The sequence below is a fragment of the Apteryx mantelli genome, chromosome 5, assembly GCF_036417845.1.
Source record: "Apteryx mantelli isolate bAptMan1 chromosome 5, bAptMan1.hap1, whole genome shotgun sequence".
Classification (NCBI taxonomy): Eukaryota; Metazoa; Chordata; class Aves; order Apterygiformes; family Apterygidae; genus Apteryx; species Apteryx mantelli.
Window position 1 is genome coordinate 56,389,486 of NC_089982.1, and position 260,499 is coordinate 56,649,984.

Sequence of the window (260,499 nt, forward strand, 5' to 3'; positions counted from 1 at the left end):
CTTCTTAGTTTGAGAAGATCTCCTCCATTCCCTGTTGGTGCTTGCACATAAAGTAGCCTCTGAGTAGCTCTATGCAGTCAGGATGTAGGTGTTTGCTTATAAGCCCAGAAGCAAAAACATAGTACTCAGGAGAAATGTAGGCACAGGGCTACATCTTACTGCTTAGACTAGAAGCACTCACTGAAAACTGGAAGTAGATGTAACGTCTCAATAATTAATCATCAGAGGTTTGTTAAGTAAGAAGACTCTTTCAAGGCTGGAAGGATGATTGATGTTACCTCAAGAGTCAGCTAGGAAGCAGTGTAGAATTAGAGTCAAAATTTATGGCTAAGATTTCATATTTTGATTAAAGTTTGATTAAAGGCTGATTAAAGAGCCCAGAGGATGTAAAAGGGCAAGCATCTTCTATATACATAAAAGTTCTGGGTAGTCAGATGAACCTCAGAATATACTGCTGCTATTTGCATGCTAATACTGTTCTTGATTCAATTTGTTGAAATAAATATGTATTCCTTAAAACAAAACAGTGTGGAAGCCTGCAGGTGTCAGGTGAGTTACTATACTTTTCAGAAGTAAGCAGACCAATTCCTTATCTCACGTGGGATTTATGTGAATAAAACAAAAGAAAGCTAACCTATCTAACTTTTATTATGATCTTTCAAATAGAATACATCATATCAGACTTCAGACTGTTGTTACAATCACTACTCTTTTAGAATCTGTTAAACTTTCAGAGACGACTTCTTCGGCTGCTCACAGAATGACACTGGCCCAGAGACCAAGGCCTCAGGTAGGATGTCCATTTTCTGAGCTAGGGCTTATGGTTTTTTTTAGAAGTAGTTATGGAGGAAAAGATGATTGCTTCCTGCCAGATCCATGGCAAAGCGTTTGCAGTGTAATGTCAATTGGTTACCTCCCCACCCCATCTCAGGACAGCCAGAGATGCTCCTCTGATCACTTTCTGTTTGGTGCCCACCTCAGAAAAGTGACTGAGGTGGTACCTCTCTCTATCCTGGTTCTTACAGATTTGCTTTCTGTGGCAAAGACTGGCAGTTTTCTAAACCTTTGTATAAATCAGAGAGAAAGGATCTCTTTGTATTTTATTCATGGGTTCACTGTGTTGCCATTCAGTAAGCACTGAGCATTCAGTGGATCACACAAGCCCTCGCAGAGAGATCCTTTTTGCAGAACTCCCCTGCTTCTTGCTGCTCTGCCAGTTCTTGGGACTACTGACATCTCAGATGTGTACCAAAAATGACTCTTCACTTGCTTAAAAGACATGTGGAACTTAAATACAAAAATGAATTTCATGCAATTTTCAGACTGGGAACTCAAACACCAGTCAAAGTTTCATGTCTTAAAAATTTCTAGGAGAATATTAGCTTGACTATCTTGCATGTTGCTGCATAAATACTGATAAAATGCCTGGATAATAACAAGTATGTTTTACTAAACTCTGACCTGGTACTATTGTGAGCAATTTGATTTATTTGGATGGGAAGTTGGTCTAGTCTGGTACTGCTGAAATAATGGCCCTTTATTATTATGATTGCTTTTTATTTGTTTATTTATTTATTCATGTAGAACTGATGTTGTACATATGGCCAGATACTGAAAAAGTCTAAGAAATAACATTAATCAAGTGGTACTTAAGCATATTTTAGATCGGTATGGAAGCATGCTAAAATTGCCAATAAAACATTAGCCAAAACTGAACAAATACAGAATTTCTGAAAAGAAAAATTTGACTTCAGAAGTCACATGATTCTTTGGAATTAATCAGACTAATTTTTTTGCTCGAATATCCTCATCCTATCCTCATGCTCAAGTTTCAGTATTGCACAGAAAAAATAAGGACATCGTGCCTAATTGGATAACTCATATCAGAATTTATTTTATTAGAAGTGAATTTAAAAAGTCAGAGAAAATGAATCATTTCCTAAATTAATTAATGTATCACTTGCTAACTTGTCATTAAACCCTTGTTAATTTGATCTAGTGACAAAGTTAATTAAGAAGATATATGTGCTTCTAAAACTAATGAATATTTTAAGCACTTTGTTCCTTTAACATCTTCCTCAATTGATTTAATAGACAACTGCAGTATCATGTCATTCTCTCCTGGACAGAGAAGCCTTCAGTGACCTGGAACAGAACAGTAATGAGGCACTGCATGCAGATCTAATAGAAGGCAACCATTCTTGGAAGTGACAGCTGTGTTGGAAAGCTGATGGGTAAGGGCAGAACTTTTGAGTTAGAGCAGATTTTCCTCATAATTGGTACATGGCTGAAGCCAGAGATTAAAAATGAGTTGGAGTTATCAGTTACTATCTTAAATACAGCTATGAAACTGTGGAAATAGTAAAATGTCTTATCTTCCTGCTTACCTACTTAAAATGTTCTTACTGCAGGGTTGGTTTTGTTACTACCAATACTTTCAACAGACATGTTCTCATACTGTAAAATATTTATTGTGACATCTGGTTTTCTGCTCTGTGTAGCTTGAAGACAGTGTCCTGAAAAAACTCACAGTGGGGCAAAAAAAGAGATTTAAATGCTGGCAGTTGTTTCTTTTATATTATAACCAGGTTCTTCTTCTGTGTCCGTCCTGATAGTATCTGATTGCTTCATAAAATATTTCTTTTACCAGTCAAATTGTGCAGTCTGTTTTGGGATGTTTTAGTTGGCAAACTAGGTGGTGAATTTACTCTGATCATTCATCTACGTATGATTATCTTCATAAGAAATTAAACTCCTTTTTTTAAGCACAAAAAGAGTGTGTGAATAGCAAAACTCTTATATCAGGTTCTGTAGTGTAGCCATGTGGAAACAATGCTACTATTAAAGCAAAGAGACTTTACCCTTATTACATTCCTGTGGTCATTTAAAAGCACATTCTATTATTATTCCCCTTTTTTCCTTCTTTGCTTATTCTTATGCCTCAAAATTAAAAAAAAGGGTCATGCAAACCCTTTTCCCTCAGTCTTACAGGTATGACTTATTGCTTCCTGAACCATTTTTTAAAAGATTGGATATTATTTTGAGCCTGAGGGTCAAACTGTAGATGTTCTTCACAATATTTTACGTACCTAGAATACCTGAGAAATTATTTCTACACCATATGCTTTCCATCTTGCTGATATCTTTACACTTTTAGTCCAAATGTCTTCATGAACACTGGCTGCAGTGCTTTTTTTATGGTGGAGTTATTACCATAAGATTTTGTACATGTATGTGCATGTACAGGGCAGTGGTGGTGTAAGAGAACAATATAATCCAAAACAAGAATAGTATAGGTTGTTCATTATCAAATAGTATAGGTTGTTCATTATCAAGATAATAATAACCAGCTAGTATTGTTGTTATACATCAAAAACCAGAGAAATTGACCATTACCTTGTACAAAAAGAAGGTGAATGATACAAAAAGGAAGGATATCCTCATGACTTTAATAAAATGAAATAATGAATGGAACCTGAAGTCACTGTGTTTTCTGTGCCATATGACTGAGGCAAGGAAATGTCTAGCAAATTAGAGTAACTTGATCCTTTTTGCTGTGTCTCACCAGATAGACCTAGAAGTTATAGTCAGAGGTGTAGCTGCTTACCTTGCTCTAAATCAAGAAATCAGGAAAATGACTCACAAAGCCAACACCCAGCCCCACTTTGACTTTCATGCCTTGCCATCTCTTCTGACAATGTTCAGACTCGTGGGCTCTTCAGCTCTGGAAGAATCTTTCTTTAAAGTCTAGAACTATTTAGTCAGATCACACAGAGTGCTCACATCTCTGACTCCTCACATCTATGTGCACCCTTTCAGCAGGAACTTTTCTCATACTGTACTAAAACATTAACCTACAGAGGAATGTCCTGGACTGTCTCCCAACTCTCTTCTCTCCCAACTAGAAATTATGTCAGGAGTCCAGCAAAAGATGGAATAAAATAAATCTGTTCTCCCTATTGTTGATCTTTTACAAAAAGCTTCATGCTCCTTATTTACTTCTTGCTGCTTCTATTTTCTATCCACCTTCAGATTGTCTCCTGACTTCACATTTGTTTCCTCACAAGGGGATTCCTTAAAACAAAACCTAAGTGATGTTGCCATTTAGTTTTCCCTGTTTTCTTATAGTGCTCATAAACAGGCTAACGGTAAGCAATGCACTGAAGAGTGTTATGCAAAGCATAGTTGCCTGCAGGCCAAGCTCAAGAATTGTAGACATGTCGCATCAACCAAATAATGCCTCAGAAAATTTCACAATGCAGTAAGCACAAAGGAATTACATGTTTTCAAGGTATCTGAAATCTGAAAAAAAAAAAAGACTATCATGAAAATAAACTGCCTACTGATGGAAGAGGGCTCTGGGATAACCTGCATCCTACAAAGCAGATTTGGATACTCACTGTCTCCTGAGAGCCTTGCAGCACTTTGCATGCATGAGGGACAGAGACAGCTGACCAGCATTGTAGAATTAGGGTTTGAACTGTAGGAACATTGAAGCTCTGCTGCTGATGTAGTTTGAACTACAAAGTGGATCATTGGCTATTTTTGCATTTAATCACTGATTTCTGAAAACAGTGATTTTTATCCCACTACCATTCTATCCCACTAACATTGCACAGAATTTTTATAAGCCTGTAGAATGCTACAGATGATTGTTGTAATCTAGAATTTGTGGGAATGTACTGTTCTGTTTTGTTTTCATGGCATCATAACTGCTTTTACTAAAACAAATATATAATTGATGGACAGATTTTTAGAAATGTTATCTATATACAGTCCCTGATGGCTTTAAATGGAATGCTGGCTGCTTGATATATCTGAGATTCTGGCCACTTTTTCCTGCTTCAGAAGTTAATATTTCTATGTGAAAGTAAAAGAAAGAAACCAAAAAACCTGGTGTCTTAATATCTACCAGTAAAAAAGCAGTCATCTCTTAATAACATTTTACACACACACAAGCACACACAAATATGCTAGATTTACAAAGATCGGAGTAAAAGCTAATAACATATTCCTTCTTTTAATAAGTATAGAAGAATGGAGAATAATCACCTTAAATAGAGATGAAAATTGTAAACAAAATTAACATTCATTAAATGATTAACATTGCATGTGCAGAGGTCTAGAAAACAACTTGGTGCCAGGCTAACATTAAGTGATTTTAACTTGTCATGCCAAGCAGTATAATTTCATTGCTTCCTTGTTCTCTCTATGTCTATTTTTGATAGGTTTCTGCAAATTTTCACTTTCAAAGTGGAAGTGATTTGTTTGACTTTCAACAGATCAGACTTTCCAACCAAAATAAATATTTCAGCCATAAACTTAGGTCAGCTCTGACTGTAAAGATTTCACATATGGACCTTGTTTGTTTGATATTTATATCATATCTTGAATAATTGATCCCTCATCAACAAAAATAACTGCAGGATTGAAAATAATAACAGTACTTTGAGATACTTTCCTAGGTCCTCCTGGGTGGACTATGAAGTGATTCTTTTAGATTTTCACTATGGCTTTTGTTACCAGTTCTCCCAATATATGATACTTTGTGTTATATTGTTTGAGATGTGAGTTATTTTTCAAAGCCTCTGGCCCCTGTTTGGCAAATATTGCAGACATTACTTGGGGCTTCACAACAGCTCAGTAATGTTAGCATCTTTGTCTCACTTAAAAAGGAGATTGCCCTACACTTCTTCTCTACAAAGCAGTGTTCCTAAAATTTGAAATGTAAGGATATGCCACACAGTAGCCAGAGATGTGACTGCAGTATGCATCAGTACAATTTTCACATGTGCTGCACTCACTCCTCCTACGCACAGTGTTTCTCAAAATGTCATGGAGATATTTGGAAAGTACCACACTACTACATGTGTTAAATCAGACACTGTTTCTGGAAGACTGATATTCTCCTCGGCAATTAACTGCAGTTGAAGTTACAGCAGTTTCTCTTTAAAAGCTGCGTAAGTTTGGCTAGCAAAATTGGAGTGACTTGAAAATTGATAGTTTAAGAGAATATATTTAATTTCCCTATCACTTCAAACCAAAGCAATTGCCCTAGTCACATCAGCAAAATGTCTGTGCAGAATATGGGTGATAATAGCATTTAATTTTACTTTAATCTATCTCTAACTGTGTAGTTGTACCTCACATATTCCATTAAGATCAAAATGAACCCAACATTTTCTAGATATAAAAGAATTATTCTGAATGCTAGTATTCTTTACCTTTTCTATCTGTTGTCTATGTGTAAAACTCTGTGTCTGTGATGCAAAACTCTTAGTTCTTGCACACTGTCAATTCTCTGATTGGATTTGGAAATAATTCTGGATCTGATATTTGTGGTAAATACAGACCATGTGGTGGTTAATGCATGTGCATATATAAGCAGTATTTGGAATTAACAATTTATAGGACAATCTAGGATAAGATTTTTGTATTGCCTGGAAACCACTATTTATTTTCTTCTAAATCTTCCACAGATCAGTGAGGAAGCTGAGTGCATACTTATGCATAAGAAAAACTTTTCCTGGAAAAAACACTATCAAATCCAGGAGAGTGGCACTTAATGTGGTAAACAGTTACCCAAGAGAGTGCAGGATTAGTGAAGAGTATGCTAGTCTGAAAACATGGAGCAAGTTCAAGACCAAAGTCGCTGAAGAACAGCTGGAGAGAAGCACTAGTCCCTTTTCACCTCAATTTTCTTTTTGGAAGGATTCTGATTCTGATTCTGATTCTGCAGATTATGGTGCCACTCCTGCTGGGAAAAACTGTGGGGAAGTTGTGGATGGCCAATCTTCAAACATCAGAGCCTGCTGATAGCTGCAGTCTGCACAAATGCCCTCTGGCATGCCTCTTGTTGGAGTAGCATAGCTTCATTCTCCAGGTTACGTGAAGGGGGTGGCCCCCTACTCTCCTGGCAAGAACAAAAGAACAAGCCTCAGATGTTTGTTATTTTCTGGTAAGAATTGCTTCCAGTTAAAAATGGCAAGAGCAATGGGATGACCTGCTACCTCTATGACTTGCCCCTCTATGTCTTGCCCTTATGGACTTGCTCCCCCATATAATCATATTAGGAGGGGTGCCAGCCATTGTGTGCCTGCCCTCAGCATCCACAGAACCATATAGGACAGTTGGGAGAGGCAGTGAAGAGAGCTCGAGATAAAGGTACACCCCAAATATGTTTCTCTATGAATAAAGGGATGCCTGAAAGAAAAAAAGATATGGATAAAATTCTTAGTAATTAAAGAAAAATTTAACCCCAGAATTGACTTTGTAGAAAGATATTTCTGTAAGTTCTATTTAAGTTTACTCTGATAGAATTAAGTGTTTTAATTTGATTTTGTGTGAACAACTTCATATGTGTTCCAGAATTGAAATGTTTTTCTTTCCACAGTCCTAAATTGTTACAATAAAAATGTAGCATTGTCACATCCTTTGAAAAGTTTGAAAAACAAGGGAATAAGTAACTAATGCCGGTCTTAATGTTCACCCTTAAATGTTTTCTTTGATATCCAAAAGAAGACTTTCAATTTTTTTCATTTTGGGAAAGTTGTGCTTATTTGCCCATGTTTTCAGAATTCTTTCAAATGATTAGGTGATTAAGCATACATCTTAAATTGTTAGTTAGCTAAGTAGCTAAGGTTATTTTAGTTTGCAAAGATTCTTTCAATTGCTATTTCAAGTATATTTCACTGTTCCATTTGTAGAATCAGAATATAATGTACAGCTGTATAAAAAAGAGAAACACTGAAAATTTTTTCTAAGATTCTGGAAAAGAAGCAGTTAGTTATAAAGTATTTCTGTCATCAGTGTTTCCTGCCACCCTCTCCTAGCCACTTTGAAAAGAACAGGTAGGAAAGTTTTCTAATTGAACTTTGATTGTGTGAGTTACATTTTCTCAGCTTCTCTCATCCTCAAGTAAGGCCCAAGTTTTGGTTTCCCAATACACTTGGCTGTGTAGAGAAGTCCCAGAGATGTAGATCTTTCACTTCTATTACTCTGAAATTACCTGGAGTACAGTCTTGTACATGCCATGGATTAATTCAGTCTGTTATGGACTGCAAGAAATTACTGTGCGTCTTTTTGCTTGTGTTATTATGTGTTTATTGCCCATTCTTGGAAAGTCACCATTGTTAGTTCTGACTGTTGTTTTTCTCAATATTGATTCAGTCAAAATCATTATGATCTGTTAACAGTTACAAATTACTTTCTCCAAGTTTCATCTTTCCATGAAGTAAGACTTTACCTGTTAGTCTTATAGAGAGATGCATGTATTTTAAATTATCCAACTAACAAATATTTTTCAAGTAAAAAAAGAACTGAAGGGAAGGATGGCTATTCAGTAGAAATATCTCCAAGAACAATGTGAAATGTGACAGCTACTATACATACACATTTAAAGCCTTTATTTTGATGTTCAGCTCTAATACTGGAGGGATGGGTGATGGGGCAGTTCTGCAGTCCCTCATGATTTCTCTCAACACCATCACACTGACTGATACCCTAAGTACAGTGCAGAAATGCAGAACAGGGCAGGGACTGCTGTTTTGTGCTTACAAAGCAGGTAGCACAGTGAATCCTGATCCCATATTTGTAGGCATTTTTAACATAAACAATAAGATCACAATATTTCTACATGCAGAATCCAGAACACCAGAACACAATTTAATTGATATAAAATCTGTTCCTGCACCTTGTTAAAGGCGCTGAATGTTTTAACAGGTTTATACCCAGGAAAGTGGAGGTTTGATCACATTAGGAGTCCAATCCCATAAATTAATTCATGTTGATAGTCCCACTGTTGTCAGTAGAAGTACTCCCTGGAGAAAAGTTATCACAGTCCAGGTGCTGGAAAGATAGATCATTTGTCTGCCTAAAAGTAAGTATCAGAGTATTATAAGGAAGTATAGGCAAGAATTAGTTTGAAAATATTGCCTCTAGAATGATATTAAGCCTAGGGAGTGCAGGACATGGAGTTTGTAGGTGAAAGCCTTTTAAGTGGAAGGAAAGAGTCCTCTGAGCTTCTGCTAAGAAGCCATTCAGGAAACCATGTTAAAAAGCTTTCCTTAAGACCAGCAACATAAAAGGGAAGTCAGAGCCCAGCTGCAGTGGGATATGGCAGATGTTTCATTTGCACTCAGGTTCTCATAGCCATTTCTGAATGTTGAAAGTCTTCACTGACAGCAGCCAGTTATTTTCTTGGAAAAGCCTGAACTGTCCATTTCTTTTTATAAAGTCCTTTCAAGCTATAGGCGTGAGAGAAGAGCCCTAGCTATTGTTTTTATAGCTCCCCTATTACAATTTGTAGCAGATGAGGCTCTGTTGCTCCTCAGGAAAGGAGCCCATCTTTCTGTCTTTGGGTTGCGTCCTGCACAATTTTCCTGGTTGTTACATCAAAGGAAGATATTTGTATGAATGAGGGCTAAGGAAATACACATTTAGGGCTAAAGACTGGACCTCTCTTCAAGATGCTGAATTATCAAAAAAGGTATGTCAGCCTACACTAAATACTTTGGCTCCTATGACATATTGCTCTGCTCTTTGGTTGTTACTCTCTGGAAAGAATATATTTCCAAAGAGAGAGAAAGAATTAGGTGCATCTGAAAACCACTTTGAAAGGTGCAGCAGTGCTGAGGAGACATCTGACAAAAAGCAGCCTACAGGAAAGGTGAGCTACAGGCATATGCCCTGCCACTGTGCAGTGTAGACACCCTGTGCACAGCTCTTCAGACCACGGATAGACCCTGCTGCACAGTAGCCCGCAGGTAGTTTTCCACAAGAATATAGGAACTGTTTGGGTGTGAGTATGTGTATCTGGGGCTACTGATCTTCACCCTGCTGTTAAACTCGCTTACTGTGAAGTCAGCAATGAGAAAGTCATAAGCTGGGAAAAGACCCAACAAAAGGCAACAAGATTGAATTAACTAGCAGTGACTATGAGTTACAAGTTTTGAATTGGTGTCTGGCACTACATTCTGCCCAGTTTAAATAATTTAGGTTTGTCCGTAATGCACTTAGGGAAGGCAAGGCATTTGTGTAAAGGTCTTTGACTTTGAAACAGTTTCTAATAAAGAGTCTAGCCAATATTAATAAATGCTTCCCGTACAGCTTATATCTAACATTTACAAGTCTACCACAAAGTATGTTTATCATATTTAGCTATGTCTTTTTTGAGAAGGGAGATTTTTAATTGGGAATGAGACTATTAAGTACAATTTAAACATTAATTGATGGGATTATTATTATGATTCTGAAGTTGGTTTGGTACCATGGAAAGAATCAGTAGAAGGCACCATTTATGAGCAGAAACAATGGTGTTTCTGCTGTGGTGTAAACACCACAGAGCTAAATGTGTTTGCTTCAAATGAAAGATAAGACTTAGGAAGATATGCGATACTAGACCATGCTACTGGGAAGGCTCAGGAGATAGCATTGTTAGAACTATGCACTAATAACTAGGAAATTTCTATGCATAATTCATGAACACGATGAGTTATAATCCTATAATGAGGAAAAAAACTATTACTTGTTGACTATCAGATTAGAATTTAGCAGTTTGCACTACAAGTATTTGTAGCTCTGCCAGTTTCCCAAGTATCTTTTTTTCTCCCCCAAGTGCTAATAACAAAATAAAAGCAAATTCTTCTGTCTTGTTTTTCTCTTTTGGTGTCTCCCCTTCAAAGAGGACCTTCATGGCTTCAAGTGTCAAAGTAATCTGGATTCTGTGAGTGTGGAAAAGGGGAAACAGGCAAGCCCAGCAGGCAGGCAGGGAGTCAGTAGTTTAGCAGGAATGCAGGCAAGTAAGCAAGCCTTCAGCGGTGGGAAGGAAGCTCATTCCTGGAGACCACACAGGAGCCGAGCTGGACTCAAAGCTGACCTGAGAGAAAGGATCTGTTCTCTTGCAGGGGAGAGGTCTACAAGCCCTTTTTATTTCTGTCTTGCCTACTCATTGAGTTTCCTCTGTTCTGAAAAGTTAATTTTTGCAGTTTATATCCTAGTAAAACCTGATCTGGGGCTCTAAAAGTTTTTTTGACCTTTTTTACAGTACACTCTATAATGAGAAGATCTAGGTTGACCCAAAACTCCACCTCAAATCTCTGGCTGGCTTAAAGTTATCTTATACTTCCCATCATGAAAAGGATGAGCTCATTTAGAGACCAGTGAGAGGAACAAGCAAAGCTAAGAAAGTGTGCTGTCGTGTTCTGCCTGCTGAAACCCTGTGTTCCTAACAACTCGCACCCAGCCTACTTGAGTAAGATCAATTAAAGTTGAATTAGTGATTGTTACTTTTGCTAGATTGATGCTGAAATCCTACAAAAGATTTTATAGGAGCTTGTAGGCCTACCTAATTCTACATCTGATTTTTTTTGCCTAACATTTGGTATTGCTAAAATCAAAGTTGTTTTAACCTCATTCCTCCTAAAAGTGCATGACAAAATTAAGGTGGTATGGTGCTCAGAAATATCACCTGGGAAAATGTTGCCAACTGTTCATGTATCTTTAAAACTTATTTTCTTCTTTATACATTTTCTATACATTTACTGGCTATGCTGATTAATACTTTAGTAAGTCTAATTTTTATTTACCACATAAATCACTCACATCAAACTTGCAATGCTACATATGTCTTAGTTCACTATGTTTGTATTATTATGACAACTTGTGCTGAATTACCATAAACAAATTTTGCAAATAGTCCAAGTGCTCTAAGCTGACAAAAATATCATGTCTTTTATTTTTGTTTCTAGTAACAAATATGATCAGTATAACTTTCTGGAGGATAAGATAGTTTTAGTATTTTCAACATTCCCACAGTTCATAGTGAGGCAGCTATTAGTGAATTAGCACATGACAATTTTAAAATACAAGTTTAATAGAAGTTTAAATACAGATTTTTTTCTAGAGAGTTAACTGTTAAATTAAGAATAAATTATGTATGAATGAAATTATTAATGAATTACTTCATGTTAATATTATAAAGATTTTATGGGCAGTAAAACAAAGAAGAAAGATGATTGAACATATGTATGCCTCTTACTGGTGACAGTTGGAAGCTATGCATATGTATCACAAGGCAAGAACTAACCACCTAACACATTTATCAGATCATGTGCTTCTTTGAGCTTGTAGCATGGCAGAAGCATAAGATAGGGCTTTAATAGCAGCTTTTTCTTGAAAAGTCACTTGAATCTTTTTTTCCAGAAGAAATGATTCTATTTATTTGCCTCAGTAGTCCATGAAGGTTATCCAACTGACTTGTGGGTTTGAGTCCTAATATTTGCTCTCCGCATGGAAGTTGTAAAATGTGATAGGTATGTCGGATGGTGCTGACCTCTGCATAGTTAGTGTGTGGAGTAAATGCTTTTAGTAGTGTCAGACAGACAGAACAGTGAAGGGCAAAAGGGTTTCTGTTGGACGTCATTCTCTGAGAAACAGTGGGTCAGCATATGCTAGTGGAATAAGCTATAGTTATTAGGGACTCCCAGCTGGAACATGTGAAAAAATAAGCAGGAAGCTAATTTCTGGAAGTGGTAATTCCCAGCACAGTACCACTTTTTTAGCTCTCCCACTACTAAAGCTGAAAGAGTTTTCAGGTTGGACTAAGAGAAGACACTGTGGGTTGCTTGATGACTTGCTTCACATCTTGCTCTCAGCTCATAACTTTCAAAGTGAGTCTGTCTGGAGGCTTATGCTGCCCAGCAACTAAAAAACAAGTGTGAATCATGACTTCTGAATTCCTGCTGTACCAGTCGACATATCTTTCTGTACCTTTGAGGTTCCTTTTTCCTCCTCTGCTTTGTGGATAAATGACTGCTCATCCAAATAATGTGGGAAGGGAAATTATGAACCATCATACTTTGAAACAACTCTTTCTGTTTCCAGTTCATCTAGTGTTGGCTTAGCCTGGCTCTATAGGGAGCCATAATGCTTTCCTAAACATAAGGCTTACTTAAAATAACTTACAGTGCTGGTTTAACATCTTAGATGTTCCATGTGCAGTTTAAGACTTCTGTAGTGTTGTGTACTGAATTTCTAAGTTTCACTTGCTGCTTGGCAGGTGAAAATTATTTTGCAATTATATTCTGTTTACTATTTTATACAGTTAGATATATAATTTAAATGTATTGTTGTTTTTGGTCTTCATTGACTTATGGCTTTCTCAGATTGTATCATTAAGTTCAGACTCTTTATGTTAGGTCTTATTTCAAAGCTGTACTGTGTGAATCTCTATCTGTTTTAGGGAATCGCTGGACTATCTCGCCAGAGCAAATTGACACCATAATCTGGAGTGAATCTGGCTTGCTTAAGCCAGCAACATTTGAAGTGGATCAGAGCTTGATTAGAAGTAGTTTGCTGAAGTTACTGTAAACAACGAAGCATAGAAGTTGTAAACTGTGATGTGTATGTATGACATGTGAGAGAAATACTGGATTGTGTCCCAGAATATCTGCACTATGTGAAGATGCTCAGAAAGTACCTGTAACTGGAAACAGAAAGAATTTTTTTTCCAACAAAATAAGTGAGTATTTTTAAAAAATGAATTACTACTTCTGTGGTTTTGTGGGAGAACCCACAGGAAACAGAAGAGGTTTGGAGAAGAGTTTGATGTTGCTAATACTGGCAGTCACAGTATAAGTAAAATGAAAATGGAAATCATAACAAATGAAATGCATGTAAATGTTGCCATTTCTGAGGAAACATTTTTAGAGCTAGAAAGCTCTACCTAGTCAACCTGGCTCTTGTGGGTCAACAGGCTCTTACTTGTGTAATCAGCCATGTTGGAGGAGACCTTGCAAGAGACTATATTTAAGATCCTCTGAAATTAAGCCTAGGAACAAGAGCATAACAAGAATGTAACCACCAGTGTTTGTATGCTGGACAGGACTATTGTGGAATGACCAAGTAGGATTTGTTAAGGCCTTAAAATAAATGGATGCCAGACTCAGTAGACAGTTGTCCTTTGAGGTGCACCAAGTTGTAGTCTTCTTTTTTCCTAGAGTGTACATAAAGACACCAATTTTTCTTGTTTTAGGAGGAAAACTGCTTTGGCTTTTTTTTGTTTGTGCTGTACCTTGGCTGTATTAAGCACCAGAAACTTCAAATTGGAAGATGTAGTATCTAACCAATGAGTTCACTCACCCCTCTGTAGAGATATTACTTTTCTGTTCTTGTTCCTTCTCATAATGAGCCCCCCTCAGAATATAATCCAGCTCTGGTCTGTATTAATACAGTCTTTAGCAATTATCAGGAGTGGAGGAAAAAGGATTTCCTAAACTTAATAAAAGAATTTTGCAGTTCTTTAGGATAATGACAGGAATCCTTGTTCTCCACAGCTATGTCAATCCCATAATTGCAGGGAACGTTCATTTGTCTCTTGTGTAAGTGAAGAACCTATGAAAGAAAGATCTGCGAAGCAGGTCCTGGTTCTTGCAGGCTGCTTTCCCTTGGGCTTTTCCGTAGGATTAATCACTATGAAAACAACTGACATATAATTATAGAAGAGGTCAGAGGTGATTTTTAAAAAAGGCATTAACAGTTCCTGGATGTCATGTAATTGTCATATATCTCAAGAGCTGAGCTCTATAATTGGCTTGAAGAATGACAGAACAAGACACTGAACAACTGGTTTCTGATGGCTATGGAATCCTGCTCCTGGTACACCTCCCAGAAACTTGACAAAACCCAAATCTCTTTCTAGTTAATCCTGGAAACAAAGTGCAGTTGAGTGTTATTGGTTTATTTCTGAGCAAAGCCTGGTACCACTGTACCTTGCTTTTCTCTTTGTTTGCTGTTGTGTGTAGTAAGTGTATGTGGGACTTGTTCTGCAGGTTAATGTACACGTCTTTCCACTGTTTGGTGGCTTCTTGTACTGCATGGACTTGTAGTCTGGCTGCAGTTTGCAGGTTAAGGTTGTGTTTGGGAGCTCAACTTTGAGTAAGGACAACACATCTTCCAGCTCAGGGTAGGAGAGGTTTCTGATCTGTCAGGGTGAATGTGAGCCTTACACCAGCCATGGAGGAGGGGCTGCTCCTTCACTGCAGCAGCTCAAACTCTGCCCCAAGTCATGGTCGATAGTAGTACTGGTTTGATAAGGGATTATACAGCAAGCATAGCTCTCAAAATTGTATTTGTCTTCTAAAGGAAAACCTGTTTAATTTACTGCAAAATATTTTTTATACCTCTTAGCTCACAACACTTCAGATTCAAAAAAGTTAAGGTACTGGATAAAAGAAACTGTTTGTCTTCATGTTCATCTACTGTCAGCTCAAATGGTGATGTGAGCTAAGTTTTGATTTTGGAGGACATTTCTGCCCTCATCTGCATCTCTGATTCTGTTAAGGCCAGTGGTGTACGTTTTTAAACACATATCTGGGAGGGAAGGAAGGAAAGTAAAGAAAGGAAGGAGGGAAAGAAACCAGTTAAATTTGCAAAAGGAGAAAAGGACAAAAGCTCTAGCTGTAAATTGGAAAGACTTGATGGGTCATTATTTAGTCTCAGACAGAGACTCCCAAGATGTTATTTTTATTGTAATTATGCTTCAAAGAAGAGCCAAATACTCTGCTTTTTAAATCTGAAGGACATGGGGAACGTGGAAATGCAGTGAACCAAATATATCCCCTCTTTTTTCTGGCTGACACTTATGGCTTCCAAACAGGAAATTAGAACTTTTTATAAAAATCTGCTGTTATACAAAAGAAGTAGTATTGTAATTAGAATTTTTTTTATAATCTGGAAACACTAGAAACCTGTGCTAAGTGGCATACTCCTGTTTTGTTGTTTATTTATGCTAGAAGCAATTTTGGTTGGAGTATATATGTATGAATGTTTTTTGTTTGCTTTGCTGTTTATTTGAGCAAGCCATCTGTGGCTTATTTTCCTCTTACCAGCAGCTTGAATTGGACTATAAAAATTCGCATCCTTGGCAGTTGTCTATATATATATTCAAAGAAATAGGTAGGATATGTTCATAGTAAGGTAAAATACATTCTTGTTTATCATCAGTAAATGAAACTGTGTGGGGTTCTTTTAATATATTTTGCATATGCTGTTATTTTTAAAAAGCTGGTATGTATGTTCTGTATATATTTCCCAGATACCATACACATGCCTTTTTGAAAGTAATTTTTCAGATCTAGTCAACTCCTATGGGCGTATTATATTATAAAACATAATTCATGCTAGACAAGGATATGGGTAATATACCATCATATGTCATTTAAAGGATGGCATGCTTAAATCTGAATAACTCTTATCATTAAAACTTCCTCCTAAAGTGTGTAAATACAAAAAATATTATCCTCTGAAAAGATCCAAAACAACATGAAAATAAATTTCTTCCATTAGATAGTATTTTCAGCTAACTGGCTTTGTGTTTTTATTACAGTACCTAAAAACAAACATAAGAGTAATAGATGAATATCAACACATGCCAGAGGTTAATTAGAAGCTCACATGAACAGCTGAGTTATATAAATTTATACAGTTTACTTCACAGAGCCAGTGTGAAGTATTTTATGTATGTGTTTTCACCTTGAAGGTTGATTGCAGGTATTGAGGACACATTAACTTTTGACATGAGCAAGAGCAAGGTTACACTTACTAACTTCCAAGAGAAGATACTTTGAACAGCCTATTGCTAGACATTTATTTTGGAATGCTTTCTTTACTTTGAGATATTGCATAGTATAAAAAGGTTGATTAAATGGGTAGACAAAATGAGTATCAATACATGTCACAGACTGTAAGCTCACCGCATTGTCCTTGTGAGCTCCCTGTGCATGATCAATAGGTTGCCTGTCAGACTAGATGGCTCTCTGAGTATCCACCTGCTCACACACATCCATACATGTGTCCACACATCTGTCCATAATTAGTGCCTATCTAACCCAAAAGCAGGACAGTAGCTGCTGACAGAATGGCTTTCACTTTGTGCAAGATCATTGCAGACTTAGGTAATTCTCATTCCTGTTTTGTAGCACGTGTAAAGGGGGAATTTGGAGAAACAAGGCAATAGCGAAGGGTGGATCTGGAACATTTTAGTTAATTTCACATAATCTACTTTTATTCTGGGATAAGGTGCTGAGCTTTGATGCCCAAAGACTGGGGCAGAGATACACAAAGTTATAAACTGTAATAGGTTTTCAGCTCCTTTGTTTTCCTCTCCAGTGTTTCTAAGTCTGTACAAGGAAGAGGACTTTCCTCTTTTCCTAGATTTTTCTGGAAGTTGGGTAAATGTGAACATCTCAGGTTTCATTTTTTAAAAGCATTTGTCTTAGACTGCTGGATACAAATAAATGTTGGAGAATATAAGGATTACTAAGATTAAAAAATATATATATTTTTTCAGTCATTAATTCAGTCATAAAGCCAATACCACGATTTGGTGCAAGTTGTCTGCACAATGACACCCCTTCTAAATTGCACTCTTAAAAAAAATATATTGGCTTCAAGTGGCATGGCTTGAGTCTCAAAGGCTTACATGCACATACATAAAGATCTTTCCTGGGTTAGGAAGATACATGCAACTTCCAGTTTTCTAATATTCTCAGAAAGAGTGAAATAAGCTGCTAGCCTGGAGAAAAGAATCGTGTGATACAAAGGCCTTTTATGAAAGGCAGGACATACTGGGGAAGAGACAAATTCAATTTTTGTCACTGTGAATCAGTTTTTGAAGGCTATTACCCCTTGAGGAAGGTGAGTGAAATTCTTTGCAACGTGTTACTATTAACAGCTTCTTTATCGTCACATCTTATGTAATGAAATGAGCACTACTGAGGCTGGGAATGAAGATTCTCTCCTCCCACACTCCCCAATTGTAGAATATTGAGCTGCAGTTTCAGGTTTTTTATTCAAACCCAGTGTGAGAGCCAGGCCAAAAGAAAAGTCACATTTGAGATACTCTAATGTGCCCCCAAAGATAACAGTACCACTGAAGAGTGAACTAAATAAAGCCAAATTATTTTTTTTTCCACTTATCCCTTTAAAGAGGTACTTGAAATAGACTTAAGGAGTCTAAATCTCTTACAATGTGCCTCTAGATGTAGAAGATGTCTCTTGAGACTTGTGTAATTTTAAAAATTAGTCTTACTGTTAAAGAATACCCAACAGGATCATGCCTAGAATAAGAATCAGAAGATACTGACTGATTATAGTAGCTATACTATACTATAGCTATACTAAAGCTATAGTAGCTATAGCTACTATATTTGCTATGTATGTGTAATGTCCACAGGTGTCTATAGAGAAGAGGACCCTAGAGAAAACAGTATTAACATATCCAACCTGCCTGATAGTTTTGTGGTGTGTGTGTCTTGTGTGAGTGTGTGTTTTGGGAGGATATAAGTTGTCTCTTTTGTTAGTGTTGCTATTAAAGTTGTTTCACTGCCTGCTTCTGTTGCAGTACATCCTCCCCACTGTATGTTGGAAGTTCAACCACAATGAATTATTGCAGTCTTGAAGACTGCACCAGTCACTCATCCTCTCATTCAGCTGGGTACTAGTGCTGTCCCATCTAGGGAGATGCAACAGCTGTGACTGTGCTCCCCATGCTAGGGCATATGAAAGGATGGAAACCTACTTATGTATCTCCCATCTCCTGCACCTATGCATCTCCTTCTGCACGCTCAGCTCTACTGAAAAGCATGATGACAGTAAGAGTTTCCATAACAGGTATGGTTTTCAGGGGTATCATGCCTCAGTCACCTACAACATGTCCTCAGATTGTCCTGTTTGACTATGCTTGTAATGCAGACTTTTCAGTTAACTGTTTTCAGTAATAGAAGATGAATATTAACAGAAGATGACCTTTAAAAAGATGCAGTAAAACATACTGTGACAGAGGCTTATGTATTACATATACTACTTGTTACTGTGCTGTAGTTATTGTACTATCATGGTAGTATGAGGGAAATTATATTTTAAAAGTTCATGACCTTAGTCCTTCCTGACTCTCCCGATTAGATGTGTGCCTCAGCTGTGTCTTGAATCCCCATTGGAGCGAGAGCTAAGACTTCACCAATTCTTCCTTTCTCCTCCCTGAGGAGAAATTCTTTCTTTCTCCTCCCTGTGGCCTGAAGGAAAACTGGCCAGGGAGAGCTGAATGGACTGAGCATCCCATAGCCAGGACCAGCATCCCAGTGCTGGTGGTCTGGGTGGGACAGAGGCAGACTTACACAGCTCAGTTATCAGAATCCTGAGAGCTGCTGGGACAAACTCTCCCATCAGCTAGTTGCATCTTTTTCTTCAGGCAAAGCTAAGTAAAAGCTCTAGGATTTGAGCTTGAGATAGTTATTACAGAGTAGTTCATTTTTAAAAAATATAAAAATAAAGAGAGTTGAAGTAAAGCTAATAGCTCTGTGGCTGCACTTAAGTGTGTGTGTTGTGAGAACCTAATTCTGTTTGAAAAAGGGAATTTTATCAAGGGTCAGGACACTGAGCAGGCAGGCATGGGAGCTGTGATACAGTGAGTTGTAATGATGAGGCTTTCTAAGCTCCAGGGCAAAACTGGAGAACTGGGAAAATATTGCAGGAACCTCAATTATTTTGCATATAATATTATAATTAGTATTTATGTAGTTAGCAAAAACTTCTGCCAGCAGAGCTATTTAAGCATGGAGTACTATGAGGGATAAGCACTGACAGTTACAGAGGTCCATATGTAAAGACTGTGCTTTACTGGTGCAGCTGGTTCTGCTTCTGGGCTGAGTATACTATGACTCCTGTCACAAAGGGCATCAGTAGGTTGCTTTTCTGGTATCCCGCAGTGGTATCAGTATATTCCTACCTTATCAGGTATTCTTACCCTGTAAAATGCTCATAATAGCCCAAGGAAAAGCACAGAAGCAGCTTTTGCATGCTGAGCAAATGGAAAGTGAGCAGTAAAACAGGTTTCCTCTGGGATCTCTAAACAACAGAGAGGCTGTTGGATAGTATGGAAATGGAGACTTTGGAAGAAAGTTGTTTTGAACTTGAAATCTTTGCTGCTGGCGTCACTTAGTGTGGATCTTTTATGTTTTACTTTGACACTTGTTTACTTAAGGTAAGTTATTAGAGGTGACACAGCGTGAATCTGAGACAGCAACAACAATGAAGGAAGAGCTTCAAAGCAAATAGTTCAGGACAACTTTCATACTCTGATATGAACCAAACTCTGTTTTCTCCCTTGTCATCTTTTTGATTTTTATTATTTAACAGGCTGTGGGCCATGTTCTGCTCTTAGCTGTACTAGCAGAAAAAAGAAAAAAACCTAAGTTTGGAGTACCTGAACTGAAGTCAGACAAGTTACTCTGGGTTCTATGTGCTGTGATTAAACTCTGGGTTCTAGTGTAATTCAACAGAAAATGACTCTTCTTATCCTGTAGTTTAAGCCACTTTCTACCAGGTTCGTTTCACATGCAAGACATCCTTTCAGAGACAGGCTTTTTGTTTTGATTTGAATGAAAGAAATGCCATTTGTGGTATAATTACATGTGCATGCGTGCACATGTGCATGCACACAAGCACACACACACAAGCACACACACACAGAGCTGCATTTAAAATGGCATTGTTCAGACTGCAAATAAAGCATTCCCAAATCTGTACATTTTAGGATTATCCTCCAAGCCCTTGCTACGGATCTGGTATGGCTGTTATATCAGTGATTTCTATCCTAATTGTCTGTACTACAGCCTTTGCTAAATACTCCAAATCCATTAACTTTTATAGGGAGCTGGGCTAATGTTGTTTGGGCCCTGAGCCAAAAGCTTACTAAGAGACAGCAGGCCCACAAATATCTTTGGCAGTGGTCCATAAAAGAAGATCTCCCAAATTAACAGGGCTCTTGTGCCCCTAACTGAACGTTAGCTGTGTAATGCTTCCAATGCTCTGCCTCAGGAGAGCCCTGTGCTCCCTACCTTGAAAGTCTCAGGAGCTTTCAGTCCCCAGGCATAAGGGATTTTTCCAGTGAGATTTGTTGACAGAAAAGGAATAATAACACCTAGGGATCTTGGGTTTCCTTCCAGCTCCTGGAAAAGAATGTGCTCCCATGGGCACAAGCCCATAGCAGCAAGCCTTATATTTGCTACCCAACTGAAATGGAATTTAATAGGGGTAAGGGCTTAAAATCAAACAAGTCTCTAGTTCAGGGGCTTTTCCTTGAAGAATTTCAAAAGACTAACTGCAACCTAGAGACTGTTGGGTTTTTTTTAAGTTTTAAGTCTTGAATTTTGAGATAAATGTACAAGCAAATGTAAATGTACCAGAAAAAGCAGAGGGAAGAGGCTAACGATCAGGGCACTTCAGGGACCAGTACCAGCAGGGGCTGCCCATGGCAGCAAGGCAGGACCTCGCCAGCCCAGGCCCATCCTGCTGCCCTGCGAGGGAGCAGGGCAGCAGGGGGCAGCCCCAGCCCCGGGCATCGGGCATCTCCGCAGAGTCGGGGTTGGGCTGAGGACGGGGGCCGGGTCTGGGTCTGGATCAGCAGTGCCGTAGCAAGGCAGGGGCACGGCTGCAACACAGCAGGGGCTGTACCTGGGGCAGGGCCAAATGGTGGAGCCTCAGCTGAAAGCAGCTCCTGTGGGTCGGCCCTGGCTGTGGTACCCCGCCACATGTCTGGGGGCCTCTCCCCATGGCCACCGGTGGGATGGGACCGCCCTGGGCTGCGCTAATGCTCAACTGGCCCAGAGGCCCAGCACCAAAGCCCCAGGACAGGGATGCACTCAGGGCCTTTACACCAACCTCTCTTTGAAAGTTTCAAAGCTAATACTTTTATAACTGGTGAAACCAATACCTTTGCAGTATTAGGATTACTTTCCCAGTCTGACAGCACCAAATCCTCAGATTTTAGTGGGAATTATTTATTGCAGACTACCACTGATGAAGTATTAAGAAGACAATTGGTGAGGCCTCATAAGACATCTCAGGGTGTTCAATGGACAGATTGCCTCTAAAACACCTTCTTGTACAGTATATCAAATCTTCTGTGGGCCTGTAGGGGATGAAATTTTATTACACTTTCCTTTCCATGTAAATCTGGAGTTCGTTTCATCATCTAAAATTTAGAAGATTTTTATAACCATAAAAACGTTTCTTAGTATAGTATAAGTTATTCACAAGTTTCAGTGTGGAATTATATTTGTAGGATAGCAAATTCCTAATGTTCCTCTCATAGATTAAGTAGTGCCAGATTTATAGTCATTCTTTATTACTTGCCACCTCCAGGGCAAAGTGGAAGAAGTATGGAAGGGAAGTCTGTAAGAACTCAGTTTAGGAGCTTCAAACCTACAGGTATGCCAGAGTCCTTTGTCGCCTTAGAATCAAACAGGCTGTTGCTGTACACAGCTGCATAATACTATATATGACTTGTTTGTGAGTGCATTTTAATTTGTTATCTATTTTGGAAAAGGGGCTTCAAGGTGGAATGATACATGCTTGGTGATGAACTACATCAGAGCGGGACCAAAAAGACTAGTTTTTTAAAAAGGATTTGGGGGAGACTTAAGGTATGAGGCCACACTGTGGCGTCACTGCTTCATTTATATGGAAGCAGGACAGCATGGAGTCATTCATTAGTAAATTCAATCACTTGGACCTAAAGTGGTTCAGAAAGATAACAAAAAGCACATATTCCAGCACAGCAGCTGTAATAGCATATTTATAGGTAAGTAGGTTTACACCTACTCTGTATACCTGATACTAGACGTCTGAAATGGCTTTTTTTTAGTGAAATGTAACTTGGTAGATGTTGTGGAGGCAGTCAGTTTAGGAGTAGCAAAGTTTGAGTGTTGGTTAATCTTAAAAACCTGGGTGTAAGATGCTTGTGGCCCAGCAAACTGCAGGAAGATAGTTTATAGTAGTTTAATTATCTTTCAAGCCAATTTGTATTTAACTAGCTGAAAAAAAGAAAACCACAGAAAATTTAGAAAACAACAGTTCCTAGGCCAGCCTGACATCTGTTGTCTTCCGTTTGGGAAAACCGTCTGAATGAAACTTGGCCTTTAGAGCCATATAAAAACCTGCTATTGGAGCTACCATGCAGATGAAATTTTTAGCTGCTATTATTGTTAATGATACACCACTGTACTGCTACGTACACAGTGTCATGCTATGAAGGTTCGATAGTAACAACTGAGACAGTAGCATAATAAAAATATGTGTATTTCCTCACGCAAGCTCTCGGATTAGTAACACCCATTAAAATACTGCGATCACTAACTTCGAAAGGATAACCCCAAACCGTCGGCTACTGCGCTAGTAATTGGAAGGACTGCTTATCCCAGCTTGAAAGCTAGCTTGTTCACTCTCTTAGTGAGAGGACTCTCAGCCTCGAGGAGTTACCTTAACCCAGCGTCGCGGGAAAAGGGGAGCGGGGGCAATACTCATGGTCCAGATGGAGAGGATGGTCAGGTCGCGTTCCCGTCCCCTGCTCAAACTCTCCTAGCTTCCAAGTTTCTTTTTGTATGGCTGGGGCTCTGGGCAAACACTGCTTTTGCTGACCTCTGCGAGTTTCACAGTCACAGGACTGTGTGTTTTTCTGCTTGGAAAGTCCCTGCTAGGGAGGCAAGACCACAACACCTCCGTATGGCTTCCTCCCTCCCTGGGATCCGTGCAGTTTCTATTCCATGGCCTTGCACATATCACTTGGCAAATTTCTTTAATCCTATTAACTCTTCACTCGCTTGTCAGTCCACCCCGTGACCAGAGTCACAGCCATATAATCCCCCTCTTTACCCCTCAAGGACAATCATGGGTTTGGTCTTGTTGTTGCAATGGCAAGTAGCTTGTGTTTAAAGCATTTACCTTAGCAAAGATTGTGCATAATATTCAAGCTTTCAAGCAGGCAAAAGCAATGCATATAATAACTATCATGAGTACAATTATTATGACAGTTTGTAAGCCTGACGCGAGCCAAGCTGATAGGGACAGTCTGAAATTTTGCAACAATTTTTGCAACCAATTAAACCCATTATCATTATGCTGTTTAATGTCCAAGGCTAGACATTTAAGGTTTGTGATCTTCCCTTCAATCAGGGTCGAAGGGTCGCTCAGGTTGAAGCAGCACGTGCCTTTGAATTCTTCACATCCATGGTTGTGTCATAAAAGAAGATAGTCAACTGCCGCTCTGTTTTCTAATACACCGGCATGCAAGGCTTGCACATCTTTAAGCATTGCTGATAAGGCAGCAGAAGTAGTGTTGATAGTCTTAGCTGAAGAACATGCGATCTTTTTTATAGCTTTATAGTTCATAGCAACTCCCACCCCAGGTGTAAGGAATGCTGCAGCTGAGATTTGTGATGTTGAAAATAAGATTACTTCTGAATTGCATTCAGGGTTGAGAGATGAGGCCTCCCTCCTCTTTCGTTTTTGATTCCTGGCTATTTCCTCTCTCTCTTGTTTGCTTGGCATATAGATGCTCAGATGACCTATGGTACAGGGGCCACCAGTAGCATTGGCTGGAATGTAGGAGTAAGCTTTTACCCCGCATAGCCAAAATATTCCTGTAGGGAGCACCATATGTGCATAGTTAAAGGTTACATTGGTTGTTTGATTACAGAGGAGGCCCATCTTCCGTAAAGTTGTGGCATGGTCGGGTTTTGCTGGCACAATTTACCATCATAGCACACTCAACTGCAGGAAACATTCCTTTCACCTTAATTTCTATCATCATTTTGTTATACTGTGTTGTGGCGGAACCCCATCGAGACCTCTGACTAAACGTATTTTCTACGTCGAATTTTGCTAGTATTGACTTGTTTTTCACTGTCTCCAGGGGTATAGGGAACCCAATAGTACAAATGGTGGAAATTTTGGCCGCCAAAGTTCCTCCTTCTAGAAAAAAGTGACTAGTATTTAGTATTTCCCTAGCTTATATATCTACTGAGTCAGCACCTTGCTCACAACGCCAAAAGTTACTGTCACGCTATGAAAGTTCAGTAGTAACAACTGAGACAGTAGCATAATAAAAATATGTGTATTTCCTCACGCAAGCTCTCGGATTAGTAACACCCATTAAAATACTGCGATCACTAACTTCGAAAGGATAACCCCAAACCGTCGGCTACTGCGCTAGTAATTGGAAGGACTGCTTATCCCAGCTTGAAAGCTAGCTTGTTCACTCTCTTAGTGAGAGGACTCTCAGCCTCGAGGAGTTACCTTAACCCAGCGTCGCGGGAAAAGGGGAGCGGGGGCAATACTCATGGTCCAGATGGAGAGGATGGTCAGGTCGCATTCCCGTCCCTTGCTCAAACTCTCCTAGCTTCCAAGTTTCTTTTTGTATGGCTGGGGCTCTGGGCAAACACTGCTTTTGCTGACTTTTTGCAAGTTTCACAGTCACGGGACTGTGTGTTTTTCTGCTTGGAAAGTCCCTGCTAGGGAGGCAAGACCACAACACCTCCGTATGGCTTCCTCCCTCCCTGGGATCCGTGCAGTTTCTATTCCACGGCCTTGCACATATCACTTGGCAAACTTCTTTAATCCTGTTAACTCTTCACTCACTCATCACACAGCATAAGAAAAAAGCCATCTTAGCCAAGTGAAAAGAAATTAAATTGACCCATTCTATATTTCTAGTCCATATACTGTTAAATATTTAACAATTTGATTAGGTGTCTGTCATGCTAGGGAGATTCGATAATAACAACTGAGACAGTAACATAACAAGGATATGTTTATTACTTCAAACAAGCTCTTAAATTAGTAACATCCATCAAGATGATGCGATTACTAATTGAAAGGGAAATGATTAAGAGTTGTTGATTATTGCGTCGGTGATTTCAACCTGAAGACCAGCCTGGTCTCTTACAAGGGCGAACAAGCTAGCTTTCAAGTTAAGATCAGGCAGCGCCCTATGTTGTCACTAAATATGATTCGCCGCTTAGTGAGCTATTTTGGTTCCCACTGTATTCCCCGCATAAGCTAGCTAATCTTCTTAAACTCTCTTGTTCTAAAGAAGAGAGGACACTCAACCTCGAGGAGTTACCTTAACCCAGCGTCCCAGGAAAAGGGCAGGAGGGGAATAAAAAGGGGAGGAGGGGAATACTCACAGTCCAGCTGGAGAGGATGGTCCGGTTACATTCCCATCCCCTGCTCAAACTCTCCTGCTCAGTGACCCTTATTTATACACGGCTGGGACTCTGGGCAAATATCATTTATGCTGATTCATGCATAGTTGCATATTCGTAGTGTTGTTTCTCATTGGCCTCTTTGGCTTTATTATTCGTTTCCTTCCCCTTCCTGATATGCTAATTAGGAGGGGGTGTGCGAGATAATATTAAAATAGGGTGTAATGAGCTGAAGGTTACCATAGGTCAGAGTTAAGTTTGTGATTGTGGTCTTTTGCTCCTTGCGAAACAGGAAGGTGGACTGCAATGTCTTCACATCGCTTCCTCCTTCGCCTTGTTTGTTTTGCCACCATCTTCATGTAGGCATCTTGACCCAGCCAAACTCATCACTCAATCCCTAACTTCTCTAATTTCATTAACTCTTTACTTGCCCGTCAGTGTCATAAAACAAGACAAGATTAGTCTGTGGACTCTTAATGATAATTTTGAGATGGTCTTTAGTGTCCTACAGTTTCAACTGTAACAACTTAAATTGTTAAAAATGTAAATGAGTTATTGTTAAAATTTAAATGTGGTGTTTATATTATGAAGGAAAAGAATTCAAACCAGGCCGAAAATGGTTATTACCTCTATTTCATTCCATGATTAGTGCTATTAAATCCTACAAATAGCCATATTGGCAGTTACTTCAATGCTTGTGCTACTGCACCTAATTTGTAAATCTTCTCCTAACTAAAAAAGGCAAAGCAAATGTACCTTTCCTTTCACTTAAAGTCAACTGAAAAACAGCATGAAACCTTGTAGTGGAAAATTCTTGTTTGCAGCATATCATTTTGTGACATTTCGTTAGAAAAGAGAGCGAAAGTGAGGTTTGCCAGAGAACAAGGAAGGCTATTCTAGCGACATGGAATCATCCATCTTTTTGACAGGTCTTTTGTCAGCACAATGTTACTGTTATAGACTGATGCTCTTCAGTGCTCACCACTTACTTGTTGATTAACAGGAGGTAAACTACTGCAGTACCAAGATGCCAGGAAATTGGTGTGCTAGCCTAAACTCTACTGCATAATCAGAGCTGATGCATGTTGGTTTTGCATTGGTGACCTCTATAAGCATTTCATCTCTTAGTAGAGAGAGGCAGAGGTATTCACCTGCAACTTTATCTGTCTCTTTTGGTTATTCTGACAGTAGTTCTGGCATGCATAATTTTGTACTCAACTGGATATTTAATAACAAATTTAAGTCTCTAATCACAGAGATGCCTTGTCTCTCACTATGTCTAATTTCTATAGTCAGCATAAATACAAGATTGCATGTTACCTACGCTATTCTGTTCCAGTGTATTTTATTTGACCTTCTGCAGTTCAGAGGTTTGGCCCCTACTGCTGACACCATACCAGCTTGTGTCCTTGGAACCAATCTAGTTTGAAAGTGCAAGATTACAGGGCAGCATAAATAAAAAAGCTATTGCTTCTTATTGAAGCTTTTTTATTAATGCCTCACTATTCAAAGAGTTCTTTATTAATAAAGACAATGAACTACATTCAGGTATGCTATATAGTTGCAACAGAAAATATTGGGGTATGCACACTTACTCCATGCATAAATTTAGACCAATGAGCTCAAGATTTGCTTATCAATAATGATTCACCCTCCTTTAATTCAGCGACTGTCTCAGCCTGGTGATGTAAATATTGCTACCTAAAAACCAGGTTGATGCAAAGCCACAGTTTTCTTAATGTCTTAAAACATTTATTGGTTACTTCAACATATAGCACTCACTAAAGAAGGGCAGTGCTGAGATTTTCCAACATCCACCTGATTTGGGGGGACAGCAGGGAAGCCTGTAAAATTAATTCAGGTTCACAAACTTTTGCAAAAACAAGAATATTTATTCCTCATTTTCTCCCTCCCCAAAGGTGATTCATATTTCTTAGAATTAATTTGCTTTCTTGCCAAACAAAAATCTTGTTTTTAAAGCACTAGCAATAAAAACCCTCATCAGGCACATTATCTTTGGAAAGTTTACTGAGTTGTTTTCTCAGGACTATATTAAGAATATGAAAGAAAACAGCTTTTTGTTTGTAATAGGTGTATGGAGTGATTCTGTAGACCAAAACAGAAAGATGACACTTCTCTAAGAATATATCAACATATATCATCATAACCTTGATTTCCAAATTTTGTCCGCACAGGTATTACTCACATATCTGAAAAGCATTCTAAAAAGTGAAGTTGTAAAGCTCAGTTTAGAGCCCTACTGCACATCACAAGTCTATGGACCTAGCATTTTACATTGTTTGAACACAACATTATGTTATGTTCCAGTTCCTTGGGTTTGGACTGTTAATGTCCCACTCTCTCCTCAATCATAGTAGAAGTTTTAGACAAAATGAGCCACACTCAGAAAGGAGCACTGTAGGCTAAGCACTAGAGGTCAGAGCTGTTATAAAAGGTATTTCAAAGACTTGGGTCCTTTAGGAGAGATGTCTACTCATGCTTGACTTTGGGGATCAGCTGAGTTTAGGGGCATTATCTTTTAAACTTTTTTTCTTTTGTGGGATAGAGATGTTGCACAAGTAATCTGATGCCCCATATGTCCACAGTAGCAGATGAAGAAACCTATGCCTTTATATTGTTACTGCAAGATCAAGAAATGCTCATGAATACTTAGAGATAGTGAGAAAGAGATAGAGATGACTGGAGATAGTGAGTTGTTAGAAAACCTAACATAATTTTTCAGATTCCTGAGTAAACTTATTTCTAAGACTGTTCTCTTTTTTAAAAAGTTTTTCCTCAGAGGGTGAAAATCTTGCCTTAATATGGTGCCCATTGCAGGGTGTGTTATGATTAGGGATGAACCTGGACCTGTGCTGAAACAGAAACAGAAACTGCATAAGTCTCTTACAAGCTACTACTTAAAATGTATGGGAAATGTTTTCCAGCTACAGAAGATTGACTTTTCACTAGTTATTTGGTTGTGTGTGATGATAATCTATCATGGCAACAGGACAATATTAATAGATCTGCTTAAGTAGAACAATGGGGTTGCAGGAATGCTAAAGGCTAAAACTTTAGTGCCTTTCTTTTTATCTGCTTGATGAGTGAGTGAAGAGTTAACAGGACTGGAGAAGTTTGCCAACTGATATGCACGAGAACTGATATGCACAAGGACTGATATGCGCAAGGCTGTGGAACAGAAGAGTTAACAGGACTAAAGAAGTCTGCCACCTGATTAGGCCGGGAATAGAAACTGCACAGACCCCAGGGAGGGAGGAAGCCATACGGAGGTGTTGTGGTCTTGCCTCCCTAGCAGGGACTTTCCAAGCAGAAAAACAGGATTTCAGAGCTCTGGGGATGGTGGTCAAGGGCCTGGGAGCCCAGGTCATCTTCTCCTCAGCCCTGTCAGTGAGGGGGATGGATGAGAGGAGGAGGAGACGGACTTCCCAGGTTAACGACTGGCTGCGCCGCTGGTGTTGACAACAGGGTTTTGGTTTCTAAGACCATGGGACCCTGTTTGAAGATCAGCAACTGATGGCGAGAGATGGATCCACCTCACGAGGCGGGGCACGCGGGTCTTTGCCAACAGGTTGGCCAACCTGGTAAGGAGGGCTTTAAACTAGGAAAGATGGGGGAAGGGGAGAGTTATAGTGCCAGGGTAGTTGGCAAAAGACTGCTCAAGTCAGGATGCCTCCAACAGGTGAATGCAGCCAGGGAAGTGCGCATGGGATGTGGCTATGGAGGACCCTCTTTTACCCCTCCTGGGAAACCTGCATGCTCGATCACCTCCCTGAAATGCCTGTACACCAATGCACGCAGCATGGGGAACAAACAAGAAGAACTAGAGATCTGTGTGCGGTCGCAGGGCCATGATCTCATTGCCATTACAGAGACATGGTGGGATAGCTCGCATGACTGGAGCGCTGTCATGGATGGCTACATGCTTTTTAGGAAAGACAGGCCAGGCAAGCGAGGTGGTGGAGTTGCTCTTTATGTGAGAGAGCAACTGGAATGTATTGAGCTGTGCCTAGGGGTGGATGAAGAGCGAGTCGAGAGCTTATGGGTAAGGATTAAAGGGCAGGCTAGCATGGGTGACACTGCTGTGGGTGTTTACTACAGGCCACCTGATGAGGAAGAGGAAGTCGATGAGGCCTTCTACAGACAGCTGGAAGTAGCCTCACGATCCCAGGCCCTGGTTCTCATGGGGGACTTCAACCACCCCGATATCTGCTGGAAAGACAACACAGCTAGGCACAAACAGTCCTGGAGGTTCCTGCAGAGCATTGGTGACAACTTCTTGACACAGGTGGTGGAGGAGCCAATGAGGAGAGGTGTGCTGCTGGACCTCGTACTAACAAACAAAGAAGGACTGGTTGAAGATGTGAAGGTTGGGGGCAGCCTTGGCTGCAGTGACCATGAGATGGTGGAGTTCAGGATCCTGCGAGGAGGCAGCAGGGCACCAAGTAGGATCGCAACCCTGGAGTTTAGGAGAGCAAACTTTGGCCTCTTCAGGGACCTACTTGGAGGAATCCCATGGGTTAGGGCCCTAGAAGGAAGGGGCGTTCAAGAGAGCTGGTTAATATTCAGACATCACTTCCTCCAGGCTCAAGAGCGGTGCATCTCTATGAGTAAGAAGTCAAGCAAAGGAGGCAGGAGACCTGCATGGATGAGCAAGGAGCTCCTGGCAAAACTCAACCAGAAGAAGGAAGTATATGGAAAGTGGAAAGGGGGACAGGCCACTTGGGAGGAATATGGGAATGTTGTCAGAGTATGCAGGGATGTGACGAGGAAGGCTAAGGCCTGTTTGAAATTAAATCTGGCTAGAGATGTCAAGGACAACAAGAAGGGCTTCTTCAAATACATCAGCAGCAAGAGGAAGACTAGGGAAAATGTGGGCCCTTTGCTGAATGGGGTGGGTGCCCTGGTGACGAAGGATGCAGAGAAGGCAGAGTTACTGAATGCCTTCTTTGCTTCAGTCTTTACTGGTCAGGCCAGCCCTCAGGAACCCCAGACCCTGGAGGCAAGAGAGGAACTCTGGAGAAAGGAAGACTTTCCCTTGGTGGAGGAGGATCAGGTTAGAGACCATTTAAGCAAACTTGACACCCGCAAATCCATGGGCCCCGATGGGATGCATCCACAAGTGCCGAGGGAGCTGACGGATGTCATTGCTAAGCCACTCTCCGTCATCTTTGAAAGGTCATGGAGAACAGGAGAGGTGCCTGAGGACTGGAAGAAAGCCAATGTCACCCCAGTCTTCAAGAAGGGCAAGAAGGAGGACCCAGGGAACTACAGGCCAGTCAGCCTCACCTGCATCCCTGGAAAGGTGATGGAGCAGTTCATCCTGGAGGCCCTCTCCAAGCATGTGGAGGACAAGAAAGTGATCAGGAGTAGTCAGCATGGCTTCACCAAGGGGAAATGATGCTTAACCAATCTGATAGCCTTCTGTGATGGAATGACTGGCTGGGTAGATGAGGGGAGAGCAGTGGATGTTGTCTACCTTGACTTCAGCAAGGCTTTTGACACTGTCTCCCATGACATCCTCATAGACAAGCTCAGGAAGTGTGGTTTAGATGAGTGGACAGTGAGGTGGATTGAGAACTGGCTGAATGGCAGAGCTCAGAGAGTTGTGATCAGCGGCGCAGAGTCTAGTTGGAGGCCTGTAGCTAGCGGTGTCTCCCAGGGGTCAGTACTGGGTCCAGTCTTGTTCAACTTCTTCATCAATGACCTGGATGAAGGGACAGAGTGCACCCTCAGCAAGTTTGCCGATGACACAAAACTGGGAGGAGTGGCCGATAAACCAGAGGGCTGTGCTGCCATTCAGAGAGACCTGGACAGGCTGGAGAGGTGGGCGGAGAGGAACCTCCTGAAGTTCAACAAAGGCAAGTGCAGGGTCCTGCACCTGGGGAGGAATAACCCCATGCAGCAGTACAGGTTGGGGGTTGACCTGCTGGAAAGCAGCTCTGCAGAGAAGGACCTGGGAGTGCTGGTGGACACCAAGTTAAGCATGAGGCAGCAATGTGCCCTTGTGGCCAAGAAGGCCAATGGTATCCTGGGGTGCATCAGGAAGAGTGTTGCCAGCAGGCTGAGGGAGGTGATCCTCCCCCTCTCCTCAGCCCTGGTGAGGCCACATCTGGAGTACTGCGTCCAGTTCTGGGCTCCCCAGTACAAGAGGGATGTGGCACTACTGGAGCAAGTCCAGCGAAGGGCTACAAAGATGATTAGGGGCCTGGAGCATCTCTCTTATGAGGAAAGACTGAGAGAGCTGGGACTGTTCAGCCTGGAGAAGAGAAGGCTGAGAGGAGATCTTATCAACGTGTACAAGTATCTGAAGGGAGGGTGTCGAGAGGATGGAGCCAGACTCTTTTCAGTGGTGCCCAGCGACAGGACGCGAGGCAACAGGCACAAACGGAAACACAGACAATTCCATCTGAACATGAGGAAAAACTTTTTCACTGTGAGGGTGACAGAGCACTGGAACAGGTTGCCCAGAGAGGTTGTGGAGTCTTCTTCTCTGGAGATATTCAAAAGCTGCCTGGACACGATCCTGTGCAAGGTGCTCTAGGTGACCCTGCTTGAGCAGGGGGGTTGGACTAGATGATCTCCAGAGGTCCCTTCCAGCCTCAACCATTCTGTGTGATTCTGTGAAACACACAGTCCTGTGATTGTGAAACTCGCAGAGGTCAGCAAAAGCAGTGTTTGCCCAGAGCCCCAGCCGTACAGAAAGAAACTTGGAAGCTAAGAGAGCTTGAGCAGGGGACGGGAACGCGACCTGACCATCCTCTCCATCTGGACCATGAGTATTGCCCCCGCTCCCCTTTTCCCGCGACGCTGGGTTAAGGTAACTCCTCGAGGCTGAGAGTCCTCTCACTAAGAGAGTGAACAAGCTAGCTTTCAAGTTGGGATAAGCAGTCCTTCCAATTACTAGCGCAGTAGCCGACGGTTTGGGGTTATCCTTTCGAAGTTAGTGATCGCAGTATTTTAATGGGTGTTACTAATCCGAGAGCTTGCTTGAGGAAATAAACATATTTTTATTACATTACTGTCTCAGTTGTTACTATTGAACCTTCATAGCGTGAGACTGCTCCACATGTATCAGGTCATTACAGGCTGATAAAAATCTTGCAACAAGCAGTATTTTAAAAATTAAGGTTTGCTGTTAGTAAAAGTATAACACCAAGTGAAATAGGAGAACTTCTACCAAATATGAAATTAAGTATAGTTGAAGAAAAAAGGATCAGTTCCTGGCAAAATATGAGTGGAAATCAGATGATAGTATTCACAACAGCTAACTGTCTTTAGGAGACTCCTCTCCAGTCTTGAGATTCCTTCCAGGGGCAATTCAGCCATCTAAATTAGACACTGAACTCTGAATCACTTAGTAAGAGAAGTTCATAACTGAAACTTTAGCATTTAGTTAGATTTTGTGAATCTTCTGCACCTTAGACGCCTTCAAATGGAGTTTAAAATCAGGCATCCCAAGTCCATCTAAGACAGTGATTTCTTGAAATCATATTTTCCGAAATTATGTTTTACTAGTGTTTAAACCACATTCATTCCTAACCGAAGGAGAACCTACATTGAGTACAACTTGCAACAAACCCGGTTTCCCATGTAGTTTGAGGACACTGGTGTTAGGAAGGCAAGAGTCATGTACAGAGAAGTAGTACAGAAAAAGAAGATTAGAAATACTTAAATAAGAAATTAAAGCATTAAGAATGAATAATAAAAAGCTTGAACTTAGATGGGCTGGTTGCATATGCCATTGAAACAGACAGAGATCTCTCCTTCAGCAATCTAGAAACACTTTTGCATATGGATTAGCACAGCAATTCCCTTAGCGGTGCTGTGAGCTGCGAATGTGGCTGCATCAATATCAATGGAAAAATTGCAAGACAAACATTTTTTCTCACAGAGCTGTGGACATCCCAATGAATCTCAAAGAGGAGTTTGGAACTGCAGAGATGGATGCTGCAAAAATAGGTAAAAAGAATAAAAAAAGATCTTAGTAAGGAACCTTTTTCTCAAAGAATGCATAAAGTAGCATTCCTGGTGGTATGTGCTCTACCCATTGCATAGGTTTAACACAAATATTGCAGGTGCTTCATGACAGTCATCAGTTTATAGATTTAAAAAAAGAAAAAAAGAAAAAAGAATAAGAGTTTTAGTCATCCATAGCATATGTAATTAAACTCATTTGAGCATTAAAGAATTTCTAAGTGTCCTTCAGCTGGGAAAGGTTGTGAGACTGTCTAGTGTACAGAAGTACTTAGAGTTATTCAGAACTTTAATCTAGAAATGTGCAATGTGTTATAAATCAGTTCAAAATGATTGGAGTGTGTCCATTTTTGCAGAAGATAATATCCCAAGTGTCACTTGTGAATCAAACTTAAAAAATATATAAAAAGTAGCACTTCAGTCTCAAAACAGAACAAAAGATTAAGAATGATAGTCATGAAATTATGCTCTCTGAAAGGGGAAAATTGCACATGACAATGATCAGTCGTTCTGCATGAACAAGCAGAGCATGTTAATCACTTGATAGTACCAGGATTTCTCATAAATGCTGTCTCCCCTTCAAATCACGTTGGAAGCAACATAGAGTAGGGTCTGCTCCACTTTTCCATACGCGAACCTCATGAGTGTATGCAGAGCCTCGTACAACTGGAAGGAGCTTTTCATCCTTTGTCTCTTTTTCTTCTCCCTGTTAGTTATAGCTGTGAACTGGTAGTCTGTGATTTATTGCTTTTCTGTTCTGTGAGGGGTAGCTGTGAGGGATAGCTGTGAGGGGTTTCCTTGCGGCAGGTATATGTGTGTTATGGTTTGTGTCCTTTATCCACTGGGGGGAAAAGCATATGTTTTCATGTTTTGAAATAAGACCCAGGGAGTTCAACACTGACATAGATGTCCTTTGTGACCTTAGATAAATAATTTCTAGATTCAGTTCTTGTATTTGTGAAAGTAGGTAATATGCACTCTGTTCACCTTCCTCCTTCGAGGACAACAGGAATAATTAATCTTTGTAAATATCTGTTGCTGTAAAAGTACTGTCCTGTACAAACATGTTTCTCCATGGGGCTGGGAAACACACACAAGGTTTCAGAAAAATGTAGTCTAGGAAAGGAAACGGCATGGCAGTGCAGGAATTAACCTGCAACTCCCTGTAAGGGTCCACTGCCAGCTCACAGCATGGAGTAAAAGGAGAGTCTTGCCACTTTATTACTGGTGGCTAGGTAGAAGTTTGCAAATGTTTTAGATATATGGCCCTGTACTGCAACAGTGCATGGGATCAGCACACAGGAGACAAGAGACCAGGCAATTTTCTGCTGTGCATTCTCCTTTGCTGCCTGAACATCAGCATATGGGTAGAAGCCTCTGTAAATATCTACTGGCTGAAGCAGCTTCAGGGATTATTATTATTTGCATCTTAACTGTGTTTGTAATCTTTTAATTAAAGGAATCAATTTACAAATGAAGAAGAGTTTAATGACAATAGATAGTTGTCCAGCAATTAGTCTACAGAATATTTGTGTTCAGCTTCTATGGTGTTTTACTGATGCTTTTGTAGGTGAAAAATAACTTATCAATTTTAATTTCAGCTTCATAAGTTTCAGTTATTATCATGTTATTGTATCATTCTGCACCCAGTGATGACTGTGTAACTGAAGGCTAGTTTCTTAATACAGGACAGTGCTGGTCACTAAGGGAGGTCAAAGCTGGTGCTCCTTTATGTTGTTACACTAGGCTGTACGCAGCTGCCAAACCCCTTCAGTTTGCAAGAGGATGAACAAGCCCTGCAGCAGAGAAACTTTACAGATAAGCAGGGTGAGTAGCTGAGAATGGAAACCACCGTAGCAGCCCTGTTTATTCATCAGGACAAAAGAGAATTCAGCTCAAAGATTTTTGAGGCTATTTGGGAGTAAGATGAAGTAAAATTCTATATGCAGTATAGAATATTGCATATACAATACTCTATATACCAAATCTTCAGTTCTGAGCCACCAGGTTTTAAGATTGTCTGGAGCAAGTCTTCAGCTGGTGTAAATTCAGGTAACTCCACTGATACCTTTCGTCAGCATAACTGTGTGACTTACACCAGCAGAGCACTTGAACAATTTTTCTTGTGTAAATATTTTCAAAAGTTAGAAGCTGCCTCTGAATTCAGAGCTTTCATCACAAGGGACTAATGTCAGGAGCTGTCAGATCATCTATGTCTAGTGAAGTGTTAGTTCTCCAACCCTGACATACACTGAAGAGGTAGCTTTAACTTAAAAATTTCTAAAACAGACCCTAAATATGTTGACAACTGACTGGGCCTCATCATCTACTGTATCAGTTTCAAGACAGAGTAGCTTCATTGTTTCAGTATTTCACCAATGTCAAACCAGAGTAACGGAGCAGTAGTTCTTTCCCCATGGACTGACCAGTTGATAAACTGGTGCATTCTGCGTCTATCTTCTTAAAAATGTAATTGTTCAGGTGTAAATTTTATTTCCATTAAAAACTCTATTACTGTATTAAAGTAAAATAAACATATTTTCATTAATTGTAATCCTCAGTCTCTTTCTTCTGTTGTCTTTTCTTTGGTGACATTTTTTTCTTGTCATGGAAAGGTCATGGCATTTCCAGGTGTTCACTCCCTGAAGCATGACTCCTTGAAGTAATGAGATTCAGCTGATCTGTCAGTAAAAATCTGCCATGAGCAGAAACAAGCACAGCAAGAGCAAAGCTCAGGAGCATCTACTCATGGTCTCTCCCAGGGGTGTGATGGCTGCCGGTGTTCTGAATGTTATTACAAGATTGCCTGCAAAGGACAAAAGAAACATGATCACATGTCACTGAGTGCTGTTACTATTTTAACCTCTGTTTTCAAACTTCCTGTTAGCTTACATAGTGATTCAAACTCAGACAAACTTTGCTTTGTTTTGACCTTAAAAAATGTCATGTCAAAAGTCATCATAAGGAGACTTTCAGTTCCTTAGGGAGTGTAAATAGATTTCAGACTGCATATGTTAGTTTGAACTTTTCTGACTGAAATTTTTAGGCCTTTTTATGTGTGGTTGTCACTCAGAGAAACAACACTGAGGATTTATCTCAAAGGTAGGTAATTTTTAAAGCTGGTATCTGTAGAATGTATAACTGTAGTACAATAATTTAATAGTAGGTTTGGGCCCAATTCAAAAAATCAGTTATTTTCTGTCCCAGTTTTCTTACTGCAGAAAAATTGCATAGACTTTCATTTTTTGTCGGGCATGTTTTGCATTCACTTTTCACATGGGAAACACTGCATCATGCTATTCTGTAAAACTGTGCTCAGCCCAGGGCAAACTTGCAAATAATCTTAAAATCTCCTCATTGTGCCAGTATATGCAGGAGCAGTGAACAGTCCTCTGGAGGGAGAAGTAAGCTCCTGTCCGTTTAACCCCCGTGCAGCCTGCTATCTAGTAATCTCTGAGAATTTCGTGTGGCTTTTGGAGGAAGAAGAGAAACAATTAGACCTAATATGTCTTATAGCCTTATTTATACCCAGATTATCCTGTTTTCCTTTTAGCTGCTTTTGTGCTTTAAACTGATAGCATTTCTTTTGATAAGTTCCTATCAGTTCACAGCCCATCTAAAACAGAATTATGTTTGTAATTTTAAGCATGCAGTGTCTGAATTATTTTGTTGCTTTTTCTTGGAGCTTCCAGCTTTGTATTTTGATTAGAGTCCTTCTGACATGCCTTCTTTCTGCAGTCCTCCTTACTGTTTTAACTTTTTACGAATCTCATGTCACCAATAAAGTCATTTTCTTACATAGATTATGTGTACATTTGCGGAGTTCTTTGAGAAGACAGCAATATGAAATCAGAAGTCAAAGAATTTAGGTAGAAAAATCTCGTTGGTGTACACTGGTTTGATTTTTCCCCAAAGGATATGATATCATCATGCTCTTCCTGACAGCTAATACTTTTTTGTCTTAAATTTCCAAGTGTACTTGATGAGCAAGTGAAGAGTTAACAGGACTAAAGAAGTCTGCCACCTGATAAGGCTGGGAATAGAAACTGCACGGATCCCAGGGAGGGAGGAAGCCATACGGAGGTGTTGTGGTCTTGCCTCCCTAGCAGGGACTTTCCAAGCAGAAAAACACACAGTCCTGTGACTGTGAAACTCGCAGAGGTCAGCAAAAGCAGTGTTTGCCCAGAGCCCCAGCCATACAAAAAGAAACTTGGAAGCTAGGAGAGTTTGAGCAAGGAACGGGAACGCGACCTGACCATCCTCTCCATCTGGACCATGAGTATTGCCCCCGCTCCCCTTTTCCCGCGACGCTGGGTTAAGGTAACTCCTCGAGGCTGAGAGTCCTCTCACTAAGAGAGTGAACAAGCTAGCTTTCAAGCTGGGATAAGCAGTCCTTCCAATTACTAGCGCAGTAGCCGACGGTTTGGGGTTATCCTTTCGAAGTTAGTGATCGCAGTATTTTAATGGGTGTTGCTAATCCGAGGGTTTGCTTGAGTAAATACACATTTTTATTACGTTACTGTCTCAGTTGTTACTATCAAACCTTCATAGCATGACAGTACTTTAAAAAACACAGAAAAACATGCCTTTCTCCTGGCTGTCATTTTTGTATTTTTTAAGCTATTATAATGCATTTTTCTGCTTTTATTCTGCTTCATTCCCTAGCTTTGCCAGTTAGCAGGTTCTGCTTATATTGGCTCCTCAGTGCCCAGTCCACAGTCACACTGGGCTTTAAACTGTAGAATTTCTCTCACTTCAGTGAACAAACTCAGAAGTCTAGAAGGTACGGAGTTCTTGAAAATGCAGGTTTAATGGCATGTGTCCTAACAGTATTTTTTAGCATCTGTTACACTTTGCAGTTTTGACTTTTGGGTGATAGTATAGTGCTGTTTGTAACCTCCCATCCAGTCTTCTGCTTGGGCGAAGATTCAGCTGGAAGACTACTGCCTGCAGGCTTGACTAATCCATGATGAGCCTCTTCCAGTGCTTCTGCCCATCCTGGGGTTGGTTTTCAAGAAACCGAGCAGCAGTACCTTTCTCCCATTTAGTTACATAGATAGAAGGATGACTTAAGAATTACAGGATGTGTGCAATGTCCGCTGGCGGAGCACAGTCAGCCAGATCTGATTTTTGTGAGGTGGTTACGCATCTGAGCCATAAAGCCAGAGGTAGACTTGAACTTGCTAAAATGGACTCTCAATTTAGAGCTGACTGAAGAAGCTGGAGGCTGATGCGTTGTATCACTCTTACTTGTCTGAGTGTGTGCTTTCTAATGATAATTCTTTCGCTGTGACATATAGGCATAGCAACCAGGAGATATAAAAGTAAACTTCTGGATGATATGTTACTGGCATTGTTTCTCTTTCATCGTGATTCCTGTAAGTATGTAGAAATTTTCTATGAGAAATTTATGCACAACTCTCATCATATTTAATGTGATGAAAGGGAAACAATGAAATAATTATAAAAGTATCCTACTTTCTTTGGAAAATATATTAAACCTGGCTAGGCTTCTGTTGACCTTATTAAATTGCAAGAAAATAAGTAGAAGGTATGAGAGCATAAAACCTCTGTTGAATGATTTCTTACAGTGTGTGTATGTGTATGTCTATTACTTACACATACACATAGGCGTATTATGTTCACATAAAAGAAACTAGTAAGCCATTTTTTGCACTTTTACTCCGTTGTTCATATAAAAGATCTCTAGAAGTCTGAAAATAAAATTTCTTTCCAAATGATGTGCCTTTTTCCATCTGCCTTTTATTGTTTTTGTTTCGTTTTATCAAGGGCCAAAGTCAACAATATCTGCTTTTCCTTTATTTTCTTAACGCTCATGTCAAAATATATTTGTTTTTGTACCAGAATAATCAATTTTGCCACAGCTTTAAGAATAGAAAGTTTTAACTGTTATTCCAAATCCAGCCAACAGTGTCCAGTAGAATTATGTTCCCCTACATTACTTATTTAAAAATAATACTCACAATAATAAAACACTTTCTTTAAAGGAGAATTAGTTATATAATTGCATATTTCTGTAAAAATATAGTTCTGTGGTCCTAACTCAAACTAAATTGTAAGATCTTCGAGGCAGGAATTCTTTTTAAACTGAATATTTGTATGAAACCTGATACCTTCAAGTCTGTGTTCTTTTCATAGCCTTTATTGGCTTCCTCCCACAATTAGAATAACAAATAATGATCGTACTAACTCCAGGGCTGTCACGTGAGCTGTGGAGTGCAACAATGGTGCAGATGGCCCAGTTTTATTTCCTGGTACAGGGAGAACTGTCATTCATGGTCGTAGTTGGAATAGTCTGTCTTATTCAGCATTTGTAAATGTTTCTTCACCCTAAGTAGCATTTTTCATAAGGAAAAAAATCTCTTATTTGTCCAGGAGGAACCCATGTAACCCACCACACGATAAAAGCAGACTGATTTTTAATGAGGGGAAAACAGCCTGCAGTTCATGTAGCTTTCATTTGGACGGTTTGTTCTGAGAAGTCATTTTTACCACTCACATGCTGTAAGTAGTGACGTATATAGCTGCATGCATATTCATGACGATGCCAAAGTGTCAGCTAATTAAACAGAGAAAGTGTGTCTTTTGTCTTCTAAAATATAAGAACTTCCATAAGGCGTTAATCTAGCAGCTCTACTAGTTTAGCCAGTTATAGGGTTCATAGCCTAGAGCAGATACAGAAAAGCTATAGCTTCTCAGAAAGCTCAGGATTTCTGGAGTTAGTTAGGCTTTTTGGTTTTTTGAACAAAATAAGAATGAATCGGTTTAAAGTTGTTTACTACTATATTCTTCCAATCTATGCCATGTACATTATATAACCTAAAGAAATATTAAAAATTAATAGTGTGGTGAAGTAAAAAAAACAGTAACTAAAGATGAGGATGCTACTATGCTGTACTTGATACACATGTATAGTGAAAGGATGGTCCTAACCTAAGAATCTTGCAGGCACTTTTCTCATGGTGATAAATTATTTCCTTATGTATGTATATCTCCTTATGTCTATTTCCAAAGTACCAAGAAAATGTTTACATGCTGCATCTATGCAGAGAAACTTGATGTAGCTGGCATTAGCTATACCTCACTAGCAAGCTGGGGGAAACCCTGTGATGATTCTGAGAATAATATTCTCAGCTAAGTTGAAAAAATAAAGGGGAATACTGAACAGTGTTTACACCTCTTCATCTTATCTTTTTTTTTCAGAGAAATGTCAGAGCTTAGACATTATATCAAACTCAGCCTAGGAATTATAATATTCTCTGGAGCCAATGGGAGCACACAACTTTTGCCAAAATATATCAGAGTTCCATAAGCAAAATTTCCAGGAAGCCTTCCTCCTAGCTGGATTTATGTATATATTGTGAATAAAACAGTGTAAACTATTCCCAGGTGACATTAGTTTGTTTCAGGGATCATTTCCAGCCAGAGTTCCAAAGTAGTTCAGAAAAGTTCTCCTCAATCGTTCATTAGAGGCTCTTGAGATCATTTAAATTTTATGTGTTCATAGAGGAAGAGTTGAGGATTTATTTTGAATAAAATAAGAATATCCTGAAAAAAACATAGGGTCTATCATGCCTTAAATGGCTTGGTTTTTATTCATTGTTTCCTATTTGTAGGGAAATATATCTGCATTATTAGTCAGTCATATATGAAGACAATACCTTAAAGAAGTGCGATACCTGAGTATGGATTAATTGATGTTTGAGACTTGCCTCCACTAAGCTTAGTTCTCTAAAACATAAACAGGTAAGAATAATATCCATATTTGCAACTTGTTCATTGCATGGAAGGGCGAAAAGTGTTTATGTACCCGTTTGAAGTTGTGAGAGACACTGGTATGCTTGCTTACAATGACCCAGCTCAAGCACTCTGCACTAATAAAATTGGAAATATTTTGGTGAAGGAAGTGCATTATGGATAAAAACTATCTTAATGTTTAAGTTCAGACATGGGTGGAATGGTTTCTCATCATTTTTATTAAATCAAAGTCACAGAGAAAACAGTATGGATAGACCTCTTCACAGGCTGCGTGTGCACATGCACAGAAAGGCAGTGGATTCAGTGACGTGCTGCCTGACCTTGACTTTTCTGAAGATGGAGATGATGGTTTCACATACTCAGCTGTTTGATTTCCTTTCCACTAGCCATAATTAACATTATTCAAGCAACATTAGGAAGAACATAAATATTTCAAAGAAGCTAATTACAGCATCCAAAACATCCTCCCAGCTATTCTTTTAATGAGGATGTGCTTTGTTCCTGCAATAGTGTAACATTAATTTCATCAAGCAATTAAACAAAACGAAAACAGATACAATACAGAAAGATGTATTTTCTCCTGCCTACAAAGATGCTCTGTTACTTGCATTTCTGTGAGTTGCTTGTGTAAAGTTGATCATCATAAACTATCAAAACTTATATAAACTGAGATCCAAGTTTGGAGAACTTACTCTGTCAAAATTCACATATTTCAGTAGGAATTTTCTGTCAGTATAAACTTCAGTTTGGGCTTAATGCAAATATGCATTTTATTAATAGTTACATTGCTCTTCTAGGATATGCTTAGGAAGATTACCCTTGTGGCTGAATCTGTTTACCTCACCCATATATCAGGATATGCAAAACCACATTGATGCTCTTTAAAATTAGGACAAAAGCAAAGTCTAAAATGAAAATGCAGTTCATATCGGATTGGAAGTACTGGAAAACTCCAATCCACTAGGATTCAGATAATGTAACTCAGGGCACAAATAAGTTTGCATGTTTAATGATTACTGCTTTTGCTCATTAACAGGAATCAGCTGAAAACAAAATTTGAGTTTCAGATGAAAGATTAGGGAGCAATACAAATGAGAGCATAGAGAGAAGTATTAAATGTTTTTTTCTGGTAAATGAAAGACCAGAATTTTTCTAACTGGAAATTTTTGGCATCATCCTCAAAATCTCCTTTAATATGTTTTATGCAAGTGGGTTCAGCAAAATTCTTCAGACTGCAATGTTAAAACAGATATCACAAATGCAGTTTTTTGCAGTTTTGGGGCAGTTGTTCCAACTGAAAATAAATTTATTTCAAGAAGTATCATTTTTTCACTATTCTTAAAATATTCTGTGCACCACTCAACAGGTGAGGAACGTTTACAGGTATTTAACTCTCAACTTTATAAAATACTATAATTTATTTTATTTCACTATACATTAAATATTTAACAAAAAACTATTAGTTAACAAAATATATAACAAATTAAATCCTTCTTTAGGCCAATGCTCAGGACACAGATTCATGCATTTGAACCAAGGTAGAAGATCAGGAAGATATTCTTTGGAGATGATGACTTCTAATTTAGGATAATGTTCTTAAAATAAATGTCTTCTATTTTTATTAACAGAAACCAGAAGCAAATGCAGTTCCTTTATTTGGATTGGCTTAAAACAACTCTTTTAATTAGGTAGATATAAATAAAGTAATACATACAAAATACAGACTTGTTTAATTTCTGTACTGCTCTGATAACTTGCCAGTTATCCATCAACATACGGATTAATTCTTTTCCCTATCTTATTAAGGAAAGCTTCGCTACTGAATCTGATAGAGGAGAAAGATCCTTCTATTAGTAATAGAATTTTATAGTGTCTTACTACCCTGGTTGGCAAACTTTTCAAAGTTTTGATGGCCTTTCAAAGTGCTCATGGTGGCAGAGTACAGTTTGTAGAACATATGACTGATTGGGGCAAGGGCAAAGAGCAGACATAAACACAATTGTTATAAATCAAAGTTGCCTTTTGTTCCTCAGTGACACTCACTGTTCTTGTCAGACAGCTTTACACCATCACCCACCATTCACCCCCTGCGAAACCCCACTGAAATGTCCAAAAAGAACTGCACATTGGTTTTGAAGAGAACAGTTGCTAAAGTACCCTTGTCTCATTGCTGGAGCATTATGTGCTATTTCCTTTAAAAGTTAGAAAAACAACCAACCATGCAGTTGGAGCGAATGGAAAAAAAACTGGGAAATACATCATAAGGCTAGACTGTAAATTGTGAGATACTGCCCTGAAATGCTCCCTGCAGTGTCTCAGCATCGGAGCTGCACCTCAGCGATGCAGGATCTTCCTGAGCCGGGCTGAGGGAGCAGGGACTGCCTGCGAAGCCCGTCTGCAGGAGGCTGGACTCTGCTGCTTGGCTTGTGGCGAGGGGCAGGCCAGCACCAGCCCGGGTGTCCTGCTGGCAGCGGCATGATCTCACAGCTCGGGCAGCAGAGGCACCTGTGTGCTAGGGTAGCAGCTCTGGTAAGCAGGGACTTGCTGTGCATCGGTGGTGGCTGGCCTATGCTGCCAACAGGTCTCTGCGGATTTGGGGTCTGATATTGCTTTTGAGTATCTTAGAATGGAGTTGTCTTGGCTATCTATGATCTGACAGGGCATAGCAAATAATGCCTGGGAACAAGGTCTGCATCTGTAACCTAAGTAAAATGTCTTGCTAAGCACTGTATTAGAATTTTAATCCCCAAATATCACCATATTGCTGTGTACTGTTTCATAGTGTGTCAGTGTGTGTGTGTGTGATTTCTTTTCTGTCCTAGTAGTCACTCAGATTCAAGTTATGAAGCTGGTTTCTATCCGGATAACTTATTTTCAGTTGCACGGAGCTTTTACTACCACCCCTGTTGGGGATGAAATGCACCAGCGAGGTGCAGGGCGAGGGGGCAGGTCTGGTGGCAGTGGCCAGGTTCAAGCAAGAGCCCAGACTGTCAGACAAGTCCCTGGTGATGGGTCAGGTCTGCAGGCAAGCTCGAAAGTCAGTCTGCTGGTCAAGGTTTGGAGCAGTGGAGCACGTGGGCAGGCAGGGGCATGGCTGCAACACAGCTCAGGCAAAGACTAAGGGCAAGAGGCACAGTTTAAATGAAGCTCCCAAGCAAAACGGGGCAGCCTGCGTGTCTCACTGCTCTTCAGTGACCTGAAACACGCAGGTCTCTGACCCGGGGCCCCAGAGGGTGCCGCTGTCCCAGCTGGCCTCAGGTACAGGCAGCCAGCCCCAGGCGGGGATGTTGGTGTGCTCGGGGGCCCATCGGTGTATGCTTTTCAAGCATTTTCCTTAGCTGTGAGGTGGAGTGGTTTCCTAACTATCTGTGCAGTAGAGGGCAGGGAAAGTAAGGAATTGGTTACACCACCACAGTGGTGCCTGTAGCAAACAGAGGGAGCAGCGGCTCCCAGGCAGGCAGTGCCTGTTCCAAGAGCACCCCTCCCAGCCACTGAAGTTCTCTCCCACGTGCAAGCTCTGAGAGTTTGATCTCCCGGGTTTGGTTAGCTTGGGGCAAATCTGTGTGAGATCCCCCAGTTTTAACTTGTGCCTCTTCTCCCCTCCAGGCTGGGATCATACAGTGCCTGAAAACTCACCTTCATCACCCCCTTGTCATTACTGTGAACAACCAAGCACAGTAAGGGAGAAGCAGCACCTTGTGTGCTCGCTGTCAGGAGACTACTAACACAGCTTGGCATGTTATACATGTATTTTTTAAAGCAGGATTATTTCTTGAAGAGGGGGTTCAACAGGAAGGGGCCTAGAGCCTGCCTGTCCCCTCACCTTGATGCCAAGCACAGTGAGTTACAAGGGGAGCTGCTGCCAGAGATGGGAGCGGGGCTGAGTCACCAGCTACCCAGTGGCGATGACAGGGTCTGGCCCTGGGGTGGGTGGTGGGGAAAGAGGCAGGGGTGGGCAGGGCGGGTGGCAAGGAGGCTGACGTGTCCTTCATGAGTCAAGCTGATGCTAATCCACGTGTCGGGGAGATTTAAAAAGTTTGGGAAGGGAGAGAGGCATGCCCAGACTGAAGGCTGGCAGGGAGGCAGAGCAGGAGACACCACGGTCATGGGAAACTTCTGCCACCAGCAGCCCCTCACGGTCACTCTGCTGCGCAGCCTGAGGAAGGCAGGGGACAGCAGCACCGCGCCGGGGTCCCTGCTGCTGCTGCTGCTGCTCCTCCTCACCTCCTGGCTGTGTGCTTGCAAAGGTGAGGAGCATCCCCCCCGCAACGCCAGCTCTGCAATTGGGAGGGGGGGTAATGCAGGAGTGGCCACCCGGCAGGCTGCCCGCCTTGCAAGGGGGCTGCGAAATTCCTGCAAAAGGAGCTGCTGGCTGCGTGCAAGCTGCTGCCTTGCCGCAGAACTGGGGTGGGATCAGATGCTGGTTTGAGAGAGATGCAAAGAGACGCAGAGGACATTGCAGGCTGGGTGGGTGCCCACAGGGGAGTCAGGGCCCTGGGTGCCCCTGCACAGGAATGTGGGAATGGTATCCAGGGTCCCAACGCCCACCTGGCAGCTGCCGCTGCAGCCAGACCGTGTCTCTCCACGCTTCTTGCAGCGCTTTCACCTCCAGACTTGGAGCTCTCGGGAAGGAGGCTCCAGCCCGGAGCCCACGCAGGGTTTGCCGTGCAGGGCCCCCGGGTTGGGGGCTGAGGCAGAGCGAGTCTCGGTAAGGGGATTTCTTATCGGCTGCTGGGCAGGGTGCGGGGTGGGGGAGTGCGGAAGACGTCCTCATGTGTGCCTGCAGGGTTACTCTGTCCTGGCAGAACTACAGTACAGCAATTTGGGGAAGTGGCTTGTATTAAAATGGATTTCATTTTTAAACTGGGTTGACCTGGTTTAAATGCTAACACAGAGGAATCAGATGTTTTACAGAATCAGAGGAGAATTTAGGTTGGCAGGAACCCTCTCTGGAAGTCATCTAGTCCAACCTGAAACAATAATTATTACATTAGGGATCCATGGGAGCTGGCTTGCACATAGGTTTTATTTTAGTGGAAAAAGGTAGAGCTTGATTGTTTGCTTTAGAGATAGAGCTTGATTAGCTTGACTTAGTTTGAAATGTAACATGTTACACAAGAAAGTTACAGTTTTTGTAACAAGCAGTGCTTGTGAAACAAGCACAGATAATGGGCATTTTGACAAAACATACTTTGTGTTCTATTTTCCCACTCTGTATATTTTAAATACTTACGATTTGTGAAGAATCATTGCAAAATAAGTCCATGTGCAGTGAGCATGTCTGTTTTCTTGTATTGTGTGTGTGTGAGTTACTTTCATCAGGAGTTTTCATTTTGGTTTGCTTTTTTAATATCAAGAAGCAGAGAAATTTGAGTAAGGCATACTGAATATTCTGTTAAAAATAAATTCTCAAGTTGTGATAGAGGGGAGGGAAGGAAAAGGAGGGAAGGGAAGGACAATGGGCACACAGTATTTTATCGCTGTTCTTATAGAAAAGATTTCCAGGAGCCCAGGAGAGCAGTAGGGGAAGAAGAGAATATTTAAGAAGTGAGTCCCAGGTTGAAAAGTTACTGAAAATGTGCATCTGGCATTCTGCTGGCTTGGAAGAAGTTGAGGAGTTTTTAGCAGTTGGCAACCTTGAAGGAGAAGAGAGCAGATGTGTAATGGACAGTGCCAGTTCTGTAAGGGGATTTCCTCTTCCATGTTCCTTTTGAATAGAATTGGCTTTCCTGAATAGCACCAATTTTTTTCTATGGATTTTGTGTATCTCACAAGATCACTTACTGTTTCCCAGTGTGTGTTGGTATGCATGTAATTAAATGAATGAAGTCTGTATAGCCTGCAGGAGTGCACTGCTTGGCACTGGCGGACACATAGTCCTAGGTGTGAGCACAAAACAGATGGGACTGCACATGAAATATGAGTTTTGTGAATAAATGGAGAAGTGTTAAGGAAACTTATGAGCTGGTGGAATAATTGCATCTTCTCCATTCAAAGGTTTATGCTCCAGGCAAAAAAAAGCTGTAATATTCAGGCTTCCTTGCCTGCTGCTCTCAGCTTTACAGGCTATTGGATTCCTTCTGTTCCCCCTGGAAAGTCTTGAGCATCAAGCAATGACAGCAGCAGTGCTCAGTGACAGACAGGCAAAGATTTCAGGGGAAGGTGTGTTTATTTGAAGCGTTGCCCAGCTCCACTTTTGGAATAGATCCTTAAACCAGACACCAGTCCCAGGGCAATATTCCAATGTGAATACATTAATTAAGAATATGACACAAAGAAAAAGAATTGTAGCACCTTTAATTTGTTTAGAGTTTCTCCTTGAACTAAAATAAACATCAAAAAAGCAAATTTTTCATTGGGAAGCATTTGCCGTGTGGAACTTTCTGAGATTTCAAAAATTTCCCTCCCCTACATAGGATGAAATTGAGATCCCCCCCTCTATTTTTTTGTGGGAAAAACATGCATCCAGAATAGTTAGTCATCTTGAGTCTGCGGTACCAGAATGGGTTTTTGAAATATACTGCTTTACACCTGAAAATGACTACTGTTGTTATTTGTGGCACTTGTAAAACAAATGGGATGATGGACATTCATATCTTGCTCACCTAGTCATTATATGCTAAGTCTATCTTCATCTTTTTTTTTGGTTAATGTCATTCAATTCTTCAGAAAAAAAAAGTTACTACAGGTAATTATAGACTGCCTGGGAGGCTACAAAACCTCTGGACATCTGAGGTCTTCAAGAACAAGGCTATACTTGTGCTCAGGCACGTGCTCAGGCATGGCTCAGGGGCAGTGACTTTGGGCAGGAAGATAAATGACTTCTTAGGGTCTCCAGTCTTAGGATTGTGCGGCTAAAGCAACACCCTCCCCAGCAGCAATCCCACTCCCAGGTCACTTAGAGCATATCCCCACACCAATATGCTAACGTGGTCTCTAGGGTACTCTCTTACAGATCAGTGATGCTGATTTCTATTATTTATGGAGATTCTGATAGTACATTACTACTAGAAATACACTGCCAGATAAAATAATGATGACGTGGAAAGCTGGATATTCTGGGAGCTAAGCTGGGAGGGACCCAGATATAGTAACATCCAGGTCTGCATCCCAGCTGGGCAGAGAGGGAGAAGAGGAGCTGACCCCAGCCAAGCACAGCACCCAGGGGCACACAGCAGAGCTTCCTCAAAGTGGCTTTTAACAACTCCTTCTACCAGATCAGATCAAACTGCCTCCAGTACAGCTTATTATTTTCCATATTCCAGCAAAAGGCAGATTGTACAGTTATACAAGGCCTTATCTCCAGCTTTCCACTGTAGCTTTATGAAATCAGTAACACATTTAATCTTCTAAGAGACTGAACTTTTCCATATAGCATATACCGGATAGAGGAAACAAAGCCAATTACAAATATACTGTCTATTTCCTTCTCAAAAATGCCACATCACATGTATTATTGAAATGCAACCATAGGTTACATAGCACATGTTTAATTGTAATATATATCAAAGTAACAAGTAGGATCCAGATTCTCAGCTTCAGATGAGTGTACTGAATATGAGCTGAGTTCTCAGAAAGCTTGAGGACTTGGTAGCTGTAGATGCTGGAATGTGTTTTCCTGAGCAGATCTAGGGTTGGAGAGCTGCTGCACACATTTTCTTTCCTGCTACTTATCACTGAGAACAGACTAATGCTAGGCTGATTCTTGGTGAAAACGGAGTCATTTCCACCCTGTTTATTGCAAAGACATGTAAGTGTCCATATCTGCTGTCACCTTGTGAAGGAACCTGCTGCTGCTGTGATAATGAAGAGCGGGCAGAAACTACCAGACAAATCTAACAATGTGTGGGGCAGGAGGTGCCCTCAGAGCATTGAGCTCTCTGTACAGTCAATGATAGGGTACTCCAGACTTGCAGGGTATTGTATCATACTCAGAATTATTATCTAAATCACTGACATAGGATACTTCTAAAAATTCCTTTGCTGTATGGTATTGATAAGCCCTGTTTGTGCTTCCAGGTGCACCAATGCCATCCCAAGCACTACAGGCAGGTCAGGATTTGCAGCTGTGGAAAGAGGTAAGCATGACAGGCAGGCTGGCTCAGCCAGCGCAGGTAAAAGCCCTTTGCTGTGGGGGTGATTCTGGCAGTGGTTCTTGCAGTTTATTGTGAGTAGGCCAGAGACACAAGATTAAAACACCACAGATGCATGCCTCAGGCCTCAGCTGCATACTGCCGTGTGGGATACTCCCATTTCTTCTGTGCCACTCCTTGCTCTCACACCTCGTTCTCCTGCACTTCTCATGCATGGAATTCAGGTGCTGCTTCTTCTCCCAACCCTTCCTCTCCTGTTCATCTTCTATCCTGATATCAGTGAAGAAGTAAAACAACTTATTTTCTGGATTTTCTAAACTGTTGTTCCAGCAGGATGATGAGGCTGGGTGTTGACGTGTCATTCAGGAAAGACTGTCTTGGCTCAATGGAGAGCTATGCTTGAGAAACATTGTCATTTAACTGTCAACCATCAGGCAGTCACTGTCCCTGGAAACAATAGTGTCCCATCTAGTATTGTTATAGTCTATACATGATAATAGTAATTGTTTCAGCTCATCCAATCTCTCTCTTGCTTCTTCAGTTCTGCACACAGGGCTAGGTATTTAATCATATCCTAGCATCTTAATTTACTAGGTAAGGGATAATGTCCTGTTTCAGTTAGCCCCTCTAACGTTTTAATACTGATGGCTATTCTAGCTTCCATTCCCCTCTTTTAAACTTACATACATTTGTTCTGATGTGCTTTAACACGGGTTCTTCCGTGCCCTTTTGGAACAGATGGAGCAGCAGGACATAACACTTAGAGAGGGCTAGCCTGGAGCATGCCGCGCTCCTGTTGCTGTCATCTTGAAGGACTATATTGACATTTAATTCTGTGGCTTCTGATAACATTAGAAAGCAAGCGACTCATCATGGAAAGAACCGGGTACAGATATACAGAGTAAATTTCTTGCTGTTGGTGCCTTTCCAAGACACACTTCCCTTATTGACAGCTCCCCTTATTTCATCTCAGAATTATTGACTCCAACACTGACATACTCACAGACTGGCACCTGCACAAGCCTTGATGATATTTATCTCCTGGGAGAAAAGTGATCTCTTGGGAAGTAAGATCCTAATAGCTAGAAGAGTTTATGAAAATGAGTTATTTAAATTCTGGATTAAAAGATGCTGTTTTATACATTTCCTCTTTCATTTGCTTTTGTAATACAAGATTTGCTCCAACAGTCACTGGGGGCAAAAGCAAAGCTCCCTTTCTCAGTAGATGAAGAAGTATGCTTAAAATACTAAATTCTGTATGAAATTATGTAACATAATCAGTATAAAACTTTGTTTATTACAGCAAGAATAATACATGACTGTAGAAAAACTAAGGACTAAGAAAAGAGAATTAGATGCACAGGTATATACTCTAAATCAGTCTGAATAATACTGGTTTTACCAGATTTTCTCAGAATGAAAAGAATAATTTTTTTTCTTGTTTTTTACTTTATTAGTTGATCATTCTGGTCATGAAATTAAACCTGAAATTAAATTAGTATTTTCCAGAAATGACTCTGAGTTTATAAATATGGGAACTTTGTAAGTACAGTGTTCCTTTACTGTTCTCCCACACCAATTCATTCCTCTATTCTATTTAACCAACTCCAAACAACTCACAAGCTCACAAGCTCTCATCCTCATGCCACCTTTCTGAAGCAGGAGAGGAAATTAATGAGAAGATACATCAAGGATGATAGGAATTTAAAAAAAAAATCCAAATCTTAGTTCTTTTTAAAAAAAGAACAATTGTCAAGTCCTGAAACTATGGCTTTTCCTCAGTCCTTTCTTTTTATGTGCAGGTTTTAGCTAAGAGATCCTCTGCTTTGCACTGTGTTGACCACAAAGCAGTCTCTGCCTTGCCCTGCTCTTGAGTTATGGTAGTTCTCTAGTAGTCATTTCCAACTACAAAAGAAACAAACAAGCAAACAAAAAACAAATAAACCCTCATCAAGAAGAAATAGTAGATTTTTAACTTGGGCTTCTAGAACGATTTCAGCTTAATTTATTTTATTCACTGCTGATTTCTCCATTTACATATTCTTACCCTGAAATCTCAGTAGTGAAGCTGAACTCATGTTCCCAGGGAGAAGCAAATGTAAGATCAAGGGAAAAGAACAGGGGGAGGATGTGTTACCAACAAAAACTATTTGAAAGGGGAATCCTGTGAGCTATTAGCTTTCCCACTATCCCTGCTAATGCTTTCTCATAGATTGTTTCTAGAGAAATGAATCATCTCTTGTCTTGAAGTACTCAGATATGCATTATTTGTTTATTGCTTTTTTCATTTAATGTTTTCTTCACTAAAGAGTGCTGTTTAGGGCTTTTTATCTATAATAAAATTAAAGGACCCATTGTATTGCCCACTCTTCATTTGAAAAAAAACATTTCTGATGCAATCTGTGAACAATATAATGATTGCCAAAGCTTTTTGGCATCCGAACTAACAGTATCAAATATTCAATGGAAAAACTGGTGCATTCTAATGTGGGTTGCTATTGATACAATTTTAAAATTATATCATGAAAAGTTAAGTCTTTTTTTCATTATTATTAAATTTTGCAGCTCCAGTCGGAGTACTGGAGATTCTTTCTCCGCCTTATGGAATACTTTGAACTTCCAGCACTGGTAAAATAACTTCCATGAATTCAAGTGTTTTTTTTCTATTTCTTTTCCCTTCCTGATTAATAACTGCACCAAAAATGACTCTGTAGTCTGGGATTCTTTCATCCTGGAAAAGAGACAATGGAAAGAGGATACGATTAAGGTTTATACAAGGTCATGAATGGTAAAGAGAGGGGGGGTAGGGATCAATTATTCATTACTTCTTCCAAGACAAGACTGCAATAGTACTGAATGAAGCTAGCTTTGAAAGGACTGATCAAGACAAAGCGGTGGTATTTTATGCAGTGCGTAGGAAATCCTTACTGTGGGATGTTGGGGATGTTAAAAGTTTACAAGGGTTCAAAGAGACCTTGGCCAAATTCACAGCACAGGAGTCCATGGAGCTTTATTACCAAGGAACGATCTCTGACTCAAGGTTTGTGAGCTTCAGATTGGTGATAGTTGGAGAGTACAAGTTTTACTAGATAGTTGGTCTCTTCTTATGCTTTTCCTTGGGTGCTCATGTTTGGCCATTTTTGGAGGTAAGATGCAGAGCTAAATGGACCTTTGTTCTGTTCCTGATGAAATGACTGGGGGGATTGGGGTTTCTTGGGTTGGTCGGGGGGGGGGGGATGTTTTTATTTTTATGTCTATTTGTGTCGCTTCCATTTCATTCTATGCTGATGAATCCAAGTTCAAAGGCAGTGACTTTTTCAACAGTGTTTTTTGATCTGAGTTCAAGTTATTTGAAATATACTGAATATCTCTCTTATTCATCTTGTGATTTGGGATCCATCTCCTGTAAACAAGGCCTTGTAGGGCTTTTCATTTGTCAGTGAAATCAGTGGAAACCTTGGAGATTGGCTGGTTGGTGACTCACACAAATGGACTGTATAAGATGTGCTGGCACATACCTTAATTGCTCAAGAGAGATGTGTGTCATACACCTACAGGGATGCTGGAACCCAGACAGAAGAGTGGTATTTGAGGCCTGTGAACATTGAACCACTTCAGTACTGCCATTTTCTTTGCAGTTTTATATAACCCAAAGATATCATAGAAGATATCTATGTTCATAGTCTGTGCCTCAGAAGCTTACAATCTTCATTTAAATTATGAGTCTGTCTGAGAAGGTTATAAATAGGAGGAATGTGAGCGGTATTTCAGAATAATGGATACAGATAAGGATGTGGTTGAGATTAAGCAAGTGTAAATTTGTTCATTGAGTTAAGGGCAGTTGTTTTTCTTGAATTTCAGGAATGTGCCTATATGAATTCCCTATGGTGGATAAGCTTGCCATGCCTTTGGTTGCACTGAACTGTTTTTGAAAATGTATATATTTCATATGTTTACATTAATCTGACTTCTTAAAGAGTACTGTGTGAACTTTTACAGATAGATGATGCATGTTCTGCCTACCTGTCCACAGGTTTTCAGCCTCAGGTGAGTCACTTTAGATAGAGGTTACTTTATTTTTGATATTTTTTATTAAATGCAGTAGGAGTGGATGTGTGATGCCTGAATTCATCTTTTCTTTGCATTAGGCATCCGGTGCACTGGAAGAACTTTGCTTTTTGGTCATGGGATTTCTCCAGAAACCACAGGTAATGCACATGAAAAACTACTTAATACTTCTGAAGCATGCTCACTCAGTATGCCAGTGTCTACAGTGAATTCAGAAGACACAATATCTGAACTGTTTGAAGTAATACTATCAATTCTTACTCCAAAATGCTACATGTCCTAATCTAACACCTGTTGAAAACAGCTGTGAAATTCCAGTGTTTGGAGAATAATCTCCAGCTTGGATACAAGATTTCAGGTGTTTATATTGCTCTAGATGAGAAAAATTATGCAGCGGTCTATGGAGAAACAAACTTACTTAGGAGAATCTGTTGCTGCCAACACTTTTTTTTGCTGAAACTGGAGCTTCAGTTCATGGTGAAACATAAAAGCACAGATTCTAGATATGACAAAACATTACATACATCTCTTTTGACAGTGGGAAGGAGAGAATGGCACAATCATGGCAAGTTAATGAGTATACAAGGGAGCACCCAACTAAACCCATCAACTCTTCTAGTAATCAGTGGCCTCTACAGGAGCTGAAAAGAGCATTCACATTGATAAGCAAAGATATATAATGCACTTGCCAAAGAATGACAATATTCCAAGCCAGTATTGAAAAGTTCATAATGTAATTAAAACTGCCCATTGCTTTTTTTTTTTTTTTAACAAATAAAAGCCTCTCTACCAATTATTATTCCCACAGGGCTTAGATGAAAAAGACAACACCAAAAGGGTAAGATTTCTATGTATGTTTTATGGTCACACTAAAATTGTCAAGAAAATCATAACCCCCTTGCCCTGTATTGTGGTAAAACCCCACTTTTAATTTTTTTGAACAGTTCTTATTTCATTATTCTAAGACTCATGACTCAGGCAACTCAGACATCATGGTAAGTTGCATAGCACCCTGCTGTGAGTATATGCGTGCTTGTATTTAAAAACAAGATAATGTTCCTTTTTGTAACAGTTTCTCCTACTGGATAGCAAGCTCAGAACCGGGAGTTTTGTGTTTAAAATATAAAATATGTTTTAATAACATGGCAAAGGATCATCAACACTGTACATATATGCAAATGCAAAACTACTGAATATTCATCATAACTGCATTTTAAGTTTCAACATGAACGAATAAGATTACATACCTGTTTCTGGTATTTTATGAGCATAACATATGCAGTGGAACAATGCTGACCTATGCTAGGTGAGAACCTGGCCTTAAATATTAAGAATTATTAATGCGTTGTATTAATTACTAATTAAATTGTATTAATTATTTATGTCAGTCATAAATATCTCTTAGGCAGAATAGTATACGAGTCTAGTTAAGATTTCAGATTTTAATATAAATGAGAAGTACCATGATTTTTTAAGTAGCCTAAAATTTTTTCTATAAAAATATTCTCATAAGCCAACAAATAATGTGATCCAGTCTTGCTTTTAAAGTGCAAACATTATGTTATTTATGTGCATCAATTTTTTTTATGTGTACCCTATGATGCTGAGGAAGTTAAACATATTCATATTTTCTCATTTCTTTACAATCATTCTGATATGTTAATGTCTATTATTGCCTTGTTTGTTCTGTTTCTTCAGAAATATGCTGTGTATTTCCTAGACAGTGATGCTAACTGTTTTCTAGGCCTCTGGTGAATACTGTTGACGCTGTAGTCAGGATTTTCATTATAGAGCTGCTCTGGAGCTTTTAATGGTAATCAGGGCACAGTGAAATGAGCCATCCCTGCTCCTGCTGAAGAGGTTACTGCCTCCCTCTTCCTCCCCATCCTGAAGACCCTTGCCCCTGCCCACCCCCCGAGGTTACTGCTTTCTCACTTCTGGTTTGGCTGTTCAGGTGACTCTTTTCTAGCCCAGGTCTGGGACGTACTTACGTAGGTGAGCGACCTCCTCCTTCACTGCATTCTCCCCTCTCCGCTGGCTGCGGGGCAGAGCCTGCGTGGCAGCTGGCCAGCCTCTTTCGCTCATGTAAGCGACATTGGACACCTTAGGCAGACTGTGCAAGATTGACTCCAAGTAGGCAAATTCATTTGCCTATTAAATATATTATCACTTCGGTAAAATTAGAGATTCCATAAGTTATATTTCTCTTTGTTGTATTTCTTGTACAAGAATTATTGTAATAAAAAATGCACTATACTTTTTATTTTGAAAAGCTTTGTTTTCATCAGTCAAAGGTTTAAATTGGTTTGAGGAACACAGGTATTTCTACTTTATTTCCCACTGTGGACCTCAGTCCACAAGCCCCCAGGTTCTGTGTTGCCAGTCACTGCATGGGGGCTTATGCTGCACACTGCGCCAGGCTATGTGCGAGCATAAGAGTCTGGTGGAGCACATGGGATGTCAGGACTGGAGTTTGTCTAATAGGCAGAGTGACCAGTGCCATGGTTACAAAGTTTACTTGAGAATGTAAACTATTTTGTAGCAAAACATCTTTTTTTTTGCTGTGGTTTAAATTATTTTAAAGTAAAATGAATTCTTCAGTACAAAGGAGATTGAAGCTGCTAATTTCCATAGCAGATAATCATAGAGGAGTTGGTAGAAGTTGTGTAGGGAAATGTTTTCTGTAGTGCTCACAGAGGCTGATCAAAGTTTGAATAATTGCAATTACCTGGGCAACAAGTCTGTGAATTGTTCTGAACTTGCAATACCTAAAGGTGAGGATGCACAGCTCTTCCCTTCATTACTGCGTGCGTCACATTCATAGTGTAAAAATAAATGGTGGTATCTTTATGTTGTCAATTCACAGTGTTCAAAAAATTAGTTTCTCAATTAACATCTTCAGTCCTTTTTTGGTGCATGTTTGGTCCACAAACCAGTACTGTGGGAAGAGACATTATTTGCATCATAAGGTCAGAATTTCGTTGCTCATGTGTCTGTGTTCATGTCCTCTCAGTCGTCTATCCTGCATCCTTTGCTGCAACTTGTTCCCCAGCTTAATGAGAGAAGACTGAAGAGATACAAAGTGGACGTATGTAATCTTAAACTATGCATGCTTGCATTCTCACATTTTGTGATTCATTAGCTCTTCGAAAAATGTCCTTCTAGAACCTTTCTGCTTGTAGCATTTTTATTTTCAGGATTTAATATCACACTAGTGTACCTCCATTAGAAGGAGGTTTTTCTATTCTTTAATTAGTGTAAAATAATCATGCTGATATTTAACATGTAAAAAAGGAAAACTAAAATAATATATGTTTAACATGGAAGAGTAGTAGAACAGAGAGCCTATATATCAAAGTGGATCTAGTAGTTGATTTATAAAAAGAAAAATACCTTCAAATTAGTTGTACCATTATACTGCAGTTGAGTTATTCTTTTCTAGGGGTTCTCTTTTTTTCCCATGTGGAATTCAAACCATATCAATTCATTAAAAACATTATTTATGACTTACGATATTAAGAATTTCCAAGTAATTTAAAGACAATATTATCATTTAACTTAAGGTGCAGATCAGAAAGTTCTCTCTTTGTTCCAATTTTTGCCCAAGGTTTAACTTTCTGAGTTATGAGCTGTAGAAATGAGTCCTTTGAGAATATAATGACATCTTTTTTTCTCACACATCTTTTAAAACTGCTTTAACTACACTATTATCTGACTTAGCATCAGCAGAAACAAAACATGAGAAAAGGAATGTATCTTCTCACTTCAAGTAGCATAAACTGAGATTAATTTTTGATTTAAAGGCATATTTTAGAGTAAAATAGGTGTAACGGGATCATCTCTTATTTTGGAGTTTTCAGTTTGGGATTAAAGAATGAGCAATCGCTGGCTGTTTTGCAGATGGAAGAGCAATAGTAAATTTGAATTTAAGACATTTTTCTAATATATGAGGTAGATGCATAATTTGGGCCCTATCTTAAGAGGGGCATGTTGCATTGTGGAGGGTATGTTCCTCTTTTCAGCCACATGCATAGGACTCAGGAAGAAAGTATTGTTGTTATTAAATTGTTTCTGGCCACTTTCTTACTTTGTAAAATGCTGACTCTCATTTTGATATTTGATAAAGTACATACATGCAAAGTTCGATAGATTTTTTTTTTTCTCTTTTTAAGAACCATTTCAGAAAGTCATGCTGCAGTGAAAATACATATAGCAGTATTAACCATTTTGTATGAAATACAATTTTGTTTTTGATCATTCATTAGATAGAACTATATTATTTTGTTTCTCTTATTTGGAAAACCATTATTTGGGAATCCTTTTTTCATAATCTGTTCATTCCTTCTGAATTTTGCTACTTGCAGGTATGTTCTGGAAAATACTTCAAACAGCTACATACGCTTTATCACTTATGTTCACTCCACAAAATTCGTAATGTTTATTACCAATAGCTTTTCTCCTATGATGTTTTGGCTCTAAGAACTTCTATCTCATATGCTTTTCTCCCATGAGATCTCAGGAAGTTATGTGAAGTTATATTAAAAAAAAATTCCATATCCACAGTTGGCTCATTGTCTCGTAGCAAGAAAAAAAAAGTAAAAACAACTTCAAAGAAATCATTGTTACAGAGCACAATCTATTTTAAAAATACAAGGAAGGCTCTTGTCAGAGTGAACAACTTCAAAGACAAAAGAGAAAGCCATCAGTATCTACTGAATCACCCAACCTACTCCTGGATAGGTTCCCAGCATCCAAAACTATTCAGCATACTAGATGCATGATGTTGGTCCTGTTACCACTGTGTAACTATAGAGTCTATAAAAGCAGTTTTACATGGTGTTACGAAAGCAGCATAACACTCTGCTTAGAGAAATAGTGATGATTTGGCCCACCATTGACATATTTTAATCATGATGCCATCCAGTTTTATAAACCTAAATAATCCTTTGACAGAAAAATGTAAATTGAGACAGAAAATTCTTCATGGTTTTCACATGACAGAAAACTGTGGATGGCTTCAACCTAAAGAAACATTTAGTTATGGATCAGGCAGTTTGGTATATTAAGGGAATCAATTCCTTGAGAGCTGATTAAGGATTTAAATAAACCACAGATTTAGGAACAGATTTGCAGCACTGATTCAGGAAGTAAATCCTGCCTGAAATAACGAATCAGAGTTCTTTATGTTAGAACGATATTTGGTTTGTTTAGCTATCCATAAACTAATAAATGCACCAAAACACTACTCCTTTCCTGTCTACATAAGATGTAATTTTGGCCTCTACAGTTTCACTGTATTTTGGACAATGTGAGCTTCATGTGTCAGACCACTCCCAGAAACTTGCATTTCATCAGATGTCATTTACATTGCAATTTTATCAGGGTGCAGAGAAAAACTATGGGTACAGATCTGGCTTGTTCTCCATCCCTCCTGCAAAACGCTGCATTTGATTTCAATCAGTAAACAGGCAAGGGCCTCCCAGCTGCGTATAGCATGCGGAGCTGTGTCTTACATCAGCTCTTCTCCATTTGCTGTCCAACACAGAGCCTTGTCAGAAAAGTAGAAGGAACACAGCAAGGTGAGATGCTGCTATTATAGACTGCTAAGCTTCTACCAGACCCTATCAGTATACAATTGCTTGTCACAGAATTAAGGAGTCGTAAACAGTTTTCTGAGGCAGCCATTGCTCTCTTCATCCACGTGCTATTGCCTGTACTTAGTCAAGCTACTGTGCAGTGGGGAACCCAGCTCTTTCTCATTTCTGTTCACAGAATTAAGGGCAAGTCCCTTAATTCTTAATTCCAGATGAGGAAGTAGCCAGCAAGGTTTTTCACACTAATTTTTCATGTGGACATTCTCATTAAAAGCAATCTGGACAAAGTCAAACATTTACTGAAGAACAAGAATTTCTATACAGGGTGCCTGTGTAAAATAGCAACTGTGCTTTAGGTTCACTCCCCTGGTTGCTGTATCAGCTTCCCCAAGTAGACAAATAAAAAGAGAGTTGAATTCAGCAACAGCTGGAAGAAAATTAAGCCAGTGCTTTTCTTAAAAAATTGCTGAGTTTATTTGTTTTGACAAAAAATTAAGAGCACAGCTCTTTCAGCCACTGATTTTTACATATTGAATTGCCTGACAGTACCATCTTGTTAAATCTCATATAACAAATTAGTAAAGTAAACTAAGGAATAATTCCAACTGGATTCAGGAAACACTTCAGATTTTCATACTGAGGAAAACTTTGCATAGATGCAGCACAGCACCATTGTATGCATTTTATCATTATCACATGAGAAAAGTAGTGTAGGTATTTATGCATATAAAGCCATCTTTCACTAAGCATGACTGACATTCCTCATTGTAAAAATGTGATTTCATTTACTTAACACTTTCCCAGACTCTAACAATTTCATCAAAAAAAGTGAATGAATTTTTAAAAATACATTTTTTTCATATTTTAATAGTAATATGGAGAAAAAATTTAATCAAAAACCATTAGAATTTATGCAGAGACTTATGTTTCAATATTAGCACAGCCCATATTACAGTAGCACAGAGCGAAATCTCAGGAAAAGCCCTGCCAGTGGAAAAGTGAAATTGAGAGTTGAGTTTTGGAGGACCAGGAAAAATGAGGCTACTGAAAATAAAAGCTGGAAGGTAAGTAGGGGTGCTGCAGTCATGAATGGGTCGGGAAGACAGACTTAGGGTAGATAAGGAACCAGCAAGAAAACTGGTTCTTAACTAGCAAGGACAGGGAGAACTAGTTGGCAAGGCAAAAGGAGGCACAGTCATCCTTAATCTGACATTTCTTAACATCTGAGTGCTTGATTTAGGTTGTAAATGGTATATAAGTATATAATGGCTGAACATGGTTTAAGGACAATGAGTTGTTTTGGAAATTCTTTACTACGCCTATTAAAGGTTTCTGGTCCAGGCTGACCTTTGGAGAGAAAAATATTCTTGTTTAGTATTTCTCAGTCCTTTTGGGTCTTTCAGTGTTTCGCAGTCTGTTTCTTGTGGACCACTGCTAGTCTTAAGACATAAGAAAACTCACTAAACAAAACAATGTTTTTTAATCCCCCAGAAATTAACATGCAAACAGGAGGAGAGGGGCGGAAGTAATAAAAGTAGTAAATCAAATTCAAAGTTTAGACTAACTTTTCTTTGATTGTAAATATGAGCCACTGTGGTGACAGATGAATGTTTGATTATTTTTCAATATGGTTAAGTGCTTCTTCTTTTTTTTCAACAAAATTAGGTAAATTATTGATTAAAAAATAAAAAGCTGAGAAAAACTAATACATGGCATGATCTTTTTTTTTAAGTGCTTAATGCTAGAGTTTCAAGTGAAATAAAAATCTCTGTATTTGCTACACAGAGTCAGACTATTCCCATTATTACATTGAGTGTAAGGGATTATGGTTTTCTTTCAGTATGTTCTTATGTACAGGAATAGGACACAGCCTTTCTGAGTGGAAGGCTGCTGATTCTGCAGTGGATCATAGTCCTAGTTTTCTTCATGTGGGTGAGGAGGAGCAGGAGCAGGGTAATGTGGAGCCGGAGGTCCTCATGAGCACTTGAAGCCAAACTGGGGGGGGGGGGGGGGGGGGGGGAGCAAACCCTAAATGCATATAATCAGTTTGTCTAGAAAAATATCATGACATGAACGTCTGTATAGCAGTGTAGTGCCTACACATATACCTAACCCAGAAAACAATAGAGGACAAGACTTCGGCATTTAAAGGCAGATAAAAATATGATCCAATTCTTGAAACAGCCCCTACTGCTTTTTAACTGTGTACTATCATCCTGACTTCTACAGTAATCTTAAATGTGACAGAACTGTGTAAAAATTAATGGCAGATTTTGCTGATCACTGACGTCAGGTTTGGTTAACAGGACTACCAGTGGCAGAACCTGGCCACATATAAGATCTTAAAGAGTTCGTACATCTACTCATGAAACAACTCAAACAGCAGTTCCCAAGAGAACTAAAATTGTTATAAAAATTTTAATCCATTACACATCTGAAATGAAAATACAGGGTGAAAGTTAGCTTCTGTGATGACATTAACTGCATTTATGCTCCTGGAGCTAAATACTGACAGAAAATATTCCTGTAATTGCTCTTTGTGCTTTTAAATTAACATACATGTTAAATAAGAAAAAGAACATGAAGGAAAGTATAAATGCCAGGGCACAAAATTATTATATGTGAAAACAAACTGGCTTTTAAATCCAATCAGTCCTTTTGCTAGAATACTTTAATATTTGGAGCTTATTTCCATTGAGGTTGATGACACAATTAATGGTAATAGAATACAGTAATTAACAGGCAATAACCTAAAAGCAAGAGCCTACTTACCATTTTCCAACACATTTCTGCCTCTTCATGACAGTTTTATTTTTAGTTAACAGTTTCTCACCCAAGCTCAACAGAGAAACTTTTGGGAATATTTTTCCTAGTAATAATAATACCAGAGTCTACAGAGTATATCAGTCAGATCATGTAAGTGACTGCATATTTATATTTTAAGAGGTTCACAATATTTATAACTGAAGTCACAAATAAAATGTAATACATTACGTCTGTTTAAGAGCTGCCAAGCTATCCTATGAAATAAAATCCAAAAGCTTATTGTTTACATCAAAGAAACATCAAGGTCCATACTCTTTACAGAGTACAGATTCTTAGGAAAAGAAAAATAGTAGCTATCTGACATAAAGCTTAAACATACACTAATATTAACATAGGGCTAAGAAAAAAATTATTTTTAGGACAATATTTGCAAACGTTTATTCCAAAGGAAATTAAAAAAACCCCTCAAAATGCTAGAGTGATTTTGAATGAACCCAAAGCAGGCTGATATAACTCTGTGGCTAAAGGCAAATATTTTATTAAGCATATTTATAAAAGGTATCTTATTTTTGTTAGATTTTTATATTAGAATTGAATGTATGATGATGTATTTCCGTAGTCATCTTTTCTTTTAAATGGCTAATTTTTAAAGCCCTTTAGTCTTTCTCCTATTTATCATCATAATTATTAATACACAGAAATAATAACACTTAGAATTTGAAGTAATCTGCAGTGTAATAAGCATTGATTCTTTAATTTGCAACTATTATGTTATGCTTATGCTCCTGTGCTAACAGGTAAATACTTAAGCACATGTATAACTCTTAAGTTCATTTTTTCAGTGGGACTGCTTGCGTGCTCCGTGCTGAATTCTTTTGTAGGTAAGAAGTGTAGATACAGCTAGAAGTTTGAATGAAGACTTTGTGGCACTTTGAACTGGTATATTCAGTAGTTACATTTCATAAGATACAGGTACAGGAATGCTTTAGATTAGTCAGTGCTATCATGGAAGATTAATTAGATTAAAAATATCCAACACAGATTTAATCTTTAAAAAAAGGAAATGATACAATAATGTTACCAATCCCAAAGTAAAATAAGGGTCAGTCTAACTGAGATTTGTTAGAAGAAGAATGGAATATAGAGCTGTGACAGTCATAACATAGTAACACTTAAAAAGGAAGGTATAATAAGAAAAGCCATACCAGATCAGACTGTATTTTCATCAGTCCAGTATCCTGTATCTATAAGTGGCTTGTAGTGCATAGACAAGAAAAAGGTGGAAGGAGCAGGGGTTGTGTGGAGTGACTAGTCCTCTGGTTTACCCTCTAGCTTTTGGCAGTTGCATTGTAGAGACTTTCTGAGTTGAAGGCTACATCTGGACCATTATGTAAAATAATCACTAGTGGATTTAACCACCTTTGATTTTTGCCTATACATATTTTAAATGACTGTTTATTTTGGAATATTTTATCATTAGGCATTCCGGCCTACAAAATGAAGAGCTCATGAAATGCCAGTGGAGTAATAAGTACTTAAATACATTCTCTTTCATAAGCTGGAGCCATGAGAAGTAATTATATGACTAACACTTGCAGCATATAACTATTTTTAAATAGTCATATAAACATAAGGCAACAATATAAACATTATAAAAAAAAGGAAATGCACCATTGATTATTCTGATCCTGGTGCGGAGACTACAGGAAGATCTTCCATACATATAGTGACTTACAGCTAGTGCACACACAAAAATTGGCTGTAAAGTTTCCATCTGAGCTCAAAATTTAACTGTATCTTTCAGAGAAAGTACCTTCTTTGATTTCCTGTTGTGAATATCAATTACCTTGTTAAATGTGTTATTTAATCCTGTAGGATGCATAATACTAAAGACATTTACAAAATGATAGCATCTTCTGAAATCTATTTCCTTTGCAGACTCTTCTTTGATATTTTTGCAAGCATCTTATTTATTTTAATGTCATAATTACATCTTTGAAAGTCATCCACATTATGCCTAACATATTTATTTATATGACAGATTTCTGCATATTTTAGTACAAAAGTTTAAAAATCTCCGTAAATGTTATTGCTGAGGGTTATATCAGTTGATAAAAAAATTAAGAAAATACTTGCTTGAACAATCTGCCATCCAATGACAATAATAAAAATAATGCAATATTCTCTGACTGTAGGAAAGCTACAAATTCTATCTTTCCAGGAAACTCTGTTGGATAGGGTAATGGGGGAACCACATAGGTAAACTTTTAAGCCAGCAGGGGGTCAAAGCAACTCTGCATGAGGTCTGCAGAGGAACTCTGATCCACTGAAGAAGACCCCATGTTCCGGCTGGCTGTCCATCTTTGCTTGGACTCTCTGACTCTGGTGTCACAGAACATACTTCACAAGGAGTTCGCTTGCTACTGATTCTTTTTTCCTCATACTGGAATGAAAGCCAAAACCTGCTGTACCTAAACACACCTACATCTCTCCCTGACCAGGGAAGGAATTGAAAAGGCGGAAGGGTGAAGAAGGAAACATGCTGTATTAAATCTATTCTTTCTTCCCAATTTGAACTGACACAGATTTTGTCATGAATTTGGTTCCTCTTGAGCTCCACCTTGACTGATATAAATATGACCTAAAGATAGGAGAAGCAAGGCCTTTCTGTCAAGAAAGTAGATCTAAGAGACTGAACAAGATAATTTTTAGAGGGCAGTCAGTAAAATAAAATTTTAAATAAACATACTTCATGTATACATATATTTCTCTATACATACATACATGTAGATTTGTGAATATACATGCACATATTCTACAGCATATATTAGTTATTTTTTAATTTCTCCAAACACTTGAAAGTTTAGAAGGAAAGGTGTTAGGATGAAGACAGATTTTAGCTTTAGTTGTTTTTTAACACCAACCACCTGACATGAAATCAAATAGGGAAACTGCTTAATGATCTTTGAGAGGTGTCTGGTTGTAAATAGAGAATGACATATTAACATGTTGAAAGTCCATAAAATAAATCAGAATTCCATATGATTAATTGTACTCTTGATTCATTTTATATTCTAGAATAATTTCCTTAACTTGCAACAGCTGCCTATTTTATTTCTATGTTTTTATTTTCCTTCATACATTGCATAAAGAAAGAAAAATATTGAAATAGAGATAGTATAAGACACTCAGCTGAATCATCTGAGAAGAAGGAAAATGGCAATGTACAGAAATCCAGTAACAGACAAATTTTTAGTCTTTTCAAATAAAAAAACCTATAGTATTGAATAAGTTATAGATCTGAGGTGGGTATTTCAAACCTAGGTAATGCTAGAAGGCGGCGGGCAATATAAATAAAAATCACACAGACATTTTACAGAGAGGAAAGAAACTGGGTATAATGGTATACTTGATGAATTCAAAATGCAGTCAAAATTAAGCTAAGCAAGATTCAGAAGCAATGTATAGTTTAAGCCTTACTTCCTTTGAAAGTTCTTTTGAAAGTGTTTGAAAATGATGGAGGGCATCCTGTTTTACAATTCTTAAAGCATTAGAATACAGCATGAAGTGATTTCTACCTTTGACAACTCTAGTTATGATCATAACCTAAGACGCTGCATGACCTCAGTTTTTAATTGAGAAATACCATCATTGCTAAGGGAGCATACAATAAATTCCATCTAAATTCTACGATGTTCTGCTAAGCACAAGACTTGAACTATTTTGTTTCTGAATTGGCCTGTCTCTACTTCTACAGGACAGGCATCTCACTCATACATCTGACTTTAACACAGACACTGAAAATTCTGTGATTAAGTTTTGTGCATTTGCTAATCATTAAGGTCTCATTAAAGCCAGCCACTTTATGCCCTGTACTTGTTACACTTAAATGGCATTTCTATTTTATTCGTTGTTCTTTCCCGCTTCCTTCCCTTCCTGTATGGATCAACAGACAGTTGTTTCTCACTGTGTGCAAAATGAACAGGACAGAATATCATAGGCACTGGTCTTTTCCTTGGGATTAAATCTGGGAGGGCTGATCATGATATGCTTCTGGGAATAGTGTGGGATCTCATGCCTTGGCTGGAGCCCAAGTATTTCTGTTTTGTAAGGTTTGCATTATTCTCCTCCTGGGATGTGCAAAGACCAATTCTATTATGTCCTTAGAGACTCTTTTTCTATGGAGACACTCAGGTTGGGTCTGAGTAATGAAACCCGGAAAGGCGAAGGCTGCTCATCATTACTGGTATAATTCTCAAGCAGCCTCCACTGAGCCAGAACTAGAGGTGGAATCTGGCCCTCATTCATGTATTTTCTGCTGTTTCTACATGAAGATATGAGCTTTTTTGTTACTGTCATGGAGACATATACATCAAGCATGCCTTAAGAGGCAAAAGTGTATAGCAGTACTGAACAGATAGTTTTAGTAACTATGTAAACAACTTCTCTGTATGGATTCAGTTACAAGAGTAGGTCTGATTTGAAATACTTTACTTTTCAGGAAGAGCTTCAAGGACCTGGAGGGATTCAAAGCAGAAGCTACTTTTTCTTCAGGGTATGGCTTGTTTGATTTTTTTCTTTTCAAATTAAGTGTTACATAACAGAGTAGAAGAATCAGTGAATTAGAGTAAGAATTACTGTGTATGAGGCAACTTTTTTCACTATTAGCATCCTGCTGTAAGTATTTCCATTATAGAGGTTTGTCTTTTTTGCAGAGGATGAACAATACAATTTCCAGAGACTTTATAAGGTGCATTCTGCATGGCACAATCTGTGTTTGTAAAGTTGTAAGGATAACAGGGCTAGATTGGAATTTCTTGGTGATACTGATGGATTAAAAAATAAAAAGATACTGTATGTGCTCAGAATCTTTCAAATTTAAGTAATTACTGATACATTTTTCATGATGATAAATAGTAACAATGAAATATCTTAAAATGTAAACATCACCTCTAATAGATCAGTAGAAGGACCCTCTTAATATAGTGAACTGATATTCTAAGATCTCTTATCTCAAAATAAGAATTTATAAAATATTTGAAAATTGTTTTTTTTAGAAGTAATGGTACTTCACCAGTGTACTAGACTGATGGAGATTTACAGTTTTCCCTAGCAACACAGGGTTTTAGAACATGTTAGACATGTACCTGATAGGAATGAGGCATGGACAGGAGGTCTCCAGATCTGTTCCAGGCATTTTCTGTGATTAAAATAAAGACATAGTAGGAAGTTTTTGTACATGTATGTACATGATGCCATGCTATTTCTTAATAAGTCATTGGTTATTATGTATATAATTCTCAGAAGAGTTCTAGAAAATATGGCATCTTTGAAAATCTTCTAAAGCATTGTTTATCAGCATGTTTATCTGTTACATAAATACAATGCCATGCTTACTTACTGTACCAAGATAGATTTTGGGCCTGACCTTCCATTTTCCTTGTATTTTGACCAGTAAGGTTGGAAAGCAGATATAAAAATTCTCATGAGAATGAACCTACTCTGAGGGGTAACGGTCTCTTAGAGTGACTTCTTGTGGCTTTTTTTCCCTCACAAAATCATACAAGGTGGGCATAATTCATTCTTCGATCTTAAAAGCTGAAATTTTATTGTGTAATTTTCCTCCTGAAGTGGATGTGCCTTAAATGATAACTGGTCTCAGGTTTATATTTAATGACGATCACCATGACAAAACTGAGGAATCTACCAATTTCTACATATACTGAGTTCTGTGGGGTTTTCTTATTGAAACTAGTCAGTTTTACAGAGTACTTGTTGGATATTTGTCTTTCAGCCACGCAATGGAAGGAGATCAGTGGATTTTCGCTAAGGAGGTATTTATATAATGCTTTTAATCAAGATCTATATTTAAATATGTTTATCTTTATACAAATAGGCCAAATATTTATGTTCAGAAGTAGTATTTAACGCAGAAAGTCTTGAACTGTGCAGTCAGCTTAGACTTCTGCAGACAGATTTTTCCAGATCCACTAAATTCACCTATCTCAAACTGGAGTGAATAGAAGCTGCAAGTACTCACTCCCTATAGCAAAGAAATCAGAGGTGTTTCAGGCAGCAAGAAATGGAAAACACCCCAGATTTGTAGACAGTTTGGAAAATTACTAATAATGATAAGTGTATGTCAGGAAGAACTGATACAACTACCTGTCAAGTATATACTGAGAAGCAAGCTGACATTCTGGGGCTAATCCTTCTGTTCTTACACAGAAAAAACTCACACTGAAACTAAGTATTGACTTCCCAATTTAATTTCAAATGATTCAATTCTTTGGAGATATAAAAAAAGGTTTTCTTTGCCAATATTATGATGCTCTCTTATCTAATACATTTTACAGCTCTATCATATTTTAAGCATTTAGTGTTATGTCATATCAACAGCTAAAGCTTTTTCTTATTTTTCAGGATTTTAGATTCCTGATCTAGAACTAATGCTGCAGGAATGCTGAGTACATGGACATACTGTTTTCCTTACAAAAATGTTTCCTTACTAATGTACAATTCAAAAATCACTAGAATGTAAATGTTCTTAAACTAGAATAAGTTAAGAATTGAAATGTTTCTTTACTTTCTTCGCTATATTAAAAGCATAATAAAATTATTTGTTTCCTAGTGTTATGTTTACAACTGCATGTAATGCAACTGTAAAAAAGTCACAGCGTATGCATGTAAAAGATATTGCCTCTAACAATATTGATATGTACATTTATTTTCCCTTCTAAATAAGGGCATTCAGTTAGAGTTGTTTTAATGAGCATGTTTGCAATGTAGACTTTTGTTTTTTTTCAGAATACACTGCAAGTGATTTGTCTTTAAAATCACAGCTTGTTTTGTAATATAACATTCTGCAGCTCTTTTATTAATACTTATGCTAATTTATGTAGCCAAATAGTGTTACATTTGCATATTCTTATTCTGCTCTCATATTTATTGGAAATGCATATTCTTTCATTGTCTGAGTAAGAGTAAACTCAGTCCCACAAAAAAGACATACACTGAAGTCAAGCTTTCATGCCTGATAAAATTGTGCAATAAGTCTAATTCATGTGATATGTTTCTTTACCACAACATATAATACTGCACTGCGACAAAGTTAAGGGAGCAGAGGAAGAAAACCCATGAGAAAATGTCATGCTTCAAAATATACAAATATTTCAGTGAAGAAAATTTATATAATTAGAATCTCTATTATGTTCAGTTTGTAGGAAGGCCAAACAAAAGGTGTGACATGAGACAAACTGCCACCCTCTTACACGGTTTCCTAAAAGGACCGCACGAGCTATTGGATGTTGTTTCCGCGGGGCGTGGCAGCATCTGCGCGTACGCGCAGGCCCGAGGGAGCGCGGGAGCGGGGCCGAGCGCGGGGCAGCCCGCCTCGCACGCAGGCAGCGCCGCGGCTCGCTCCAGCCCTCCGTGCGGAAGCAGCAGCCAACGCCCGCCACGCGACCGTTAGCCCGGCGAGGGGCGGGGCCGGCCGCGCGGCGCTGCCGCAACGGCCGCGCCGCCCGCCGAGTCAAACCTCCGTGAGGGCAGCGAGCCGCCCGGGCGCAGGCATGCAGGTGGGGGCCGGGAGCGGGGAAGAAAAGCGGAGGTGGCGGGCAGGGCAGGGCAGGGGCGAAGCCAGCAGCCGCGGAGGCTCCCTCGTTGCGGCCAAGCCTGCCGCAGCCTCCTGGAGGGTGAAGAGGGACCTGTGAAGCCTTCCCAGCCCCTGCGGGGCGTCCGGAGAAGTGAAAGGTCAGAAGAGCAGTTGGTGTGGGATTTCTCGTGAAAATACATCACGGAGGCTTTGTGATTTTTTTTTTTGGAACTTTTTTTGGAACTTTTTTTGGAACTTTTTTTGGAACTTTTTTTGGAACTTTTTTTGGAACTTTTTTTGGAACTTTTTTTGGAACTTTTTTTTGGAACTTTTTTTTTGAATTTTTTTTTTTTTTTAGCGGTTTACTTAATCATTAATATCCTTTAAGAATAATAAAATACTACACTTTGGTAGCTGGGTGATCATAGGTGTAGCATACTGTAAAGCATCATGTCACTCGCCCAAAGAGGAAATTGCAAATTAATATTTAAATTTAGCTTAGAAGTATTATTTACACTCTAGAATTGAAGTTGCCCAGCCTAGGGGTCCCAAACTTAATATGTGTGAGTACCACCCCTGGCAAAGCTAGTGGTAACTAACATTATCTTTGGCAGCAGTAAGAAGTATTAAGAGAAGTTTTCTTGCTTGGGATTGTGACCTACTAGTTGAGTAATACTGCTTCAGTAGTCCAGCTTTCTCACTACTGAAACCAATTTATGTCTGATCACTTGTGCTTGTTGCTTGGCTCCTTTGCCAGTTATGGTCAAATATCTGCTGAAGTTTTTGACAAACACTTTAATTTCTTTCTTCTGTGCATATACTGCAAATTTACACTGATATGTTAACCCTTGGGTTCTTAAACATTGATTTAGCTCAATTTGTTAAAAATTGTTAAAAGTTTAGCAGCTTCTGATCTTCCCTTCCTTGACATTGGAGTTCAGATTTATTTCAGAGACCTGCTTCTGTTATGTTTACTGTGATGTTAAATGTAGTATTCTTGATCCAATTCTTCTTGCTTTCACAAGATGTAAAAGCACCTAGAAAAGGTCCAATGTGCAATCAGTTAATCAATTCACGAACCTGTTGAGAGTTATAAACATTAAATAGAAATGATATAAAGTACACTGCTCAAGTAAAATACTGTAGAGAAATTTTATTTATGACCTACATTTACAGAAAAACACAAAGTGTCGAAATCTTTCCTGGCAAACACCACCCAGAGCTTGTCTTCTAGTTTAAAGTTACCTATGTTCAGCCTCTGTTTCAGTAGTCCTTTTCTGTTGTATGGTTTTGAAATGTATTTCAAAGTTATGATTATGATTATTATGAGCTTTATATTTCATAATCCTTCATAATCCTTCTGCTGGGGAGAAAAATTTGCATTCTGTGTAACAACCTAATCCTGACCTAAGTCAGGAAATCATATGCATGAGAGCATTTGTGTGGAGGCCAAAGCGCATGTGTGTCAGTCATGTGTCTTCAGTGGTTCCCCTGGAGTAATCTTCTCAGTTCGGTGGGGTTTTTGGTATCTTGACTGTACCTGAGTAAAAATTCTTCTTTGGTGAAGAATTTAAAACTTGTAATAAGACAAACAGTAAGACAGAATTTCTTAAATATGTAAATGCTGGGAATTAACTATAGCAAATCTCATAGGTTTTTCCTACTCCAGACCCATTAGTGACTACCTATTTTAGGATTATATGTGGAGCTTCTCTTTTATTATTTCCAAAAGATTATACTTTTAAATCAAAGAAGGGGAACACATAACTTATTCTTAAACCTGTATTTGCCTTTTCCTATGCGCATATGTTAGAGAATATTGAACTGAAGCTGTCTAGAATTAATTGCTTAGCATAACTTGCTTAGCATTAGTAGCTAAATTTGCTGAAGCCTTAGGCCTCAGGCTGTGAACTTGCTGTGAACTTTTACTTAGATAAGTAAAAGGGGGCCCCAGAGCCGGTTCAAGCTGGAGGGATAAAGAAGTTACATGGACAGCAGGAGTAGCCAACCTTGAAGATAAGAAGCAGCCTGCCTAGAGACAATGAAGGGGCCCAAGGAAGACGGGGAAGAACCGAGACCTAACTATTGCTATTGGTCCAAACTATCGCTTAAGGGGTGGGGAATTTAGATTGTAAGGGTATAATTGCCCAGGGATTTCTTTGTTTGGGGTCCCTCTTTGGAGGCACCCAGCTCGAGCTGTAATTACCACACGTATGTCATTAAATTTTATTTTTCTTCAATCTGACTTCGAACTTCTGCCTCAGCAGAACCTAGGGTCGGACCCTGTTATGGAGGCCGGCGAGCCTGATTTTCCATAACACACATATATATGCAGAAGTCCTGTGATGTAAATTAACATGGTATATCAGGGAGTGCATGTTGACACATTAGTATTAATCATTTATTTAAAATAAAAAGTTGGGCTTTTTTTCTTTTCTGATTTTAGGTATGCTTTTACATGTTTATTCAGAATGTCAATGCTTAGTAGTAATATTAAAATATTAATAGAAAAGTCATGCCTGTATAAAACTGTGTTTCTTTATGTATATGTGAGTGATGTTTTGGGTTTCTGAAGAAGGTTTCTATATATCTTTTAGACAAAATTTTTAACAGATATTTTGGAGACTGATAGGTTTAATTATGCTTAAATTTTGAGGGTTTTTTTTCCCCCTCTCATTTTCTTGTGGTTGTCTGTCCAGAAGTGAAAAATGCCAAATGAAAATTAGTGATAGATTAGAGAATGGTCCATGAAGATATTGCATACTCTAAGTAATAGTGTGCCTTTGTTATGACCTTACTATATGCCAAAGTGAAAAAGAGCTGGTTTTGGTTTAAAAAGGGGGCATGGGTGACTAATTTGTTGATTTATTTTTGTTTCATAATGTCAAAACAGGATCCAAATGAAGATACTGAATGGAATGACATATTGAGAGACTTTGGAATTCTTCCTCCAAAAGAAAAACCAAAAGATGAAATTGAAGAAATGGTTTTATGCTTGCAGAAAGAAGCAGAAGGCAAGTAAAATCAAAATATATATGCCATTAATATAACAACATTTGAAAATCTGAGGTATTTGCAGTAATGCTTTTTGAGCCATAAATATTGTATAATAATTATATTCTTATTTTAATTATTTTCACCCGGTTGATGTGTTTTCCTTTTTTTAAAAAAGGATACTGAATTAAACATACTGTAACATTACTGACAAACAATATGGCATCTGTTATGTACAGATACCTCACCTGCATCATTTCAATAAAGGGACTAGGCAGTATAAGCAAGATTCACATTCAAACAAATTGGTAGTAATCCACTCCTGTAATTTGGTAAGAACATGTGGATTTTATTACAACTGCTTTCCCCCTTTCCAGTAGCAGAATATTTTTCTTCCTGTAACTGTTTTCCGTTACTCCAAACTTCTCATATGATTAATATTTTCAATTTCTGTGAGAAGTTTTGAGATTTATGAGCCAAATTAACAGACAGTCCTTTACATCTGTCATCACAATTTTGTACAAGTATCTTTGCTGTCCAGAATTGGGTTTTGGCATGCAAACATCCATGTCCTGTCCACAGTGGGCATGAAGAAAAATGTATTCTCTTTTTCTTTGCAGATACCAGTATGTATTAGAAAATTGTTACTGTGGCTTCCCGTAGTTTCCCTTTGAAGAACAGAAAGCATGAAAGTGTAGTTACAACCATAATAGGAACTGGGAGTGGCACCTCTGTGTAAAACTGTGCCCCTTGGTACCAACTTCATTCCTGCAGGCAAGCAGCTTTGCGTAGACCCACTTCGGCTCTTGTTTAAATGTGTTGTAGTAATTTTCACTTTCTGACAAGTTCCAGACTTCCAAATTGAGATGCAAGTTACAGTTGGTTCAGCAGTTTTCAGCACTGTGTGTTTCTTTGACAATTTACAACAGGGAAAACACATAGTCTTTGTGACTTCAGCAGTAGCTTCTGCCAAATTCTTGGAGGCACTGTTCATCAGAATGCTGTTTATCTAAAGATGTATTAGAAGGTAATATCCAAAAATAAAAAAGTGGCAGAATGGCATATCACTGCATACTACACTGTTTAAATCACTGTTCTATGTTAACAACTTCAGTTCTTTTGGACTTATTTCTAAGCCTTTTTTTCTAGATCTGTGATCATTCCATTGCAGACTTTTGCAATCCTTTCTAGACTCCCACCAGTTGGCCTGGGCAGAAGTAGAGCCCAGTACAGATGTAGTTAGATCCAAGGACATAGCACATGCAAGTACCTAAGCAAGTAAATATCAGTAATGGTTAAATAATTTCATTTTTTCTCTCTTAAACAAAGCTATACCAAAATTGACTAATCTCTAAAATTACATGTACATTTTTTCTTTCATTAATTCCATGTCTGTGTAATAATTTTCATACAGACATTTAAAGTGTTTGTGGATACTTTAGTGAACAAAACATGACTTTTTGTTTGTTTGTTCTAGTGAAACTTTATGAAAGAATGAATCTTAAAGAATTAAAGGAAGCTGAAGATGACTTTGATGAGGCTGATATGAAAGCTGTTGAAATGTACAGGTATAGCAAGATATTCCTAGCCAGATTAACAATGCATGTGTCACTATTGTACATGTCCACAGAATCACAGAATGGTTGAGGTTGGAAGGGACCTCTGGAGGTCATCTACTCCAATCCCCCTGCTCAAGCAGGGTCACCTAGAGCACCTTGCACAGGATTGTGTCCAGGCAGCTTTTGAATTATCTCCAGAGAAGGAGACTCCACAACCTCTCTGGGCAACCTGTTCCAGTGCTCTGTCACCCTCACAGTGAAAAAGTTTTTCCTCATGTTCAGATGGAACTGTCTGTGTTTCAGTTTGTGCCCGTTGCCTCGCGTCCTGTCGCTGGGCACCACTGAAAAGAGTCTGGTCCCATCCTCTTGACACCCTCCCTTCAGATACTTGTACACATTGATAAGATCTCCTCTCAGCCTTCTCTTTTGCAGGCTGAACAGTCCCAGCTCTCTCAGCCTTTCCTCATAGGAGAGCAGTCCCTTATCATCTTAGTAGCCCCTCGCTGGACCCTGTACATGGTCCTGAAAAATAAACTAAGAATCTTTTGAATAGTAATGTCTACTGAGTGACACAGCTGCCTTGTTTCACCTTCTGCTCCTTTGCCAGCAGATAGAGGGGACAGCACTAAAGTTACTGTCCTACTTCCTCCTGATTGTCAATAGCAAAGAGGGAATTTACACTGTGATTTACTTTGACATTTTGTTTAAAAAAAAAAAAAAAGTTATTTCCCTTTTAAAATACTTAATTTAATCTCAAAGCTGCATGTTTAAAGGAAGAGACCACCAATATGCATTGCTCAGCTCAGCTGGATGAGAATACACCATACCACTGTATGTAGAAAAGTGTTGCATGTTTGAAGTGTCGTATACCCATCTTAGTTACAACATCTAATTTACACAAGTAGGGTTTATTCTCTGACTAATTCAGATCTGCTCTTCACTCTACTGCTCTAAAGATGCCATTTTCTGCCAGTCATTAGGAATTAGAACAGTGCTGATGAATACTCAGAGAAAGGAGCAATCCTGTAACCCCTTTTTTGTCTGTTCTTTTGGATATCAGTTTCTGTAGATTTCAAATCAGGAGGAAATGGAGTCGGTTGTGGGTATTCTTTTTCTCGTCATCTCTCTCTCTATCACGTTGCATAAGAGCATGAGGAGAAACAGGATGCATGTATGGTCCCATTTTTTCAAAGGATACTGAATTTGTGTACATGGGGTGCATGCTACCTACAAAGGGACTTTAATTCAGGGCAGCATGCTATTAAAGCAAAAACTGTATTTCAGTGCTGGAATAAAACTTTTATATTTTTTAATTGATAATATGATCAAAACATTTATTCTGTCTAGACTATCCATACTCAGTGCTTTTGCATTGTTAAAATTACTAAAATAATTCTAGTATTAACTCTGTGTATCTAGTGCTGTATTCTCATAAAAAGATAATCATGCTTTCATCATGTGAAAGTTGTGAACCTAAATTATCATGCATTCTTGCTAGAGTATAATAACGTTGCACATATATTAGTAAAATTTTTTTCTTCTTTTTTAAAGAAGAAAGCTACTTCTGTAGGGAAATAAATAGCTGTTTTTAGTTTAGCAAATCTTAAGGCATTTTTCATTGTCTATGGTGTCAATATTTTTAGAGTTGAAGACTGCCATCTAATGTCTTAACATTCCAATTTTCATGAAGTATTTAAAATTGCATTGTATAATAGGACACAGAATACTGGTAATTCTTGCTCAAACTAATCTCATTTTCAAAATTTTAAAAACAATTTGCATCTTCTTTAATTTTTCTTACTGTGTCTCCACTATCAAAACACTTGTGTAACATGTTTGTTACATAAGTTTCCCAAATCTGACATTAATGTATGCACATAAAAGAAGAAAACACATTTTAATGCTATCTTACTGAATAAAGATTAGCAGAGAAGCCTTTCTAGCTCAGAAATATTCCACTGATACTAAAAGACCTTGAGCTACAGAGTATTATTCAAAGCAATTTGTTTAAAGGAATTGAGAGGAATGCACTTTATATTATTATAAAATGCATTTAAAATTTTTCAAAGACATTTATTTTTTTTAATTAGGCAGCAACGCTTGCAAGAATGGAAGCGTCTTCAGCGGAGACAAAAGTATGGGGAGCTAAGAGAAATTTGTGGAGAGCAGTATGTAAAGGAAGTTACAAATGCTCCAAAAGACGTTTGGGTTATAATTCATCTTTATCGATCAAGGTAATTACTTTTTTGTTTAGATGTTGAGTGCTTCAATAGAAAGAATTCAGATGGTAAGAAAAAAGCGATACCAAGAAAAATTAAATATAATAAAGAGACTTTAGTGAAATAGCCATTGTTTGGAGCCAGTGGAACCCTGGAAAATGATCCCAGGATGGGGCCTCCTTGATTTGTTAATTCACTCTGTGAGAATTAATCACGTCACCTTTCATCACATGTACTAAAAATTTCTTAAGGTGTATGCTTATCGCCATGTACTGAATCTCATTGAGATTTCTGAATTTCACTGAGAAACTGGTGTCTGCTTTCTGTGCTAAAGGAAGTTCCTTTGCAGACTCCTTTCTCAGGAAATGTTCTCTTACATGATTATTCTACCTTTATTCCCCACTGACTCCAATAAGTCAAAAGCCCAGTAAGGAATAGTTCTGAAAAATCAAAAAATGCTAGGGAAATTGTTAGTTTATCAATTCTCGAATAAATTCTCTAGTGGTAGCAGACATTGTGATGGGATCCAGCAGAAATGTCAGAAGACTCCCATGATTACTTCAGCATATGTTAGCAACTCTAGAATTAGTATGGAATGCTTAAGAACATGGTTTTTAGATTCAGACCAGCTTTCTCTTTTCCTTCTTTTTAAGCCCATTGGGAGGAAGTTTCTCCCTCCCTCTCCCTCCCTCTCCCTCCCTCTCTCTTCCTCACCTGGAATGGAACATTACTTCCAGGAGCAAGGAATAGGTCAATCAAATGAAATTGTTCAAATTACAATAATGTAATTTAAACATCTGAAGAAACAAAATAGAAGGTTTTCTTCCTTTTCATTTTTTGTTTACTGGAGGATCAACTCTATGCTTCATCAGTGCATAAATACGAGTCTGTGAGGAAATTCATAATTCCTTAGGAATGAGTACCAAATCTCCCAAGCCTCTTGTGGCTAGAGTGTAACGAATCTGTTATTCCAAAACTGCAACCCTACCTGTCTTTGGCCACCAGAGGGTGCTGCTGGAACTCTATGATAAATCAGCTTCTTGAACTTTAGTCTGTTACAATAAAGATCCTAATTTTAAAAGGCTAAAGGGAGACCCAGCAAAAACCGTTGCTTTTTTTTAAAATGAGGCTAATATGGTGATTGCATCGCAAATACTAGCTATGAAAGTAATGAGCAGGCCTGTAGTGGTAATATGACTACACAAAGGTTTCCTTGAGGTTATTCAGATGGTACTAAAAGACTGGAGAAGTAATTAATTGTTCAACTGGAAGGTAATTTAAATAACTTACAGTGAAATTATAAATTTAAAATTTCCTTTAAACCCTGGACAAATGGACAAAATGAACTTTAAAATCTTAGTGGAGAACAAAATTGAAACACAATTCTTGAAGCTTCTGGTAGCTTTAATGACATATATTTCATACACTGTGCCTATTATATAGGTATTCGAAGTTTTTACTTGGATAGTTCTTTAAGCCAAAATGTTCTTCTTAGAAAAAAGCTAACTAAAATCTATACTGTAAACCCTATCACAAATTAAAGTAGAAAGATTAACCACATGTAAAGGTATATTTATTCTTCAAAAGCTTTGGTTTTAATAGACTCTAGTTGTTTTACAAATTGTTACACTGGAAGTGTCATCAAACTTGCTTATTTTTTTCTAGCATCCCAATGTGTTTACTAGTTAACCAACATCTTGGCCTGCTAGCCAAAAGGTTTCCAGAAGCCAAGTTTGTCAAAGCCATTGTGAACAGCTGCATTCAGAACTACCATGACAGATGTTTACCCACAATATTTGTGTATAAAACTGGTCAAATAAAAGGCAGGTTCATTGGAGTAGCTGAATGTGGGGGCATAAATCTTAAAGTGGAAGGTAAGAGAATTTTTTAAATTATTCCCTTTAACAATCTTCAGATTTTCTATAATAATCATCAGATCTCAAGATCATTGCTCAAAGGTGGAAAAGATTTTAAAACACTTTTATAGGGGAAAAAAAGCGCAGAAGAAGCAAGGAATGACTTATGTAATTCTCTGGTAAGAATATTTAATAAGCATGGTATTTTGCAGTTTCACAGTTAAATAGTATACTGAGGTAAATTTAGATTGTTGCAGGGATGGCTCTATATATTTTTGGTGAGATGGAGAATTTACTCTCTAATAAAAGATCCTTTTCTTCTTAAGTGAAAATGTTTAATCCAGTTAATAAGCTAATAGGGTTTTTCTACTGTATTACCAATCTGTCTTGGGGTGTTTGTCTTTACTAGGAGCAAATTGTATTATCTATGTATTGATTTAAGGTTTGTAGAGGCCTACAGATTAGCTTGACAAGAATTCTTCTGTTCTCTCTTCTAAGTAATTCTGAGTTATAGCAGATCAAGTTTTATTAAAATACATTCTGTAGCTGTTGTATCAAAACTACATATGTGGTTCTGTTACCATAATATCTAATCATTGTGTTCATTTATTCTCACAACTCTCCACTTTCTGTTCACTGACCACCACTTCAACATCTGCCAGTATGTCCAAAAATAAAAATCAATTGGTAATTTAATAATCTTATTCAGTGTTTTAAGGGACACCAATTTTCCTTGTTATCGATTTCATTGGATAGTTCTCCTCCCAGTTCTGTTATTCCTGGTTACCTCTGATTCAAGTTAGATATTGCATCAGTTTATATTTAACTCATATTTGGAAGCCTTTCTTGAAAAACATGAAGAGTTAATTTCTACTCTTCTAAATCAACCAAAATTATTTACCACAAGGCTATACAGCATTTCTAGGAAAAATTGGGGGGTAAAATTGGAATCTTGTGTGTTTAAAAAAAAAAAAAAAGGAAATCTGGATGCTTTCAAATCGATAACCTCTGTTTCTGCACCTGCCTGATAATTGGGAGACTGAGGTTACTTTCACTCTGCTGGAACATCTTCCTTTGTATTGGAAGGTCTCCAGACTAAGGGGAGGAAGAAATTGGAGTCCCTTGTCTCTTATCAGCACTACCCACTGCAGTGTTGCCCAAGCACAAGTGAGCGGTTTTGCTGTCAGGTGGTCTCCTATCCCTATTGTGATTATATCCAGTTCTAATTAACACAGTACGAAAATGTAGTTAGCAACTGTCTAAAATTTTTAAATAATTTGTGTGTTCTATGAATAAATGCATTTTGTAATCATTTATTGCAATTATCAACATAAATTATCATTTATTGTTACAGAGCTCGAATGGAAGCTAGCAGAAGTTGGAGCAATAAAAACTGACTTAGAAGAAAACCCCAAAAAGGACATTATGGATATGATGACATTTTCAGTGCAAAATATTTCTGCTCACAAAGACACCAATACAAAAAGCAGTGATGTGATGTAACCAAACATTATTTAAGCAGAAATTTTTAATGCAGATAATCTGTTTTGACTTAAATAAGCTGAAACTAACATAGCTCCTTACTCATTTTGTAAACCTGAAACAATACAAGGAGTTCTTGTTTCACTTGTATGTTTTTGATTTTGATGTTTGGAAGAAAATTAATTTAGTAAATAAAACCCAAATTTAGCTTTGGATAGATAGAGAGGCTCCTGTTGACACTGAGGACCTTGATTCTCCATTTCATACAAACCCTGCTTAAATGGAATTGGAAAGGGAGGATATTAGCTGGTGGGCTGTAATCCATGACTTTTTTTCTCCTTTTCTCCAGCATGCATGCAAGTTTGAGTTATTTAATTCCCTTAGTGAAATGATTGACTGTAGTGGAACTCTGCTCTGCTAACTACTTTCTCAGTTCCTCCCACTGAAAAGCTGGCCCAAGGAGAATGCTGTGTATAGTGATATAAAAGCAGGAGTTGGCCCTAAATCTATTAACTAATTTTTTCTTTTTTTAGTTTGACAGTTATGCAATAATCTTCTCCCATGTCAAGGATAATCTTCCCACTATTTGCTAATATGGACAGTTGCGTTGGTTGTTCTTTCCTAACAAAAATAAGTATCTAGTTAACAAAACAGTTTCATTTTGCTTATCCACAGTCGTACTGTAATCTATATGAGTGAATGAAGCTTCCTTATTCAGCATTTTTATTTATTATGAAGAGCAAATCCAATTGTATACTATTAATGTTATTTTTCCAGTGACTCAACTGAAAAAAAAACAAACTATCTCAATGTGCTAATGAAGATTTAATTATATGCAGTTGACATGGTTTATGGCATCAGGATGCAGAAACAAAAATGAAACAGAAGCAGTTCACTTAATACTTTGCACATATATACCTAAAAACAAGAAAATTAACATTAGCCAAAATTTTTGTCAGCCAGTAAAATATAGTTAGACTATTAGTAAATATCTACTAATAGATATCACTACAAGAAACATTTATTTTACAGATTCAAGGAGATAACTGCTAGATGTATTTCAGTGTTAACTGTATCTGGCACTTAGAACTAGAAAGCTAACCTATAGGAGTTTTAAATGTAACTGGGATTGCTGTGGGTGTGTGATGACCATATGCTTTGCAAATTGTTGCAGACAAACTTTGGGGATTAAAATATGGTTTCACAAGGTGAAGTGTTCAGAAGAAATACTTTTCACAAGGCTATGCTGTAAATCAGTTGGGAAGCCATTCCAGCTGGAAAAAAACCACTCCTTTTTACTGAGTTGTGTTTTTGTTTTTAAGTTGGATCAGTTTCCTGATCGTATTCACTGTAGGCACACAAGTATGCCATACCAATTACTTATGCAGCATATCCTCCAATGTGGCAGTAATGAAGTTGGCATGGTCATCAAAGATTTTAGGTATGGTTCCACCATCCCTTCAGTTTAGTATTAGTGTCATCATCTGCGAAAGAGAGCTTACTCTCAGCAGCTCACTTCTACCTCCCTTCTACTGTGCCTGCAGTTAGTTGCACAAGTGCTAGTGCTGTCACATTGGAAGGGACAGAATGCGTGGTTAGATGTGACAGGAAAAAGCCAAACCTTCCCTTTGGTGGCCCTTACATCCAGTTGAAGTGACTGCACAATGATGATTATAGTCCATCATCAGATGTGACAAAATTTAATGCAGCAAAATCTAAGAAAAACACAGGATAAAAGCAGCTGGTTTGGGTTTTTAGTCAATTACACCATTTGAAGGGAAGCATATTCAGAAAAGGAACTGGGAGGGCATGCTAGTAAACCCTGCTTAACAAGGAGTAGGTAGATTGTGGTAGGCTTTAAAACCAGCACTTTTGTAAAGACTGATTTTTTTGTATCTTTAAGAGATGTGAAATTTCATTTCAAAATCTGTTTCTTCAGACAGATCCTCTTAAAAAAATGCCAGTGAGGATCAAAAAAGAACTTTCAGAGTGGCTGATTGTTTTACAGCTCTGAAGTATATTACGTGCAAGATGTTGATGATTGCTTTATAGGGAACATGGCTGTGGTTATGGAAATGCACTGGAGATTTCTGCATTTCTGGCCAAATCTAGTCCCAGTATTCAATGATTCACAAAAGACTTGTTGCTCATAATTTGGCAATGTCTGGAACATTCGTGGGTGAAAGAAAACTATCATTACACACCAGAGCAAACTCACATTGACAACAGAAGTTGGAAACATAGTATTTTCAGGTGGAAAATAGTTTCGCAAAACCACTACTCCATTTCTGAGCTGATCGTCCCAGAAGCCCTTACAATACTTTCAAAAGAGAAGAATCAGTGGAAAAAAAAATAAAACAACACACCATTATTTTGGTTAGGCCATAGCCTTGGCAGAAGATGCAAATATGTGTTGTCTGTGCAGCTATGCTGCCTGTGTTTTGATCACGTCAAATCCCCTGATTTAAGATACTTCAAGGAGTAATTTGTTACTGCAAAATTCCTACGGGTAGGTGTTGTTCTCCTATACATGCAGGGTGTGAAGAGATACACCAGAGTATCTCTACTTTGTTTTCCTGAAGAATTACTGCTGGTTACTGAAGATCTTGTTGCAAATATATAACATAACATTTACATAACAAACAGTTTGATGCTACTTTTAGCCTCTTGGTTTCTTGGCTGTATTCTAGTTTTGGTAATTACACATTTTTCCTGAAATTGTTCCTCCAATTTCTCCTGGATTTTCCATTCCTATTGCGTAGTATTATCTTTTTCTGCATTTCATCACAGGAGTGTTATCCTTTGCATGAGTAATGAAATATTTGATTTTGTTTATATCACATTTTCCTTCATTGAAAGCCAGAAAGAGAGTATTATGAATCAGTAAAAACAAAAATCAAGTTTTTTTACTAATCCTTTAAAGTCTTTCTGTGGAAAAACTGAGGTTATGTTTAGCTCTTTGGCAGCATTACTACTTAAGAGGTTCCTGCCCCCCCACTACCTTTGCCTAAGTTGTATGGTCGCATGGTGAATCAGACAGAGAAACTGGTCTACCTGAAAAATAATCCAGAAAGGAAAATCCATGAGATTTTTGCAGCCAGATCAAGTTCCTTACTTCATTACAGACATCAACACTTTTTTTGGAGGGGCGCAGGGGAAGAAGGCTGATTAAACTTCTACAGATACACATCTGTAATCACAGTTTTAGATACATTATTACTGTTTAGGAGACCAACTGAAAAATAAACATCCTTGTAACTGAGGAAGAGAACTGGGAATATTTACACACTATTACTACCGAGTAATGTTTTATTTTACAGAAAATGTTTCCCTGGTATGTCCTGTGGCATGTAGAACAGGTTTATGCTAGCAGAATCACTGCACATTTAAGCATCTTCCAGTCCTGCAGTAGGCAGTACAACTGGGATCTGTTACAGCTAGGCATAAAGACTGTACAGTATCTGCTAGACATCTGGCTGATTAACTGTGATAACCAATGCTGCTTGTGAAAAATGATCCAGCTAATAAATACAACTTAGTCTGCAAAGTATAGGCACATCTTGCAGTTTTTATAAGCTTTCAAAATGCCTACATGCACACACACAAAGCAGTGGTAAGTTTTATTGTCGGAGACAGTCCTGCAAACTCATATCAGTGGTATCTTCCTGTGCTGAAATAATATATTTTTCAGAACAAAGCTACTCTTCATTGCAGTGTATAGTTTGACTAACAAAAATGCTTCAGCTGCATGCAGGACACTTCAGTTTATCGAGTTCACAATTTTGCTTTTACACTGCAGTACACAGAAGTCTGTAAGGATTGGCAAAAGAGAAGTAATAAATAAATTGCTGCTTCTCAATCAGAAAGTAGGAAACTTACTTGCTTTGAGTCTTCCACCAGTTTGGTGGTCCAGACAGCTGTCAGACATGAGCAGCAAGTACTTCTACTTGAAAAGGTTATATATTTCCACTTTTAAAGGTTATATGATTTTAATAGGTGTTATCTAAATTGAGATTTTTAAACTCGGCTAGGGTAATTGCTAATTTTTAATGTTAAGTAGGACTATTTTATAAAACTGGTATTAAAAGTCTTACATGCAGACAAGTCCGTACCGTGCCACCAGGTCTGTAGGTGGTACCAGTCCAACCACACCGATGGGGCGGCCGTCCGCCTGCCCGCCCTCCCCCCGAGGTGGCTCCGCGGCGGCACCTCCGCCCCCGGCGGTACCGGCCGCGCTGGATCACACGTTCAAGCAGGACTAACCCCTCTTCCGGGCAGCTAAGTTGACCATTTCAGTAAGAAAACCCCTACAAGCAGCGGAAACGGCTTCAAGGGCTTCGTTCCGCGCCCGCTTATGACCAAGCCCCGGGGCGCGGTACTTGGCGGCGGCTCGGCTTAGCCGCGGCCGTGGCGCGCGGCGCCGTCGCCGCAGCCCTCCTCGGTGGCCCCGCAGCCCGGCGGCCGGTACCCGGAGCCGAGTGGGCGAGCCGGAGGCCGGGCGAGCCGCGGGGCAGGGTGAGGGCCCGCGCCCCACGAAGCGGCCGCCGCCATTTCCTCGCGGCGCGGCGGGGTGAGGCGAGGCGAGGTGAGGCGAGGCGCGCGAGGTCAGGTCGCCACGGCACCCCAGCACGCTTGCGCGGCTGCACCTCGGCCCCCGGCCGGGCGGCTCCGAGGCGGCCAGTGCGCACGCGCGGAAGGGCCGCTGGCGGGCGGGAAGCGGCTCCGCCGCCGCCGCCGTGCGTGGCGCATGCGCAGGAGCGGCCGCCCCGACAGAGGGGCCGGAGTGCTGCGGCTTGCAGTGCGCCTCGGCGCACGCGCGGTGGCGCGAGGCGCCGCGGCTGCCGCCGGTGGGGTCGGCGGCGCAGGCGCGGTGGCGAGGGACTCCCAGGCCCGGCTGTTGGTGCTGCCGCTGTAGGAGGCTCTGGGCTGGCGGCGGGCTCGGCGCTGCGCGCAGGAAGCGGCTTCGCGGCGGAGGTCGGGCGGGCAGCGGCCGCGCGGCGCCGGTAAGGAGCGCGCGGCGCGGCGGTCGGGCCGGGCCCGGGCCGGCTCCCCTCCCCTCGGGGACGCCGCGAAGGGGAGCCATTAAAGTTTGACAGCGCCGGCGGGTCCCCCCGCCGCGGGGGCAGCGGCGGCGCGCGGCGAGGGCAACGGCCGCCCTTGGGCAGGGCGCGGGCGGCGGCGGCGGGCCGGGCCGCTCGCGGGGCACCCGCTAGGCCCGGTGACCCACTTTGTTGCTGTCACAACTCCCGGACACGCTCGGAGCCCTGCCCGCCTGGCCCGGCGCCCGCCCGGGCCGCCCCTGCCGCCGCCTCCCGGGCTGCGCGCGCGGGGCTCCCCGGGAGGCGGCTCCGCTCCGCGCCACGCCGCGCCTCGCAGCGCCGTTGCCCCCGCCGCCGCTGGGCCCGCGGGGGCGGCGCGGCCGCGGGACGGCGGCCCCGGCCCGGGCGCGGCGCGGCGAGGCGGCGCGGCCCCGCTGCGGCAGGTGGCGGCCTCTGTGGGAACTTCGGTGCGGTGCCCGCAGCGGCCCCGCGCTCTCCTAAGCGGAAGGGTTTGGTAGGAGCAGCCCCCGCTCCCGTGCTCGCTTACGTGCCTCCCTCCAGGCTGCGGGTCCAGCGCTGCGTGCGCGAAACGCGTCCCGCGGGCCGGGGAGCTCTGCGATACTTCTCTTAATTTTGTCCTTCTCTCAAGCCGAACTTGTTTGTTATTCAGTTTCATTTTCAGATTCCTATTACTTTTGACCTGGGATATAAATTCAGATTTTTTTTTTCCCATGAGGAGGAATGTTTTTAAACTAATGAAACATTTGTCCTGAGATTTTTGTAATGTCTTTTTCATATAAATGTTAAAAGTTGACCTGTTAAGAGGCACAGGTAAAGCCAGATATAGTTCTAGCTGCGATATGAACTGGCATGTAAAGACAGAGTGGCTGATCATGGATCCTGATCCTCTAAATCCTGGAAGTAATTTTTTTAGGGCATAGTTTGACAAGCAGTGCTTTTGGTGGTGGTGTTGACCAACAGGCCCGTCTGTTCCTTGCTCCGTGTCTTCATCTCTGTGCTGCCCTCCTCAGCCAGACCAGCACAGCTGTTGGTGGAGCTGTGTCCTTAACTAGATTGGGGAAATGATCCAGGTTAAAATTAACTACTTTTTTTTTTTTGATGTGGTTATATTTAACCTAGATCATTTCTCTGTGTGGCAGATGTGCCAGAAGGCAAGAGGATTGTTTAAGCAAATATTTTAGTGAAAGAAATGCTGGAGAAATACGCCTCAACTCCAGTAGTCCTGGCAAAGTTCATTATGAGTAGTTGTGTTGCATTCAGGTTGACTTCTTTGAAGAATAAAATTACTTTTGTCTCTGATTATCTGTGGGATTTGGACCTGTTATTTAAAACTAGATGGTATTTGATTGTTGTAGTAGAGGGTTTCTATTCGACAGGGTAGGTCACTTTGCAAAATTTTATTTAAATAAATTACTATTTTTTTATATGCATCTATTTAAGAAACTTTGTTATAAGATTACAAACATATTAAGGAAAATGGGATTGCTTCCAGATATATCAAATAATAAATGCTTGGGTTGGGGTTTTGTGGTTTGTTTTCTGGGCGCTGAGTGTGTTCAAGGTATGAGAACTTTTGTTGATAAGGTGAGAGTTACTTCCTCTTAAGAAATAGTTCAAAGAGGAAAAAAGTAACTCCCAGGCTGATTTTTAATGGTTTAAAATATCATTCAGTAGTGTCTCATATTTATTTGTTCTGGTTCGTATTCTTATGGAGAGAAGTCTATCTGCTTTTCTTAAGTCCTTTTATTTTACATATATTTGTTAATGTATTCTTTCTTAATGCTCTAAGGACCACATAAACTCCCTCTTGTGGCTAATTTTACACTTTTTATACTTAATTGAAAAAGTATCTGACTCGTAATTACTTCAAAAATTTTTTTGCAGGGTTGGTTAATTATCTTGGTAGTGTAGGATTTCACTGAAATCACGAAGCTTCATGGTTTGATCTTGCTGAGGAAATGGTTGCTTTTCAGAGCTTTGAGCTTTTGCTGAATTTTGGCTGTGTTCAAAAGTTGGACAAAAGGCTGAAGTTACAAATTAGTAGTAGGGGTAACACCCCCTCTCCACCCCAGATATTCTTTATATGAAATGTTTATGTGAACTTCCAAAATTGTGATTTTTTTCATTAAAAATGAAGAACATGAGTTAAAAATAGTTCTGATTCAAGACTGCAGGGTTTTTTCACCATTTGGAAATGTTTTTTTAGCTATGCTTCCTTTATGGAAGAGATGTGCAATCTGCTATCTGTCTATGCTGAAGTTGTGAGGCTTTTTAACATTGGAGAATATGGATAGTACTCTTAGAATAGAAAATTAATATCGTAATACCGTTTTTGATTAAAAAGCTATCACATTTATGATATTGGTAGGATGAAGCAAAATTATAGCAAAGGTGTCTTCTTTCTCAGTGCGTGGTAGTGAATTAGTTTTTCTTGAGTAAAAGACTTTGGTAGACATTTGAAAAGGTTTGGAGTAAAGAAAAGTGCATGTTAGCATTTCAGCCTTTTTAGTACAGTTTAGTGATAGTTTCCATAGGAACACTAGAATTCAAATGGGTAGCAAAGATGGTATTAGTAATTCTGCCATCCTTGTCTTCTATTTATTTATTTTGCAAAATATTTTTTTAACCTTGATACGTTGATTGAGCTGGTTCCCCCTGCTGAAGGCTGCACTGGCACTGCTGAAGGGGTGGCACAAGGGCAAGAGCGAGTGGCACTGTACTGTGAGAGCAGTAGCTGTTTTAAGGTAGCTTCAACTTTGGAGGGACAAGAGAATGTGTGGGACTACCGCCAAACAGTGGCCAAACCATTCAGCTGTCTCTAATGTTCTGCTAATACTGAATTATTATTATTATTATTATTATTGCTTGGAATTTAATAGTTTTTCAAAATAGAAAGAGGTGTAGGAAATGTCCTTTTGGTCATATACCAGAGCCTGGAATGAAAGACACATTGCAGTGTCTCCAGGCAACTCTGGCACCAGCAAATGTGGATATCCTTTGGGGAATTTACCTCATTTGCTTCTGGGGTTGGTCTGTGTGGGGTGAACAACTTACTACTGCAGTTTGTTATTTTGTTAGCTCTGTTAATGAGGTTGTGTAGTAATTTGAAGTGGTTGGTTGTTGGACATTTCCCAGTTCATTTGTTGCAGGAGTTAAAAATGTGAAATGCAAAAAACATGGAAGAGGAAGGAGACTCATGCTTAATGCATCTGAATGCTGCCCTGAAGGGTTGAATTCTCAACCCCTACCTCTGCCACAAAATTCCTTTGTGATGCAAAGGCCACTTTAATTTTGGCATACCTTATGCCTGAGTGTTTAATTTTATAGCCTTAATATTCTCTTACTGTACTTTTTGTGTATTATATTAGTTCTTAGTTATAGTTGCTTTTAGAATATATAATCAGATATGTAAAAAGTGTCAATGCTCTGCAATTCCCATATATTTAGTGTTATGTAAAAGCAACAAGGTTTCATAGGTTCTTAGAATCTTTGAGCAGTTTAGCACTGCACACTGTGGACTCTTTCCAGCTGTTACATTTTGTCGTTAGAGTCACTGAATCAGTTTTCATGTTCTGTACTGATGTTCTGAGGAAGATTGCTGAGTATATTATAAAATCATCTTTAGCAATATTAATATTTCGTTAAATATAGATTTTAAAAAAGAATGTAGGCTCTTTGAGAATCATGACTGATCAAGACTGCTATTTGGATAGTGGAGCTTATGGGTTAGTATATACTGTGGACATTTCTCATACTCATGATAGAAGTGTGGCTACTTAAATGCCTTGAATGAGCTTATAGTTGTGTGTTTAATAAACCCTTTGAGTATTTGAGGATGCTTCAGTTTTGAAGCTAATATTGTTTCACCTGTTATGACAGCCTAGCATCACAGGTTAAAAGAGATCAGAGTAATATGCTAATGTTGCAACAGAATAGAGCAGTTCCTGGAGCAGGACAGATATATTTATTTTAAAATCCACTTTAAATTGGTCTATGTGGCCTTGTTTTCCATATAGGTCCTTTTAGAATCCCATTAAAAAAGATATTTGCAGTTATCTCTGAGAAGGTTTTTGATGTGTGTTAGTTTGGTTTATGACCAAATCCGTAAAAGAATGTAAAGGAGTCAAAACTGGGATTTAGATGGTTTATGGATATCTACTCTAAAATAAAATTTTAGCCATGTATTGGCTAAATTTTATAGGTCCTAGGTTTTCATTAGTAAATTTTTCCAAACACCTTAAAATTTTGTTCTTACTCAGAACTGTCATAATCTTGTCAAAACTGAGCATCTTGGTATCAAAATCTGATTAGGGTTCATAAATTAGGCAACCTGTAATTTAGGCGTTCACTTGTCCACAGGCATGTTCAAACCACACCTCGGGCACACCTATGGGATTGGGCTCAGTCCAAGACCCAGTGGTGACTCTCACTTTTCTTCAGAAACACAAGGGAGGAGGAGGAAGAGGTTTTGTTGATGTCTCCTTTAAAAGCCAAAAAAAAAAAAATCCAAACCCTGAACATTCAGAAAGATCTTTTGAGGCTTTTTCACTGTGTACAAGTTGATTAAAGTCTAATTGGGCCAAAGAGAGATGATAGGCTGCTTGAAAAAAAGGAGATGGGCACCTGGGTTCAAGCCTTTGTCCCAGAAGCTATTTCAGAATCTTTTTCCATTTAAAATTTGAAGTGGCATTAGGGACTGGAAACCACGATGCTTCTGTCTCGTTTGGATGCCCTTTTCCCTAGAGAGGCGTGCACAGTTTTGCATGCGGGCTCTCTCCAGCAAAGTTTTACTTCTTATTTTTTCTCCCTGTTCTGAAGAATGCCATTGAAATGAGAAGCTATGACTTGGTCCCTCTTCACGGAGACATGTGGAGCTTGCTGAGAGCTGAACCCCTTCTGACAGTAGGGAGTGGCACTCAGGTTTCCTTTAGTCTCTGTTACTGTGCTGTAACCATTGAGCTGTTGGACAAAAATGAGAGCGCATCTTTTTCCTCCTGGTAGTACGGTAAAGGTATGGATTACTCCTGTTTTGAAGGGAAAAGCTTAGCTGTGTATGTCTAGGACAGGGCTCAGGACTGTTAGCACTAACTTTACCTGTGTCGTAGGCCTTTAGAAAGAGGTGAAGGCATAAGACTGTGTTCACTGGTTGCGCTGGTTTCCTTTAGTGATTCACGTCCCCACTAACCTTTTCAAATGTATTGCTGAGGGATGCAGTTCTCCCTGGCTTAGGTACTTATCTTAGAATTCTGCGTTCTGTTTCATAAAATTCCTATTTTGAGCCTTGCTTATAATCCCTGTTTGAGGAAGATTGTAGTTTAGTGCAGTGTTGCCTAACACTTACAGCCAGAGCAGGCTGTGGGACTTGGTAATTAACTTCTCACGTGATAGTGGTGGAGCTGCAGGATGCTGGGAAGAGAAAAGGTGGCTGGTGATGGGCTGATCATCCAGTCCAATGTCTGAATTTTAATTGTTTTAGAATACACTGTTGTTAACAAGTTAATGCCCCTTACATTGCAGATAAAATCTATGTGATTTTTTGGTTTGCAGCTCCACAAGCAACTGAGTATATCTCAATAGTTGCAAAAGGTCAACCTGAGATCCCAGAAGCATCCCATTAGCTGCTGAACTGGTAATTATCCAGGAAGTTCCAGCACTGCCTCGTAAATACCATGGGGGAAATATTTGTAAATATTTTGGAGGATGACCTGTAGCAAGCGTCTCCTCCTTGAAGGAAGGAGACAAGAAAGAATGTGTGATTTCCTAAAATGTGCATAAAGATGGCAAATATAAAATTTTACATGTTAAATCAAGATCTTGGAGAAAGTGAATATGAGATATTTAGCTGTCTAATGAAAACAAAAGAGATGGATGCTTCAAAATAAATTGTATTAATACAGCTAATCTTGTATTTCCAATTCTGAGAATGCTGCTGCTGTAAATAAAACGTAAGTTGCCATTTTTATGCTTTATGAATTACATCCAAGATGATAAAAGTTTTTAATGGTATAGTAAATGAGAGTTTCTGGCACTTAAAAGCATTTGATTTTTCTATTGGCTATTTCATTACATGTTTCATGTAATGTCAGAGATGGGCTTTTAGCTTTTGAGTTGTGGATTTTTTTGACATGCACTCTGGCAAAATTATCTCAAAGAATAATATTCCAGAATTTTGGTGCTGCTGGCAAGAGGGTGGTTGTGAATGCTGCTAGGGCAAACTCCTGCTGCTGTGGCGGGGAGGAGAGGCAGCATTCTTCAGACAGAGCTTGCCAAAGACCTGGAGTATCTTAGTTGGCATTGGTCATCCAAAAAATTCAAGGTATGTTAGAAAAAAAAGATCTTGGTACATGGAGTAACTTTCCGAGCCCTTACTCCTCTGTCAGGTGTGTTTGAAACCAAAGCGTGAAGGTGTGAAAAGTGAGAGAAATTAGATATTTCACCAAAATCTGCTTATTTCCCTTGGCTCAGTGAACAACCAGTAAGTTTTCTCCATAGAAGGCTGTAGGGAGTTGCTTTTCTTTAGCTTGGTTTTCTAAGGAAATGTGGTTTATGCAGTTTGCTCTTTTTCTGTCATTCTTTCTTTACGTATTCCCCAATAGCTTTTGAAATCACTGACCAATTACAACCAGGTTTGTAGGAGGGACAGAAATCTCAGGCTCCCATTCCCACAGTGTTCAGAAGACGGGCGAGCTGGGTAGGGAGAGACCTGTATCCCCATCTGAGACCCCATCTCCGAGGGATGTTGCTCTGTGAGTTTGGTACTCACCTGTGTTCAGCATGTGCTAGGGCCCTCTTGGATAGGGGAACAGGAGAGAGTTGTATATGTCAAAGAGGCTTGAGAAGACGGGCAGCACGCTGGGCTATTTTTGAAAGAGGTGGGGACTGAGAGTATCATGGCGTGTCGGAGGGAGGACAAGGGGGGAAGCTGGCTTTTTGTGATAAGGGAGAGGGGAGAGTCAGTAAAGGACACAGAGCTAGAAGAAGTGTGCTTTGCTGCCACTGAAGAACTTGCTTAACGATAAATGTAAAGGTTATTTTGACTGTTAACCAAAGAACTATTGTCTTGATCAGAATTAGGTGATACTAACTTTCTCTGACTGCAGGGTTGCCTGATTCCTACTTTGGATTAATTTGTAAAATCTCTCTGAAATAAACAAAAAAAATATATATATCCTGTCTGCGTAGCTTGAAGCTCTGATAAAATTGGTATTTTTCCCTTCTTTGGGGGGGAAAAAGTGGTTTTGGCTTATTTCTTTGAAAAGACTAGAACTTAGACCTTGCCTTTGGTGGTAAAGAGGAAAAAAAGTATAACCTGTGGCTTAAGAAATTTCTGTTTAAAGGTATTTAATTAGACATAGTAAATAATTGCTTTTAACAGTAAAGAGAAAAAACTGGTAGAGTGCTGTTTGAAGATTTCTGTTCATATCAGTTACTGTACTTTGTTTAACAATAGCCAAAAATTATGATTTTCTCTCAAAGTAAAATTAAAAGGTAGCACCTCCTGAATGTGATTTCCTGGAAGCCCACTCCTCTATCTTGTGACATGGAGCTCCTGGTTGAAAAGAAAAAGGAGTTGGACTTCTCACTAGAATCATAAATCATTTCTACTTCTTTCCTGTCTTACCTATATTTGTGTTACCTATTAATGATGGTAAACCTCAGACTGAAATTTACCTTATTAAGTTAAACTTGAAAGATTCTGTCAAGTTTCAACAGAAAATTTGAGTCCGTTCTGCTGATAGGCTTAGAAAAATTTCTGATAGACTTAGTAATGACGAAAGTGAAGACAATTTTGTAAGCTTGCTACTGTTATTTCCAGAGAATTCTGCATTTACTAGTGTCAAATGTACTTTTCAGGCCTTTAGTAACCAATATACAGACTGTATTGAAACAGTATAACAGTTTACAAACTTGACAGTATTTACAAATTTTAGTTCATCAATTTCAAGTATACTTTGGACTCACTTTCAGTTTTAAAATATCATAACCACAAAATAGTTACACAGCTTTGTTTTGTGCTTTTCTAAAGGAAACCGGATTTTCCTCTGTCTGTGAGTTGAAAAGCAAGTAGCAGCATGAATCACAGCTTCCAAGAACTGTCAGAACAGGAATGCAGAATTCTCCCCCCACCCCGCATTCCCCGCTGTCAAGTTTAATGTAGTAATGTGCTTTAATAAACTCTTTCTTGCCGTTTACAGCAGCAACATTCATTATGTGTAATCAAGCTACTACCAGCAGTTGCATTGTTGAGGATGAAACTAGAGTTCCAACATATGTTATGATAATTCATTATCATCTCAGAAATTTTGTTTATAATATGGTTTTCTGATCTAACTGCGATGAACATGAGCTTTCAGATGAAATTTTTTTTTGTTAAAGTGCTGTAGTTCATTTTTTCAAATTGTATTTATTCCAGCTCGAAAGCATTAGTTAAACATTTTAGGCTGCACTAAACTTTTGCTTCAGAGATATTGAGAATATGATTCTAGCCTTGAAGAGCTTGTGATCTGAATTTCACTGACACAGAAAATGAGGAAAATGATCTCAGAAAGGGGGGCAAGGATTCAAATAAGTGAATCAAACAAGTTGATATTTTTAAGTTGAGAATAAGGTAGATCAGTAAGGAAGAGGTCGAAAATAGAGAAATGAAAGACGCCATAACATAACTCCAAAGTAGCGGAGGGATTTGAAGGAAAAGAGTGAAAGTGTTGTTATGCAGGATTTGGAAGGCATAATAAAATCAGAAGAGTAGGCTGAATCAAGATGAAGAATGAGAAGGTGGTAAGAAATGGGGGCAGGAAAAAAGATACGTAGAAAAATTACAAATTATGTTGATGTGTTTGGCTTTTATGAAAAAAAAAAGAGGTGAGACAGGAAAAGGATTTGAGAATGTGCTGGTATGATCAGTTTGACAAAGAAGTCTGGATACACATTCTAATACTAAGATTTTTATTTTTTTTTAACTCCCTAAGAAATTCAGCTGTCAATTTAGGTTGCCAATTGAATGAATGGCAAAAGAACAAGCAACTGTGCCTGAAAACTCAATTTTTGGCATTCATGTTGCTCTATCACTCTGTTTCCTGTCCAGCTTCTGTATAAGCTGGAGAACTTTTTACAAGTTTCAGTACAATTGAGGTGGGATTATAGAAGCCTCTGGCATCAAAGATGATTGAGTCACTACCACTTTATCCAAGTCAAAAGGATCATGAACTGATATTTCATTTGATTAACTGAAATTACTTTTCAAAATGATTTTAGTGAAACTAGTGCTACCTTTGTATGTACAATTAAATTTATGGTTGGTTTATACTGAGTTATTTTATTTGCTGACATAAGAAATAAAAAGTAATATGTCATAAACTTGTATAGATGGGTTTTCAAAATAGCACCTAGACTCTATTCCTGTCTCTCAGAGCATAGTTTGTTCATTCTTATCTATATATTATACTGGGATTTGATTCAATATGTCAATTTCTGACATTATAATATTTCCTTTTACTATATAGAAAAGTAGATAAATAGATGATGGTGACTTGCCATTCTTCTTATCAAATTAGACTTGTCCAATAAAATGCTTTTTTGAAGTAGATGGCCTCCTTCAAATACTGACCTTCTTTGACCCCGCTTGACAGTTTTTTTCCAGTTATGTCATACGTATTGGGGGACAAGGTGGTGAAGAACAGAGATTTGGAAGTTCCTCTTTTTGGTACCTTATGTCAAAAGAAATCTGCCTATCCTTCTGTATGCCAAAAGGAAATATTCATATGTACCTTAAAGGATGGAGTTTGCCACATAGGAGTGATGAATAGAAAGTATCAATAATGCTGACTGACAGTAGTCTGCTCAGCAGGATTGTCAGCAGTGAGGTGTATTATCAGAGTGATGCATGTGTATATAAAATGTGGTCCCTGGATGTAGGGGTAAGGACTTTGTGATTTGTAGTAGATGGGAAGCTGTTTTGGCGAGTAGAGCGTGTATAGAACATATATATTGTGTAGTTAGCTTTTGTTCAGTACAGCTCACTGAAACAAAAGTTTTTTGTTAGAGAAGGGAAGATGCGAGTCTTTTCTGTGGTGGTGTATGCCATGTTCTGAGAGCTTAAAACTCTGTTCAGAGGTAGATTACATGTCCTGTTTGAACCATAATATACATACAGAGTTTAGACTGTGGTGATGTGTTTTCTTTCTAGAATTTTGACTGCTGTAGGTAACAATGTTCTGGAAGGGCATAATATATCCTTAAGCAATTTTAACTACGTTAATGTTTTTTTAAGCTGTGTTAAAGCAGTAACTTTAATGTTACCATTAGGCTGTTGCATTTGTCTTCCACATTTGCATTTCATGCAGTAATAGAGCTAGGTAAAGGTGATGTGCAATTTTCAAGTTTTTCTTCCTCATGTGCGCTTCATCACAGTGGAATAGAGGAGTTGGAAAGTGAAGCTGTGGGCAGTTCAAGAATAGAAATAAAGAGACTGAAATGGCAGGAGAGGAAATGCAATTATCTCATCTCTAAAAGTTGTTTTGAATGGTTTCATTTTTATTGAACTCTCGGGTTTTTTTGTTTGTTTTTCAGAGGACTGTGCTGAAGAAGACTTTTGCTCAGATGACATCACATTTGGACTATTAATGCTATCCACCCACTCTACCAGGCACAGCAGATTTTAGGTAATTCAAGTAAGTATGCAGATTTTACTGCTGCTAGAACAGTAATGCTTTAAACAGAAGCATCTTTTCAACCTCAGGCAAGGCTGACATTCTGCTTCAGTTTGGAGTTGAAATTAATGTTGTGTGGGGGCAAGAATAAGCTTCAAGTAAGCTTCCATCCTGTACATGGGAGTGTAGAATAAAACATTTGAACCAGCTGTACCTGAGCGGTCTTGGAAACTGCAAGGGAAAAAAGCCAACTCATTACTGGCCCCAGCAATGCATCATGCCAATGTGGCTGTACTGTTTCTGAAGCCTGAATATCTCTCTGAGGTGTATGCAGTGAGCTGGGGTCTTTTTTCACAGATATTCTTGTTAATGGGGAGATGACCTTAATACTCCATTAATGTATGAATATATAGAAAGTGAAAGAATATATCTGAATAGGTTCAAGTAGCAATCTCTTTGTTCACCTGCCATCTCATTTGTGAAAGGATTACCTCTTCCCTCTTTCTTCATTAGACCCTATGTACTCTCCAGCTGAACATAGGCCAGGTGATGTCAGTTTTGGTCTGCGTGTGGTCTTTGGACAATTTGTTCAAGTCTTACCTTGCAGTAAGGTTACTGATTGCTTTGTCCGTCCATGTCCATACAAAGAGAAGCACAGAACAGACAGGACAGTTTAACCTGTATCTTGTGAGAGGGTTTTTGATTTGACATATCATGAGGATCTCAGTCTTGTTCCTACCTGGCACCCCCCTGTAACCTGCATGCATGTTTGTTTATATGTTTTTTCTTTGTAAGTAGATATAACTTTTAAACTTGTTCAGCTGGCCCAGTCATAAATGCAAAAAACGAAACAAGGCACTTTGATCTATTCAGATAGAACAGACTTTGTGCCAATCTTTGCTCAAACCAGATTATTTCGTCTTGATGCCAGAAAGTCTTCTGGCATCCCTAATGGTTTATTGTGCAATGGACATGGTTGGTTGCACATGAAGAAGATGAATGGAGCAGTTACAGAGAGTGGTGCTTGCAGTTAACGATGCTTGACTGGTTCTGTTCTAAGACCCTCTTTTCAGTTGCTCATAATCTGGAAGACTTAAATCATTTGAGCAGTAATTCTTTGTGTTGCATATCTGCCTTGGCTATACCTTTACTGAAAGCCAGTCTATGTCTGAGAATGAGATGAGGGGAAAAATACTGTTTTTCTTTACTCAAAATAAATAAAAATCGTACTAGTGGAAAGATACAGCACCTGCATATGTTAGAGCAAGTGTGTGAGTTTTAGGAGAAAACTAGGGTTTTGGGAGAAAACTAGAATTTTTATGCTGCAGGATCAGGCTATTTGTTTTGTGTCATCCCAAACTCTTATGTTAGGTGGTGTGATAGACTTCTGAAAGATGTGGTTTGTACCAGCTCGATGATTTGCCTAAATCTGTTTCATCTGTCTAAATCAGATGAGATAGATAAATTTCAAATCCTTCTAGTTATAACCAGACCACAGAGCTACTGAACGTGTTCTAGCCTGGACTGTGGGAAGTAAACAGGCTGATCTACTCCATTGTAAGGTTAGGTAAAAACACTGAGTAAGGAGACTTTCTTCTGTGCTTTCAGTGCTTTTCCTTGTGGTGCTGAGAAAATATATAGAAAAAGGAGAATAAACTGTGGAGGGAGTGGTAAAGATGGGAGTAAAGACAGAGCAGAAAGGAGAGATGGAGGGGCTGCCATAAATGGGAGGGAAAGGAGATGGAGACTGAGAGTAACTGGGTGATGGGAAGCATGGGATCTGTCTGTCCTGTTATTAAATGTTTGTTAACTGCACAGCCTGCATTTTTTGCAAGAATTAAAATATTTTCACAACAGGTAGATTGGAGATACCTGAACTGGTGTCCATACTGAGAGGAAGGCAGGTAAAACTCAGCAGTGTAAATTCTGTTTGCAGCAGTAGTCTGGCCAAGTAGCATGCACATGCTCACAAGCTAACAGCACACATGTTGCTTGGAATTAGAGCATTTACTGTGTCTTGCCCTGTAGAAGTGACAGAGGGGACATGATGGAAGCTAGAGTTACTGTTGGAAAAAAATCAGGGTGAGTTTAAGGAACAAAGGTCATAAATCTGTAGGACATTTGCCTTAATTAGTTCTGCTGCTCTTGGAATGATTTGTAGCTTCTTTTCAGAAGCAACACTTATATAAGTGACATCTACTGTTTTCTGCGTGTTTAGGTCTCATCTAATTATGTCAGTATTTTCCTGCTTAAGTGATTGCTTCTTTTTCTTGATAGTTAAGGCAGGTTTCCCTGTGTTTCATTTTTTTTTGTTCTGTTTTTCCTGCAGTTCCATCTTCTTGCTCAGTTTTTAATTGTCTTTGAGTTAATGACTTTGTGGACTGGCATCTGTTGGGTAGTTTGTCTGAACTATTATCTTGTGAGTTGTTTGAACGCCCCAAATGAATAACTATTTGTACTGAATTACGACTGTGCTCCTTCTTGGGACTCCTGTGCAGCATTGCCCAAATCTTTTTAGTTACTAGAACAATGTGTGAAACAAGAAAGTCAGATACTGGATAGGTCTTTACTAATTTTAGTAAAGACAAAAATGTTTCTGTGTTCTTGTTATGTATGTATAATGAACTTTAACTTACCTCCTATAAGTTTGAGATTTTAATTTTTACACAGAGAAGTTTGGTGTTGGTGTTCTTGATGCACATTTTCTTAATTCTAGTGTTTCCTTTCAGCTGTATTCTACTAGTCAAGATGCTCTACTGAAGTTTGTATTGCATCTGTTGGCATTAATGAGCATATCACTTTTGTATGAACTGGCCCAAATCTCAAAAGCTGATCACTTCTTACAAGTGTTATCATTAGTGTATAAATACTGTGTTTAGGTTGTTAAAACATTTATAGGAGAAAGAGAATTTTTTTTCTTTTCTATTACGTTATTAATATTACTTTGACTGAATTGGGTAAAAAATGGATTTCTGCGCTTAAGAAGTTGCTGAAGATCTAGATTTATCTTAAAAATTTTAAGATTCATCTGTTTTTTTAAATGACTAGGAAATATTGTTTAGCACAGTGTGTGCCACCAAAGCTCTGAAAGACATTAATTAAAACATGATCCAGAAACTTAGGGGTCTAACAGTATACCTGCCTTTCTGTGTTGTCTCAAAGAGGTCTGCTAATGTTTTTTGTCTGTGTTTGCTTTTGCAGTGGCTTATAGTATTTAATTAAGCAGTGTTGAAGACTAAAGAATTTCAAAATCTTTGGGCCAAGGTCACTAAATAAATGCCAAGCACTTCTAGAAGTGCAACTTTTCCTGGCTAACCAGTAAATCTAAAGCACTGATGATGGAAATATTGGTTAGTAATATATATTAAATGTTCGTTTCTGCCACTATTTTGGTATGAATTATGAAGACCTAATTTTTTCACTGAGCAGGTACTGATGCAGCAGTATTAAAACTCTTCCCCCCCCGCCATTAGTTTTAAAGGTTAGAATAGATGTGTATTTTAGAAAGGAGGAGGATCCTACAACTGAGTATTTTATTAAAATTATATATGATTATCAGAACTCCCTTTCCAAATGATTAACTATTATCAAAATCTCAATCATTTAGCAGATTTTAAGGCAATGTCACAAAAAATTCTAAAAATCTAGTGCTAGCACTGCTGTTCAGACACTGAAAGGGCAGCAGCAGTGGAACAACTCTAATGACTAGATCTAAATTTCGATTTGCTAAGCAGCTTTGTCCTAGTAGGTGTGAGTTTAACCCCCCCCCCAAGCAAACAAACAAACAGTCCGTTCTTGCTTCAGTGCTTAAAATGTTCCTTCAGTAATATATTTCCATTACTGTTGTGGGCTTTTGATCTAACTTTTCTTTGATTTTTCTTCTTCATGAAGTAGGTTATATTTTCAACAAAGCTATATGTTTTTATATATATATATTTATTTATTTATTTATATAAATTTTCAATAATGCTATATGCATACTATGTGTGGTTAAAAGTTACAAAAGATTTTACTTTGAGTATTCTGAAAGTTTACAGAATGCCATATGTCTTTGGTGTTGCTTTTCAAGTAACTTTCTTACACTGTGAGCACCTGTTTTGTTTTAGCAATAATTTGCATTTTGCAGGGCATACTTCAGTTTATTTCCTGCTCGTGCCTCACTAGGCTGTTTTATTTTCTGTTAACAATTTTGTTATTCCTTTTACTTGTGTTTCTTCCTAAGAGCTTTATTATAAAATGCTGAAATTCCTCAGTTTGAAACTTTTCTGAGTCACAAAGTTTGGTATTTATTTCTATTAAAATTCCATTATAAAATTGTCTTAATATTTTTCATAGACACATAAAAAGCAAATGGCTAAGTGGAGAGAAAATATTTTTGACACTAATTTGTAGAAAAAGAAGGGAAGATGAGAAAGATTTTCTCATTGACTTGTGTGCATGTGTCAGTGCTTGCATTCATGCCTCTGCGCTTCTCTGGAAACGTGCCAGTGTCACTGCTTGTGCAAAACACATTTAATCAGCAGGAACAACAAATTCAAACCAATATCTTATTCAGATTTGTTCTTGTATTCCTGCTGGGGAAATGCAATGACTAAGGAGGAGCAGCAACACTACTGGAGTCCACCCACAGGGTATGGGATATATAAAACAGTAGGGCAGTTAAATTGGTCATAATTACTGGGACTGCTGTGCCTATCACAGTAAAGAAAAATTGCAACTCGTTAAGTCAAAGTTTGTTTAATAGGGTATAGAGAACTAATGATCTGAAAACTGATTTCTTGATTCCTACCTGTGATTTAAGGAAAAGAGGAGTCCCAAGTTTTACATTTGGATTAGAGGAGTTGACTTAAATTCATAAAGAGAGCAGAAGTGAAGACATGCATGGGGCCAGGCAGGGAGGGTGGGAAGGTGAATCAGCACCTTCTTTATGTCTAAAGATTCAGATTATAAAACAGAATAAAACAGACTTATAAGACAGGCTGGAGACTTCTTTCTTTTGCTGAAACTAGAACCTATAGTGTGGAGGACAATCTTAGCATTCCCTCTCCTCTCTACTTTTGCTTACTGTAGGATTGCAGTGCACTTTTATTTTCAAATATTTTGTTCTCTTGTGTTGAAGTGTTGAAAAGTGTGTAATATCAGTTACAAGGAAGATGGACTTTTTGTTCAGTATAGGAACAGATGGGATGATTTATTGCTTCTTAGGTTTTAAAATATAGTTTTCATGTTAAAAGTTTGCAGCTCCTTAACAACTCAGTGGAATAACTTGTATTTAATGTTGATAAAAATTGCAGATATCTGATTTGTTATTAAAAACAGAATTGCTTATAAGCTGTATGGATGATTTTTGCTTTGAAATACGGCCAGCACAGAAGGAGGTTTCTGAAATAATAAAAAACAGCATTATATTTAAAATTTTCAGTTTATGTACTTGTGAAAGTTTATATAGTTTCTTTTTTTCTTGGAGGGATATTTTTTCTTTAGGAATTGCTTCAAGGAGATCTGATTTTCTTTGCATCTGAATTTCAGCAAATGCAGAGTGAAGCCCATTCTTTCATTTTGTGAAAATCTTCTGGAAGCTTATTTTAAAGCTGTAAATTGAAAATCAGTGAAATTAGGTGACTCTCTATGGGCATTTTGATTATTCTAAGCAATTAATGAGTTACCTGTATGTGACTAAATCCTGTCTATAACTTACAACACTAAGGAAGATTCTGACATTTAACTTAAAATCTAGATTATGAGATTATTATATAAACAAATGAAATATCTCAGAAAAAATTGACTTAAAGATTATGCAATGTATTTCTGACTTCACCCATAAGGTAAAAAGCTCTGTATATGCAATGCATTTCATCTAGTGTTTCTGTAATAAAGTTCTTTCATATCTCAAGTTGCTTGATTAGTTTCCCTTAAAATATCTGTCATGATATTCCTGTGCCAGTTCTTTGAGATGATGTTTAGAATAGATCTCAGTCTTAATAAACTAATATTCCTATTTCATTAATCTGATTTCTTTCTCTATTCACTCAGAATATGTTTAGCCCTAGACTTTGAGATCAGTTTGAATGACTGAAGAAAAAACATGTTCATCTATAGCCCTTTTAAATTCAGTTTGAGTTAAGGCAAACTAAATCTTAGTAGTAATGCTTAAGTGCCTTTGTCTGTCTATATCATGTGAATTGCAAAACAAAAGCAACTGATAGCGCTGTCTGAAAGTTCAGGAATGCCAAAAACTTCAGTTTGCTGTTGCCATATTTAATAGCACTGCTATTAAGAGGAAATAAAATGCATGAGAGAGAAATCTGAAAGAAATAGCGAAGAAACAGGAAAAGAAGTAAAAAGTTTGAAGAAGAAAAAGGATGAACATGAAAATAACGAAAAGATGAAGGTGAAGTGGTAGTTGTTAATCAGCCTTCTGCTGAGTTTTAGAATAGGGGGGAGACAATCTCTTTGTGGCAGCCTGATTGCACGTACTTTTTTTTTTTTTTTTTTAACTGCAGTGAAGAGTTAAGAATAAAAGCTTACAGAATTCATCAGGAATCTCTCAGTGCCCTCAAGTGTTCCATTCTGTGAGATGATACCAGCTTTGATTAGTCTGCTTTGGAAAGGTGGGATATAATTGTAGTGTATAAATCACCATTTTGGTTTGGATCAGTGGTACTGTTTTTGGAGACACTCTCAGTTGTCTCCCCTTATGACATACTGGTTTAGTATGTTTGAACCAGATTCCTTTCCCAGAAAACTAATCTGGAGCTCTGCTGCAGATGCAAAGTGTTCTCCTATCCCTACTGGGGACATACAAATCTGAATCCATGATTCAGCCTTTGGAAAACTGAGCAGCATGAGTGGTGGTGATGTTTGTTTCTGTGGACCGGATGAAATCTAATCCAAAACAAACCCTCTGAAGAGCTAATGTAGGTCAGCACCAGCTACTTTGATCTACTGATCCACTTCTGCTCCATATTATTTGCCAATGTAGACATAGCCAAAATTGTTTACTTTAGTTATTGGTCAATAGCTAAGGGCAATGAAAATCTAGGACGTGTACCTATTTCTCCAAATCCAGTTATATTTGTAAATGTCAGTGCTAATATTGACACTCTTCAAAATGCCCTGAATGTTCTTTGCAAACCTGTGCTAATACAAACTATCAAGGAAACAGATAAATATTACAAATTATAGTGAATCAAATGAGTAAGTCATAATTACCTTATGAAATTCTGATCATGTTTAGCCTGTTTGTTTCTTCCTTATTTAAGTTGTTAAAAATGAGTCTTTTTTAATTTCCTAATTTTATATAGAATGTTAAAGCTTGTGTACTTCTTATCCCAGCTGTTTTGCTTGAGATGCTAACCTGCTTTGGGGGGGAAAAAAAAATCTGGAGTTTTGTAACAGTCATCAAGTGAGAGCAAGAGGGAAAAAGAAGAAAGGTTGCCTTCAGAAATATTTGCATTTCTTAGTATCTTTCTTTACATTGGGTTTTCATGAATCAAGACAGGATTTTTTTTTCCTTGGACAGAATTCCTCAATTTGGGGTTGTAGCTGGAAGTTGTTATTGTTTTGAAAATTTACGTAATACTTAGTTGCTAATGGTAAATCATTTTATTTTGAAGTAATATTCGTCAGAGTTCTCCCTCTCAGTCACATATAAAAGTGTAACTTTAGTCTCATCGATTCCCAAGAATTTTGCACAGTTACCACTAGCATAGTATTCTCTGACTAAGCCAATGATTAGAAATAGTCGGTTATATTTCTTGTTTGTTAGTCTTTGCAGGATCCAGGCCTTAGCTTTCGTCATTTTTCTTTCAGAAATTCAAGTAGGATTTCTACTGATAGGGCTGTTTAAAACAACAGCCCTTTTAATTAAAAAAATCTAAGGCTGCAGTAGCACAAATTATCAAATCCATTTTGCAGAACTTCCTTTTTAGTAAAGCCAGTGATTGATTTTTTTTTTTTTTAAATCAAATGATTTACAATGTAATTTAAATTGCTTTCATTTAAACTATTCTATTGCGTTGTAACTAGCAAAAACATATTATAATAGCTAGCATATTTTATTCTCTCAGGCTAAAACATCTCTCCATTCAATTTCAATAATCATTTCTAATGGAGCTATTGTAATTGTTGGCATTAATCTGGCTCTTGAAAGAGGAATGAGACTCCATTTAAAATGAAGAAAACTGTTGAAAAGTCAAAATGTGAAACTTGTAAACCAGCAAGATATGAAGAGTCCTCATTATTTTAAGTAATCTTGTCTTCTTGTGAATGCTGCTCTCTTCTGTTCAAGTTTATATTTCATTATCACTCTTTCTGCAAATTTGTTAGTTTTGGACACAACTAAACTGCTTCAAGCCTTGAGTTAAATACAATACTGTTTTCTCTAGTCTGTTAGCAGGTAGCCTCAATAACTAATTTACATTAGTTTCAGGATTTTCAATGAATATTGGTAGCTGTTGGAATACCATTCTTTGATACCAGTGTTAACAGACAAGAATAAAATAATCTTGTAAATAGCAAGATTCTAGGCCATTGAAACCATATTCAGTGTTCTACTGAGCAGGAGAGAGTTATAATTTAAAAACAAGATCTGATTATAGTTTTACTTTTTGAGAACTGATATGTATGAGCTGAAAATTGGAATCTGTATAATGCCTGTAAAGATTATTTTTTCAGGTTACTTTTCAGAACTTAAGTGCTGGTTGATCTGAATCAGGTTCTGATAATAGACGGAGAAAAGAGCATACGTGGGATGAATTAACTCGTTTGCCCCAGTTGAAAGTATTAACTGTAAAATAAGTCTAATGCAACTTGATTTTAACTAGGTCCTGGCTGCTAGTTGAGATGGCAAGTTTTTAAGCAGTTCTAATTTTAGCATCTTCTGTAATGACTTGGAAGGGAAGGTTCTAAATGTTTGCAAATAAAACGTGGTGATACTAATTTGGGAGGCGCTGAGAAATTGAGAAGGCAGAGAAGGCTTTGAGGGGCAAGAAGTAAGCATATGGAGACATGTTTTGGTATGTAGAAATAGCATGGCCTGATTATTCTGTGAAAGAAAAGCTTGAAAAGTGGTAAAAGAGAGAAAGAAAGAAGCTGAAGGAAGCCTAAAACAAGTTGAAAGAGTCAGTCAGTCATAGTTGAATGCGGTCCCAAAGAGCTGATATGATTTGGTGGTGAGTATTTTAGATAGTACAAGAGAATAATAGTTCTAGTATAAATAACTTGAAGGACTCATTTGAAACTTTCTGTGTTTGCACGTAAGTACCAGGGCAGAATCTGACTTTCTGAAAGTAAAAAAAAAACAAAAAACAAACAAACAAAAAAAAACAAAAAACAAAAAAAACACCCAAAAATATGTGGAAAATTACCTTTTTACTGACAAATCTATTTTAAAAGTTCCTATCACAAACATGGTAGCAGAAAAGCCTAAAAACTTGGTTTAGAAATTCCACAAATATTTTCTTCAATAAATATTATGACCTTATAATATTTTTAAAAAGTCGGGGGAGTGGGAAATGGTTGAGGAAAATTTTTTGCTATGAATATTTGAATTATTCTGCAAGCTCCAGAAAGTCTTAATTTAATAAATTTCCTGACTAGGTTTGAAGAGTTGTGCTATCATAATTTATCAACTTAACATACGATTAGGTTGACTGAGCTCAAGGTTTTGAAGATCGTTCTGGTCTATGGCAACAGCGAATTTGTTGGTATGATTTTGCTTTTTCTCTGGTGACCCTCAGAGAAGGTGAATTCAGTAGTTTTTCGTGAAACAACTTAGCAGAAACTCTGAAAGTTTCTGCTTGCTTCGATAGCAAGCTACAGAGGAGGAATGCATGCTGCTGCTGCTCAGGAGAATGAAGAAAAACATGAACAAATTTGATATCTGCATAAGTTGATAGTGTTTTAGAAGCAAAAGGCTAGGAAATGGTTGGTTAAATGTTAAACAGTGTTAATTCAAACTTACAATGTATTTCCTTTTCATAGTGTTTATTGAACATTGAGAAGTTCAGCTGTGTTCAGTGGTCTAATAGCTGAATGTCTAAGCCAAGACATTCTTTTTTACTTTCAGAAATTTAAAAATATATATGCAGAATGATTAAAATTACATTAAATTTAGAATTGACTTTATATGCTTTTTGCTATTGTTGCATTGCTGTTTCTGCTTTGTTCATTCAGTGTTATTGTTTCTTTTGATAATGCACAGTTTTTCATGCCTAAGTAAGTCCCATTGTTGGCTACATATTGCTTAATGTTTCATTTCATTGAGGTTCTTGTTTATAAGGTTCAGAGTGGCTATCCAACCTGTATTCCAAAGCAGTTACAAAGTATTTTGAAAAAAGTTTCCAGGGACAAGGAAAGAAAGACTTTCTCCCTTGGAATTGTTCATTCTCTAGCAGAGACAACAAACTTGTTGTCCATTTCTTAAGATACCTCCTTTCTGCGTGAGTTGCAAGGCTTTTTTTTATTTTGTTTTTTTTCCCCCCCTTCATGTTAAGGCCTTTCTTGCCTAGGTAGTATGAAGGATGTCTCCTGTATCTCAGGTTTTGCTATCATTCTAATTTCATTTGAATCTGGATTGTCATATTAGAAATTCTGACAAAGGAGTAACTCTAGACTTAATGAGATCAAGGGATAGCTCAAAGCAGGTGTTTGGAATTCTGTAACTATACTACTGAATTTTTGTTTAACACACAAACCTGTTCTTTCTATAACAGGTAGTGGTAGTGGGGGAAAAATACTGAAGGATCCAGTGGCAGACACCAGGATTTTAGAAAAGTAAGTCTTTGCTTTGGTTAAATCATGTTAATCCTATGAGAATAACCATAAGTGTGCTAATACACAAGTAAATTTAGTCACATCTTTTCTGAATACATTTAAGTTAGTGTCCCATTTTGTTTACCTTATTTTGTTTTGTTTTTCTATTTCTCTGTTGTCCCATTCTTCTTCCTTCTGTTGTCACTTCCTGGTCTCCAGGTTGATGGGCAGGACTCCTGGGGAAAGAGGGAGGGGATCTGTGTTTGGTGGGTTTTGACCTGGTCTGTGCTTCAGTGACTGAACACAGTGTTTGCACTCTCTCATTTTATGGTAACGTGAATGTGAAGTCTCACTTCCTCTTTTTCTAATAAAACTCTTTCCAATGAGGTGTGCCTACTCCATTCTTCAAGCAGTCAAACAGTCCACCCTTCACAAGTGCTTTACAGAATCGTTTAGCTGTGCATGAGTCACCTGCAGTGGGAAATCTAAGCATCAGAAGCACTTTTACAACTGCATAGACTGAGTGTGCAATTAAAAAAAAAAAAAAGTCCATCACTAAGTATTTTAAGTGTTTTATTTACGTGTTTGCATTTCTGAATGAGATGAATAATTAAGTTTCAGATTAAATGTTAGCTTTCTGCAATACCTGTCATTTTTCCTGTTATCTGAGTTTTTCCTGAGTTAGCAACTGTCCTAATTTTTTTTCTGTATCCATTCATTACATTTCTACAGCCATAATGGTTACAAATAGCTGCTCTTGATATGCAGTTCGTTCTTTCATTAAATTTCCCTTAAATTATCCCTTTAGATGAATAGTCACCATACAAATATCTGTACTAAGAATCATTGTAAAGCAATCACAGTTCATGCTGGTGTGTTGCTAGATACATAGGTTGATGAGTACTTAGCAACACCTATCAGGTATATGACTTCTGTGCTTTGCATTTTTTGCGAGTTTTCCATTGACTCTGGGGCTGAGTTCTGGTTTGTTTCCATGTTCAGAGGATCTTTATGAGCTTGAATCTCCATACATACATATATAAACAAACTCCTGTGCAGAAACTTTGTCACAGGATATTCCATGAGATACAGCAGTGCATGGGAAACTTTGTACAGGTACTTCATCTAAATATGCAGTAGACTTTTTAAGCAGCAGCTGCATTCTTTGAGCACAGGTTTGAATCTCATTTCTCCTAATTTTGTTCTCTGTTTGTAATTTAACACATGGTATAGGTCAGCACGAGCTGGCACTGTTACCACAAGATGTCTAACCTGGTGATTCACTGCTTCCCCTTCCCTTGTGCCAAAACAACTTTTGAGCAGCTGCATAGTGAAACAAATTTAGCTGATTTAGCTAAATGAAACAATGTTTGGGTTAGTTTTAGGCTGAACTAGTTTTACCTCCTGTTGATTGCATGGTCACACAAATACTAATGCCGTCAAAAGACGGGATTTAACATAGGAGTGGAAATGAGGGGCCAAAGTAATAATCAAAGGCTGACGTTATCGTGAAAAGTTTCAGCATAACCAACAAGTTTGATAAAGATGCTTTCAAAAAAACAAAAATCTTGCCTTGTGAAGTGCCTAGTAGCTATAGCTGTGTAGTTATCTGCATGGCCTATAAATACTGGTCTTGCTATCTTTTAGATGAGTTAATTTTTTACCTGCAGATTGATTCAGAGAAAGGACTTAATCCATTCTCCCACATCCTAGATGAGTGTCCTGTCCACAAGTTAGGAATAAATCTTTGTCTCTCCTGTAAAAGCTGTTTGCGTTTTATATAAATTAGCGCCCCCCCCCCCCATTTTAATGTTTGTGTAACTGAGAAAGAGTAACCTGTTCTTGATGTGACAGTGTTATCTTCAAGCAATGATTTGTTCAGCTTAATATGAAATAGGTTGTCTCTGAAAAGGTAAGGTGAACTGTAAATCAATCAAAACTAATTGAAACTCATACCTGTCCTTAAGGTTTCTGTTACATGATAAAGGCCTGGAGTACAGAAATAACTTGCATAAGCTGTGTCCAAAAGAGTGTGTAAGAATCTGTTGACTTTTTGGATCTCTGAAGATTTTAGAAATGCAATAGATAGAAAACACAGAACAAGAAACATTGACAAAACTTTTTTTTGAAATTTGTGCGTGTGATCTTTTTTTTTGTAAAAAGTATGAGTGTTGATTTGGGTTAAAAAGTATTAAAAGCATTAAATGTTCATTGGGATGATTTTTCTGCTCTGGAGCAGAATTTCAGAAAGGTCAATTTGTATGCATTTCAAAAACAACCTCTACATACCTTTCTCACATCACAGCACATGGGCACTGTTACTAAAAATCTAGCAGTGGAGGTGCTCGACTAACATTTAGGTTCATGCTTTTCTACAAGATAAATTGCAGTTGATAGATGAGTGCTTTGTTTTTGTTGCACCAGTAATAATTATAAAGTCTCATTTTCTGAATTTAAACATGGGTTTATTTCAACACAAAACAGAAATTTTGTATGGAATGGAAGAATTTACTTTCTCCTAGATCTTTCTTTGAATGTGTAATAATTGATATCTGTTGAATACAGATAATGGCCTTTCTTCAGGACAGTTTTCAAAAATTAGCTTGATTTCTGTATCCAGATGTTTTCCCTGTTACTTTTATTGGGAGAGAGGAAAAATAGTTTGACTTTTTGATTTCATTTCTCAGTGATTCAAAAAAAATTATATATACACACAAGGGAAAAAATATATATATTTTCCCTTTTATATTTTTCAGTGCAAGAATATAGTGTTTAAAACTTTTCTCCTCTTTGGTCAGATTCTTTAGTATTCTGAGTATTATTCCTGTTCTGAGGAAAACATGAGAAACCATTTTAGACAGAAATTGTTGCTTAAGCTGACATCTGAGCTGACATATTGAGCTGTGCCTAGGGGTGGATGAAGAGCGAGTCGAGAGCTTATGGGTAAGGATTAAAGGGCAGGCTAGCATGGGTGACACTGCTGTGGGTGTTTACTACAGGCCACCTGATGAGGAAGAGGAAGTCGATGAGGCCTTCTACAGACAGCTGGAAGTAGCCTCACGATCCCAGGCCCTGGTTCTCATGGGGGACTTCAACCACCCTGATATCTGCTGGAAAGACAACACAGCTAGGCACAAACAGTCCCGGAGGTTCCTGCAGAGCATTGGTGACAACTTCTTGACACAGGTGGTGGAGGAGCCAATGAGGAGAGGTGTGCTGCTGGACCTCGTACTAACAAACAAAGAAGGACTGGTTGAAGATGTGAAGGTTGGGGGCAGCCTTGGCTGCAGTGACCATGAGATGGTGGAGTTCAGGATCCTGCGAGGAGGCAGCAGGGCACCAAGTAGGATCGCAACCCTGGAGTTTAGGAGAGCAAACTTTGGCCTCTTCAGGGACCTACTTGGAGGAATCCCATGGGTTAGGGCCCTAGAAGGAAGGGGCGTTCAAGAGAGCTGGTTAATATTCAGACATCACTTCCTCCAGGCTCAAGAGCGGTGCATCTCTATGAGTAAGAAGTCAAGCAAAGGAGGCAGGAGACCTGCATGGATGAGCAAGGAGCTCCTGGCAAAACTCAACCAGAAGAAGGAAGTATATGGAAAGTGGAAAGGGGGACAGGCCACTTGGGAGGAATATGGGAATGTTGTCAGAGTATGCAGGGATGTGACGAGGAAGGCTAAGGCCTGTTTGAAATTAAATCTGGCTAGAGATGTCAAGGACAACAAGAAGGGCTTCTTCAAATACATCAGTAGCAAGAGGAAGACTAGGGAAAATGTGGGCCCTTTGCTGAATGGAGTGGGTGCCCTGGTGATGAAGGATGCAGAGAAGGCAGAGTTACTGAATGCCTTCTTTGCTTCAGTCTTTACTGCTCAGGCCAGCCCTCAGGAACCCCAGACCCTGGAGGCAAGAGAGGAACTCTGGAGAAAGGAAGACTTTCCCTTGGTGGAGGAGGATCAGGTTAGAGACCATTTAAGCAAACTTGACACCCGCAAATCCATGGGCCCCGATGGGATGCATCCACAAGTGCCGAGGGAGCTGACGGATGTCATTGCTAAGCCACTCTCCGTCATCTTTGAAAGGTCATGGAGAACAGGAGAGGTGCCTGAGGACTGGAAGAAAGCCAATGTCACCCCAGTCTTCAAGAAGGGCAAGAAGGAGGACCCAGGGAACTACAGGCCAGTCAGCCTCACCTGCATCCCTGGAAAGGTGATGGAGCAGTTCATCCTGGAGGCCCTCTCCAAGCATGTGGAGGACAAGAAAGTGATCAGGAGTAGTCAGCATGGCTTCACCAAGGGGAAATGATGCTTAACCAATCTGATAGCCTTCTGTGATGGAATGACTGGCTGGGTAGATGAGGGGAGAGCAGTGGATGTTGTCTACCTTGACTTCAGCAAGGCTTTTGACACTGTCTCCCATGACATCCTCATAGACAAGCTCAGGAAGTGTGGTTTAGATGAGTGGACAGTGAGGTGGATTGAGAACTGGCTGAATGGCAGAGCTCAGAGAGTTGTGATCAGCGGCGCAGAGTCTAGTTGGAGGCCTGTAGCTAGCGGTGTCTCCCAGGGGTCAGTACTGGGTCCAGTCTTGTTCAACTTCTTCATCAATGACCTGGATGAAGGGACAGAGTGCACCCTCAGCAAGTTTGCCGATGACACAAAACTGGGAGGAGTGGCCGATAAACCAGAGGGCTGTGCTGCCATTCAGAGAGACCTGGACAGGCTGGAGAGGTGGGCAGAGAGGAACCTCCTGAAGTTCAACAAAGGCAAGTGCAGGGTCCTGCACCTGGGGAGGAATAACCCCATGCAGCAGTACAGGTTGGGGGTTGACCTGCTGGAAAGCAGCTCTGCAGAGAAGGACCTGGGAGTGCTGGTGGACACCAAGTTAAGCATGAGGCAGCAATGTGCCCTTGTGGCCAAGAAGGCCAATGGTATCCTGGGGTGCATCAGGAAGAGTGTTGCCAGCAGGTCGAGGGAGGTGATTCTCCCCCTCTCCTCAGCCCTGGTGAGGCCACATCTGGAGTACTGCGTCCAGTTCTGGGCTCCCCAGTACAAGAGGGATGTGGCACTACTGGAGCAAGTCCAGCGAAGGGCTACAAAGATGATTAGGGGCCTGGAGCATCTCTCTTATGAGGAAAGACTGAGAGAGCTGGGACTGTTTAGCCTGGAGAAGAGAAGGCTGAGAGGAGATCTTATCAACGTGTACAAGTATCTGAAGGGAAGGTGTCGAGAGGATGGAGCCAGACTCTTTTCAGTGGTGCCCAGCGACAGGACGCGAGGCAACGGGCACAAACGGAAACACAGACAATTCCATCTGAACATGAGGAAAAACTTTTTCACTGTGAGGGTGACAGAGCACTGGAACAGGTTGCCCCGAGAGGTTGTGGAGTCTCCTTCTCTGGAGATATTCAAAATCTGCCTGGACGCGATCCTATGCAAGGTGCTCTAGGTGACCCTGCTTGAGCAGGGGGGTTGGACTAGATGATCTCCAGAGGTCCCTTCCAACCTCAGCGATTCTGTGATTCTGTGATCTGTATCTGCTTTATGTAAAACATATAAAATTGCAAATATTCTGTTTCATAAATATGCGCATTTACAATTGCATGTATCCTGTCAAAATGCTGTTAACTCTGTGTGATAGGTATCTTAATATTGTATTTTGAATATTTTTTTCCTTAAAATTCTGTTAATTTTGAGAAACCTTCAAGTGAAGAAAACAGAAATTTTATGTGCAGTAACTTCTGTTCTGTAGACAATAATTTTTGTTTCATGTGTAGCAGATAGTTTTGGGGATAATGACATTCAGTAGCAATCTAAACTTTTGAGCATGTGTGTGGTATTTTTCCCCCTTTGAACTTCTGAAAAAAACTGCCAGTTTATACATTCTTAGTTTAGTTTAAAAGAATTAGGAGAAGCAGCATGGGATTTTATTTGTTCATTGTATAACATACCAGGTTTTAATCTCTCATATGAGAGAGAATTAATAGCAGAATGTCAAGATTGTATACAGTCTAGAGCACTTTCGCTTTAGCCCAGGGAATATTTATTTAGAATCTGTTCTTGAGCTGCCTGCGTGCAGGTAACGCTGCTGTTTCTGCTCAGAATCCCTTTAAAGTAAACGGAGATTTACACAGACATGAAGATTTTCACCTGTGAATTGCAAAATTAACAGGTTAGTTTCTCTTGATTGAAACCGTAAGGGTATTTGTCTTAACTCATGTTGTGAAATACTGTTTCTGGTTCAGCACAGTTTAAGGAGGCATTAGTTTTATTTTTCAGTCAGGTTTGATGATGAGTTAAATTGTTAGATGTGAAGCACACTGCATACTCTTAAGACTAACCCATGGTTCCTTGTTGCGGTTCCAGCAGCAGCAGGTTCAGCTAAGAGATTCCTGCTCGTCGTTGTAGAGGGGACCTGTTCCTCAGCCATGCCAATTCTCAAAGGTATAAGAAGCCACACTTTTTGATAAGAACCGCATAATAAAGATTAGATTTAAAATTGTGAGTGTGGTAGGTTGGTTGGTTTAAACACATTGTCTTACAAATTTGCTTTAGAATACGGCCAGAGCTAAAGAGGTGAAAACCTCCAGTAAAAGTCAAGGAAAAGCAGCGAGAAGCAGGGTGGAGCTTTGTAAGTAAAAACTGGTACAAGTGGGATTGTAACATGTAGCCACAGTGTTTCTTTTGTACAGACTAGTTCCGCAGGATTTACAAGAAGTATTTCTGTCATGCTTATTATGGCCTTGTTATTATTTATTATTGAAGGAAGGGGATCTGCAGGAAGGAACTGAATATAAAGGACTGAGAAAATATTTTAAATGAGAATATGGAAGAATAGCAATTGATTCTCATAGCCAGGTCGTTAAACACTGCTTTTTGACTTTCTCTTATAAACTCAGTTAGGTTTGTAATCATTCTTGATTATCCTTTATGGTTTTCTGAGATAGGGAGAACATTAATGAATAACTTCAGAAAATCAGTATTAAAACTGCTTTCACTTAATATCTTTGTTAATAATTTGGAAAGAGTATATAAACAACACATCTGGTATCTCTAAATGCAGTTGATTATTTGGTTAATCAAAACCCTAGAAGGTGCAGATTGTATAGGCAGCCTGAAAAGAGATGGAGGGGAGAGTTATGCAGTTGAGTGTCAGAAAAGGCCTTCAGTACCCCATTATCAGTGACTCCTTTAGAGGCCCAGCGACCCGCAGAGTGCTCTCCCAGTCGCTGTCGGGGAGCTGAAGGGTGGGCTGCTCCCCAGGGAAGGGCAAGAGCCCAGCTCATCAGGCAAGTCCGGGGAGGAGGCAGGTCTGAGGGCAAGCCAGGGAGTCGGCAGTGAGTTGGGGTGAGGAGCCAGGTCAGTGGGGTGCGTGGGCCTACTGCAATGCCACCCAGGCAAAGACCCTGGGCAAGAGCCTCCGTTCAGGTGCGGCTCTTGAGTGAAGCGGGGGAGCCTCCACTGAGGCTTCTTACAGCTCTTTCTCTCGCAGCTCTTTCCTCACAACAGTCTGAACCAAGGTTAGAGAGCGGCACCGTGTCAGAGAGCTGGCCTTGACCGCAAGCAACTAAACTCCTCAGAGGGGAGGGAGTGTGCTCTGAGCCCTGACAGTCCTATCTCCCTGGTGGGGAAGGGGAAGGAGATGCAGATTCTGGAGAAGAGTGGGAGGGTGGCACAGAGCCACTGGCCAAGCAGAGGTCAGTCCAAATGGTCTGGAACAGAGGAGTACCACACAGCAGTGTTTCCTCTAACCGGGAGCTGGAGAGACTGAAATTGCAAACCATATCCAGTCCTCAGTCCAAGTTACAAAGTCTACTCTGACAAACCATTTCTAGAGAACTTACAAATCTGTTTTTGTTTTGTTTCCCCCCTGCATTTATTACATTGTTCTCTCCAGTTGCGATGATTTGTAGGCTCTTCCAACTGCTGCTGTTTGTTGGAATTATGTACTGGAAATAGGGTGCACTTTTCTTTTAGTGCCACTATACCTGGACTAGATCTGTGACCCCCTACCACAATTTGCCACCTGCCAGGCAGCACATTTCACCTATAGACTGCTCAATGATCCTCTTTCCTGAAAGTCCCTCAGGAGCAGACTTCAGACTGAATGATTTATTCTGACAGTGGCAGCCCACACCACCAGTCATCTGTCCCACTGCCCTTTCTTCATCGTATTGCACACAGGTGTGTCCTTGCCTACTCCCTGCAAAGGTAGTGGACCCAAGCAAGCTGCTCTGCTGGAGCGGTCTGTTCCTTGTCCACTCTCTACTAAAAGGCCATCTGGGAGCAAGCTGCATGCATGTCTGTAGTAGAAGGAGCCCTCTTCTATCCTGGTTCCCCGTGGAGCAGGTGAAAGTACAGATTTGCTATATAACATATGTATGCATGGTAAATGACATTTCTGGGATGCATCAGCTCTTCTGCAGAAGTGCAGACCAACAATGTCAGACGTTCACAGTTGGTTTGTTTGCATCGTAGGGAAAAAGTTGTAATATAGTGCTATTTCCAGCTGCCAGAGTAACCTTTTCATCTGCATAATTTGGATGGTGTTTCTTGAGATTCCTTTCAGCCCTGTCTTTTGTTTGTTTTGTTTTGCATTTGTTATTTTGGGATAGAAAATGAAAGATGTGTACCAGTTTTAAAATTATAATATTTTCACAGGTAGCCTTTGATTAGTGAGAAGAGGAGAAGGGATCAATCAGTCATTACCCTAATTTGCTTTCTGCTGGTGTGTACACAATTGCAAGCAAAAGAGCAAGTATCTCCCTTGAAATCTGCCAGCTTGTTCTGTTAGGCCAATCTATATCTGATTAGAGAGCAGGTTATGGTTAACTTGTGTACGGATTTCTCAGTCTTTCCCAAAAGTCTGTTTATTAGAAAGAAACTAAAACAAAGCAAATTTCCCTTCTCCCCTCCCCTCTCTCTCTTAAAAAAAAAAAAAAAAAAAAAAAAAAAAAACTAAAGAGAAAAAAATGGGGAGGGAGATGCCTATGATGGAAAGAGCAAAACAGAGAAGGTGAGAGAGGAGGGGAAATAATAGGAGGTGAGGATTAGTGATAAAGTAATGTGGGCATGAGATAGCGGATCATCTCTGCTTGCCCATGTGCTTGGCAATGTGTCAGTAGGGTAAAACCCCAGAAGTCTACAGTCCAAGTTAACAGAAGATAAGGTGCTCCTGCTGAGATGCATCAAGAAGGTTTGTATTAATCCTCAGGATCTATCATGAGGAGTGTTTATGGCGTTGTGCTTGGATTGTCAGGTTCTGTTCCTGGCTCTGCTGTTGACTCTTAGTGTGGTTCTTCTGCTCCTTGGCTGGCTTGCCATGGCACCTAACTGTAGTGTCAGGGTGTTTTGCTGCTCCATGACATCAGGTGCTGTGTAAATGCAGACTGTTGTAGTGCGCTGTGATTTTGATTCTTTAAACAAGATCTTCTCTCAGGCTAATCCTCAGTGGTTATAATCACTAGTTTGTTCCTGTAGCAAAATAAGATTATGGTGCAGAGATCAGGTTGTATTAAGGATGTTAATCTGCTGCTGTTTGCAGAAATATACCTAGTGCTGGCAAACTGCACTGTTTCTTTTTATTTTTCCTACGATCCTTCCTGGGTAAAATTATTTGTCCTAATAATATAAGGGCTCTCTCTAAAGGCTGTAAACTGTAAGTTCATGAAAATACTGCTTATAAAATCAAGATATTTGATTCTTTCTTAAAAATATTTAGCAGTGTTACTGATAAAGTGAAGTATTGGAGACATAAGTCCTTTGGTCACTAGCTATGTACAAAATTAAGTAGAGGCAATATGTTCACTACTGCCTCATCCATTTATCAGTCTAGGCCTGACAGAACATCTATTGTGAGCGAAACTGTAGTTTAATTTCAGTTTATTCAATCTTTGAATTTGTTTCTAAGGTATAATATTGCCAATATTCATACCGATATAGATGATAAAATTGACTAAAGTTACTAATTCCTTCTAAACATGGAAATTTTAGCAGATGGTGTGAACTTTTCGCGTTGGGTTGGATTGTGACTTTTGCTGTACGACTTTTATTCAGAACCTTGCTGCTTTGGCCATCCAGTGACTTATCGCCTCTCTGTGAGTGATAAGTCAGCATAATGCAAAAGTTGCAGTGTTGCTAGCTTTTGTAATTTTTTTTGCTGCAGTTTTAGCAATGGGTTGTATTAATAGTTTGTATATCCATGGCAGCTGCTAAAGTTTTTGATTGAGGAGCTCGGCTCTTGGAAACAGTAAGTTTCTAGTCTTCTTGATTGCAGAGAAGTTTGAAAACATTCACTGAATGTGTATAAAAGATTGAGCAACTAAAAACAAAATAACTCGTTATATGTATTAAAAAAAAAAAAGAATTTTGGAGAGACTTGTGACCTTTGAACACTTGCGGCTCACAATGCTGGTGTTGTGTAGGCGTCTAGACTTTTCTTCTAGCTTTCGCATGCCTGCCATTTCTACTGACTTAGATCTATGTGGTTTTGGTTACAAAAGCTTTTCCACTGTGATTAGGTTTCTTTTTAGTCTGGATTAAGCTTGCTTATGTTCATTTATGACATAAACATATTCCCCTCCTCTCAACTTGAATTCCCTTCTGAAACGTCCTTTAACTTGCTCTTTTTTTTTTGATTCTGTTTTATACATTACCAAGTATGTTTCTGTGCTTAAGCTCTGTGCTGTTTAGCCTAAGTGTTTAATTGTGTTTAAAAAAAAAAAAACCCTCCACATTCTGCAGAGATGAGGTCTAAAATTTTCCTCATTAAAACTCTGTTATGAGCTCTGGGAAAGCTGGCAGAGTTCTACTCCGAACAGTTTAAAAACATAGGTTTCATGTTTCAGTCTCTGTAACCTTGACTTCCAAGGGACTCTTTGTCACTATTAATGTTTGCACTTGTCAGACAGAACAAAACAAAATCGGAGAGGAGGCAGCAAGCACCTAAAAAAGTAGGTCAATGGGCCAGCAGGTTATTTGGCCAGAAAAGCACGAGTGGCTTCACTGAATCATGCATGCTGTAATTGTTTTTTTCTTTTTAGCAGATCATTCTGCTCTGCTTTAACTTCCTATGTTAATATTTTCATCAGTTTGTTAACCATTTAAAAGCCTCCATTAGGTGCAGGGAAAGGAGAAACTTGACTTTTCTAATCAAATAAAGATATTTTATTTTTTAAAGAAATATTTCTGATATTTTCAGTAAAGTCCATTAGTATTAATAGTATTTAAGAGTAGCATAAGCTTAGTTTTTAGAGTGCAGCATACATTTTAAAATTTAATGTGTTTTAAAATAAAACTTGTAAAAGTAGTGGTTCAAATATGTTGGATAGAAAACATTGAAATTATTTTTAGAACAGTATACAAGGCAGAGAGAAATCAGATACAGGGGAGGAAAAAACTGACTTCAGGTGGCTTAAAAGCAAAGAAAGTAGCTTGTTTAAGGGAAGAAACTAAAAGAAAAGGCACTTACATGAAAAGTAATGATATAAAGAGACTGGAAACTGGTGATAATTAAACTGGTGCAGTTATTGTAGGAAGAGTGCATCTGCAAGGTAAGTTTAGAATAAATATTTAAGTGTTTCTGAATTGGTTTTTGAAAGGAGTTAATGGTTGTGTCTGAGGGAATAGCAATAATGCAGCTGGGCAACTTTGATTGCCGGCAGCAGCCTTCTACACATTCTGGAGTCCTGAGAGTAGCAATTTGGGAGACTTGGAGAGGAAAAGCCGTACTTGGGCCTTCATTGCCTTTACCAGTTTTGCAAATTTCAGCAAAAAAAGGTGTTTAAATATTAGTGTAAAGAAAAACTTTGAATGTAACAAGTGGAACTGAAGATCTAAATGGTGTGGGAGACAATGAGTTCGGAAGTAAACATGACATCTAGATTTAAGATGAGTATTAAGTGAGAACTTAAGACAGAAATTGTTTCAAAATATTCTGCTTATCAAAGAGAAGAACTTTAAAGCAAGGTGCACTCTTGTAGTGAAATAGTTGGGATATTTATTTTAAGCAGAATATTGCATTTATAAATTACTCTTATAGGAGTGATTACTTCTCTCTTATATAAAATCAAATATTTTGGAACTGTTGATTTAAAAACTTAAAAAACCCTTCCTTTTTGATTTTTCACAGTTCAGAATTTAATGCTCTTCTGCAGAAGAGGATACATTTGACTCTGCGTTATTTGTCTGAAGAAGCAGTGTTTCGTCCCTGATCATCACACTTTAACGAGCCCTAAAGTGTAAAAGGTAAAATTACATTTTATAAATAAATTCCTATGGCTTTTCATCATCAATACTGAAAGGTTGAGAAGCTGTGGTGAAGCAGTGGTTTGTTTTTTTTTAATTCTCCATAATGCGAATGAACTTGATTCTGAGAAATACATGAAGTCCTTCATTTCTGCAGTGTTTGCTTTAAAGTTTACCAGTTTCATTGGAATTGTTTCTGCAGTTGTATCCATTGACTTGTATAAGAGCTGAGATAATTTATCATCTTGCATTTTTGGATGCAAAGAGAGAAGGATCAGGCCCTGAAACGAACAAAACAAATGCACTTCAGATTCTTAGTGACTTTTTCCTGTAGTCTTTTAAGTACTTTTAACTGTTTGTCTTGGATACCAAATCTAAGTAGCCAGTCCTGACATAGGATCTGGATACCATAACATGTGAATGATTTTATTGATTTCTAGAAATGGAGTACTTTGCTAAAGTGGAAATACTGACTCTTAAATTCTGATTCTGCATAATGAAAATGTCATTTATATCACAGGTGAAAGGTTTATTGTAATTAGCTATTTATGTATTTTTCTTTTGCAAGTTAATGTGAAATTTTCTCATTTGTTCTGTGGAATTTCATATTACCCTTGATCCCTATAATATTAGATACCAGATTTGTTTGGAAATTGATGTAGGTCTAAAAATGTAATTAGTAAATACATTGTGTAAGCTAAGTGAAAACAACTTTCTAATCAGTGTTTTGATGTTGAACTTAATTTCATGCCAGCGATGGTAGGCTTTTTGGTTTTGGTTTTTTTACTATTGAGAAGACTGTCTGCTGATTGCTTTTGACAAAAATTTGAACAAAAGCTTCTTCGTAACTTACTTTCCTCCTGCGATTTCTGGCAGATGTTCAAATAGTGCAATTCTGTTACTTTATAATCCTTGGCCAACTAATTTGGGGAATATAACTTGTGGAGATGGACAGAGCAATTGTTATTCTGAAGAGCTTGTCTGAGTGAGGGAATAGTTTACTGCCACTGTCTCTTCAGGACGCTAGATTTGGGAAGGTGAAGGCAAACCAATGTTGGGCCCTATTAGTTGAAGAGAGGGGGACCTTGGGATACTGCACTCCTGCCATTCTCAAAATAGCCTGCACACCCAGTGGTGCACCGTGAAGTAGAACGTGCTGCAGCACAGCTCTCCCACTTGCCTTACGGCTGCACTCAGCTATGAATATCTTTGTGGGAAAAAACTAACCTCGTGAAGCGATTCTGCATACTGTGTGGCTTGTTGTAGACCCTGAGGCCATTTGTTTGATCCAAGCATAAGCCTTCTTTCTTAGTTTCCCTCTCTGTTCAAAAACTGGGATAAGGTTTTCCTGGAATATTTTGCAGACTCTCTACATCATTGGGTAGCAGCTGCCATGTTTCTTGTGGTATTAACACTGGGAGTTCCACTGGATTTGGCACTTGTAGAAACAAAACAAGTCCTTCCTTCTCAGAAACTGTAATATTTTGTAATTTTGGGGTACCTGAAAGAAGGTACTTGGTGAATGGGATACTTATTTTAAGTTTATATGCCTTTCCTTACTATAAGTAGTTCATTCGTATTCTTTTTTTTTTCAAAATCACGTGTACTCTGACCAAACAAACAAACAAAGCCTTCCTACTGAAACTTTATAATCAATAAGTGACTACCTTAAGAAATGACTAATTGAACTATAATGTTCACACAGTATAGAGATCACACTCTTGCAGGTATCTTAGTATCACTTTTTCACGTGTCTAACATAATGTGCTCAAGAAAAAAGTGTAGTATGAAATAATACCTGTGAAATACTATTCCCCAAATGCTTTCTGTTTACATAGTTTCTAAATAAAGTGTGTTACTTCTGAGGAGGTTCTTTATATCTCTTCAACCTTCAAAATTATATATATCTGAATTCAGAGTTAAAAAATGATTTGTATTGGCTTAGTCCAAGTTCATTCATCATGGCTTATAATGGAACAATGTTCTCTTAAGCTCTCAGTCAGGTAGAATGAATATTAAAGCTCAGACTGTGTAGGTATTGGATTCTGTATTAGAGAAGGTGGGAAGGCAGAAGAGATGGTTGGAAGAGAGGAGAAGGTTAAGAGCACCTTATTGAGCAAATGAAACCTTTAATATACTCTAATGAAGAGTGTTTGTTCCTTCAAAGTCATGTTTTTATTTTTTTCTTCTCTCACAGGCAAACGTACAAATGTCTACCACAAGACTAAAGTGTGATATGTTATGTTCTTTACCATAAGCACCCATAAAATGAGCTCCATTGCAGACAGGTATGTTAATAGACAGTGAGATTTGGGGAGGAATTACAGTTGGATGTTTTCTTTAGTAATTTTATGATTAGTATACACAGAACAGTAGTTCAGGTAAAAACCAAGAAGAGTGAGTTTTGGGCTACTTTTGACAAAGTTGCTGTGACAGTTAAATGCATTGTTTTGCAGTCTTTGAAAGTAGTAGTTCTTTCTCTTTGAGGTGAATCTTAGAAGGTATTACTTGTTTTGAGCCATGGAACAGCATCTGTTTAATTCGTTAACTTTTACAGTTTGCTTTTTTAGTACTTCAGTATTTGATCAGGGGAAACAAATACTTCTAAATGATTAGTGATGCTGCATATGACAGTAAAGTGGCCTGATAACCTATTTCAATGGAAAAGTAATAGCTGGAGATTTGGTTTCTATTAGATTCCTTGACCTGGCTGTTTTTAGCAGCTTAGGTGAATCTCTGTCCTTAATATGCTTTGTATTATCATTTTGAAGAATTCAGAAAAATTAAACTTTCATCAAACTTGCAGAAGATTGCAGAAGAACCCATTCTGAGTGAATAACAATAAAGGCAAATAGATGGTGAAATTTTTAAAATGCATGTCTGATTTCTCATTTTTTAATACAGCTGTGTTGAATTTCACTGCAACTTTGGTTTTTGGAATATCTGAATTACTTTTGAAAGCTTTAGGTTTATGTAATAACATATAAAATAATTGCTTCCTAACAACACTGCTTATTGTAATGTACAATTGCTAGTGGTTTGTCAATTGTAAATCAGAGATGAGGTAAGCTTTTTAGAAAGACAGTTATTTGCCTCAAGGAAAGGAAGACATTAGGATGAAAAATTAAGAATGGACACAAAGAAGCTAGCAGGAGGACAGTGCTGAGCAGCCTGGAAGCACATAGAGAAGAAGTCAGAAAAATAAAATGTGAAAGTCTATTATATAGCAATTTTGGAAACCAGAAGAACAGTTTTGTGCTGGCCTTTAAAATAAAAGGAAACAAAACAAAAGTGATACAAGAAGTACACTGAGGCATCTTGAAAGGATGAAAGGAAAACATGTTCTCATTTTGATATTTTAAGACCTCTTTAGCAATACAGGGAAGGACGGTTGTCAAGTTGAAGAAGAATTTTATGATACTTGGTTAGGAATCAAATATAATCAATAATTATCATTACTGTTTTAATATTAATTGTATAATTACAAAATAACATGGTTGGATAAAGTACAGCATATTCCTCAGCTTTCCATTCTGAGTACTTCAGCATTTAAGAAAAATCTACTTTTTCACTATAAATTCTTCTGATAATTGTAATGAAAGCTGCAAATGAATAAAAATAGTAAATTATTTATGTCCTTTCTTACGCTTTCAAAAGGATAAGATAATGCAAATAATCAAGAAGATGGAAAAATAAAATTAAGTGTTTAATGAAGTGTTTGCATAGGATTGTTTGCGAGTTCTCATTAGAAATGCACAGTCTTGAAGATAATCTGGATTGTGTCAGAAATGACGGTACTTTGAAAATCTAAGTTTTTTTTTTTTTTTTCCAGTCTGTTCATTAAACATCCTACAAAGGAGAACTTTGGTTCAGGTGGCTGGTGATGGTCCTTGCAAGACATCACAATAAAACAAGTGTTTCTGTTTCTTGATGTATCGGAGATGATGTCTTTTCTCAGTTTTTTTTTTTTTTTCTTTCCTCATTGTGTTTGCCTCTACAAGAGAGAAATTTTACACTCTAACATGATTTCTTTCTGTTTTTTCAGGAATGATGGAAGCATTTTTGATGGGCTGGTGGAAGAAGATGACAAAGATAAAGCAAAAAGGTAAATTTTTAAGTTATCTAATGCAAAGACATGTGCTCTACTTACATACCTGGAATTACCAGGGAAATTTCTAAAGAAAATAAAAATGTGATTCTTTATAAATAACCATCTTATTCATCAGCATTTATTTTACTGTTATACTTCAGGTGTCTTGTGTATTTATAACTGTAGTTCAGTTATGTGTGTTTTTGTCAAAGCATGCTTTATTCTAAAGGCTCAGGTGCACCCCTTCATCAGAGTGAAGAGGCTGTTCTTCAAAAATGGTCACTGTGATTTAGAGTAGGTATTTTTGTGACAATTCTTGCAGCAGATTCTTAAAGGGCAGTTTGCATCAGAAACCTGTCAGTAGTATGCAGCTTATTATAAGAAGGAGTCATAGTTGTTATAAAGCATTTTCTCTTTTCTTTTTCAGAGTGTCTAGAAATAAGTCTGAAAAGAAACGTAGAGATCAATTTAATGTACTTATCAAAGAACTGGGCTCCATGCTTCCAGGTAATGCCCGAAAGATGGATAAATCTACTGTACTGCAGAAGAGCATTGACTTTTTACGGAAGCACAAAGGTAATTCTTTGTAACAAGAAAGAATTTTTAAATTCTTAATTTTTATGATATTCACTTAATGCACAGAAACATTAATAATTTTGAAACTGTTTCAAAAATATTTCAGGAAAACATCAAAAAATTTAATTCCTGAAGAAAGATATTTTTAAGATCAATATTTAGGTAGCAGAGATAAAACTATCTTTTTAGAATATATTTTACAAAAGTCAGTGGTGTGGGGTTTTTGTTTGTGTTTTCTTTAAGGTTTCTTTTTTATTTTTATTTTATTTTTGTTTTGAAACAAGTCTGTTTCATAATGTAGTAATGTAGCACTTGCTTTTGAAATAGCCTTGAAGTTTTTTGGTCAGGACAGATGAAGCCCTGGAGAATACAGCTGCTTCATAAGGCACAAGTTGTCAAAGCTTTGCTTCACAAGAAATGCCTGCTTGTCCGTTTCAGTGGACGTACTTGCTGGAAGTGCTTATTCTGATATTTAGATTATACACTGTCTTTTGAACAGTTGATTTGTCTCTCCCCAATTACCTAGAAAGTTAGATAAATCCCAGAAAAGGCTAGTCCAAGAGAGCTTAAGGCTGCCTCTCCTCTGCCTGGTGTCTCCGAAGCCAGCTGCTTTAGCAAAGGTGGGAAGGCAGCAGCAGCAGGGCGTCGTGCTCTCCGACAGGAGTTACTGTGCTAGGTCGTTTGGCAAAGCAGGGCAGCGTGCAGTGGGAATGCAGGCTTGAAGCATAGGCATCTCTCATCCTTTGGCTATGGTGTTAGAAAGAAACAAACAGAAAATTTATAAATGCTTTCTGTAAGCATTTAAGTAGTGAGTTGTTTGTTTGTTTTTATCACATCATGTGAAGTGTCAAAACTAAGAACTTCTCTGAACACCTCTCCTGTGTTTTTATTTCTCTGGTTGCTTGCATTAGCTGATGGTGGGATGTACCCAGATATGTTGTACTGTTCATTACTGTACTGTTATCCGAGTTACCAAAAAATATATTTCCACCAAGCCTACACTTTCCTATGACTATTTGATATTTCTGTATATGTAAAATCCCTATTCCTTCTCTTATACTTCTGTTCTTAATATGACATCTTGTAGTTCACACTGCCAGAAACGAGCTCAAAAATTCCTTTTTGTCTCAAGAAAATGAGCTTTTTCTCTAGTTATCCCATTTCCCCAAGTAATTTCTGAGCGTGCATACTACCTAGAAAGAAGTAGGGACAAAAGAAGCAGCTACTAGGTTATGTGAGAAAATAAGGAAAGCTATTATAAATAGATACATATTTATCAACAGTGGTTCATCAGTTTAAGATATGTTATGCCACTTATTTTCCGTACCACAGTGCAGCTCTTGTATTAGCATTATTGTTAAAGAAGCACCAGATACCTACTGAATGGTGCCATTAAAAGGATAAATATAACAATTAAAATTGGAGGAGGGGAGTATTTTGTGCAAGAGTTTGTAGATTTTATTTGGCTTTTTAACAATTAAATATTGATTGTGCTGTTTAAATGTTTTGTGAAACATTTGCCTCATAATGAGAAGAAAGGTAATATCGAGCCTCTACGTGAGTCAGTCTGTAGGTTCTAGGGCCTTTTTCAAAATTTTTCGTAAATACAGTAAATTGAAAATGTTTGTTCTGTTTCAAAATTGCTTTGTTGTTTATTCATTAGAATGAACAAACATCAGCCAGCAGCACCAGTCTTCCTCTCTTTCTTCCAAGAGCTTTCGGAGATAGATAGATATAGATATAGATATATATTTTTTTCGTCTTCGAAAAAAAAAAAAAAAAGAGGGCAGCTCTGGTGATGGCTGCCTTTTAAGGCCTGGAGCTTTTGTGCTGCACCTGATGGGGCTGAGTGCAGGTCTGTGTGACTGTGTACTCCATATTAAGGTCTCCAGAGCCCTGGCTGCTGGTGCTGACTAACATTGCTCTGCAGTGTTTCGTCTTGAAATACTTTGGAGAAAATTTTGGCGAAGGTCAGAAGCTTCCTTTGCCTCCTGAGGTGTCTGCATCTGTTACACTAAAGCAGAGCGACCCTAGCAAGAGGAATAAATCGTTTGGTAACGATTGGCTGCTTTACTGTTGAAAATCCTACTGTGTTCAGCAATCAGGCTTTGATTTACTGTGCTGCTTCTGGTTCTTTCTGAACATTTTGACATTGGCTAAGGTTGGTACACGGGCAACAGATCCAGATGAACTGAGCTGTTTATTGGCCAAGTGTAGATTCTGTGGGTTTTTTTGTTTGTTTTTGTTTTAAACACCAACGGGCTAAGCACACTGAAATTGCATTACAGAGCTTCTCGCTGGGTAATACTGCCTGTTACCTTTCTTTGAATTTGTATACAAGACATTTGGATTAAAAAAAAAAAAAAAAGCTGAAGAATTAGCTGCTTATAATTACAACCAATAAATTCATATTCATACACACCACAGATAAATGCTTACAGATCTTGCCTGAACTGGCAATTTCTCTTGAGGATGCTCAGTGCTATTGTGGACCCCTTGGATCTGAAAGCTGCCTGAGCTTAATGTGCGAGTTTGGTTGCGCTCCTGTGTTCTGTATCTAGCTCAGGACGTAACCTCAGTGTCATTCATCTTTGAATGCAACATTCGGCCATAATTTTTAAGAGTTTCTCTAAAGCTATCCAAGTGAAACAAATTCTTTCCACATTACGGTCACTCTGTTTTGCAGCATCTTACTAAGTGCTCTGATTACAGGAAGTGTAAAGGAACGTTCGTACTTGTTGGGGACATAACATGGTATGGTTCTTTAAAGACGTGAACTTCAGCTTTTCTTTAGTGTAAACCCTTTCTACTGTAGAAACCGACTGATTCTTCTAATTCGAAAGTAGGATTGTTATGTGGACCAGAATGAGCCAGTGAGCCAGACTTCCAGTTCTAAAATGCAGATTGTCGGCGTCCTGTGAACTGAATGCGTCAAGTGCCTTGAACTTTGCTTCTGCTCTGGTGGCGGACCTTCTCATTTCTGTGCCCTTTCACTTCCCATCTGTTGTTCAATATATTTGTTCTGACTGAAAATTTAGGTTTGGGGTTATACATAGATTGTCTTTATTTTCTCCCTCTCTTACTGCTTTGTGATATCATTTCAAAGTGGATAGCAAAGGGTTAATTAAGTCAAGTCTTCTGTGAGATCTGATAACTGGCAGTTCTGGCCCTTCTTATCTGACGATCCTTTCTTCTTCTGCTTGGAATTCTCTGCTTGTTGCCAGTTTCTTTCATGATGTAACTGTTGTTTTACTGTTCTTTTAGTTAGTCTAAGCTCTTTGGTAAAGTTTCCCCCTTGGTTTGGGCAACGGAGTTCAGAACTGTTCTAGCCCTTTGTGCGTTTAATTCAGTTCCAGGTTTTCTGCACTCCTTGAGCCATCTGAATTAACAGACCAGCTTACAGCCTTCGTATAGATTTCCTTTTGAAAATCAAAAGCCTTAGAGACATACTTTTATTCTTTTTTCATTTCATGTAAATGCTTGATTTGTGATTACCTGTTCAAGGTTATTTTTATAACCAGTGCTTCTGTCATATCCTTGTTACTCATCAAAACTGAACTAGTAATCGGTTTTGTTTCTTATTGGTTCAGTTCGCGTTTGAAAAGGAAGTATCAGCTTTCAGAGCCTGGGCCCAGACACCTGGGCCCTATTTTTGCTTGGCAGCATTTGTTTCTCACCTATGCATGGGAAGTTAATCTCTTTATTTCTCTGAAGTGTTACAGGAATCTCTACTCCTCAGAATTTATCTCTGTGTCCGAATCAGACTCCCAGTAGTTCTGCAGTGGGAATCTCTCGTATTGTCCTGCTCTTAAGGGTCTTTTTTCTAACCCCCCTGCCCCCCTTTTTTGTGTAACCTTATTTCTGTATAGATTACAGAAAAGGGTGGGAAGAAGAAGAAGGACAGTGACAATTTTTAGTACAATTTTTAGTTAGAATGCCCAGCATTGGCCAAGGTACTGGGGCTTTAAGAGTTTTAAATCCCTGATCAGTTTAGGTCATTTTGTTTTACAAGTCTTTGAAAACAACACTCTTGTAATTAATTAATTTAACAGCTTTTAATTATAGCCTTAGAGGAAAGAATGTATTCTTTGCATTGACAAAATCTGCTGCTTACCACACTGTTCAAACTGTCATCAACTTTAGTATTACCTTGGCATCTGATAACACCATATCACGAGCTGATAGAAGGAAAGAGAAGACAAATCTCCTTATGACATAGTAGAGAGAATATTTATCTTCCTCTTAAGGAACATTATATCTAATGAATGAACAATGGAGGAGACTGGGGAACCTTTTGCTTTTTCCTACTGTTTTGTATGTAACTTAGCAGTGGAAAGATTAATGACTTTTTGGAATGTGAATCCTTATGTTGTATGTATGTTTGATTACAGAAATTACTGCACAATCAGATGCCAGTGAAATTCGGCAGGATTGGAAACCAACATTCCTTAGTAATGAAGAGTTCACACAGTTAATGTTAGAGGTATGTTACTTCTGTTTTTCTGGAAGTAAAATATTTCCTTATAGGGATTGATTCCATGATGAAATCTTTGTTTAATGGAATATCTTTTCACTTCCGTATTTTAATTTTAATTGCATGCTTTCATGAAGATGAGCAACCTAGTTTTCTATATATACAGAGTAACACATAATAGCACTTTTCTGTTAAGTGCTTTTTCAATTAAATATTGTAACAGAGCAAGTCCAAATATATATGTACTTACCACCAAAGTAAAATTGATGTTTTAAATTATCACTGTAAGGAGAGTACTAGTCAGATGAAAAATTGTTATGCTTACATGAAAATCTTAACTATAAAAATGGTTCAGCACATCCTCTGCAACTTCTGAATAAAAAAATGTTTAATTTCTTTGCATGTTACGCTTTCCAAAAGTGGTGTATATGGGTATTACTTTGCTAAAGATTACATGAATTGTTGGATTACTATTAGAAATATGCTTTCAGTTTTAGCTATTGGTTCCTTGTAAATAAGAACAAGTTATTTGTACATTATTATTAAAACAATTTACAACAATAGTTAATTGAAAAATATTGAAGTAAATGGAAAAGCACTTTATTTTTATTCCAGAGTTAAACCTGTTCATTAAGGCAGATATTTAAAAAGTAAAAAGTTCCAATTTTCTGTATTTAAAATAATCCCCTCTTTGGTGGATTTTTTTTTTTTTTTCCCCTCCCCAACAAGTTAGTGACAGTTGCTTCTGTTATAGGAGGTGCTTTGTAGTTATTTTGGGTGTTTCTCAAGACCTTTTACAAAATCCACATCCATAGTTAGTGGCTATAAAGTCAGAACAAGGTAATATAAGATTAAGATGTTTTTGCAAAGACACATCAGCTTTAAAATTCCCCATTTAGAAATATGGTTCTATCGCGCTTTTATGTTTGGTAGTGTTCAACTAAAAGATAGTCCTGTTATTTTCAGTGGAAATAGGTTTAAGTAGAAGATAAAGCAGTCAGAACTGGTTTCAAGTTTCAATAAAAATCTTACTGTAAGTTGTGTGGTTTTGTTTTTTTTTTGTGAGATTGGGACTGCTGAGGTTTTAAATATTGAAATTGGTTCTTCCCTTCTCATGGTTTTCCTACCTCTTCTTGCTTTTGCCTCTAGCTAATTTTTCTGTATTTTCTGATATTTAAAATGACGGTGGAACTAAAAATAATGGGCAGGGTGGGACATGGGAGAAACAGTGGCTTAGATGTACATGGGCTGAAGTCTTGCTTCTGAAACCATAGATTAAGAACAGAACAGAATGGAAATTATAATGCTGATAGTTTAGAAACAAGACTCAGAAGTTTTAATAGCAAAAGGTATTCTCATTTTTATAATAAACTAAATTAAGTTGGTCTAAATTTCTTTCCGTGTTGAGTATAGCTTAACTGCCCATTATGTTTAATTTCAGGCTCTTGATGGTTTTTTTTTAGCAATTATGACAGATGGAAGTATAATATATGTGTCTGAAAGTGTAACTCCCTTACTTGAACATTTGCCAGTAAGTATGAACTGCTTTCATTAACATATCAATTTGTCTACAAGCGATGTTCTGCTATGAGTACCAATAATCTTCAGTCGTCTTGGTGTTATAGCACAGATGTTTGCTTTGTTCTGAAGCTTCTGGTTTTCCCCCAGGACAATTCCTTGCTATTGGTCTGTCTCCTGTATTAAACTTTTCCTTTGGAAACATAGAATGCAGTCAGCACCCTGTGAAGGATTATGAAGTACCAGACCAGAGTCAGTATCTCTCTTTAATGTAACTGAAATAACTGAGAGCTGACTGTAAAAGACCTTTCAGAGGTCACATCTGGTATTGCCTCTATATGAGACAGCAATTAATTGCTGAAAAGCAGTATATACTGTTGCTGATGCTGCTTTTTTTAGGCTAGATTTATACTTTGTATTTATATCACATATTACTCATCCTTAATCTTGGTGATGTTGCTTACTGGTATATTTAACATTCTAGTTTGTTATTTAAAGTTACTTTCGAATGATGTTATATATATATAAATGATAATGATGTTATATAACTATATAACAATAATATATATTTATATATTTTTAATATAAAAATATGTTATATATATAAATATATAATGATGTTATATATATAAAATGAGGCAAATTAGTACTCTAAAATGTGAATAATTGACAAGTGGAACACAGATATTTTCTTGGAGAGGGACAAATTATCATTAAAGGCTAGTTGTCTTACTTTGGTAAGAGTATTTTGTAAATTTTGGAGTGATATATTTGAACAATGATTCTGCGAATAAAAGCTCCCCTAAGGTATGAATAATACCAGCTGTGGAATTTTGAAAAATGTACAAGTGATGTGTTTAAAAAAATATATATATATTTACCTAAGTCTGAGGTACAGTTGTCCTTTGCTTTTTAAATGTGATTGTGTTTTAAACAATCTATGATCATTCTTTTCTGAATACTTAATGAAGTGTGTTTATGCACATAAAAAGCATGTGATAGTTGTTCAGTTGTATTGCCTTCATCAGTATTGTTGCCAGTTTTGTGTACGTAGTTGCAGAACTGATTATAAATGTATTCCTAAAATAAATTCTAATTGTATGTAATTAATGGCAACATAGTAACCTATGTAATATAGAGGATGGGCTGGTTTTTTTTCCAAAATATTTTTTTCAATGTTTTGGTCACCACTGACAGGTGAGAATGCTAAAACAACACTGTGTAATTTCTAATTCAAATGCTCTTTTACTTGGAATTATTATATCCCATGGAGGTTAATACAAGCTCCAGTATCCTTTAATGTGTATGTATATCTGCTAGGTCATGAACATTACTTATTAAATGATTCATAGTGTCAACATTCAGACAAATCAAAATAGATTTTTTTCTTGCAGAATATTCATATGTATCCCAGTAGGTGGATTGCTGAGTCAGTAATGTTTTATAGCTCTTTTTCTGACCTGTGGGGTTTTTTTTGCATTAAAGTAGTGGGGTTTGTGACATTGCATGACTTGCATAATTATATTTATTATATGTTTTTCTTTCAGTCTGATCTTGTGGATCAGAGTATATTCAATTTTATCCCAGAGGGGGAACATTCAGAAATTTATAAAATGTTGTCTTCTCATCTGCTGGAAAGTGATTCATTGACACCAGAGTACTTAAAATGTAAGTAGCGGTGCTAAAAACAATCTGCTCTGTATCACATATTATCAATTCTTTCTTCTGGTACTATTTAAGCAGAAATAAATGGGTGAGGCTTACAGAATGAAACATGTGGCTTGAATGGAAGCACATTTTGTGTTCTTTTTTTCTGAAGAGTGAAATATTCATCCTGTATTGTGTATCACTCCATGAGTTTCATATATATTAGAAATACTTATCTTGTCTATATAACTTCTATTTATGCAGTTCTAGCAGTTGGCAAGAAAAAAACCATATCAGGCTACTGGGTATTGGAGTGTGTTTCAGTAAATTGATGTTTGGGGCAGCTGTTTCTGGAATCCTTCTTTAAAATAGTTCTCTGCAGCATTAGCGTTCAGCCCCTTCACACACAAATTCTAAAGGAATTTTCCTTTAGGTTAGTTAATACCAAGCTGGTAAAAAGCAGAGGCTGTAGCAATCAATAAAACATGCAACTTAATTGTTACTGCTTTCCATTTCATGTTGCCTGTGTGCTTCATCAAGCACGCAGCATTTTAATTTTGTTTTATTCTTTTCTCAGCAAAAAATCAACTAGAATTCTCTTGCCATATGCTGCGAGGAACGATAGATCCAAAAGAGCAACCTACATATGAATATGTAAAATTTATAGGAAATTTCAAGTGTTTAAATAACGGTAAGTAATTTCAGCCACATTAAAGTGATATATATGGGCAGCTTCAAAGCTAAGCAGACTTGGGACCATTGTGCAAACTTAATGAAGCAGTGAAATCTGTCTTTCAAAGTAAGAACTTGAAACAGGGGGACATCACTTGTGTGTTCTCTTAATGAAAAAGAAGGAAGAACTGCATATCAGGTGTTGTATGTCTGTGCCTTTGAATGCAAAATGTAGTAATTATATTTCATGCTTTCAGTTAAAGAAAATTAGTATCCTGTAAAACATTTTAAAGAGCATAAGAGAAATTTAAGCCAACACTTTAAAATTAGGAGCCTGAATTTAGGTAAATATGTTTACATGTCACATGTTTAAGCATGTGACTATAACTTGAGGGTCAGTGGTACTGAATACCTGCAGTTGTCATTATTCTTGCAGTGAAGTGGGAATTAAAATGTAGAGTTTCCCCCCACTTCAATTCTGTGCTTCCAGTGACAGGAATTACTATTCAGGTCAGTGGATGGGCCATTATAGAATTTCAGTTTTCCAGACCAAGTTCCTTCTCCCTTCCACTGAATTTATTTATATTCGTTATTTCTGCCTTTGTAGCAGCTATAATTTGTTTGGCCAGCCTGTGCTGACTAGTTACTTGAGAGGCATGTTTATTTGGTCAGCCGGACAAATGGGCTGCATGGTGTGATTAATAATCATCCTTCTCATAGATCACCCTCTAAAATATTAAAGACAGTATCTGGTAAATAGACCTACGTTTTTCCATATAACATCAGTATTTTTCCCACAGAATAGGGAGAGGTTGAGCGTTGGTGCCAAATGCAAATATCTAACAGTGTAGGAAGGATAGGAGGCCACAGAATCGAAAAGGCCAAACCTGGTGCCGGTCTGGGAAAGAGAAGGCATTTGGAAACTAGAGGCTGTCAGTTGCAATTCAATAGCTGGAAATACTCCAGAACAAATACTTAAACTGTATGTAAGCTTCAGGAAGCTAAGGAGGAGTTGAATAACAGCCATTGTGGATTTTTCAGGTGCAAATAGCATCAAATTAATTCACTTCCCTATACCAATGGGTAACATGCTGTGTGGCTAAGACGAGAAAGCACAAATAAATGATGGACTTCAATAAAGCTTTTGACAATTATCATACTATGTTTTCACAAAAATGTAAGGGAAGCACATGTTAACTGAAATTACTAGAGAGTAGCTGCAGAACTGGTTGCAAAAGTTACCAATATTTACTGTCAAAATGGAGTTTTTATGGACCTCTTCTGCATCTGTTTTTAATCAGTATTTTCATTCACGTTCTGAATAATTGAATGTAGTTCACAGATCATGCCATGATGGAAGAAGCTGCAAGAATGCTAAAGAACAGAATAAGAATCCGACCTGAAATTTAGAAAATAAATTGTTTTGGGGGTAAAAAAAATAAAGCTATTGAGTAAGAACAAATGCAAGAACTACATTTAGGAAAAACCAACTATACAAGTAGGGGGAAAAAAAAGCTTACAGTCAGGTAGGTAGCAGTTCTATAGAAAAAGGAATTACTGTGGAATGCAAGCTGAACATGAGTAACCAATACTCACCAAATAGTTATGAAAATGAAAAAAACTTTCTCAAATATGGTCTAAGACATGTGAAATAATACCTCTGCACTTCTTAGCACCAGTATGTCCTCATTTGGGACAAAGTTTTTGACACTATACATCAGGAGGAAGTAAAGCAGTTGGAGAGAGTTCAGAGAAGAGTAATGAAAGCAGTCAGAAATTTAAAAAATTTAATTTAAAAGATAAGATAGACTCTGAAGAACAGAGGAGTGAGACGGGATAAGATAAAACAAAGAGGAAGGAGAATACTGCTTTTCTCTACCTGATGGAAAGAGTGAGGAAGAGCTATAAGCTTAAATTGCATAAAGAAGCTGCAGTTTACATAGTAGAAGTTCTAATTCAGAGTTGAACTAGAGCCAGTTAGACTTTGAAGAGCATGAGAGTGTTCTGGTGTCCTCATCATTAGAGCTTCTTAAAGATGTACAGAATGGATATCTGCTGGGAACAAAAGATAGAGCTGCTCTGCTCTGAGCTCTAGTCCATCCTTTGCCCCTGTGATTCCTTCCAGCTCTGTGATTCAATAGGTGGGATTTGTTTGTTCTCCACCTGCTGTCCTGATTCTTTCACATACATAATTCCTGTGCCCTCAATTGTTCCATTACTCAGTTATGTCTTCAGCTCTTGGCATTTGAATATGATAAAAGCCTAGAAAATAAATACTTACCTGAGAGTTCCAAAGAAAAAGTTAGCAAAAGCTGATTTAAAAGGGAGATTTTAAAGATATTTTTGAAGAGGGTGTGTTCCGGTCATTTTTAGTAGTTATCAAGAAGGATTACAATTATTAATTTCTCAAAACTGTTGTGTTGACTGTAACTTTAGTTCATGTTAAGTATAATTTTAGTTTACTTAGAGAAGGTTCCCTGATGGTTGTGTTCTCAGTACTACTCTACTACTGCTATTACTATGTATGTATGCCTATATACTACATGCAGCATTTTTCCTAATGCATGGTAAATTATAGGCAAACTGCATTAGATCTAATGCCCAATATTGGGCCATTTGTCTTGTGATATTACTGCCGCGTTCCTCCGTGCTTATTTTGTAATTTGTCCTGACCTCTATCTTTCCTCAGTTCCCAACTTGGCGCACAACGGTTTTGAAGGAACTGTTCAGCGATTGCATCGGCCTTCGTATGAAGACAAAGTTTGCTTCGTAGCCACTGTTAGATTAGCTACACCTCAGTTTATCAAGGTACGCGCAAATGAAATTACTTACTTGACCCTTAAGTTCGTATTTGATATAAAAAACAGCTCTTTTTGACAGAGTAACTTTTAAATATACTGTAATTGGGAAACTCTCAGTGTGAACAAACACAACACTTCAAATATTATAAATGAAAACTATTAAGAATTTCATTATTTGAAACTGAATGCATCTTTGTTTCTTATTGCGCAAGTGAATAGGTTAGACGTTATGCAAAGCATCAAATAAAGTTGCTTATGGTGAGCACCTTTTCTAAACAGTCGTGCAAAATGGTAATATGCAAGAAGTATATTTAAAAGAAGATCATAGGAATGTAACTTAGCAACTTAAACACAAAGATGAGATTGAGATTCTACTTTCACTGGAAAAATTAATAATTTTAGTTGAAACTTGGATATGAATTTTTATGCTGCTGATGATCTTACTGTAGTTTGACACAGAATCAAATCTTGTAGGTCTTAATCAAAGCTTGCATTATTTGTCACTTAGATTTGAGGTAGTAAAGCGCTCTCATTTTGCTGCAGTACTGTTTGTTATTCAATAATTCAGTTATTTAAAGAGAACATTTTGCTTAACTGCTAATGCACAATGCAGATGACCTTCCAAGTTTAGAACTGAATGTATATGAGATTTATAGACTTTACCAAGTGTTCCTCACCAAAGTCAGTCAAAATAAACACTCAGGATAGTCTGTGATTCAAGAGTGTGTGTGTGTGTGTATGAATATGTTAATCAAGGAACAGGTAGTCTAGTATTTAATGTTTATTGTTACAATTCAGTTGTAAAGAAATGCCATGAAATGTGTATGGCATATGGCACATAGTTAACCAGCTGTCTGTCATGTGGAACTCTTCTTTGAACACTTGTATATTCTGCATGTAAGTTGAGTGTGTTAAGTTGAAGACTGTTGGTGGTAACCTCTGAAGGCACGGTGCGCATACCTTGCACTTTGAAAACCTAGTAGGGAGCCTGTGGGGAAACCATATAAACTTCCTCAGTTCTGTCATGCTGAATGTAGGAATTGGATCTTTCCGTACTGCATGCAAGAGAGTTTGTTATTTATTTTTTCCAGAGCCATGGAAACTTTCATTTGACATTTTTCTTCCAATGCAGAAGTCCGTGGGTCTAAATACTGCTCTTCCTGTTATGCCTACAGTTGATGGAGATGTTAGATGTATGATTTCTGCTTCGTGAAAAACTTGTGAAAAAAAGACTGCAGTATTTGCAATGATGTTTGTTTTTTTTAAAGTCTCGAAAGTCTCACAATTTAGGATGCATTGTAGGAAACCTTATGTGTATCCTACCTCTTTGGGGAACTTTGAGAAAGTGAGGAACATCCATTTAGATTCTTTCAGGTCGGTCTTACTCTATTGAGGGCCAAAACCTTACAGATTATATTCTGGCCAAAGTTTCATTCCCCATTACCTGAACTTCTGATCCCCCGGTAACTAAAAATAAATTTTGTTAAAGAGGTTTTAAGACCCTCTTAAGGGTTTCTATTAATGTCGTTCCTCTGAGTAATCTTCTTGTGACTCTTCTGGACCAAAATTAGAATGAAGATTTTTAATTTGACAATCTGTTTGCTTTAGACTTTGTTGATACCTTCTGATATTGCTGAGACTAGTATTGACTAGACTCCAGCAAGCAGTGTTATGTCAGGAACTTTACCATCTCAGTATCTGTACTAAGTACGAGCAGACCTGCGACTGATGTAGCCAGTAACGAGATAAGCATTTTAGTGCTGGATTGCCTTATTTAAGGTGAAGCTTGCCTGCTCATCTGCCACCTTTTCCACATATTTCAGGTGGCTTGCAGTTATGGAATTTTACACCTAGAATCTCTCCTACAAGGGCAAACAGCGCTTTTGCGGACAGCCACAGTATTCATGAGAATGAAAGTAATCTCTGAAAGTTTACACTGAGATTTATTTTCTGCATATGACCCCAGCACTGACCTTTCTGTAACAAAATGTGTTGCAGGTTTTGCTTAGGGATTATTTCTCTGATACCTTCCTTGTGGTGGAATTTGCCTATGAACATTCTTTAAAACCTTTATCTCACAATTTGGCTGGTGAAGGATTGAATCCTATCAGGAAGGCAAGATTAATCCAGGCAAAAAGATTCTACCAGAACACTTTCTGTTAAAAATTAAAGTCCTTTTTTTCTGGATGTCTTATTGACAACTTCTAAATGTCTTGATCAAGATAGCTTCTGCCCAGGGGCATTTTACAGTGGAATACTTGTAAGTCATTAATATAAATGAGCAGCGTAATCAGATACTAACCTGCTGCTGTCTCTTCTGTCACAGTAATTTTTACTGTATTTTTAGTACCTACACTTTAGTTATTTTTACTTTTGTTTTGACTTGTGCCAAAATAATTATATTAAAAGAATGAACAAATCAGAAGTACATTTGAAGGATACCCACTTGCTCTCTGTCCTTTGTTTTACTTTGCTATTAGCAGCGCTTTATTAAATGGTGTAATCTTAGGGAAGTAGGTTAACCTCAGGTTATAAGGGTAGTTTCAGAAGTTGTATTGCTAACTAGAAGTCATGCCAAGAGTCACAGCTTTGTGCCCAGAGTGATTTTGTACATTACCTCTATCATATAAGTCACTTTCTAATTGTGGTCTTTAAATTTCATGCCAACAAAGGTGAGGAAAAAAACTTTTTTTTGGTAACCATAGAACTTCAAAATACCTATTTGAAGATCTGATAAATAACTACTTAAACTGTTTGCATTGTAACCTGAAAGAATGAAAAGGAGGGTAGTGTCTTCATATTTATTTTGAAATGGATCATTTTTTCATAGTTCTTTAGTCTTTTTATGTATCTTTTCTCAGAACTATTTCAGTTATAGATATTTGCAGAGCAGCAGTGTGGTCCGTCCATCCACATCTCTCATGAGTATTATGTTCGTGCAGCAGCAGCTTCCTTATCTTATGCAATCTTTAGGAAACTGGTATGGTATCTGATCATTAATAGACTCTACTATGTTCCTGCCAACGGGAATACTGTTGCAAGCTCCTACAAGTGCGATAAACGTGCAGGCATCCAAAAAAGAAAGACTTACTGATCTCTAGTGCGTGTGTACTACTTTGAGGGCTGGATTTGTAGGTATGATTGTGTTACGTAGCCTACTTTCTTCTTGGAATGCAGTCAGTAGGAGTTTGGTGCAAAAGAATGGACCGGCTTGGGGTACTTTGCTCCATGGTGCTCTCGGCAAGAGGCACAGTACTTACTAGGGCATCTTTATCTCTCTGAAAGAGACAACAGAAATTGTCTGACCTGAACTAGTTGCACATATACCGATGAGTGGAATGCATTTAAAACAATGCACAGAATATCCTGAGGATCTATTTTTATAGTGGAAATACGACGGTTCTCTTACTGTTCATGAGTTCATGAGTGGTATCTACCACTTTAATCATAGTGTCTGGTTGGGAGTGTTTTGTCTTTGCTTTTGCTTGTTACAAGTAAAAGCATAACTGCAAGAACTATTGATTTCTGCTTGTACTTCAGTGCTGTAGATACTGAGCTTGAGTTTGATCTCACGCCAGGGTTGTTCCATTTAAAATCAACCACGTGTCAGCCTGGCAGAGCTGAGTTTAGATTCTACCTCAGTATTGTATATCTAAACACGCAAAAACAGTGAAGCTATCTAAAAATAACATTATAACTATTATGGAGTTATCTTTTAACTTCAGGTAAGTCTGAATTTCAAAAGAGCTTATGAATTAGAATAGAGCAGTTTTGAGAGAGATTTTTATTTTTTTACTTTTTAGGAAATGTGCACTGTTGAAGAACCCAATGAAGAGTTCACATCTAGACATAGCTTAGAATGGAAGTTCCTATTCTTGGATCACAGGTGCAATTCCTTCTATGTATAGCAGCAATAGTAGCTGAATCATAGCAATGGCTGTAATATTTAGAGTTCACTAATCAGCGTTAACTACTCATAGCTTGTGTTGGGTTTAATTTTTAATTTTTTTCAGAGTTCATACTGTAAACAAGAACTTATATAATGAAACTATTTTTTTTTTTTTGGAAAATAAAATGACATTAATTTTTGTATTAATTAGGGCACCTCCAATAATAGGCTATCTTCCATTTGAAGTTTTGGGAACATCAGGCTATGATTATTATCATGTGGATGATCTAGATAATCTGGCAAAATGTCACGAGCATTGTAAGTAAGATTAAGTTGCTACAAAAATGTACTTGTGTTATGGATGTTCAGTTATAAGCTTGTTAAATTGTACTGCTGTTGTAGTGAATTTTTGTGATATATTTCACAATAAAGTGCCCTCACTCCCATTCATTTGACATTATAGTAGTCTGGCCTTGATATTTTTTTAATACACAACTGCAAGATTTAACTCTTTCTTGCAATTTAAATCCTTAATTATGGTGAATTGAAGTGCACAGCTGAGCTAAATTTTATTTAATTAAATTGCAAAAGCATTTTATACTATAGTTTCATTTTTATAACTTAATTATTCTTTCTTAATCTAACATCTTTTCAGGGTTTTATTTTTTCTCAGTATTTTTCTCCTCTTCTATCCCAGTCTTTCAGTGCACTCCCTTCACTGTTCATCTGCCATCATCTTCCTGTCACATTTTCTTTGCCTCCCTTTATTTGTTGTCCAGGTCCTTTTATTTACAGAAACAGTTCAGTATTGTTTTTCAATTGCCACAGAAAATTCAGAACTTTGACTAATACTTCTCCAAGTCTTCTAAAAGCATTTAAAGGTTCTGTGGTATTTAATAAATACAAGAATTGTGCCTGAACATGTAACAGAATAAAATTACTATTTAGCCACCATTTTCTTTATAAAGTAAAGCTGTGTTTAATTTTCTTGTGTATAAATTCTTTACGGCATATAAAATCCAAAAAATGAAAGTTTGAATTCTTCAGTTCTCTGACAAATGCTATGCAGATTTTCTTGTAGAAAACTACTTTCCTAAACCTTTTTTAGTCATTGTCAAAGTGTCAGATTGGACATAGATTTGAGGCGTACGAATTTGAGAAATAATATGAATTAAGTAATCGTAATATTTACTGACTAGAAAAACAACGAACTTTATTCTTTACTTTTTAGTAATGCAATACGGGAAAGGGAAGTCATGTTATTATAGATTCCTTACAAAGGGACAACAATGGATTTGGCTACAAACACATTACTATATCACGTATCATCAGTGGAATTCCCGGCCTGAGTTTATTGTCTGTACACACACTGTTGTAAGGTAAGTCATTTTTATAATATGGAGAAATTTTCTAATTAGAGAAATTCTAATGGTATGGGAACTGTATTGTTGGTATTTTTTTGCAGAGAGAGAGAGAGAGAAAGAAAAATCATGGCGGTGCAAAGAATCATTGCAAAACTTTCCGAGATACCCTGTAAGCAGGGTACATCTGAGGAATTTGTTTTCTGAGGTGTATTTTTTAATTCTTCCAAGGATATAGCACTCATATTTAGTTTGCTGTTCTAGTTATGCAGAAGTTCGAGCAGAAAGAAGGCGAGAACTTGGTATTGAGGAGTCTCTTCCAGAGATAACAGCAGATAAAGTGAGTGTCTTGAATCATTTTGTTTTACCTTTTCTTGCTGCTGCATATTTGCTTATATGTTATTTTTAATATGAAAGAAATAAGTGTTTTGTCCTTTACACATAATGTAATTATTTTGATCTCTAAATAATATGACTATGTAAAATGATCAAAGAAATCTAGGAAGATGTTTGTTTAACATTATTCTACCCTGAACTCTTCCTCTTCTTTTTGATTGTTCATTTTCATATATTTATATAACATGGCAATGTCCATAAGTCCTTACTGAGATCTGCTTCCTGCAGAGTTAGTTTTAAATACATAAATATTCTCCCTTTCTGGAAGCACCCATAATCTGAAAAAAGAAGGTAAACACACAAAGACGAAATAGAGGAATTCACAGGAGGAAAGCAGGAGCTGTTCCATTATGTGTCCCTCTCCCACTTCTTAGGAGCATACAAAATTCTTTTAAAACAAATGTCCTTGGAAGCTTTTTGGATCTTATACAGGTTAGCTTGTGCAGATACTCTGTGTTTTCTCTTGGCAGTTCAGCAAGTTTCATATGGCAGTGCTCCTCATGGTAGAGTTAACTTATCTTTCCCCGGAAAAAGGATAAGCAGTTCACTAGTTGCACGTCACTGAGAGTGAACTGAGTTGCTAGAGAAGAAGGTCAGCACAGCAGTCAGTGTGTGGCATATGCATTTTGGTTTCTAGGTTTACGGCTTTATTCTGGTTTCCTTTTAAAGGATAAAAGCCGCAAATGGAAATTGCAAGCTTTCAGATATCAAATGGGACACTACTTTTGCACAGTTATCTGTGTAACAGGTTGATATGATCCAGAACGGTCTTAGGTATTTGCTAACAGAAACATACATTGTGTGCCGAACCAGGTAAAGTAATTACCGTTTGTGTTCCTTCAGAGTCAGGACTCTGGGTCTGACAATCGCATAAACACAGTCAGCCTCAAAGAAGCACTGGAAAGGTTTGATAACAGCCCCACGCCTTCTGCTTCCTCCAGGAGTTCAAGGAAATCTTCACATACTGCAGTATCAGATCACTCATGTAAGCACTAACTGTTGAAACTGTAATTGCCGCCTCAGTGAAGGTTTTCTTTGATTTATTTACTTTAATTAAATACTTATCTAGGAGTTAATTATTTTATTAAAAGTATGTGAGTGAAAATGTCCTTTTCAGCAGCTGAACTGATAGTTCAGAGATCTGTTGGCTGCTTATTTTTTCAGAGTTTGTATAGTGACTTTTACTACTAAACCTACAATAGCAGCTCCAGAGCATCTTATTTCAGGCCATCAGATTACATTATTGTCAGATATTCAGATAAAAAGTACAAGCCTTCAGGCTTTTTATTCAGGAAATGTTTCATGTGATTTGAGTATTGTGTTGCAGAGTGGAGATTATTATTAACATGTCTCTTTTTGTTTTAACTGTGACCAATGTCAGCAACGCCAACTAAAATGACAGTGGACACTAGCACTTCTCCAAGGCAAAGTTTATCTGCTCATGAAAAGACTGCGCAAAGAAGATCATCTCTTAGTAGTCAGGTAACTTTAAAGAGAAATATTTTTATGTTTAAATCTGTATAATTCACCTTTAAAAGATTCTGTTAAAACCATATAACCTTCATTTTATTTTTTTCTGAAAAATACAGAGTTTAAACTCTGCAACATATTCACTTGACTATCAGAATTGACTTCAAATTATTACAATTTAAGGGAGTAGCATAATTAAGCATATACTCATGTTAATTAAATTAAGTATTTATTTTTCAGCATTAGGGTTTGCAAGATTGAGTCTGAATCTGTGCTTTCATTGTCACATAGCTTCTTCAGGTGATTCTGTATTTTTATATAAATAATTATCAACATAATGCTGTATGTCCCTGTAGAGAATTCATATAGCTATATGCCTCTCATAATATTAGCAAATACTTTCATATAGTTTCTGAAATCTTGGTAATGTGAGAAAATAACGTGCATCCTGCATTTGGTGCTCATGTTTCAGTTGAATTAATGCATTCACTTCAAAGATAATACATTTATTAAAATATGCGTTGTTTAAATTACTAGTTTAAAAATAAATCAAAAGTGTCAACTTCAAAAATAGTTGAAAAAAATGTTTGCCCTTAATACCAACAAGAAATTTTTAAACAGTTCTAATAGCAATTTCTGTTTTTCCTGTTTTATACCTACTGCTTTTACATATTTTTAGCAGCAAAACAAGAGATAATCTATCTAGTCAATTGCTCTTGTGTGTTCTTAATGCTGTAATGTGTTGGGTTAGACATTTGAGGAAACGCTTACCTGTTTTTATCCTATGTTCATATTATGCTATTTTGGAAATGACACTTTCTGTAAAGAAATACTTCATGTCAAGTGTGAAGTTCATTCTCTTCCAGTAATGGAACAATTTTTTAAATCCTAGTCTTTAAGCTCCCAGTCTCTTGGACAACCATTAGCACAGCCAATGATGTCCCAGCCTGCAGCTTTACAGCCTCAGCCCGGCATGTCCCAGGTATGGATTAAGCTGGTTTATTAATTGACTGACTTTTTAAAAGATCTTGTTCATTAATATAAGGTTAACTTCTCTTTCAAAAACTGAATTCTTTGATGAGCATTTCCTTTATGCTATGGTCACCTTTAATAGTATTGTCATGAAATGAGCAAATTTCCCAAGTTGGAAATTTTTCTTTTTTCTTCCTGCTATTTTGTGGAAATAGTTGTTTTGGCTTTGGCCATTAAGAACATAGATGTAAAAACATTTTAAGATGAAATATTTTAGGGTGTGGATTTGGAGTACATGTACTACACTGATACCTTTCCACACACATGCTTGTAACACAACACAACTTAGTCTATGAAACACTTCTATGAAATAAGAACAGCTGTAGCAGGACAGGGGAAAGACCTTTCTATATCCTTGAGGTACGCTATAGGTGTCAAGAGGTTATATTGATTTGTAGCCGTGATTGTAGCCAGTTATACTGACTTGTAATTTTTTATTGAGCCTTGGTTATTTGGACACTGGTCAATTTCTTCTGCTAAGGACTTTTTTAGTTCCATAATTCTGGTGCATCAATTAAATATGACATAAATTAAATATGTGTTCTGTGACATTTTTATACTAATGAATTCGTCCTCAGATGATGTTTGTTAGCAGTTTAAAAAACAGTGCTTGCTTTCTTTGCTACTGTGGAGGAGTGTATTTACCGCTTGTAAATCAAATGTAATTATTTTTTGTTCAGCTTTTAATTTATACATGGCACTACAGCCTGTGTTTCAGTTTTCAGCTCAGTTAGGAGCTATGCAGCATCTAAAGGATCAGCTAGAGCAAAGAACACGCATGATAGAGGCAAATATTCATCGGCAGCAGGAAGAGTTGCGTAAGATTCAAGAGCAGCTTCAAATTGTCCATGGTCAAGGACTCCAGGTGAGTTAGCTTGACTCTTATGGGTTAGATCCGTAGAGAATTTGGAGGTCTAAAATGAGACTCTGGCATTTAATTCCAAAATGTGATCCTCCCTACCCCTTGTCAGCTGCCACCTGGATCTGATGTGCCTAAAATCCTTAACATCTGAAGTTTTTTACAAGATGGTTGCTGAGGTACCTACCATTTTGCTTCTGAGTGTATCCAGAAGCGCCTCAGTGTATCTTTTCAATATTGAGTGGCTCAAGCCTAGCTCATGCCTAAACCTAAATGTAAAAGAATGTAGCGGTTGTCACCCTTAAATAGGTTTGCAGCCATTAGAATATTCATTCAAAATGCATAAGAAAAGCATTTATCTCCCTTTTTAGCTTGAGGAGTTCAAATTCATACCTCTTGTTTCTGAGATTGTCCTAATCATCAGGCTGTGGTCCTCCCACACACCCTCCTTGATGAAGTGGTTCTACTTTGTAGGCAAACTGAAGTAGTTATTGAGCCGGAAAGACAGGAAGTGAAAAGGATTCATTACTCAGTCACTGAGAGTGAGAAAGACCTGGCTGCCTGAGTTCTGTATTTTAATGGATATATTTTTTTCCAATTTTATCACTTTTCAGCTATCTTTGGAAGATAAGAATGACCCTACTGAGTTTTTCTAGTTAAAAAAACAAAAACAAAATATGCCATAAGGAAAGAATCTAAATATTTTTGGTATAGAGTGTGAATGAAGAGGAGAAAAAATTACTTCCTGGAAGTATTGAGTATATTGCTTAAACTCTTTTGAGGAGTAGGAGTTTCTGGCATGTGCTATTTTCAGTATTTTATCATGTCTAGTGTATGCCTGCCAGCAGTAGACTGGCTTATACATGCCTCAAAAAGTGAGATTTACAGCTCTCCTCCTGTGCACTGTGGAGAGACCTTATTCAAGACTTGAGGAAGCTAGGGACCAATATCTAAGTGCTGCACTTTCTGTGCATATTTACACCATATTACCCTCTGTTTCTTTGTAGTGTTGAGCCTAACTTTTTGTAAACATTCAAATATTTTTGTGCTGAACTCAGTTTATTAAAATGGGGTGATGCTGGAAAAGTCAGTATAATCAATATGGTTTCTTGATTACCAAGGAAGATTACATTCTCTTTTGTACCTGGATCTATCAATTCTGAGATTGTTCTCTTCATTTGAATTTGTTTGACTGCTGGAGATACTACAAATAGAAACCTCATCTCACATCAGTTTTTGCTTTAGACAGGTGTGGACTACATTACGAGCTGGTCTCTAAATAGTACTTTTTCTTTAAGACCAAATATTTAACCTCAATGTATAAGATTCTAAAATTCAGGATGCTAATTCTTGTCCGATCTCTACCATAACTTATCAGTTATAGTAGAGTGTTTGAATATTGACCCAAGAAGAGAGTCGGGCCTTATGCTCTTGATGGTTACAGTGCAGTCTCAAGACCTCTAATAACTAAGATAAAATGTTTTTGATCTTATATTTATTTAAAAATAAGAAAATTTGGTTTTTGTAACATCTTAAACATCTAAGATTTTTTTTCAAAAGCTAACTTGTGGAATTATTTATTTGTTTATTTTTTAAGATGTTCTTGCAGCAGTCAACTTCTGGACTCAACTTTGGGTCTGTGCAACTTACTTCTGGAAATTCTTCAAATGTTCAGCAGCTTACACCAATAAACATGCAAGGTCAAGTTGTTCAGACTAATCAGATTCAAGGTGGAATGAACACCGGTCATATAAGTACTCCACACATGATACAGCAACAGCCTTTGCAGAGTACAGCAACACAGGTAAAATTCTTATTAGTGATTTTGCTGGGTGGAACATGTACTCAAAATCAGAGCTGAAACACAATATTTGTTTCCCTCAGGCGCCTCCCCCCCCCCCCAAATATTAGAACAATGTCCATTGAAATAATTGGAAACATGTTCAGTTCTTCATGTTCCAGATTTCATAGTTGAAGTGCATTTCTGTTCTTGCTAGTACAATTTCAGATCTTGTCATTTTATTTTAAACCTACAAATGTAAATAATTAACAGGTAGCTTTTTGGAAAGACTAGTGTCAAGAAAAGTTTTTAGCTTGCCCTTTTTTGAATTTCTTTGAATTTTCAGTTGACGGAACATGTAACATGATAATATTTGTACCAGATGAGATTGAAACCCAGTGTCCTGGCAGTGATCAACAGCAAATACCTAGAAAAGCGTAAGAACAGGATAAACATATAGTGGTGCTGCTGCAGTTGGCTTTTCTACTCTTCAGCAATTTTAGTTAGATGCTATAGGTGACAGCATTGCCTTTGGATTTTTCTTCTATGAGTTTATCCAATTTCTTTTTGATTCCATGTAAACTTTTGAAAACCACAGTATCTTGTAATGAGTTATACAGCTTTACTTACTGCTGACAGAAATATATGGTTGTGGTTGTTTGTGGTTGTGGGGGGGGGGTGGTTTTTTTTGTTTGTTTTTGTGGTGGTGGTTTTTTTGAACCTTCCACCCAGGTCTTCTACTGGAAAACATATTGAGTAGTATTCACTTTTCACCTTCTCTGGGCTGTATGTGATTTCAAAGACCTCTGTCATACATATCTCAATAGCAGCCTCTTATTTCAAGCTGAAGAGCTCTAACTGGTTTGGTCAGTTGGTTTATGGAGGCTGTTCATACTTATGGTCTTTGTCACTGTCTGCTTTCTCCAAGTTCCATACCCTTGTCTTGAGATTTGGGAAGAGCAGAACTGCATTGCCAGTACTTAAGCTAAAGGTGGACTTTAAAGGTGGCAGCTTTAGTGCTGCCAGCAGGGTTGTTCACCGCCTCATTTGCACTCCGTTCACACTATCTATGGATATGTTAAATTTTGGAAATTGAAGTAAGCATGCATCCCAGTATATCTGTTGTTCATGTGCTCTTTTGACTCCTTTAGAAAAAAACAATACTTGAGATTTGACTAACCTGTGTAAAGACTATGATCTGCTTCAGTATACCATATTTATCAACAGATTCACTGTGCCCCCCTGGATTTCAGTCCATAGGGACTCTAGCTTTATATGGTTAGTTTGTTAGTCTGACTCTTTCCTTTCTTTAACATATAACATTGTTTCTTCAGTGGCATGGTCTTTTCTTGTATACTCAGCGTTAGTGTTAAATCACTGATTTGACTTCTGTCAGCATATTTATATTCCAGTTGTTTATTATGTCATTTTCCCTGTTTTAAGTATTTTGTTCTGCATATTACTGCTCAAACTTTTAATATTTGTGTAAAAACACGTGTAGATTTGTTTTTGTATTCTGTGCCATGTTAAAATGGGATTCCATTCTAACTGTTCTTAACTGTTTCCTTTGGACAACTTGTTCCTATCCCTATTTGAGGTTTCAGAGTTCATGACTTCTCCTCTAAAGAATGCATCAACTTAAACCATGTGCTATCCTGCAGCTGTTAGCTGTTCTCCATTTTTCAGTTTAAAATCTCTTCTATGACCTTCTTATATTTGGAAGTGTGAATTAGTTAAAACTGGTTGACTCTAAACTTCTTGATTAGATTACTGCAACTTATAAAAGCCTATCTGGATTCTGCTTCTACTCACCACTTTTTTCTTATTGTGGCAGGGCAGTGCTGATGTGGCACGGAAGAAACAATCTTGTAAATGGGTTCTCCCCAGCAGCCCCCAGTTAAATGGAAGAGGCAGACTGTAGGGGTGGACAGTTTATCATCTTCTGGTTATGCTAGTTCTAAACTTTGTATGAATCTGATTGAGATGTGCACATTTTAGTCTAAGTCTGGCACAGAGATGCTATAGGAGTAGAAGACAGAGATGCTATAGGAGTAGAAGACAGGATCATGAACAAACACGATGCAAGTAGCTGAAAAATTCTGAAAATATATCCTTAAGAGGGGGGAAAGTTAATCTAAAGAGATTTTCAGACATCCTAGACCAGTCCCACTTCCAAATTAGCAATCAGTAGAAATACCTGTCTTGCTTTAAATTAGGGATTCATTTATAATAGGAAAACACTTGCAGTTTTAAAATATGGGCAATGACAATGAGAAGAGCTGTAATACCTGCTGTTACTTTTATTCCTTTATAAAAATAACTTTGCTTAAAATTAATGGTGTCAGTTTTGGGGTGGGGAAAGAACTTTTTCAAAGTGTAAAAAATGTGTGCATCCTGTCTGTTAGTGAAAAGTTTTTTTAAAAACATTTTGAATTAAAAGCAATTTTGAATTCTTTTTAGTCATGAAAACTTCCTAGCAATAAGATGTGAATGACTATGATTTTAGAGATGTGAAAAAAATTATGCTACAGTTAAACTTGCAAATAAAATTTTATCATCTTCATGGTATTTCTTTTTATGTATTTATAGCTATTTTCAAATGATTAATTTATAAAATATTTTTCTTTTTCAGCATAATCAACAAAATGTAGTTGGTGGACACAACCAACAGTCTTCTCTTGCCAGTCAGTCACAGAATGCACTCTCGGCCCCTTTGTATAACACTATGGTGATTTCTCAGCCAACAACAGGAAATGTGGTCCAGATTCCTTCAAGCTTACCACAGAACAATAACCAGAACACTGCTGCAGTAACCACTTTTACACAGGATAGGCAGATCAGGTAAATCTTGAAGACTGATATTCAAATGACTTACTGTAATGATATGCTTAAGTAGCTATATCATAGTCAAAAAGGAAAGAAGTGACTTTGAAAAAATCACATTTTCTTCTTTTAACTATATGTACAGTATATAGATATAGCTGTTAAACTAAATTTTTTTTTAACTGCACCTGATGCTTGATTTTATTTTATTTTTTTTCCTAAAGAAATTCCCAATTCTTTTTCCTTTATCAGATTTTCTCAAGGTCAGCAACTTGTAACAAAACTTGTCACGGCCCCAGTAGCATGTGGAGCGGTAATGGTACCAAGTACTATGTTTATGGGACAGGTGGTGACAGCTTATCCCACTTTTGCTGCCCAACAGCAGCAGCCACAGACTTTGTCAATAACACAGCAGCAGCAGCAGCAAAGTCAGCAAGAACATCAGCAGCAGCTCACCACAGTTCAGCCACCAGCTCAGCCACAGCTGACCCAGCACCCACAACAGTTCCTACAGGTAACGCAGCATTCTCTAGAAACTTTACAAAGTACTGATGCTTCCAGCATTGTTACCTTATCATAGGGGCGCTTCATCTGAAAACACGGTGCTTAAAACGGTAACCTCTGAACAAGCCTGATACATGAGATAAGTTTATTTTATAGACATTCTGGAAAATCCTACTACCTTTAAAGTGTGATGGCCTTTTCCATAGTTTCACTCCATGCTAGGTTCTCTTTTATACCTTCTTCCCCATCCCTACTTCAGTTGTTGCTCTTCACTGAATGCTAGACAGAGGGACAGATGTTTCCTTTTAAAACACCCTGCAATTCTTTCTACTTATATATTAACACAAGAAGGTGTGAGAGAGGGTCTTGCACAGAATTGCTTGCTCTGGAAGCAGCATGCAGCCCAAAGCAAGGCATGTCCCCATAACCGCGTGGTACATAACATCTAGGCCACAGGAGTGGCTGAGCAGCAGGTAACCTTGTGAGCCTTATGAGAAGGATGGCAAAAGTCAAGGAGTTTAAAGAAATAGGAAATACCTCAAAAAAAGGGGGGGGGAGGGGGGGGAGGGTAAGAACCAGAAGGTAGGAAGAACTGATAAGCAAATCTTCTGCTGTTTGTTGATTCTGACTAGTCACTGGGACGTAGCTCACCCAGAAGGTACTGCTGGTGAGGGAAATATGCTGCTAGCTTAGAACATTAGAGAGGAATTGCCCCCCAAAAGGGGTGGGTTAAACATCTTAGTTTGACCTCTAATGTTCCTTCTCCAAAAAGAGAGAGAGAATCCATGCAGCTATCACAATGTAGTTTGTGTACGTTCTTAACATTCTTAAAGTACTCTGGCAATGTGCATTTTTTTTGCTCTAAGAATATACATCATTTAAAATTCTTATTTTGCAATCAGTAAGTATTTCCTCTTTCTTACTATGTGCAGTCTCCCCTTTGGACTAAATGTGAGGGATCCTGTGTTTAGGGGGAATGTATACAATGCAGTAGGTAACTGGAGGCTGAACTTACCTTTATATGCAGAAGGAATAGTTCAAGTTCTGTTTAGGGCTGAGTCAAAATTTCCTTGACTAGGTCACTGACAGAAAATACTGCCTTGTTGAAAAAAGATTTTTGTAGGAATGCACCTATTTCAGTCGTGCATCAGGCAAAGGTTTTTCAGCTGCAAGTTGAAATTTCTGATCAAAGAGCAAGCTGAAGAGCATTGGAGCTCTCATTTATGTGCTAGGAGACTGAGAGTCTTGAGATGAATTGAACCAGATCACAGATTCGAACATGATCTCTCACACCACAGATAAATATTGTAACAAGCAGGCTACTTAGCAGGTAGGTGGTGTCTATATCTCTGGTTTTTTAAATTAAAAAACTTGTAGAGTTTTGACTTCATTCTGGTGAAGACAATTTTGTGAAACATGAAGATCTCCAAAGGTCTGTTCTTGTCCTAGAATTTCTTTCTAGGCAAAAATTTAGGTTTCTAATTAAAACTACTTAAGTGTTAGAGTTTGGAATAATACAAATTCTTCCCCCCCCCCCCTTTCTTTAAAGGGATAAAAGACTGGTACTTTTCCTGCCTCTGCTCACAGGGGCTTCTTGCAGTCTAATTCTGTAGGTACAAAAACCAGTGTGGTTTACTTCCTGCTGCAGAACTGTTCTGGATTGAGACATTCAAGTGCATTATACCCATCCTTAGTTGCTTTTCTTAAATACCATCATCTAAAATGATTAAAATTAAGACTAAGTACTACTGGAAATAGTATTTAATCTCCTTCAGAATGGACGTTTGGGTCTGCAAATGTGGCAGAGTTTCTTTAATTGTTAACTTTGGCTTTGGAGGATGAAGTCATGCACTGTTTTTTCATTTGACTGCAGTGACAGCCCCTTGGACATGTTAAAACTGATTCCCTGAGCCCTGTTAGGCTCTTGTGATTTTAAATGAAGATAAAATTGCCATGTGTTCCTACCCATTGTCACTGGAAATTACAAAAATCAGTTACAGTTGCTTTATCAACTGGTCAGATGCTGAAAATACTGTTTTTTCTAATTAGCTGTACTAGTATGAATTAATCTTTGCATTGTTTGTTCAGTTTAAGTGACCAAAGCAGAAGTTTATATTAATTGAAATGAACCCACGTGAAAAGTTAAAAAGCAGCCAGGCCTCTCTTTCTCAGCGCCGCAGGAAAAATAATCCTTTTCTCTTTGCATGCTTTAGACATCCAGGTTACTTCATGGAAATCAGTCAGCTCAGCTTATCCTCTCTGCTGCTTTCCCCCTACAACAAAGCACTTTTACTCAGTCCCACCACCAGCAGCATCAATCGCAGCAGCAACAGCAGCTTTCCCGGCACAGGACTGACAAGATGAGTGATCCTTCCAAAGTGCAGCCACAATAGCAGCCGCTCTGCTGCTTTTTGAAGCAAACTACCAGGAGGGGCTGTTCCATGAACAGTTGCACTGAGGCTACGAAGCTACAAGTACGAAGGCTTTCTAACACCACAGTATTGAGATCTTCTAATTTCTGGAATCTGTTAAAGAAAAGCCACAAGATGAGCATGGGGACACGGCCAGCTTCGATAGTTGCCCCAGTTCCTGTGTTCGAAAGGATTTGCTGCCATGTGTTAATTTGTCCAGGTGAAATCTCAAGATGTGACTGAAATGAGAGGGATGCTGAAAATATTGGTGTTTTTTATCAGTCCTGTAAATTTTTAAAGTGTTAAAATGGACATGGAGCAATTGTTTGAATTAGCTGACAATAATGCCCGGAATATAGTCCCCCCAAAAATTAATTTTTTTCAGATAACTATGGGACAGTAAATTTTTTCAAAATGTTATGTGAAATCAAGTTCTCTGTTGTACAGATGCTGTAAAATATTGTGTATATGTCTGCATAAAAGGAGAAAGAGCAAAATATTTTATATGATGCATGAAAACGTAATCTGTTATTTGTAGGTTTGAATATGTTTCCCTAAATTCTCACACCATACTCAGATTAATGTTTTTCTCTGTTCTAGCCTTTTGTTTACAACATGATGCATCATTATTTTCACCTTTAATGTGGGCACAAGTCTCTTGTTTGTGCTTTGTCTGTGATGTTGCGGTCTGTTCGGTGAGGTACAGTGTGTCGGTTGGTTGACTTCTCGAGGTTAAATTATTGATGAAGCTGTTTGAACTGGTGATCATGCATCAGGGTTCAGGACATTCAGATTCATGAATATCATCAATCATTTCTTAATCGATTCATCATTTTATTTGGAAAATAGGAATTTGCACTGCTTTCCTGCGGATGGTTTGGAATTTTACTCCCCAAAGCTATCTTTTGATATAGTTCATAGTTGGAAATGTTTATGTAAAAGGTTTAAAAAAAATGACAGTAATTTTCAAGAACGTTTCAGTTATAGGAGTAATTTGCACAAAAGTATCTTTACATTTAATAACCTTTTGGGCACTTTTTAACCACTTTCTCTGTGGTGAGAATTGTAACTTGTTAAAATATGTTGGAATCTTTTTATTCTCCTTCAAAAATTAGACCTTTCTTTAGTCAGAACTGATTCAGGGTCATTTTAACAACAAAAAAACCCCATAGTGCCTTGATTTTAATTCAGGTGATAACATTGAACATCTTGAATTACAATGTCTTGAATCTGTAACCATTTTCAATTTTGAAGTCTTAGTACATTGTCAGACTAACTTGTGTATCTATCTACTTCATAGCTATTTCTGTATTGTGTTCATTTTGGTAATGGTCCGAGTTGAGGTCATGAGCGTTTTTGAGTGGCCCTCCCTCCCCCTCAAACACTAACCTGAAACAGAGTGGTCTCTCACATCTTGGGCCTTGAGGGTAATGCTCTTTTTAGTAGATCTAAAATAGACATTATTCCTTTTGCAGGAGTAGGAATAGTAGTCTGATTTTACAAAAAAAAGAAACTGCTTTTTTTTTTTTGGTGTTTAAAGTATGTGTTGGGGGAGATCATGATTGCATTTGACACTACCAGGCTATTGATTTAAGAGATATCACTGAACTAAGACTTCAGAAGGCAACTTCACTTTATAAAGATAATAAAAAGATCCAACAGATAAGATGTGCTATTTTAAGTAAATGTTAAGTAGAATTTTATGGTACTAGTTTGTGAAAATGACAACTTCAGAGGAAAATGAAGGTAGATCTGATAATTTAAAAAAAAAACAACAAAAAACAGTTGAAATTAGTACTAGGGAGAGAAAGCTGGATTAATCTTGAATACTGAGGAGAAGTTGAATGAATGTAACCAAATGATAATGGACTATTTTATATTATGAAACAGTTTGATTGTATTATTGGATGAACCAAACCCACAGGAAGGTAACACCAGCTTAGCAAGCATTTGGTAGGTTGGTTACCTTTTAAGGCTGGCCTTTGCCGCTGCACTTGTCCCTCCATTAGATCTTTGTTATTCCCCAGCTATAAAGCAAGAGTTTGGCACCAAAAAGCGCAGTAGTGAACAAGGAAGGAGAGTGTGAGAAATATAGTACCAAAGAGAACCTGGAGCAAGAACTAGTTGCCAATACCAAACACAGCAAGAAATTCCCAGTCCTTTAAAGGGATTTCTGGCATTCTCTGAGCTGGAATAATTGTCAGAAACCCATTTCTGTAAAGTCTTATCTAAAGAAATCTTGCCTTGCTCCACTATGCCTATCACACCATTCCATCTGTGTCTAAATTAAGCTGCGTTAACTAGAGGTCTGTGCTATCAGTACTTTTGCTTAATAAAAAATAGGTTAGATAAAATTTTTAACCAATTATGATAATAATCTAGCACTAAAAAAGAAAACTGGGAGAGCTTTAATAGTGCTGTTAGAACTATTGCATAGTGGTAAAATAGGTTGAATAAGCTATTACACTGAGAATTACAAAAAAACCCAAAACAACAACAACCCCCCCCCCCCCCCAAGCCAGACAGTTTAATAATGCAGCTTTTTATCTAAAGCTTCATTTAAATGTCTCTTCCCATCTCCCCCTCCCCAGCTGCTCTGGTGTGCTGCTATAGATCTGTCAGTAACAAGGCTGAACCAGGTGAGAGAAATTAGATGATGACAATAGCATGGCTACTGGAAGAGAACTAGAGAAACGTATGCTTTGATCACGAAGCTTTGTGTAACCTCAGAGAGAGGTCCTTCGCTTATAATAAAACTACCAGTTAATAGAGAAAGTACAGAAGATGGGGAAATTCAAAGAAACTGGAAAAATATAGCATGCCTTTGAAACATTCCTGCCATGACTGAGGCAAACTTTAATTAAAAAAAAAAAAAAGTGAGTATAGAGACCCTCCCCCTGATTCTGTGCAAGGGTGCGAATGCTTTGTTTGACAGCTAACAGCTAAAAGGTTCATATTTAAAGGGTCTGTGGCTTCCACCACTAGTCAATTGCTGAACTGTCCTTGAGTTTTAGTGGGAAGATGACCAGGCTCTTTCCTCTTTTTTAATCAGCCTTTCGCTTCTGCCTGACTTGTATTGCAGTCATAGACTTATTTGCAACATCCTAATAAATAGCTTGGTAATGAATGCTGCGGTGCTGCAGGTTGTGGAGCCTGCACATTACAGAATGACTGCGACAGAAGGGAAGGAGTTGGTTAGGGAGAGGGTTGTATTTATGAAGAAATGCTCTGGTGATACATAATGGAGTGTAAAAATACAGCATAGTTGCCTGGCATTTAGAAGACAAACTGTTTGCCTGTGATGAATGAGGATTTGAAGAAAAGCTTCTAGGATAATTTCAGAGAAAAAGAGTATAGCTATTTTTATATTATATTTAATATATATTTGTATATAAATATGAAAGGATTCTAGTAGGAGCTCTCTATATGCCTTCCATTTCATCTAGAAGGTTTACCTTCTGCACTACGGTTCCAGTGTGTCACCACCTTCGGTGGGCACCTTGCCTGCTGCCAAACACCCAAATCAGTAACCCAGTATCCTTACAACAGATAGGTCTCATTTCAGCTTTATGTGAAAATAAATAAAATAAAGCTTTATTAGGCAATTTTTCACAGAAATTCTCTAAAGAGTCAAATAGCACTTTCTTTTCCTTTTTTGGAGTAATAACAAGCACTTTACTGAAAAGACTATTTGGAAACAGTTTATTTCTTTAGTCAGTGAAACTGTTAAAAAAAAAGGGGGGGGGCATCAAGGCGTAACATGCATAAAACTGTCAAGAGAGACATTTCTGGAAAATGTTTCTTTAATATGGTGATCCTTTGAGGCTCAAAGTGCAAGATTAAAAGGCTTCTAAAACTGGTTGGCTTTGTGTTTTAATGTGGCTAGGGGAAAGGCCTGATGGCGATAGCTTCCTTTGAAGGAGACTCTAAGTTGCACAGTTGCCTCTGAGAGAGAATCATCTGGAGGCTCATTTGCCTGTTCAGTAATCCTATGTGTCCCTTAGGATTAGAGTTTGCATGAAGATATACGGAAGGTTTACAGATGTGGCCTTTTTGAATGTTGAAGTCAATTCAAGAACTGTTTATATTTTTGGAGATTTAACCCAAGTGTTGTTATGAGTGTGTCAAATGTCATGGCATCAGGAGATGTCAAACGTCAGATTTGTAATTTTCTCTATTTGAAATCATTAAAATGATGTACAGTCAGAGGGCTGCAAAAATGGTTATTTTGATTAAAAGGGAAAAATAGACTAATTTTAATAATTTTTATTTTTTTACATATCCCTGGTGGAAAAAGTTGAATTTGAAGTGAATTTGGATAAAAAAAGATATATTTAAGCAAATCATAGTAGATGAGACAACTGTGAGAGAACATTTGAAATTGTCTTGGTTGTCCATGAGACTGGTTAGTTGCTTTTTCAGTATCATGATTTTTAACACTACATTCCTTGTCTCTCTCTCTCTTTTTTTTTTTTTAAACAGGTAATTTTAGGCTCTGCTATGCTTCATGCTATGTCATCTGCATGAATTTTGCCAGCATGAAATGCTATATTCAAAGAAATTGTACCTAAATAAAAAGGAGGGGGAAAAAACCCACAAAACAAAACACTGTGTCTCAACAAAATACTGTATGGCCTAATATAGAGACCCCAGCTAAGACTGAGAGGTGCTGCACTAATAGACAATCAATGGGAAATTATTTATGAAACACTTCTGGGAAAGGTCTTAAAGATGTTACTGCTTTGAAAGCAGTTGGTGGGTTTTGCTTTTTTTAAACAAGAAAGGTGAAAAGTATTTATTTTAAAGTATATCAGATATTGAACTTGGAGTTTTTAAGCAGTGTTGATTTCACAGTGTCTTGAGTTTCAGTTTTGTTTTGTATTTTTTAAATGGCATTAGAGTTGTATAAGTTAGGAAAAAAAAAAAAAAGTGCGGCTCATATTGACGTCAGGAGATGTAGATACAATTCCCTGGTGTTCATGTGACCATTACTACCTGTCAAATTTTTAACTGAATAAATGTTAACTCATTTAAAATTTTGCTTTTTGTAGCTTATAAGGCTCTAGAAATTTTTGAGTTGCTTGATGTCAAATTTATCAGAAAGCTCCAGTGTGAAGAGCTCTCTTACCATTTCCACAATTGTATCAGAGGCACTCTCCCTCTCCAGGCAGATGACTTGTGAAAAGTTGCTTGATGTCAATCTTCTCTGCCCTACCCAGACAAATGACTTGTGAGATTTTGGTAAAAATGCATACTGTATATTTCTTGTCTACTCTCTGTATCTCTTCATAAACTGATGGCCCACTCTGAAGTCTGGAGACCTTTGATTTGTGTGGTTACATTACTGTCTTGAAATTACACAACTTGTTTGAATGTGCACGACTTGAGACTACTTTTGTATCTTCATGCATACAGACCACTGTGTCAAAATGATTGAGCAGCACTGCAGACTGTAGTCATGGGCAAGGTCCCTTTCCTCACCTTCTGGCATAGGCAAAACACCCTTCTTTTAACTCCCCTCCCTAGGTATTTCTTCTGCTGGTGAATTTTTCAAACAATAGTATTTTTAAAGAAGTACAGGTGATCCGAAATGCAGGCTCTGCCACTGAAGAAGGAAGCAAAGACTTCATGTGGCTGAGAGTGCAACCCCCTTAGAGCATGCAGTGATGCTTTGGAGAGCTGGGTGATAACCTGTCAGGGTGCTCTGATCCTTTCTTACTGATCCTTTTGCACTGATCAAAATGCAATGTCAATAATAAGAATTAAATAATTTGAAATTAATTAAATGTTCAAGGAAAGTCTGGAAGGGGAGGAGGGAGTAAAATCTTCTAGTTGAAGTTGAATAGCTGGAGAAAATAAGTAGGTTTAGATGTTTTCAGTCTGCAATTCCCTTCTTTCAGTAATACCAAACTTGAGGCCAGTGTGAAGATGCTGATCTTCTGCCTTGGGAATTAATACTTGCACAGGCTACATACTGGTTTTAGATGCCATAAACACCCTGTACCTCAGAGTCCAAACAGAATTAGCTATATAAGTTCTGTAGTTAAAAACTATCTACACCTGCCAGTGATAAGATTGATAGCAAGTAGGAAGCAAGATTATCAGTTTTCTTAAAATTGAACTTTGGAAATATTTTTTTATAAACTTATCAAGAAGAAGGGTAATTACAACAGCTACCACAGAGGAAGCAATATTGCTCAATGACATTTTGCTGTTGTGCAAACAACTACACTTATAGGAGAATACAACGGTGAAGTACTTGTAAAGATTAGAAAGCCAAAGGTCGGTTAGCTCAACAATGTTTGAGACTTCTGGGTCTCAAACATTAGGAATACAAATTCCAGAAGATGTCAGCTATTAGAAGGTAGCATATAATAAGGATAAAAGAATTTATAGTTTTAATAGCATTCTCTGTAGCACAGTCTTTATTACTGCTACACCTGTTTAGCACTTACATTTTCCCTTAGGAAGTAGATTTAAATCATCCAGATTACATATCTGTAGTACATACTACATACAGACAGGTGCAACCATTATGAAAATGTTATGGGTTAAATTTAACCTGTATCTATGTTAGCAAAAGTCTGTAGCCATAACTTGCTGAGTTTTAGCTTCCAATAGTTTACTACCACAATAAAGACCAGGTAATGATACCAAGTCATTATGGAAAAGCAAATGCCATTACATAATTTTCAGGGACATGGGCATAATTAAGGATAACTGGTTATATTAGGATGAAGCTGATTGCAGTGAAGCTGCATGATCCTCTCATTCAGGCCTGAGATTTTTAATATACAAACTCTGGGACTAACAGACTCAACCAACCAGCCTTTCTAGAAGCATGTTGCAACACTGCTGCTGTGAACAAAAGCACCAGACTGCAGCTGCCTGCTGCCTGCCCTGAGCAGTGGTGTGAGCGATGCGAGGGGGAGGCTGTACAGCAGCAGTGTGCTGTTTACAGAACTTGGTGAATACAGTCACTCCTTAACTTCTGGGTTTCCCAAATTGGTAGCTAACAGCTATTATATTGCTAAGAGCAAATCCTAGCAGCAGCCCAGGACATACATACATACATACCTACCTACCTACCTGTTAATGTTGCTTTAAGAACAGGCTTGCTTTTCAATGCTATGAACTGTACTTGTACTTTGATTCACTAAGTTGCTTTTGAAAACTTTGCACTGGCAGGATATAGATTTATCTTAGTCCTTGCTTATTGCACTTTGCCATGTGAAATGTAATGAGACAGGCTTTACCTAACAACTGTAAATTATGCACCTCTAAAAATAACAGCAAGCACAGGTTTTCCCTCACTTTAAGCATCTTAGCCGACATGATCGTTTTTCATCCCAGTAGAACTGAGCATTGTCATCAGTACAGCCAAGTTTGTTTCTGTTGCTCAAGTCTGGATGGCAATGAGTTCTCAGAGGTGTGCACTCTGTCTTGATTTGTGTGCACGTGCAGTCTTAAGTGCAAGTTTCTGCTTTAGAAGCTCCTTTGAAACGCACAGGGCTGAAAATGCCTTTTGTAATGACACTTACTTGCAAGACATGGGAAACTTGTGATAGACAGTGGCACATTTTCCATGTTGCAGGTGAAGAGATTTACCAAGCCTCCCCTTCCACACTTAAACATTCACTTGCTATATTTTTAACATTCTGTAGCTATAAAGGAACAGGAAATTGCATTGTGTGATAATTAAAACTTCAGCTAGTTACCTTAAGTGTTTGTTTCATATTCTAATACGCAAGGAAAAAAAAACATTTAAAAGGGAAAGAACATTATTATTTAAACTTTTTCTGTATGTTGTTCCTGAAAAGCTGTAGGGCCTTAGCTGGCTAATAAAACCACTCACTCCTTCCCCCAGAAGGGCTATCATATAGGCAGTGGCTACACTTAATGCCTGAGGCCATTTATAAGACCATGTGTGACGTGCTGGCCCACCAGTACAGCATCAGGCCTGCCCTGCAGCCTTGAACCTGATGTTGTATTTAACCTAACAAACAGATTTTTTGCAATTCTCAGCCCTGCAAACAGCACCTCCCGCACACTTGAGAGCAGATCAAATACTGCTAGCCCTGGCTGTAACTAGACTTGCAGCTGTATTTCCTCTGAGTAAGCTGATCCATTTTCAGTACACAGTGACCAGGAACCCAGTTACCAGGAACATACCGCTTCAAGTAAGACCCACCATTTTCCCTATCTATCTTTTCATTAAAGAAAAGGCCTTATTACAATTTAGGAGTTTCTGATGCAGAGTCCCCCTGAAAGCTAAGCCACCTTTTCTCATGTGATCTGTCTACAGCTAGTTCAGGACAGCCCAGTGCCGCAGGCCGCTTTGGTGGCAATGCAGCAGCAGCATGGAGGAGGAAATGAGGAAAGCTGCTAAAATCTGCAACAGCTGAACTGGCCACCGCTCAAGAGAGATGGCTGGTGCCTGACAAGCACTTCAAGGCTGTGTGAAAGGAGGGCAAACAGTGCTGCTAAAAGACACATCAGTAGCATCCTTGGTCATCAAAAGGCTTCAATTACATCATGACCAGACTAGACTAGACCAGACCCTTTATATTCTGAAAAATTCCAACAGAATGAAACCACTAGGATTTGTAGCAACTACTAAAGTGCCTGTTAAACCTTTCGCTAAAATTTCAGGGCCTAGATATAGCTAATTTTATAATAGATAAATGAGATCATTTTCAGTGATGCATAGGTGTCCAAGGAAACAAGTTTTAACTACAACCACTGATTTAAGACCACCATTCAAACTAAATTCCTATCTCCCTGACTGTAATTAAACAACAATCAATCAAATACATTGCTGTGACTGTTCAAAAGTAGTATTTGACATCATTTTTAAGTTTGTAATAGTAGCAGTGTAGATTTGTTCTGCAACTTCACATTTACCTCTGCATACAACACATTATATAGTTTCATTTTTTATATTAAAACAATTATGATCAACAGAAAACTGGATTTCTTTAAGTAGTGCATATAAAGTTTAGAAAATTTCTACACTGGAATTTGGCCAGGTGGTTTGGCATTTCTTTGAGCAAGGAATTTTAGGGGAATGAACAGCAGCCTGCAGCACTGTAGTTACTTTACGCAGGACATGTCCTTCTGAACATACCGCAGCACCACTTTTGGTTAATACACCACAGCAGCTGTCCAGCGAGCACTTAGAAGTTAAGGTCTGTCCCTGCCTTGGGCTCTCTGTTCCTTCCCTGTTTTAACATGACCTCTGCTACAAATCCCCTCCAAGCCAGGGTTTAGGCAACTCGAGTAACTGTGTTTCTACGCTGTGGAAAAGAACAGGCCGCAGTTACCAGCGCAATGTTGGGTAAAAAAAAAAAAAAAAAAAAAAAAAAAAAAAAAAAAAAAAAAAAGCATTGCATCATCCAGGACTTTACTGCAGTAGTGCCAAGCAGCTCCTTTCCTTCAGGTCAAGACATGAATGTTTAGACCAGGAGCCTGAAACTATTTCACACTACTGTGTCTGAAAGGTATTGAGCTGCTGCTGTCTTAGAGAAATGTGGAGTTATGGGGTTTTTCTTAACAGAGAAATTTAAGAGAAGGACTAGGGAATGCTCTGTTCTTGAGCTATAAATTGAACAGTCAAATTTGTAACCCTTACATTAGCATCAATAAGGCAAATACATAATATTAACAACCATATCTTCTACTTCACAAGCCTGCTATTGATATCTTAGTGGGTTGTTCAAGCTATTAACTCAGAACCCAAGTCTTCACTGAACAGCAGAGAAAAGCATGTATTGCAGTAACCCTAAGTTGTCAACATTTTATCAGTTCACAAAGCCTTTAAGTGGTGTTTATAACAACACCTGAAATAAGTTTAGCAAACTCTCCTCACCTTAAGTAGAAAATCATTATTTAACCTGTATGACAATAATTATGAGAATCATCAAAAACAATACTGAAAATAACTCAAATGGAGACACTATGCTTTATTAATACTCCTCCAGATAACATTTCTATTTCTAAAAATAAAAATATGAACACATTTAAATCTAATTCCATTATTGTTCAAATCTTGGGAATGGACCACTTTATTACTTTCTATATAGTTCACTGTTTTCAAATTAAAAAAAGGAAAAAAAAAAGAGTCAAATAATATTAGCTCCAGACAGACTGCATATTGAACACAGTTGGTAATCACCACACATCAATTTCCTGATAAAAATCCCTGATTAAGAAGTTTGCTCTCTAGATTAAATTTATAAAAAATTCCCCGTTGGTGGCTTAGCCACTCAATGGTATAGGAACCGCTCCCAGGTTTCTTGTTGCTTAGATTATCCAGCCTTGGATGCATCCTGGTACTGAAGAACTTGGAGGTGGGAGTCAGCAGTTTTCTACTTAACACTTTCTGTTGAGCAACATGGAACAAAACACACACGGTCTCTTCAGAGAAGGCTGCTTATTCAGCCATGAGAATAAGCTCTTAAGGAAACAGGAAGGGTAGCTGCGTGTAACAGAGGAAGGAAACAGGAAGCTTGAATATTTACAAATGTAGATCCTCAAAACTCAAACTGAGCCAGGTTCAGCAAATAAGAAAACCGCTCAGATCCCACCAAGGGAGCAGGCACCACAGAACACACAAACTGGACGATGAGCAAATCTCCACTGCAGAAGCTGTCCATAAACATGTCAATCCCGCAAATCATTTGCTATAAAAAGTACAGTGTCTCATCTTCAGTGCTTGTTTAACTATAATCCTGTACATTATATACAAGAACGCACAAGGATAGCTGCTTAGCGCTTCCAATCCTTGTTCTTTTGCAATGATGAAAACCAAAAATTTAAAAACCAGAGTCTGGACTTATAAATAGTGCAGAAAATGCGAATGCTAAGAAGACAATGCCTCCTATGATTGTCACTGGAAAAGAAAAACACAAACCAACAAAAAATTAGATACTGAGCAAGTTAAATATCTTTCATTACACATCACACAGTTCCATTTTAATCATGTCTGATTCCCAAACAATTTTACTTTTAATTTTACATTGCAAACACTGGATGTTATTTCTAGCTCAAACAGTGTAAGGATTTCCATGTAATCCCAATTGTCTAACTATACTTACAAGAATATACTTTGGTTCTTAGAAGGAAGCTTAGTTTTACTTTTATTAATTTAGCTAGTGTAAAAATGGGACTAATTCTTGCCATTGAATATTTCGCTATATGGCAGTAAATATGCTTATAATATTCTCATGCTGGAGCAACTCATCAGTTAGAGAGACATACTGGTTAGCATTTGTTGCACAATTTAAAGTAACTAACTGAAGTATTGAAAAATACAATATCAGAAGTGTCAACTGTTTGCGGGGCCACAAGCTGCCAAAAGGTGGGACAGTACTCTGGGAAAGTATCACTGTATTTGCCCCATTCGTATATGCTTTTCTAAATACCTAAGGGCTAGATGGATCTTTGGTATGACCCAATAAGGCTATTCCTACAGCCAGAGAACCACGCTGGGCTTATTAGTAGTATCTGATTCCTTAAACTGCAGTAAATCAAGTAAACTGTCAGGTTTAATTATGGCTGAACTCCTGGTCTTTTCTCAGCAACAGCAACACAAAGCAGCAATGCACACTGACATTGAGCAGCTGTGCGGCACCCTGCCTTTCGGGAGATGTAAGCAGCCCTATGAAAAGCACAAAGTAACCCCCAGTTACTGACTGGGGGGGCAGAAAACCATAAACTGAAAAACCCAAAAGATTTTACAAAAGCTTCAAGAAACACTCCAACTTTTAAGCTCCTTCATATACTTCTAGTATTGCAGTCACCATATTTAGCTGTTCCCAAGCATGCAGTCATTTACATCACAGGCATTACTAGCATTAATACATTTTTTGGCAGGAAGGAATTTTCACTTACCAGTCCTAACAGAAATTTTTTGTGCTATCATTCTCCCTCCAATGACTGCTAAACCAGTGCACAGGCAATGCCCTACTGTTCCCCCTACTGCCACACCATAGGGATCCTGAGAAAAAACACAGAAGGGAAACACCAGCACAGTTGAAAACCTGTTCGTCTTTCAACAGCCTCCAACATGAAGGAACCATGATTTCAGACTGCTGTTACACACTGTCAAGCATGTGGAATATTCTTTGGTGTTTACTTTGCGATAGAGGCTTGAATCTTACTAATACAGGAACATATGGCATGTTTCAACCAAGAAGCATCTTAAAGTGGTTAAATATAGATTCAAAAAAAAAAAAAAAAAATCACTCTGCTGTATTTAAACAATTATACAACATCTAGAGGGAAGGTGGTGGCTGTTGAGAAACAGAAGTATGCATCAGTTGGAAGAATACCAACCTAATTATTAAGATAAAAAACCCTGTGAACTGCAAATGCAAGATTTCAGTAGCCAAGACATTCCAACCCTTCTGTCCAGCCTCACCGGCTTGTGCTCTACCCCAAAATATCAACCAAAAAGGGAAGAACGAAAGAAAGAATTTAATTCCACAAGACAATAAGCTACTTTCAAAATTTATTATCAACAACAGCTTTTGCATCATTATGTAAAGAATTGCTACTCAATACATTAACAAATCTACTATTTAAACAAGTTCCTCAGATCTGCTTATAAATTACGCAGTTTGAGGCAGTGTATGTATTAAACGCCTCATAAAAACAGAAGACCTGGGCACTAGAAACAGAGAACAGATTTCTCATGAAAGATGAAGAAAGCAAGGTAAGAAAAGCACTATTTTCTATTGTACAGAGATAAACTAGGGAAAGTGGAGTCCCCTGCAAATCTCTCCTTCAGAAAATGAAGTGAGATTTTTATCTCAGCAAAGTAAAAGCTGCTGCTTTCACATGAGGAATGCATGAAGTCTCTAAAAGCCAAACAGAAATTTTACTTAGGAAATGATCTGATCCCAAGATGACATGGACAACACTGGCTGATCAAGACAACCAAAACCACAAGACAGTGAGGAAAGCTAGCAAGTATGAAACAAAGAACAGACAGAAAACAACTGAGAAGCCTACACGTGGAGCAAGCTGATGGAGTAAGACAGCAGTCATTCCAAGTGAAGGGGAAGAAGAGAGAGACCAGAAGAGTTGTGCCCAGTAGAACACATTCACCTCCAGAATCTGGAATGGAATCAAGTATTCCTGGACCTCCTCATTTCTCCGCTGTCAGTAATCACATGTAAAGCCCACTGGCAAAGAGTGGATCTCTCCCACCCCCGCAATCCCCTAATGCTCTCTCTGGAAGATAACAACTTATAACTACTTCTGTTAGGGTGGTATCTTCACTAGCAGCAGTGCCCTGATGAAGCCAAGGCAAAGTCAGTCTAGTATGACACGATGGATTTTCTTTTCCCCTTTTCCTTCTCAAAGACTTTGACAGATGAACAGTTCTTATACAGAAGAAATTATTAAAGGTGCTGAATCAAGTTCTCAAGGATTGCTGTCAGGATTAAGTTCATTAAGACAGATTTAATTTGTTCTCCTTGCATCTGCACCAAGACAGTTAAATTATTACCTTTTTTCTCCAAAGGAGCCCTGTTTCATTCATTGTGACAGATGGATGGATACTGCTCACTTAATGAGCAGCCATATAGTATTTTGTTTTCTCTTCACTGAAGAATGTACAGTCAGTGATTTACTACACTATTCAAATCAGAGTAGAAAGATAATTTCTCTCCTCATAGCATTTCTGCAGTATTCCCGATAGGTATCTTAGTATTTCACAAACAAGAATTTATCTGAATAAATTATGAAACAAAGGAGTACAAATTAATCTCACAGATAAGATGAAAAAAGATCCACGTCAAATCATTCATTGATTTTGAAAGCCAAGATCGAGACATATTGTATTTGGTTTTTTTTGCAGTACTGAGCACATATACATTAAAAGCACAGCACCCACTGTCTTCACTTGCAACACTTAGCATTTTACAAATCCAGGGTCCAATGGACACTTTCTGATGGGACGCTCGGAAAATGCAGAACAGAAGTCAATGACTACCTGTGAAACTTAAGCAGCTTGCCTAGCACCTTATAAAAACTCTGTCAAAGACAGCAATATTTCCTAGTTTTCCGAGATGGCTTTTAACTGCCCGAACAATGAGATCATTCTCTCTCTTTCTGCTGTTCCCGGCCTCATTTGCTCTAAGCACCTTCCCTATTCTGTAGTAAAGGCAAGAGAATCCTACAGACCACAGCCTCTTTCATTACACAGACCTGATTTATTCCTATAGAAGGTCTACAAGTGCACCGAGAGAAGCGTGAGTCCTAGGAAAAAAATGTAAATGATCTCAATGCATGCAAAGAGTGCAGGCAGATTACTTCTGTTTATTGAAAGGGTGACTATAAGCTTTAATTTTCTTGTAATTATATTATAGTTACATGCATTCTGATCATCTGGCTGAATAAGGAGAGTATGTCCTCTGTTTTTCTCCCCCTCCTTATTTTGGGGTGAGGGTGATCATTTCATTTACAGCATTACTGCACAGCAGTTTGGAACGTGTTTTAGTTCTATACACTGCAACAAGCGCATTTATATTTTTAAAGAGAGCTACCTTTAACAGCAAAGTTTGTTAAGATGAAGGTCTCTTTATAAAGCTACTGTGTTAAAACTGTATCTACCTCACATGTCATAAAGGAAAAGAGGTTTTGTAACACCTCTTAACACTACAACAAAGAACAATTGCATTCAACTGTATGATATAGAACAACTATTTTCAGAAATGCTAGTGCAGTCCTAATCATGTAACAATAGTTTTAATAATACACAGAGCCTCAGTGCATTTATCTTCAGGTCTCAGTGCAGCTCTAACATTAACTAAGGCAAAGCAAAGCTGCAGGTGCGAATCTGATGCCTCAGACAAGGATATTTTGTCTCTCTGGCTTATCTGCAATGGGAAGATGGCAAAAGAACAGTGGGCATTCTGAAACACTCACCTCTCTTGCTGCCAAGACTATGGTTGTTAATTGGGAACGATCACCCCATTCTGCTAAAAATGTCAGAGTAAAAGCTTGAACAAAGATTGGAGAAATAAAGTGTAGCCATTTCTTCTGGGGTATAGTGGTGCCTGGCCCTGTTTCCACATCTCCTGGCCCATTTAAGAGTTTAGTTCTCTGAAGCTGCAGAGGACAAGCAAAAAAAATAGAAAAAATCCCTTAAGATTAGAAATGTCATCTAAACAACCCAAATGACATACTTCAAGTGCAAAGCTAGTCATTTAATACCTGAAATGTTATTAGCCTCCAACTGCTTCATTATCCACATATTATATATATTAGACAGCATTTGAGAAGACTAGCTACATATTATATTTGTAATCACCTACAGCCTCCAGTTACTGTCCATCTTAAAGCTTGCACTTACATGGTTTCAACAGAAATGATAATTGTTTTCTAACTACAGATTCCCTCCTACTTTTAAAGCAGGGATTCCCTCTCCCTTTCACAAGGAAAAAAAAAAAAGTTGTTGTTTGTAAATTACCTTAGAAAGGTATAAACTTAAGAGCTTGATAGTCTTAAGTGGTGGCTTTCAGATGAGGATTGATAAAATGAATAATAATAAAAAAAACTTAGAAGAAATAAGATTAATGTTTCACACTACTTGAAAGTGGACCAGTCCATTTAGAAGACTATAATGACAGAGACCTTTGCTGCAACACCGCAAATCTTACTGTTATTCTTACCTGACCATAAGAGAAATAAAAGGAGAGACAAGAATAACTGTTAATGTCCTTTATGCTAATAAATACTTTTTTCAAAACTGGAGAAAATTCCATTTCTCCTGACAAGACAGGCATACCACAGAACTGGAATCATCTGTTGAAAGAGTCTCCAGGGGCCCACTTCTGTCTACTTTATCACACATTTGCTGTGTTAGATCCTTATTAGTCACACGCATGGCTGAGCAGTCTGGGCATGAAACATAATGCAGCTTTGTAACTTCAAGGCTTTAACTATTTCATCAACTGTAATTTACAGAAAGTTTGACTTACTTCCTCATCTTTTTTTTTAATTTCTGCTTGAACTTCCTCCAGCTCCTCCTGACCCTCATCTGGGCTCATTTTCAAGCCTTCCCGAAGCATTCTGATGCCAAAAATTGCAAACAGTGCAGTTGACACATAGTATGTATACACACGAGGAATAACTGTGGTGGCATAGCCAAACAAAACTGAAAATAAAGCAAATGTGTCATTTCAAATATAATCATGAGGATCACAATTATTCTTCCCATATCTAAGAAATGCTCACTAGTAAAGTCTTCAATTCAATTATCCGCTGTTGTCTAAATACTTCATTTTGTTGTTAGTTTCATATCATTTTACATTTTTGCAAGATAACAACATTCTAGCAACTCCAAGCATTCCTGGTCATACCAGAAACTGAAGTCTGTTAGCACAGATCAAGAACAGCAGGGCAAAGTTGACATGCTGCTATTCTGAGGAGTCAGTCAAAGCAAAGTTATCTTTCCAATCAAGGAGGACAAGTCTTGCCTTTCTCCAAGCACGTCAAGTTAGATTAGCAAACTCTGTTAGATTAGTCATGGCCTGTATCAGTTAATTCCATCTATACAGGTGACTACATGTTGGACAGCATCTCTTTCCAATCATTTTTTCATTTATTTCAAATCTGGATCATTTATCAGATAAAGTTAGAATACGATTTTCTACAAAATAAATTTACTAGCAATACCCACCAGTTGCCTGAATCCATGCCTTTTTTCTTTTGCCAAGTGTAAATACCCACAAATTAAAATTCATTTCTCTCCCATACTCCCAACAAACATACAAGGTCATCATTTTTAGTCTTTCCTTAATTTAAAAGCATTGAGCAGGTAGAGGTGTAGAAGTCTAACCTCCCATTCGAAGACCAAAACCAGCCTCCACATTGCATCTACTTTTAGAGGTACTGAACATGATCAAATTAAACTAGAACTAGTTCTCAAATAAGAAGAAATATAGAGTGATTTCTTCACAAATTGAGGTTAGTATTTTTGGTCAAAAAAGATCTGCATAAATAAGAGAAATTAAACCCCCACACCTAACATTCAAGGCTGTTTATACCATGCACTCACAGCTGTCTTGGTTGTTTTACTGCACATACAGTTAGCTAAGTGGAAGCATATTACCATGTATGTGCATTCTTACGTCACCTTCTTAGTTCAAAATGGGCTCAGAAGTTACTACACCATCCAGAAGTTTATCTGTACTGCCACTGCCAAAAATAAGACTATCAAACTGGGAACAAGTTAGGCTGTAGTATTAGTAAACATGGTACATACACACATGAATAACAGCAGCAGTTGCATAGCCAAATAAAACAGAAGAATTTAACTAAACTTCTTTTTAAAGACTAAGTACCATAGTAAAGCAATGAAAGAAAATGTATTCAAAAAGATCTTTTTTGTATTGCAACATCCAAAGCACAGGAGTGAAATAATCAGAATGGTGAGGCAGCTTACTTTGTCATAAGAATAAAACTGTTTCTGAACACAGATTGAAAAAACACCCCAAATAATCTCTTTTTGGAGCTAATGAGTTTAGGTGAGAAAGATTTCATGAAATCAAGGTGGGAAAAAAACAGGGGGAAAAAAACCCAGAAAGTTCCAGACATAGCTTGTAAGAAACAAGGGCAGAGAGAAAAAACCTGGCTCTTTTCTGAATAGGAAAAATAGTTGGGAGCCTCTAAACTGGGGGATAAATTAGAAAGGAAAGCTTTTATGAAAAAAAAAAAATCAAAAAAAAAAAGATTTGAAGGAAGAAATCTTATTAAAAAAAAAAAGAGAGCTGCAATGGTCAGAAGGGGAACAAAAGAAAGCTAGATACACAAATACAGTATCAACTATGATACTAAAGAAAGTTAACTGAAGCAAGAAGTGCAGAAGTGAAACAAGATCCAATGAATGTTACACTGAGTAACAGAAGAAACTCTTACAATGCTTTTATTAAATACAGTGCAAATGGAACCTGTTCTACAACTGCCATTACTGCTACACACCCAAAGCAGATTCAGAGAAACACCAAGAAGCCCGAAGCCAGTTAATCTGCTGTTTCCAGTGCATATAAACCAATGAACACTATTTCAAATATTTCTTGAACAGTCATGGTAAGAAATGAGCATGTATACCATAAAATTTATGCTGCATCCAATGTATATCTGAAGGCTGCTCCATTCTATAATTAAGGCTATATAAGCACCCAAAGCTGCAGGTTCCTCAAGTGCTATTTGACACCTCCCTCCAAGCTCTTACCCCTGTCAAAACTCTGGATCTCAAAGGATCATAACAGAATGTAATCTTTCACTTACACATCCTCCAGTATAAACCCAAACAGCCTGTCCAAACAGTGCATGCCAAAAGCAACACATACATGGATGCAAGTCAGTCAAGGGAAATTTGTCATTAAGATTCCTTCATCTTAGGGAAAAAAAAAAAGTCACCCCTACATTTTCTTTAGGCACCCTAATTTTATAGGGACTAAATATAACAAAAGGGATCTAGTAGTCTAAAATCCATGGAAGTGTTTAGGCTTACAATTCCATTCCTCTTCCTTAAACTCCTATTCACACTCTAGCAAGTGTAAACACCTAGTTAGAGTTAAAGAGCCTAAATGCTGGATCTGTCCCACAGCCCTCAGAAAAACCTCAAGCTTTCCTCGAAACAGAAAACTGCATATGCTACTGCCTTCCATTTAATTTCATAATAATATATACTTATTTAGAAAGCATATGTAATCAAAAATGAGTGCTAACCTGATAAACATGTCATCAATCCTAAGGCAAGCATAGCACCCGCCAGTACAGTCAAACGGTTGTATCGCATTGCCATGATGGCTGCAATAAAGAAGGTCTTATCCCCCAATTCTGATACAATGATGACTGATATAGCAGCCACAAATGCATGAATAAAGCCCAAATTTGTCTTGTCAGTTGACTCTTGATTGACAATATGAACTGGAGCAACTGGTGAAGACCCCTTCTGTAAGAAAGAGGAAAAATAATTACTTAGGCTTGAACATTTAATTCCTGGAAGTACTAAGCTCTGTATTTCTCTTGTTACATCATACTGCCTAGTGCAGTGTTTTAAATACATACGTTTCATGCAGTACTAGCAATCGTCAGCCAGTACTGGCTGCTATCTACCTCAAATTTCCCGTCACTTAACTAGAATATCCTCCTCTGATTATTAAAGCAGTACTTCACTGTGGAAGTTATTACCACAATACGAGAATCATTATTAGAATGAAACAGAGGAAAGAAACGTCAGCTCAGTTCTAATATTGCTGTTTGTATGGTCCTTGGCTATTTACATCATGATGCTGGTAGCTTGACCAAACAAGCAATTTTCTGATAGGAACTGAGAATTAAACTCTTCAAACTAAAATGCGGCATTTATGATAGCTTAGCAGAAATACGAAGTCCTTTGAAAATTGTCACCATCACTTGTTTCCCTTGCAGAATCTCAGCATCTAAGCCACACTAAAATTTTATGCAAGTCTTCTTAAGCTTTCTTTGTACACACTTAGAGCTAGTTTTAAACAAGCATAAAGACTTTCTAATGGTCAAACCACACCAGCACATTCCAAATATCACTTACTAATCAAAGTGTTTACTTTTATAAAGATTAAGAAACCTACAGTCAAAAGCAAGACCCAAAACAAGGAAGCTGGAGTTCGACGTTCACATGCTTGACCAGAACTGGCTGAGAAAGTTAGTTTTAATACATCTATGAGCAGAGACAGACTGCAACATGTTTAGTAAAGTGACCCTTTTCACAGAACTTCCTCACTTTAAAAAGCATCATAAAATATTTTTTGATAATTACCACTTTTTTAAGCTCTATACCATACATAAAGTGGTAGGTTAATAATTTTTGTCCTCCATGTGATCATCTGGCAATAGATGCCCCTAATCCAACAACAAAATTAAAATAGTTTTAACACAAAGAAATTAATCATAAATAATGAGAGCAACTGCTGAGTTCTGAGTTGTAACCAAATATTCTTTCAGTTGTTTACAATGCCAGAAAGACCTGGAGAGGTCAGCTCTCTCCCATCAGCATGTAAGCAAACATGGCTTAGTACAAAAATATTTATCCAGTAAAAAACATTAGTTCATTTGGTCAAGCTTCATTGTCCAAAACAGTATCAAATATCATGTCCCCAACCTAACTTACTAAGAGTGAGCATCCGAGCTTTTAAAAAAATTATAAGAAGAAAATAATTTATAGGTTTCCTCAATTCGTGCTTCTCAGATGATGTCTCAAATCCATTTTTCATAATGAATCCCCTGAATCTTTCTTTCAGCAGAAAAGATAAAACTATAGGATAATCAAACCATTTCTATCTTCAGCTAAACAAGATGCCAGCTTTTATATTTCATATAACTGAAGCAGAAAAAAATTTGAATACTTAAAAACAATACTCTTATCTTACAAGATTAGCTATATGAAGTCTTTTGACTTTAAAAAAATTTTTTTTTGACAAAAACTAATTGCCAACTTTTACCTCACATTTACAATCATTTTGTTATCACCAACATAGCATTCTGCAACAAAGTGGTGAATATGGAGCTACTTACAGAGAAGAATTTGCTGCGCTCTTTTTATTCTTTAAAGATCACCTAAGTTTTACCATTGCCATTCAATCACTGCAGGTGGGATGACAGGGATGCTTGCTTAGATACAGCAATGGCAGCTGACAGTCCCTTTGATATACTCCAGCAAGTGAAAAGCCTTCCAGGCTAAACAGACCAGAGTGGTGGCAGTTTCACAATTAGCATATGCCAGTTAAAGTCCAGGCTGCCATCAGAGAGAGCTACACTACCCATCCACTGGCTGCACATTCCCATTGCCTTTCTCATGTTGCTGTAAGGGAGATGTTGGGAATGTGTAGCCAGAGGCGCAGAGGAGGCTGGGACTTTCAGCACCAGCTCACACTCATGTTAGCATAATCTGCCTCCTGCAATGCTCATCCTACATATAACTCAGAGAAAAAAAACAAACAGACAAACAAACTCTCAATATCTTCTTCTTAAGACAGAGCAGGGGCAACCCTCTAGAGATCATTGTTAAAGCTCACTTTTGAATTTCCTGACTTTTCTACCATCATTTGCTAGTTCTTACAGAAAGAAGTATTTTCCTTTTGTTACAGTATTTGTCTACACAACATGTTTACTCTGTAGGAATTCACATTTAAAATTAAAACACCAGTGATGTTTATGGTATGTTGTTTTGTAAGCCTGAGGTTTGTTTTCTTTTGCTTGTTTCATCTTTGCCATACACTGCATGCCTCCACTTGTCAGATCCCGGCCAACAACTACCAAGTGGAGCTACTGACCTGTACCTGAAAGCAGAGATACAGACCAGCATGAAGTTCCTCTCCATGTAAAGAAACTGCAGTTGGATGTTGCTCTTTATGACATCTCCAGCAAAAAGTACTGAATAAAAACTAAATCTAATGTCTCATGGAACTAAGGTGATTCTGAGATAAAGTTAACCTGTTTTCATATAAAATACATCTTTTCTTATTTTTCCCTTTTACAGCTCTACAAAGTCCTACTTTTAGAGTGAATTGTATTTCAGCTGGATGCAGATTACCCTTTCCAGATTTTGAAACAATCACGTGTAGCAACACTGTTGAAGATTGCAGAAAGGATAAAATATGACCATGTCATAGACACAGACATTCATGTGCTGACAGTGCCTGACGGCCTGGGGTCAACGCAAGCAATTAGTTCTCTGGAAAAGTCTTAATTTGCTTTACCTGATAACATAAAAAAGCAGTAAGGAAGCACTTGCTACCTTCTCGGACGGGAGAAGCTGCCTTCCCCTGACTTGCTGCTCGTCCTCCACGAGCACTTCGCCCCTCCTCGCCGTCCGCACTCACTTCCCACTCCAGCTGCGCGCGGCGGCCACCTCAGGTCTTCGGCCTGCGCCAGGAACTGAGGCCCGGGGGCGGCGCGGCCCGGCCCAGCCCTCACACCGTCTCCCCCCCGCGCAAGCCCGCGCAGGCCGGCGCGGCGCCTCACCTCGGCCCGCGGCTCGGCGCCCTGTCCCGCGGGCTGCGGGGCCACCGGCGGCTCCTTGTTCCTGCCGGGCTCTTCCTCCGGGGCGGCGCGCAGCCTCGCCGGCGCGGCCAGCAGCAGCACCAGCAGCAGCGCAGCGGCCCGCCGGGCGGCCCCGGCGCGCGGCAGCGGGACCAGGCCACGGCGGCCGCCCTCCGGCGGCGACCCCATGTCGGCCGAGCGCGGCGGGCGGGAGCGAGGGAGGCGGCGGCGAGGGCCCCGGCCCGGCGCGGCCCGCGGCGAGGCCGTCTTAAGGGCGCCGCGTCATCGCCCCTCCCCGCGAGCCGCGCTGCCCCGCAGCCGTCCCAACGGCTTCCTGCAACGGCCCACACGGCGCCCGGGCGCGGGGGGCGTGGCTGTTCCCGCGCCCGCCCCTGATTGGCTGCAGCGCCCACTGACGGGGCACCCCCGCCGCCATGTCCGCCGCAGCCCCGCCCCCACGGCGAGTGAGCCCGCTCGCGGGGAGGCGGTCACGTGAGGCGAGGCCCCACGTGTCCCTGGCGGGGGCGGAGTCCCTGCCACGCCCCCGCGCTGCCCGGCTTTAACGGGCCGGCGAGGGAGCGTGGCGGTTGGCTGCAGGCACCGGCGCCGAGGGCGCGTCAGAGCCGCGGCGAGCTCGGAGCCTAAAGCCCCGAATCCCGTGTTCCGCCCGCCGCTGCGGGCACGCGGGCTCCGTGGGGAGGGAAGGGAAAACATAAATTCGGGTATTAATTTCTAGCCGTGAATTTCCTTCTGTGGTTCTCGCCGGAGTCTTAACAAAGCTGGCAGGCGGGCTTCGCGCCTTTTATGGAGCAGCAGGCAAGCCCAGCAAGTGCACCTACGCTGGGCCAGGAGGCGAGTCTGGCTGCTGCGAATTTGAGTTGCCTGAGGGTAGAGAAAGCATATTGAAGAGTTAAAAGCACAATTGTGTAAGAAGGAAAAAAACTGCCTAGGAATTAAGTAAAGCATGGACATGCAGCCCAAATGATACGCACTGTGCACATCCAGATTTCTAGAAGTGCAAGTATCAGAAACAGTGTTTTTCAGCAGACTTGACAGATTGTGTAACCCGAGAAATGCTGTATATGCTCATGCTTTCCCTGTGGGCAAAGTTAGGAATGCGCTCTCTGAGATGCACCTGTATTTGTACAGCACTCCCAAGAGGTATCTGCTTCAAGCAGTTTTCAACCAAATGTCTTGACAGAATCAGTGACAGCAATTAACAGTCTAGTAAACAGGACAAAGGATGCTGGTAAAAGGTGAGATGCTTTGAAGCAGGCTTAAGGGGCCTCCTGAGGATCAGGGAAAAAAAAAGGCAAAAAAAAAAAAAAAAAGGCAGCAATCAACCCCCTTATATGGTACCAAGAAAGGGTTATGTTCCACAGTGAACTAAAGCTATAGAATTCTTGATAAAAAGAGGTTTGAGAGCCACAAGAGGAACATTTCATGCAAACTGTTTTGTAAACACTTCTCAAATTAAAAAAAATATATATATACACACAAAATGTAAATAGAAGGTACCATAGCCTTTTTAATTAGATATTCCATAATACAAGATATACTTCAATATCTAAATTCTTCTCATATACAAAAGAATGGTTAAATACATGCATGTAAGTAGAAAACAAGCTGAAACACCAACATCCATATGCTGTATCAGGCAAACTGATCATTCGCTCCAGTATCATGAGAAGGACCAAAATGTTCACTGGTAAATGCAAAAGACTCCTGGGCTAAGTGATATAATCTTCCCAGCAAAGAATTTCTTTACAACACTTAACAGCTAGAATCACAGAATCGCTGAAGTTGGAAGGGACCTCTGGAGATCATCTAGTCCAACCCCCCTGCTCAAGAAGGGTCACCTAGAGCACATTGCATAGGATCGCGTCCAGGCTGGTTTCCAGAGAAGGAGACTCCACAACCTCTCTGGGCAACCTGTTCCAGTGCTCTGTCACCCTCACAGTGAAAAAGTTTTTCCTCATGTTCAGATGGAAGTGTCTGTGTTTCCGTTTGTGCCCATTGCCTCGCGTCCTGTCGCTGGGCACCACTGAAAAGAGTCTGGTCCCATCCTCTTGACACCTTCCCTTCAGATACTTGTACACATTGATAAGATCTCCTCTCAGCCTTCTCTTCTCCAAGCTAAACAGGCCCAGCTCTCTCAGCCTTTCCTCATAAGAGAGATGCTCCAGGCCCCTAATCATCTTTGTAGCCCTTTTTTGTGGATTTGTGGATGTCAAGTTTGCTAGTTGTTTCTGTGTTTTATTCCCTGGCATTTTGTTACATCTGCTCTCACAGGTTATTTAAAAAACAGTGTAGCCATGGTTACTGTCATCATGCATAACTGCCCTTTGTAACACACGAGGGATTCCAATAACCTTAAATAAGTATGACCGAATTATAACTGAGAATATTATTCTTCTGCAAATTCTCTACCATTCTCTACTATTTTCTTCTCTCTAGAAAGAGAACCTTCCATGATTTTCCAAGTTCAAGAATAAACAAGAAGTTCCACCAATGAATACTGACTTTTATGCATAAGAGATAATGCAGAGGATTGGTCTGTTGTTTATCTCTACTGCTGAGAATGAGTCATTCCTCCATCACAGCTCTCTTCACCTTTTTTGTGCTTGCAGTTAAGAACAGCCACTACTTTATAATTATCAACAGCGAGGCACAGAAAGACAGTATACAATTTGCCTCCATCTGAAGTGATCCAACGAAAAGAGAATAGAAAAAATATGCTTAAATATTAGACAAGACATGAAATACAGTAGTTCAAATGATTCCCTGCATCCTCCTTTCCCTATCCAGATTTCATGTATACATATTTTGGCTTGCTGCGTAACAGAAGTGTTTTACTTAAAGTGTGATTATAAAATAAAAGCCTGTTAGCATCTCTTCAATTTTAAGGTCTTCAGTATCTTTTGACCTTTGCTTAGCTTGTATGATATGGGGAGACCTTACGTTTCCCTACATGAGTAACACAGATGAGATTATCATTAAAGCCATGAATTTCTACGCTAGAATTAGAGAAAATGTGTTAATTTATCTTGGCTTTAGTAAAACATCAATCTCTTGTTCCCTTATTGAAAAGGTTTCCCAGCTTATACTAAAGATATTTAAAAGAAATATTCTAGAAAACAAATGGTATAAATGCTTTTCGATGTTTTGGGTAGGAGCTAAATCTGTTCTGATAGAACTCATGACACAAAACAGCAGTCAGTGCCTGGCTAAAAAGAACGTACATCACTACAAACCACCATGTCACATTGTGAAATCCAAGTGTGATGGCCATAGATACATATATGAGGAGTTCTGCAAAATAATGAGGGCAAGAAACTCTCTCAAACCAGTCTCCAAAAGGTATACTGTGGCTCAGATTTACAACCTTTCCTGCAAGCAAATGGAAAGATAAGTTAGTTCAGAATAGCATGCGCTGCAAACTTTTCTATCTATAATTACAGAACAGCATCCTCATTAAAGTTATCATCATCTACCTCCATCTGATTTGGCAGCTTTGCACTTCTTAATAAAGACACCAGCTTTGGCTGTGTGCGTAAATACAGATCAAGGAAATTATTTTTAGTCCACATAGAGAAGAAGTGAGTTCTCAACAGAGGAGTGACATAAGTTCTAAGAATTACTGCTCGTCTTTGGGATATTGGAAGCTAGACTTTTATTTTTATATATAAAGTTCTGTAAAACTATAAATACACAAACACACAGACACACGCACACTCTGCATTCAGTCATCTAATCTCTTTTCCGAATAGACTCATTTAACCCACTGAAAGTCTTACAGAGAGTTAAACTTCAGTAACTGAAAAATACAAGTGTTTTAAGGTATTAGAGGCTACAGAAGCCTACTGCAACAGCCATTTTTAAAACTGGAAAATTTACTTAAGTAAATGGTTCACAGTAATGAAACACTTTACCTGATTTGCTTTTTCTAAGATTAGCTAGAATCACAAGACATCTGTGTTGGTGAAGCGAGGCCCAAATGTACATCACAATTCCTATGATGTGATACCAGCAGATCTGCACAGAAAGTTCTTCTCCTGAATTAAATATGTTTCATTAACAAAAGGGCCAGAAAATACCCTCCCAAGCATCATCCCAAAACACTGTACATATACTATAAATCTTACTGCCTTAAAACTTCTGCTAACGAGTATCTAATCCCTTGAAAGATGCTTTTAAATTGTGTGACTTAAATGCTTAACTGATAGTTCTTTTCCTTTAACCACTCTATATAAAAAAGTCAAATATTTAGCTACCAATCCAGTAGTTTGAGGTACACTATGAAGTATAACTGATACCTGATTGATAGTCTAAGACCTCAATATTCAACAATGTTTATAACATTTATCATCCTAATAAAAGATGCTGTCATGTCTCAGGTGAACATATAATTACACAACTGTTTATCTTGTTCACAGTAAGAGATATGTGTGCGCGCACGCGCACACACACACACTGAACCACTTTGGTGGTTCAAGAAAACGTATGTTGGAATCCATCCTTAATACAAAGTCAATAAATAACATCTCTGAGAATCTACAAAATGAAGAAAGGAGAAAGCAGGCCCAGATTAAAAAAAAAAAGGCTTTATCTACACACAGGACATCTGAAGCTTGTTTTAAACATCACTGTAGAATATTAGAGCTGATGTAAGATGCTTGGAGGTGGTTAAAAACTTCACTAAAATTACATACTTAGTAATGACCTTCTCAAAAAAAAAAAAAAAAAAATCAATCATGGGAGAAGTGCTACAACCAGTTGAAATGTTTCAGCTCACAGTTCATCTGTGCAGAAGAGAAATAGCAGCTTTATGAGACACAGTGAAATGCGTTGGCAGAAAGACATCATGAAAAAAACTGAACCTCCAGTTTAAGAGCTGGAGTTGTATACTCCACAGTACACTCCAGTGAGAACTGGAATATTTGAGAAACGGTACCTATTACTTCCCTTCACAAAGCAGAAGTATCTCAATCGCAAAACTGATCTGTAAGGATCCTGAAAGTATCTAGGGTGGTATGTTTTTCTGGGAACAATGGTGGTGATTAATATAAAATTATATATACGTGTGTATTTTTGCCTATATCAGGAGTGCAGGGAAACACTCCTGGGTCATTATATGATATACTGAAATTTAGTTAATTTGAACTATGCCAGTAAGTATTTTTGTATCTCATCAATTAACATACCTGTCACACAAGCCCTCTACAAAACCACATGAACCATCTGCTATGATGGAAACAAATGGGAGCAAAAATGTATCTTTGATAATAACTAAGTAGGCACTTACCACTCCTGAAATTAGAAGGCACTTGACATAGCACAGTTAACCCAACAGTAATGTAGTAACCAAGTCCAAAGCAATACTGCACGATATGAAGGACGCCATTGGAAAATACACTGGTACAGAGGCATTCTGCAAGTCTTCGAAAGCTGTGCAGCCAAAGGAGCAGGAGGACCAAGAGTGCCGAGAAGCATTCACTTTCTACTTGCAGATAAAAATAGTGACTTAGGGACAGATAGGTACAAATCTAACATCACCAGTGCTCCAAAAGGGCTAATTTTCCCCCCTTCTCACAGCAAAATCTTACCCGAATTTTACCCCATGTTTACCCGCTGGGAAAAACATGTATATCTGAGACACTGCTGACCACAGTGACTGAACAAGACTACTTCTAGAAGGTGCTAATGGCCCTGTCTACTAAAGCACTGCTGGAAGTTATTGTATTCATAAATGAGAATGATTTCAACCTTGAATAGTGACAAAGGGAGTTGGTATTCCTGGAAGGTCATTTGGAGCCTAGTTTAGGAGTAGCTGATGAAGTAGCCCATGAAGAATACAAACTCAGCAAAGGATGGCGGTGCTGCTTTCTCATATTCATATGGCTGCTTCATGGTATCTGGAATACCTGCCTATGTCCTCGTTCTGTGAAGCTCTGCTAAGAGCATGGTGCAGGTGCTGAAGCCATGATGAGAGAGATCCTCTTAGGAAGCGAGCTTGGATAAGCCAGATCAGCAGAAAGCCATTCCAGAGCACAGAAACAACATAAAAGTGAGTAAACCACCTGTGGGAGCAAAAAGTGGCTTCATTAATTTACTGTTTTCATCATTTTTTAGTTGGAAATATAGCTACAGGACATGCTTATCTGATGGGGAGAAGAATCCCTTTTGGCCCATGCATCAATGATTAGAGAAATAGGCACTCCAGTTGTACCAAGTAGCAACAACCCTAACACCTTCTTTCCCAGTGAAATGGTATCTGGGACAACAAGCAGCATACCTCTGACTTAGCTTACCTTACTAACAGTAACTGCACTAAAGAGGAGAAAGTAGTAACCACACATAATAAAGGTATTATTTAATGCTTACAAATAATTACAGTGTACGTAGCTTTTTCTTTGCAATTCATACAACTGAAAAGCACATCTGAAACAATTTTTATGGGCATTTGCATGCTGTTGCCCCTAGCAGCATTCCCACTTTCTTCAGTTCTAGTGAATGTATTACATTATGTATTTAAAGTTTACGAATGACAAATGCAAATGGTAAAAGTAACCCAGACATAATTACTCAGGCTGTGTGCTAAAATATCTCACCCCTTTGGAAATTCAAGATCTGCAAGAATCATACAGAAAACAGGACAGATCATCAATATTTCCTGATGATTACAAGGCAAGACTAGATGCTCTTTTGTTTTGAAGAAAAAGAACTCCCAGCCCCATTATGCATTTATAAAAGTGCATTACACATCATTAAAAGATACTATGATCAAGATAGATAACTGGATGGAATTAAAGAGCCTATAGTAACCAGCTCAGACTAGGTGATACGATATTTCCTTTTGCTCCTAAAATCTCTGTGACTATGAACAAAAATCAGGATCTCTAGCAGCACCTGTGAAGAGATGAATACATATGGTGGAAGATGCTCACAGCCTTCTGCTGACAATATAACTCCATCAGTGCAAAACTAGGATACAACTGTATAGCCAAAGAGGATTGTTTCTCTAGAACATGCGTGTTCGCAAAAAAAGCCTGTACATTTTGTATTTGCCATAGAAAACTTGTATTTTGGGGGAGTGTAAGGAGGAAGAGGACAACACCCTCAATTAGTGAAACAAAACAAAACGACTCCCTCAGAGTAGCTCAGGTCCCTCTCAGCAGCAATGCAGAGGCCAAGCCAGAAACACGGAAACTAACAAGCTTCCTTGAACACACTAAAACTACTTGACCTGTAGCAGCTGGCAGCCCCTTCAGGTGGGTAACAACTTCTCAGTTCCCTCTCCTAATAAGCAAACAGGAACTGCAAGGTTTGCTCTGCTGATTTGCAATAGTTCAGCTAAAATTAACCCTCCGCCATTTTCCACTTAAAAGACAAAGAGAATTTGTATATTGATAAAACCATATCTCCACTTCCAAGTTTCAAGTTCCCTGCTATCCTGTTACTTGGTAGGCTTCTGTCTCATCACTTGCTAGGGAACTTTCCCCAAGCATGTTGCTTTTTGTTGCCAGCAAACAAACTCTGCCAGCTAAGCTGAAAAGTGCCCTGCAAGCTTTTAAAAATCCCACCTACGCAGGGGATGTATCTGACAGAGAGCAATCCAACACTACAGTAAGTACACGTGTCATCCCTCAAGGAGAGGAGTGTTCAATATTTGCCAGACCAACCTGAAATGAATTATAATATTATACAAGATGGAATGGCAAAGTTGAAAACAAGTCTAGGCTAGTGAAAATACAATGCTTGTTTGGAAAAAAGATACAGATAAATGGAAATACAAAATGCCTCAACAGCTACCTTCAGGATGTTCTGTATTCTTTCAGCAGATAGTGTTGACTACTCTAGTAACAGAATCATTTTGCAGATGTTGAGTTCTCAAGACCAATTCACTGTAAAAGCCACATTCTCCAGACACCATCTTCCCTAAGAAGGGGTGGTAGGAAACTTCTGTTGGAGAAAGGTCTATTCAAATGAGAACCCACCTCAAGAATGTGTCATTTGCAATGCATTGCAATTAAAGACAAAGCCTTTACAAACCCTTCTTTTCACTGAGGATACCAGAGTTTAAATGGATCCCTGGGAATCTCCTGTAACCACAAGCTTGATAACCAAGATACCACATTATAACCTTTCCATGAATAATATGCTGCGTTAAGTAACTTTTTTTTAACATGTGGCTTGAAAGCTACACATGTAAAACATTAGTGATAAGCAGAATATGGCCTACTGTTATCTTTACAGGCTAGATCATTAAATTGGGGACGATCACATTTTCTGGGTCAAGTAGCATCCCAGGTCTTCATAGCAATTTGGTTGTTTCAGTGACTATTTTAGCAAAAGAGAAACAACATTTGTTTTGCGTTATTAGAGACTGTTTATGCAGGGTCCAGCTAGTTATACTAGCTTTCTGTTATTAGCATCCTATGCTGCATTTTAAAAAATAAACTTTGGAGGAAGATGATGAAGATGGAAAACGGATTTAAGAAAGCAAACCCACAGTATTTTTGCATAGTAGTATTTATACTCAGGAGTCCACCTTCTCAGCTCCCTGATCTAGTCTTGCAGGAAGGTTTGTTTTACAGGTACTGGGCAGGACTGGGATTCAAGAGATTAGGCTTTTATTCCAACTTTGGGGATACAGACTCTGTGTGACTGAAGTTTCTTTGTTCCTCAGTTCCCCATCTGTAAAAACAGAATAACACTTTGTCAAAAAAAATTGAGGCTAACTGTGCAAGTTTGTTAGATGCCATTTAAAAATAGAAAGAGACAGAGAGTAAGTATATAATACTTCAGAATCATTCATTTGGTCCTGGAGATTACAAGTCTAATTTGAAACACTATTTTATACATCTTCCAGTTCAAAGTACTTTCCAACAAACTTCATATTATTACAACATGCTCCTTTTAACAGCCAATTTGTCAACATGCTCTGCTATACAGTGAAGAATTTTGAGAACCTTACAGAAAATCATTCTGTCTCACAGGAACCAAACACTTAACCATATTATAATTTCAGTGGGTAGCTTCCCAGTAGGTCTGAAAAGGACACAAATAAACTTGTGTTTCTAATAATACACTGAGTATTAATAATCTATGTTGCATATGCTCTTTATTTTCTACATTTTATCCTGTTTAAATCATTGAAACCTTTTTTTTCCTACTGTAGCATAAGAATACATGATACTTCCCTACCACGAGCACTTAATAAATATTCAAGAAGTAATATCTCAGCAATATAGGCTATTTCAACTATTCTTCAGATACAGAAATCACAGCACTTAACTGCCTCACATAGAGTCACACAGTATACCGGTCTATATCCCTAAGTCCGTGCTCTATTCTTCCTGCACAGGCACAATGCTCCAGTGTTTTGGTTGTCCACAGCACTTAAGGTTGGTTTAACTCTCCTTTTAATGTGATATGTAACTAACAAATGGTGTGATTTTCATATAAAGTATTTCAATACTAAAACAGCATTATTAATAATTCTGCTTGTAAGAGTCCATCTTACAAATTATATGCATACATTTAATTTTGACTTGCTCCATTAAAGCAGTGTGACTTTCATTGCAACCAAATAACACACACAGGCTCTGATTTTCAAAATGAATATAAAATAAAATCTTGAAATTAAAAGGCTAAGAAACAACATTCCCATGACTTTCAATCAAAGCAGTATACCACTGCTTTGTTTTGGACTTTTTTGCTTAAAAGGTAGTATGTACAAGAGAAACTAAAAGACACTGAACCTGAACTCATGATGTAAGAAGATACCTTCCTCTTTTTTTTTTTTCTGAAGTGAGAAATCCCCGATTTGCTTGAGGACGCACATTCACTAGCTCTCGCACCTCAAAAGGATAAAAAGGGAGGAAGAAAGGGATTCACCCGCCTGCTTAATAAAACTGTTGGCTGAACTAAAAGACCCACTCCATTTTTCTAATAAACTCACTGAAAACTGACCCATCAACACCCACCGTTTTTCAACTCCGATACCCCCCTTTTCCTTCAGCAAGTCCAGTGAAAGATTATGCTTGATATTATGCATCTCTATTTTTAAGGTAAAAAATGACCTGACTTTTTTTTGGTCCCCAAACTGCTGCCACTCAAAGCCTCCGTATACACCATAAAGCAGCCGGCAAGCTCAGTCAGAGCACCCACCCCCCCCCCCCCGCTTCCCCGCGGCCGGCTGTCGCCGCCAGCCCGAGGGCAGCCGCCGCGCCGGGGGGGAGGAGGGAGGCGGGCGCTGCGCCGCAGGGCCTCGGCTCCGCGCTGCCCGCGGCCCCAAGTCTCCGTCCCTCGGTACCGCACAGCGGAGAAGCCCTTTCCCTGGAGCCAGGCTTATTAGGAAGAATACAACAGCGTGCTGTTAGCAACAGCGATACAGCGCCGGCCGCAGCGGAGCAGCCACTCGCGCGCGCTTTCGAACCCGGAGGCGGTTAACGGCTGCCGCCCGGCCGTTAAACACCCGCACCGCGCGGCCGTGAGGGACGCCCGCCCCCCGTCACCTTTTGGGCACATCGAAGAGCCGGAGCCAGGCGGGCCGCTGCTCGCAGTCGCTCTTGGTCTTCCCATAGCGGATGAGATCCTGGAAGAAGCCGACACCGCCGCCAGACCGCCGCGCCTGGGCCTGCGCCTGCTCCAGCAGCAGCGCCGCCAGGAAGGCGGCGGCCAGCAGCGCCCACAGGAGCCCCAGCACTGCCGGCATCGCCCGGCACCAGCCGCCTGCGCGGAGCAGCCGCCTCGGCGCCAGGCCCGCCCCGCGCAGGGCGCCTGGGGGCCGGGCCGGGCCCGCCAAACGCCGGCGGCCTTCGCCTCTCAGGGCTGCCCGCCCACACCCGCGTGCGGCGGCCGCGGCAAGGCTTTCCCTCCCCCCGCCCTTTGGTGGGAAAAAAGGCCCGACAAAAGCAGTACTAAAATTACCCCGCGGGATCCCCGGCCCAGGGGCCGCCGCGCAGCGGGTGCCTGCCAGGTGAAGCGTGTGAGGTGGGCAGCGGGGAGCCGCGCGGCCGCCCCCTGCCCCTCGCGCCACAGGGGCACCTTGTGCAGAGGCAGCAGAACCTCCTTGCTCAACGCCCGGTGGCGGAAAAGCCCCAGAAAATCTAAAAATCATGCTCATTTTGCTTTTTCCTTACTATATATTAAAGCTAATGCCTAAAATACCTGTGGAAAAAGCCTGCTTTTGGAATGGCATTTTGTGCATTTTTCTGCACAGTCATTTTCACTGTTTCCATTGTATCTCTTTATTTAGATTCACTTGCAATAAGTTATCGACTGCTCTAGGCACTATGACACATTTAAAAATGCTAGGGAACAAATCCATTAGTTACACCATGATCACCTTAGGTAACCCAGAAATAATATTACAGCAGCTACGTAATCTCACAAATTCCTGTTACAACGGATCATCTTAATCACCTGCTTACCCATTAACTGTCTCCTGTTAGGCTATGTGTGTGTTGGATAGAGTATTCAGTATTTTATTCTAATTATTAATACTGACATCATTGTCATTACAAGAAAGAAAAGGCCTTATTTGCAGAATGTCTTGAAAATAAAGAAGTCAAATTGCTTGACATAAAAGGGAAACAGTTCACTTTGACCCTCCATGAAAAACATCCCTCCCAGTTCTCTCTTCTACACACAGAGATCCAGTTCAAGTCTTCTCTTTGTAAGAGCAACTAAAATATTACTTGGGAGATGTTCAGATGTTGGTTCATCTGACGAGCTGAGAAGACAGTGAAGGGTATATCAAACTTTTCATTGTATATATGGAGAAAGTAATGACTTGTGGTGTGAGCATAGTTATACTAGTACTTACTAATGATTTAGAACAAAGTAATTTTTCTTAGGTCAGAATTCTCAGGAAAAAATAGTTGTTAAGAAATTTAATGGTAGTGTTAAGGCCTAGCTGATTAGAAAATGGTTAAACATGTTTGTGTTGGAAAGTTCTGGAAACCATTGGGCTCTCACCACATGGCTTGTTTATCTGTAGCCACAAGGGAAGAAGAAAGCTAACCCCGCCCAGAGACAGTGAAGATACCCAATGGAGGGTGAGGAGCCCCCAGACCTGATGTTTCTGTTGGATCGGACGATCGCATGAGGGATGGTAACTGAGACTGTAGGGGTATAAATACACAGGGACTTTCCCGTTGGGGTGTTGTTGTCGTCCCTTCTTCTGAGGCACTCAGCTTGAGCTGTTCATGTTACTTAAATAAAGAGTTAACAGAGAATTCTTGACTCAGTGTGATAAGGCTTTCGGAGACCCAGTGAGTATACGATAATTTTGTAACAATAGTTAAATTATTTTTCAAAGTTTTTAAATACAGAGCAACCTTAATTTTATTAGCCTTTAGTGATACTTCAAACCTTCATAAAATCAGTAAATTAAGAGACTAAAGCGATGTCAACTACCTTCTATAATGTCAACCAGCTCATTAAAATTCAAGCCTGAAGTGCACATAGATTTTTGACTTAGAGTGGAACTTATGTTATGGAAAATTAAGCTTGCCGGCCAGCATAGCAGGGTCCGACCCTAGGTTCCCGCTGAGGCAGAAGTTTGAAGTCAGATCTGAACGAAATAAATTTTGGTGACACACGTGCAATAATTACAGCTCGAGCTGGGTGCCTATGAAGAGGAACCCTGAACAAAGAAATTCCTGGGCTATTATATCCTTACAATCTAAGTTCCCCACCCCTCATGTGATAGTTCAGACCAATATTAATATTTAGATTTAGGGTCTTCCCCTTCTTTGTTGGGCTCCTTCATTGTCTCTAGGCAGGCTGCTTCTTATCCTATTTTCAAGATTGCAGCTTCTGCTCTCAGTTGTATCTTCTTTATCTGTCCAGCTTGAACCAGCTCCGGGGCCCTCTTTCACATAAATAGGTAATATCTAGGAGAAAGTTCACAGCTTGCGGCCTAAGGCTTCAGAAAATTTAGCTACTAATACTAAGCAAGTTATGCTAAGCGATCAACTCTAGACAGCTTCGGTTCAATATTCTTTAACATTTACATTGATATAGTTGTACTTTCACAGTGCTTGGTGTGGGTGTATTTATAGTAGTATCTGTAAAAGTGTCTTTAAAGGTATCAATGACTCTTTTTCCCTTATGGGATTGAATTATATCATTATAAGCAGTTTAATGGCATCCTAACCTGGTGGCATGTACAGACTCAGGTGTACCAATCCCGTATTTTATCTTTTTTGTGTAGATCAGGCTTGATAGAAAGATTTAAAATTTTACAAATGTACTTTGCTAAGTTGAGGCATAAACCCTGCCTAAATGATTCCAAGGATGCATTTATAACTGTGTTAATCCATCCAATCCTACAAAATAGCACATGCACAGCTGAAGCAGTCATGACATCAATAATACTGCTTTGCAAGAAAAATCATTGGAGTTCACATTTTCTGATAAAATATGTTGATAGCTCTATAGTTATATCCACATAATGCATTACAATAAATATATAATGTCAGTATAATGTATATCAAGGTTTGGGGCTCAGTCTAATTCTCTTATGACTTCAATATAACTGAATCATAAGTCCAGTTCAGGGATTTCATGGCTAATTTTTTTTGGTGATGGGCGTGAGATGAAGATAAATACATAACTAAATATATAACATGTTGATACTATACTAATTTTTAAAACTCCAATTGCTGGTGCTTTCACTCAGAATTCTTTAAATTAAAAACATAAGAAATTCAGGTTAACTTTTTGAGTATATTAGGGTAAGGGTAAGAGCTGTTTTAATTTACTTCAGAAATAAAACTTCCCACTGATTACACTGAAAGTAGACTGGGCCCATATACCTGCAATAACATAAATATGATTAAGCCGACCTATCGGAGTTACTAAGTAAATCATGAGAGTAATCCACATGTAAGAATTTGCACAAAACACCCAGATCCCCAGCCAGGCTGTCTCAAGTGTGGACACGTATTATCATGCAATCTGGAGCGATGGTTTCAATGGCAGCCTTGGCAGGGCTGTGGCTGCTGTGGCTGCAGAGCAACGAGGAGAGCCGGCAGGGCAGGCATCGCCAGCATCCACATGCTGCAGGTTGCCGAGCTGGCTCCCAAGGCATTGCTGCCCAGGGCCAGACTTCCCAGCCCAGCACGTGGATGGTTTGGATGGTTAGGCTGAGGCTGTACCTTGGGTTGAGACTGCAGTGAAAAGCATCCTTTTTCGTCGTGAAGGGGGAGAGGGTCGAGAGCGTGGGGGGTGAGCAGCATGAGACTAGTGGAGGCACTGGGGTTTGGGGAGCCTGGCAGAGGCTGGTATAGCTGGATGTGTGGGTGGACATTTTTTGGAGTGGGAGGGAGGAGCAGCTGATGTCTCAATAAGCCCACAGCTTGGGAGGATGGCGGGAAAGGAGAGCGTGTCTGGGCAGCACTGGGGAGGAGGGAGCAGTGTTGCAATTGCTGCTTCCCCAGGATCATGCTCAAGGAGCTCAGTGATGAGCAGCTCCACCATTGCTGCTGTTGTCAGGGAGAGTACATGGGCATGTAGCCTGTGAGGGCCATGTGTGTATGTGCGTATGTGTGCGAGAAGGTGTGAGAGAGTTGGTGTGATGCAAGGCTTTCTGTGGGAGACTCACCTGCACTGCATAGTGCTGCAGCCCAGGTGCTGTACTGGCTGTCACCAGCCACGCTGTGTCAAGCTTTGCTGCTACATGCAAGTGGGGAGCAGCTATGTCTGCTTTGCAAGCAGGCAAGGTGTGGGAGCCCCCCTGCAACGGCATGTCCCCCTGCCAGGGGGACGCCGCAGCAACAGAGGTGACATGCTTCTGGAGTTCTTGACTTGAGGCACCATGTCCTCTTGTGCTGCTCATTTCCTACATGCAGGTTGTCCACTCTTGCAGCATATCTCTCTGAAGCACAGCAGGCGTATCTTTTCAGACCCGGCTCCTCTCTGAAACACGAGGACACACCACTACCATGTCTTTGCAGGCTGGTCCTTTTACAGCTTTCACAGATAGGGCAAGGGGGAGCAAAGGTCTGGCTCATAAAGAAGGCCCTTCCTTTGACTGAACAGTACATTTTTTAAATATAAAATAGCTTTGCTTGACAATTCTGTGGAAGCTGGCCTGAACCACCTTGGTCAACATTTCATCAACTCACTATCTGAAAGTCTTGTGGCTAATCGGGTATATGGCATGGCCCTGTAGCATACTGACCAGGACCCTGGCTTCCTCCAGACTCCAGGGTACATTTTTCTGTGCAGAAACTGATAGCTGAGAGGACTTTGGGGGTGTTTATAAAGTGCAGGATAAGGCTTGTGGCCATTATGGTGCAGTGTGAGACTGTGAAAGCCATAGGGCCTACAGACACACTGCCAGGGGATTGGAGCTGATGAAGGAAAACACTGACACTGTTTACATCCATACTATATGCAGAAGTTGTTACAGTGGTGTGCTCTCTTCTCTAGCCTGTGTCCAGGTTTTTCCTGCAAATGGAAATGTTTGATTCATACACCTTGACCTAGGCTAGTTAGAACCTAAATATGGACTAATGCCTTTGCATTACTGTGGTCAGCTGGGACAGCAGGACTGCGGCACGCTGACAGGACAGTCACGTGCACCCACAGAGTCATGCTGAGTTCCCCTTTACGGTGACAGATACCCAACTTTTTGGCACTTTGGTAATCTGTTGAATCTACCCTCTTAGCCTCAGAGGTACAGCTCTCAAAGAGGTCAGTGAACTAACAAATGGTTAGTATCGAATACTCTTCTGTCGAATAATCTTCCTTTAAGGGGTGGAACAGGGAAAGCTTGGGTTTCTATTGCACAGTAGGATCATGGCACTATATTGCCATTTTGTACTGTCAGTCACCATCCACATTGCATTGACTGAAATATTACTAGCAACAAAGATGAATAGAAAGAAATTTAATAGGCATGAGTCAAGTCCCCACTCTACTAGGATGTACAAGTGGGAAGAGAGAAGAATTAGTGTCTGCTTGAGGAAAAGTAGAGCTGTAACAGGTAGAGCAGATTCCTTCTAATATCTGTGTTATTTGCTAGCTCCATCCCTGCTGCCATGTGGGGTTTTCTGGGTGGCAAATAAGAGCCATGGCATGAAACCAGTGTCCACATAGCAACTCATAGCAGGAATCATTATTGTACAACAGCATAAGGATGAGAAAGGCCCTGTAGTCCGCAAAATTTTAGTGAACACATGCTCAAAGATTACTTCAATTATGTATCTAGAAAGAGCGACAGATTCCACCCATCAGCAAAAAATCCCAAAGCCCGCAATGTCACAGTGACTTATTATTGCCATTGTAGTTATCGCAGTGAATCATAGTTTGTAGGTGGTAGATTTAATGGAGGAAGAAAGAAAGAAAGACACTTAACCATTAGGCACTAGTCTTTCCTTTGTTTGTGGAAGCTGGTTCTGTTCCCTCAATAGTTTAGAGCAGTTTTAAGTTACATTGACATATACTGGTCTTCAAAAGACCATTCATCAAAGCTGGTGATTAGCAGAAGACTATGGAGTTGCAGCCTTGAGGATTTCTTGATCAGGCATTCGGCGCTTCCTGGATGCCCAAGGAATTCCCTGCCAGCTGGCTCCCATTGCTTACAGTACTAGAGCAATACAGGGAACCAGGATCTGACCTCAAATATATTCAGATTGCTGGCTATTTCCTCAGATTCTAGATAATGGGAGGAGGAAGGGAAGGAATACAGCTGTGAGGGTGGGAAATGGTTTGAAGGAGAGGAATTTGCAGTTGCTTGTCTTAAATATAGGTTCTATATTTATGTTTACAAGTTATGCTGAGGATAGTGATAGTTTTTTAATGTAACTTGTACTGTGTTAATTCTCATAACTGTATGTGATTTTTGTACAGCAGTAATAGACATTTTTCTCTAGGATTTTTTTCCTTAGCATTGTATATCTTCCTTACATTATTGCACCAGTGTGCAGTAATGATTTTCATACTTCTTATGTGAATAGTTCCCTCTAGGTGGCACCAACACTCTTTGGTTCCTAAAAGCAATCGTCTGCTTTGGGCTGTTTGAAGGTGTCAGGGCTGAGTTCTGGATGCCGGTTCCTTCTGCCAGCAAGAAAGTCTGAAATATCATTAGCCATAATTTGATCAGAAGCTGTGTAGAGGCTGCCAGCTCACAGCCATTCCAGACTTTAGATGCTCTGAATATTTATATACAGTTAATATTTATAAGCTTTTGGCAGTTACAAATGTTTGTGACTGCATATTAGCTTTTCACGGTAAATATTTGTTCTCAACTTCATGACACTGTTTTCAGCTTAATGAGAGGGGTTCAACTTACCTAAATTTACCCATCTAAAAATTAGGTATCTAGCCTAAACTAGTTGGCTGGGTCCTGCATACTATCAGGTTTATTCCTCCTAAATGAAGATGCATCTCAGCTGGTGGGCTGAATTCCCCATTGGAGATGTCTAGCTGTCTTTATTTACTGGGGACTAATGTATATGCCTAGCTGACACTAGGAATTCAACTTTTAGCAGGCTAAAATTAGCTGAGGCAGATCTCCAGCCCAAATGCAACTGGAGTTAATTACACAAAGATCTTCCTGGTGAAAAGAGAGTTTTGAAGGATTCAAAATAAAAAATGTGTATAAATTATTTATACTGCTGAATCGAGAGTTAGTTTAGAGAGTTTCATGCAAAGAAGCTTTCACTGAGTAGGAAAAATCCTTTTTCCCAAAGATCCAGGACATGCAAGAGAATTACATGGGAATGTTTCATGTTTCCTGCCTGTTAAAGAAAAACTGCCAGGGCAGTTTATAGCTTAGATTGCTGTGACGCATCAGATATAACAAAACTTGTTTGCCAGGGAGAATGGAGAAGCTGTGCAAAAGATGGGAAGGAGGGTCAAAGGTTGTTTTGAAAATGACAGAGAGAACAGATAAGAACTCACATTTAGGTAACACTGAGCTTGACTCATGTGGTCCACAGTAAATTATAATATTAGATAGTGCTTCACCAAATGTCTGTGAGGATGGAAGAGGGAAGGTTTGCTTCTGAGCTTTTCAGTTCAGACCATCATGTCATTCACAGGAATTTATCTGTGTGAGGGACAAAAATCAGTATAATTTACTGGCCAGCCCAGAGCAGATTTCACTGCAATTTCTAGGACTTAATAGACTTACCAGCTGATTTTATGTGTTTTTTTTTATTATTTTTAAGGGAGAATAGTGAAATTATACAGTTATTCAGATACTTTTTGTTCTTTGGTTTGTTCAGATTTTTTTTCCAATGAAGATTTTAATTTGGCAGTAAAGCCTGAGAAGCTTTGTTAGTAAAATAGCTACAGGTGGATTTCTTGATAATCTTTGTGAGACGTAATTCTATTTGAATTTAGGAAAAGGACAACCCTGAAATTGCAAATCAAGAGCACTGTCCTTTAGGCTTTTATGAACATGTTTAAAGACAATACGGGTAGAGCATTGATGTGGGGACTCCCAAATCTAGATATTCAGATATGGGGCATGATAATCTATGTTAATTAAGTTGGTCAGTACCAGCAGGTCTGGGTATTTTAGTTAGTAAAACACTCCTTGATTCAGGTAATTTGCATAGAGGGGTAAAGTCACAGACTTCTGTATTTTGTGGGAAAATAAACCTAAAAACCAAATGATTGTTAGATTTTTCAGGTTAAAAATACTAGCCTGTACTCTACTGGTTTTAACCATTGGAAGATAATACTGAGAAGCCTGGGCCAAGAAAATGTAAAATACAAAGCACAACAAAGAAAGTTTAGAGATGTGAGAAACTTGCACTGAAATGCACTTCCCACAATTCAAGGATCACTGCATGTCCATGGCTTTCAAATTAGAAAATGTGAATGTTACCAATAGCTGGTAGAAAGCAGGAATTATTCTCTGATAAGACCAGAACTCCTTGTGTATGATTGGTGTCATGCTGCTGGAAGGCCAGGAAGCAGCATGTACGTCATACAGTTCAGAAGAGCCAGATTGCTAGAGTCCTGCATAAACAGCATTGTGGGGAGATGCAAAAATCTGCCACTTCCACATCACATACAATTTGATAGATTCAGCAATGTTCTATAAATTAATCACCCTTGAACTTGGAAAGAGCTGCAGTGTTATATTTACATAGCTATTAATGCATAATTCACACACATGAATCCAAGGACTTTGAAGTGTAACTTATACATCTCTTAGAGCTATAGTACTAAGATAAGTGACTTACTCACTATTCAGTTATGTTATTTCCTGAGTTTTCAATAGATTCACTGATCATGGCTAGTAAATATCTTGCTGACACAGTAGACTTGGAATCTGAGACAGTTTGGAGTGTCAACCTGGGAATAAAAACAGCTTTATTGCTGGTTTGAAGATGTATGATATAGTATTGATCATGGACTAGCCACATACTGGGAAGGCCAAGTCTGGGCAAGTTGTCGTTTGCTATAAGAACCTGAGTTTTGAGCTTTATAATTTGTATTTCAAAGAAAAAAAATATCTTTATCTATGGAAGCTTGTAAGGGAGAAAAAATCCCTAAAGCTAATAATTATCACCTGTCTGTACTGTGTATAGTATTTTATGTTATTTTAGAAATATGCCAGAATGTATTTGCTTGCAAAATGATAGAGGTTTTCCTGGAATAGACAGATGGTATTCAGACATGGTTTAGAAAGTGAAGGTTTTTCCCTGAGACTCCTGTTGAAACTTTCAGCTTCCAAAAAGAGAGTTGAGAGTTCAGGGACATTTGCTGCCTGCCAGAGGAGAAAGACCAATGTTGATAAAAGCAGTGGAGGGCAGTTGGTTTTAACAGGGCTGTCAGCTGCAGAAGGAAAGCTATAAGTACACTTGGCAGGCAAGGAGAAAGGTAATATCAACATTTATAACTCAGAATTGAGAAGGGTCAAAAATTCCTCAAGGAAACAAAGACCTTCTGTATGGTACTTTATGCACTCTGTGGAAATAGATGGCATTTGGATAAATACTGAAACACAAAAAGTTCCATCTGAATACAAGAAAAAACTTTTTTACTGTGAGAGTGACTGAGCACTGTAACAGGTTGCCCAGAGAGGCTGTGAAGTCTCCGTCCTTGGAGACACTCAAGACCTGCCTGGCTACAGTCCTGGGCAACCTGCTCTAGCTGACCCTGCTTGAGCAGAGGTTTGGGCCAGAGGATCTCCGCAGGTCCCTGCCAACCTCAATCATTCTGTGATTCTGTGGTTAGTGGGCCTTTCCTACCCCTTCTGGGACTTTGAACAGTATTTTAATGCCAGTGATTCTTTCGTAAGGGTCATCTGGGAAACAGAAGGGAGTTTGGGACATGGCAGGTGTTCTCTAGCAACTATAAAAGTTGTTCTAGAAAGATAAAAGCCACTTGAATACAATCTGAAGAGAAAGACTTTATCTGCACCACATCTTGAGGACCACTCCATGTCTCCTTTCAATTTTAAGGTTGCTTTTCATTCATATGGCTAGCCTGAAAGCACAGCCTTATGTGTGGCCGCCTTCCAGAGCATGCAAGTTGCAATGTGCATAATCATGACTGACAGCACTTATGTAGCCTGGAGAAGCTCTACAGGGGCTGTCCTAAGAAAACTGCAGATAGTCCACAGAGGTCATGGAGAGCACAGTTCTGGCAGCTGCTTTTGTACCCCTCATTAAATGTAGAGTTGATATTACTAAAATATTTGTGCACCTTAGTGTCTGACGGTCTTGATGTTCAGTTCACAAATTTCCCCTGCTTTTCCAAGTTCCTGTGCTAAACACAGCTAAGGAGTCATTCACAGCAGCAAGTACTGAAAACTACTAAAGTTTCTAAACTGTGTTGTAGAATAATCTTGACTATAAATTTACTCTGTCTTATGTAGAACCTGCAATTAAAGTTTTCTAACTTCTGAGCTGTCATCTCCCATGAGGAAAGATGGGGGAAAAAAAGTCCCAATGCTATGGTGTCCCTAGACAGAGACAGGTTCAAGATGTGACCATTGATCTGGTCACATCTCAAATAGCCTTATGACCTCATTTGGAAAGAGGCAACGCCTTATTTTGTATTGCAATATTGCGAACATAGAGAATAGTGAATTCAGCTGAATTCATTTTCGATACCCAGTCTATACATGAAGTCCTATACATTTGGATAGCATCATCCACGTTTATCCCAGACTATGGGAATGCTATTACTGAATAGCAGAACCAGCCTTTTCCAATGTGCAACATTAGGACTGGGTACCTATCCTTTGGTATGGGAGGTTAAATAAAGTGCCTGCATTCCAGAGGTGAAAATGCCTGCTTCAACAAGGCTAAGCACTAGGTTTGAAAATGCCAGGCTATATCCCTATTCTGGAATGCAGATGTGCATTTTTTCTGTATGTAATCAATGTTTCGCTGAGTTGTGCCATAACATTAAGACATATGCTTCATTCTTGTATCTGCTCATACTTACAGGTGATCCTGCCGTGGGAAAGATACAGAGACTCAATGAGCCCTTGCTGTCCAAGATCAGTGAGTACAAAGAAATTCATGTTTTCAACTTCTAAGTACAGTTAACAGCTGTAAAAACATCTGTAGAAAATCATTTGTGTTACTAAACTTAAACATGTCACAGGGGAGCTGAAAGATGTTTATGAATATTCATTTTTTCATTTATCCTTAATGTATAAATATTCTGGCAAATGAACTTCTGCTTATTAACTTAGTGCAATATCTGAAAGACACTTTAATATCTTTGTTTTCTGATTCATACAACTATTCACACATTGTTATACTGGGCAGAAACATGACAGCATAGATAGTTTGTAAGATCTGTGCTAGTAATATATGGTTTGTGCTTCAAATGGCTAAGTTGCCTTAGCAGAACTTGATCCTAATTATGTCTGAGCTCAAGTCTTCAGCTGGACAATGTAGGTTGGAAATTACACAAACTAGAGATGGCTGCAAAATATAGAGAAGCCTTTTGCTGTATTTCCAAATTAAGGTGTCTGTTTGCAAAAGAATGTGATTTTATTCAAAGGAAACTAATTTTATCAGTAACTTTCAGTTAGAAATCCCAGTCCAGTTCTGAATGAAATCAGGAGTGGGAAAAGAGTCTGCTCCACTTTAGAATCGAATAGTTTCACCTCACTATAGCTTGTTTTGTTCTGGCAAATCCTGACTGTCCTGCATATTACTTCCCTTGCTGGCATATGCTTGATTTTTTATGCTCATTTTGGCCAGCTGTTTGGTTAATTTTTAGCTTGGCTTGCTTTTCTAATTGATTTTTTGTAGTAGCGAATTTTTAAGGAATTTTTTTCCAATGTGCTTCCTGTCAGAAAATCTGTAATAAGTATTTATCAGGAAAGTGTTATATTAGTAATTTTCTCAATAAATATTTATTAGATGCTTAAGACTGCAAACCCCTGTAGAGTTGGGATAAATATTGACTACAACCAAGACTGAAACAATGTCTGAAGAATACTGCATGCTGCAACCACGTTAAGATGCAATTCTCTATGGTGATTTTTAGGTAGCAGAGTTTAGCTTTCCTTACCTACCAGATCTGGCATAAGCATAATGGCACAGGACTAGCTCTTGAGTTGTGGGCACAGAATTAAGAGGCAAATCTTCAACTGGTATAAAACAATAGCAGCCAAATCAGCGGAGTCAGGTAGTTTACACTGCTGTGTTACTCTTCCGTGGTATTTTTGCTGTTTGGAAGTAAGTGGCTATTTACCCAGGGCCTTTGCATTACTATCCTTAGGATATATTTACATCTATCCTTTTAAATACCTCAAGTTACATGATTTTTAAGTCTGTAACCATCTCCCACTTTGCAGAAACCCTTTAGAAAGCTCAGGAAATCAGGAGGAAGAGGAGAATTCAGTGTGTAACTCTCAGTAATACTGACAAGGACTAGAGCCACATCAACTGAGGAACCTGGGACATGCCAACATTTAGTGGTTCTGCCCAATCTCACCTTTCACTTTTAAAAGGTGCTGCAGCTTTTTCCAGGGGAAATATTCTGCTTGGTTTGATACACATGCAAGAGGCCAGAAGAGATCTTTGCTATTTGCTAGTGAGGCACAAAAGTCAGTATCCACTTCATTTATATGTATGGTTGGGCAAAATGATAAAAAAGTCTAGAAGTGGTAAAAACAAATAAAAGGTCATATGCAAGTTAAGTACTTGTAGTGCCTTACCTAAAGATTTGCACTAATGTAAACTACTCCATTGCTCTCTGAACTAGAGGCTAGAAAAATAAACCATTATGAAAGAGTAGATATGACTGAGGCGTGTGGGGTCTCTGACAATAAATAATCTCAGCCTTTGTGTTCAGATTCTGAAAGCGGCTTTGGCTGACGTCATGTCTTACTTGCCAAATTCATTGTGTGCCGTTCAGCAATCAGAGTGCTCAAGACAGCATTTAATAAATATCCGTATTGTCCAGACTCAAAACAAAGATTAACGTCATTCAGGGTTGGCACTGTTATCCAGGAGGAGATGCAGGCTGTGTTCTCCAGAATTCTGATTTTTTCGCTGTTATAATGCTGCCAGTTATAGTGAAGTCTTAAAATGACAGGCTTCACAAATCTTGGACTGAGTGCAACAAAAGGACGGACACTGTTAGTGCAAGTGTTGCTTGCATGTGTCTCTGCCCTTCATGTCAGGAGCACAGAGCAATGCACTGGCTCTGATATACCCACTTCGCTTTGCACCTAGGCACTGTAGAAAGCTTGGAGAAGCTCACAATAACATATGCCATACTAAAGCAAAGGGGACAAAACAGGTGAATTAAGGACAGAGTTGCACCCTTAGCATCTGAAGCGTCCTGTCTTTCAGCACTCTATGCCACAGTGCTTTTCAGCCTTGCATAAATAGCAGTGTTCTGTCTTACATACAGAATACTGTTCCTATTGAAATCACTCCCAATACTGAAGTAGTTAACAGAAGAAAAAAAGGAGAGATGAAAAAGGCAGCAACTTGGACCAGTATGTAAATGGTTTGTTTTTTTCTTTCCTATCCTGAAGCCAGTGGATGCGAAATGAAATACTACCACGCTAGGATCACTAAATATTCTAGATTGGTTTGTCCAAGCCAATGTTCAGGTTAGACAGGGCACAAGACAATATGTGATCTCTAGTGCATTCCTAGACATTTAGACCATTTCAAAGGGGTAAGTGGCCTTGTCTCCTGCTCTCCCTGACAGGACTGTCAGGGAAGCAGACAGAAGCAGTGGGCTTTGCCTGTGCTGGGTATGTGACTGGTGGCCCGGCCTGGTGAGCGGCATGAACGCTGCTGGTCAACAGGATAGAACATGGAACGTGGCGGCTCTAAATGGGAGAGTAACTTTCCCTGATCCTTCAGATTCAGTTATCTTGCAGCTGACTTAGGTCTTATTTCAGGAACCTGTCCCTGTTCAGCAAAGGATTAAACCCATGCTTAAGTGGCTTTGCTGAATAGGAATAGAGTTAAGCCTAGGACCTTACTAGTCTTTATTAGCACTATAGTCAGAAGTCTGGCTATGATGAGCAGTGTATGTAAGAATTGTCATACTCCACCGAATGGCCAGCATGCTGCTTATCATTCCTGTATTTTGGCGTGACAATATAACAGTCTGGGAAGCCTGTAATTCTCATATCAAATCCCTCTGTCTGTGGTCAGCACCTGGCTGACCTGGGAATCCCAGGGACAATGGCCCTTGCTTGCTTACTGCCCCTGGAAAAATCAGTTTTAGGAGTATCTCCTCTGCCTACTGGTGCTCAGTGATCAGAGTCAGATGGAAATCTTCAAATTCTGGATTTTCTGGCAAGGCCAAATCTTTAGTGATATTCAACTCCTGATCTGCTTGAAGAGCTCCTCTGAAAATCCAGCCTCCTTGAGGAACCACAAATCTAACTTCTGTTTTTTAATTTCACCCCAATCCTGATCATTTTAGCTCCCTGTCCTGCCTAATTCCCCTCCTAATGGAATATACAGCCCTGAAGTTGGTCAAGGCCTTTAGGAAAAGAAAGATTCAATTTTCAACTACTGGTGCTGGAATGATGTCTGTGTTGGACAGACTGCTTCTGTGTTTGTCACACCTAAAAGTACTATGTCAATGGATATTTTTTTCTGGTCAGTTCTTTCCTTTTGTCTGCATGTGTTTGTTTCCACTTGCATCTAAAGAGACTTGGAAACTGACCTGATGAAGAATTAGAATAAGAAATGAAAGTAACTCTTTGTTGTTCTCTCTCATTTCTTCATGTCTTTCTGTGACTAGTACTAAATGGCTATAGGATTGTTGAGATACCAGAGAGGAAAAAACAAAGGGATTTCTGTGGAGCAGTAATTTTTCCATCCTGGGGCTTTGGATTCTTGTTTGTGGGACTGTCATAGAGCTATCCTACCACTGCCCATTGTAAGTGCTGAGCCCTTGTACAGCAGGGTCTGGCTTATTATGCCTAATGTTACAGGAGCTCAACTCTAATCTGTATTGAAACCCCTGTAAGCTCCTTGAGAGACAAAATAAGAATCTTGGTGGAAATGAAAAACAGGCCTAAATCTCAGTAAGAAATACTACAGCTTCTTATTTATCTTTATGTTTTCTGCTACAGAAATAAGACGTAGTTGGTGGACCTGCAGCCAGCCTGACCCACACAGAACTTCAGTGGAGCTAGACTGAATAGGCAGTTATTGAGGATCTGACAAACTCTGCCATTGCACCTTTTAAAAAAATGAACTGTATTTTGTTTCTTTCCTGTGCAAAATCTCTCTTTTTCTCTTTCTTTTTCTCTCCCTGTCTCTCTTTTTCTTAAACCATGCAGGAAATGTTTTTGAAGGGAGAGTCAAGAGACTTAAGTCTGGAATTTTTATGCACACCAGAAACTTAAATGTGTGGTTCAAGCTGATAAACTTACCACACCTCCTTCTGTTTTCTTTATAGACTTATTACAAATATCTGGCTTGGAACCTAGATTTATGGTGTGAACAAAAGAAATATAGACCTTAGAGACATGTAAAGATAAATCTCAGGAGGAGACATAAAAGACTTTGTTCAACTTTTAAACTGTTTCTTAATGAAGCAAAATAACAAAAAGATCAGAACACTCATTTTTAAAAAATATTCATGTTTAAAGAAGCTGTTGAGCATTAGGGATGCTGCATAAAAATATCACCTCTGCTGTTTTATGTCTGAGTTGAAATTGCGTATAGAGTTCAGTCCTGAGTTTTTTTGTAGCATCACAATTTGCATTTATCTCAACTGGAGTTCTGTAACAAAAAAAGGAGCACAGAGAGCTCAAACTGTATTTTTTGTAACTAGAGCTAGCTGAAATTTACCCCGGTGCATTTTTTAGGAGTACTTTTTTGGATTCATTGTAATGTGTTGTGAAATACGTATGCTTCCGTGGTATTTAATTTAGAAAAAAAATAGACCATTTCTGTTTCAATTTTTACTTTCTTGGTTATATAGCATTCATTTAAAATAATTATAATGAGAAGGGCATGTTTATATTTGAATAAAGCAAAAGGTTTTGATTGGTCTGAAACAGTATTTCATAGGTAATTTCTTTAAATATTCTATTTTGGAATGGAGTACTTTTAAAATCACTCTAATTTCCCATGAAGTGGCGAAGCTAGCCTTATGATTCTGTGAAAGCCCTGATTTATGCCTGCAAACTAGACCATGCAAAGCTATTTTAAAATGAGCCTTTGAGACTCCAATTTTGACCGCATCATATACTCTGAACCATAGTGATCATAAAGGCCAGCTTCTTCCTCAACAAAGATGTGGTATTTCCTTGAATATTTGAACTAGAATATCTTTTAGGAAATAAAGGGACAATTACTCTTGACTTACGAATTTTCCTTGGTGGAGAATTCCCACAACATTTGGAAAATTGTTCCAATGATAAGCTATCCTCACAGGTAAAGAACTTGCACTTTATATCTAGTCTCAATTTGTGTGGCTTCAGCATCTTGTTCCAGGGATTTATTATACCTCGATCTCCCATTCTAAGGAACCCTTTTAAAAATCTAACTTGTAGACTCAACGCAAATGCACACACCTGTGATCAAATCATCCATGTTCTTATTTGTTAATTTGGTTGAGAGACCTGCTTGTGACTTTCCATGTCAGACATACTATCTTAATGGCTATTCTTTGGATCTCCTTCAGTTGAGCAGAATTGGTCTTTGATTGCGAGCACCAGAATGAATCACAGTGCTCTGGCAGTAGTTTCATCCATGATGGATACAGAAGTAATATAATCTTCCTACTCAGCTTATATAATATGAACAAGAATTCCATGAGCCATCCTATTATAGGGGGAGTTTGTATTTAAATGATAATCAGCCAGCAGCCCATTACTGCTCGCTTACAGTTAAGGTTGAATAAGACAAAATGTGCTCTTTTGTTTCACCTATTTGCTTGACAGTTGAATTCACACCTCAGAGCTTTTGCATGTCAACATCATATGTCACTAAAAATGTATGAGGTTAATTTTGTGAAGTCAGTGGATTTCCATTGTCCTCGCAAGGAACTGGATTATGTCGTATGTCCACTTTGAGGCTTATTTTTCTCTGAGGGTTTCTTTGCTTAAAGTTGAGCTTTTGTGCCTTTGGAAAAGGGAATTATAGGAAGTAAAGATTCATATAAGGCATAGCTTCAATATAATATTTTTGAAAAATGTGTGGTCTATCTAATTCAGTCATCTAATTGTTCAGCTAAATAAAGAAAGATTTGCCTTCCACTTGGGAACCAGAAGATCTTGGATGCGGAACTCAACTGTAGGTTGGCTCTGACCTCATACTATTGGCAAGTGAGAGTTATTTACCATGTAATGGTTATTTGGTGTCCTCTATAAAATGAATTATTGGATTTTACTTCATACTGCAAGTGTCCACACCGGGGTACTGCCACCACAGCTAGTCTTGGCAGGCACCTTTCCGAAAGCCTGGGTAGATGTTTCAAGGTTAAAATGACTGTAGAGGCAGACCTACCCATTTAATCTCATCAGGATGCCTCTCAGTAAGGGAAATGAGGCACGTCAATAGGAAAAGGTGGGGAAATTTTGCTGCTTCTACCTGAGCTGTCATTCCTCTGTGGCTAAATATTTGTTCCTGACACTGTGGAGCTGGTCCCCTTCAAGAACACTAAATTAACTTAAAAGAAAATCAGGTCTGAATCCAAATGTAAACAGATTATCTCTGGGCCATAACAAATGAGATTGTGGTGAAGAATTATGTAATTCTCAAATTTGACCTCTAGTCAGCGCAAACCTTCAAGAGCACCCTCCTCTTTATGGGGATCAACTCAAAGCTTTAAAACATCTATGGCTCTTTGGTTTTGTCATGAGCACATAGTAAATGTGTCTAAACATAGCTACTGTGAATGTCTGGAAGTTACCAGCTAAGACAGAAGTAGCTAACTGAATAGAGCACAAGCAGGCTTAATAAATGTGCATTGATTTTAATGTTGTTTGGCAGATTTAATATTCAAGTGAATAGACTACTATAATTGCATTGCTTATTCTAAAGAATGCAAAAGATAAACAATTACTAGAGTTTATAGGTTAATTCAGCTTAAATGAAGTGATTAAAAGCAGAAGGAAACAATGAAAACAAAGCATTACCAGATTCTTTTACTCACTCTTTTTAATAAACAAATCTTTCTGTCATACAACTGCTGTTTGACTAAAAAGGAACGTTGATAATTATAATGTATTGTGAGCCAGCTAAGTATTTTTCCTTTGAACAATGATTTTCACTTAGCATATTAATGTTGACAGAAAAAGACCAAAGGCACCCTTGTGTCTTTACCAACATGTCATAACAAAATGAAGGCTTAACCTGTTTCTGAAGGATTGACTTTCAAGCAGGAAACTGGGCTATTTTGGAAACTTAGCTAATGACACTGTTATTTTTTCTCCTGAGTGATAAGGTTGATGGATACATACCACTTGTATTTTGCTTAATCCTTTTTCTCCCATGCTCAGGACTATCACTTACACCATCGTGTTGATCAGTCAATGTATATTAGTATCTAGCTATACTGACAAATGCTCTTGCTCTGTCATTTGCAGCTGTAAATTTATTTCAGCAGAATTATCTAACACACAGTATCTTTTTTTTGTTAGAAAAACTATAAAGACTACAATTTGCAAATGGACCTAGGAGAATTAGGGTCCACCTCTTAGTGAAATTCCATGGCCATTGAGTGCCTACAAACACTAGAAGTCCTGGAAAACCCAGCCAAAGGTTAATTCTGATCTTTGTTATGCTCAAGTATAATGTCACAATACATCTTATATGATAGGGTAAGTTTTCACAAAAAGTAGAGCTGTAAAGATTAATATACAGGCTCATGAGATTTAAAAAGGGCACCAATAACAGTAGATACCACAGGTGTTCAAACAGTCCAAATTTTACAGAGGTGAACATTTTCAAGCTAGCTTTCCATAGTAAACTCTTACAGTGAGCACACTGTAAAGGTTATCACTGGGTTACAGTGCTCTGCAATATCAGAGCCTGGCTTCCTTATAGAATTTAAAATATATTTTAACTGATAAAGTAGAGTTTTAAGTTAAAGAGAAGAGATGCTCAATAAAAACATGATTTTACCATCGCCCAACACTTCTGAAGGGTCAAAAGGGCAGATAAACAACTTCCTGCAGCTGTGGCTACATCTGGCACACGACTGAAGCAGAAAGCGTGCTTTGCAAAGATAAACATATCAGGTTGTATCTCCATAGTCTCCTACACTTCTGGATAAAGCTTAGGGAACTGAACTTGGCCCTGCAGTGCCACCAGTATTTAATACCTGAAACTGTTTTGCCACTAATGAATCAAAACAGCCCTACAATAGTGTGAGTTTAAAATCACCCCAATCCAGTACTGTATTTCCCTGCATGCTCTGGTGTCTGCGTGTAGCTTCAGGCCACTGTGCTGCCCCTGATGCCCCCAGTGATTTTTCTCACCTTGAGTCTACAGCTGATGTTAGTCTGCCAGTGAGATGTTTCAGGGGCAAATGGCTGAAAGAGCAGAAATAAACTGTGAATCTGAATAGGGTCTGTAGATGGACAGTGCCATGCCCAGGTAGCAGACCAGCTCTCTAAACTGTCACATTTGCAGCATGTTGCTGGTTACTAGTGTTGTGGATTGGATTCCTCATGGCCTGGGGTTAGGGGCTGTCTGTGCGTTTGTAAGACACGTCTTCTGGATGCGCTTAGTTATTTTAGAAGACAATCTCTCTTTGGATATTTTAAATTTAATGAACTTGGTTAGTGGGTACTTCTGACATATTGTCAAGCGGGTTGGTTTTTTTCCCTCAAACAAAGGCTGTCACTGTGCTTATGGGTGTGCAAACACATGATTGTCCTTGCTTGGTAACTGAACAAACTAAAATTAATAAATGATTTTAGACTGATACCAGATTGAAACTTTTTGGCATATACAATAAGTCAAGCCAATTTAGCTTTAACCTGAATTATAATACCAAAAGCAATTAATTTCATTTTCCGGTATTTTTGTATTCGAACAAAAGACTATCGTTACCCAGCTGGAGAGACACTTCCCTTGTAACCTGTTGGTTGAAATACGTCTTTGGAGGGACATTTGGAGTTCAGTTCCCCTCTGCCTGTTGTAGGTAGAACCAGTCTCTTCTCCTATGGCGTGCCCTGTGCCCTGAGCTACAGGCAACTCTGACTGCGGCTTCTGCAGGACCTGTTGAAGCTGGTTCATTCACAACAGTATGCTTTGGAGGAGTATCCTGCACTCTCAGAAAGATGCCTTCATCTTTGGGCTATAAAGGGTTATCACTAGTTCCTACTGAAGCTTTCTTTCTTTTATAAGAGAACTGAGTTTTTTTGTAATGGAAAGGACAGAGAAAGCATGGGCAGTTGTAGATGGATGGTTCAGGATGCTCCAGGAAAGAGGCAATAACCAGCTGAAGGATGTGCTCTGACTCAGGCAGAGAAGCAGTATGTAAACCTGAGGTGAGTCTCCTCCCTTTTGACCATATGGGCAGGAACCCTGTTTATTTTCCAGAAAGTACTTGCTATGAGTTTAATCTGAGTTCAGACAGTTTCTGGGCTAATGGATGGACAGGTGGAATCCCTACTGCCCTAATCTAAGTGTTGAAGTTGGACATTTTTTCATTTCAGTTTGGGGTACACAGCCACACAGGCAATCCTGCTTGTGCCTACATTGCCTAGGTGGTCAGCTGAGAGAAGTAGGTGCCTCTGAAGATCTCTGTGGGGAGATCTAGTCCTCCTAAAAAGGTGCCTTTCTCTCTGTCTTGACTGTCTCAGGAACCCAGTTGCCTCCAGAGAGCAATCCAGCTTGCTAACATTTGAGATCAGTCCCTCCTCTGAGACTGGAGAGGAACAGATTGCACAGTCCTCTTCTGAGGCTGGGCACCTGGTAGAGTAGGGCTAGCTCATCTTAATGGGAAGGGCAAGCGGTGCCTAGCATTTGGATAATCTTATGTATAATATAATTATATTGTATCTTGGTTCTGTGAGTGTTAAACTGGTGCTGTAGTCAGAGCACTCACCCATGACTGGGAGCCATGGCTCTCCAGGCATGGGGCAATTGAGCACACAGCTCCCAGTCACAAGCCCATATCCTTTCCTGGGTGTGAGTGCATGCGACCACACTCTGAAGCTGCACCGCTGGTCAGCAGGGATGCAGGAGTTGCTGTGTGGGAATGGAAAGGAGAGAGAGGAATGTCTGAATCTGGTCTCGTGGTGAGGTACGCAGCTGGCATATGGAGCAGCATATGTGACATGATATGAATGTTTCCCTCCCTCTGTCCCTTCATTTCTGTTTCAGATTTACCCTCCAGGCAATTACAATAAGCTCTTGCCTTCATCTATACAGGGGATTTAGTCAGCTAAGGTGGATTAAAAGCTGTGTGGTCTGAATCTCTCCACTAAGTGATCCACTCAAGATTGTGTGGGAAATCTGTGATTGGAGAACAAACTTAGTCACTTCTCCAAAGCTTCAGGCTTGAGGACGATGCCCTGGAACATACTGGGCTTCTCTGTGCATTAGAAAGGGAAATAATATTTTTCAGATCCATAGTTATGATACCCAGTTCTATTAAAACTTCAGAAATCTGCACCACAGTGACTCAGCCTGATCAGGGATCACCTGGAAAAGTGTACTGTCTGTCACTCTCTGTACCAACCAGATCCCAATCACAAGGAGCTTTGCCCTGCAAGAGGAGAGGCAAAATTCCTCTTAGGCTCTTAGCTTGGCAGTTCATGCTGAGGAGTAGCTGTTCAGGTGTGTACTTCTGTGATAGGGGCACTGCTCTCTTCCTTGCTTACATATGGGGAAATTGCTGTTCCTGTTGGCTGTAGATACTTACGGTATCTTCCAGGAGAAAGTTAAAGTTGCTATGACCTTGGCCCCAACCTTACCCATCTGGAAAAGGCTGAATTTAATTTAGATTAGCAAAAAATTTAGATTAGCAAAAAAACCCTCAAGAGTTATAAAACAGCTGTTTTCTTTGGAGAAGCTTCAGTTCTGTAACAAGTCATGTTAGGTAAGTATTTGTCCACATTTCGACACATCATAGAGAGAACTGTAGGAGCTGACAATAGAGGAGCCATTTGATGTTGTGTTTCTATCCTACTATCCTACTTCCTGGCAGACACCTATCAGAGATGACAAGGGAGTATAATTTTTACATTATGGTATTTCTACCAAACTGCTGATAGACCCTTTCACAAGATCACAGAAGGGTCTGTATCATCTGATTAGCATTTAGAGAACCTGGTCGGCTGGGAGGGAACCACAGGAGACCAGAGACTGCCACCCTCAAGGGCTGAGAGAGGAAAGACTCAATCAGTGGTTGATAAGGCTTAGCAATGATAAATCACAAACAAAACTTCAGGCTTAGGAATTCACAGCACAATCTGTCATGAATTTCCTTCCTTTCTCTCCCTCCCCAATATCTGATGAGAATTTGCCTTTAAAATGGTCTGTGGAAGTATAAGAAATCAAGCTAGCACAAATTACTGAGCTATGCCTGGCTTTTGTTAGTTTTGTTAGTTTTGTTAGTGCTCTGTATTTATTTATATCTCTGTATGTATGTGTGTCTCTGTGTGTATTTATGCAAATTTTGCTGTTAGTAGGTGATAGCAGGAGGAATTTTAAAGTTCAAGGACTTTTGTTAATGTTGAAATGCAAAAATCTCTTGTTAAAAACATTTGGTACTGGACTATCCATCCCAACATTTTCAAAGAGGAGGATTTGAAAATGTGTAAGATTCCTAGTTCCCCACTGAAGCATACTGCAAAATCCTTTAAGAACCATCATTTTAGAATTGACTTCAAAATAAAAAGGACCTTCTCTACAGATGGCTTTGACCTGGCCTGTCTGCTGGGAAGAGTGCTTTCAGCATCAGAGTTCCCATCAGTTCTGGGAGGCTGAAACATGTTAATCTGCTAATGTATGTATATATTGTGGCCTGCACAGCTGTGAGACTGACAGTGACAATGTTGGTCAATGCATGAACTGAAGATCTGTCTTCTCATGCTGTGACTATAGAGAAGAAGGAACACTGCAGTGTCAGAGTACTGGGATAATATATTAACTTAATGCACATCTCAACACTCGCCAGTTAAAAATGGCAGAATTGTTACAGGTCTGTCTAGGACTCTTCTGCTTAGTGCTCTCTTACCCTTGTTAATTAGTTAATTGATGCAAAGGTAAGATGCAGAGGTCTTTAGGTCTCCCTGTGCCAGGTCCTTTTCTATGCTGCCCCTTGTACAAAGATTGGAGCTGTAGGAGTGTTACTAGCCATCTTTCATACAAATCAGTTTCCTCCATCTCTTCAGGAAGGCACCAGGGTGAGCAAAGCACTCAGTCAGCAGAACTACTCATAGGAAATGACTGCTCTCCAGTAAGAGTTATATTGCTGCAGAATCACCCCTGAAAAATGCCTAGCTGAAGCTCTACAGGACTGCACGCTGCAGCACCTGAGACCGAAGGCTGCTCGGTGGAAAATTGCTGGTCAGTGCAGAATGGACCCCATTTCTCATGCACATGAACATGTGGTTCAGAAGAAGGATCAAATAATCCAAATGTATTCAGTTAAAAAGCTAAAAACAAACAAACAAAAGACCATTGGAATGGATCAGTGAGGAGAAAAAAAACATGTATGTGAGAGAGAACGATGGCAAACAAATACTGGAGACTGCAGAAAAGCACTAAAGGAGAAAAGAAGTCACTCTGAGAAAAAATCCAGCATATTGATCATGTAAAAATTGCACATACAAGGCGGCCTAGTTTGAGAGACTAGATGGTAAGGACTACTTTGAATCTTTCTCAGAACTGTACTTTAAAAATACATTACAATATTGGCTAGTGCACTTCAGAGGGAACCTGTGGGTTTCAGCCTAAACTTCGCTGTGATCCTCCCCCTCCGTGACTTGGATGTTTTGCTGCAATGTTGTATTGGTTCAGTGTAGCAACTGATAGGCTGAACATATAAATGTTCTTTCCAAAACAATGGGAGAGAAAACTGTTAACAGAGGGGAACATTGGGGATCTATTTTCAATTTTTACCTCAGTGAAAATTGTGTATTGCAGTATTGTGATAGCCTATTTTTCACATTTGTAACAATTTGTGTCTTGTAAGAGCAGCAAGATTCCTCCAAGGAATGCCCGAATATGCAGAAATGCTGATGCTAGCCTGATGCTAGTACTAACAATGTGCATTGCTTAGTGTTATTAGACAATAACATGTACCCTGGGGTGTCTTCTGGTTTTTGATTAAGCTCCCTGGGATTCTGGCTTTGTAGATTGGCCATTGTAAATGCAGAGGCAGAAGAAAGATGTGATCGCCTCTCCTCCAAGGGTGGTACAACTACCTCTCCCGGCAGGAAGTGTTCAGATGCCCTTGATGAAAATGGGCAAACAGTGTTTTTGTTTATTTTCTCATAAAGTGCTGATGAACAAATGAGGCAGAGGCATTAAGAAACTCACGCTGTGAAGAGAGATCTGAGTTTATCAGCTGCTTCTTGGCAGAGTAAATTTTACATACAGTGAGAATATAAAGCAATCCCTCCCTGAGGGGTGAGACTCTTAAGGTTTTATTTCATAAATAAAAGGGAAAAATTGCTTTCCTTAGAGATTTGCTCTTCTCTTGAGTCAAGTTTGAATAAAACCATTCTATTTATTTTCTCTTAGCTTTTTTGGTGTAACATGATCATGAAACACACCACAGCTAGCTTATTTATAGTTGAGGGGCAGTAGAGGATGAGAGAACCAATCCATGGATAAAACATAGAGTGTGAAGTACCAAGGAAGATCTTCTCTGATTAACAGGGTAAACTCTATTATCAACAAATTTTGTTCATTTGATGGTGTAAACACTATAATGAAAGATGCTGCTCAAAACTAGGGCTGGTATTAGTTCTCACTGAAGTCATCACAAATGGCTTAAATTACTATTTACAGAATTTTGCCTAGTGGAAAGAGACCATAGTGACCCAGTGTGATCATACATATCTTATATAGAGCTCCATCTTGCAAAGGGGTGAGAGCTGAAGATACTGAATGTCATAGCTAGCACACACAATTCTTTTTACTGGTACCCTTACCTATGACATCATTATATATTTCAGTAGAGCATTCATATTATATGGCAAATTTAAAAGAAATTTAAATTTTACTTTGTGAAGCTAAGTAGGATCTTCCCTCCAAAGCATCTAAAGGCCAGTGGCAATGTCCACAGGATCTCTTGTAAAAAGGTGATGCCATATGGCAGGAAGCCATTTATCTGGCTTCATTGCTGTGGGGAGTGAAAATTGACAGGACAATGCTATCTGCAGGACTCACAGCGCTGGGTCAAATCCTGCTTACCTTACTTATGTAAATAGTTCCGCACATCTCAATAGCTCTGTGTTGTTACAAACTGTCCTAATTTGCACTTTGCAAACTGAGAGCAGAAATTAGTTCCAAAACTCTTAAATGGAGCTGTTCCCTTGAATAGAGAAAAGCTTTGTCCTGCCCAACAGAATCATCTGAACTATTGCAGAAACTCAGTAGCGTTTCACAGAGAGTTTTCTTTTGAAGTCTGGTTGTGTAAGAAAGGAGAAGGACCTTCCCTCCCAAGCATAATCCTGTAGTGTAAAATCTGCTTTATATTTATTTATTTTGACACTCAACACCTCTTCTTAATGTATATGCATAAGCTCTTAGGGATTTAGGTCTTCATCACTTGGTGATTTGCCTAGTAATTCTCATAGTCTCTGATACAAGGGAACTATTTTTAAGAAAATCTTCAGTTTCTACTTTGTTATTCCTTAATAATATTTGAGAGGGAAGGCTGGGGTAGGGTGGGGGGTTAAACAAAATGCTCAAGGGGAGTTTTACAGACTCACTGGAATCCACAGCCAGGAACTCAGACTGCTTGAACTACTGCCAAGTCTTTCTCTTGAGTCCATTTGAAATGACTTAGAGTTGGTGCAGGTCAGGTTTTAGCTTCAGTAAGAGCTATACCTTATTCCCTCTGGGGAGAACCCCCCCTCCCTCCCCCCCCCCCCCCGGTGCTGCGCCTCACTTTGAAAAATAAAGTATCTATCTGCATGGTAAAGGAGCATTAAAAACAACAAAAGAAGGTGTAATGGTTAGGAAACTATCCTTGAACACAGGCTCCATGCATTCAATAACCTTCTTTACTGCAGCCTTCCTGTGCAGCTGTGGCCAAGTCCCTCAGACTGCAGTCTGTAAAGGGAGTGGGGCAGTGAGACTTAACTGGATTGCTAGATTGCTAGCACCAAAATCCAGCAATGCAGAGCTCAGGGCCCCCTGGGCACCCCAGCTTTCACCACTGTAATGCCACTAATGCCCTTCTGCAAGTGACCAGTAGGGTCTCAGTGCTGGCAGGTCTGAGCTGCATGACACCATGTCTCACCTACGAGGCTGAAAAAACCAAATATTTCCCTGGATTGGTCTCACCCAGTATGTTTTCTGTGAATATACAATGCACTTTTTCTAGATAGGGTGCCACACAGAAGATAGCAGGAGCCTTACTCAAAAAGATAGAAATTTCTACTTTCTTTTTCTTTCTTTCTGTGATAGCAGTGTCTACAGGATATAAGCGACCTACAGTCACTTTCTTCCATTGCTTGACACAGTTCAACCCCAAATCCTTAATTTTCCCTAGCACCACACAACACTGACTGGGGAGAGAGGGGAAGAACTCATGCATAATCTTGTATTCAGGAGAAGAGATGTGAGCTAGAAATTGATTTTCAAATGTTTTGCTTAGGTGTTTAAGTATGCAAGTATTTCTTCTGAATAAGACACAAAATATTATCATAAGATGGAGCAATTCAGTTGCGCTCATCTGGAGTTAAATGCAATCTCGATTTGTTAATTTTGGCATTTGTGAGCGTGTGTGAGGCTGGAAGAAGAGGGATTCCTGCAGATCTGTGTATTGGCCTGGCAGGAGACTAAAGAAATCAAAATAGCATAAGACCTAGGATAGGATTTGGTCTCCCTAAATCCCACACTGATCCTGCTTTCCCGGACTGGCTAATCTCTCTGCTGGAGCCAGAAAGCATAAACATAGTGTTAGCAACCCACACCAATGCCTTTAAGCCTATCCCTTTTCTGTTATAATCAAATTGCTAGAGCACCAACAGAAAATGGGGGCCTTTCATCCTCCACCTGCCTCAGTCTGAAGAAAAACTGAGCCCTTTATCCACATCTTACTTGGATGACAGCCGACTGCCGCTGAGCGCCTGGGAAGCATACACTGCACCAGCCCTTCAACAGTGGGCCCCTGCCCTGGTCCTGGGAGGATCCACAGGGCTGAAGACAGGCAGGCAAGGGTGATTCGTGCTCCAGCCTCATAGTAAGGGCACCCACCAAGGAAGAGCAGGACTGAGTGCCAGGCCCTGCCCCTTGTAGGGTCTCTCCCTTCGTATGAGGCCACCAGCAGGTATGCACAGCCTTGTGACTAGCCTTTTGCTTCTGTTCCCTGTCGGCCAAATGGCTTCATTGCTGTGCTGAGTCTGGAACTCTTTCTCCTGGTATTTTGATCCCATGGCTCGATTCCCCTCTCTGCAGCACCTCTGTGGAGGGGAAGGAAAGACTTTCATTTACAATAACTCATGGGTCTTGTCATTATGGCATTATCCTAAAAGTGAGGTTCAACATCTCCTCAGGCTAAAGAAGGCCTAGAATCAGACTTCCTGTGCCAGAAAGTGTCACAGTATCATGCAAAAAGTAGCACTGCCTTTCCCCTCTCACAGATGCTGCACTGCTCCCCCATGGGCTCCCCTGTTAAAAAGGGGGAGCCTTCCTTCCTTGGGCCACTTCCTCCAAGGCAGGCATGTCTGTTCCCCATCCTTGCCTGAGCTTTTTGTCACAAGATAGACACCAAACCTGTTCTGACTGGATCGCTCTCCTGGCACCTGTACTTTCAGCACACAGTCAATGAACAGAGAGAAGGCATTCAGTTCAATGGACTAGATCTTTTTCTGGAGGTTTTCAGAGACACCTTCCTCCTGCCACTGCCTTTATAGTGAACTTGAGAACTTTAGGAGGACTAAATCACCTACTCCTTCTTCATACATAAAATTTAAATGAAGTAATATGTAAGATAAGGAGTTTAAGTTCGGAGGACTTGATTTTACCACTGTGTAGCTAAGTACCTAAGATAGGCAATGAATAAACTAAAGCATGACAATGTCTCCCTCTTTACTCTTTAGTGAAGATGTGCCACACAGAGTCTTTTCATCTCGATTAATGTCCCCTTTCTCTCCTTTGGGCTTCCAGTCACATCCATGATGCACAGTACTGTTTTAAAGAAAAGCTAGGAATGGGTTAGAGCAATTACACTTGCCCATTTCTCATATACCTAAATGAAGTTAGCATAAATTTGTTTCATACATTGATTTATCTGTATGGATGAGGCTCAATATTTATAATTTGGAGACCAATTTTCTCTTTGGCAGATTTTTCTAAATATACATAAATCCACACTTCCTTCACAATAGGAGGAATATTACTATGGTACTTTGACATCAGTTTCCACAGCAGTATGATCTTCTTCATTCATAACGATAAAGTCTAACTTTTTGCAAGTCTTAAAAATTAGGCTTTGGCTTAAAATATATTTCTCTTTTATGGATTTGTCTGCACAATAAAATGATTATAATGGAGACACCAATGGCATGATTGAGTTTCCTATGCTTGGGTATCAGATGCCATCTGAAATGCCCTGGGGTATCCAAGGCACCCACACAGGGTGGGCAGATATGACAGATGACCTTCAAGACACTCACCCCTTTCTGGAAGAGCCATGTGAAATATTATAGAGCATCTCAAAAGGTACCAAATGCAATTTATGGACAGCTGAATCAAGCCTGCAGCAACTTAATCTGTGCCCTCTTTGCTATGGTTTTAATTCATTGCTGTAAAGACTCGTAAAGCTTTGGTTTCTGAGCAACTCATCTCCCTAACTCCTTGTTTTATAGAGACCAATTTTAAATAGAAATACAGAATGATATTAATTGAGGGACCCCACCTCTACTGCTAATATTTTGTCTTAATTAAGATACTTTGTGGAAAAGTCTATCATGGCTTGTTTTTCTAGAAAAATTGCTAGGAATAATGAAGGAAAAATGCATTCAAAGGGATGAAATTTCTAAATGAAAATTTATGTCATTTTCATTATGCTCTGCTACTCTCTGAAAAAAATCCATTGTTTGGCGTTATCAGGAATTTCAATGGGAACTCCCTAGAGAAGGTGCAGTTGGCTCACTAAAAAGCTTTTCATTTAAAACATCACTGTAGATAGGTCCGTATGTGAGATATGAAGTGGGGGGAGCAGTTAAGAGGAAACAATAAAATATGACAAAATGTTCTGAAATGATAGTGCTGAGTTGATATTATTCTTTCATTTCCCTTTTTTCCTCCTGCATTGTCATATGAAGAACACAGTTCATATTTTCATAAAGTGGACAGAACAGCTTCAAAGCTCTGGGAGGAAGGGGAAGTCTTTCTTACATACTTTTTATACCCTAAGATCTGTCAGTAAGGGCAAATATGTTTATAGTGGGGTAATTAGTTGAAATTTCATTTATTGGAGAGACTTGCACTTTGGTTGTTCACAGGTAATTCTTTTTTTGTAGTGCATACCCTGTGGAGCAACAAGAATTTTCAGACTGGCAAAGGATGTTCCTCATTTCAGGGAGCAGCAACATATACGGAGCATTAGTGGTATCTCTTCTGACTCAAACTGTTGGTCTATCTTTATGATTTCATGGATTGTCTCCAGAGAAAGGAGGAACTGGTGATAGAGTACAATGTTTCCTTGACCCAATCTTTTCTTTATGAAGATGGTAGAGTCCTCTCCCCTTGAGCAGAATCAAACAGCAGGAGGCAATCCCTCTGCTTACAGTGTCAGTCTGCTTTTTCTAGCGCTTTCCTTAAAGCTCTCTCCCTCTTTAGGGTAATATGGAAATGATTCTTTAGATGTCTTCAGAGTTTCCTTACAGCTCCCTCTATCTGATCCATGGTACTTTTGGTCAGTCCATTTAGACACAAGCAGCCCTCTCTCCTCTCCCCCTGCCCCCAGCAAAACAAAACAAAACAAAACAAAACAAGAAACTGTCAGCATCTCTGCTTCAGGGTACTTCCTTCTCCATTTGTAGCTCTCAGTCAGACCTGGGGTTATGCAGTTCAACCCCAGTCCTTGCAAGCAGCCCTTATTTTAAGAGAGAGTTTCTATTTTTTCCCCATTATGTTCCTTCAAGAGCCTAAATATTTTGTGCATTTATCCTGTGTAAAGAAGAGTGGTTCTTATGCCCTTCATCTTCAGTTTGATTTCACCCAAGTCTCAGCATACTTGTATGTTATGGAGCTGAAAGGATACAAAGAGATTGTGTTATAAATTCATTGTTTAATGTATTCTTCAATGTATTAATCTTTTGCACTGGAATTTTCAAATCTGTTTTTTTGTTCAAGAGGCTCTGTTTTTCCCCCTTGCTTCCTAAAAGATTTAGGCTTAAATGCAGAGATACTAAGGTCAGTATCAATTCTGCTTTAAGTCAGAGAAAAATTCCCTGTAGATTTTCAGATTGTGGCAGGCTTTGTATAGTTTCCCAGAGCAAAAATCCAAGCAAACTAATAGTCTTGGTATTTCTGTGATGAGAGAAGCATTCCAGGATTCTCTACCGTACTCACTCCCAGACTTTTACAAGTTACAGCAATGCAGTTTTAATTACCTAGTACTACTAGCTATTATTAAAGTTGCCTGATATTTCTTGTTGCAGATGTCAGCCCTTTGAGTTGGTATTGCCCATGCTGGTTGTCTTCTTCAGAGGATTTTTTAAAGTGTGGCTGGAAACAGTTTGGTTGTTTTCAAGGCTATGATACTACTTTCCAATCTTAAAATGGTGGGGTTTTCTTTGGAAAACTATCACTCCTAATTTATCAAAGAATTAAATTTGAGATGTGCCTGCTCTTGAAAAAATCTGCATATTTTTGGCCAAATTATAAATCTTTTGAAAAGTATTCAATTGGCATGATCTAAAAATATGATTTAAGATTAAGACTTTTATTGCCAAGATCTTAGAAGAGTATTTTGTCACTGAACTAGCTCTATTTCAGCTCTTGGCACAGAAGAGAGTCTTCGTATACCATCTCTACTGAGCATCTGTGTCATATGACAGGAGTCAAATGTGCACGGACTGTCAACCCTTGAGTTTTGGGAAGTAATATGTTTTAGGAAGTAATACAGCAATCTGAAGAAGTGCAATTACCCCTGTTCCCTGTTAAGGCCTAGACTACCTCCTTTGCCTGAAGGACTACAGCCTTCTGAATAAGAAAAAGAACTTAACACTGATTTCATCTGTCTCACCTCTAGCGTAGACTGAGTAGTGCCTAGAGGTGTCATTAAATCAGACAGAGAGGATTCATATTTGTTCATCCTGACTGCTTTATCACAGGATCCAGTGGCAGGGAAGAGAATTTCTTTCCTCAGCTTTGCATTACGATGAATGTTCACTGTACAGGTTACACTTTTTCTGAGTAAAAAATGTCTTCCCTCCTCAGAGGTTAATATTCTCAGAGCTTTGCTGAAAAGCGTTACTTTTTAAGTATTAGTAACACTGCTTCCTTCTTAAATTCAGGATGCTAAATGTAAATGGGGAGGTCAAAGATCATTGGAAAAAACAACTTAAAAAAGCATGTTTTTCTTTTTAAAATTGCCATTTTGATTTGATTTCTCAAAGTTTCTTTTCCCCAGCTGTTTCTTGAAACAGCCCTCATCTGGATCCAAGACAGCTTCCTTGGGTGTTGCTCCCAAGAAAAGTTAAAATATTGACTGCTTTAGCAATTTCTTCTAGTTAAAATCAGTATGCAGGATAGAAGATGTACTGCGCGGAATGGGAGGGAGAGAATGGCATTCAACCAGTATACATGCCAAAGTGTAACAATGGTCAAATATTTAGGGTAAGTAGAAAAAACAGGAAGGGAAATGAATTCACTTTCATTAGAAGAACTGCAGGATTTCACCTGTAATACTATCTTCTTTGCCTGTGTTTGTGTAACTAACACATTCCATGTGAGCAAACAGCCCAGCTGATACCTCTCTTGTAGGGTATTCTTAGCAAGGCTTTTTCTCTCTAAGTACACAACTTAAATGCTAATTGATTCCACCTTCTGAGAATGGAAGGATTTCACGAAGCAGGGTGTCATCAATGCATTTCTAAAGCACACTGCATGGAACCACAAATAGCAGAGAGGAATTTTTAGGGTGCATCTAAGGGCTTTTGCTTGTCATCAGTTTGATCAGTGTAAAAATCTCTTCTCAGACTAATTGTGACACCTGAGCTGGACTTCATGTTTTCTCATGTTACTTCTGTAACATAATCATTTTGCATCATTTGCCTACAGAGACACAGTCTGAACACCTCAGGTACAAGCTAGATCCTCAGCTGCTGTAAATCTTGTAGCTCTGCTGATGTCAGTGGACCTTTGCGGTTTTATGTTAGCTGAAGGTTTTTGAGGTGCTAGAGGATAACATAGTCAGATAGATCTCGGTACGGTCAGGTAGATCTGACCGTATTTGTGTGCTTGTATTCCATAAAATGTTTTATAAAAATATTAAATGGTGACAGCTGGATCAGTGAATCTGACATAGGAGTAAAGGAATGAATGAATCTATTGTTTATGATAAAGACGCAGCTCAGAAGATGCTTTCCTCCATGGGTGGGGCATGCCAGAGGATGTGACCTGAGAGAATGGGCAGGTCTGCGGTGCCTGGGGAGTTAACAAGGCAAGGAGTGAGCAAGGAGTGAGCTAGGAGTGAGCTCCACAGTGTGTTCTGATAGCTGGGTGCTCCTGGGCTTTTTCCTTCCTCACTCCTTGTAGAGCTGGATATCTCTGGCAGCTCTCACTGCCAGAGCATGGGGATGGTCAAAGAATTGCAAAAGGCACAGCTGGGAGGCAGTAGTCTTAGGGCTGATGCAAAAACAAAGTCAATAGAACTCAAATCTCTATATTTTTCATCTGAAACTAGTCTATACATTCTTTTGCACAGATATCCCAGAGCTGTATCCCTTGAAAAAAAAGAACCTCTGTCAGAAGAAAACCAGAAAGACTGTAAATAAATATACCTGAGTGTGAGGATGCCCTGACATGGTCTGGCTGTTAACAGGGTTTCTGGCATGCCAGAACAACTAGAATATACTACCTGCCCCAAATAATGGTGAAATTATTTTGGACTTGCACCTCACAAGGCCTCGGTTGGGTTTGCCATCTTTGTTTCCTTAAAAATACTTTTGAATTTTTTCCTTCTCTTGTCACACCTTTCTGTAATAAGATCTAAGAGTTTAATAGAAGAAAACGTTAATTGTACTATTTTTGTTCAGAAATAAAACCACTCTTTTCAATATTTTTTAAATCAGTTAAGGTGTTGTGTGCCCCTCCATACTCTCTTTTGCAGTACCTATTCTGCCTGGACTGTCAGTCAGTCATACCATACAGTAATAATGATTTTTGGTGGTATTCAGTGAGGGCTGGATTCTGAGTTATAAGCTGTTCATTTATAACATTTCCCTTGCCAGTAATTTTTTCTAAAGTGCCAGTTTCCAGATTCTTGCAAAATTCAGCTAATACTGCTTCCCTTCTTACTATTCCTAGGATGGAAAATGTCTCAGCTGTAAATGATACATTTAGTGCCACTGTTCAGGGTGGTGAACTCAGGAGTGGGATTCTCTTTTTGTTATTTGTTTGTACAGTACCCAGCTGAAGGAGGCTTTAATCCCTACTTGGACCCTTTATACACTATCACATTAGAAACAGTAGTTCAATTACTTGCTCAGCCTGAGCTTGTTGTTATCTGTACAAATTGTCAGACATTGTTCAGTGTCTTATTAACTACACACTAAGTTTGTATTTAATTAACACGTGCGCTTTATGACATAATTGCAGCAATGCTAAGATAAACTATTTCTCTCATCCAATAGTAGATACCATGCTGAATATGAAGCATGAAGATGGGTGTTCGCTTCTGATAGCTGTGGGCAACATGTGATTTCTTGTGATTACCAATGTCCCATATGTTGTGTATTTCTATGTGTGACTTTGGCATCTGCTTTTGGAATCTTAAACTTTGGAAACAAACCAAAACTGACCCTGTGTGAACTCTGTTAGTGGTCCATTAGCAGTCTTCAATCTGTATCTGCTAGGTAAGGATTTTTCTTTCCCTGGAACTTACCTATAGGATAATTTCATTGCTTTTCATTGCACTTTTCCTTCCTGAAGGATTATTTTCTTATTTGCGAATTGGTAGACTAGAGATCTGCTCTGCTCACAGAAGAGCGTATTTCCTTTGTAGCTAGTAACTACCATTTATTTTGCCCCTAAAAATGGAGATAAGATTCTGAGATCCTGTTCAGCTTTACCATGTTCCACATTTTCTTGCAAAGGAAAAAGGTAATTCTTTTCTAGAAATCCATAACAAGGTGTGGGCAGTCTGAAAGGCAAGCTTGCAGCATGGTAGGTGAAAAATAATTTTGGCAGAATTGGCATGCTTGGACAGTGCAAGTAAAAAGAGCTCAATAAATGGTGATAGAACACTGGTTAAATTACAAGATTATGTGGAATATGATATTTAACATCCCAATGAGGTCACTGCAATGTGGATGTGACCTCATCTTTTCCATCATCTCTGCTATGAGATTGCATGACTTTCTAAATGAGACCAGACTCATCTAAAGATCAGCATGAATATGTTTTGACCTCTGAATTTCATATGTTCATAAATTTAATGCTATTTGATGTTCTTACTTGATGCTTGACTGATTTTGTAGATCTCATGGAAATCTCAAATAATAAAGTCTAAAGTTTACACATATTCTGCTGTGTCCTCCTGTTTGTTGTGCAAGCAACTATAGTTTTGGCATATGTAAAACCATAACCACAAAGACCAGAATTAAAATCAGAGCTTAAAATTGAACTAATTTAAGTTCAGCAAAAATTGAACTGTTTTGCTTTTCTGGAACATCGCTTTCTAAAGGCTGATTCTTTTTTTTTTTCAAGAGAAGGGGAAGATTTGTTAAGGCGCTTGGACTTTAAAATACTGCCACTGGAGACTGTAAATTTCATTCTCTAGAAGTATTTGGCTGGATCAAAAGAAAGAGCAGTCAAGAAGAACAGAAACATGAGTATGTGCTGAATGAACTTTTTAAAAAATATTATAAAAGTTATAGCTCCATGCTGCTGACAACACTAAATTTCCCATTTGAGGTCCTTGGCATTGCTGCATTCTTGAAGAGGTAAAAACCCCTTCTTTTCCATATGGCACTGAATGGTTTATTTATATTTAAATCAGTCCTTCTTTGTTATACTTCGTTCAAGCATAAAAAAAATCATGCCAAGTTCTTTAACTCCTTCTAAATGATAATGAAGTGTCTGCATAATATTAAATTCATTAGTACTAATAACATGAATAACAATATTTTCCAGCTATTACACTGTGCTTTTCAATGGTACAAGTCAAAGTGCTTTGCAGAAATGGTCAGTTTTTCTCTATGTGGCCTGTCAGTAACTGGAACAAGTTCTGAAAGGCCATGAAATTGCCATCCTTGGAGATATTAAAAGTTGAACTGGACAAGTCCCTGAGCAACCTGATCTAACTTTGACGTGAAATCTAAGTTTAAGGTGACCATGCTCTGAGCAGGGAACTAGATGATCTCCAGAAGTCCCTTCTAACTTAAATTATTCTGTGATTTTATGCTTCTATAGGTTAGTTTTAACAGCTGCAACAAAATATTGAAAATAGATCCACAACAGTGCTATCAAACAATGTATATTTGCATTCAGAGAAAGGAAGAGCCCTCTCCCTGAGTTTTGTGATCATTTGAGCTACTTATTTTTTTCTTGCCTTCCTTCTACCTTGAGAATGACTTTCAAGGTGGGATATGTTTTTTATTTGTCTACAGCATGATGGACACTCAAGGGATCTGGAAATACACTCAGCTGTACACAAAAGGAAAATAATCTAAATATAGACTCTTCAATAGTCTTCAATACTTCAATACTCTTCAATAGTCTTCAATAGCTGGACTGAAATTAATCTTTTTTAAAAAAGAGAAGGATCCTGTACCCTTCCCATTGTCAGATCCAAGCATAAGTGCGGTTTACAAAAAAACACAAAAAGGCAGAAATCCTAATGGAGATTAGGGCATTTTCTTGAGAAAACATTGCCAGCTTCTAATCCAAACTGAGTATGACGCAGAGGTGAAACAGTATTGTTAAACAGCCAACAGCACTTAACTACAACCTTGATGGATGCCAATGTAAGCACCTGGGTAGAAAAAAATGTGCATTTCTGAACATGGATTTGTCATCAAACTAGATGTTGGGACATATGTTTTCCATTGTACATAGCAAGTGGCAAAATGCTAGCCAGGCAAACACCTCCATGGGGCCTAATATTCTGGGAGCCAGGGATGTGGTGCAAGGAGGTGAACAGATGGTATCAGGAGATACCAGACCTCCCCTTTTTAACTTTCCTCAAGTTTTGTTTGTTATTCGTCGTATAAAACTAACCAAAGCTCAAAGTGTCTAGTACCTGTGTTGAGGGAGCTCCAGCTCATGCCTTACCTGCTGCAGTTGTCTCTGCACTGCCCGTGGGCCACCCCCACCACACAGCGCTTTGACACCTAGCGGCCACAGAAGAAAAAAATGAAGATTTTTAGAGCTGTACAGCATATACTGAAACAGCAGTTAGGTTAGTAGATTATTCCTATAAGAAAAATGGCACAAAGCCTTCATTTCGTGACCTAGGGTTAGCAGTGTGTAGAGTGTAGCTTGCCAGACTTCAGGCACATGAATGTTTTCCCCAAAGAAGATATGTCATTATGTATTTTTAAAGACAAACTCCCTGTCCAATGGGAAATATTTTCCTGAGGAAAACAGTTGGGAAATGTGAGGAAGCTACAAGAAAAGAAGAAAAAAATTCCCTGAGTAAAGTTTATTTCATGTGGTGCTGTGGCACTTGAGTTTTGGGACCAGCTACTGGCTGGGCATTGAAGATAGAACAAAGTCATGTGAGAAGAGCCTGTTTCCTTTTCACTTTTCAAGACAGAAAAAGTGTAACCTAGTTGGGTAAAAACAAAGTTTGAGTTATTGCTCTCTGCAGTATTGCCTCGTAGAAAAGGAGTCATTCTATGTACATGCAAGTGTAACATTTGTTTTCCCAGTCCTGGAAAGCCAATGTTCACTATTTGCTGTGGATTATCACAGTGAATACTGACCCTTTTCATGCGCCAAAGAGACACTGAACTATGGGCTATGGACTCTTCTTTTTTCCAGGTCTATGATGAATGAATTCAGCTGAGGAAAGCCTCCTGCTCACCCCATCTCCTCTCCCTCAGTGCTATGCTGTGGCTTCTCTTAAATCTGGGCCATGGTTAACACATGCAATGGCTTTGAGCTGTGAGCATGTGAATTGAAACAACCCTTTCTAGCTCTCCTGGGCATAGCTTAGCCTTCCTATCCCAACTTAGGAGGAGCTAGGAAAGAAAGGTTTCCATCTTAGCTGTCATTGTGCATTCTCAGATAATTTCTGATTGAAGACACTTTTTCAAATATAACCTGCTATGGGTCATTCTCTTCTAATCTTTATGTTAGAAAGGGATCCATTTCTGTATTACAAGGAAAACTTCACATTTAGCATATACCCATGTATTTTCTATGGAAAAGGCAGATAAATCAGGGATGTGTCCTAAAGAACCATAAATTCCAATTTCCTTTCTAGCTCTGTGCAGAATGAGAAGGTAAAAATGAACTTTGACATCTGGCCAGAAACTGTTAAAGGGGGGATTGCTAAGAACGGTTTCATAGGCTCCCATACATTTCTCGTGATGGCTTTAGACCAGGTTTCTTCTAGACTCTTTCTCCTACTCCTTTTTGTTAGCCAGTGTTGGGTTGATGAGTGATCTAGATTTTTCTCATTTTTTTTTAAATTCCACCTTGTTGCTGTCAGTAAAATTCCCAATCATTTCTTCAATCCATTGGAAAAATAAACAGACATGGCTTAATTTAACTGCACTGTTATATTTAGTTTGTAAATGAAATTATTACATTCTAAAAGTGGAGGCATCTATTTTTTTCCCTTTTACCTTTTGTTTTGTATGTGAGGGAGGGTAAAAATGTAGTGTTTGTCCTTTTCTGTGCATTTGGGAGTCTGTCGTTGGGCTGGATTTCATCTTCCCTTTGTGATCACCTTTCTACAGTCCTTCCTTTCTCTTCTGCCTTGATTAAATTAGGCTTTTTTCCTCCTCTGAACTGACATCTTTTAAATATTATTTGGAGATGCTACTATGCCACCACCAACCTTCCCTCTGCCGGTGTCTGTTGTCCAGCTCTCATTTCAGATATTGGTGAAGGAATCTTTGTGATTTCTCTTATCAACCTCTGTCCTTGCTCAGAAATTACTTTTAAAAAAAAATCTCATCTCATATCCAAGTAAGAAATGTTAAGATTATCTAGCAGTTCATAAGACTTCTGTCACCTTTCAGGTGAATAGATCTCAAGATCCTTTTTCCCACAGCTGGGTTAGTGTCACTATTCCTGTTTCATAGAGAGGGAAAGCGAGGCATAAGAACTTGAGTGCCTGGTGTGGGTCACATGTCAGAGCACATGAGGAGATGAGATCCCTGAATTGCAGTCCCATGCCCTGATCGCTTCTGGTAACCCGGCCATTAGCTAACGTGTCCTGCTTCTTGGTGAATAAAAAGAAAAAAAGTAGTTGGGAAAAATATACTCATTGAACCTGTTCTCTCGGGTAGAGAAATGAGGGAGTGTCAACTACAGGCAGGTTACCTCGAGGTGGGCAGTGTAGCAGCAGCTCTGCAGAAACTCTTCTCAGTCATGTTATTCCTTCACAGCAACCAGAAGTAGCTTTCCTTGCTTTGGAGTTGCCACAGGGAGAGAATATACTGCTGTGGTGAGGTAGGTAGATACCCCTGTCTTCGTACCTACAGTATCAGCCTGGCTCTTCAGGGTTTTTTACCTGGGATAAACATTTATATTTGAGCAAAGAAAGTGTATAATGATGCTAGTAGAAATAAAAGGCAATGGAGTTTGGGGCTCTTTAATTTCTATTACAGAGTTTCATTTGAAGTGTATCTTCAAATCAAGAGCAAAGCACCTAACGGATTCATATCCAGAATCTTGAAGCTGATTATCTGTCTGGTTTCAATGAAAAAAGCTCCTGCTAAACCTTTGCAGAAGCTGCATTCACAAAAACAATGCTGATTTGAGTGTGCTTTGCACTGGCTCATACACAGAGATACTTGCTGCAGGTTGCTCACAGTTAGTCAAGTCATTTTTTTTCCCTTGCCGAGACTTATTCAGAAATTTTTTTTTAGGTAATAGTGCCACTTTCTAGCTCATCTTTAAATGGGGCAGTCCTTCTATTCCCGTGCTTGTAGATTCCGTGCAGTCAGTAGTCTGGCACTGAGTGTCTTTTCCAAGTCTATCAAAGAATCATGTTTTAAAGCCAAAAGAACCTGATGAGTTTTATACTCTGTCTTGCTTTCCACAGTGCAGTCATGTATCTGCCTATAGTGACAGGGTTAAGCAAACCCTAAAAATTATAATTCCAGCACCTTGTCATTTTATTGAGCCCTCCCTTACCCACTTCAACCTGGCATTTGTGCAGACATTTCTGTGTATTATCTTACTCAGCAGATAGTCATATATTTTATCACCCAAATCTACAGGTGGTGCTTTCAGTTTAATGGAATTGCTTGAAAAAAATGTATGTTAATTCTCCAAGACTCCATGAGGAAATGTAATGGAGCAATTTGGAGGCTTAAGAAAATTACTGTCAAATTACCCTTCTGTCATATGAATTAGATACTTAACAAGCATATGGCTGTTCCTGTTACCACATATATATCTATCTGGTTGTATCTTTACAGTTAGCCATTTTCTAACAGATACTTCTAGTAGAGTAATATCAAAGTTATTAAAGGACATTCTTTACAAAATCATGGTTGCACAATTACTTTGCAAGAACACAAAATATTAAAAGCTCGTTGTTTCTTAGAACAGCAGAAATTCCTGTTGACTGTATTGACAGGATTTTTGAAACCTGGAGCCCACACAGCTCCAGCACCATCCTACAAATTTACTTGGTATTTCTACTGGACCAGCCAAGAGGCAAAGCGGAAAACTTGGGCCATGCTCCAGGGGTGCCTTATTTCAAGTAAGCTGGTTCAGTCTGTCCTGATTTAGTATCATTCTGTGTGCAAAGCTAGCAGTGACTACTAGGGCTTCTGAGGCCCATGTAGACTAGTTTGTGTTTGCATGTATGTGTGTGTGTATAATATATGTAGATTATCAGTTAAATATGTATTGACATATACAGTAAAGGCAATAAAAAATAAGATCAGAGCTTAAATCTTGTCCTTGAATTTATATTTCCCCTTTATGTTCTGGTTCCTGCTGGTAGTTTACTACAGGAAGTTATACACTAATCAGACTGTAAAACTGGTCTGGGGGAGACGGTGATTCCAGCCACAGGCTGGAGCAGATAATAGACTTGCCTCACTTGACAGAAAGATAAAAGAGTGCATTTTGTTCCTCATTATTTAACTGTTTTTGAGAGGAGGGTTCTTTCTTTCTTTTGTTTAAACTACATAAACAATGTGAAGTGTCATGACAAGAGTGGGAGCCTGTCAATGCAGCCCTATAATTAGAGAATTTCCATGCATGAGGGAAAAGGGGTGTCTTCAGGCCACTTCCTGACCCACTCAGCTGTAGATCAAAAAACAAGTAAGATGCAGATAACAAAATGCCCAGGAAATGAAACGTGCCTCATACTGCTAATTCAGACAGCCTTATTTCTTACTGTGGCTGAGGGCTGCCTAGTGCAGCACTTCTGCCTAGGCATGTCATTATATCTTAGTGAATCTGAAAGGGGAGCAAGGTAAGAGGCTGCTGTCTTTTTTGTCTTCCTGAGACAGATTTCTTAACTAGAGTGTAGCTCTATGGAAGCAGGGTAACACTGTGGCAGATAATGGACTCAATAGCGATGTCAAGATAATCAGTTCTCTGATTTCTACTCAAAGGAAATGAAAACTGAACATTTCCAGCAGGAGGAGCTTCTATCTTTGACTCGATGGCACCTCTTTTCAGCTAGTGTAAAATGGCTCCACTGGCTTCACTAGTTTTTATTGCCAAAGGTTCTGGTCCATATTTCTTATTTACAAATTTCTCTTGTCTTTACTACTTTCTGTCCTCTTAAACAATCTGCTATTTTCCATATGACTAAAAGCTTATTTTCTTGACTGAGTACTGGCTCAGGCTCTCCCCTCCCTGTGTTAGATCTGGTGAATGTAGATTCTGGTGTATGTATTGGCCCATATTTTTTCATCACTGTTTTCTCCCATACCATTATATACCATATCATTTAATACCATATCATTTATCTCTGAGAAGCATTAAGGAATCAATTTTCTGGCAGTCACATATAAGAAGCATCCTGAAGAATAAGAAAAAACAGACTTCCGAAATCCCATTTGCAAAGTGGTTCTGTGCAAAGAGTGGATGGAACAGCACAGGCTGCATATTTTGCAGAGTTCAGAATGCCATGCCTTTCCGCTCCGCTCCACTCCTCTCCTCTCTGCTCCTCTCCTCTCCGCTCCACTCTTCTTCTCCTCATTAATCCCAAATTAATAACAGTAAAAAATCTGCCAAACAACCCAATGAAATATTATCCTTGTTTGTTTAACTTTTCAGTTCAACTATTTGCTTGCTGGCATAATCACATTAGATAAGCAACTTGTTTAATGAGAATGCCAGTGCTGTACTCTGCAGCCTGTGTCCTTACAATGCAAATGTAGAACATGTAAACTCAAATAGCAGGCAGCAATATTGATCATGTGGCTAGATTTTTCAGTATTAAAAGTAGATTAATGCCAGAGTGTTTTAAAGTCAGGCTGCTTGGGGATGATGGGAGGCAAAGCAGTTCATTGCAGCTGTTTACAAGTATTGGTGGAGTTGCTCTTTATGTGAGAGAGCAACTGGAATGTATTGAGCTGTGCCTAGGGGTGGATGAAGAGCGAGTCGAGAGCTTATGGGTAAGGATCAAAGGGCAGGCTAATAGAGGTGACACTGTTGTGGGTGTTTACTACAGGCCACCTGATCAGGATGAGGAAGTTGATGAGGCCTTCTACAGACAGCTGGAAGTAGCCTCACGATCCCAGGCCCTGGTTCTCATGGGGGACTTCAACCACCCCGATATCTGCTGGAAAGACAACACAGCTAGGCACAAACAGTCCTGGAGATTCCTGCAGAGCATTGGTGACAACTTCTTGACCCAGGTGGTGGAGGAGCCAACAAGGAGAGGTGTGCTGCTGGACCTCGTACTAACAAACAAAGAAGGACTGGTGGAAGATGTGAAGGTTGGGGGCTGCCTTGGCTGCAGTGACCATGAGATGGTGGAGTTCAGGATCCTGCGAGGAGGCAGCAGGGCACCAAGTAGGATCGCAACCCTGGACTTCAGGAGAGCAAACTTTGTCCTCTTCAGGGACCTACTTGGAGGAATCCCATGGGTGAGGGCCCTGGAAGGAAGGAGTGTTCAAGAGAGTTGGTTAATATTCAAACATCACCTCCTCCAGGCTCAAGAGCGGTGCATCCCTATGAGTAGGAAGTCAAGCAAAGGAGGTAGGAGACCTGCATGGATGAGCAAGGAGCTCCTGGCAAAACTCAACCAGAAGAAGGAAGTCTACAGAAAGTGGAAAGGGGGACAGGCCACTTGGGAGGAATATAGGAATGTTGTCAGAGTATGCAGGGATGCGACGAGGAAGGCTAAGGCCCGTTTGGAATTAAATCTGGCTAGAGATGTCAAGGACAACAAGAAGGGCTTCTTCAAATACATCAGCAGCAAGAGGAAGACTAGGGAAAATGTGGGCCCTTTGCTGAATGGGGTGGGTGCCCTGGTGACGAAGGATGCAGAGAAGGCAGAGTTACTGAATGCCTTCTTTGCTTCAGTCTTTACTGGTCAGGCCAGCCCTCAGGAACCCCAGACCCTGGAGGCAAGAGAGAAAGTCTGGAGAGAGGAAGACTTTCCCTTGGTGGAGGAGGAGTGGGTTAGAGATCATTTAAGCAAACTTGACACCCACAAATCCATGGGCCCTGATGGGATGCACCCACGAGTGCTGAGGGAGCTGGCGGACATTATTGCTAAGCCACTCTCCATCATCTTTGAAAGGTCATGGAGAACAGGAGAGGTGCCCGAGGACTGGAAGAAAGCCAATGTCACCCCAGTCTTTAAAAAGGGCAAGAAGGAGGACCCAGGGAACTACAGGCCAGTCAGCCTCACCTCCATCCCTGGAAAGGTGATGGAGCAGCTCATCCTGGAAGCCATCTCCACGCATGTGGAGGAAAAGAAGGTGATCAGGAGTAGTCAGCATGGCTTCACCAAGGGGAAATCATGCCTAACCAATCTGATAGCCTTCTATGATGGAATGACTGGCTGGGTAGATGAGGGGAGAGCAGTGGATGTTGTCTACCTAGACTTCAGCAAGGCTTTTGACACTGTCTCCCATAGCATCCTCATAGACAAGCTCAGGAAGTGTGGGCTAGATGAGTGGACAGTGAGGTGGATTGAGAACTGGCTGAATGGCAGAGCTCAGAGAGTTGTGATCAGTGGCACAGAGTCTAGTTGGAGGCCTGTAGCTAGCGGTGTCCCCCAGGGGTCAGTCCTGGGTCCAGTCTTGTTCAACTTCTTCATCAATGACCTGGATGAAGGGACAGAGTGCACCCTCAGCAAGTTTGCTGACGATACAAAACTGGGAGGAGTGGCCGATACGCCAGAGGGCTGTGCTGCCATTCAAAGAGACTTGGACAGGCTGGAGAGGTGGGCGGAGAGGAACCTCATGAAATTCAACAAAGGGAAGTGCAGGGTCCTGCACCTGGGGAGGAATAACCCCATGCAGCAGTACAGGTTGGGGGTTGACCTGCTGGAAAGCAGCTCTGCTGAGAAGGACCTGGGAGTGCTGGTGGACACCAAGTTAAGTATGAGGCAGCAATGTGCCCTTGTGGCCAAGAAGGCCAATGGTATCCTGGGCTGCATCAGAAAGAGTGTTGCCAGCAGGTCGAGGGAGGTGATTCTCCCCCTCTCCTCAGCCCTGGTGAGGCCACATCTGGAGTACTGCGTCCAGTTCTGGGCTCCCCAGTACAAGAGGGATGTGGCACTACTGGAGCAAGTCCAGCGAAGGGCCACAAAGATGATTAGGGGACTGGAGCATCTCTCTTATGAGGAAAGGCTGAGAGAGCTGGGCCTGTTTAGCTTGGAGAAGAGAAGGCTGAGAGGAGATCTTATCAATGTGTACAAGTATCTGAAGGGAGGGTGTCGAGAGGATGGGGCCAGACTCTTTTCAGTGGTGTCAAGCGACAGGACGCGAGGCAATGGGCACAAACTGAAACACAGACACTTCCATCTTAACATGAGGAAAAACTTTTTCACTGTGAGGGTGACAGAGCACTGGAACAGGTTGCCCCGAGAGGTGGTGGAGTCTCCTTCTCTGGAGATATTCAAAAGCCGCCTGGATGCAATCCTGTGCAATGTGCTCTAGGTGACGCTGCTTGAGCAGGGGGGTTGGACTAGATGATCTCCAGAGGTCCCTTCCAACCTCAGTGATTCTGTGATTCTGTGATTCAGGGATGATAGGATAGGGAATGAGGACAAATGCAGAGGGAATTCTGAGCCGTGGGTTGCAAGGAAGAGCTCTGGTCAGAAGGGTTTTGTTTGCAGTGGCGTTTGATCAGATTGATGAGCCTGACACCTTTATTCTTGTGAAAAGTGCCATGGGCTCTTCAGTAAGAACCTGAGACCAAGACCTTGGTCTTACAGCTCAGCTGAGCGTGTGTACAAAATTCTCACAAGCTAGAGATTAAGATCATCTGTCAACAGCTCAGTCCCATAATGTGCTGAGAAGTCTGGCCCAGATCCAGGGCTAATTTTAAGCATATGAGTAGCTTCTTTCAAGTCAATGAGAGTGGTGGAGTAAACTGCTGGCTCAGGGAGCAAGATGCTAGAGACCTGGTATGACCAGACCCCAAGCAGGCAGAGACAGTGCCAGCTGAAAGTATGAGCTCACAGTTTGGCAACTGGGATTCAGAGTAGTCCCGCTCCATACACACACATTCCCAGGACCCATTAAGTAGTGTCAGGATTGCTGGACTGCTTATATTGCATGGGATTTCCTGTACTATATGGTCAAACCCCATGCCCCATATGACAAGCATATGGGATATGTCTTTTCCTTTATTTTTGCAGTAACCAGTCACTCTTCCGGATGCTTGGGAGTCCAGGCAGACAGGTGTCTGGAAAAAGGCTATTGCACATGTACAGATAAGTTGTGCTGTATGTACCAGACCTACTGTGCCTGTGCCTGTGCTATGCTCTTAATTTGTGTGTGCACAGAGCTGTACAGATGCAGTTTATCTGTTTGAGAGGATAATACAGTCAGAACCATGACCAGAGTCTCTAAAAGTCTTAATATAATGAACCTGGATAATAGTAACATCTTCACTTCTGCAGGGAATTACTAACCAATATCAAAGAAAACCCACAAAGCACTGACAAAATACCTAGCCATTTTACAACATTATTGCCTCTTTTTGCTTGGCATGGATGCATGTGAATCTGTAATTTCATGTAGATGTCATGTAGATCACATTTTAACAGCCAAACAGCTTAACAGCATTCAGCTGCTACTTATTATTGAAAAGTTCTTAGAGATGTGCAATTATTAGAAGAGTAATTTAGTTTTTGTTTGCATCATTTTCTAATGTAGATTGTATCTTCAAATTCTATATAGCATGCCTTTCTTTCATCCAGAATCACTCATTATCTCAGTGAAGGGCATGTCTATTAGAGAGCAGCACTTACATGCAAAACTCTTCTTGTTATCTGAGCATGTTTAACTAGTTAAATTCCATGTCTCCAATGTCAGCCAGATAAAGAAGGCTGCTGTATATGTAAGATACAACCTTCAGAAAAATTCTTGCCAAATACTGTACAAGGTGGTACTCTGTTAACTGTATAAAAAATGACTCATTCTTACCAAGCTTTTTCAGATTCCTATCTAATCTTGTGAATTCTTGTGAGCTTCTGAGTGATACTCCCCTAGGTTTCTATCCATCCTTTATTTTCCTCTTTCTTCACTCACTTCCAGAAGATGTACCCTCTTTCACTTCCTAGCTGAACAGCAATACTGGCATTATAAACAAGGCCAAAGTACCTAAAAGATACTGTCTAGTGACTGAATGATTTGTGTCCCATATTATGTTGAATGAGGAACTATAGTGTTTACCAGTTTGATTACTTAACACGATCTATTTGTTGCTTGTGTTGCTTTCCTCTGAACTTTACTGATAAAACTGCTGGCCACATTAAAAACACCCCACCATGTCACGTAAGCAACATCTTGTTCTCTTCTTCCAAACACTGGTGTGGGGTAGACATCTCTTAAAACTGAATGGCTCTCCAGGCAGTAACATGGGTCTGTCAGTTATTGTTGTTTTGGCATATTTCTTTCTGTGAGGTGCACTGTAACCCTGTGCAAAGAGGTGTGCTTAAATTCCTGCTTCTTCTTCAGCAGCTATGAGTTCAAAATTAAACAAATCCATACTGTTTTTAGTCAGAAAATGTTAATAGTTGTGAATCAGAGCCAATTGCTTTCTTCAGAGGTGTTTTCTTTAATTTACAACACGTAGAGATTCAGGAACTTCTGTAAGAGGCTAGGAAGCAGAGGAACAATAGCTCTTTCCTGTAAGTATCAGTAAAGCGATGACTAAACAAGCGCTCAATAGTTAGACAATAAGCAAAGCTACTCACTGGCTATTAATATAGTTTCAATGGGTATGCACTGATTTTAAGGATGGCTGCTGAGAAAGATGGTGAAATTATACAGTATTTATTAAAATTTCCTGTCATATTCCAAGAAGGTAAAAGTGACTATAAGGCCAGCAATAAACAGTAATTGCTGGTGAAGTGCAGTGAGGTTATTTGGTAATAAATTATACCCCCCACATGGCCCAAGCCTCCTGTGCAGCTGTTCCACAACTTCATTTCAAATTATGGTGTGGAAAAACAACTGGAACCTTTTGCATCAATCCTGTTGGACATACTGGTTTACTGGTTTACCCAGACACTTCCTTGGCCCATCCAGTTTGCCTTTTCATATCAGTTCTCGAAAGACTGGCAGAGACCCCTTGTTACAGCACGCAGACTTGACCCAGTCACGTCCTGTAAGCCATTCCCTCGTCCCAGGCATCTGGGTGGTTTGGGACTTAGTGTGGGTAGCATTACTACAGGTGACCTGCAGTCTGAGTGTAAAAGCATCCGTTGCTTTCACTTAGTAAAATAAATGTGAGATTACGGGAAGTATGCCTGGAGAATATCATCTTGCTAAGTGCTTAATGGGCCCATGCTGAATCCTGAAGGCCTCTTTTTCTCCAGGCTGGAGCAGATATGGACTGTTACTGTGGGATGGACACAACACCATTGTGGCTCTTGTGAGGAAAGAAAGTCTCAAGGACATGAGAGCTCTGTAAGTGTGGGAACTGGCATCAGGAAGCTGGGATTTGGTAAACCGTAGAAGGAAAGCAAGATCTCCGGGCTGGGGTACAGGTGGTGTTTTTCAAAATTGACACGAGGTAAATTTGGGCAAACCTGTGTTTGTGCATTGCTGTGGAAGTTTAAAATAGAATATGTGCTAGGATAGAGAGCTTAATCTGAATAACTTAAGTTCATTCAGTCAAGGTCAGCTGAGTAAAATGCTCTTTTGGTGTCATAAAGGATGAAGTAGTTAAAATACGAAAATCCAAGTTTGTTTTGTCAGTCCAAGTCTTGGCTTCTCATCCTGACTGTTCTCAATTTCTGATAATTTTATTAAGTGTCAAGGACCCAATCCACCCTTCTAATTGTGTCTGTACAGAGAGGTAATTAACTGTGCATAGCTGACTGCTCAAGGTACTAATCTAATGTTCCCAGAATGACAGCAAACAGCTTTGCTCAGAAGCAAAGTTAGACGAATTCATAGGAGAGACTTGTGGAAGCTGGCCTCTTATTTCTCAGAGAAGTGACCGGTAAACAGATTTTATTTGGCATAAATTATTTAGCTGAGTGATTTCTGCAGATAATTTTCGGCTACAGACTCTTTGCAAATAGTTTGTATTTTATTGAAGATTTAGGATGATTTGCTATAGGTTACATGAGAAATTTCTGCTCTCTTGGCTGGATGAATATAACTCCTAGAATCAGGTTTCTTGTAGAAATTCTTGTGTGTATAGAATCCATATTCACTTTCTACAGATTTTTTGTAATGTACGTTGTAATGTATGATCCTGCCAGGGGCTTAGCACACTGTCCCTGCTCCAAAGAAACACTTATATCTGTGCTTAATTTTAAAGACTAGATTAGTTACCCAGAAGTCAGGCCAAAGTTAATTAGAGCATGGGTAGGAGAAAAAGCAGTAAAGGTGCTTTAGGATTATATGATCATGAAAAAATGTGTGTCCGCTCTTTGTCCTGAAAATATAACAGACTGTTTATTTTTTTAAACTAGATAGTTAGTATAGACTGAACACTGAAAGATGCCTAATGCTTTTGATATGCTCACAAAATGTACGTTCATTGGTGTTGTATTTGTATATAGAAAATACTAGCAAAGTACAGGACATTTTTTCTTGCTTTCTTGAGTATGCGCTAATGGTAAGATCTTATTTTCTAATGAGAAGCTTTGCAAGTAGGAAATGCTAGCAGAAACTGCTGAGCTAGATAGGAATTTATTTTTTATTTTGCTTCCTCACAGCTCACTGTCTGGTCAGAAGATGGACAGCATCAAGCCTATTTAGTTCAGGACAACAGTCTTTACACTGTGAAACCTTGGGAGAAATATCTGCATATGTTGTAGCAGACATCTTAATGGGCAAATTGGTGCTGATTGATTAACTGTTGCACTGTTCTGCTTTATAAAGTTTGAAGGATGAAACATATATTAAAAAATTCCCTCTCACTTCAGTAGTTTGTGTAAGAGAAGTTAGTAAAATACAGATCGTGAGTGCCTCAGACTCCTCCTTCAGGTATGATTCTATCTCTTAGCTCTGTTCTGCCTGCAAGACTTTTTCGCTTAATTTACAATGATTTTTCACTTGATGTGTTCCAAAAACTCACTTTCACTTGATTTACACTGATTTTATTTATTTATTTATTTATTTTGAAGGGCAACTTTAAACCATTCAGTGATCTGGTTTGGAGCACAATCCTGCAAGTGGTTCGGGTGTTAGAGCAGAGCGACAGGGCAGATGGGGGAAGGCAGGAGGGCCAGCCGGCCAGAGAAATAGCCAGCTAAGGACAGGGGTGCTTTTAATCACGCTCTTTGTATGGAGCAGCCACCAGGGTGATTCCCTGTGTCCACTCCCCTATACACTGATGCTAGGGTTACCAAAGAGACAAGCAAAACAACCATAAGGAAAAATGTTCAAGGCATTAATGTGAGGGGCCTAAAAGCTCTGCTGAGGCTTGTAGCGTGTGTCCCCCACCCTAGGTGTGCTGCCCTGTGGTGCCTTCTCGTGGCCCCACTGTTCTTTCTGCCCTGTCTGGCTCCAAACTGCCCTGTAAATGGAGAAGAGCACTTCCTCCATCTGTCTGCAAAAACACACACATACGTTCATCCTAGGGAATACAAATATTGATGATTTTACTTCTAGCAAAACATCAGCTGCTGTTCTTTAGGCCAGGTTTTGTGTTGCAGCAGGGCTAATCTTCCTGCCTTGTCCTGGCCCTCTGCTGGTGCCACCTCTCTGCCTGCCTTCCTGCCCCGCTTGCACCACTTCCACCTGGGGCAGTGCTGCCTGCCCCACTTCTTCGCTCAGCACCAAAAAGCCAGCAGCTCTGGGTTGCTCCCTGACCCCTAAGACCTCTTCACTTTCTCCACCATTTCTAAAATACTGCACCCAAACTCCAACACAGCCCTAGTCAGTGCTAAGACAAGAGGACCTTCTGGTTATGTCCAAACGGAATAGTTTTGAGACATATTTTGGCCTATTGACAACACAGGTTAAGTAGTACCTTTGCTTGGGAGAAAATAAACAACCACAATTAACAAAAATAACCATAAACCCCCTTTAAAATGGAGCTTCATTCTCGTACCAAGTTAGAAGAAAGGGTGCACAGTGGTGATAAAAAACTTCTATTGGTAATAGACTTTTCCAGAGTCGTGCTTAATGGCTTTTTCTTTGCTGCAGTATCACCCACACAGCAGCTATTTTTTTTGTACAACTAAACACAACCTTATTTTCCTGGAGCTGGAAGAAAAAATTATGAAAGCAACAACTTGTTCTAAAGAAGGCTATGGTTTTACTTAGGGACAGTGATGTTATGAATAGAACTTAAGATCCAAGACACTTAAAGAGCCAAGATTATCAAGTTCAAATGCCAAATATTTATAAAATGTCTATGAGAGTTTCTGCACCTCTCTGACATGAACAAACCATACAATTCAGAAATGCCTGTTGGCTTACAAAAGGCTTGTAGAGTAAAGGAGCATGTGCAGACTGGACAGAGGTCTCCAGGGACTTGTTGTACACTGTAAACACCAGCCTTTGTTTGTCTCTCTGTCTCTCTTCGTTATGGCATAGTTAGGCCCAAGGATAATGCTTGTCGACACCATCAGCTTATGATGTATTTCTCATTAATGCCCATAAACTGTTAGGGAATCTCATACAGAGCAGCTATTCCATAAACAGCTAGGTATTTTGTTACAAGTCTTCCACCTTGTCAGGGGTGGGATCTTCTAACTGAGCTCCTTAATTGCCAACCTCTCCTGTTATCCCCCAAAGGCCAAATTGGTTGGTATAAATGGTGATAATTTCAGTGATTTTGGAGAAATTACACTGATTTTTCCAGCTCCAGTTTCCCCCCCCCCAACACTTCCCCTCTTTAAGTAAAATCTTACTCCTTTGTAAAACAGATTACCTTAGCAAGGCATCTAGTGAAGGATGTTACAAAACCATATAGGACCATTCTGTGCTCTGGAGCACAATACAGAAATACCCAAACTAGTGTGACTGACCTGGGAATGAGAATGCCTCTGTAACCCAGCTAGCATCCCTCTCCTCGAGGCAGCTCACACATGCTGGCTCCTTGGGAGGTACTCTGTTCCAATCATTGCACAGCTCCAAGGTGCCTAATCCTCCTTAACTGCTACTCATGGCTCCTCATTCCAGAACTGTAGCTTCCATATGCTGCTGGAAGGCACCTGTGATTTCTGGGCTGTCTGACTGCTTGTTGTGTAAATTCCCAGCTGCCTAGCTTTCTAATTCTGGGCAAAATTCCCTGCTCCAGTGACTCATCCTCCAGCCATTCTCTGAACAGCGGGAACGACTGCCTCAGTTGCTGATGCAGTGAGGTCAGATCCCTGGGAAGATCAGGGATCTTCTTCCCATTCCAGCAGGACAGATGGCCACAAATCCTGCTACGATGGCTGTTGTAGCGAGACCCTATATTTCACTAGACATCGTTTCTTGGCTTAGGTAGTCCTGACTTCCCAGTACTTCAACAAAAGGCTTTGCATTGCTATTTTGTCTTAATGATTCACAGAGATTCAAAATTTTCCTGGTCTGCCTTTTGAGTTGCAACCCTGGGAACAAATCATTCATTGTGCTGCTGCAGAAGTGGGCCACGGGGTCTGCCCTGCTCTGGCCTTGTACATTGGGCTGGAATGAGCCAGCAGTGGCAGGGCCCAGTGCAGGAGCGACTCCCCTTTTCATGTTTGTCTCCTTTTCAAAAGCAACACAATCCAACAGCATACAGAAAACCTCACCCTAAGGACCTTTAGAGGTGGGACTGAGTTAGCCCTGAAGCAGAACTTTCTTCCCTTCCCAGAAGCAGTCCCCTGGATGATGACTTAAGATGCTGATGTTACAATACAGGAAAGCTTGTACTGCAGTTACCCATTTACTTTCTCTGTTAGTAACTAGAGGGCTGCACACTTCAAGACTATCAGCCCATCACCTTCTGCAAAAGCTGTTTCCATTACTAAATATATAAATTAAGGGAGAGTTTGAGGTCCCATCATTCCACCTCAGCTTGCAACAACAGTTGTGAGAAGGCCCCATGTTAGAAATAAGTTCTCGCGGCTGCTATCCTGTTAACTTTAGCTATTTTGTTATTCTGACTAAGTTGTCAAACTGTTCATTTCCTGATGGCTGGGAAACTGGCTAAGCAGCATCTATAGTGGTAGGCTCTGCTGCTTGCTAGTGAGATAGAGGGAGTCTGGATACAACAGTGCAGGCCTTAAACAAGCGGTAGTGCAAAGAAATGACTGCTCTCAGTTCCTCTGCAGTAATTTTATCTTATCTGTGCACATTGCTATTTCCAAATCAAGAACAGCCTTTTCATTATTATAAACAATGGGAGATGTAGGAAAATATTCCGCAAGAAGAAGCACTTGAACTAAAGCACTGGAATGCTGGAGCAAGCAGCAGAATTAATCACTGCTTAAGACATATTCCTGTTCTCAGTGCAAAAGTCATCCTTGCACCAGTCTAGTGTCAACTCCATGAGCTCCAATGAGACCCTATTAGAATGACAAGCTGTTGAGTTGCAGCTTTTTAGTCATGTAAGGCTCAATCTTGCAAGGTGCTGCAGTTGATTATCCCAGCTCCAGTCCCATAGGGCGTGTCAGCATATACTTCACTTCAAAACACTCCCCCATTTGCAAAAGGCAGTGGAGATACGTGCATGCTTACAATTGAGCATGTGCTCAAATCTTTTTTGGGACCATCAAGCCCAGAACCTTGCAAGATCAAGTTGAAATGAACAATTAATTACTGGACCTGAGTGAGGTCAGAGCACAACTCTTGTTATAAATGATGTCCAAAATCCGTTTCCTTCCTTAGGGAATAAAGTCGTTCCTTGAAAAACAAACACTGTTGTCAATGAATCCTATTAGATTTTATGATCTCTTTTGCCTCTTCCTCCTGCACAGTGGTGCTGCTGCTTTTATTGTTATGATCGTCTTCATTATTATTATTACTCTTACTGTAGATCTGCTTGTTGCTTACTATGTATATGCAGAGTGCCTGGGTGTTTTGAAGCGCTTGTGTATCATTTCACCTGGTATTTTCTCCAGCAGAGTGACTGAGCCTGCCTTTAATCAGAACACAGTGTTTGTGAGAGTGTGGTCAAAGTGCACTGCGCAGCACAGGATGACAGCCTCAAAGTCGGCCCTGCAGCTGTTGTACTTTTTTGGAAAAGGTCTCAGTCAGCTCTTACAAATTTGCTGATGTTACTTCATTTCCATCAAACAGGCTGGGAGCCCCAGAGCTGTCTCTTTCTCCATCTGCCCTTGCCTTGTCCACACACCTTGCTGAGAGCTTGCTGAAAATGTCTCCTCTTCATTTCAGAGCCTACCAACCCTCAGAACTGTGTCACTGTAAAATGGTGCTTGCAAGTCAGTCAAAACCTGACATGTGGTCTTGAAATGTGACTGTGTCAGGTCAAGATTTAGCTTTTTAGTGGTATGTGAACTCATTTTGATTAACGGCCTGCAAAAGGGGGAAAGAAAAGCAAAGCGTCTTGTGCGAAGTTAAGGTTGGGGAAAGCTGTTTGCACATCAGTCCCCTGGACTTGGAGCCCTCAGGAAGGGAAAGATGAGAACAAACGGGATCATCAATGTGATTCAGTCTGAAAAGGTAAATGATACTGCTGCCTATGCAAGTTTTGGAGGTGATTTTTGCAAAACAGGAAGCTGCGCAGTGAACACAAACTGCTAGGCTCAGTTTAGACAGCAGTGCTACCGTGCAATTTAATGTTTTACTTAATCTAACCTAACTGTTCACCGCCACCAAGAGGGTTGATTCCTGCTTTTCACTTCTGGTCATGCATTCCCTCTCCCTCTAGCAATCATATGGTTACAGGGCGAATTGGTCCATTGTGCTGATCTGAAGGAAAACTATTTCTTGGAAGTGGATTCATTTGCTGTCAATGCAGTTGACTCTAACTGTGTGTTTACAAGAATGGCTGCAAAGAGAAGCAATGGCAACCTATGGCTGGGGGTGCAAGCTTGGATTCATCCCTTTTAGAGCAGCCTGACTCGTGCTGGAACAGGTGAACTAGTACTCCTAACTCATTTGAGCCCAGAAGCTACATTGCATTGTTTCAATTATATCGCCCACAAGTGGTTGCGTATGAAACTATCTTGTTCATAGAGCAGGTCATTAAAATGCTCCATTAAAATTGCAGGTCTTCATGGGTTCACTCATTTATTTAAATGATTATGGCAGGTTCTCCACCTTTAACTGCTGCCATTGACTTGAACAAGTTTTGTTCAGGCATTTTTCCCTGATGGTGTGGCTCCACAAGTGGGGTGAACTGAGACTGCTTCTGAATGAGATGGTGCCAGCGTCTCCCTGAGGCTCAGCCATGCATTCCTGTGGCTTTCTCTGGGCCAACATTAGTGCTACAGCCCTATAGGAAGCACAGCTTCCCCCATTGCAAGCCCCAGAACTGATTTTAGGGCAGAACAGATTACTGGTCCAGCTGATGGCACGGACCGGGCCTCTGAAAGTAAAGTACACTGCTGAACGAATGCAGAAGTCTTTTTCACATGCTGACAATGACTGATTTTTGAGTATTTTTTATTAGCAAATGATGATCATGATCTGGCATCAGCAACATGTAAGAAAGTGGAAGGGTTCTGTGATGCTTCAGCTTTGATCTAGAGGTGTTTATCTGGCTGTGAATATCACATGGCTGGGAGGGCTGCGGTTAAATCCATGTTGTGAAAGACCTCAGGAGCAGAATATGTATCTGGTGAGACATTTGTACTGGGGCACTGAAGCTGCAGCTGAAGACAGCAAGAGCTGGCTGTGAAAATAATTCTATAAAAAGAGGAAAGGTTAACTGGTGATGAAAAATTTTAACTTCTGGTACAAATAAATTAGAGCTGAACACCTAAATAAGCTGATTTAATTCTTACCCAATTATGTTCTTTATCAGAGATATCCAATAAAAATGATTATATATCTAGCATTTTAGCATAACATGTTACTCTAGAAAGAACTAAACCACACACAGATAGATAGAACAGGCATACTACAAAAAAAGTACAGTCAAAGAAAGGACTTTGATTCTCAAGGTAGGTCAGCTTAGCTTGGAATGGCTTTTGATGTTCAGGTCCCAACCTGTTCAGTCTTCTTGTTTCCAAAAGGGTCTTGCCCTTACTGAACCACTGCAGTTTATAGTCTCCTTCGTAAAATGGCCACCCATTCTGGGCTACCTTATTCTGCTGGATTGTAAATGGCAGTGGTTCAACAGTTGTCACAGCAGCTGATGAGATGTACCTATAGCAAAAGCAGCAGCATCTGAGAAAGGGGTGGCAGAAATCACCACAAGTGTTTCTAGCTCATGAATCAGACCTTGGTTCAAAGAAAAACCAACATTTCCCTGTTTTCTTAACTATTCACATTTCTTTTTAAACAAGAGTCAATGCGTAAAATTTTGGACATCTGTGGACTCATTCCACCCAGTAAAGGTACTGAAAGTAATTTGTTAAAAAGGGATTATATGTTCATATATATGCAGTTTCTTCTGATGTTTTTTTCACAAACAGTGAGCATTTGGGCAGTACACAAAATGAAGGAAGCAGTAACTTCAAAATGTGGGTAAAAAATGCCAAAGCTTTGTGCTTAATTTCTTCCTGGACTGACCATTAGGAATGTATTAGAACCATTGAAATCAAAGCATGATTTCAATGTGTTTCAGCATCAAAAGAATCAAGCCCCAAATGTGTGTAACTGCAAAATTTTGCAGCTACACTTCAAAATATGCTATTTTCTGTAAGTCTAGTTCCACTTAAGAGCTGTGAGATGTTTGGACTTACGTTATGCCTTACTAATTAATTGATCTCTGATGAATATAAAAGCTATAGACTGGTAACTCTTAATAAAAACCCAGTTGAGGGAAAAATATGAGCCTTTCTGGATTTCTCTTTCTTCAATCTTACTCAATGTTGATAAGTTCAGAAATTTTGCTTTCTCCTTACTGGAAGTGTGGTGTGCATTAGATGGGTAGTGGAGAAATTTATACTGTTCTTCACTGGGCTGTGGTATAGAGCAGCCTCTTCTCTAAAATTCATTATAGAAAGTTGTATCAGGTGGAATGGTGTGCACAAAGTAACAGCACTGCTTCCTGCCAGTTGATTTTCCCATCTTTTTATTCTTTCTAAATCTGGATATTTTTGCCAGTTTCACTTCAAATTCATTTCAGCTCTGAGTTTTAAGAAACGATTCAAGAAAGAAAAATCAAATGGAAATATCCCCTAAAATGAAGGGAGCTATCACACCCTTTTGCTACAACATTCCTTTTATATGTGAAATATTTATTAGTCCTTGCCTGTTCATTATTTGCAGGGATATGTGAACTGGTGTATCCTCAGGGAATCATGAGGGGAGGAGAGGGAATGTTTACAGTGAAAATGGTGCTTAATCTCCAGGATTGACAGGAAAAGATTAAGCAAACTACAGATAAACCATCTTATCATTCAAAAGAATACATGCTGAATGCATTGTAAAATAAATACACAGCTGCTCTTTAAATTCTTTGTGCATCAAAGGACCAGAACCCCAAAAAGGACTTATTCACCTTAAACAGGATTTATGTGGACTTCATCAGTGTCTCCATCCAAAACTATGATTTAAAAGAACTTCCTCCGAACAGCCACCTCAGCGTGGCATCCTAGCTGGTTTGGAAGTCCCTGTCTGATCTGGAAGTCAGATCTGCTTCTTCTGCTTCCCTCCATAGCCAGAACAACGCCAGCTTCAGCAGCTCTCTACCCATCTCCTCCACCACAATTCAGAAACTAGGTAAAGTGGCCTCTATCCTTAACTCACACTGGATGGATTGGGTTATTACAAAACATGACTATAAAGCCTTTATTTTTGAAACAGCTGCCAATGGTAACCCACTTTATATATAATAGCACAGTAGTCAACTCACATAACCAAGAAGGGGTAACTTGGGTTTTATGTCCTTTCTGGTCAATGATAATTCAAAACTGCGGTTCCTAACACTGGCTTATGACTGTCAGACTCTAGCTGAACCTTTTGAAAAACAAAATACTTAGCGAATGTTACTTTTGATTGACATATGGCATTTTGAGAAGAGATTCATAGAAAGAAAAATTTCTGTGCGTGTTATCCCTAAGGCAAGAGCTCAAGAAATATTTTTCCTACTAATGTATTCAGAAGGTAATCTAACTGTTCAGATACTGTGTTATTTTCCCACCATACCCATTCTCTCTCACAACTAGAGCATTATTTTGCCACTCAAGCTAAAATACCTAAATCAAACAGATTTCCAGCCTTCAGAAAAGTTCATTTTTGCAGAGCCTTTCTGGAGGTCTGACACTGAGATGAAAGCTCTTCCTTATGCAGTCCATTACAATTCCTCTGAGGCCAAAAGAGTGCATTTTCAAAGTGCCATATGGCTACCATTAAAGATGATCGCAGAGACTAAGCTAAAAGTAGAGGTGGTTTCATCTACCCCTGGATGAAGGCACTGTATGAAACAGGGAGTGGGATGGGTAAAGCACGGAGCTGCCTGACTTGCTGTTTTGTCATGTCATCTCCAGCTCCCTTGCTCCCACAGTAAATCTCTTCCGTGTTAAGATTGTCCCCAAATATCATCTCCAAAATTCTAGACAAGGATTTTAATATATCATAAACTTGCTTGTGTATCACCTGGGATTGATGCATACTTGGAAGAAGATGCTCTCTCTATGATGGATATTTCTACCGCATAAAAAGCCCCCACTCACTTACGGTGGAGGATTAAAATCTTTCTCTACTCCAACTGATACAAGTAATTACTTCAGGTAGATACTTGATAAAAGCCAACCATTAAGAATGAAATCTAACCTGTTCATATTGAAGAAATCTAGATTAACTGCACTAGTGGAGTCAATCTTACTATATATCCAGGTAAATTGTAACCAAATTCCAAAAATGTATTCCTGTCCTGAGAACTCAATCTTTTTAATTCTGATTCTTTTTCCTACAGACACAACAGATTTTATACCCGCTGTGCAAACGCTTCATGATAGATAAAAGTCAATGTCCTTCTCTACATAGGTCTTTTCTCACATGTAACACTGACACTTGCTTTTAAGACAGAAGGTCTGATATCAGGTCAAGGGTGAAATTCTTTTTTACTTATTGGTGGAAGTGTCCATGTAAGGACTCGGTATACTGCAAGCAGAAAACTGTCTTTGAGATGAGGAATTTGTTGGCATTTCTTCCTTCATGAGACTGAGCCAAATTCATTATTGACTTCAGAGCAATAATGCCAAGCCTGAATAGGGGTTACTGTCCACAGTGTTATTCAGATGAATATGCATATCAGAAATGTTGAGGATTTTTTCTGTGTCCTTTGGCATTCTCATGAAGAGTTACTTTTAAGTGGCATTTTAGACACACTAATGTCAACTAGTGAAGGATGTCCATGCAGAGCTTTCCAGTTTGAATCAACATAAAGGAGAGCAGAAATAAACTCATTGAAGAGTAGTTCCTTTAGAAGCACTGTGATTTCTTTTTTGGAAGGCACTGGCCTTTCATTTGGTTATGAATGACGTGTGATAAATAAATCCAAGTAGCTTTGACATTTGGCATCTGAGGTATATCTGAACACATTTACTCATTATTTTGTGAGCAGCAGAACTAGCAGAGCTTAGTTTCCCATGGAATTGAGTCCTTTTAACAGTTCCTTCAGTGTAATCCCAGCTCCCCAGCCCGTGGCTGTTGTGACGCTCGCTGGTCTGGAGCTGTACCTGTGCTGCAGGCAGTCAGGAGTGAGGAACATACTGGTTGGTAGACCAATATGTGTATGCTCTTTTGCTATCTTGAGGGCTGTCAGAGAGACTACTTGTTCTTTAGAGGGATACTAAATTGAGCCTTTCTTCTCTGTCTAGCTGCCAGTTTCCACAAACATAGTTATCTTTGCTATTTCTAATCCTCTTTCAAATTTAACAAAAATTGGCCAATGAATTCAAAAGCTAGTAAGGAGAGTGGGACTTTGGATGGATGAACAACGGGATGGCATAGTTTCTTTCCTTAGGACAACAGGCTAAAACTGTTTAAGTGTGGCTGTCTCTCCTAAGAGGCTGAGCTATTTTGTTTCTTGCTTTGAACTGTGTTTGAAAGAAACAGCAGGTCTGCATATTTTAGACCAATTCCAATCCTGATTAGAGGAGAGATCCAGTTATAAGCAGTATGATTTCTCAGAACAGTTAGATTTGGTTAGAAGTTCCCCCTTGCAATCTGGCCCAGGAGAGACACAGAATTATCTTTGATTTGAAAACCTTGATACTCAATTTGGATTCCTTTTGGGTTCAGTTGCTTCATTTATAGAACTCAGCTTGTCCACGTGTAGCCACAAATACACAAAAGATCACCTCAGTTTTTGAGAGAGATGCAGTCCTGGTCCTAATGCCTTGGCCATAGGGTCAGAGGGACTGGAATTCCCAGCTATTTCTAGACGAAAGAGCATTTTGCAGTGAAGCCCTCATTAATGTGTTCTGGGCTTCCATGGCTTTCTGAAATCACCATGCAGTGAGAGAGTGTTGTGCAACTCCTTCGTCTGCCTCTGTCCTCCCGGGGAGCACAGGATCGGTAACTCATGTGGGACAACCCCGTCTTCACTGCTCAATCACTGCTATGTCAGGCCTGAAAGGTGGCAAACAGGCAGTAATTTTCTCTGTTGTAGCACCAGAATAGCAACCATCCAGTGAGTCTGATCAATAATGGTAAGAAAAAGATCGTGTTGAATTCTAAGGAGACTGAAGAGCCATTTTTTCTTCAAAGCCTGAATATTTGAGGACAGATATATTCTTCCTCTTGTCTCTGCCTTTTTAGGTTGGTTTATTTCTCTGTCAAAGTATCACCTTGAACATGGCTCATACTAACCCTCCAGGCACTGCTATTCTCTTCTGGTTTTTTAGCAGAAGCATCTCTCAAGGAGAAAAGCTTTGCCTGGAAACAGAAAAATTACCCAGCAATTTAGACTGGGAATATAGGAGAAGGTGCAAATGATTTTTTTCTGCCATCCTGTTATTTTCCCTTGTAACATTCAAATACTTAACATTGATTTATCCCAAGTAGGTAAAACAGGCCAGGGGCTTTACAACAATACTAATGTGTGAAGAGTTCCAGCTGAGACCAAAAGTGCCACACATAAATATAATGACTTTGAATTTGGGGTCAATATCTGCACACTAACATGTGACAGTGTGACAATCTGACCAACATGACATGCGACAGTGACAATCACATATTAAAAAAAATCCCACATTTCTTTCTTCAGTGAGGGGCAAAATGGGTAGAGCATGGATCAGTCACTTCTCGAGACACCTGCTTGGGTGTGTTGTAATTTGCACAACAAGCAGGGAAAAAAAGAGCCTGGATTCCCATGGCACTCCCAACAGGATGTCCCTTTGCAGGAGAGGACAGAAGCATTTGGAGGAATGGTCCCTTTCCCCATGAGGCATTCATTATCCTATCCAAAAATACAGCATGTATGATGTTAAGTGTTTTTTGATTCCTTTTTTGCTGTTCAGTCATCACTGCTGCACCTCACAGTGGAAACACTGTTTGGTTTTCAATTGCAAAGATGGTTTGAAACCAAATATATCCCCATCGCATAGCTATCATATGGGTTGATGAAAATAAGGAATTCTGGACACATGGAAGGTACAGGATGTCACTGTGTTAACAGAGCTGATGTGCAGGTGGCAAGCCCTCTCGGCAGAGGAGCCAGGGGTCAGGAAACATGTGGAACTAAAGGGGCGGAAGAGAAAGTAGTGAGCCTGGACTCAGTTTTCCTGATGACATATATAGCCAAGAGGAAGGCTAGAGGCTACAGAAAGTGACTTTCACTGCCTGTGCACCAGCAGAGCATGTTAAACCTCCCCGACTTATCTGTGTGCCCCAGAGAAGGTCTGCGCTGCTCTCCTGGCTGGCAGGGGCTGTGCTCAGTAGGTCAAATGGATTAAGGAAAGGAAACAGAATGCAAAGTCTTTTACCAGCTTTTAATCAGGACCTGTCATTTTTTTTCCTGCTAGTTAGAAACCATATGCCTATATTTTCCCACTTGCTTCCTTTAATAACTGGATAATATTATTACACATCAGTAGGCATGTTATTCTCCTAGCATATTTTGACATCCATACTTTGGGTTTGCCTGAAATATTTTTGCACCAGTTCAACCAAAATATTTTCACAGGATCACCTGAGCAAAAAAAATCTAGTGACTACAAAGATGACAAGAAGGTAGCAAATCCTCAGTTAAAATGTGTGTATAAAGTAAATGGCATTATGAATAAGTCAGAAGGAAAGGAATGAAGAGATAGCATTAGCTATAGCACAGTGAATGTTCATACGTCTTTGGATGTTAGAGAGAGATTCATTCTTACTTCACTGTCTACAATTGTTACATTGTCTGAAAAGAAGAAAGAAAAAGAAAAACAATTGGTTGTGATTTTTAAGAACTGAGAAATGCCAATTCTACACTTGGATTCCTATCCTTTATAAAACAAGCCTTCCTGTACTTCTAAGTCACTACAGTAAAGCAAGTCTTGTTGGCAGGTACAAGTGACCCTGAGCTCAATGTCTTCCTTCCTTGAACTGCTCAGTTACCTTTTTCTTGGCACACAGCAGTTAGCAGATGTCAAAGAATAAGGAGGTATGTGGTGCCAGTGATTCAGTGCTGGCATAGTATTGCTGACAATAAAGAGTCTAATTTCAGGCTTACGGAGAATGACTGCTGGCTTATGTCCCATGGTATTTTACAGGAGAAAAATCAAACCTCAGATAATCTGAGGTCCATGAGACTCCTGCAAGGTTTTCACCCCACACAGTACCATGCTTGTACCATTCATTTCTGAGTAGCAATAGCTATGGCCTCAGGAGAAAGTCCTTCCTACTAATTTAATGTTGTAGATTTGGCATCCCTGTCTACTTTTGCACCTTTGTAGCTTGCACCCTCTGTGTTTGCATGTAATTCTTGGATTCACCATTCCCTATCTCACCTTTTCTCCATTGCCCAAAGCTACTCTGCTAGTCTCAACTGGAAATACTGCTACTGAAGCATAACCTTTGCAGAGAAAGCAGTATCCCAATGGTTAGTCTGTCAGTGCTCTCTCACGTGGCCTCCTGAGTATCAGTTTTCCTAGTCTGCAGTGCTTTGTACCCAGGGCTCACCTGGAAAATGTGATCTGGATGATGGAAAAGAACAGAGCTGAGCACTCTCCCAGGCTGCTCCCTTGGCTGCAGGATGGTCTCTAGGAAACCTTCTGGCCCCTCCCAAGGGTCTAGGCCTTCCTTAGAGTTTCTTTGGCCTTGTTAGCCTTTAATCAGCTCCCTCTGAGTCTGGGCAGGAAGCAAGGAGTGTCAGTTCTTCTTCCTCATCGCTTTCTACGAGCCTGACAGGGAATGGTCATCTTGTGTATTCCCATAAGTGAAAGGATGGGGATGCTAATGCATTTCTTGCAAGCACTGAACAAGCACTTCTGTGAAATGAAATGATTTCAAAATACTTATCGGCTACGTTTACTATGTAGTTAATAAATGGTATATTAGTAGAATTCCAGAAATATTACTGAGCCCCCACAAAGTAAAGATATATATGTGCATGTATAAATATATATACACACATATATATTTTTATATCTATACATATTTATATGTGCATGTACAGTTAATGCTTGTTTGTCTTTTTAAGACTATCTCAACACGGTGTTTGGGTTGCTATTTTAGATGATCCTAAAATCCTCCTGGATAGTATGCGGACTCTGAACCCTTCACGGACTTCATGAACTAGTCACTGTCTGGCTATAACTTCAGTCAGGCTCAAGCTGCTAGTAAATATTCTTCTTTTCTTCTAATAGAATTTGCATTTAAATAGTCATGATTTGTGTTCCAGTGGGCTCCCTATAATATCTGTGGTTTCTGTGGTAGTCTGTAGTCAGACTACATGATCTAATATTTCCGTTTGGCCTTAATGATGATTCTGTGAATTTTGTGCACTTCATGTTCTGGTGTCCCCTTCCAGAAAACAAAGTGGAGTGTATTTTTTAACCTTTGGTTGACTGACAGGTGGCACAATCTCAGTGGAGGCTTCAGCAAGTGTTTGGTCACTTCCTTTCCTGTTGATGCTTTCCTTCTGGGAAGCACGCTGCCTCACATCAGCTACTAAATGTTCAGAGGATTCATTTAGCTACAGACACAGCAGAAAGCAGTGAAATGGTGATATGTTATTTGTTATGATGTTTCTGCTTGGATGAGAGGTATGAGAAAATAGTCATGTTAAAAAGTGTAATCAATCAATCAGTCAACTGGTTCACAAAGGCAAAACATGTGGAAAACAGTTTGGGGTTTGGATTTTGGTTTTGGGGTGAAGACTGTGGCTACAAGAACTGAGTTAGTCTGCTTCCTTGGATTGCAGAAAAGTGACTTGCACCTCTGTAAATCGAGGTTTATCATTTTGATCAGCAAATAAGCTGAGCTATCCCTCCTGAAATTAAGCTTTGCTTCTTCTCCAAACCTGATTAATTTGCTGCCTTGAGTGAGAGTTTGAACAGAAGCAGGACGTGTCACTAGTGGAACAGTTCTTTTCTTTAGGAGAAATGATGGCCAATATCTGATTAAAGTGGGCATGAAGTAAAGAGAGGAAAAAGATTAACAGGCAAATAGCCAATTAGCTGAGATGAAATTTTGTATTTTCACAGAAAAAGGCTTCTGGGACATGGGTGTTAAAGATCCATTTGTGCATTACAAATTTAAAGTGATTCATTACACTTAAGGTATCAACTATGCAAATAAATTTTGCCTTGCACCATACTTGAAACAAGCCTTCCTCAGTGCGGGGATAGTAATGGTTCTTTGGAGAGACTGTGAGAGGTAGGTATTCTAGTACACACAAAGTCTTCAAAAGAATGGTAGAGTGACTGAGATTCTTCCTGTGTCAATGGTAGCCTTTGCTGTGCCCTTTTCCTTATCTCAAGGCTCCTTATGTTACATTCTCAGCCCCCACATTGTGGGTCCCATAATAGCTATGACACTTCCGGCTGAGAAAGACTATGCAGTTACCATCAAGTTCTGCTGACTGTGAAAACATTTGCAAAGTGAATTAATTACCTGGAAGAAACCAGTTTGGACATTTCCCCAGTGCTGCTTAAATAGACTGGCAAGTACTAATTGAGAAAAAGCATGCACTATTGACACATGTACTGTAAATTGCCATTTGTACTAATTTGGGAAAGTCATTTTACATTATCAAACCATCACTAAAAGGTGCTGCTTGTACTTTGGCAACTGTTGACACATTTCAGAAGTCCCCATCAAATTCTGCCCTGAGGAATTTATGCACTTTTACTATGCTAGGAGTTCCTAGCTGGAACTGGGGCTGTGTGAATAATTGTTTGGGTGGTGGTCAGAAAAAAATAACAACAAAAACACTCAATCCCACATACCTTCCAAACAAAACAAAATGTAAAATAAATGTAAAAGAAGAAACAGTTCAGAAAATGAAAACATTGTTGTAGGCTGAATGAAATGTAATACTTGACCCAAAAAAGAAGTGCTTCATGTTTGACCTGTTTTATTAAAGACAAGGAAACCATGAATTGTATTCCTATCAATCATGAATATGTGTACTGGCATTAAGCTCAGGAGAATATCTAATCCCTACTTCTATTGTAAACCAGAATTAAATTTTATCCCTGACAGAGATTTGTCTAACCTGATCTTAAAAATCTCAACTGCTGTCAATCCCAAGTTCCCTAGACTACCTTATCCAGTGCTTAACAGTCCTGAAAGTCTGAAAGTGTTCCATAATATCTGATATAAATCTCCTGTCTAGAAAATTAGGCAGATTATTTCCTTTCTCTACCCTTGGTGGTCATGAGAATAATTGATCATGGTCCTCTTTATAATAGCCTTTATGCACTGGAAGGCTGTTATCATACCCATCTGTCTGATATCTTTTTCTAGATTAAACAAGCTCAGTTCTTTGAGCTTTTCCTTATAGGCTGTTTTTTTTTTAATTCTTGACAATGATTTGCTCTCCTTTGGGTTGCTTCCAGTTTATATAGTTCTCTCTGAAACTCTGATGCCCACAGGTGTCAAAATGGAGATACTTCTTCAGCTGAGGCCTCACCCATTTCAGATAATTATCTCCAGAGTTCACGCACACTATGAACAGCATCACACAGTTGCCTTATTCATCAGTGTCCCACTACAACTCATGGACCTTTTCTGCAGAAGAGCTACCTAGTCAGTTCTTCCTCATTTTGCATTTATGCACTTGATTATTGCTTTCCAAATGCTTCTGAGAGGAGTACTCAAATGCAGTCTAGTGTCTTTCAGTTGTCTTTACTAAGTTTTGTTTTACTTGTTTTGGTCCATTTTTCATTTGTGTCAGAATGATTCTAGGTTCTAATCCTGTCCTACGAAGTGCTGACAGTTCTTTCCTGTTGGTGTCATCTATAATTTTTAGTCTGATTTCCTAAGGAAATGGGACTTACATGTTTATTTTTTCTACCTACCTGACTCATAAGTTTTTAACACTTTGGCCAGTCTCAAGCAGATGTGACAGAGGTTAAATAGCTCTAAGATATTAAGTCCATATACATTTCATTTCAAAAATGTGTTAGGATGGAGGAGAGACAGCTTATTAGTGCCCTCACCAGTGAAAGGCTGCAGTGTGATAAAATGCTTACTAGACCCCAAGGCATCCCCATGGCAGAGAGGTACTATGAATGCCCCAGTTGTAACAAATTGCTTCTGCAATTTGGAAGTAATTGGATTGCTTCTGCTACTGGTGGAATAATTTGTTGTAAGTATATGCCTGAATAGGCTGGCTCCCTGCGAGATATCTTCATAATTTCTCTTTATTTTATAGCAAACTAGTAATATATATTCTTGGCAGAGGTTTTCCAACCAGCTGGACTTTGACCAAGACCTCTTTATGTAGTTTGGTTAGGAGAGTATCTTGTGCAGGTCAGTCTAAAGACCTAACACAATACAAATATATCCTATTTCTTTGTTCCCACAGAATCACAGAATTGCTGAGGTTGGAAGGGACCTCTGGAGATCTAGTCCAACCCCCCTGCTCAAGCAGGGTCACCTAGAGCACCTTGCACAGGATTGCGTCCAGGCAGCTTTTGAATATCTCCAGAGAAGGAGACTCCACCACCTCTCTGGGCAACCTGTTCCAGTGCTCTGTCACCCTCACAGTGAAAAAGTTTTTCCTCATGTTCAGATGGAACTGTCTGTGTTTCAGTTTGTGCCCGTTGCCTCGCGTCCTGTCACTGGGCACCACTGAAAAGAGTCTGGCTCCATCCTCTCGACACCCTCCCTTCAGATACTTGTACACGTTAATAAGATCTCCTCTCAGCCTTCTCTTCTCCAGGCTGAACAGTCCCAGCTCTCTCAGTCTTTCCTCATAAGAGAGATGCTCCAGGCCCCTAATCATCTTTGTAGCCCTTTGCTGGACTTGCTCCAGTAGTGCCACATCCCTCTTGTACTGGGGAGCCCAGAACTGGATGCAGTATTCCAGATGTGGCCTCACCAGGGCTGAGTAGAGGGGGAGAATCACCTCCCTCGACCTGCTGGCAACACCCCTCCTGATGCACCCCAGGATACCATTGGCCTTCTTGGCCACAGGGGCACATTGCTGCCTCATGCTTAACTTGGTGTCCACCAGCACTCCCAGGTCCTTCTCTGCAGAGCTGCTTTCCAGCAGGTCAACTCCCAACCTGTACTGGTGCATGGGGTTATTCCTCCCTAGGTGCAGGACCCTGCACTTGCCTTTGTTGAACTTCAGGAGGTTCCTCTCTGCCCACCTCTCCAGCCTGTCCAGGTCTCTCTGAATGGCAGCACAGCCCTCTGGTTTATCGGCCACTCCTCCCAGTTTTGTGTCATCGGCAAACTTGCTGAGGGTGCACTCTGTCCCTTCATCCAGGTCATTGATGAAGAAGTTGAACAAGACTGGACCCAGTACTGACCCCTGGGGGACACCACTAGCTACAGGCCTCCAACTAGACTCTGCACCACTGAGCACAACCCTCTGAGCTCTGCCATTCAGCCAGTTCTCAATCCACCTCACTGTCCACTCATCTAGCCCACACTTCCTGAGCTTGTCTATGAGGATGTTATGGGAGACAGTGTCAAAAGCCTTGCTGAAGTCTAGGTAGACAACATCCACTGCTCTCCCCTCATCTACCCAGCCAGTCATTCCATCATAGAAGGCTATCAGGTTGGTTAGGCATGATTTCCCCTTGGTGAAGCCATGCTGACTACTCCTGATCACCTTTTTTTCCTCCACATGCTTGGAGATGGCCTCCAGGATGAGCTGCTCCATCACCTTTCCAGGGATGCAGGTGAGGCTGACTGGCCTGTAGTTCCCTGGGTCCTCCTTCTTGCCCTTCTTGAAGACTGGGGTGACATTGGCTTTCTTCCAGTCCTCAGGCACCTCTCCTGTTCTCCATGACCTTTCAAAGATGATGGAGAGTGGCTTAGCAATGACATCCACCAGCTCCCTCAGCACTCATGGGTGCATCCCATCAGGGCCCATGGATTTGTGGGTGTCAAGTTTGCTTAAATGATCTCTAACACACTCCTCCTCCACCAAGGGAAAGTTTTCCTTTCTCCAGACTTTCTCTCTTGCCTCCAGGATCTGGGATTCCTGAGGGCTGGCCTGAGCAGTAAAGACTGAAGCAAAGAAGGCATTCAGTAACTCTGCCTTCTCTGCATCCTTCGTCACCAGGGCACCCACCCCATTCAGCAAAGGGCCCACATTTTCCCTAGTCTTCCTCTTGCTACTGATGTATTTGAAGAAGCCCTTCTTGTTGTCCTTGACATCTCTAGCCAGATTTAATTCCAAACAGGCCTTAGCCTTCCTCGTCACATCCCTGCATACTCTGACAACATTCCCATATTCCTCCCAAGTGGCCTGTCCCCCTTTCCACTTTCTGTATACTTCCTTCTTCTGGTTGAGTTTTGCCAGGAGCTCCTTGCTCATCCATGCAGGTCTCCTGCCTCCTTTGCTTGACTTCTTACTCATAGAGATGCACCGCTCTTGAGCCTGGAGGAAGTGATGTCTGAATATTAACCAGCTCTCTTGAACGCCCCTTCCTTCTAGGGCCCTAACCCATGGGATTCCTCCAAGTAGGTCCCTGAAGAGGCCAAAGTTTGCTCTCCTAAACTCCAGGGTTGCGATCCTACTTGGTGCCCTGCTGCCTCCTCGCAGGATCCTGAACTCCACCATCTCATGGTCACTGCAGCCAAGGCTGCCCCCAACCTTCACATCTTCAACCAGTCCTTCTTTGTTTGTTAGTACGAGGTCCAGCAGCACACCTCTCCTCATTGGCTCCTCCACCACCTGTGTCAAGAAGTTGTCACCAATGCTCTGCAGGAACCTCCAGGACTGTTTGTGCCTAGCTGTGTTGTCTTTCCAGCAGATATCAGGGTGGTTGAAGTTCCCCATGAGAACCAGGGCCTGGGATCGTGAGGCTACTTCCAGCTGTCTGTAGAAGGCCTCATCGACTTCCTCTTCCTCATCAGGTGGCCTGTAGTAAACACCCACAGCAGTGTCACCCATGCTAGCCTGCCCTTTAATCCTTACCCATAAGCTCTCGACTCGCTCTTCATCCACCCCTAGGCACAGCTCAATACATTCCAGTTGCTCTCTCACATAAAGAGCAACTCCACCACCTCGCTTGCCTGGCCTGTCTTTCCTAAAAAGCATGTAGCCATCCATGACAGCGCTCCAGTCATGCGAGCTATCCCACCATGTCTCTGTAATGGCAATGAGATCATGGCCCTGCGACCGCACACAGATCTCTAGTTCTTCCTGTTTGTTCCCCATGCTGCGTGCATTGGTGTACAGGCATTTCAGAGAGGTGATCAAGCATGCAGGTTTCCCAGGAGGGGTACAAGAGGATCCTCCATAGCCACATCCCATGCGCACTTCCCTGGCTGCATTCACCTGCTGGAGTATCCCGACTTGAGCAGTCTTTTGTCAGCTACCCTGTCTCTATAACTCTCCCCTTCCCCTGTCTTTCCTAGTTTAAAGCCCTCCTTACCAGGTTGGCCAACCTGTTGGCAAAGACCTGCGTGCCCCGCCTCGTGAGGTGGATCCCATCTCTCGCCATCAGTTGTCGATCTTCAAACAGGGTCCCATGGTCACAGAAACCAAAACCCTGTTGCCAACACCAGCGGCACAGCCAGTCATTAACTTGGAAAGTCTGTCTCCTCCTCCTCTCATCCATCCCCCTCACTGGCAGGATTGAGGAGAAGATGACCTGGGCTCCCAGACCCTTGACCACCATCCCCAGAGCTCTGAAATCCTGCTTGATGGTCTCCAGTTTGCCCTTGGTGTCATTGGCGCCCACATGGAAGAGCAGCAGTGGGTAATAGTCCGAAGCATGGACGAGCCTTGGCAGTCTTTGCATGACATCTCTCACACGAGCCCCCGGCAGGCCACAAACCTCTCTAGACATGAGGTCTGGTCGGCAGATAGGTGCCTCCGTCCCCTGCAGCAGGGAGTCCCCCACAACAATCACCTGCCGCTTCTTCTGGGCATTAAGGCAGGGCACAGGGTGTGTTGTCCCAGGTACTTCCCTGGCAGCCATGCCCATCTCCTCCTCATCCTGGAGGGCACTAAACCTGTTCTTCAGCTGCAAGTCTTCGGGAGGAGTAGGAGCCTTTCTCCTCCCACGAGCAGTGACCAGTTTCCAGCCTTCTTCTACGATGTTATGATGTAGCGTTTCACACGGCACAGAGCCCTCCAGCAACTCCACTGCTGCGGGGGGTTGGGACTCCCAAAGCTGCACAGTCTCCAAGAATACCCTGTCTATCTCTCACTCCGCTTCTCGGATGCTGCGCAGCCTACTGACTTTCTCCTCTAACTCCCTTACCTGACGACACAGCTCGCCAACAGCAGCACACCTCCTGCAGGAGAGCTGGCTGCCAGCCCAGGCCTCCCGGAGAGGCCCCAAGCACTCCTGCAGCCTGAGACCTGTAGAGCTGCATCTACTGTCAGAGGGTCGGTCTGGGTCGCAGCCTCTGACACAGCAACTCCAACAGCCACTGGGGAACGCGCTCAGTCACAACCATACTTGAGGAAACGTACACCACAGGGAACAGAAACGAAGGTCCCTTCTGCGCAAACTGCTGTGTCTGTTCACTGCACTCTGGGAGCTGCGCTCTAGGCCTGGCTCTTATATAGGCCTCTCCCTAGCACTGGCTAAGAGGGTGCTTGACCCGCCCTAATCAAGGGCCACCGGGATCAAAGGCCCCAACTCCCTCTGGCCAGCACAATGCTGCCCATCCACAGAGGAAGTTATCTGGTCAAAAAAAAGAAAAAAAAATGGCACAGTTTCCTCAGAACTTTTCCATTTCATCTATTTTAAAAGTCTTTCTATTATCCTTGATATTCTTACAAACTTACCATAAATAAGCTAAATTTGTCTAGTACCTTCCCAGGCATTGGGATTAACCTGTGTGCTCTAGAATTCCTTGGATCCTCCTGTTCCCTTTTTTTTAAAAAAATAAATACTACATTTGCCTTTCTCCTGTTATCTGGGACTCAGTTGGGACTCCATGAGTTTTCAAAGATAACTGCTAGTGGTTTGCCATTTGATACATAGGGCAAAATTTATCAGTTCCTACTAACTTGGACTGTAAGGTATCTAAACATTCTTTTACTTGTTCTTACTTATTATTCTGGTCAGTTTTCCCATACTCATCTTAATTTGGATTAATCATCTGGTCATTATTAATTTTTGAGAGTGAGAAAGGGTTTTCTTTCATGCCTTATTCTGCTCATACTTTAGTATCATTTTAGGATGTGGAAGGCCTGGCTTCAGGCCAATAGAAGGCCTTAGCCCCCATGTGATAGTGGATGGACATCTCAAGTTTCCTGATGGCGCATTTCCATGTCAGACAAAATACTTAAATATTCACAGGTATGGAGTCCAGAATCCTACAGAACCTTATTTCTGAGCAGAGTCATGTTTGCTCCCTTGTTCTCTTTCTCCTTTTGTGAATATTAAGGGAATCAGCGTAAAAATGTAGCTGTGTTGACAAAGTGACTGAGGATACTGCTCTCCATTCCTGCAGCATGGAGGTGAGAATACTTCTGTGAGATGCAAATCTCTTCACAGGAGGGGATGCAGCGAGAGTATCCTGAACCAGTGAGCTATTGAAAAAAAAGTCTTTTTCCTTCTCTAGCAGTTCTGTCAACCTAGGTTTTGAGACTTTTCTTCACAGATCTACTGGCTTTGGGGCACCCCCTGCCAAGCAGAAAAAGGGAAGAAAAGTGCATGTCACTTATCCTATGTAAGAATCAGTAGCTTGTCCCTGTCACCAGTTCTCCATCCATTAACCTGACTGACCACACTTCCAGGGGCCCAGACACTGAATTACCTAATTGCCTTCCCTTTGCTTCCTGTTCAGAAAGTTGTGCTTCAGAGCTGCTTCCCACTCCAAGTGCAAGAGAGATTACCAGAGACCACAGCCTCATACAAAAGTAAAGGCATTTATCTCTTTCCCATAAAGCTATGCAGTTGTGCATTTAGTGGGTAACCCAGCCTGGAGGGAAAAAAAAAAGAGTGGATGGTGTGTAGGACCTGACAAATGAAGGGCTAATGTCCTAGCATGAGCAGTTATCAAAGCTCAGAATACAGAGGTGGAAGTTTAGGATGTGAAGGGAGCAAGCAAATAAACAGAGAAAGAAATGAATTTTTCAAAGGTGTGTCCCTAAAATTCCATGTGCCTCCAACCACAGTTAGGCATCTAGGAGTGAAGAGACATATCCAAGGCAAGTTAGACTAGTCTGGGCCTTGATAGCATTAAACCTGCTCCTCCAGTTTTGTTACCGTCAGTATCCGGTCTACCTAGAATAAAGATATTCTGGGGATGTCCACACATGCTGAACTCACACCTCCTGTTTATAGCTGGACATAGCCTAATACAAGCGACGTTCACAAATTCCAGCAAAAGTGTTAACATCATTGGAATACTCTACCTTTAGGCAACTCTATCTGAAAATAAGTGGGTTTATGCCTTCTCATTCCTCTTTCCATGCCTGTTCTCACCTAGGACAGTGATTTTATCTCTGGCTGGAACAATAAATTTTGTACTTTGAATACAGTGTTCGTAATACCATTTGCAAACCAATGGATTTTCTGGGGCCTACATACATAGTATGTGACAGGCTGAATGTATTTCTGCTTTTGCATGTGATCTATATGAAAAGTGATGGCATTCAATATAAAATGACTGCCATCTTATTTTCTTCCTGTTGCAGGGTCTTAAGTGTACTTCCATGTCTACCTTAGCAATGTTTATCAGTATAGCCACACCAGTAAAGCATGCCTAATGAAAACTATAATAAAGCCCTACTGCCTGGCTCCGGTGGTTGTTGCAGCAGTGGTATCTGCAGTGGGTAACTTCCAAGCTAGGTAGATTGCATACAATTATGACTGTGTACAAACTGTGTTAAACCACCCAAAATGCTCCTTGAAGCAGATAATCTTATTTTTTTAGCTTCCCCGAGAACTCTCACAGCTACTACCCACAGCCACAACATGCTTCCACCCTTTTATTAGATGCTTGAGACCCTTGCAGCCCCAGCTGTGGCATGAAAGTGTGATTGCCAGCCAATCTGCCCGCTGGCTGCTGCATTCCAGATGTATTCTGCAAGGGACTTTGTAGCCTACCCAGCTGGCTTTCATGAGGTCTCATCCAGCATTAATTCAGCAGCTGTATCTTGGGGATCTGGCAATGCTTTTTTATCTTCTGTGGATATGGAGGTATTTTGCTTAAGGGGAAAGAAGGTTTGCAGGGCAACTGTGTTTCCCCACAACCAGCCCTCTCTGGGTGAATTTGCTTCCTTGCTTTCCATGCAGTGAACATGTGTGTGTGTTTATGTGTGGTGGGGGGGAGCATGTTTGCTCTCTATTGCTACTGCAGATACTAGCAGAAGAGAAAGTGGGAATAATATTAAAGGTAGTGGTGCTGTCAGTGTTCCCTTCTAAATGAAGGGGCTTCACTGAGGAGTTGCGCACCTTAGGCTGCCAGGGACCATTTACAAACCTATTCAACTGCAGCAGCAAGGAAGAACATAATCAGCGTTCCCAGTGCCAGCCCTTATCTCCCCCCAGGTTGTTATTTGAATAATTAAGCAAACAAAAGGCTGCCTGTCTGCTCCTGCTGCTGCAGTTGTCCTGGCTGGGCTTCCCTGGCAGCCGAGAGGTGCTGGTGGGAGTGAGCATGGGGGAGTCGTGACAAGCCGGGGAGAAGAGGGAAGGGGGAGTGATGGGGAGCTGCCAGCCTCTTGTCTGGTTTCTTTGCTGCTTCTTTGTGTCTTGTTTTTAATGAGCTTTTGGCGACCAGAGGAGCAGATGCATAAACAAAAGTTTGCTGTCCCTATTTGGCCAAGGCACGACTTTGTGCCCCCTCCTGTCATACAGATTGTTCCCCGTGATTGTGTCACAGAAACAGAGCTTCTCTCCTTCGGAGGCTGCAGGCAAAGAGGCTAACAAACGAGGCTGAAAACAAACTCGAAGGAGGTTTGTTGTGAGTCTCCATCTCAAGGTTTAGGCAAGGGGTTTAAGGACTAAGCCTCTAAGGGGCTTTGGAAGATGCTGTATTAGTGGAGAATTGATCTGACTAAATATACAAGAATCATGCAGGCTAAGTGTGTCCCACCCATCAGATATTAGCTGTCCTGCAAATCTCCAGGTCCAGTCCTGAGCTGGACCAAGACCCACGCAGTGTGGTAGGAAGGCTGGTGGTAGGCTGTGGTAGGTAGGTAAGTTCAGGGAACTCATGCCAGCCCTGCATTCTTTACTGGTATTGTCTGGCCAAGACAGTGGCAGGCTTTTCTGAACTAAGCCAGTCCTCAAAAGTCTTGAAGGGATTGTTTATCATTTTAAGGCGGGTGAGGGTGCTGAGTCTGAGGGCAGGTGTAGCATTAGAAGCCATTTCATGTTGTTTTGGGGATCCCAGGAAGAAACAGATTCCCAAGTTGAAACAGTCTCTGTGGAGGGAGGAAATCTCATGCTTTTATTCACTCAATAATCTGAATTATGATTCTCATATTTGGATTCTTTCACTAGCTCCACATGGTTCAGCACTGGTAGTCTCTGGTGAAAGCCAGGCTACGTTAGATATTCTACAAGGCTAAAGCAAGGCACAAAGGCTGTACAGAGTTTATAGCCTACAAGGCTGGATGTGAAAGTTGCCATCACTTGAATCACTGGGATTTTGGTTTTGTAAACCGTGCCCCTTTGCCCCTCAACTTTGCAGCCATCTGTTGTCTAATATCCCATAGATATCACCGTAGCAGTGTATCACAGTAGCAGTGTATTTAGATCAGTCTTTCAGTTGGACATTAGGTATTTGTGTCTCTCCTGGGCTTCGGTCCACTCTTCTCTCAGAGGTTTCCCATGGTGTCTTCCTGTGACAACCCACTGAGAAAGCCACGTCAAAGTTCAAAATATAAAAGTCAGTGTAGCAAAGCACATATGATACTGTATATTCTGTGTCAGTAAAGTCATTTCACATCTTTTCTAGCTCTCACTTTCCTCATACACCTACCATTTTCAATGAGTATTGGCCATAGTTTTTATTTGATCTTACTAGAGGATTAGTGCTATGAACACTATGCATGTAAGTAAATTCATTCACATGAAAAGCCCTACGTCAGTAGAATGACTCTTCAGAGTAAAGTTACTCTTATGTTTAAATGTTTGCAGGGCTGGGACTTCATTCAAATATCTGGAATGTAAAGAACTTGTCTTCTAGTTCATTCGTATCACAAATTTCTCTAGTACTATAGGGATAGTAATGAGTACAGTGAAGCAGCAGCTCCTATAGCATAATTTTAGTTAACAAACTTAAACTGACAGCCAGGCAAAGGACTGAAGGATCATACTTCCATTTAGGAAGTACACTGTAAAGATGGAGATTTCAATGGGACCGCTCAGGGAGATAAGTGCTGCTCAGAATGGATAAAAAGGGTAGATTCTGGTCTGGAGCAGTACAGCCAACATATGGTCTGCAGGTGAGGCTTTTTTGTTTGTTTTTGTTTTTTTGTCCGACTGTGTGCTTTTGGACTATGCACATCCCTGTGGATACCTGACATTCATAACTTGCAAGCTCCTCACTGCTGGCTGTTCAGTTATGTGTGTGCATTGACCAGCCAGGGGGTTTGTATGTCCCTTCTCCTTTCCTCCCCTTCCCTTCCCCAGGAAACTACAGAGGAGAAGAAGGAGGCAGGGGATGTGGTGACCCCCAAGGACCAGCGAGGGCTACCTTCTAGTGGGCCATTACTGGGAAACTGAAGTCTGCAGTATTTTGTCTCCTCTCCAGCCTGCTGCTCGTCTGAGTTGTGCAATCCTGGTGTAAAATGAATTTTGCCTTCTTCTCTTTGCCCCCTTTGGGTATGTTACAGAAGTACAGAATGTTCTGCAGTCTTCACTTACTTCACTTCATTTGCTTTGTTAGCCAGCTAAACTGGAGGAAAACAGTTCTGGCAGGTTTATCATCTCTAATAAAAATTTTGTTCTTGGTAGTCAAAAACAACAGAAACAGCAGTGCTACAAATAAAGTTTGCATAAGTGGCTCTTTAGCCACTTTTTTAGTAGGTGGCTTTGGTTCTCACTTAGGTATTTATCACTACTACATAAATGTAAACCTCATATGCAGCCTAGTCTCAGCAAGGGACAGTTGTTTACTAGTCACAGCTGAAGTTCTCAACATCATTGAGAAATACCACTGTCCCAAACTACAGTATGATGGAGATAGATGAGGGCTACCAATTTGCTGGTTTAAGAGCTCATCAGAATAACAATAACACATTTTATCTGCATGATACCCACTTGCCACTTCTTGAACCATATGATTCTTCTTTGACTTTTCATGGATTTTATTTGATCTCTGGGAAAAATCGGTATAGAAATTTGGCTTCTCCCAGTCCTTGTATTTTTCTGTGAGCGACAGGGGTGTTTCAAAGGAAATTACAGTGATCCCCAAGTACAGTAAAACAGCCGGAATTGCACAGCATGCAAAATAAAATCACTGCTTCATTAACTTATTCATTTGTGGACAGGCTCACATGCAGATTTGCAGGTAAAGAGAAAACTGTAGTATGTAGATATATAAGTATGTACATGTATGCAGTTATATATACAGCTATGTGTTTCTGTCCATTTTCCTACTTAGATATCTACTTATCTATCTACCCACCTACTTTATCTATCTACCTATCTATCTATCTGTTACTACAGTTGTATTTATTACTCCCCTGAGGCTGTATATTTGTGTATGGATAAAGCATTTACGACCATGTATTTATTTTCCTTGAAGGACTGCTTCGTGAACTTGTCTTTCAACAGTGACATGGTTAATAATTTTCATTAAAAAGTACAATTCTATTTGGGGAGGGTGTTAATTTCTGGGAAAAAAATCAAACCTTCAGGATGAAAAGGGAATCATTACTGTCACTGGTATTGATATCTGGGTAAAGAGTACTGGATTTGGCTGTTAGAGGAAAAGGGTAGAAAGGATGAATCTTATGGGAAGTTGCTGGATTCTGTTAGACCTGATTTAGTCAGTTAACCTGATGGATATGTATTACGTGCACTGAGAAGATACACCTGACTGAGGGACTTCCAAGCTGCCATGCAAATGCAGGTACTCATATGCCAGACACTTAAAAGTATGGTTGGATAAAGACATTGTTAGCAAGAAAATAACTATGTCTTCCTGCACGTGCCCCATAAACCACGACGAAACTCCTGGTGATTCCGAGTTTCTTCGTCGACGGTCTGAGGCAGCCTCTCAAGCGA

General features: G+C 39.5%; 5 protein-coding genes and 1 long non-coding RNA gene across 19 annotated transcripts; 4 read left to right on the forward strand and 2 right to left on the reverse strand.

Annotated features, from left to right (window-relative positions):
* The first annotated feature begins 38,079 nt into the window (after window positions 1–38,079).
* LOC106490125 (uncharacterized) lies at window positions 38,080–41,760 on the forward strand. The gene is made up of 3 exons (XR_001293544.2): window positions 38,080–38,354; window positions 40,431–40,559; window positions 41,672–41,760. It is a non-coding gene; the product is annotated as an uncharacterized lncRNA (long non-coding RNA).
* A 4,158-nt stretch (window positions 41,761–45,918) lies between these two features.
* On the forward strand, window positions 45,919–68,933 carry NMU (neuromedin U). The gene is made up of 10 exons (XM_013949424.2): window positions 45,919–46,060; window positions 49,833–49,891; window positions 53,906–53,953; window positions 54,055–54,114; window positions 54,783–54,812; window positions 54,919–54,969; window positions 56,988–57,062; window positions 66,836–66,889; window positions 68,129–68,168; window positions 68,758–68,933. The coding sequence occupies exons 1-9, from the start codon at window positions 45,919–45,921 to the stop codon at window positions 68,162–68,164; spliced, it is 555 nt and encodes a 184-aa protein (XP_013804878.2). The 3' UTR covers window positions 68,165–68,168; window positions 68,758–68,933.
* A 797-nt stretch (window positions 68,934–69,730) lies between these two features.
* On the forward strand, window positions 69,731–80,182 carry PDCL2 (phosducin like 2). Of its 5 annotated transcripts, none has more exons than XM_067298035.1 (6): window positions 69,731–69,911; window positions 72,822–72,942; window positions 74,400–74,490; window positions 76,572–76,715; window positions 78,366–78,574; window positions 79,911–80,182. In XM_067298035.1, exons 1-6 carry the CDS (start codon window positions 69,906–69,908, stop codon window positions 80,057–80,059), a joined length of 720 nt encoding a protein of 239 aa, XP_067154136.1. In that variant the 5' UTR covers window positions 69,731–69,905; the 3' UTR covers window positions 80,060–80,182. The 5 variants fall into 5 exon arrangements, with proteins under 5 accessions (XP_067154136.1, XP_013804907.1, XP_013804906.1 ...); XM_013949453.2 differs by lacking the exon at window positions 69,731–69,911 and adding an exon at window positions 69,971–70,086; XM_013949452.2 differs by lacking the exon at window positions 69,731–69,911 and adding an exon at window positions 72,016–72,139.
* Window positions 80,183–84,958: 4,776 nt separating this feature from the next.
* On the forward strand, window positions 84,959–153,555 carry CLOCK (clock circadian regulator). Of its 7 annotated transcripts, none has more exons than XM_067298039.1 (25): window positions 84,959–85,041; window positions 95,668–95,768; window positions 106,463–106,523; window positions 112,862–112,939; window positions 118,626–118,741; window positions 120,939–121,029; window positions 122,787–122,846; window positions 123,259–123,407; window positions 127,799–127,890; window positions 129,323–129,412; window positions 130,947–131,067; window positions 131,624–131,737; window positions 134,408–134,526; window positions 138,323–138,405; window positions 138,620–138,726; window positions 139,640–139,787; window positions 140,034–140,109; window positions 141,009–141,150; window positions 141,547–141,647; window positions 142,528–142,617; window positions 143,374–143,532; window positions 145,124–145,330; window positions 147,939–148,147; window positions 148,382–148,643; window positions 150,847–153,555. In XM_067298039.1, exons 6-25 carry the CDS (start codon window positions 120,983–120,985, stop codon window positions 151,024–151,026), a joined length of 2,556 nt encoding a protein of 851 aa, XP_067154140.1. In that variant the 5' UTR covers window positions 84,959–85,041; window positions 95,668–95,768; window positions 106,463–106,523; window positions 112,862–112,939; window positions 118,626–118,741; window positions 120,939–120,982; the 3' UTR covers window positions 151,027–153,555. The 7 variants fall into 7 exon arrangements, with proteins under 7 accessions (XP_067154140.1, XP_067154145.1, XP_067154142.1 ...); XM_067298044.1 differs by having other exon boundaries at window positions 143,386–143,532; XM_067298041.1 differs by having other exon boundaries at window positions 95,668–95,759.
* A 7,431-nt stretch (window positions 153,556–160,986) lies between these two features.
* On the reverse strand, window positions 160,987–173,418 carry TMEM165 (transmembrane protein 165). The gene is made up of 6 exons (XM_067298045.1): window positions 173,065–173,418; window positions 169,789–170,014; window positions 167,034–167,209; window positions 165,979–166,161; window positions 162,937–163,042; window positions 160,987–161,935 (listed from the first exon to the last, which is right to left on the reverse strand). The coding sequence occupies exons 1-6, from the start codon at window positions 173,269–173,271 to the stop codon at window positions 161,859–161,861; spliced, it is 975 nt and encodes a 324-aa protein (XP_067154146.1). The 5' UTR covers window positions 173,272–173,418; the 3' UTR covers window positions 160,987–161,858.
* Window positions 173,419–174,586: 1,168 nt separating this feature from the next.
* Window positions 174,587–183,900, reverse strand: SRD5A3 (steroid 5 alpha-reductase 3). Of its 4 annotated transcripts, XM_067298047.1 has the most exons (7): window positions 183,603–183,900; window positions 181,741–181,779; window positions 179,011–179,162; window positions 178,388–178,582; window positions 177,015–177,137; window positions 176,325–176,472; window positions 175,660–175,782 (listed from the first exon to the last, which is right to left on the reverse strand). In XM_067298047.1, exons 1-7 carry the CDS (start codon window positions 183,800–183,802, stop codon window positions 175,740–175,742), a joined length of 900 nt encoding a protein of 299 aa, XP_067154148.1. In that variant the 5' UTR covers window positions 183,803–183,900; the 3' UTR covers window positions 175,660–175,739. The 4 variants fall into 4 exon arrangements, with proteins under 4 accessions (XP_067154149.1, XP_067154148.1, XP_013804880.2 ...); XM_067298048.1 differs by lacking the exon at window positions 176,325–176,472 and having other exon boundaries at window positions 174,587–175,782; window positions 183,603–183,896; XM_013949426.2 differs by having other exon boundaries at window positions 175,694–176,472; window positions 183,603–183,898.
* Between the last annotated feature and the right edge of the window lie 76,599 nt (window positions 183,901–260,499).

What these genes read in the sequence shown, in the direction of transcription:
- SRD5A3 (XM_013949426.2), bottom strand. Translation starts at nt 183,802, where the DNA reads ATGCCGGCAGTGCTGGGGCTCCTGTGGGCGCTGCTGGCCGCCGCCTTC. An exon ending in AGAAACTTCAGTCACACAGA is followed by an intron (nt 179,163 to 181,740) that starts GTCTGTATCCCC and finishes TTGCTCCCACAG; the next exon opens with GTGGTTTACTCACTTTTATG. An exon ending in GCCTTCTAATTTCAGGAGTG is followed by an intron (nt 177,138 to 178,387) that starts GTAAGTGCCTAC and finishes TATTTAATTCAG; the next exon opens with GAGAAGAACTTTCTGTGCAG.
- NMU (XM_013949424.2), top strand. Translation starts at nt 45,919, where the DNA reads ATGGGAAACTTCTGCCACCAGCAGCCCCTCACGGTCACTCTGCTGCGC. An exon ending in CCACAGGTTTTCAGCCTCAG is followed by an intron (nt 53,954 to 54,054) that starts GTGAGTCACTTT and finishes TCTTTGCATTAG; the next exon opens with GCATCCGGTGCACTGGAAGA. An exon ending in AAAAAGACAACACCAAAAGG is followed by an intron (nt 54,813 to 54,918) that starts GTAAGATTTCTA and finishes TTTTTTGAACAG; the next exon opens with TTCTTATTTCATTATTCTAA.
- PDCL2 (XM_067298035.1), top strand. An exon ending in CTTGCAGAAAGAAGCAGAAG is followed by an intron (nt 72,943 to 74,399) that starts GCAAGTAAAATC and finishes TGTTTGTTCTAG; the next exon opens with TGAAACTTTATGAAAGAATG. An exon ending in ATTCATCTTTATCGATCAAG is followed by an intron (nt 76,716 to 78,365) that starts GTAATTACTTTT and finishes ATTTTTTTCTAG; the next exon opens with CATCCCAATGTGTTTACTAG.
- TMEM165 (XM_067298045.1), bottom strand. Translation starts at nt 173,271, where the DNA reads ATGGGGTCGCCGCCGGAGGGCGGCCGCCGTGGCCTGGTCCCGCTGCCG. An exon ending in ATTGATGACATGTTTATCAG is followed by an intron (nt 167,210 to 169,788) that starts GTTAGCACTCAT and finishes CTTTATTTTCAG; the next exon opens with TTTTGTTTGGCTATGCCACC. An exon ending in AAAAATTTCTGTTAGGACTG is followed by an intron (nt 161,936 to 162,936) that starts GTAAGTGAAAAT and finishes TTTCTTTTCCAG; the next exon opens with TGACAATCATAGGAGGCATT.
- CLOCK (XM_067298037.1), top strand. Translation starts at nt 122,683, where the DNA reads ATGATGTCTTTTCTCAGTTTTTTTTTTTTTTTCTTTCCTCATTGTGTT. An exon ending in CTACACCTCAGTTTATCAAG is followed by an intron (nt 134,527 to 138,322) that starts GTACGCGCAAAT and finishes TTTACTTTTTAG; the next exon opens with GAAATGTGCACTGTTGAAGA. An exon ending in TGCAGTATCAGATCACTCAT is followed by an intron (nt 141,151 to 141,546) that starts GTAAGCACTAAC and finishes GACCAATGTCAG; the next exon opens with CAACGCCAACTAAAATGACA.